This window comes from Xenopus laevis, chromosome 7L, assembly GCF_017654675.1.
Source record: "Xenopus laevis strain J_2021 chromosome 7L, Xenopus_laevis_v10.1, whole genome shotgun sequence".
In the NCBI taxonomy this organism is placed as follows: domain Eukaryota; kingdom Metazoa; phylum Chordata; class Amphibia; order Anura; family Pipidae; genus Xenopus; species Xenopus laevis.
Window position 1 is genome coordinate 21,051,740 of NC_054383.1, and position 288,358 is coordinate 21,340,097.

Here is a 288,358-nt window from a genome sequence, read left to right on the forward strand (position 1 = left end):
AACTCCCTCATTCTTCTGTTACTTACATCATATTTTTAGTTGAAAAAGTTTCTAAGTCCCAAAAAACGCTGGCGTCTTTTCCTTTTTCAGAGTGATAGCCAGCAAAAGTCCTTCAAATTTTTTTTTGGGTAAACAGGTTCCCCCCATACATTTTCTAACATATGGAACATAAACTGTGGGCTCATGTGTAGGGCATTATAACAACTCTATTGGCTTTATTAAGGCTTCGCTTTTATTAAGGTTCGCTTTGATTGCCAAAGTAAATCTAGCGAAAATTCGCCAACATCTGGCACCCTGGACGCAACTTTGCATATTAGTAAATTAGCGTTGTCTGAGTGAAATTATGCCTGGCGAAGTGTTGCGATGGCTGTGAAGCCGTCACTGGTGAATTTTCGCTGCTTAGTAAATTTACCCCTAAAGAGTTTGTCAGGCCCCCTAAGCTCATGACTCAAGGTTACAGATTTTAGGTCCCCTAGGGCGCCCTAGGCAATCTGGCTGGCAAGCACCGCCCCTGCGAGGGCACGTGTGCGCAACCTACTGTAGAGTGAAGAGAGGGAGGGAAGGGTGAGCGAGGGGAGTAAGACTTACAGGTGTGGCTTAGGGGTAGGCAGAAGACAATCTTAGAGGTAGCTGCCCAGCGCCCCCTATTATTGTGCCCTAGGCAACTGCCTCTTCTGCCTACCCCTAGTTCCGGCCCTGATATCCACCATTATATTTGTTGTCAGTGTATTGACCCCCCTCATCGAGCTGAAATTGGGAAAACTTTTCCAAAATCCATTCTTGGAAAATATTTACTGGAGAAAATTCACAATAAAACTGTATGATAAATATTGCCTACAAAGGCACAAAGGGGTAAATTTACAAACCAGCGAAAATTCGCCAGCTACGCATTCACAGCCATTGCAACACTTCGCCAGGCGAAAACTCGCTCAGACAACACTAATTTACTAAAATGTGAAGTTACATCCAGGGCGCCAAACTATGGTGAATTTTCACTAGCGTTACTTCTGCAATCAAAGCGAAGATGCGCTAGCATTCAATTTTGGCTAGCGCAACTTCGTTAGAGGTCTTCACTCAGGCTAATTTGCATACAGCGGGAAATTATAAAGTTATAAATTATAAAGTTGAATGGACGTATATGTTGCAGCAAATACATTACATTACACAAGCCCAGGCAGCGACGATTCTTACTAAGGAGCCGCCTGAGGTGGCTCCTGCAATGCCGCCCCCCCTCACCAACTTACGTGTCGGGAGCGGAGGCAGAAACACTATTGTGGAGAGCGCAATTGCGCTCTCTCGCAATAGTACAGCCGAATTTCCGGTTCAAAAAGTGGAAATTCGGCTCTTAAAGGTGCAGGAGCGGCTTTTTGCCTCCCCTGGAATCCTTTCAGGCGCTGCCGCCTCGCCTCATTGGTGGCACGCCCCTGAGCCCAGGGAACCTTAATAAAGACAATAGAGTTGTTATAATGCCCTACACATGAGCCCACTGTATAGTTAATGTTCCATATTTTAGAAAATGTATGGGGGAACCCGGTTAACCCCAAAAAATTTTTAAGGACTTTTGCAGGCTGAAAAAAGGAAAAGACGCCAGCGTTTTTTCCACTAAAAATATGATGTAAGTAACAGAAGATTGAGGATGATCTATGTATTCCAATGTACTTCTCCTGGTCTGAGCTGGCGAAAGAGGTAACGTTCAGTAAAATCCACATCTTAGTGAATTTGCGGAGTAACATCAATTCGCCAGAGCGAAAATTTGTTATTCTCCACCCTGTCTGGTCGCCTCTCACCCATCTTCTCCCAGGCAGCCTGACAGCGTCTGTACATTGAAGAATCACTGCCCAACCCCACCTCTCAAAAGACAGGACCTATGCATTTTTGTCTGAATCCAGACTTCTGCATGGCACTCATGTTTAGCTAAGACAGTCGTGGGCATGCACTTTGTATATTTAATGATTGCTGGCCTTAGCGTCACTGCCTTTGTAATAGCAAATAGCAATAGCAATAGAGAAGGAGTTGCTTTGATGGAAAGTGGAAACCACAGAACAGCAATAGGTCTTAAAAGGGTTGTTCACAGTTAAATTAATTTTAATATGATGTAGAGAGTGATATCCTGAGACAATTTGCAATTGGTTTTCATTATTTGTGGTTTTTGAATAAATTAACTTTTTAATCAGCAGCTCTCCAGTTTGCAGTTTGGTTGGTAGGGTCCAAATTACCCTAGCAATTCCCCTAGCAACCATGCATTGATTTGACTAAGAGACTGGAATATGAATAGGGGAGGCCTGAATAGAAAGACGAGTAATAAAAAGTAACAATAACAATACATTTGTAGCCTTGGAGAGCATTTGTTTTTAGATGGGGTCCGTGACCCCCATTTGAAATGTGAAAAGAGTCAGAAGAAGAAGAAGGCAAATAATTCAATTCAATAATTGAATACAATTCAACAATAAACTATATTAAAGAAAAAATGAAGACCAATTGAAAAGTTACTTAGAATTGGCCATTCTATAACATTCTAAAAGTTAACTGAAAGGTGAACTACCTCCTTAATGTTCCTTTGGCTAAATAAAAAACAATGTTATTGTCAGGACACCCAAGTTAACTTAAAGGTGAACCACCCCTTTGAAAGAGTCCTGACAAAAAGACTTTGCGAAGGAAAATCTTGACTTTTGTGCAAATCCCCAAAAATTGCCCTAGTTGCAGGTTGTAAGTATCCACAAAAATATTGCGACCAACACAGCCAATTGAAAAGTTGCTTAGAATTAGTCATTCTATAACATACTAAAACTTAAAGGTGAACCGGCTAAATAAAAGCAATTTAGCTTTATACACATTTCTCTCTTATATCTGTCTGTCCAGCAGCTGCAAATTAAATATTTTTTGGCAGCAAGAGCCCTATTTTGTATAACATCAGTTTTCATGCAATGAAACATTTTTTTTTGAGGCTACTTGCCTATTAATTGCAAAGCCCATAGGTGTTATCTAAATACAACCTTTAATCATGGCTCACAAATATATAGAAAGGAAGTATTGCACCCAAGACCCATGCTGCACCCACGGAGGAAGCTTCTGTGAGATCTCACGCACTCAGCTCAGCATTGCAAAATCAGCTTGGGAAAATGTATGCAAATGAGGACTCTCTCGGTTTGGGTGATCACCAGGTGCTTGTGCAATATCCTGCTGCTGGGGTAGAGTATTACCTAATTGTACAGGGAAGAGTTAGAGTGGAGGATACATTTCTTTTGCTTTTCTAGCATGATGAATGTCCTACTTTTCATGTTGAATAATAGTCACAGGCTCAGTTCATTGGCACCATACAGGGATATTCATTAATAACTGATTCACTTTATAAGGATTGAACTTACCCTTAACAACCAATGTGTAAAAGAAACGGATCCGCACACACACCGATTAATGCAGTCGGGGAGTATCCCCTTTTATTCAGCCACCAAACATTAACATTTGGGGGGGAACACCCACCCTTCATCAGGCACCCACAGGCTACATTTATACTGTAAGGGTGAAGACCCTTTTAGCAGCAGCTACTTGTTGTTGCTACAAAATGCCCAAAAAATTGCCCTGCTGTCAGGGGCGCTCCGCCAATGAGGTGAGTTGAGGCACTCGCCTCAGGCGGCAGCGCCCCCTGGTTGCCAGGGGCGGCAAAAATGCCACTCCTGGTAACTAAGAGCTGAATTTCCAGCGCAATAGCGCTCTCTGCACTAGCGACGTGGACCCACCGACCCCCGTCTGGCGCTGAAGGTGAGTGCCATGGGGAGGGGGCAAAAACGAAGGCCAAATTGGGTAGGATCGCCACTGCCAGCCATAGACTATACTACGTAAAATGTGTCAGAAAAACTATTATAGTTCACAAGGAAAGGGACAGTTTGCAATAGAAAGGCTAAAGTACTGTAATAATTAAAACATGTCTGGGAGAGATCACACGAGAGACAACTACTTCACAACTGAGATGACAAATTTTAAACACAAGTTTTACAGCATGTTTTCTGGTTTTGTAAGAAGCATGGAGAAACAGACAACATAGCCAATGAAGTATTGAAAGTTTGCCAAAAATGACAAATTCACGATTTAGCAATCAGTGAGTTAAATTTCTTACAGTTTTTTGGCAACTTTAGTAAAACAGACACCAGAGCTGGAAAATGAGGAAATTATGGAAAGAGCAGAACAGATGGAGCAGAGACAGACAGAGGCAAGGGGCATGAATAGATGATAAAATAAGAAAAGTAAAATATGATTGTCACAGCAAACCAGGGGTCACAATAGACCGCCAGGGGATCCTGGTCCCTATTACGCCTTTAGTGAGGATCAAGGACAAATCAGACTAGGAAACAGGTTTGACAGGCGCTTGAGAGCCCAATGAAACATTATTATAGAAACACACAATAGAAAGGGAGGCGCTGCAGGCAAAATAATAAGGTATATACAATGAAGCAGCTTTGGGACTGTGATAAAGCAAGACAGGATGTAGAACTGAGGCCATTTTGTATACTATAGCAGGAAGTAGTAGGAGAGTAGAAGACACACCTCTGTCTGATGTAACCTAGCATGTATATGTCCCCCTGGTTTGTGTGAGAGAACAGTGTCTTGTATGAGCCAGAAGGATGGCAGTAGCTAAAATGGCAGTGATTCAATGTTGTATTATCCAGTGGCACTATCAGGAGCGCTCTGTTGTGGAGCACTCTGATTTGGATCCAAGATGGCGGTGCACACGGCTGCACAGCGATGCTACATCATGACGAGGCGGTGTGTGACGTTGTTGTGCAGCGTTTCTGCATGAAAATTCATATTTAAAGGATGCCAGAGACTGGGATTCAATGCCCAAATGTAGGTTCTAATCCTGAGTGTTCCTGGGTGCACTATAAATATTTATTGACTGGATCCTAATCATCTTGCTTTAATTCTTGACTTTGCTATTCTCTGCCTGCCCTGATCTTTTCCCTGGATACAACTATGAACCTTCTTAACCCTTTTGATATTGTGAATTGGACTTGGCGCCACTAGGCCCTGACAGACACAATCTATTAGAAAAATATATTTTTAAAAGGCTTCATGTAACCGTGTTTTTGGGCTGTTTTATTGTGATTTATGTTAATTTTTATAGAGACCTGAAATGTTCAGCGGAATAGATTCTCTCTTCCTGATACAAGGCATACACCTACTTAGTTTACTCCTTTATTCTGTTGGATATAACATTTCCAGATCTTAAATATAACATTATATAACATATAACATTTCCAGATCTTAAATGGTAAGTTTGAAAGGGACATAGCCATCCACAAATTATTTTTTTGCACTATGAAAGAAACTGTAATTCTAAACTAGGGATGCACCGAATCCACTATTTTGGATTCGGCTGAACCCCCGAATCCTTCGCGAAAGATTCGGCGGAATACCAAACAAATCCTAATATGCAAATTAGGGGTAGGAAGGGGAAAATATTTTTACTTCCTTGTTTTGTGACAAAAAGTCACGCAAATTCCCTCCCTTTGCCTAATTATGCAAATTAGGGTTCGGATTCTATTCGACTGGGCAGAAGGATTCGGCCAAATCCGAATCCTGCTGAAAAAGGCAAAATCCTGACCAAATCTCGAATATACATTGGAAAAAAAATGCAAGAAAAACACAGGGAAAATGGGTATAGATCTATTATGTGGAAACCTGTTATCCAGAAATCTCTGGATCTCTTCAGGGAAGGTCATCTCCTATAGGGGCAAATTTATTTACCTCCGTAGATCCGCCAGCGTTGTCTTCGCCGAACTTCAATGACCAATGTTAATAAATTTGCATATTTTCACCCCCTTCGCTAGAGTGCAACTTCGCCAGCGTTAGGGTGCATCGCTGGCGAATTTTTGCCAGGGTTACTGATAGTAAATTTGCGAAGTTGCAAAATGACTTCACGCTGGCGAATTTTCCCCAGCATTAGTCACTTCGCCCTTTAGTAAATTTGTCCCATAGACTCCATTTTAATAAAATAGTTAACATTTTTTAAAATATTTATACTTGTACTTGATCCCAGCTAAGATATAATTAACCCTTATTGGAAGCAAAACCAGCCTATTGGTTTTTTTTCATGTTTACATGATTTTCTAGTAGACAAGGTATAGAGATCCAAATGACGGAAAGATGTGTTATCTTGAAAACCCCAGGTCCCAAACATTCTGGATAACAGGTCCCATACCTGTATTGAAATTTCTCCATGAGTTTTTATTTGTTCTGGAATAAAATGTGGGAGAAAGGGCAGAAAAACCACCAGCGGCACTATAAGAATTTTTCCATGTGGTTTGTTATGCTAAACAAATGTTGTGAGTTTTTTTATGCTGGCAAAAACATCCTGTTGACTCCAATGCACAATTTTGGCTTTTTGAAATATTTTCCCTTGATTTTGCAAATTATTTAAAACAGGAAAGTTTTTCACATCACTGTTCAATAGCGCTTACATTTACAACTAACTTTAAAGCCACTGCATTATATACATTGAACGGTGTATATATTTTATTTCAATATGCAAAATTGTGGTATAAAGTCCAGGAAAAGCACTAATTAAAATGCATTGATATTGATGGCAGAACAAAATGGTGTATAATGCAGCACTGTAAATTTGGGTTTGACTTTATATATATAAATAGAGCCCTTTCAGAGTGTCTACCTTATGCTGTGTTACACTATGCCAAAATAACAATAAAATAGAAGGCAAGTGTTTGGCCATTGGGGGGCACATATTTATTCTGTAGAAATATCACCAGCAGGGCTGACACCGGTATCTGACCCGTGCCTAATTGAAAGGTGGTCTCCCTAGTAAGCTGCTCCTGTTTCCAAGGCAAGGAGAGGTGGAGAAAGGCAAGAGATTTTATGGAGCATGATGAGAGCAGACAACACAATAAGATGAATACGAGGAGCAGATGAGTTGTTCCAGTGCGAAGTCTGATTTTACATTCTGCAATCTGGGTCTCATTTATCCTTCCCGGCATCTTACATTTGCATGCCATCTGTTGCTGATCCGGTGCCACGGCGTGCACAAAGCGAAGTCATATTTCTTGATATGGAACTAGGCTATAATTAGAGACAGGGGAGGTCACAAAGCGGAAAAAACGTCCTCGCTTCATAAAAAAAATCTCGGTGGCTGCTCAGCCTGTTGTGTCGAGTCATGGAAAAGGAAAAATCCTGCTGGTTACTCTAGTCCCAGTATAAAAAATAGTAAAAAATAAACACTTCAGCTGGCCATGCATAGAGAGATATTGACCTACCTTAACTGGCAGATTTTTAACCAAAGCAGTGGGTCAAAATCAGGCTGATCCAATTGTTTGGATCATGTGGGGGGCTATGAGTTAGCCTATGACTAAGTCTGTGTTATATTAAACACGCAAGGCTATTTACTGTATATATGACATAATAAACATTTTTTACTTTTTTTATTGCCTGCTGGAAGATTTCCCTTCATTTGTGTGCCTGCTCAACAATTCCTGGTTTTGACCTATCCCCTTGCTGAAGGCTCAGGGCGGTGCATCTGGGCCTCTTCCATTACTTGGTGAGTTATTACTTGGGGGCACATTTAACTAGGGTCGAATATCTAGGGTTAATTAACCCTCGATATTCGACTGCCGAATTGAAATCCTTCGACTTCGAATATCGAAGTCGAAGGATTTAGCACAATTCGTTCGATTGAGCGATCGAAGGAATAATCGATCGATCGAACGATTAAATCCTTCAAATCGAACGATTCGAAGGATTTTAATCCATAGATCGAAGGATTATCCTTCGATCAGAAAAACCTTGGAAAGCCTATGGGGACCTTTGGCCTCGGTAGGTTTTAGGTGGCGAACTAGGGGGTCGAAGTTTTTTTTAAAGAGACAATACTTCGATTATCGAATGGTCGAATATTCAAACGAATTGTTCGTTTCGAAGTCGAAGGTCGTAGTAGATGGTCGAAGTAACCAAAAAACCATTCGAAAATCTAAGTTTTTTTCCTCTATTTTCCTCTATTCCTTCACTCGAACTTAGTGAATGGGCCCCTTGATGTTTGACTACCATTCCCTGTCTATCCAGTATAAAAAATAGTAAAAATAAACACTTCAGCTGGCCATGCATAGAGAGATATTGACCTTGCTAAACTGGCAGACTTTTGCTCAAAGCAGTGGGTCAAAATCAGGCTGATCCAATTCTTTTGATCATATGGGGGGGTCTATGGAGATCCTTCAGAAGAGCAGTCCTCGTATAGGCCAAAAAGCTGCTGAAAGCAGTTGAGTAGACAGCTTTTATCAGACCCTAGATGGCCAGCTTTCATTTTCTAATGTGCTCATGATGTGGTTGAGAAGACGGCTCCTTGATTAAGTGCTAGAGACACACAATAGTACTCAGTTAGAGAGGACTTGCATCCGAGCAAACTGGAGAGCTGCTGAATAAAACACTAAATAACTCAAAAACTGCAAATAATAAAAAAATGAAAACCAATTACAAATTGTCTTAATTGTATGATGGGGAGTACAATAGTGGTGCATTTCTTAATGTTATGATCAAAATAAAAAGAGCAATTATCCCATGTTGGCCTGTGTTGTAGGAAGTTAAATTTTAAAGAAAATGAAAAGTATAACTATAATGCTGTTAATAGCCAGAAGCTTAGCCAAGACAATGCTGCTGGGAAGTGCTGGACTAGTAAGGGGTGTGTAATAGATACAAGGGTTGAATGATTTCTCTTTGAAACCACATCTGCTGAACAGTGGAGCGTTAATGAGTTCCTGAGCCCTTACTAGAAGTTTATGGAGGAAAGGTGTTGTTGCTGAACTGCTACTTTAGGTGCTGTGACAGTGAAAATAATGTGAAATGGGCTCCAGTGGTTCTACCTTAACCATAAACCCACAGGTATTCCCTTGCTACACAATGGCTGGGGCAATTAGACAATATCACTATAAGGAGACGTTCACCCTCACGCACAAAAAGCTAATTATACAGGTCTGGGATCCGTTATCTGGAAACCAGTTATCCAGAAAACTCAGAATTACAGGAAGGTCATCTCCCTTGGGGGCAAATTCACAAACCTCAGAAAATTCGCCTTTGACGGCTTCACTCACATCGCAACACTTCGCCAAGCGATAATTAGCCAGGTCAACGCTAATTCACTAAAATGCAAAGTTGCGTCCAGGGCGCCGAATGATGGTGAATTTTCACTAGCGTTAATTTGAGAAGCAAAGCGAAGTTGCGCTAGCGTTGGCTAATTTGCATATGGCGGGAAGTTCAATTTAAATGGACGTATATGTTGCAGGGACTATATTACACTATGCAAGCCCAGGGAACCGTAATAAAAGAAAATAGAGTTGTTATATTGTCCTACACATGAGCCCACTGTATAGTTTATGTGCCATATGTTAGGAAATGTAGGGGGGAAGCTTGGTACCCTAAAAAAATGTTATGCTCTTTTGCAGCCTATCACCCTGAAAAATGGAAAAGTCGCCAGGGTTTTTTTGGACTTAGAAAAATTTTCTACTTTTTTTGAGGAACTCCTATTTACTCTATTGCACGTCGTCTGGTCTGAGCTGGCGAAGGCAAGTCTAGCACAAGAGGTAACGTTCAGTAAAATCTGCATCTTAGTGAATTTGCGTAGTTACGTCCATTCGCCAGAGCGCAAATTCGCCTGGCGTTAGAGTGTGAAGTAGCGCTAGAGTCTATCTCCTTCGCTAGCGAATTTACACCAGCGCCCGTTAGTAAATCGGCGAAGTACCGGAATGAATGCATTTTCGCCAGCTTTAGTCACTTCGCCCTTTAGTGAATTTGCCCCATAGACTCTGTAATCATTGTAATAAGAACTGTAATAATAAAACCGTACCTTGGACTTAAACCTAACAAGGATATAATTAATCTTTACTGGATACAAAACAAATCCTATTGGGTTTATTAAATGTTTAAATTATTTATTCAGAATAGATATCTGAATGATGGGAAGATCCCTTCTTTGGCAAACCCCAGGTCCTGAGCATTCTGGATAAAAGGTCTTATACCTGTAACAAATATAAGCCCCGCTACATGAGCACATTCATCCTCAGCCGCATATAATTCGATTTTGTAACGTAAATCTTTTCTGTGCTGCTGGGCATCTATTGCCAGTCTGCAGGGCCGGAATTACATAGAGGGCGCCCCTAGGCCCACTGCCATTCGTCGTCCCTGCCCCCTCCCTTTTATATTTGCAAATTTTCATCATCAATGTGGAAATATTAAAAATTATTGTATCTCCAGCGCATCCCCAGTGTATATGAACCAATGTAGGTGTGGTTGGTCATCAAGCCGCCCCCCTAAAATTCTGCCGCCCTAGGCCAGGGCCTAGATGGCCTTTCCTCAAATCCAGGCCTGCCAGTCTGGCTCCTCTGAATATAAAGGGAGAAGTGGAGCTGTAATAACCCCTGAAGAAGGTCTCATGTGTGTTACTACCAATAGGCATGAAAAGGCACATGTGTAGAACCTCTCACTACCCTTTACCAATCTTAAGTGGTGAAGAGACATCTTCTATATGGCTAGAGAGGTCGGTGACCCCCTCTGTGAGCAAGTGTCCTTTGCCGAAAGCGGTGTCAGTGGTGCATAAATTATAAAGGTTTGTATATTTTAGCCCCTGAGTTTTGCTAATGGATTTATACTGGGTGTATATTTAAAATGGAACATTGTCCCTATGGAAGTCAAACTTGCACAAAGATGAACCTCTGCTTTAAAGGGCACCTATCACAGAAAATTGTTTCCCTCACTACAGATCAAGCATTATGCTGCCCTCACTAGGAGGGTTCTCCCTGTATGGTTGGCCATTATGGAACCCTAAAAAATTGCAGCTCACTTATTATGCACATGCATCTAACTCCACGCACATGCCCATAATAAGTGGGCCAACAACACACTTGCTCATTATGTGCATGGGTATGAGCAAAGATGGGAGCTCCTGATGTGTACAGCATAGTGCTCTCAATTAGCTTTTTTTTGGCTAAAATAGTATTGTTTTCCCCAACTGGAGTGTGGGAAACAATTTTCCTATGATAGATGCCCTTTAAGTACAGCTGAGTTGGAGACAGTATATGCCAAAGGTATAGTTTCACCAGCAGCACAGTGAATTGAAGCCTCTCAGCAATAAATATAGCCTTAGTTTCTATACTAATGTATGAGTAATACTAAACGCAAGCTTTAAACTGCTCTTGCCCCCTAGCCCTGACTATTTTATATTCCTTGGCTCTGCTGGGTCTTGAATCCAGGACCTCCTGGCTGTTGGTTGCTCTCCCTTAACACTGGGCCAGGGGAGCAGTCAGTGTATCCTCATTTCCATTACACCTTCTGCCCAGGGTATGTCACATCAGCCCAGCAACCTTATTAGTTGGGTAGGGTCAGCCAATCATTACTGGCTCTGTCCTATAAAAGTCCAACCCTCCTCACAGCTGGGGCCTGCACATTGGTCTTCTTCTGAGCACTGAGGTGTGATTTGTGACCCTAGCTCTTCTGATTTGTCCTGATCTTGCTCTAATCCTGCACCCTACCAGTTCTTGTTCTGTTCCTGTTTCTAGTCCTGATCTCCGTCCCGTTCCTGCTTAACTTGGATTCTTCTCCCATGTCATCCTGTTCTTGAACCTGTTCCTGCATCACCCCTTCTAGTCTGTGTGCCTATTAGCAGCTCCTCTCCTGAGGAATTCACTTCCTTCCCTTTTGGAATCTCCTACAGGGTGTACCCTCATAGGACCTAGTTTAATACTTGCTAAGCTTATTGACAGGGTTCATGTTACCCCAGATTCACTAAGGAATGGTGTATCGAAAGGGTCTGACCTCTCCTCCACAGATATTGAGGCCTACCTCCACCTGGCCATCTGGCAGATCCACCTTATGCTATGGTGGAGTTTAGAAAGAGACATAGCACATATTCCCTACTACTTCCATCCAGAATAAATGACTTGCAATTTACATTTAAACGGAGTGGATGACAATGGAAGAAAGAAGTTTCCTCTTTATTGTATGAAATATTCTGTGGAATAAAAGACACCAGATGCATCACAGAGTCTGGCTGTTCCAATTAGAGTATGACGTACGGCAGAGGTTGGCCGTTGATACCTGAGAAATGGCTGGGACTGAGTTTTTCTCATTCTACATGGGAGACAAGTCAGAGGGTGAACTTGATGGATGTGTAGCATTTAAGATCCTCACCACAGCAGATAATTGCATCCGGATTGAAATGACTTTCCATGCTGAGTAATTTGGCTTGAACTGATAAACCTAATTCATAGGAGTAACTGCTCCTTAAACCGATAAAGCGGGGTGCGCAGGCTTGTAATAGCTTTATGGCAAGAGCCGATTAAGGTATTTAGCCAAATGAATTGACTGCATGCAGATTATTGCACCTACTGTTTATTCTATTTGGATCCTCACTTGCTAAAAAACTCTCTGTGGAACACAGACAGTACAAGACACAGCTCCATACATTATAGATAGTGGTAGTAGTGTCTATTTGGGGGACAGGTTGTAATTCTATTCAGAGTTCTTGCTCATTCTTGTAGCAGTGCTCAAATACACATAATAGAAATAATTCTAATTCTTATTGGGGCCTCTCTTTCTTACTGTAGTATTATTAGTTTTAAAATATGTTAATGTTTCTGGAAATAGGATATGTTAAAGGAGAACAAAGTCAACGTTTAACCAGGCGTCCCCTGTACTGATACCCCTTCCCTTTCCCGAAATAAATCTCTTCCGAACACCACTTACTTGAATCGCTAGGGTGCATTCACTTCCCTGGCTGCTTCCAAGCCAAATGATATTGAGCAACTTTGTAGGGAAGAAGCACACATATTTACTGGCAAATTCCTCTTAAAGGAAAAGGAAAGTTAAACTAAAAAAGTAGCTAGAAATGTTGTACATTATGTTTTGAGCTTCTGTACCAGCCCCAGGCAACCACAACCCTTTAGCAGTAAAGATCTATGTCTTCAAAGATGCCCCAGTAGCTCCCCGTTTTCTTTTCTGCTGATTCACTGCCAGTGCCGTAACTAGAGGGGGGCGGGGCCCTGGTGCGTGACGCGCAGCCAGGCCCCCGCTCCCCTCCATACACAGCGGATTCCAGTGGCGAGACTGCCGGGGGGCCCTGAGGGGGTGCGGGCCCTTGCACCCCCTGCTCCCCCAGTAGTTCCGCCACTGTTCACTGCACATGCTCCATGGGGCTGTCACTTACTGAGCTTAGGGACTGACTCAAAATATACAGAACACATAGAATAGAAATGTCCCAATATAAGGCTGATTAGTAATTAAAATGGATAATTACTACATGGCAGCACAGAAACCAGTGCAACTAGCATCAGAATTTAATAATCAGCCCTGTAGCATCAGCTTATAATACACAAAAGCCATGAATATCCTGTAAATTATATCCTTATAAACGGTGAGTTCTGATGTCATCAGTTATAAACGGTGAGTTCTGATGTCATTTCTGTCACATGACTCACTGAAACTTGTGTATTATAATAAATAAAGTACCCCCTGTTGTAAAATATGAGGATATTAGAAGTTACCTCGTGTTTTTATATGATCATGAAACTCCTCGGTAACTTATAATATCCTTATATTTTACAACTGGGGGTACTTTATTCACTATATATATATATATATATTATAGGGTCACTGACCCTATATAATAGCAAATGCGCTGTAAGGTTACACATTTATAGTTATTGGTACTTTTTAATACTTGTCTTTCCATTCAGGCCCTCTGCTATTCATATCCCAGTCTCTTTTTCCATTCTAGGGGTTGCTAGGGTAATTTGGACCATAGCAACCAGATTGCCGAAATTGCAAACTGGAGAGCTGCTGAATATAAAGCTAATTAACTCAAAAACCACAAATTACAAAAAATTAAAAACAATTGCAGATTGTCTCAGAATATCACTCTCTACATCATACTAAAAGTTGATGCAAAGGTGAACAATTGTGATGGGCCAATTTGTCCCGTTTCGATTCGCCACAAAATTCGTGAAACGCAAAATTGACGCTGGTGACAATTCCAGCACTGGTGTCGGAATTGTAGCCAGAGTCAAAAAAAACTCCAGTGAATTTTTGCGGCAATTTCAATATATTTGCTGGCAGCGAAACACAGAAGTTCGCAGCGAATTCACGCCTGGCGAATAAATTCGCCCATCACTAGTGAACAACACCTTTAATTGGCTGTAACAAACTTGAGAAACCCCCGGTGGGTGGCAACTATTTAGTAACAACAGAGAATTGCAATCCGTGGGTTTATAATGCACTGAAGCCTGTCGTTTTTTATTCACAATTTTTACATTTACTTTCAAGAATGCTTGCTAATTTATATTCCGAATATTCACAAGTGAACTTAATCGTTCTGTGTATTTTATTCAATTCTTTTACCATCTGTTCAAATTTGGCAGCAGTACTACCCCAAAGTCAAAAGATATCATCAACATAGTGCCAATAATATAAGATATGTTTGTTCCAGTCACTGTTATTCAACATACATCTACATTCAAAATCATGCATTAAAGTATTTGCATATATTGTGCTATAGTGGCTCCTATGGCGCACCCTACCTGTTGGACGTAGTATTGCTCCAAAAATACAAAATAGTTTTTTGTTAATATCATTTCCAGGGCATCGCAAGCAAAATTTATCTCATGTGACTTTAGGTTCAATTTGGTTCAATATTGGCTCATGCAATCTATTCCCTCAATATGAGGAATCAAGGAATACAGACTGCTTATGTCCAATGAACAAAGAAATAACTTCTTATCTGGCATCACAATGTCCATTTACTTTATTTAGAAAATCCGTTGTATCTTGTAAGCAGGTATGCAGCAATGGAAATATTGGTTTGCAAATAACATCCAAATACACTTCCAGGGATTGTAACACAGAAACACACCTGGAGACTATAGGCCTCCCTGGGGGCTATTAAGGGGGTTTTTACTAAAATCTGGATTTATCTCATTTTTGATTTAAAAAACATTACCAAACTCCCGTCCCCGAATCTGGCTTATTTATTAATAAAATAACTCGATTTAACCGGATCCTAAATAAACTTGATAAACCGGAGCAAAAACCTGAATGATACGATTTTTTTCTCAGTTTTTTCCCAAAACTCGTAAAGCAGGCAGCCTCAATATGTTTGGGCATGCTGTCTTTGGATTTTAACTATGATCAATAAATTTCTATTTTTTTAACGAATGGACGATGGCTTCCTTGGTGCTCTGTGTTTTCATGATTTTGTATGAAAATCAGCTGTACGTGCAGCACACCGGAGCTTTGCAGGGTCGGTAAGTGCTCCCACTATTGTGAACTTCAGGACATTCCCAAAAACCCCAAAATAGTTGAATTTTCAGGGCTAAATTCAGCTCAGGCCACGATCACTTCCAACTGAGATAGGTGTCTTTCCCATTGACTTATACAGTACCTCGACAGGTCTGAGACTTTTGGTTTCGGGCTTTTAGCAGCATCACAAAAAAGGTTTTTTTCCATGAAAAATTTGAGTTTTTGCCAAAAAACCTCAACCAGAAAAATTTGAATCTTTGGTAAAATAAATATATGTATGGCACATAAGACCATTTCATAGTAAGTGTCAAGGATTTGGTAGGGGGCGCTGTCGAGGCTGATAAGGGAAGGTCGAGCCCTTGAGGCAGGGGCTGTATGTGCAAAAGGGAACACGGCAAGGAAAGGCAGGAATGGGGTAACGAGAGCGATGAGACTGGAACAGGTGCAGAGTGGAGCAGGACGGAGAGGACGAAGATCAGGAATGGACTTGACAGGATGAAGAGGGTGATGAGTCAGGCTGCAACAGGACAGGAACAGACTGGATAGGACAGGATGGTGAGGGCGTAGATCGGGGGCAGACCGAAAGGATGAGACAGAATGGTGAGGGCCTAGAGCTGGAACAACCTAGCTAGGGGCCCTGCCACAGTACTAGGATGGCCATATAATGCTCCAGCAAGGAGTGTTCGGAGGGCTGGCTTTAAATAGGGCAGAGTCAGCCCTGATTGGCTGACTGCAACCAATCAGACTGCTGCTGGGCTGTGGCTGCAGAGGCCAGGTAACATATAGTGAGCAATCCTGCATGCTGCTCATCTGGCCAAATGGTTAAGGCTCTGAGCCAGAAACCCAAAGGTCCATGGCTTGAATCCCAGCAGAACCTGACAGTAAGTACCATCTATAATTCATCTGTGATTACACTCCTGTAGTGCTCCCTCCAAAAAATAATTAGTTTGCTTTTTAAAAGTCTCAGTAGGGTTAAATGTTAATTTCTTATATCTAGATTCATACTCAAATTGTCTTCATGTCTCATTTACATATGAGTCCTGATCTAAACCTAGTACGGTACTGCCCTTGTCTGCTGATTGAACAATTATATCATTATAGGATTTTAAATCTTTTAATGTCTTTAATTAATTTTTTGACATATTATACTTTCTTCTCAATCCAGAATTACAGTATTAGCTAATGCGGCAAAATCCTGCTTCACAAGCTGTCCAAATATATCAATACATTTAGATGTATTATCTGGAGTATAAGTGGTTTGAACACCTAATTTCCCTTTTATTTCTTCAACTTCATTATTACCTGTCCGAATATCAAAATGTGAGCACAATTTAAGAGACCTCACAAACCTAAACAATCAGAAAGATTTTTACATTATTGGTTTGGTATAAACCCCAGTCCTTTACTAAAAACAGTCTCTCCATCTCTGTAAGGTGACAAATTAATCACTGATTTTACCTCCTGTTGGTCTTGTGTTGGGAGCCCTGAGTCTGTGGCTGAAAATGCTTTATTCCATCTCTGTCCCCTTTGGATCTGCTTTTTCTTATACCCCCTCCCCTTTCCCCATTTGCAGCAAATACATCCCTAAGGATGTTGAAATTTTGGATGGAAAGAGAAAAAGTAGTTCAGTTTAATACATCCATAAACCAGTTCTGAAAATTCAAAGTTACGAAGCCGCTTAACTTCTGATCCTTTGCTCCTTGGTGGTGATCAAGCATGCATAATTGTAGACAATATAGGGCAATGCTGGGCCAGGTTGGCTGGGCACCCTAGGTGCAAGTGCAAACATGCACAAACTAGCTTGTGGTCGCTCGCTTTGACTTGGGGGAGCAGAACTCTCTCTACACTTTTCAGTGAGGGGACATTGGTCCAGACTAGGGGTAGGCAACAGAGAAGATACGTGCCTGCCCTCCCAAGCTTTGCACCCTAGACACATGCCTCTTCTGCCTACCCCTTGTTCTGACCCTGCTATAGGGATCATTTATAACCTTCAAGGCAGTGTGCAAAGTTCAAATACAGAAGCTGTAGGCACTTTTTTTAGCACTTTGCACACTACCTTTTGAGTATAAAGTCCTGTAGTTGCCCCAATGAACACAACGCTGTCTGCATTTGGTAACATTGCATTCATGAAAGGATTGCATTGAAATTAGGATTCAGTTCAGGATTCAACTGGGACTTAGCCTTTTTCAACTTTTTCAGATTCAGCCAAATCCAAATGTCTGGCTGAACAAATCTGAATCCTTAAAATCACACGACTTATTGTCACATTAACAAGGAGACTGAGGTTTTTTGCCCCACATGCAGTTCCTTTTTGAAGCTTTGGGATTTAGCTGAATCCTTGGTGAAAGATTTGGGATTCGGTCCAAATCCTGGTGGATTTGGTCCATCCCTAATTCCGACCTCCTAGCATCCCCTAATTTACAAGTCATTCAGAGGACAATGGGGCCCAGACAGGAGGTAAGGACAGGGCATGTGCTCCCTAACTCTGTTGGCTTCATCTTTTATCTCCTCCCAGACTCTTGTACCCTCTGCACTTCTTCCCCCAGTCTGTTGTAAATGACCCCTTATGTTTCATGTTTCTGATTATCATTTTCCTGGTTGGTGATCACCAAACAGAGAACAAAAGGATTGGAAATCAGATGATCAGATCTGTATGGGGGAGCAGTTTCTTTGCTTTGGGAAAAGGGAGGAGGCCAGTGTTGGAGACCACTGATTAAGTTTTGACTATTGTTCTCCTATAAAGAGTGTTAGGAGCATAGCTTTTGAGCAGATTTGTCTCCATCATAAATATTTTATTAGTGGGTCATATTATCAGTCTACAAATTGTAATAGGAATGCTTATTTCTGCCAAAAGAAGAGATTCTTATTTTTTGCAAATCAGCTAGATGCCGTGGATAAGTATATGAAGAAGAATGGGTAGGCACTCTTGACTCTTGACACTTTTGACAAGTAAATAAAGAATCAGTTTATTTTGGAAGCCTCCCCAGCATAGCCTATTTTATGATCCTGGAATTTAGTCATCAGCTAATCCCATAATAAACTGAGTTTTACATTGGCCTGTCCATGGGTTCCATGTTCCATTAGTGCCTATCAATTCCACTTCATGTGATTGCCCGCTCCTTTTAGAGGAAGACTCAAGGCTTGTCCCCTGGACCACAAAGAATTATTGGTGAGAGCTTTGTATTTTTCTGTGCCAATTACATTTATATGTGCCAATTACATAGGATTTCTTTATACTGATGGAACATTGATGGAGGCTAACGTTGAGGACTTGCAAGCATATCTCTGCTTAAATAGCTAACACGGCAGCTCCAAAATACAGTATATCAACATTCGAAGGAGTGATATGTGGTCTGAATAAGCTTTCACTTTATATTGTGTAGAAGTAACACACTGCAGTATTCACAGACACATCACACTATGCATGCAATGCAGTACTTAAAGTAATACAGTATTTTAAAAACGTACGACACACTACACTTGATTTTTACATTATATTCCAATTGCGTGCTTGCTTTCATACAGTGTTTACATACACAATGTGAGATCAGCTGTATTAGGTACGATAACCCCACTGCCAGTATCTTAATGATCCCATTGTTTGTCTGGAAAGTAACACGAATAATATATATTCTGTAGAAATGTGGCTCACAGTTTGACACTGTCGGCCTCGAGAGATACCTGCTGGTAAAATGCTTTTTATTTTTAGAGTTATATGAAAAATGGTTTTACATGAATGTGCTAAAGCTGTTCAGAGAGACCTTAACACAATGGCATTGCCCTGTTTCTTTTGATTGTATTCAGATCGGTTGCACCGTCTGCCTCTCTGTGCTGGATGCCGTGTGATTCTCCAATGGGGTAAACGTTACTGGGAAACAATTGTTTAGCATCAGTTGCATGAGACGACCCCCCAATCTCATTGCAACTTCATTGGAGTACATGGATCAGGAAATGGATCATGCACAATTGCCAACATATGAGAATATTTATAAGGATCCCGTGCTACTGGGCATTAAATGAATGTAAGCATTGCCCTATAAAGGCTATCTGTACCAGAAATGCTTAGTGATCATCATTAGGGCAGGGAAGTTGTGGCCTGTTCTGTAAATGGCTTATAGTGATGAAGAGCAGGAGAGAAGGGGAACTGATTTCTAGCCATCAGAACAGAAATACTCCAATCGGCTCCAATGGCAGCAGGCAGCAACTATGGGCAGAAGCCTACAGACAGTGTTCACCCGGACCGCATAGATTATAAAATATTTTACTAAGCCACAGCAAGTTAATCAAAGCAAGACTGGCAGGCCAGTCCGACCCTGTTGGTGGCTGATGGTGTTTTAGGAAGAGTTTCAATTTTTAGTACCCATCATTCCAACAGTCCTTCTTCAACGGCTGTATGACACACTGTCCACCAGTTGTCTTGAGCTGCTTATCAACTAGTCATGTCCCAATATTGGGAGAGTAACTAGATTCTCTAAGTTGAGGTTGGAGTCACAGCCCAAGAGATGGAAGACTAAACTGGAAAGAGTGCTTGAGGAAGCTTTCAGCATGAAAGCCTTGTTGGAAGAGAATGGTAAGAACAGTGGGAGCCATAATTGACTGGTCCAGTGATGCCCTTAGCCTTTGAGGCCTGGAAAAGTGTGCCCACATTGGATGAAAGGAGGCATACCAGTGGGGAAAATTTAAAAGGGTCTCTAGGTTGCACAGAGACACCATCACATGCTGAACCCACGCAAACAGTTCAGGCTCAATAGGTCCTTTTTACTCAGCAAATCTTTAGTACCCTGTTGCAACCAATAATATACACGACTTGCTTTCATTATACTAGCCGAAACACACCAATACAAGCTTGTCTCTGATTGCTCACTATAAGTTATTTTAAAGTAACTTTGCGTAAAGAGAGGCCATACCCTTAGAAGTGGCTGCTGTCAACATAACTAAAAATCTTTAAGCTGCTGTCTGTGTTTCAAAAGACCTGTTGAGGCTTTGTCTCCTAAGCAATTTTCAAAATATACTTACAAAGCAGGCCATCTTACCAAGGTTTTGAGGTTGTCCTTGCTACCATTTACAGGTAGCATATTAAATATGTCTAAAACTAGGTGGTTTGGTGAGGTGGGATTAGGTGGTATGTGGCTACCTGCCAAGGCCGGGGCCGGTTTTACAAATTTACCGGCAATGTAGTTGCCGGTAATTTGTAATACCATTAAGAAAAAGCCCATGGCCCTCCCCCAATTCGCTCAGTACTTACTGTTTTTTTTCAGGTTTCTGTCTATCGCCCGTGTTGTTTCGCCCCCTTTTGCATCACTGTGTGTGACTCCGCCCCCTTTTGCATCACGGCCCGCTCCCCTTTTTGTTCCCACCCCCCACCGGCCAGTAACATTTTTTAGAAAAGGTGGCAACCCTACATGTGGCAGTGGGTCCTTTCCTGTGTATCACTGTTCCGTTGATACAAAGTTCTGGACAATACTTAGAGTTACATGGAAGTTTTAGACCAAGTTTGTTATCTGGGAACCCGTTGTCCAGAAAGCTCTGAATTATGGGAAGACCGTCTCCCATAGAATCCATTTTATCCAATTAATCCAAAGTTTTAAAAATGATTTCCTTTTTCTCTGTAATAATAAAACAGTAATTTGTACTTGATCCCAATTAAAGGACAAGGAAAGGCAAAATAATAAAATCCCATTTTTACTTTCTTTAATGAAAAAGAAACCTATCTCCAATATACTTTAATTAAAAAATGTGTACCGTTTTTATAAGAAACCTGACTGTATGCAGTGAAATTCTCCCTTCATTTATTGCTGTGGATAGGAATTGTCAGATGGTCCCTAAATGCTGAGCACGGAAACAATCATACTTATGAACAGCAGGGGGAGCCCCCGCCTTACTTACCAGCCATGCAGAATTCAAGCAGCTTTGTTTCTGACGATCCCTAAGCAGCCCAGATCACACTGAGCATGTGCAGGGTCAGGATCAGGCAAAGATGTTTAACAAAGTTACAAGATGAAGACAGCCCCCTGTGGCCAACTTTGAAAGCATAAATCATTTGTTTGATTAGGCTTGTGGTGCAATAAGTTCATGTTTATGTTTAGTATACAAAATACAGCATTTCTAGCCTTATTCTATTTTAGACTTTCCTTGTCCTTTAAGATATGATAAAGCCTTACTGGAAGCAAAACCAGACTATTGGGTTTATTTAATGCTGACATGATTTTCTAATAGACCTAAAGGAAAACTATACCCCACAATGTAGGTCTCTATAAAAAGATATTTCACAAAGCAGCTCATGTGTAAAACCTTGCTTCATGTAAATAAACTATTTTCATAATAATGTACTTTTTTAGTAGTATGTGCCATTGGGTAATCATTAATAGAAAATTGCCATTTTAAAAAATAAGGGCCGCCCCCTGGGATCATAGGATTCACAGTGCACACAAAGAAACCGTACATGTTAGGTCACATGAGCCAATTAACAGACAGAGTTCTGTATTTTGCTTCCACTTTCTGTTACAGTAAAGCTGGCCATAGATGTACAGATTTTCAACAGATCCAATCCACATCGTGAGACCAAGATCTTCTGAGAACCATCGTACGAACGTTCGAACTGTCCATCAACTAAAACGACCAATTTACCAGGAAAACAAAGGGGAGCTGCCTGCTTGGCCCTGCAAACATCCATAGATTGTACTGGGACCGACAAAGATTTTTTAACCTGGCCGATCAATTTCCTGGCAGATGTCGGACGAAAAATCGTAAGATGTTCGATCGTTTGAATCCCACTAACCGCACGATAATTTGACGAATCGGTCGGGCTGCGCTGAAATCGGTCGTTTCGCAAAGAAGAATCGTCGCGTCTATGGGGGCCTTTAGAGCTGCAGTATTTCTGGTCAGTTGATCTCTGAGGCAGCACACAGACCATCATGAAATGGTGGTTTAAGGCAAGAGATGTAAAAGAGCAATATTTACTTAAATATATACCCGTTTGATAAGATTCTTTTATATGCCACTTCATATGATACAAACTATCTGTTGCTTTAGTATTCATTTTAGCTGTTAAGTTTTCCTTTAAGGTATGTAGATCCAAATAACCGAAAGATCCCTTATCTAAAAACCACAGGCATCCGATTTCTTGCTCAAATGGCAGTCTGCTATAATTTTTAAAATATTCTTTAGTGATTACAGGATTATTTATTTGCTGCTCAATGTTCTATCTCTTATGCTATAGCTGTTGACAAATAACTATTTCCTGTGCTGTGGTTTGTCTTCCATAGCAAATAACATACAGTTTTCCTGTTGGTAGCCCCTTCTCCTGTATTAAAGACTGGCAGTTACAGGCTACAGATATTGCAGATATTCCTATATTCGGTATTACTGCCTGACAGCCATAGGTTTACAGATGTATTTTATGCAATGGCTCGGTGTCCATGCTGCCAGATTACTAAAACTGAAAATTAAATAAATGTAAAAGCACTTTCAATCTTCTTTTATTATTAAAGATACTTTTATTAGTACATTATGGCAATAATCTTGAGGACAACAGTGTTTCAGGGCTTCATTCCAGCTCGTTTACAAGCTTGAAAAAGAGCCAAGAGGTGTCTTGATATGATGCTGTAATCAAATTTAGTGCCATGATATGCTGAGAAAGGCAATTTCAATAAACAATGTTGCTATTGCGCTTCTCTTCCAAAGCGGAGAGAGACCAAATACGGTCACACTCAGATCACCTTAGTCTCATTGGCTAGATGAGGAGGGCCGGCAATAGACCTAAAGGTCCCAGGTAAACTTGTTTTGCTGACGTTTCTGATTCATTGTGATAGCTTCCACTGGAACAGAGTACATTGAGGAGCAGATTTATCAAGGGTCGAATTTCAAATTTAAAAAAATTCAAAATTCGAATTAAAAAAGTCCAACTGAAATTTATTAAAAACCTTTTTTTTTTGCGGCTGAATAGTCTGTATTCGTCAGAATTCGTCAGAATTAAAGTAATAGTAAAAGTTTTTCCCAAACTTTTTTTCGATTTTTCAAAGTCCACCAATTGACTCCAAATAGGTTCTAGGAGGTCCCCATAGTCTAAAACAGTAATTCAGCAGGTTTTAGATGGCGAATGATCAAAGTCGAATTTCTAAAGACACAGTACATGATAAATTTCCATATTCTAACTTTTGAATTTTCCAATTTGGACTATTCCCTAGTCAAAGTACACAAAAATTAGCTTGAAATTTCGATTTTTTTTTTATTTGACCTTTGATGAATCTGCCCCTGAGTGACTAGTAGTAGTCATGGAGGTCTGATAGAGAAAATGTCAGAAAATATATAGAGAATAAGGCTTTAGCTATGACACCAAGAACAATGGACATAATCCGTATTGGACTAGTAGTATACCATGGCAGACTGGAGGGGGGGATTCAGTTTTTTCACCAGGGCCCTTGATATCACTGATAACTGGGGGTAACTGTGATGCTTCAGTGCGGGTCATTTTACATGGCAGAACAGAACGATAGAGGTGCCACATGGAACTGACAGTAGGGAGTAATGGCACATAAGAGTTAATGTACTACAATTAGTATGTTATAGAATGGCTAAATCTAAGCAACCACAGCCCTTTAGCAGTAAAGATCTGTGTCTCCAAAGATGCCCCAGTAGCTCCCCAGCTTCTTTTCTGCTGATTCACTGCACATGCTCTGTGCTGTTGTCACTGAGCTTAGGGACCCACTCACAATATACAGTACAAATAGAATAGAAATGTCTGATTAGTAATTAATACAGATAATTACTACATGGCAGCACAGAAACCAGTGCAATTAGCATCAGAATTTAATAATCAGCCCTGTAGCATCAGCTTCTATTACAGACCAACCTCATTTTCTGCTGGATAATTAATGATGATCCCGGCCCTAAGCTTAGCTTCTCAACAGCTGCTCAGAGCCCACTGAGCATGTGAGTGTCACAGACACTTTCCAAGATGGTGACCCCCTGTGACAAGTTTGAAGCCCTGGATCATTACTGCTATTGACAAGCTGAAACTTCAGGCTGGTGCATTAAGGGAATTATATAAAATATGGCATTTTTAGTCATTCTTAGGGTTTAGTTCTCCTTTAAAGTCAATTTAATAAACCCCTTTAAGCTTCTCAGGTTAGGGGGTCAGTTCTTAAGATACAAATTCCAGACAAAGTGCATTATATTTAAAAACAAGCAGGTTTGTAAAGCTGTCTTTCACCCACCAAGTTCCCATATTTGTAAAATTCTACTAACCCTTCTGGGCCTACAGTAGTTACTATGGGTTGCTAGAACCAAGCTCTGTAGCTCTTGTTATATAACCTTGAAAGTGAAGGAAGAACTTCAGAAGGGCCACGAGGGTTTGAAATGATACTACAGGGCAACCCGACCTTTGGATATTTGAAAGGAATGGCCGTCAAATGACAGTGTTGTCAACAGCCATAGGCAGAGGTGAATGGAAGATTAATGGTCTGAGACAAGACCACACGACCAACAGGGAATTAAGTGATAAGGTACAGACCTCTCAGAACAACTGTTGGCATAACATAAAAGAATAACACCTGGAAAAATACATGTTGTGCAACAGCCTTTAGCAATACAGGTATGGAATCTGTTATCCGGAAACCCGTTATCCAGAAAGCTCTGAATAATGGGAAGGCCGTCTCCCATAGACTCCCTTTTATCCAAATAATCCAAATTTTTAAAAATGATTTCCTTTTTCTCTGTAATAATAAAACGGTACCTTGTATTTTATCCAAACCAAGATATAATTAATCCTTACTGGAGGCAAAATAAACCTACTGGGTTTATTTAGGGGGTTATTTATTAAAATCTCAATGTTAAAATCTCAAAAAATGTTAGGAAAATAAAAACTAAAATTTTTAGACTTATCATTCCCCGATGCTGAATGGGAATATCCGCCATGTCAGACCTGTTTTGGTCCTGCATAAGTCAATGAGAGAGGCACCTATCTTGAAAAATTTGGGGAAAAAAGCCAGAAATTAGAGCAATTCTGAAAAAGCCTGAAAAATTTGAACGATTCAGGTTTTTGCTTGATTTTATTGAGCTTTTTCGCAATCTGATTAAATCGAGTTTTTTTTATTAATAAATAAGCTAAAATCGGGCATGGGAGTTTGGTTATATTTTTTTAATAAAATATGGGATTTTAGTAAATAACCCCCTATATGTTTAAATATTTTTTTAGTAAACTTAAGGTAAGACGATCCAAATTATAGAAAGATCCATGATCCAGAAAACCCCAGGTACTGTGCATTCTGAATAACAGGTCCCATACCTGTACTTTCGTTGCGCCTTGTTTATAGAAAGAGATTTAGGGGCAGATTTATCGTCGAATTTCGAAGTGATGGGAGTTTTTTGAACTCCCATAACTTCGAAATTCGAATAAAAAAAGACCAACCGAAATGTATTAAAAAAACAAAGGTTTTTTTTGCAGCTGAAAAGGCTGTATTCGATTGTTCGAATCGAAATAAGATCGTATTCGATTAAATTTGATTCAAAGTATTTTAAAAAAAAAAATTAGATTTTTCAAAGTCCACCAATTGACTCCAAATAGGTTCTAGGAGGTCCCCCATAGGCTAAAACAGCAATTCGGCAGGTTTTAGATGGCGAATGGTTGAAGTCGAATTTTTAAAGAGACAGTTCATAATAAATTACGATAATTGAATTTTAGAATTTTTGAATTTTTTTCAAATTCAAATCGAATTTAGACTATTCCCTAGTCGAAGTACACAAAAATAGCTCGAAATTCTCATTTGTTTGGCTCTTTTTTCCTTTTTTTTTCCTTTTACCCTTAATAAATCTGCCTCTTAACATTATATATACGGATAACCATAAATGTACAGCAGTATATGTACTATAGTTACTGCAGGCCCATGATGAGCTTAACAAAAGTGCTCCCTGCGTGTCTGTAATTGTCATTACACATTGCACAGTATGTAAAATAATTTTTGAGACTGTTAGAGAAATTTGAAATCATTCGATTCTTATATTAGCACAGCAAGAGCCGAGTGACTCAAGGATTGATTCAAATGGAAGAACCAAGCTAACGTGATCCATTTGAAGCCCGGCCTTCTAACATTGTATGTATAAGCTACAAATTGGAGCCATTAAAAAGAGTCACGATGCAATTATAAATCTCAGTAGAAAACCGTGAATTACCGTATAAATCACAGACGGAAACGCAGGAAGCCTTGAAAGTTCCTAGAACGTTGCTTTCCAGATCTAATGGACTCTGCATTGCTCAGGCTTTGAGAGTTTTAAGAGAGCAAAATGTAATGGAAATACAGGGAGATATAAGCTATTGAGGTCTGCTCTTTGCTAACCCTTGCACTGCTGGTCCTAACTACATATTCTGCTCAAAACAATGTGGCAGCAGTCTTTTCTACTTCAGACAGTAGTGATGGGCAAATTTGGGGCGTTTCGCTTCACCGAAAATGCCCCAAACTCGCCCATCACGAAGCTAAGCAGGTGAAAATGCACCGGCGTCCAAAAAACACAGGACACCAGCGAATTTTCACAGCGGTTTCGTGAATTTATTCGCTGGCGGCGAATCGCGGCAATTCGCCGTGAATTCACCTATCACTACCAGACAGAACTCCAATTTCCACAATGCCATGTATGCCCTGTGTAACATACCTGCAAAGAAGGAATATCACAGAAAAATGCAAGGAATTTTCAGGCTGGAAGAGAAAAAACTACTACACTACCTTGTTTTAGTGATGCAAGCATGCAGTCTGTTATCCAGAATGCTCAGGACCTGGAGTTTCCGGATAAAGGATCTTTCCATAATTTGGATCCTCATACCTAAAGTCTACTAGAAAAAGGTAAAAGTTTAAAAAAAAACCAATAGGTTGGTTTTGCTTCCAATAAGGATAATTATATCTTAATTGGGATCAAGTACAAGGTACTGTTTTATTATTACGGAGAAAAAGGAAATCATTTTTAAAAAATTTGGATATAATGGATTCTATGGGAGACAGCCTTTCCCTAATTCAGGGCTTTCTGGATAACGGGTTTCCGGATAACAGATCCCATACCTGTGCAAGTAGTCAGCACAAGCAGTAGAATGAATACCAAGGTACAGGCAGGTAATGATTGCAATAGCAATTACTTTTATGAAAACAATAAAGCTATCACGTCCATGTACATTCAAATATTTTTTTTTCAGTTTATAATTCTGATTTTTGAGGGTCACTGACCCTGGCAAACAACAACAATAAAAAATACAATTTCTCAATGAGATGACATGTTATTACTTATCTTCCTATTTAGGCCCTCTGCTATTCATCTTCCCGTCTATCATTACAACCAATACCTGGTAAATTTGGATCCTGATATTTCACAAACGGTGACCAATGATCTACCTCCTTTATAGTAGCAATTTAGGGAAAGTCAACTTTTGCCTCCTAGTTTTCCTGTTTTATTGAAACCCTGTAAGCTTCTCACTGATTTAGAAGCTTGCAACTTTTTATTTCAACTAAAGGTTTGGGATCCATTATCCAGAACCTCGTTATCCAGAAAGCTTCAAATTACAGGAAGGCCGTCTCCCATAGACTCCATATGAAGATCCACATTATGAAAAGATCTGTTATCAGGAAACCCCCAGGCCCCGAGCATTCTGGATAACAGGTCCCATACCTGTGTAATGCTTAGCAGCTCCCAAAAGCAAAAAGGCTAGATTACTAAACATCTTTTATAATGTCTGATTGTATGACTCTGATTGGCTGTACTGCATAAAAGCAAGGGAGGAGAGGTTTGTAAAGAAATACAAATACCGTTATCCGGAAATCTGTTGTCCAGAAAGCTCTGAATTACAGAAAGGCCATCTCCCATAAACTCCATTATAATCAAATAATAAAATGTTTTAAAAATGATTTCCTTTTTCTCTGTAATAATAAAAAAGTACCTTGTACTTGATCCACACTAAGATATAATTAATCCTTATTGGAAAAAAAACAATCCTATTTGGGTTTAAATAATATTTAAATTATTTTTTAGTAGACTTAAGGTATGGTAATCCAAATTAACCCTTTCCCTGCCAGCCGTTTTGTCCTAGATGCGAACATCTACTGCCAAGCAGTTTTTAGATATTTTGCACTCTTTCACTTTAAGGGCCTTTCCTGGGGTGGTCTTTTAGTTAACCCAGGAAAACAATGTATTGTTTTTTTCAGGACAACCTGAACTTTCACAATATGCAAGAATTTTGGTGTAATTCTACTTCTCTAATAAAATATTGGATTCTAAGTGTCAAATAAAATGAAAAAAATCATGTTGCACGAAGAACAATCACATATATCAGAAACATCATTCATTTTATGTACGAGAACACAGCCGATTTAGAAAGGTCTATGTCTCCTGAACGCGACAATACCAAATATATATAGTTTTATGGAGATTTCTCACTTGTATAGCTCAAAATCTACAAGCAGTACACAACCAAATTTCCAAAGCAACACTTCCCAAACGGCATACTTTTGATTTCAAGGCCAAACATTCCGCTAACAGTAGGTTTACCCTAGAAAACTACCCATTACTAGAAAGAACAGATTCTGGTGAATCAAAAATGGGTAGAAATATCTTTGTACTCCAAACCACCAAGTTGCAATTGTTTCCTAAAGTTATAATGTTTTATAGAAATTGGTGAATTTTTTGAAAAATTACCTCAAAGCTTCCACTCTACAGCAACATATCTCCCACACATCATTAGGTATCAATGTAAAACACCCCAAATATAAAATCCTGGGTCCACTGAACAGTTTGATGCCCAATATGAATAGATGTACCCAAGCACGTGGCATAGGAGGCCCCAAAAGGAAGACCCCCCATTTGTTCTGTCATTTCAGATACTGCAAAATCAACACATTTACATCGTTTTGGGGGGCGGCAAAGGTAGAAAAAAGTATGTTCAACCCAGAAAACCATATATTTTCGGAAAGTACACATTCCCCTGAATCCAAATTGGGTATGCATGTCTTTCTACACCAAAGTACCAAGCGGCAAACCATTACTAAAGTTGGTGATTTTGGCGACATTTCCAAAAATCACTTAAAAATTTCTACCCTGCAGCATCGTATTACCCACATACTTTTAGGTATCAAGACAAATCACCCCAAATATGAAAGCCTAGGGTCCTCTGAACAGTTTGATGCCCAATATGTATAGGTGTACCCAAGCAAGTGGCATATAGAGGCCTGAAAAGGAAGACCCCATATGGTCTGTCATTTCAGATACTGCAAAATCAACACATTTACATCGTTTTGGGGGGCGGCAAAGGTAGAAAAAAGTAAGTTCACCCCAGAAAACCATATATTTTCGGAAAGTACACATTGCCACGAATCTAAATTGGGTATGCATGTCTTTGTACTACAAAGTACCAAGCCGCAAATCATTCCTAAATTTGGTGATTTTGGTGACATTTCCAAAAATCACTTAAAAATGTCTACCCTGCAGCATCGTATTTCCCACATACTTTTAGGTATCAAGAGAAATCACCCCAAATATGAAAGCCTAGGGTCCTCTGAACAGTTTGATGCCCAATATATATAGGTGTACCCAAGCACGTGGCATATAGGGGCCCCAAAAGGAAGACTCCCATATGGTCTGTCATTTGAGGTACTGCAAAATCAACACATTTACATCGTTTTGGGGGGTGGGCAAAAGTAGAAAACAGTAAGTTCACCCCAGAAAACCATATATTTTCGGAAAGTACACATTCCAACGAATCCAAATTGGGTATGCATGTCTTTCTACGCCAAAGTACCAAGCCGCAAATCATTCCTAAATTTGGTGATTTAGGTGACATTTCCAAAAATCACCTCAAAATATCTACCCTGCAGCATCGTATTACCCACATACTTTTAGGTATCAAGACAAATCACCCCAAATATGAAAGCCTAGGGTCCTCTGAACAGTTTGATGCCCAATATGTATAGGTGTACCGAAGCATGTGGCATATAGGGGCCCTAAAAGGAAGACCCCCATATAGTCTGACATTTCAGGTACTGCAAAATCAACACATTTACATTGTTTTGGGGGGGCAAAAGTAGAAAACAGTAAGTTCACCCCAGAAAACCATATATTTTCGGAAAGTACACATTCCCACGAATTCAAATTGGGTATGCATGTCTTTCTACGCCAAAGTACCAAGCCGCAAATCATTCCTAAATTTGGTGATTTAGGTGACATTTCCAAAAATCACCTCAAAATATCTACCCTGCAGCATCGTATTACCCACATACTTTTAGGTATCAAGACAAATCACCCCAAATATGAAAGCCTAGGGTCCTCTGAACAGTTTGATGCCCGATATGTATAGGTGTACCCAAGCACGTGGCATACAGGGGCCCCAAAAGGAAGACCCCCATATAGTCTGTCATTTCAGATACTGCAAAATCAACACATTTACATCGTTTTGGGGGGGGCAAAAGTAGAAAACAGTAAGTTCACCCCAGAAAACCATATATTTTCGGAAAGTACACATTCCAACGAATCCAAATTGGGTATGCATGTCTTTCTACGCCAAAGTACCAAGCCGCAAATCATTCCTAAATTTGGTGATTTAGGTGACATTTCCAAAAATCACCTCAAAATATCTACCCTGCAGCATCGTATTACCCACATACTTTTAGGTATCAAGACAAATCACCCCAAATATGAAAGCCTAGGGTCCTCTGAACAGTTTGATGCCCGATATGTATAGGTGTACCCAAGCACGTGGCATACAGGGGCCCCAAAAGGAAGACCCCATATAGTCTGTCATTTCAGGTACTGCAAAATCAACACATTTACATCGTTTTGGGGGGGGGGCAAAAGTAGAAAACAGTAAGTTCACCCCAGAAAACCATATATTTTCGGAAAGTACACATTCCAACGAATCCAAATTGGGTATGCATGTCTTTCTACGCCAAAGTACCAAGCCGCAAATCATTCCTAAATTTGGTGATTTAGGTGACATTTCCAAAAATCACCTCAAAATATCTACCCTGCAGCATCGTATTACCCACATACTTTTAGGTATCAAGAGAAATCACCCCAAATATGAAAGCCTAGGGTCCTCTGAACAGTTTGATGCCCGATATGTATAGTTGTACCCAAGCACGTGGCATACAGGGGCCCCAAAAGGAAGACCCCATATAGTCTGTCATTTCAGGTACTGCAAAATCAACACATTTACATCGTTTTGGGGGGGGGGGGGCAAAAGTAGAAAACAGTAAGTTCACCCCAGAAAACCATATATTTTCGGAAAGTACACATTCCAACGAATCCAAATTGGGTATGCATGTCTTTCTACGCCAAAGTACCAAGCCGCAAATCATTCCTAAATTTGGTGATTTAGGTGACATTTCCAAAAATCACCTCAAAATATCTACCCTGCAGCATCGTATTACCCACATACTTTTAGGTATCAAGAGAAATCACCCCAAATATGAAAGCCTAGGGTCCTCTGAACAGTTTGATGCCCGATATGTATAGTTGTACCCAAGCACGTGGCATACAGGGGCCCCAAAAGGAAGACCCCATATAGTCTGTCATTTCAGGTACTGCAAAATCAACACATTTACATCGTTTTGGGGGGGGGGGCAAAAGTAGAAAACAGTAAGTTCACCCCAGAAAACCATATATTTTCGGAAAGTACACATTCCAACGAATCCAAATTGGGTATGCATGTCTTTCTACGCCAAAGTACCAAGCCGCAAATCATTCCTAAATTTGGTGATTTAGGTGACATTTCCAAAAATCACCTCAAAATATCTACCCTGCAGCATCGTATTACCCACATACTTTTAGGTATCAAGAGAAATCACCCCAAATATGAAAGCCTAGGGTCCTCTGAACAGTTTGATGCCCGATATGTATAGTTGTACCCAAGCACGTGGCATACAGGGGCCCCAAAAGGAAGACCCCATATAGTCTGTCATTTCAGGTACTGCAAAATCAACACATTTACATCGTTTTGGGGGGGGGGGGCAAAAGTAGAAAACAGTAAGTTCACCCCAGAAAACCATATATTTTCGGAAAGTACACATTCCAACGAATCCAAATTGGGTATGCATGTCTTTCTACGCCAAAGTACCAAGCCGCAAATCATTCCTAAATTTGGTGATTTAGGTGACATTTCCAAAAATCACCTCAAAATATCTACCCTGCAGCATCGTATTACCCACATACTTTTAGGTATCAAGACAAATCACCCCAAATATGAAAGCCTAGGGTCCTCTGAACAGTTTGATGCCCGATATGTATAGGTGTACCCCAGCACGTGGCATACAGGGGCCCCAAAAGGAAGACCCCCATATAGTCTGTCATTTCAGGTACTGCAAAATCAACACATTTACATCGTTTTGGGGGGGGGGGCAAAAGTAGAAAACAGTAAGTTCACCCCAGAAAACCATATATTTTCGGAAAGTACACATTCCAACGAATCCAAATTGGGTATGCATGTCTTTCTACGCCAAAGTACCAAGCCGCAAATCATTCCTAAATCTGGTGATTTTGGTGACATTTCCAAAAATGACCTCAAAATATCTACTCTGCAGCATCGTATTACCCACATACTTTTAGGTATCAAGAGAAATCACCCCAAATATGAAAGCCTAGGGTCCTCTGAACAGTTTGATGCCCGATATGTATAGGTGAACCCAAGCACGTGGCATATAGGGGCCCTAAAATGAAGACCCCTCCTTGTATGTTCTGTCATTTCAGGTACTGCAAAATCAACACATTTACATCGTTTTGGGGGGGGCAAAGGTAGAAAAAAGTAAGTTCACCCCAGAAAACCATATATTTTCGGAAAGTACACATTCCCACGAATCTAAATTGGGTATGCATGTCTTTCTACTACAAAGTACCAAGCCGCAAACCATTCCTAAATTTGGTGATTTTGGGGACATTTCCAAAAATGACTTCAAAATTTCGACCCTGCAGCATCGTATTACCCACATACTTTTAGGTATCAAGACAAATCACCCCAAATATGAAAGCCTGGGGTCCTCTGAACAGTTTGATGCCCAATATGTATAGGTGTACCCAAGCACGTGGCGTATAGGGGCCGCAAAACGAAGACCCCCATATGGTCTGTCATTTCAGGTACTGCAAAATCAACACATTTACATTGTTTTGAGGGGGGCAAATGTAGAAAAAAGTAAGTTCACCCCAGAAAACCATATATTTTTGGAAAGTACACATTCCCACGAATTCAAATTGGGTATGCATGTCTTTCTACGCCAAAGTACCAAGCCGCAAATCATTCCTAAATTTGGTGATTTAGGTGACATTTCCAAAAATCACCTCAAAATATCTACCCTGAAGCATCGTATTACCCACATACTTTTAGGTATCAAGAGAAATCACCCCAAATATGAAAGCCTAGGGTGCTCTGAACAGTTTGATGCCCGATATGTATAGGTGTACCCAAGCACGTGGCATACAGGGGCCCCAAAAAGAAGACCCCCATATAGTTGTCATTTCAGGTACTGCAAAATCAACACATTTACATCGTTTTGGGGGGGGCAAAAGTAGAAAACAGTAAGTTCACCCCAGAAAACCATATATTTTCGGAAAGTACACATTCCAACGAATCCAAATTGGGTATGCATGTCTTTCTACGCCAAAGTACCAAGCCACAAATCATTCCTAAATTTGGTGATTTAGGTGACATTTCCAAAATCACCTCAAAATATCTACCCTGCAGCATCGTATTACCCACATACTTTTAGGTATCAAGACAAATCACCCCAAATATGAAAGCCTAGGGTCCTCTGAACAGTTTGATGCCCAATATGTATAGATGTACCCAAGCACGTGGCATATAGGGGCCCCAAAAGGAAGACCCCCATATGGTCTGTCATTTCAGGTACTGCAAAATCAACACATATACATAGTTTTGGGGGGAGCAAAGGTAAAAAAAAGTGCATTCACCCCAGAAAACCATATATTTTCGGAAAGTACACATTCCCACGAATCCAAATTGGGTATGCATGTCCTTGTACTCCAAAGTACCAAGCCGCAAGCCTTTCCTAAATTTGGCGATAAAAGCAACAGTTTTTACATTTTTGAAAATTGCCTAAAAATATTGCAATTGGCCGCATTTATCTCACCCAATTTCTTACATACAATTCTAAAACACCATAAATACTGATGCCAAGGGTCAATTGAACCGTTTGATGCCCAATATGCATTGATATACCAAGGCAGCTGGCATGTGCGGACCCAAAATGAAAATAGTGCATATGATTTTTCTCTGCTGCCGATTCGCCTTCTGTGAACATAGACCCTTGACTTCATATTATATGCCTCAAGACCCTCCTAACAGCAAAGACCCCCCAAAACCATATATTTTTGGAAAGTACACATTCTGACGAATCCAAAAAAGATAAAGACGTCTTTCTACACCAAACTGCAAAGCTTTTCTAAACGCAGAGGTTTTTACATTTCTGAAAATCGCCTAAAATTGTTGCAGTTTGCCGCATTTATCACACACACTGTTTTACGTATAAAGAAAAATCACCCTAAATATGGACGTCAGAGGTCTACTAAATAGTTTGATGCCCAATATGCATAGATTTACCAAAGTATGTGGCGTGTACAGACCCCAAATGAAAAACATGCCTATGAATTTTCACGCTAGCCAACTAAGCTGCAGAAAAGAGAGCCCCAACTGTGCGTTATGTGCCATAAGACCCCAAAACTGTAAAAAGACCCCCAGAAACCCATATATTTTTGGAAAGCATATATTCTGGCGAATCAAACTAAGTAAAATAAATCTTTCTATACCAAAGCACCAAACAGCAAAACTATACTAAAGATACATAAGGAACAATAATGCATGGATAAAATTGCAATAAAACCACAAAAATAGCGTAAATCAATGAAATAACAAAATAATTGATCCGGCAGCGTAATTAGTGGCCGAAATCGATTATCCAATAGTCACGCTGTCAAAATAACATGCTTTTAGGCAAAACAAACAGTACAATGAATAAGTAAAAAAAAAAAAAAAACCCTGTTTGTGAGTTTTTGTGTATACATATTTGTGCACTAATAAAAGTTGTCTGAGTGTGCAAATACATGTAATTAAGTGTAAATAAGTGTACAAAATCGACTAAGTGTGCTAAAATAAAAAAATAAAAAATAAAAAAACACAAATTTTTACTAAAATGTTCATGTAAGTGTATAAATGTACTGTAGGTATGTGTAAGTGCAGGTAAGTGTGTAAAAAAAAGTGCACTTACCGTTTTTGTAGCAGGAGGATCGCTGGAACCGAAGGACGACTCCTGGCAGCGTGTCTGCAGAGTTACTGCGCAGCAGGAAGTGACTGGGCGCGTGGTGCGACGAGGAGGAGGTAAGCCAGCAGCAGCAGCGCTTACATTGCGCTTCTGCTACTTTGAAGTCGGATCTGCGACAATCGCGTCGCAGATCCGACTTGACAGCCCCCCAGCCACGTTGCCCAGGGGGCTGTCTACCCTCCTGACTCTCTGCAGAGGCGGCAAAAGCCGCCGATGCAGAGAGAAGGGCTCAGCTGCAAAAGAACGTACGAGGTACGTTCTTGGCAGCCTGAGCCCTGAACCGCCAGCACGTACGCCGTACGTGCTTGGCGGTTAAAGGGTTAAAGGGCATGTAAAGGCAAAAAAATAAAATCCCATTTTTACTTTCTTTAATGAAAAAGAAACCTATCTCCAATAGACTTTAATTAAAAAATGTGTACCGTTTTTATAAGAAACCTGACTGTATGCAGTGAAATTCTCCCTTCATTTACTGCTGTGGATAGGAATTGTCAGATGGTCCCTAAAGCTGGCCATAGATGTTGAGATTTTTAAAAGATCCGATCCTCATCGTGAGACCACGATTTTCTCGGAACGATCGTACAAATTTTCTGACAGATGTCGGCCGAAAAATCGTAAGATGTACGATAGTTTGAATCCCACTAACCGCACGATAATTTCGAAGGATTGGTCGGGCTTCCCTAAAATCGGTCGTTCGGCAAGAAGAATCGTCGCTTCTATGGGGAGCTTAACTGCTGAGTAGGGAAACAATCATACTTATGAACAGCAGGGGGAGCCCCCGCCTTACTTCCCAGCCATGCAGAATTCAAGCAGCTTTGTTTATGATGATCCCTAAGCAGCCCAGACCACACTGAGCATGTGCACAGTCTTAGTCTTGCAAAGATGTATAACAAAGTTACAAGATGGTGACCCCCTATAGCCAACTTTGAAAGCATAAATTATTTGTTTGATTAGGCTTGTGGTGCAGTAAGTTCATGTTTATATTTAGTATACAAAATACAGCATTTCTAGCCTTATTCTATTTTAGACTTTACATGCCCTTTAAAGATCCCTTATATGGAAAAACTTTTCTGGATAACAGGTGCCATACCTGTAACATTTTCAAGGCAGGCTGTAGCTTTATGGGTCTTTAGCTGGGCCAAAACATTAATTAGAAGAGAGAAAGGCAACCAATAAGCAGAATATGGGATGGGTAAAATGTGTTAACTACCTATGCTTAGTAGTGATGGGCGAAAATATTCGCAAAACAGCAAAAATTTGTGAATCGCATTGAAGTCAATGCCTGCCGAATTTATACACCCATCACTAATGCTTAGGTCAGGGTCGGATTGGGACTTTTGGGCCCCCCACTACTGCTGCAAAGCCCCTCCAGGCCCCCTACAGTAACACTACATTCCGGAAGAGGTTTCAGACTGGTATAGTACAATGACATTAAAAAGAGAACAATCCCTTATATAAAAGCCCCGCTGCAACCCTTTTATAGCTGCTTTTGCTCATATTGACTGTTAGATGTGCCAGGTTGTTTTGCTAAGAATAGTATTATTTATTCTTATATATTCCATAACTTCACTGTGTTGCGAACATTGAAAACAGAGAATCCCACTCCAGTCGTACTCTATTATTCATTTAGATTATAAATCTGTCCCATGGAGACAGCTTCCAAAAGAACGAGGCAGAACTTCTAAATTATTTCTAAACATCAAGACACCACGGAGATCCTGCAGCAATAATGGGCATAATACTTAGCAACAAATATGGAGCAGACCTCAAATGGGGAGCCACAAAAATCCCTCAGGGGTCATAAATAAAAGAGAGACCATGCAATCTATGACAGTCAGGAGAAAGGGAATATCATCACGGAAATGAAGAGGAGCTCTTTATTTCATCGTTTGACAAGGACAACACGAAAAAAAAAAAAAAACAGGATCTCACCTTAGAAAATATCAGGCCTATCCATCTTGTACAAATATGACAAATTATCTATGTGCAGAAAAAGGTTGTAACCTAACTAGAAAGCAAGAGAACATCTTTTTAAAAAGGGCATAGACACGTTTTATTTTGATATTATTCAACATCACCGGAGGATATATTAGCAGGAGGTCTAGATTCAATCCTCACTATCCAATCGACTGAACTTCTTTAAAAAAAATTCTATTAAAAAATGTAATAATGTACAAAGGTTTTTCTACAGTGAAGCTTCCCAAAATCTTATTACTCGGATTGTGTTCTTCCAAAGAACTTCAGCTCTTCTGTTCTCCAATAAACATCTCTTAAATGGCTTGTTTATTCTCATGACTACACAGGGCCACCATTAGAAAGACACTATTTCCTCAGACATTCACTAGGGGCTGATTTATCAAAGGTTGATTTTTATCCCCTTTCAACTTCAAATGCAAATTGGGGTTTTCCTGCACAATTTTTACATTATAGTATCATCTTTTGTAACTTGTCTACTTTACAAGGTCTTCCAAAAATCCAAATCATCCACTCGATCCATATAAACTTTGCAGCAATTATTGCAAACACTAAGGGGCACATTTACTTAGCTTGAGTGAAGGAATAGAATAAAAAATACTTTGAATTTCGAATGTTTTTTTTGGCTACTTCGACCATTGAATTGGCTACTTTGACCTTCGATTCAAACTAAAAATCGTTTGACTATTCGACCGTTTGATACTTGAAGTACTGTCTCTTTAAAAAAAAACTTCGACCAACTACTTCGCCACCTAAAACCTACCGAGCATCAACGTTCGCCTATGGGGAAGGTCCCCATAGGCTTTCTAACAAACTTCTGATTAAAGGAAAATCGTTGGGATCGATGGATTAAAATCCTTCCAATCGTTCGATTCGAAGGATTTAATCATTCGATCGAACGATTTTTCCTACGATCGTTCGAACGAACGAATAGCGGTAAATCCTTCGACTTCGATATTCAAAGTCAAAGGATTTTACTTAGACGGTCGAATATCGAGGGTTAATTAACCCTCGATATTCGACCATTAGTAAATGTGCCCCCAATTATTTCTTATGTGACTTTTTTTCCAAGAAGGACTTATAGGGCCAGTCAACCCCAAAATAAAAAAGTGACTTTACTATACACATTTTCAGTGCTTTTAAAGTTATTTGTAAAAACAATTGGTTGGTCCCAGTGGTGTCTAATAAAAGGGCAGCCAAGTTCGAGAGTTTTACTTTGAAAGCAGCTAGTAAGTTGCAGGTAAAACTTAGTCCCTTTGTAAAATGTATAATGAAGCAATAGAATTCTTAATTAACCAGATGAAAATAGAGCGTAGGACTGGCCAGATATGGGATGACTTTAACGTGGTTGGCCAGCTTAAATATATTGCAATATATGGACAAACAATCCCTGTTTTGTTTAAAGGGTAAATAATATCCTTATTCTCCGTGTCATTTCTGTCACATGACTCACTGAAACTTGTGTATTATAATAAATAAAGTACCCCCTGTTGTAAAATATGAGGATATTAGAAGTTACCATGACCTGTATAAATGGTTGTGGAACTTCTGCATGACTTAGCCTCGTATTTTACAATAAGGAGTACATTATTCACTATATAATACACAAGACCCTTGACTATCCCTTATATCATTACAAATGATGCTTAGTGATGTCATCGGTTACAGTATAACTGGTATTTAGCGAAGGAATTTGTGTTGCGTACCTCACTGAAACTTGTGTATTATAATATTATGCCCCCCATTAATTATATATATATATATATATATATATATATATATATATATATATATATATATATATATATATATATATATATATACACTGTAATACTGTATATATAATGTATGTATATCTAGCTATCATCTGTCTGTCTGTCTGTCTGTCTGTCTATCATCTATCTATCTCTCTCTCTCTCTCTCTATCTATCTATCTATCCATCCATCTATCTATCCATCTATCTATCCATCTATCTATCCATCTATCTATCCATCTATCTATCCATCTATCTATCCATCCATCCATCTATCTATCTATCTATCTATCTATATCTATCTATATCTATCTATCTATCTATCTATCTATCTATCTATCTATCTATCTATCTATCTATCTATCTATCTATCTATCTATCTATCTATCCATCCATCCATCCATTCATCCATCTCAAAAATAATAAAACATATTTAATAAATATTTTATTAACAAAACATAGGTTTCTTAACATAACTAATATATTCATTGCAATTGACATATTCCCCTTTCTCCGCCTCAGGCCGATCTTGTGTGGTTCATATTTGCCCAAGGCAAATCATTTGTGAGCAGAAATACTTAATTCATAAGAAATGAAGAACAGGTGAGTTGAAAAGTCCCATACGTTAGGTGTCGGCAGGCATTTCCCAAGTCAGAATTCACGCGGCTACCTTGCTTTAGTTAAACATAATTAATTGAATAATTCATAGCAAGAACAACAGAAAGACGCCAGTGTCTTACAAAGCTACAGCATCAAAAAGAATTTAGAGGAATATTTGATATGTAAATTTAACCAGTAAAAAAACAACAAAGTATTGTTGCAATAAAAGTGCATCTGGCCACCTCTCTTCTTAACATCCTTCAGTCGTATGTTTCTGTGAAATGAGTTGCTTTCTGTTCAAAGCAGTTAATGTGCAGATGTACACTAAGTAGGGCTTCAGAAAACCACCAGTCAGATGATCGTGACATTGATGGGAGGGTGATATAAAAAAAAGGAGCATTGAAGGCACTGAAGGAAAGTTATGTTTGGCACAGTTAAGATCAGCATCAGGGTAGCACTATGAATCCACTGAGCCAATCCGCCCTGGTGCCGTTACGAAAAAAGGCAAAAATGGCACCTATATCACAATCATTCTGCCAACATAATGTCAAATTCAAAGAAATTGTCTTGTTTCTTGTGGAGAGGAAAATGGGGTCAAGCAGGAGAACGTTCTTAATGGAGCTAGCACGCAAAAGAGGTTTCCAAACTGAAATTGAATTAAGGTAGGGGATTCACCCATCGCATTTTCTCAGCATGCTTTTAATATTGCAAGCCTTTTCTAATTAGCATTTTCCAGTGACTTCACAGAAAGGAATCGACATGATACCCTGCTGCTTGCGTTCAGCACAGGGAACAGTTCATTACTGCAGATCTTCCTTCCCTAATTGTCAGTGAAAGACTCGCTGGAAGGTTTTACTGTGCAGAAGTTTGAAGCTAGTTCGTTTGCTTGTTAAAGGGGTGGTTCACCTTTAATTTCATGTTGTAGAATGGCTATTTCTAAACAATATTTCTATTGGTCTTCATTATTTATATTTGATAGGTTTTTACTCATTTGTCTTCTTCTTCTGACTCTTTCCAGCTTTCAAATGGGGGTAACTGACCCCATCTATAAAAACATATTCTCCGTAAGGCTACACATTTATTGTTATAGCTAATTTGTATTCCTCATCTTTCTATTCAGGCCCTATTCATATTTCAGTCACTTATTTAAATCAATGCATGGTTGCTAGGGTAATTTGGATCCTAACAACCAGATGCTGAAATTGCAAACTGGAGAGCTGCTGAATAAAAAGCTAAATAACTCAAAAGCCACAAATAATAAAAAATGAAAATTAATGACCACTCTCTACACCAGGGATCCCCAACCTTTAGAACACGTGAGCAACATTCAGAAGTAAAAGTAGTTGAGGAGCTACACTAGCATGAAAAATGTTCCTGAGGACCCAAATAAGGGCTGTGATAGGCCATTTACTAGCCCCTATGTGGATTGTCAACCTATATTGAGGCTCTGTTTGGCAGTGCACCTGGTTTTATGCAACTAAAACTTGCCTCCAATGGCCGAATTCAAAAATAAGCACCTGCATTGAAGCTACTGGGTGCAACATCCAAGGGATCGGAGAGCAACATGTTGCTCACGAGCTACTGGTTGGGGATCACTGATCTACACCATACTAAAAGTTAACTTAACTTAAAGGTGAACATATGTGCCAATTCATGGCTGCCAAAGCATCATCGTCTGCTAGCCTGCACCTCCTGTGGGGGAAACAATTTTTAGGTGATAGCTGCATAAAGGGCACCTATCTAGTTGCTAGGTTCTAATTCACCCTAGCAACCAGTAGTGTATGAAAGACAGACTGAAAGATGAATAGGAGAGAATGAATAGAAGGATAAGCAATTAATAATAACAATAACATAACAGTAAAATTGTAGAGAAACAGTTGCTGGAGTCACTGACCCCTATTAGCCAGATAGCATTTTAAACTGGAAGAATCCGAATTAAAAAGCAAACAATTTAAAAAAAAATGAAGACCAATTAAAAAGAATCTTAGAATAGGCCCAACAATTTCTAGTTGATGGCAGCATACCCTTCCCATTTGCACAGCAGGGTGGTGCACAATCTTTGGATATGCCTCACCAATGACTTGCTTGATGTTGGACTTTAGAATGAGTCAAGAAAGACTGAAATGTTAGTGTCAACTTCTTGTATATCATTGTGTTGCATTTTATATAGAAGCAAATATATTTCCGTTACTTGAGTTTCTTTTATATAAAGTATGCCAAAGGAAGCCCCCGTTTTTGTTTTTTTTTACTCTTGTTTCTTGTGCCAAGAAGCAGCGACAGCTGTACCGGTACCAACAGAACACTCTGCAAATCTATTGCTTCTCCCACCACAATAGTATGTTTGGATATGGCACAATTCCCAGGGTTACAATAAATGTGAATATTTTATATAAACTAAATAAACCACAGGAAGCAGCCGTTCCATCTCCAACTGATTTTCTTTGCACAGGAAAAATAATAACGGGCGGGTGTATCAAAAAGATGTAGCAAAGCTAGATCGTGCCGTTGAAGATAAACAGGAAATTTATACGTTCAGCATTACACACACATCTTATATCTTTAAAGGGGCATCCTTTATACAGTGGGGGATCTACAGTTGAACTGCAGCTGAACATGAGATCCAGTAATGATTGTTTATATAAAACACATGTATGCTCAACTGTAAAATAACAATTTTTTTTGTAACTGGCCGTTAAATATAAGCTTTACAATTAGACAGCACTAGGCAACAGAATTTCTTCTTAAAAACCCTTTATTAGAAGGGCTTTTCCCTCAAGCGCGACTAATCTCCCCGAAAAGCCTTCGGTAGGATGGCACTTGCAGCATTTCGTTTTCTGAAGTTGCCCAAATTTGCCTCGCGAGGAAACTTCGGGCAATTTTGGGAAATGCCACCCCGCTGACAATTTACATTCTGGCCGGCGAGAAGGTTTTCAGGGAGATTAGTCGGCTGAAGAAGAAGAGATTTGACGCTGGGTGACTAATCGCCCTGGAATCTTAGCGTGTGTCACCACCCTTAGATAATGGCAAAAACCATGAAAGGAATGTTTCAGGCCCAAATTGACCTTTTATCTTGTATGTGCTAAAGGATTCGGTTAAGCCTTCACATCTCCTTTCTTCCCTCTACCCGGGCCCTCCACTTCTTCTGGACCCCCTTCCTCTGAACTTGCCCTACCTTGGCCTCCAGACGCATGAAAATTAGTCATGGGCGAATTTGCACCGTTTCGCCGGAAAATTCGCAAATCGGCGCTGGCATGTAGTTTTTGACGCAAGCGCCTGTTTTTTTGATGCCGGCGCCCGTTTTTTTCGGATGCATTTTCGCCGGCGAATCGCACAAATTCGCCGCGAATTCGCGCCTGGCGAATAAATTCACCCATCACTAATGAACAGAAACAATTCCCTGCCGGGATGCCTACAATAAGTCTTATCACAGCTCTTGAGGGCCCCAAAGAGATGTGGGTGTGATAGTTATGCCACTGGTGTTCACTTATCACTAAGTAACCACTAGGGCCAATGTTCAAGGGAATGAGACAAGGTACTGTACAGCTCACCAGGTCTGTATGGGGTGGAAAAAGCCTGTGAATCATCCCTGCAGTTTCCTAGGGATCAAATGGAAATAACATGCTCAACACCAATACTAAACCAGCAGGCAAAGCCACTGGGCCTAGGATTCCTTCCTACCTAGGGAAAGGCAAAGGGAAGACTAGAAGAGAAAAAGAAAGGGATTAGAGAAGGAAAGTGTATTAAACAAGGGAAAACAATTGACGGTACAGAAGAATACTTGCCCAGACATCACTGGGACTGTCACATTGCTCCAAATTCCTTCCATTACTCCAGGTTTGTACAGACAACACAAGGGGCAGATTCACTAAGCTCTAGTGAAGGATTCGAATGAAAAATACTTCGAATTTCGAAGTATTTTTTTGGTACTTCGACCATCGAATTGGTTAAATTCGTTCGAATTCGAACGAAATCGAACGAATCGAACGAAAAATCGTTCGACTATTCGACCATTCGATAGTCGAAGTACTTGCCCTTTAAAAAAAACTTCGACCCCCTACTTCGGCAGGTAAAACCTACCGAAGTCAATGTTAGCCTATGGGGAAGGTCCCCATAGGTTTGCTAACCTTTTTTTGATCGAAGGATTTTCCTTCGATCGTTGGATTAAAATCCTTCGAATCGTTCGATTCGAAGGATTTAATCGTTCGATCGAACGAAAAATCCTTCGATCGATCGATCGAAGGATTAGCGCTAAATCCTTCGACTTCGATATTCGAAGTCGAAGGATTTCAATTCGAGGGTCGAATTTCGAAGTATTTTTAACTTCGAAATTCGACCCTTAGTGAATCTGCCCCAAAAAGGGCTCATTTACTAACATTCCAGAGCAAGAACACTAAGTGGTGCAAAATCACCCCAATGTGAAAGTCCATGAGATCTTGTTTCAATGAGATACGCAGGGCAGTTTCCCTTTAAGATGAACTTTTAATGTGATTTAGGCAGATTTATTCTGAGATAACTCACAGGTAGCCTTAATATTTTCATTCTTTGTTTTTTTTGAATTATTTAACTTTTTTGTTTTATGGCCTCCCGATTTGCAATTTAAACTAATAACTATTTGCCAGGGTCCCATATATTCCCCGATAAACAGCAGGACTTAAATATAAAGACACATAAAGGTAAGGGTCCTGTTATCCAGAATGCTGGGGACCAGATGTTTTCCAGATAACAGATCTTTCCATAATCTGGGTCTCATGTTCATGTATATCACATTAATTGAACCCAATATGCTGGTTTTCCCTCCAATAAGGATTAATTATATTTTAGTTGGGATCAAGTACAAGGTACTGGTTTATTATTACAGAGAAAAAGGAAATCATTTGTAAAAATCTTAATTATTTTGATAAAATTGGGTCTATGGGGGACGGCCTTCCCATAATTTGGAGCTTTCTGGATAATGGATTCTTTACCTGTATATCAACTACATTGAGGGGCCGATTCACGAAGGGTCGAATATCGAGGGTTAATTAACCCTCGATATTCGACTGGGAATTAAAATCCTTCGACTTCGAATATCGAAGTCGAAGGATTTTAGCGCAAATAGTTCGATCGAACGATCGAAGGAATAATCCTTCAATCGAACGATTAAATCCTTTGAATCGAACGATTCGAAGGATTTTAATCCAACGATCGAAGGATTATCCTTCGACCAAAAAAACTTAGGAAAGCCTATGGGGACCTTCCCCATAGGCTAACATTGACTTTGGTAGCTTTTAGATGGTGAACTAGGGGGTCGAAGTTTTTTCTTAAAGAGACAGTACTTCAACTATCGAATAGTCGAATAGTCGAACGATTTTTAGTTCGAATCCTTCGATTCGAAGTTGAAGTTGTAGTCGAAGGTCGAAGTAGCCCAAAAAACACATCGAAATTTGAGTTTTTTTACTTCGAATCCTTCACTCGAAGTTAGTGAATCGGCCCCTAAACATCTAGATTAAGGGTAATCCCAGCAATCTAAACTTCAGAGATCAGAATAGAAATCAGAACAGAATTTTTTAAGGTGAACTGCCCATTCAAGACAGTGTTCCTCCATGACCAAGTTCCTGTTACTCATTAACAAGACTTAAATAAATAGAAACAGTGGGAAAAAAAGAATCTAGTTGAATGTTGGAATCTTGGTCTCTGCCTAAAGTATAGATAGTTAATCTTTTACCAAACGGCACTTTATTAGTCTTTTTTACCCTTTTACCCTTGCCACATGGGCATCATTTATAAACACTGGGCAAATTTGCACCGGGGCAGTAACCTATCGCAACCAATCCGTGGGTAGCTTTTTTCAGCCAGCTGCAAGGAAAACAATGAAAGCAAACATCTGGTTGCTATGGGTAACTGCCCATGTGCGAATTTGCCCATTGTTTATAAATGAGCCCCTCTGCAGACGAACCAAGGGATCACAGTGTTAAGTAGATGAAATGATGATTTTTTTCTTTTCTTTTAAGTATGTGACAGCGAGACATTCTCAGGCAGCTGGTGAGAAGTGAAAGCCTTATTTGGATAAATCAAATCACCTAAATATTAATACGTTTCATACCATTTTTATGAACTCATTAAGATGAAATGGAAGGCGCAGGCTTTCTTCTTGTCAGCCCGTTCAATTTCCCCTGTATAAATGGAAGAGAAGAAGCAGATCATTTTTACAAAAACACCAATAATAATAAAAAAATCCATGTAAAAACCTTGGCCCCAGGTAATTTCATGCAGAAAATCATCATAAAAACGAAAACTACAGATCTTTTCTAATAAAAGCGGACGGCTTATAGACTGAAAGCAATTTCTTCTTTTTGTTCTGTCTTTTAATTATTTAGCTTTTTGTTCCTTTTTTGGCTTTCTGTACTGAGCTCACCCAGGTATTGTGTATATATAATATATAAGATGAAATAATGCAAAGTTCTGCCTATAGGCATCAGAATAGGGATTCTAAAGAAGGCAGCATGATGAGCAGCATGAGCTAATATGCTGTAAGGCCTTTACAAAGATGTCATTTAGTTGCATAGAAAATCAGTCCTAATTTGGATGTATATTTAGGGGGTTATTTATTAAATTCAAATTTTTAGAGGAAAAAAAAAACTTGAATTTTGCAAGATTTATTATACCCTGATGCTGCAAAAAGCCTGAATCCGCCATCTCAGCCCTGTCGAGGTCTTATATAAGTTAATGGGAGAGGCACTTTTCTTAATTTGAAGTTTTCGTGGTCTGGGTTTAACCCGAAAATCCAACTTTTTCAGGGTTTTCAGGCAAAATTTGGTAAAAAGCCCGAAAAAAATTCAATCTCAATTTAGTTTTCCCGTGATCCGATTTAATCAAGTTTTTTTTATTAATAAGCTAAAAGCGGGCATGAGAGTTTGGTTGTGGGTTTTTTAAAAAAAAAAATGTGAGATAAATTTGGATTTTAGTAAATAACCCCCTTAAACATGATATCAAAGCAATAGTTATATTTTTATGTTATGAAAAAAACTTGAATTTTGCAAGATTTATTATACCCTGATGCTGCAAAAAGCCAGAATCCGCCATCTCAGCCCTGTCGAGGTCTTATATAAGTTAATGGCAGAGGCACTTTTCTTAATTTGAAGTTTTCGTGGTCTTGGTTTAGCCCGAAAAGCCGACTTTTTCAGGGTTTTCAGGCAAAATTTGGTAAAAAGCTCGGAAAAAAATTTGAGTTCAATTTAGCTCAATTTTATCGAGTTTTCCCGTGATCCGATTAAATCAAGTTTTTTTTATTAATAAATAAGCTAAAAGCAGGCATGGGAGTTTGGTTGTGGGTTTTTTTTTTTTTTTAAAAAATATGAGATAAATTTGGATTTTAGTAAATAACCCCCTTAAACATGATATCAAAGCAATAGTTATATTTTTATGTCTATTTAATTTTCTGTAGCTACAAGAAACTGATGCAATCTGCCATTGCTTTGCACTTTGCCTTCCTGCCTATATGAATTGCTGCAAGCCTTTTGTTTTGGGGCACGGGGAACTGCGGCTGATTCCATGAGTACAGAGTTGTCAGTGTTCAGCAGCACTGTATTCATGAGGGGTGGGAAGCAGTGGTAACTAGATGTTGACTAGAGTCAACAGCACATTGAAAAGAGCTAAATATGGTTATATATGAGGCAATATTTTACAGATATTAAGCTTTAAAACAGCAGCCTATATTTCATTACATAGTTCACAAAAAAATTAAAGGTAATACTGATGTTCTCTTTGCCAATAATATATATTTCTTTGCAGTGACTCCGTCACACATATCGTAGCTGAGAACAATTCTGGTGCAGAAGTTTTGGAGTGGCTGCAATCTAAAAAGCTGGGCTTCACAGTCAAAACTCACATATTGGATATCTCTTGGTTCACGGAGTGCATGGAAGCAGGGCGCCCTGTTGAAATCCAAAACAGACACTTGCTTCCGGTAAGATATTAATGTGTACTGTATTTAGTAATAAACATTATTCTGCTACTATTTTACTCATTCAAAAGGTGAAGTTACCAACATATAGCATTACCTGGTGCAGAGCAAAATAACTAGTCACTGTTGGGTCAATGCACCAGCAAGATTTTTACTGATCTGGACACACTCAATTTTCTGCAGTTAAAGAGCTTACCCCTTTCATTATATCACCAACAGTATCAATGCACCCCTTCAGCCTTCTCTGATTACACACTACACACTGAGCCCTGGAATTACCATTAGTCTGGACCTGCCGGTAATTCCAGGGGTCCAGGGTTATATTCAGCCACATATAAGTGTGGTAGGCCCGTTGGTGCCCCACAAACTTGGACTAATGAATCGGCATCTAGCATTTACCCATGGATGCCATCTTAAGTCTTCCAAGCCGACATTAGAAAGAAATGGGGGAGTAATTTATCTGTATCTGAGTTAACAATTGAAATGATTCATTGGAATGGGGAGAATAATTCACTGGGGATGCAAGGATGCATTGAGGAGGCAGGGCATACTGCTCTATAACTTGATACATTTTTGTGAAAAACTGTTTTGACAGTCAGGGAAGTTTTGATGAATTGGAAAAATATCCAATTGCTGGGAATAGTTCATTGTTCCCTACTTCAATATAAGGCAGCGCTAAGGCCATAGGGTTCATATAAGGTCTCTGCTCTCCAAAACATGGTGCAAAAACCTGAGGCAATTAGTCAGAGCCGGTGGAAGGCAGAAGATTGCTCCAGTTATTTGCACTTTGCAGCCAGCCTTCCTTATTGTAAATGACCCCTTAACATGAGTGAAATAATTTACTTTGGTTATCAGCTAGACTTGGGGGCAGATTTATCAAGGGTCGAAGTGAAAATTAGAATTTTAGAGTTTTTTTATGGCCAACTAGGGAGATCCCATAAACTCTTTATCGAGAAAGCTCCGAATTATGAAAGGGCCACTCCACTTTATCCAAATAATGAATTATTCTGTTACTTTGGGTAGATGGAAAAAGTCTCTTTTAAGAGCTGCGTATGAGACAGTACACCAGATGGAGCTATTGCTCTCAAGCTCACAGCAACCAGTCTTATTCCTCGGGATTTTGTAGCTGCTTTTCTTACTCACAGCAAAACCGCTGCAGGAAAAGTATTCTAAATATTTTAATGCAAATCATGATTCCCATTAAAAAACCACAAAGCCACTGTTTGCTGCATGGCATGCTCGGGGGGGACCCTTTGAGAACCCAAGGGAAAAGAGAGCTCACAGTCTGAAAAAAACAACCATTATATTAGTTTTTCTTTTTATAATATAGTTTGATTAAACAGTTCACCTTTAGGTACAAAATATCAAGGGTGCACGCCATTGTAGCCATTTAATATATCCCATTTCAATTCTTTTTCAATAAATGCCTGATTGTTAGACTTAGAGTGCTTACAGGAATCTGGTGCCATGTGGGGCTTTGGAGAGCAGAAAGGATTCAGTATTATGTTGCAATGCAAATTAACATTGGATCTTCATTTCCCTAAAACAGCAGGTCTTATTAATATGCTAATAAGGTCAGTTGTACCACGCAGAGATGACACTCTCGAACTGGAGGTTTTACTTTATAACTTGGCCCTTGTCTTACATTCCGGCACATTATAGATATTCAACTTAACTCATTCGCAGGCAAGAGGAAAGAGCAGCATAGCGTTGTCTTACATGCTTGTTTTAAATTGCTTTGGGAAGAATGCTACAGTGGTCTTACATGGGAAAGCCTCGGCCCAAGTTGGGAACCTAAGTGTTGGGCCGAATATAAATTATTAGACCATTAATCCCAACATAGTAAGTTAGGTTGAAAAAAGACCATCAAGTTCAACCTTTTAAAGGAGAAGGAAAGTGTTTTTGCACTTGGGGTTGCCAAATGTTAGGCACCCCCAAGTGAATGTATTTACTTACCTGAAACCCCGGGCCAGTGCTCCTATCAGCAGAAAACTGTCTTACTCTATCTTCGTGTGGCTGCGCATGTGCAGTAGAGCAAAAATCCAAACTTTAACTAAAAAGTCGACTATTTTATCTACTGCACATGTGTCTGCCCCAGGAAATTTGAAGAAAGAAGAAGCCAGAAGAGGATCGCTCCTTGGTGCTCACTGGTATAACCCTGGACTGGTGCAGTTTTCTGCTGATAGGAGCACCGGCCTAGGGTTTCAGGTAAGTCAATACAATCACTTGGGGTGACTAACATTTGGCACCCCCAAGTGCAAAAAAACTTTCCTTCTCCTTTAAGTCTGTATACTGCATAACCTGCCTAACTGCTAGTTGATCCAGAGGTAGGCAAAAAAAAACCTTCCAAAGCCACTCCCATTTGCCTCAGAGGAGGAAAAAGTATTTTCCTGACTTCAAGATGGCAATCGGAATAGTACCTGGATCAACTTGTACTATGAGCATCTTCCATAACCCTGTATTCCCTCACTTGCCAAAAAGCCATTTAACCCCTTCTTAAAGCTATCTAATGTATCAGCCTGTACCACTGATTCAGGGAGAGAATTCCACATCTTCACAACTCTCATTTATCCAGAACCTCCTTACCTTTTACCAGCTTAGTTGCCTTTCTCTGGACCCTCTCTAATACAATAATGTCCTGTTTGAGCACTGGAGACAAAAACTGTACAGCATATTCTAGATGGGGCCTTACCAGCGCTCTGTACAGTGGAAGGATAACCCCCTTCTCCTGTGAATATATGCCCCTTTTAATACATAAGTATTAAGTGGGCACTAAGTTTGCCCAGAAGCAATAAAACATAGCAACCAATCTCCTTTTAAACAGGTGACCTGTAAATACTTCTTGCGTATTTATTGGTATGGGTTACAGCATCTGGTCAAACCTAGTGTTATTACACCTAGATTATTACATATCCCCATTGGCCCTTGGCCAACAATTAGTTGACATAAGGGTCTGTGGTGGTCAAAAAAACCTCTGATATGTCTTAATTACTACAAGGTCATCCCTGGTTTGGTCAATCCTACATTCACTTGTATCTGCTCCATTAACAATTCAAGTATTTGAATTTTTAATGGCGCAGATAAAAGTGAATGTAAGATCCATACAGTATATTTTTGAAGATTCTCATTCATCCAGGTCATGGTATATCTGTAGAAAAAAGTCAAATCAACTAGACTTGCTGTTTTTTTTTTCTTGGAGAAGTTTCTCCAGTCATCCAACTGGCTTTCTCAATTCAAAATAACTTGTAGAGTGCATTGTGTGTGTGGCAAGAATACAGACAGTAAGGAACTATTTGGTCACCTGGGGATGGAAGGGGTCATAATGCTCATGGAGGGGTGGAGTTGGTGCCAGTGTTATTAACAAGGAAGATGGATAACAGTGAAATAAATTGTAGTACGGGTATGGGATCCATTATCTGGAAACCTGTTATCCAGAAAGCTCCAAATTATGGGATGGCCATTTTCCATAGACTCCAATTTAATCAAATAATTCACAATTTTTCCATTTTCTCTGCAGTAATAAAACTGCACCCTGTATTGATCTCTACTAATACAGTATATAATCAATCCTTATTGAAGGCAAAACCAGTTGGGTTTATTTAATCTTTCAATTATTTTTAGTAGACTTGATGTATGGAGATCCAACTTGTGGAAAGACCCCTTATCCAGAACACAGCACTATCTGAGAATTCTGGATAACAGGTCCCAAACCTGTGTTTTTTCAGAATGGTGGCAACCTCAAGCAAGGGAGATGGGGGGGGTAAAATAAAAGTCAAAATGTACTATTTCAAAGCAAAGTGCAAGGGGCATCCAGAATGTCATCCTAGAATTATGCAAAAACAGCACCACTTTACTGTGTATCCATCAATGCCTTTACTTGCCAACACTGGATACACAGAGGAAGGAGGCGTGTGGGTTTCACCTTGCTCTGGTTATTTAAACTGGTGCAAGGTGCAGAGGGTAGATTTGCACTGACCAGGGCTGTGAATTGCAATGTATTTTCTCATAGCCTGTAGAGGAATGTGGATACATAGAATGTACAATGTGTGCCAGGTCCTTGACAGCTTACGAAGTTTATTCTGTGTATCTATTGCAGACAAAGCATTTAAGAAAACAGGGTGACTGTGTCTATTTCTCAAGGGTAGTGTTGTTATGGCTCTTCTGATATACCTTGATATTAACCCTTGCCTTAATCTAAGGCATAGTTGCAGTGCAAGCACATTCTTCTATGTCAGACTGTACATTGGTAAGATCCCAGTAGCCAAAGCAGAAAGAAGTAGAGCTAAAAATACTAAAAATTCAGATGCTTTGAATTTGTTTTGAAAACAAAGTCATTCTAAAGATACTTGATGTACCCCATACAACCCCTTGAAATGAACTTCCAGCTCCCAGCAAGATGCCTGCCTATCATACTCACAACCAAGTCATGCAAGGAGGCTTTGAAGATGGCAGATAACTTTAAAATGTGAGGGGGGGAAAGGGAGGGGGAGAGAGGAGCAAACTGAGCATGCTCAAGCCCAAGCCCTGGAGGTTTAAGCTGAAAGAAGGAAGTCTGATACAGAAGCCCATGAGTACACAATAGAAGGAAAGAAATGCAGTGTTTCTTTTGACAGAGGACTCAGAGCAGCATTACTTTGAGGGTTTACTAATGTATTTATTTAGACCTTTCTGATAAAGCTTACTTACTTTTAGCCTTTCATTCTCCTTTAATAATAATTCCCAATTGTTCTTAGACACAGATTGTGTGTTATGGAAATTATATAATTGCTAAAGCAATGGCTATGGATAACATGTTCTTAAATGTGGTGCAGCATTGTTTCAAAAACCAAAAGTCTGTCCTTTTATGAGGTTCACCCACTATACTAAGATAGGTCTTCTTTACTGAAGTCATTACACTAGAGATCGATCTACTTGGGTGTAGGAGCAGATCTCTCCTACCATTACTCACAATAGGGTTAAAGAACACTGAATTACAAATGGAACCGTTGGTGCAGTAGTTCCAGAAAATACTGTATCTGAATTTTCAGCAGGACATCTTCACTAGGGAACAAAAAGGAATGTCCTTATAGATACTTTGAGAAGGATCAGGGTTAGCCAACATTTTACTGAGTGGGAACTGCAATGCTTTGAGTTATTATTCCACTGTAGATGAGAAACAGTAGATCTCTGATTAAATTAAGAGTATCTACTGGTGGGCTCTGCCCTTTAGATATACTGAAGTTGTTAAAAATAGGAGGCATGAGCCAGCAGGGGATAGAATATTCCTAGATGCACTAGACACTATAAAGCAGGGCTCGAATGACTGAAGAGAAAGCATAGATGTAGTAAGGATCACAGCTAGTTACCAGTCTGCCAAGTAAGGCATGTCCTTTAATCAGTCTCTCTCTATACGTAGTACAGGTACTATCCGCAAACCTGTTATCCGGAAAACTCTGAATTACAGGAAGGCCTTCTCCCATAGATGCCATTTTAATGAAATAGTTCACATTTAAAAAAAATATTTTCTTTTTCTCTGTAATAAAAGGAAAACAGTAGCTTGTACTTTATCCTAACTAAGACATAATTAATCTTTATCGGAGGCAAAACATCATATTGTGTTCAATTAATACTTAAATATTTTTTTAGCAGACAAGGTCTAGTGTTCCAAATTACAGAAAGATCCCATATTCGGAAATCCCCAGGTCCCGAGCAGGTCCCTGTATAAGAGCAAGGGATTAATGTATGATGCACAGCATAGGTAGCAGTTTTTTATTTCCCTTGATTCTAGGGTTGCCACCTTTTTTTTCTAAATTAACTCTGGGTGGGGGGCGGGTGACATGATGATGATGTTGTTGGCAGGTGATGATGGGGGCAGGGCTGATGACGTGGCGATCAACAATTGGCTGATCGCCATGACATTGACTGCAATGGCCTGTCAAAATTTCCTAATTTGGAAATCCGGGGAGGCAGTTTTCACCCAACAGCCCTTTCAAAAAGTAATTAAAGAGGTAATTTACAAATTGCAGGGCAGGCTGTAAAAGACAAAAAATGGACTCAAATTACTGTGTTTGCACTTTGTGCTCTGTCCTGTGCTTTTTGGAATTGCTGTAGGTCTCTGGGCTCCAAAATGGAGTTCAGCAGCATTGCATCCATGTCATCTACACGTATCTAACTTGTGCGTCATTCAGAGACACAGGTAAGGATAGTCAAGGAAGGCTAAGCTATATCAAAACTAGCTGACAAAATAGAATTATGAGAAAGTAATTAAAAAATGAAAAACATAGAAAAATCTTTACTGATTGTGTTTTTTTCTCCTCAAGTTGTAAGTCCCGGTCCTGCCACAAGGGGATTCGCTAGGCTAATTGCCTACGCTTGGAGGAAGAAGTTTGAACCTTCCTTCAGCCTAGCCAATCCCCTAGTGGCAGGACCGGGACTTACAACTTGAAAATTCTTGGGGTACATATATCAAAGAGTGAAGTTAGAGATTGCCACAGTCCTCTAGATTGAAATTCCGCCACTCTCTATTCATTTCTATGTTATTTTTAAAAGAGTATTTATCAATGGGTAAAAGTTTATCCTTTGATAAATACAGCTTTCAAAATCCCACAATTAAATGGAAAGTGGTGGAATTTAACTCTAGCAGACTGTGGCGATTTCTAACTTCACTCTTTGATAAATATACCCCTTGGAAGGGAAAAAAGTCTCATTCCGTGCCTGCTGCCATTAATAGTTTACAGTAAGAGAACAGAAATATGGAGGTGGCCACCAACATGCCAGGTTAGTAGACAAAATATACAAGACACCTGAAAGTGATAGAAGGGGAGATAGATTGGGTTAATGAGTTAACTTCCCCAAATGGCAAATTCGCCTCTCCTGTTCCTTAAAGGGCATGTAAAGTCTAAAATAGGATAAGGCTAGAAATGCTGTATTTTGTATACTAAATGTAAACATGAACTTACTGCCCCACAAGCCTAATCAAACAAATAATTTATGCTTTCAAAGTTGGCTACAGGGGGTCACCATCTTGTAACTTTGTTAAATATCTTTGCAAGAATAAGACTGTGCACATGCTCAGTGTGGTCTGGGCTGCTTAGGGATCGTCATAAACAAAGCTGCTTGAGTTCCGCATGGCTGGGAAGTAAGGCGGGGGCTCCCCCTGCTGTTCATAAGTATGATTGTTTCCCTGCTCAGCAGTTAGGGACCATCTGACAATTCCTATCCACAGCAGTAAAGGGAAGGGAGAATTTCACTGCATACAGTCAGGTTTCTTTTAAAAATGGTACACATTTTTTAATAAAAGTATAGCGGAGATAGGTTTCTTTTTCATTAAAGAAAAGTAAAAATTGGATTTTATTTTTTTGCCTTTACTTGCCCTTTAATCAATGTCTCTTATTTCCCGCAGTTCCAACAGCCTTTCACTGCTTATTATGTGTCTGTGGTGCCACAACACAATATCTCTCAGACTGTCTCTTACTATATCTATCTAGACAACCTGGACCAAATAGATAGATGCTGGCCGCGCACATGCGCAAACTCCCGCTCTCATGGGCAGGTGCATGCGCGTATCACCGCACGTGGAAGCACAAATACACGGCCAAATAAAAGAGGTTGTTGGACAGAGGGGACCAGACATGGAGTAGGCGACAGAGATGGTACTTGCCTGGCGCCCCCTAGCTTTTTGCGCTCACAGGCCTACTCTGCCTTCCCCTAGTTCCGGCCCTGCCCTCATTGTGCACTGGATACTACCCCCTTCCACTTCAGCTACTTCCAGGATTCACCTTGCAACCCCAAGCTGGTGTTCAACTACACCTCTCAGGCAAAGCGTTTAGCGGGTTTTGTCTGAAAATAATAGAAGCATAATAGTTAAAAAGTTAACAGTCATCCCATGTTTAGTCCTTGCAAGGTAAATGATTAGATTCCCATTTTTCCTTTTGTTCTCAGGGTTTTCAAAGCAGCAGTCTATTATGCCACTAGTCAGAGGCAAAGAAATTCAGCCAGCACAGTAATTGCTCTTTCTTCAATGCCATGATTTGTGTTTGTGGGATGTAAGCAGAGAGGTAAGATCAAAATGTCCTGGCAAATAAGGGGTTAAGTATCTTCCCAAACACAAAAATCACCGCACCCATGGGGTTAGGATGTGCCAGTGGGTACATATCTGGACTGGCAGCTACCTTAATCCCCCTCTACCCCTGCCATGGAGGCCCCACCCCTTTGTGAACCCCTCCCTTGATGTGTTGGCTCACTTATCTATGAAACCTTGTGCTGCAAACTTATCCCCCCATCCTGAACAGGCAGTGCAGCCAACGAAAGCTGGTGCCCACCAGATTTCATACCTCCCAACTGTCCTGTTTTTAGAGGGACAGTCCCTATTTTGACAGCTCAACCCGCAGTCCCTCATTTGTACTGGAAAGTCCCATTTTTCTCTGCACTGAACAGCCAGAAAAAGAAACAACGTTTCTAACTTAATTGGCCTTTGGCAGAGAGCCCAGAACAGTCAGAGCAGCAGATAAGATACTTTTGTAACAATTTCGAGATAAGCAAATAAGTAATGGTAACAATATAAGATAACAGGTCTCTTGGGAAAAGTTAGACTCAAAGCTTAAAGGGCAATTCACCTTCATTAGCAAAACTGTGATAACTAAAAAAAAACAACACAGAAATATTTTCAAACTTTCATAACCTGTCAAATTTTGTAAAATGAACATGGTGATTAGGGGATGTGGCCACAAAAATGGGCGTGGTCAAAAAATTGCCGTGCTATTTTTTGTCCCTCTTTTCCCCCCAAAATGTTGGGAGGTATGCTGATTGTCTACCGGTGTCCCTCCAGGCCAGTCCAACCTTGTGAGTGACGGCTGCCCTATGGCAGGTGGTAAGGACATAGCTGCCTTGAAACTAGGGATGCACCGAATCCAGGATTCGGTTCGGGATTCGGCCAGGATTCAGCCTTTTTCAGCAGGATTCGGCCGAATCCTTCTGTCCGGCCGAACCGAATCCTAATTTGCATATGCAAATTAGGGACGGAGAGGGAAATCGCGTGACTTTTTGTCACAAAACAAGGAAGTAACGTTTTTTCCCCCTGCCCACCCCTAATTTGCATATGCAAATAAGGATTCGGTTCGGAATTCGGCCGAATCCTTCGTGAAGGATTCAGGGTTTCGGCCGAATCCAAAATAGTGGAATTGGTGCATCCCTACTTGAAACTGACAGTTTTGCATTCTGCACCTAGTTCTTATTTTCCAATCTGGTGCAGGTACAGCTTCTTTTTATATGAACACTAAGGGGAATAGTAAATTAGCCCTTTAAATGCTTATAAGCAATATATACAAAGCTGTGCAAAAAAAACAGCATTGAAATCTGCCAAACATCTGCATCGGAATGCCACCCCATTCTATATAAAATCATATGGAAATGTATTTCATATTATTTCATGCATGCAGTGTAAAATTCTGTTGTAAATAGCAGTGTTGGCTAAAAGAAAAGTGTAAATACCAGCCCATGGCATTTTACACCATTATTCTTTGCTGTTTGTGTTTGTCCTTTGATTTAAATGGGCTATGCCAGTTCTTGAGTGGTGTAACATATCTGCCTAATTTTAAATAAATACCCGTCCTTATAAATACACTGTGTAGTAATAGAGTTCAATTATGATGTAAATTAACGTGTAAGGACTACAATAAATATGTTATATATTTTACAGCACCGGCGACACCATTTTTCGTGTAAAGTATATTAAATAGATTTATAAATAGGCCCCTTAAGCAATAATAAAATGAAACCTTGTCAAATAACAAAGATGTAGCAACTTTTCATCCATACATTCCTTTACAAGCATTTTGTGTCTATATTAATATTTCAGGCTAACGAGTTCAGTATAGAATGTATTATTATGCAGTTGAGCGTATTGTGTATGGAAAACTAAATTAAATCAGTACAATTTGATATGCAGCCCATTTCCGAATGACCGAATGACCTTTTTTTTATTGCAGAGTTGGTTCATAAGTGATGGCTGTTGGTATTTTAACAGGCTATAAATTATACTGCAATGTTAATAAATCTTACTGTTCAGAATGTGCCATCACTTGCAGAATTACTTCACTGTAGTTTGCCTTTGCATATGATAAATGGGGCTTTCCTTGTAATTAACAGAAATAACGCAACTGGGGTTTCAAAATGTTGTTCTGAATTATTCCTCATGGGGGCGCCAGTGTTCACATGCAAAGTATAGGGGGGTGGGGCAGGTTGGAACAAGGCTCTACAACTGGGGTCCCCAACCTTTTTTTTTTTTTTTTTACCAGTGAGCAACATTCAGATGTAAAAAGCGTTGGGGAGCAACGCAAGCACGAAACATTTTCCAGGGGGTGTCAAATAAAGGCTGCGGTTGGCTTTTTGGTAGCCCCTATGTGGACTGGCAGCCTACAGGAGACTCTGTTTGGCAGTACAACTGGTTTTTATGCAACCAAAATGTGCCTCCAAGACAGAAATAAAAAATAAACACCTGCTTTGAGGCCACTGAGAGCAATGTCCAAGGGGTTGGTGAGTACATGTTGCTCATGAGCCACTGGTTTGGGATCACTGCTCTACAACATGCTTAGCAACCTAGACAAAGCTTCGTTTTGTAACACATTAGCCATTATCTTGCCACTTGTTTTTGTGCCATTTTTCAAAAATTTGTATCCAACATATCCCATGCTGCCCCTAAACGGAAACTGTTCTCGTGATGTTAATGGTATATAGTCTAAATTGTTTTTTGACCACACTTTACCCAAATACATAATACAATTTATTAAAGGTTAAAACATACTGGAAGCTACATCTGCATTAGAGATCTATCTATCTATCTATCTATCTATCTATCTATCTATCTATCTATCTCTCTCTCTCTCTATCTCTCTATCATCATATCCATCTATCATCATATCTATCTATCTATCTATCTATCTATCTATCTATCTATCTATCTATTTATCTTTCTATCTATCCTGCATCTTATCCAAGTCCCCATCCAAGATTATGCACCACCCACCAGACCTGCCAGTAACTCCCCCAACCTACCAACTGCCCCTTTAAATTACCCCTGGGGCTCTGAGTTGAGCCACCCCCCTGCCAACTGTGACATAAGGAACCTCCACATACTACAGGAAGGGTGGGAGAGACACTGATGTTCTCCTGGTCACCATGCCTGCTGGAAGGAGCTAGTAAGGCTGACCACCCTTAGATCCATAACCCATTAAACCTTTGGCCAATAAACTTCTCAAGGAGAGGAAAAAAGGGCAGGGGTGATGGGGCCTGCCATCAGAAGACTGTGATGCCCTTCTTCCCTCCACTTCTCTGTGGATCACTGGACCCTAGTGATTTAAACAAGAAGATTGAGATTCATATACATTGATCCATGTATTTTGCTCCCACAGCTGAAACTAAGAGGCTCTAAATTGTTTTTCTTTGATCAAGTGTTAATTGCAGAGCCTATGAGTCACTTAATGACCCTATCTATAAAGGTATGTTTATATGGATGTTCCCTTTGACTTGGTAAGGAACATTGTTGTGTCCTACTCTCACATTGGTGTTAATGGTGGGGCAATTCAACAAGGATGGGTTGAAGGCATTTCTTTTTATTTAATAGTGCTTAGGGAGGGCAGAAAAGTATCCAAACCAAGTGACATAGAGTGTAATTACTTAGGCCCTCAAGACATGGCATATAGGAAATTGTGAAGGGTCCGAACAACTACTTTGCAGAGGCTGACTTGGGTTCCCTTTGCACACTAGTGATTTCTTTACTTTTAAGTTAAAAATCTAGCCATTGGTGAAATTAAAATTAAACTGCTGCCTTCTGAAGGCGCTAGATCTCTGGCTCCACTGGGGCTTTGCCAGTTCAGACCTGCTGATACAGAACTCCATAGATTATCTTCGTGAGCTCGAATTCACTGGGGATTAATTTGCATCTGGTAAGATCATAAACTAGAGAAATCAGATCAGTTCACATGTTTATGAACCTTAGAAAGATCCCCCTAAGTATGGTTTTAAAATCCACTTTTTATGTCTGCATTGGAAAGATATGCTGACAATCCGGCAAACCTTCAAGTCATTTTCAGTTATTAGGCTGTTGCTTTTAATTCAAATTGCCAATTTTACAAGAAAAAATGTATTAAAACTCAAAATTCTAATCTCCTACTATTAATTCGCAAAACAGGTTTGCGTTTTCCCCCTTTCCTTTGAATTCAATCTAAATATAACGCTTCTTAGTTTGTCTAAATGTGGAAGATTTCCAAAAAGCATTTAGTGCATCTATTTAAGGTGATCTGCCTCAATCCTAAAAAGGGATTTTATTGAGCTGTTCCTTGATTCTAGTTGAGTATGAGAGCAATAAGCTACTTTCCTTAAGAGGTTTAGTTGCCCCATTCCCTTGGAAGTCATGAATAACCAGAGTTTTGCCTTCGGGATATGAAAACGCTGTCTTAAAAATGCATTTTATATGTTTAATATGGCACACGTAAAAAGACATGGTGATTTATGAATGTGCTTATTTGGATCCGGAAAGCAGAATGTGTGTTTTAGTTATTTATTTGACTCAGTTCAAGAGATGTCACGCAAAACCCCAAAAATCTATCAATATCTTATGTAGAGCTTGGAAAGCACATTGCTTTGAAATTATGCTAATCCAGAAACCTTTGGTGTGCTCTGCACCGCCACCCCTCTCCACTCATTTCCATACACTTTCATGCTTTTACAGTTAAATATCCATTGAAGTGAATTATAGTGTTTAAGAGTGCTACACCGAAGCATTACAGACCCCCGCCCCCCTCCCAAAACTCTTACTGCGTTATTTCATGTGCTATTTATGTCTTCCATTGGCTTTGATGTAACGGTCCTGTGAAGGCTTAGTTGGGGATTTACATGAAATGTCCATACATTTAACTGAGCAGATGTAACTCGCTGCTCTCCCAGTTGACGGTAGTGTTCTACATCTACAAAATACTTTACATGCAGTTGTAACAGCCCTACAATTCCACACCTCATCTTTTCTGTGTGGTTATAATAAAGGACAAGGAAAGGCAAAAAAATAAAATCCCATTTTTACTTTCTTTAATGAAAAAGAAACCTATCTCCAATATACTTTAATTAAAAAATGTGTACCGTTTTTATAAGAAACCTGACTGTATTCAGTGAAATACAGCATTTCTAGCCTTATTCTATTTTAGATTTTCCTTGTCCTTTAATGGTCTCTCTCTGGGAGTTACTTGCTGCCTAGTAGAAGTCCTGGTAGCTCAGCAGTACGGGTATGGGATCTCTTATCTGGAAACCCGGAAAGCTCCGAATTATGGAACAGCTGTCTCCCATAGTTTCCATTTAATCCAAATAATCAGAATTTTTTAATTTCCTTTTTTCTGTAATAATAAAACAGTACCTTGTACTTGATTCCAACTAAAATATAATTAATCCTTATTGGAAGCAAAATCAGGTTTATTTAATGTTTACATGATTTTCTAGTAGACTTAAGGTATGAAGATCCAACTTACTGAGAGATCCATTATCTGGAAAACCCAAGCACCCAAGCATTTTGGATAACAGGTCTCATACTTGTACTATAAAGGAAGCTGGGCCAATATGACCAATGTAGTTCCTCTACTGTAGAGTCAACTTTAAGGGGCCGATTCACAAAGGGTCGAATATCGTGGGTTAATTAACCCTCGATATTCGACTGGGAATTAAAATCCTTCGACTTCGAATATCGAAGTCGAAGGATTTTAGCGCAAATAGTGCAATCGAGCGATCGAAGGATTATTCCTTCGATCGAACGATAAAATCCTTCGAATCAAACGAAGGAAGTTTTTTTGATCGAAGGAATATCCCTCGATCAAAAAAACTTAGGAAAGCCTATGGGGACCTTCCCCATAGGCTAACATTGAGTTCGGTAGCTTTTAGATGGCGAACTAGGGGGTCGAAGTTTTTTCTTAAAGAGACAGTACTTCGACTATCGAATGGTTGAATGGTCGAACGATTTTTAGTTCGAATCCTTCGATTCGAAGTCGTAGTCGAAGGTCGTAGTAGCCCATTCGATGGTCGAAGTAGCCCAAAAAACACTTCGAAATTCGAAGTTTTTTTACTTCGAATCCTTCACTCGAAGTTAGTGAATCGGCCCCTAACCATAGCCTTAGTTACAGTTAGAGGAAAATATATTAGACAGGCTGCAAAATAAACCTATACCAGGTATGGGATCTGTTATCTAAAAAAACATTATCCAGAAAGCTCCAAATGACGGGATGACTGTCTCCCATAGACTTCATTTTATCCAAATAATTGACATTTTTAAATACGATTTCCTTTTCTGTAATAATAAAACAGTAGCTTGTACTTGATCCCAACTAAAATATAATTAATCCTTATTGGAAGCAAAACCAGCCTATTGAGTTTATTTAATGTTTAAGTGATTTTCTGGTAGGTATGCAGATCCAGATTATGGAAACATCCATTATACGGAAAACACTAGGTCCCAAGCATTCTGAATAACAGGTCAGATACCTGTATTTATGAAGAAGTAAATATACTCAGCAATTGCCCAAGATTCTTGACTAGGTGGAATGCCTAAGCAGCAATGTGGCTCCTCCTAACTGTACCTTACTGTACTGTATAGGGTCTCTGAAAACATAATCTCTGTATCAGACATTCCTTTAATGTGGCAGGGAATATATAATTTATGGATCAGTTTTTACAAGAATGCATGATTGTGCTTTACTACAGGGCTGCTTATTGGGTGAATGTTATTGTCATGTTGTCAGGTATCAAGGCGAGTCTGAAGGTATGAGCCTCCCCCACGCTTCCCACTTAGTTGCGCCCTGAAAGTTGGTACAGGACGGTCCCAGATAAGGAATAGCAGGAGTGCTAAGTGAGCCCACAGAATAACAGTTCGTAATAAAGGAAGATTATTTCATACTTACCGAGATCTTCCTTTCCTAGACGTACTCCATGTCAGTACGTTACGGGATAGCCCCTCCTCCCTGCTCCAATTAGAAGGAACCTCCCCAAGCCTTTAAAAGGCCAACCACACCCACCTACCGGCGTCTTTGTAACAAGCTCTTAAATTACCGGAAAAGAAAGGGCGGGTGTACTGACATGGAGTACGTCTAGGAAAGGAAGATCTCGGTAAGTATGAAATAATCTTCCTTTTTCCCTAGACGTACTCCATGTCAGTACGTTACGGGACATAGCAAGTTAACGTTATCCCATGGGAGGGAATATGCTTTAAGAAGAAACTGTAATAAGGAAAGGAGTATCTCTGACTAGATAGTCCACCATCATGCAAACTCCTTACCTTAATATAGAGAGTCCAGGTGAAAACCCCAGAATAAGTTCACCAGGCTAAGAATAGAGCTATAGTATAGCATATACTATAGAGAAAGAGAGAGAGCGCGAGAGAGAGATGTTAGCCCACTGAGAGTGAGGAACAAGTTAGCTCACTAACCACCACTTCACCCTCCAGAAGAGAGAGAGAGAGAGGAAGACAGTCCTGTAAAAGGCGAATTCAGCAAGCTGAAATACTTACTCTCCTACTCACCAAATAGCATTCATCACATGTATGCCTAAATTCAGTGCAAATTGCAAGGTACCTGTAAGAAACACTTGGTAGGAGTAAGAACCCAAAACAGACACAATATAGAAATGATCTACTTAGGATATATCCATAAATGTAGGATATCCAATGAACCCTGAGGTACCCAAGGCCAGTACCATAAATATCTTCATATCAGAATGCATGTTAGTCAGGACTGTTCTAACCGAAAGCAGATCCTAAAGATCGGAGACAAGGGCACCTGAGAAAATAATTGGGATTAGAATTCCTTACCCTGTGTAAGGTCCTGTGATGAGGCAGACTCAATTAACTGTAAAGAGTTGAGCAACTCCAGTACCTAAGAAAGAGCCCCTGTTGGTTGACCCAACCTAGTACTCTGAGAGGTATAACTGAATACCCCTAAGGTTACAGATCCCAATAACCACAGTGCAACTAAAGGACTAATTCCAAGATTTATGGAGGCAGATTATATGCCCTGGATAAATGTTTCTAGTCACCCACAAACCTGTGTTCTCTCTACCCATAAGGGACCCACTTATATGTGGAATCAACTATACTACATATTTAATCGTTGAGGCTGACCTTGGAACTGGAGGGACGCTATGGATGTTCCAGTAAGTGTCAGAAGGGCCTCTGATCTACTAGAGTCATGCTGGGTCATATGTATCAGGAGTGGCGCAGGAATGTGAATCCGAGAACAAACCAGGATAATAGGAGTGTTGTATCTGGAAGTTACCTGGACATTGAGCTCTGTGCGAATGTTTCAGACACAATTTTCAGCAGGTGTAAATGTAATCCCCCTAGCATAGGGAATAATGTGACAGACATGGTCAAAACAGACAAAAAAAAAAAAATACTTCCAAGCATCCCATTTGAGGCTAGACAAACCTGTATGACAGATACATAAAATATCCTTAATTCATTCTCAATGAAATTAATGACTAGAAGTGGTAAGAGATTACACTCTACTGTAATGACTGCAACCGTCCCACTTAAGGGAAGACTATGATCCTGCTCAGAAGAGCCAAGTACATTTTTGGCCGAAACAATAGGACAAGTAGCAACTGCAGTATGTAACTGTAAGGAGGAAAGATCCAAAACTGCTGGTGTTCCAAGAGGGCACAGACATAGAGAGGGAAAATAATTAACGCTCCTAGGACGCCTCCATCTGCTGTCCAATCAGTTACCTATCTGGTGTGGAAGAACAGCCAGCCCTGTATTCTAAAAGACCACTAACTAGGGGATTGAGAAATTGAAGAAAAAAATAAATAAATGGGCCCAAAATAAGTGCCTTCTGGACACAGAGCCTTAAGTCACAAAGCCGTTTTGATGATAGTATAAGGTAGTATAAGCAGAATATCCCTATCCTGGGCCAGACTTGAACAGAGGTCATCTCTATGGACTAACAAGACACTTTGAGGACTCCTATAGCCTGAAAACCCTTGGTTTGAAATATATACCTTATGCAAATTCCCAGTGGCCTGATATGTATGTGTACCCTGTCTCTATAGACACCCTGTATTGGCAGATAAAATGTCCCATCTATCCTGACATTAAGAATATCAGTAGAAATAGTATAGGAATAACACTGGGTAGTGGCTCCCCTCTCTAATTTGTAGGAGGCACTAAGGAGTCACCCTAGAAAATGGTAGAAATACATCTGGGGATCCTTCAGCCAAGCATAGAGAACTGTATACCTTGTTCTTCCTTAAACCTATGAATATGGAATTTCCACAGGTTGCACCCCTAGAAACTAGCCAGATGTCCTGGCTGCTATAGTGAAATTTATGGATGAAGAGTTCAAGTACTGATTGTTCCAGGAATCTTCAAAAATACTATATGTTGCATAAAAATATAGGTTTATTGAGCCAACGTTTCTGGTTCCAAAAAAGAACCCATCCCAAGGACACAAATCATATATAGATATCTGTGCAAACATATATACACACTCATATACATGCCTTAGTATTAAAATATATGCACCTGCCTATGGCCCTCATATAGATGCATATATGTTGCTTGGTAGACCAGTTGTATTATGGAGTTTATCCATTAATTGAGCATTTGTTCTGAAGGCAGTAGAATCCCCCTGCAGGATGTGGGCCATGGTGGGCCATGGTGCAAGCATATATTAAAATATGTGATAATAATATGTACCTCGGTCAGAGTCCTAAGCTCCTGGTAGAGCACAGTACCCGACCCCAGAGCTCGAGCTGCGTGGGTAGTAATAAACTGCACAATTGACTGGGCAAAGCAATTATCTGGTCCTCCATTCGTTCAGGCAGTGATCGGTGATACAAGGCTGCTGAATCTGGAAAAATGTACATTCAATGGTCCCAAAAGTAGTACATACCTGTGGTTATTGTTAACCCAGCAATCCTTATGACAGACAGGCTTCAGAACTCCTGTAGTGTTTATCAAGACAAAGTTAAGCTTACCTGCCATCGGGAAAAAATATTGCCTAGTATCTAATTTATTAAGCCATATCTTATCCCAGGAGCAATGTCATGGAATGAAAAGACATTCATATGTAGGTATTCCTATCAGTAGTCATCTGGATTAAACCTGAATGTACCCCAGAAACAATTACAACCCCGTGTAATGCATAGTTTAGGTTAGCTGCAGTCAGAGCAAACCTATATCAGACCTTCATAGCCACCCAGTCCAGTGATCTACATCTATTAGAGCTACTGGTTCAAGGTGAGCAATAATTAGAGCATATCATACTGCAGAGAATAGGAGCATACAGATATGATCACAGCAACATGTAATACATAAAATATTAGCTACTGCTTAGGACAAGCGTAAATCTGGTCCTAGCCGTTCCCAGGCCTGTGCTTTACATACCTTAGGGCTACCTATTCCAGGTGAGCCATAGCCAGGGTATATACTGCAGAAGAAAATATAAGCACAGATTCAATCACAGTAACATGAAATACATAGTTTATATTAGCTGCTGCTTAGGGCAAGCATATCTCAGGGCCTAGCAACTCAAAAGGCCTGTGCTCTACATCCATTAGGGCTACTTGTTCCATGAGAGAAATAGCCAACTCATAAACTGCAGAAAACCTGTAGTACATCGTTAGGTTAGCTGCTGCTTATAGCAAGCATGTATCAGGACCTAGCAGCAAGACAGATCTGTGCTCTACATCTCACAGGGCTACGTGTTCTTTGTGAGCAATAGCCAGAGCATAAGCTGTATAACAAAATAGTAGCACAGGTACAATCACAGCAATATGAAATACATAGTTAGATTAGCTGCTGCTTCGAGCAAGCATGTCTCAGGGCCTAGCAGCCAGCCAGACCTGTGCTCTACATCCTGTAGGGCCACGTTTTACCTGTGAGCAATAGCCAGAGCTTAAGCTGTAGAACAAAATAGGAGCACAGGTACAATCACGGAAACATGAGGTCCATAGTTTAGATTAGCTGCTGCATAGAGCAAGCTTATATCAGGCCCTAGCATTCAGCCAGACCTTTGCTCGACCTCTATTATGGCTACCTGTTCTATGTGAGCAATAGCCAAAACATAGAATGCAGAACAAAAATAGTGCAATACATATTATGGATTATCTGATGTTTATAGCAAGTATATATCAGAGCCTAGCAGCCCCCCAGCCCAGTGATCCATATTCAATAGGGCTACTGGTGTCCTATTTGTAAATGGCTTGTGCTTTCAGGCAGGAAACAATCATAACCAGGCACAGTGCAGATAAGCATATGAATATATAGCATGCAAGCAGTTAGTTAGACTTTAGTACACTGCAGAACAGCATATGGACACACTCCTTACCTGCTGCTCATTATGCAAGGCTGGAAGCAGACCCTTTAATGTCACAAATTCCAGGACACTCTATTGTTAACGGGAAAACAGGCCTCACAAGTTTACTGACAACAGCAGGACTTACCTGAGGCTGCAGCTTCCTCGCTTGCTGAGTTAGAGAGTGGGCGGGGCCATCTCCACTTGCTTTAGCTGGACCTGATTATACTCAGCTGGTGTCTGCACTCAGTGGGGGGTTGATTATACTCAGCTGGTGTCTGTATAGGCAGGGAACCCAAAGCAACTGCGTAGGTTATACTGAGGCGAATTGGATAATTAGTGTTGGTGCTTCCTGCACAGGCCCAAGTTTGCTATAATATGAAGCCTATAGCGAAACTTTTTTTTTTTTTTTTTTTTTTTTTTTTTATTATTATTTTAACTACCTCCACCTTAGGAAAGTCTGTTGAGGGAGGCAGTTGGCCATGACCTGCCCCCATTAAAACAAAAATAAAACAAAGGTAACAGGGGCAGTAAGGTTCAGGCCCCTAACTAATTAGCCTAAGTTAACTGCCACCTCCCTCGCCCATTCGTAAAAATGGGGTGTAGGGGCCACATACACCAGTGCCGCCTGAGGCCCTCTGGGCAGGTCGAGAGGGCACACGAATGGGGGGACAAGCACCTGCCACCCAATGCTCTTGATAGCAATACAGGAAGGCAACTGAAATACAGGCAGACAAGGAGTAGCAAACATTGCACCTCAGTGCCTTACCTGATTCAAAAGCTGAAGTTCAGAAGACTCCAGGTCTGAGGTAGTGTGCTGGGGGGAAAAAAGGTCCCATGGACCAAAACCCCTGTCCCTAGGACGCCTTCCGGGCAGGCCTAATGCTTTCCTAGGCGTAAAAGAGAAAAACAAAAATTTGCTTCTAATGATTGAGGCCTTTGTTCAGAGAACAAAGCCAAGAGCATAAGAGAAGGAAAAAAAAGACGCCGGTAGGTGGGTGTGGTTGGCCTTTTAAAGGCTTGGGGAGGTTCCTTCTAATTGGAGCAGGGAGGAGGGGCTATCCCGTAACGTACTGACATGGAGTACGTCTAGGGAAAAGGACTCAGCACTTATCTGCAGTTGAAGAGACGAAGTCAGGAACAGGCCGGGTCATACACAGAGAACGATCAGGAAGCAGGTGCCAATTGAGAGAAATCCAGCAGAGTAGTCAGGGAAGCCAAGGTCGAGATCAGGAATAACAAACACAGGAATCCAGGGATAATCAGAAGAATAGTCAGGAACAAGCCGTAGTCGTAATCAGAATAATCAGTAAATACGCTTAGGGGCAGATTTACTAAGGGTCGAATATCGAGGGTTAATTAACCCTCAATATTCGACTAGGAACTAAAATCGTTCGACTTCGAATATCGAAGTCGAACGATTTAGCGCTAATCCTACGAATCGAACAATTCGAAGGATTTTAATATAACGATCTAATTTATCCTTCGATCAAAAAAACGCTGGCAAGCCTATGGGGACCTTCCCCATAGGCTAACATTGACTTCGGTAGCTTTTAGCTGCCGAAGTAGGGGGTCGAAGTTTTTCTTAAAGAGACAGTACTTCGATTATCGAATGGTCGAATAGTCGAACGATTTTTAGTTCGAATCGTTCGATTCGAAGTCGAAGTAGTAGTCGAAGGTCGAAGTAGCCCATTCGATGGTCGAAGTAGCCAAAAAAACACTTCGAAATTCGAAGTTTTTTTAATTCGAATCCTTCACTCGAGCTTTGTAAATGTGCCCCTTAGTGTCAGTAGAGACGATCACCTCGCATTGAGCCTAGGCCTGAGTGACCTTTTAACCCCAGGACGCATGTTTGTGTCAAAACACGCGCCTGCGTCAGAACGCGCGCCTGCGTCTGGACGCGCGCACGCATGTGAATGCGCGCTTGCGTCAAAACGCGCGCCTGCGTCTGGACGCGCATGCTAAAACGCACTAGAAAAATGCATTAGAACATGCGCCCGCACTAGTAACAGGCGCCGACGTGGGGACATTGGCCAGAGGAGACGTTGGTTCAACCTGAGCCTGACCTGTTGGGACCTGACACATGTGTTATATAAAGCAGCAGTCTTTCATAATAGCCCATTGGCCTTGGCATTCCATGACAAATCTAAGACAAATCAGTGCATCTGTAGCTGCATGCCTTTGTAGTAGCAGGCATGTAGTGAAGGTAGTGAAGTGAAATGATGAGCGGTAATTGCATATTTTGCTGAAATTTTTCACCATATGCATTGTAGTCAGTGGGCATTTTTCACATCTTTTCTTGAGCCAAATGCATTCATGTTAATGAGTGTTTTTTTCTCCTGCCAAATGCATTGACATAAATGGGTGGCTTTTCTCATGCCAAATGTGGGAAGTTTTTTTTCCCCAGCAAATGATTTGTGAACAGTTTTTGGCACTAAAAATGCAAATTTAACTGCAAATATGTATTATCTCATCCCTAGTAGAAGGTAGATGTCACTGTAAATCTGTAGCCGGTGACCAGTAATAGACCAGCCCAGAATGTCAAACAAACAGCCCCATTAGAACACCTTCCTACTTATTTATAAGATTAAAGGGATTTTGCTTTCACCTAGGGTTGCCGATAGTAATGGGTGAATTTCTCCCGTTTGCAAATTTCCCACGAAATTTACGAAACGGCAAAAAATTTGCAAAACGCATCAGAAATTGTCGCCGACGACAATTCTAATACCCATTAAAGTCAATGGGCAGCTAGAATTGTTGCTGGCGTCAGAATTGTCGCCGGCGTCAAATATATTTTGACGCCATGGAATTTTCGCTGGCAAATTTTTGCAAATTTATTCGGCGTCAGTGAAACGCGGAAATTTGCTGCAGATTCATGCCTGGCGAATAAATTCACCCATCACTAGTTGCCGATTTTATTGTACAGTTTTAGAAGATGTGGTGGATGCAAGGATGGATGGAAGGAGGTGGTGTAGCCTCTTCCAGGTGTAGACATACCCTCTGGGAGGTTCCCATTGGTATTGGGATATCATTTGATTTCCTCCAGGGGGATATAAGGTGGGGTGGGCATTCGTGTTAGCTTTTTGTGGACTCTATCATGGAGGAGAATAGAAAAGCCCCAGCAAAGAGGAAACCTTGATGTAATAGACCTTAGTGGAATCAGGAAAGAGGGACTTCAGTCTGTAATAAAGTAAATCTTCATGGCATTATCACTTCCTGAAATACATTATTTGAGATGTCAGTGCCATGCCTATTTCAGTGAACAAGGTGCAAAGCACAACCAACATGATGTTTGACCATTGTACCTTGCTCTAATCTGGTTTGCAACTTGCATCTTGAGACCCAACTCTTTTTTCTCCTAAAATAGAAGTTGGCAGCACATGGGCTTTCTCTGGAATGCCACCTAGATGACTAGCCTGGGACACAATGTTCTGGGTAGCCTTATAATTACCACCTGCCTATGGTAGATTTAGTATGGCCCAAGTGCTTTCTGCATGGGAATAAGGGGTGCAATTTGCTTTAGCAGTTTCACTTCCATGGTGTTGGTAAATGGACCCTAATACATAATCAATGTGCTCTTGTCCAGAAAGAAACATATTTTCAATGGTATCAGCTGATTGGTTAGACCTTGCTGGACTTGTAATGAGATCTCAACATCAGTAATGTCTGTAGTCTGATAAAAAAAATGTGGGTTTAAAAGACAGGATAAGATTGGAGATGAGCTTGAAAGAAAGTATCCTGAAGCTAATTAAAGTATAGTGAAGACACACAATATTTTTGCCACTGAGGTGGCGGTTTCTTATGAATGATCTTGTCTGAATTCATTTGCCGTGTACTTATCTGATTGTATTTACCATGGCCAATTATTCTGACATCATCATGTGACAGACATTTCATTTATATTTAAGTTCGTTCTGGAGTGTTGTATACTACATGGAAAATCACAAGTAGCACGAGACTTACGTGTTAAAATGATGTTCTTGCAATCCTTTTACACTTTCATATCTGACTTCTGTCAAATCAATTTTCTGCAACGTTGCAAACGGAATACAGTTTTAATGATGTTTTCCAATGTGGCATTTAGTAGTCTTAGTTCTTTATTGAAAGAACCAGCAAGGTAGCTTAATCACAAATTTGTGTTTGATTGCCTTGTCTTTTGAAGCATAATAGCAGTAGGAAAAAAAAAAAAATAAAGAATTTGAGATCCCATCATACATATTGTACACATCATATTGGTTTGAGCTTTTCAGCTTTTGCAGCTTATGTGTGCAGACTCTCTCGGGGTGGGTGATGGTTTGTCAATATATAGTTGTCACTTTATTTTATACAAATTTGGATGATGTCATACAAAAATGCTATGCAGCAAAGAAGGTACCGTCATTTTAATATATCCCAGCTAATAGCGAAACACAAATAGGGGTATACAGGTATTTATCAAAGAGTGAAGTCTGAGATCACCAAAATCCGCTAGAGTGAAATTCCATAACTCGCCGTTCATTTCTATGGGATTTTATCAATTTATCAATGGCTGAAAGTGAAAGTTCACCCTTTGAAAAATACGCCTTTAAAGGAGAACTAAACCCCAAAAATGAATGTGGCTAAAAATGCCATAATTTATATTCTGAACTTATTGCACCAACCTAAAGTTTCAGCTTGTCAATATCAGCAATGATCCAGGACTTCAAACTTGTCACAGGGGGTCACCATCTTGGAAAGTGTCTGTGACACTCACATGCTCAGTGGGCTCTGAGCAGCTGTTGAGAAGCTAAGCTTAGGGGTTGTTGCAAATTATCAAGCAGAAAATTACATTTGCCTGTAATATAAACTGATGCTACAGGGCTGATTATTAAATTCTGATGCTAATTGCACTGGTTTCTGTGCTGCCATGTAGTAATTATCTGTATTAATTACTAATCAGCCTTATATTGTGACATTTCTATTCTATGTGTACTGTATATTGTGAGTGGGTCCCTAAGCTCAGTAAGTGACAGCAGCACAGAGCATGTGCAGTGAATCAGCAGAAAAGAAGATGGGGAGCTACTGGGGCATCTTTGGAGACACAGATCTTTACTGCTAAAGGGCTGTGGTTGCCTTGGGCAGGTACAGAACCCAAAACATAATGTACAACATTTCTAGCTACTTCTTTAGTTAGGCTTTAGTTCTCCTTTAAAAATGCCATAGAAGTGGATGGAAAGAGGCAGTATAGTTGACTGGGTGATCTCTAACTTCACTCTTTGATAAAAATACCCCATAGACAAAAACAAGAGATCCTCTGCACTCAACCCATTATCAAAATATTAAGGACAAAAAAATGCCTTACCCTTTAAACAAAACAGGGATTGTTTGTCCATATATTGCAATATATTTAAGCTATATAATAATATAATACATAAGAGCCATTAATATCCTGTAAATTATATTCTTATAAACGGTGCTTAGTGATGTCATAGGTTATAATTGGAGCTTAGTGATGTCATTTCTGTCACACGACTCAATGAAACTTGTTTATTACAATAAATAAAGTAATAAACTGTTGCAAAATATGAGGATATTAGAAGTCACCTCACAGTTGTGTGTGTGATTGTGACTAAATAAATGGGCTTATTTATCAAAATTGTAGTTTGCGTTTGTCAACAGAGAAAAAATCTTAAATTATAATGAACAAAAAATTCAGCAGCTAAAAGCGGTCAGCTTCTGTAAACAGAAGTTTATTTCAAACATTCAATCTATTGTGTTTTGTTTTCAGGAACAGCCTAACTTGTAAAAATGAATAAAATAATGAAAATTTTGTTGCAATCCAGTTTCTTTCTGTAAATCAATGCAAACAATATTTCTTAACATTTTGAATATCTTGTAAATGATATCCTTATGAACAGTAAGTTCTGATGTCATTTCTGTCACATGACTCACTGAAACTTGTGTATTATAATAAATAAAGTACCCCCAGTTGCAAAATATGAGGATATTAGAAGTTACCTCGGAGTTCCATGACCTGTATAAAAACACTTGCCCTTCGGCCTCGTATTTTTATATGGTCATGAAACTCCTCGGTAACTTATAATATCCTTATAATTTACAAGAGGGGGTACTTTATTCACTATATATATATATATATATATATATATATATATATATATATATATATATATATATATATATATATATATATATACAATACCGAAGAGAGGATCAGCACTCACAGGTAGTGATGGGCGAATTTGCGCCGTTTCGCTCCGCTGAAAAATTTGCGAATTTCGCGCGAAATTAGCGAAACGGCGAAAAATTCGCGAAACGGCGCCGGCGTCTCGTTTTTGATGCCGGCACCCGTTTTTTCGACGCCGGCGCCCGTTTTTTGGCGCCGGCGCCCGTTTTTGACGCCGGCGTCTGTTTTTTCGAAAAAAAAAAAATTTTGACACCGGCGAATTTTTACCGCGAATTTTCGTGGGCGTTTCGCGAGTTTATTCGCTCGGCGCGAATCGCGCAAATTCGCCGCGAATTAGCGCCTGGCGAATAAATTCGCCCATCACTACTCACAGGACTTAAAAAATAATAAATTTATTATGAAAATATGGACTAACGTTTCGGCCCTCCCTAGGGCCTTTCTCAGGACATGAGGTGCCATCACTACTAGGGATGGGTGAAATTTTTTCGCCTTGTTTCACCAAAAAAATTACGCCCATAGACTTCTATGTTGTTGTGCGTCAAAATAAATAGACGCGCGGCAAAAAAATTTCGCCACGCGACAAAAATTTTTTGACACCCATAGACTTTAATGGACGTCCACGACATTTCGTCAGCGGCGATTTTTTGGCGAAACGGGTCAAATTCACCCATCCCTAATCACTACCTATATGATTAGGCAGATTTATAAATAACATTTTGAGATTTGACCAAATCACAAATCTTTACTGTGGATTTAGCTGAATCATGAATCAAATCCAAATCCTAATTTGCATATGCAAATGAGAGTTGTGTAGCACCAAATTTTTGCAGTTTTTAGTGTTCAGATTTGGTTCGGCTAGGCACTTGGAGTTGGCCGAATCACAAGCCAATCCTGGAATTGGGGTATCACCATAACTAAGATTGTGGTGTTGATTTATTATTATAAATCATTTAGTTTTGAATTTATTGATGTAAGAAATGCCATAGATAATCTTAATCTGACTCACTTTTTAATCCATAATTAAAAAACAATATAATAAAATCCTCAGTTTTTAGGTGCCAAGTTTTTGTTCTTCTAAAAAAAAAAATCATGTATGAAAAAAACCCAAAAACGATTGTGGCATAAAAGGAATGCAGGAAAAGTTTAATATTTCTATAAAATGACTAATTATAAATTTGCCCCCATGTACCCTTTATTATTTCCAAAACTGCCTGTCTCTAATTCAGTTGCCAGTTGTGATGAAAACGACATGAACTGATGAGAAGGAAACGTAGGTTCCAATATGTTAATAAAAGGAAAAATAATTACTATATAAACGCCATCTGCAGCCTACAAAAAGACCATTGATTGGAGTTGCATGTGTTCTTTAATCATTTCATCCACTTGCCCTTGAAAAATAACCCCGAAGACATAGACTATTTATTTTATTTTAATTAGTACTCTCGTTGGATAAAGGTCAGCTTTTATTTACAGCAACATAACTGCCTTTTTTTTTCCTCTCGTGCTGCACAACTGTTATTTTAGAAGGTTACAATGGTTATAATTTGAATCAGTTTTCCCAAGATGGGCGCAGTTTTGCATAGTACTGTTTGATCCTTGCTCAATTATCATTGCCGCACTTGTACTGAAACAGTGTGTAGCCATGAATATTTCTAATACATTTTATTACTCATATTTGAAGTGCTCCTTATGGAGCTTTGGGCTTTTTTTCCCATCCTTTTATTAGCAAAAGGTTTTACCTTCATGATTCTGAACGTAATTAAAGAGCTTTTAGCTATCTATACGCAGGGGGACATGAAATATATTTTTACACAAACTTTTTAGGTGCGCATTTTTATTGGCTGGAAAGGAGTAATGTAACTTCTTATGATTATTTTTTGTTGATTATCATAAATAAATCTCTTGTTCTCTGCCCTTGGGATATGAGCAGCTTCCGTCTTGTTATGTAATCTTTAAAACCCTTTGACCCTCTTTCCCTGTTGGCTCGCATATTTTTCAATTTTAATGCACATTTTATAGTTCCAGATTTTTCCGGTTGAAAAATGAAGCATTTGCTTAGGGCGCATTCAAGTTTCCGCATGTCATTTCTGTAAAATTTGAATGGTAGCACATTTTTTGAAAATTATGCCAACATGTCTTAAAACCTTTAAGGCTATTTTTATTAAAGTGGTATTTAAATTTTAGCACATTTTATGCAGTATTCCCTTCCCCTTCCCTTCAGTAATCTATTTCTATGGAACCACCTCCAATCTTCTAGCGATCTGATTTTTGTCAAAAGTGCTTGATTTTGCAATTTCACGTTTATCAAAGCACTTCCACTGTCCTCTCTAACCTGAAACATACTATTTAAGGCACTTAAGAAGCAACCCTAAGTGGCCCTTTATTTAGCTGAATGAGTCCTTCATCTTCCACTGTCCACTATAAACTGAAACATATTTTTACTAAATTTATTTTAGTTCTTTCGCAAATTGTATTTATTTGCTTGCTCAGAAAACTCTCTTAAAGGAAAAGGAAAGCTACTGAAGCAGTTTATTGCCAATAGACTAGCCACAATAGTGCAAGCTATAACACTATATTTATTCTGCAGAATGCTTTACCATACCTGAGTAAACAGCTCTAAAAGCACTCTCTGTTTGTTTAGAATAGCAGCTGGCATATTAGCTTGTGACATCACTTCCTGCCTGAGTCTCTCCCTGCTCACTCATAGCTCTGGGCTCAGATTACAGCAGGGAGGAGAGGAGGGAGAGGGAGAGAGGAGCAAACTGAGCATGCTCAAGCCCTAGCCCTGGAGGTTTAAGCTGAAAGAAGGAAGTCTGATACAGAAGCCCATGTGTACACAATAGAAGGAAAGAAATGCTGTGTTTTTTTTGACAGAGGACTCAGAGCAGCATTACTTTGAGGGTTTACTGGTGTATTTATATAGACATTTCTGATAAAGCTTATTTAGTTTAAACATTTCCTTCTCCTTTAAAGGCAAAATATAAGAAGGGATGTAAGTAGTGATGAGCACAATTTTTCACCAGCCATAGATTCTAGTCGAAATAATGCATTTTGTAAATCTGCAATTTGTTTGCTAATCCATGGCAAAATTCAACCACAAAAAAATGCACAAGAAAATAAAATAAAAACCCTTTGATTCCAATATATTTTGTGTGAAAACGAATGCTGTGAAATTCTCCAGTAAAGCGTAAGAGGACAGATTTGCTTATGACTACCTGTAAGTGAGCTCTCTGTCCAGGAAGTAGGAATCAGGAAGTTGAAGACTTGTTCATGCTATGGAGAAAATAATGTCTGTTAAATATTTGTAATTTTTATGAAATAATTGCCCTTAAAAGCATCTGAGACACTATAAAAGAGCAGTTTTCCTATACAAGTACGGGACCTGTTATCCAGAATGTTCGGGACTTGGTGTTTTCCTGATTACAAGTCTTTCTGTAATTTGGATCTTCATACCTTAAGTCTACTCAAAATCATTTAAATATTAAATAAACTCAATAGGCTGGTTTTGCTTCCAATAAGAATTAATTAAATCTTAGTTTAGCTCAGGTATGAGGTATTGTTGTTACAGAGAAAAATAAATTTATTTTAAAAAAATTGAATTATTTGGATAAAATGGAGTCTATGGGAACCAGCCTTCCCCTAATTCAGAGCTTTTTGGATAACGGGTTTCAGGATAACGGATCCTGCACCTGTATATGTAGAGTTACAAAGTACCAATTAGTTTGGTTTTCAGAGGAATTCACTTTGATTTGTAGGTTGCCTTTGTTACAGTATGTGAAAAAAAACCCTTTTGTGAATAATCAGAGGCAATTGATCACCTGTCTGAAGTTACCGAGGGTGTTACTGGCAAATAAAAAATGTCTCTTCTGTAAACGAATAGAAGCCTGGGGAAAAACCAAAGTGATAATTACTCGATTCTTTTTTCAGTTACCCCTCACTGTCCTAAATTCCTTTCTGTCTATATCAGTGCTGTTTTACAGTATATTCTCCAGCCTCCCATAATTTGCATTTTATTATTATTTTTTAAAATTATTAGCTCTAAAAGTTGACTGCAATAAACTTTCAAAAAGGGGATTAAGCAAGGAAGCACGAGGCACCCAATGACCTTAAATTTTATTATCCTCCATATAATCTACAAGATGGGCATTTTTCAGTGCACCGTTATGTTAATTACATCCTTATAAACTGCGCATTCTCCCGTCAGAATATGTCATTTATAACTTAAAGGGACACTGCACATGTTGCAGCTGCTTATTACAGGTTAGGACTCATTCAGCTAAATAAAGGGCCACTAGGGGTTCCTTCTTAAGTGCCTTAAATAGTTTGGTTTTCTTATTTATAGGTACATCAAGTAAGGATATTTCTACTTTTGTCAAAAAAAGTTGCAGGGAGTTGTGCATGGCAGTAAAAGGGCTGGAGGAAAGACAAACCTTATGTATAGACTACTGAACTTGTACATTAACAGAACAAAATGTAGTGGGTATTCTGCCTCTGAGTGAAGGTGCAGGAAGAAAGGTGTAGGTAATTAGCACTGTACCATGACATGAATGCACTTGACCTGTAGCCTTGAGCTTTTATAAGGTAACAAAACTCTCCTTGACATCTAATATCCTTATAAATTGCAGAAGGAGGTACATTATCCAAAGTTTGGTTTATATATGGCTCTTGCATATAATATCACAATATGCTAATGGATATTTGTAAACCTGCTAAATCCTTATGTATTCAACACTACGGGGCACATTTACTATGGGCCGAATATCGAGGGTTAATTAACCCTCGATATTCGACCATCGAAGTTAAATCCTTCGACTTCGAATATCGAAGTCGAAGGATTTACCGCAATTCGTTCAATCAAACGATCGAACGATTTTTGCTTCGAATCGAACGATTAAATCCTTCGAATCGAACGATTCTAAGGACTTTAATCCATCGATCGAGCGATTTTCCTTCGATCAGAAATTTCTAGGAAAGCCTGTAGGGACCTTCCCCATAGGCTAACATTAGTGCTTGGTAGGTTTTAGGTGGCGAAGTAGGTGGTCGAAGTTTTTTATAAAGAGACAGTATTTCGACTATCGAATGGTCGAATAGTCGAACGATTTTTAGTTTGAATCGTTTGATTCGAAGTCGAATTCATAGTCAAAGGAGCCGATTCGATGGTCGAAGTAGCCAGAAAAATACTTCGAAATTCGAAGTATTTTTCATTGTAATCCTTCACTCGAGCTAAGTAAATGTGCCCCTACTTGTAGTAATATTTATTTCCCAGTTACCGTATGTTCTTTTTATTCCTGCTTTGCCTTTCTATTGCCTCTTGCCCTATCATGGGCGCCATTTTGCCTTAAGCTGCATTTTACTGAACAGCCCATGTCTAAGGGCAAATAATTCCAAGATATGTTTATTTAAAAACGTATTTTGCCCCTGCCCATGCGAAGTTAATTGCTTACAATTGCAAACTCCTCTCCTGGAACACAAAAAAATGATAATTGGCGATGGCTTTTTAAAAGATTCATGGAGAACGTATCCCTTGTAAATGTAAAGCAGGCATCTGTGAAAGTCATGAGAGCGAGAAAAAAAAAAACCCAAGATTTTATTTAACATTGAAATTGTCCTTGTGTGTATTTTTCTCTTCAGGTACAACAAGATTGTTCTGCCAATTTCAATCCACCGCTCTCTTCGTCATGTGTCCAAGTCTCACAATATGCGTGCCAGAGATGTACAACCTTACAAGACACCAACAGAATATTCACGGTAATAATTACTAGGCACATAGGCTTCTAAACAGCCTGCAAAAAGTAATGATATCGCAGCTTGTACAGTGGAAAATGAACTCAGGGGTCAGTTTGCTGTGCGCGACAAAGTATTCCATCATGATTTTCTCAAACGTCTTTCAGCGGTGACTGAGGCTAGAAAAGAGAAAAATGGTCACCGTAATTACATAGGGCTTATCGAGGCAAAATGCTGCACATGGAAAGTCAATGGTACAAAATGTTTTTTTTTTACATTAATCCAGAGGAAGCTATTTTAGATGTTGAGTGGAACATATACAAAACAGATTATCCTGCAATGATATAAATGTAAAAGTTGGAGTGCTATTTGATTTTGCCCTAATTGCCCACTTCCAGAAGTACATCAGTCAGATGGTATTTGAATGGATATATGATTTTTTTTTTGTTCCCCTTTTCCTTTTTAACCCACAGCATCACATTTAAGATAATTTCCAGTCCATGGGTATAGTCTCTGTTTCTTCACAAACATATACTTATTGCAGTTATCTAACTGATTTGACTGTTATTGAGTTGCACAGAAGGTAATGGGTTTAGACAAGATAATGTTCAAGATTACTACTTTAAGGTATCCGAGTGTTCGAAGCTTTGTCACAGCAGTGCCTAATTGGCCCATGTCTGCCATACAAAGTGTTGGAATTTGTAGAGCAGAACATAGAGAACTGGATGCATCACCTGCTTTAATGGGAAAAAACAGATCATTCTGAATGGCTCCTACAGTACATTCGTTTTTGGATCAAGCATTCTTACTCTTCATTGTATACCATTTTACTAGATGTGTTGTACGGACATAGAAAGAGATGTTTATATCCAGCTACTAACTATACAAATCATAGTACAAGCATAATACGTCCTTTGCAATAGAGAACAAAACCCTAAAATGCATGCCAATGACACGGCACCCCATTTGGAAAATGATTTCATCTCCAGTATAGTTTTTAATGGACAGTTCCTTCGACCCTGAATATGTTTAAAAATTATATATAGACCATATCATGAGTAATCCTTGAGTAATATGTGAAGGGATAGGGTAAACCAGGTGTGTTCTGTTGAGTGAGAGCCAATGATCAGTATGGAAGTAAAAGTAATGGGCAAGTTTATGTCAAATCCTGTTTTGGAGTATCTTGAGCCCCATGTGATAAATACTCTCTAATGTTCTACAACAATGAATTTCCCTCGTGTTTGTCACTGGATCTATGTGCAGACCCTGGTCTGTCTAAGTCTTAGACCAGTATGGGGTACCCAGTGGTCAAGAGTACAATATGCAATACTAGAACCTAGATCCAATGTTGAGGTTATGTAATCCTTAATTATGTCCCATTGACAAAGATCTAAGGGGCAGATTTACTAAAGTGACTAAACCGTTTTCACGGACTTTGCCAATTTACCTTCGGGCGCAGGTGTCACTTCGCTAGTGAAGGAGATAGACGCTAGGCGAATTTTCGCTCTGGTGAATGGACGCTACTCCGCAAAAAGATGCGGATTTTACTGTACGTTACCTCTTTCGCCAGACTTGCCTTTGTCAGCTCAGACCAGGCGAAGTGCATTGGAGTGCATAGCTCTTCCTCAATCTTCTGTTACTTACATCATCTTTTCTAAGTCCAAAAAACGCTGGCGTCTTTTCCTTTTTTCAGAGTGATAGCCTGCAAAAGTCCTTAAATTTTTTTTTTGGGTAACAGGGTTACCCCATACATTTTCCAACATGTGAAACATAAACTATACAGTTTGCTCATGTTTAGGGCATTATAACAACTCTATTTTTTTATTAAGGTTTCTTGGTGTGATGTAATGTATTTGCTGCAACATATACGTCCATTCAACTTTAAATTTGCGGCCATATGCAAATTAGCCTGAGCGAAGACCTCTAACGAAGTTGCGCTAGGCAGAATTGAACATTAGCGGATCTTTGCTTTGCTCGAATTGCCGAAGTAACGCTAGCGAAAATTCACCAGCGTTCGGCACCCTGGACCCAACTTCGCATTTTAGTAAATTAGTGTTGTCTGAGCGAATTTTCGTCTGGTGAAGTGTTGCGATTGCTTCAAAGCTGTCGCTTGCGAATTTTCGCCACTTAGTAAATTTCCCCCTAAGTGCAGGTAGCCCAGAGAAAAATAATAGGTAATGTCTCCTTGAAGGTTCCATGAGTCTCCAAGACCCTGCCTGTTATGTATGGGTTTTGTGCAGTTATAGATACTACAGGCCACTGCATACTGTTTGATCAACTGTTTGTTTAAAAAACACTTCCATGTACAGTACTACTGTACTTATTTCAGTCACATGCCACATAGTCTATGACGCTATGTTCAATTATTATTGCAATGACTCCTAGGAGTAAGGGGTTCTAGCCAATGTATTTGGCCATTTTGTATCATCCAAGTAAAGTGTGAGACTATTTGAGATTGCCTTTTATACAAATGAGCAATTTTGTATTTCAAAGAAACAGAGAGGGAGGCTGAATAATCAACCAATAATATTACACAACAGATATCTCAGTTGAATTTTGATATTTAATTTCTGGCTTCAAGGAACAACCTCGCTAAATAATAAAGCTAGAGGGGGATATAAAGAAATGGCATTGTTATAAATCCATAAAATTATATCCATATTGGATAGTGAGCTGGCAACCTGAAGAACTGGGAATTTTAAAATATAGAAACTCATGTTTTAAACTTTAAAATACAAAACACGTTTATATTTGTATATAAAACAATAATATAATGACAACATAGCTAATTATGTACACAAATGTTTTCAAATAAACATGGAAGGGTTGTTCTATGCCCACAATAAGTGTCCTTGTCATACCTTACAGTCTACAGACTTAAACCTTCTTTTCAAGTTGCTTGATGTGAATTATTTGCGTTTGAATTTTGGGTTTTTCCATTTTATGATTCTTTTACCTACCAGTTCTAGACACATTATTCCACAGATTTAAATTTCACACATGGATCAGTTCAAAGTGCTTATGATTAAATATAAGGGATTTTTTTTACTACCAAAACTTGAGCTGGTTTTACTTACCTCTTATGTTGTGAAATTGTTTTCATTTTCTATATTCCTCCAGGCCAAGAGAGAGCTCTGCTAAGCTCTTTACGTTTGGGCACAGGGAAGGCATTTTCAACTACTCAAAATTGACATCTAACATAACACGAAAAGTATTCTTTCTATTTGATTTAAAAATCAAATAAAACAAATTCGGCTTGTAAAGTGTAAAGTGTAAAGTGTAAAGAAAAAAATTAGATATTTACTTAGAAATACACTTAAGATTTCTGATAATTTCAACTGAGTTTTCTACAAGGCCACTGTATCACTACTGGCCATAATCATTTCTTGACTCTAGTGAAGAACTGGTGTGATAGAGCAAAACAGTCTCATCCTACTTATAAGCATGTAATCACTACCCCGGGTTATTTTGAATCTTGAAAATCCAAATGTCCACTCCAACATGAGTAAACGAGATCAAGCTTTTCAGCAGATATATTTATTACAGAGAAAAATTTAAGAGACATTCGGAAGAATGAGGTGAGAACATCTGTTTGTTCTACTACCAAAGAAATATCATATAATATACAGGTGGTATTACACTACCCAAAGCCTTTCCATTATGTTTGGTGGGCCATTCTCATCTTATTGCTTCTGTGACAAGGAGAGGATTCTTTGAACTTATTAAGTAGCCCTAAGTTTTTTTAGATGGCAGAGATGATCTTCCTTATATTTCACTGCAGGATCACAGCTACCTCCAACTCATTCACCTGAAAATTATCTCGTTAAAAAGTACAGAGATAAAGCATGCTTGAAACACATATTGTTACAGCAGTCAAGTAAGAAATCAAACCCCCCCCATTTTTTCACCTTGTTTTGCCACAAAAATGACGGCCATAGACTTGTATGGCATTGTGCATAAAAAAAAAGATGTGCGTGACAAAACTTTTTTTGACGCCCATAGACTTTAATGGGCGTCGGCGACATTTCGCCGGCGGCAAATTTTTGGCAAAAAGATACGGGTCAAATTCACCCATCCCTAGTACCGGCGTCAAAAAACGTTGGTGATTTTTGCGCAAATTTATTTGCCGACGGCGAAACATGGAAATTTGGCGCAAATTCGTACCTGCCGAATAAATTCGCCCATCACTAATGATAGATTATGATGGAGAGCTGTAATGGTACCTCTGGTCTGAATATCTGTCACCTCTTCCCTCTCAACCACTAACTGCTTTATAAGATCAATACATCAAGGGGAGCTATAGCTTGCCTTCTTCCCCCTTCAGTAACACTATATTCAACTGTTATTTAATGATATCTATATAACAGTATAGTGGAGAATGTAAAGCTTGATGATTAAACACCCCCCCTCCCAAAGAATTTTTTTTTAGAATATGGATCATTCAATAAATAATCCCAATTGTTTGTTGTTATCTTTGTCCCAGATAAACTTCAATACATTGTACTATTAGGAAAGGCTAGGAATGATAATGTGTAGTGCATAGTGCACCCTCTATATATAGGTCCCAGTTTGCAGTATGGGACAATAATAAAGTGTATGAAAAAAATAGGTGGCTTATTTTATACTGGGCACTTATCCTACTTTCAACAAGTTGCTCTGGTCTTGGTTGCCCTAAAGCCTCAAATCTTATCATCATATTCCTAAAGACTCCATTCTTATCATCATGCTGACAAAACACTTTTGCAGCTTTAAACTGCTCTCAAATGGTTCTCATTTTTGCTCCACTAATTCATCACAACAACTAGAAAGAACTTACAAAGGGACACGTGTGCTCTGGCAGTAAGGAAAAGGAACTCTACCATTCTACTGTTTTAGCACTACTCATTTAAAAGGTCAAGGAAAAATTCACTGGGGGTGCCAACTTATTAGAGACCGAAGAATGTTTTTAATACACTTTGGTGACATTGAATTTAGACGGAAAATTGAAATAATTTGTCATCTTTGAAGAATAAGTTTTGTTGCCCCAAACAAAGGTTTTTCCAAATTTCAAACCACAATAATATATCAAAACTCTTCTCCTACCAAAATGCAGTTTTAGACTCAACATACAGTACTGGCTTAGTTTTTCAGAGCTGAATGTTTTTTAGCTAAATAAGAAATTACAGAATTGTTTTTCAAGCTCACAAAAATTAGAGGGTCTTCTGTTGTTTTGTTCAAAAAGGTATTCAGTGTCTCCCTATGGTAAAAACTCTTTGCCACCAGAACAGGAGAGATAAAATACTATAAATAACAAAGCTATAAGAAACCTTTTGTCAGAGCAGTTAGAAAACTTGAAAATGTTTGACTGCAACACCCCCCTTAAGTCTACACTTTTTTACCAGCTTGTATCAATTTTTAGCAGAAAGTGATATATCTCATTAACTGGGCAGAATTTATTTCAGCCAAATCCTGGAAGTTAAAGCCTTATAATATTTTGGTATTCTGGAAAAAAAACTATTTTAAAACTTTTTAGAAATCCACATCTGTTTACATGTTTCAACAATTCTAATTTCATCTTTTTTTGGGTGATATTATTGGCTTTTCAGGTTTGTTTATTGGGTTGTACCATCAGTTGCTTTCTTTTCTTCTTCTTATAGCCATTTCTGGTTTATCTCACTGTGTGCACTGAAGTAGTCCTGTTTTCTGGTTTCTGACCATAGGTGGAAAGGTTACAGATGTTTAATCCATTATTTTGGATGCTGCTTCTGTTTCCTGTCATATTTCAAATTGGCTTCTTCAGCTGCTCCCTCGGGGATGCCAGTACAGACAATACTTCATAACTCTGTCTCTTCCATCAGTATATCTAATTTTGACTGTACAGGTTGATTTATAAAACCATTTATGCAATAAATACATTTTGTAACTCAATTTAAAATAAATCTTCCGATAGAAATAATATTGAATATTAGGATGTGTCCAAAATACTATTATTCTGCAGTAATCACCTAGAAAAAAAGCAAAAACATTGAAACCCTATTGAATGAGCAGTGACTGAGATGACCAACCAACCCTCCCACATTAAGGGGCATATTTATCAAGGGTCGAATTTCGAATATAAAAAACTTCGAAACTCGAATTCAAAAAGACCAACCGAATTGAGGTCGAGGTTTTTTGGGGGTCGAAGTGGTCTATATTCGGCCTACTTCGAATCATACGATTGAAGGAATAACGCCTTCGATCTACTTCGATTCAAAGTTTTTTTAACTTTGACCTTCCATTTCCCAAACTCCCCCAATTACCTCCATACAGGTTCTAGGAGGTCCCACCTTAGGCTAAAACAGCACTTTGGCAGCTTTTAGGTGGCGAATGTTCGAAGTTTTAAAGAGACAGTACATGACAAATTTTGATATTCGAATTTCGAAGCTTTTTTCAACTTCGAATCGAAGTTGGACTATTCAATGGTCGAAGTACCCAAAAATTACTTCGGAATTCAAAGTTTTTAACTTCGAACCTTCACTTCAACCTTTGATAAATCTGCTCCTTTTAAGTGTCATCTTTTACCACACCTTATAAATATGATGTGGACTCTTGGAAAACAGTATTCTGTATTGAATTTGTGGCTAATGCAATAGGTGCTTTTGTTAAGGCATGCCGTAATCCTGGTCACTATTTAATAGCAGACATATGATATTACAGGAATCAATCACACTAAAATACAGGAGACAAATGTATCATTGTATAGAATGTGATCACTTCATTCCTTGTGTCATTAAAACTAGGTACTCCTAAAAAAATGGAAATTCTGTATATAACTATAAATCTGTGTTTCCACCCCAATTACTTTGTTATGCTCAAGAGCCAAATCATTGAATGCAATTTTTCATAAAACATGTATTAATAAACTAAATAATCCATTTCCTTCTGGGAAGAGAGTTGTAGGCCACTCCATGTTCTGCTGGAGGATGACACATAAATGGTGGCCATCAACCAGCAGAAGTATCAGTCTGAAGCAATTATCTGTTGTCCAGCAGAAACCTGCTGCATTCTGTCTCAAGTACCATATTTAAGGGGTTTCTTTTTATAACTAATTTATTTTGGCAATAAATTAAATTATGGTGATGAAGGTGATGAAGTGATGGTCCCTCTTTGGGCTGACTCATAAGTGATCTTGTCCTATTATATTATTATATAACCTTAAAGTATTTAGGCAAAGTATACTCAGTGCTTTCTACAGATCTGTGCAGGTGCAATGGGTTTTTGTCAGTCTATGACTTAACTTGAGTTGTAGTGACTCTTATAAGGGCACACTTTGCGACTGAAAGCCAAAAAAAGACAATATTGACTTAAAAGGAGAAGGAAACCCCCTGGGCACAAAACCCCTCCCCTGTGTTGCCCCCCTCCCTCCTCCCCCCTGGCCTACCTGTCCCCCTGGGCAAATGCCCCTAACTTGTTACTCACCCCTCTGCGCAGGTCCTGTCCACGGAGTTCACAGGCGCCATCTTCTCCCACGCGGTCTTCTTCCTGGTTTGACTGGTGTCTTCTGGTGCATGCGCAGGAGGAACATTTACAGGTATGGATCTACTGCGCATGCGCTGAATGTCACGAAGTGAAATCGGAAAACTTTGTGACATTCGGCGCATGCGCAGTAGATCCGTACCTGTAAATGTTCCTACTGCGCATGCGCCAGAAGACGCCGGTCAAAGCAGGAAGAAGACCGCGTGGGAGAAGATGGCGACTGTGAACTTCGTGGACAGGACCTGCGCAGAGGGGTGAGTAACAAGTTAGGGGCATTTGCCCAGGGGGACAGATAGGCCAGGGGGGAGGAGAGAGGGGGGGGCAACACAGGGGAAGGGGGAGGGGTTTTGCTCCCAGGGGGTTTCCTTCTCCTTTAACAAAGAATTACTATCATCTTAGCAAATGAGTACTACTATCTACCATGATTAGAATCACTTAGCTATTGGCCCCCAAATTCCACTTCATCAAAAAAGCAAAGCTACTTGTTATTTAAATTAACAAGTTGCTCAGCAGAGCTGAAACTTCTTCCTTCAAAGAAAGAAGGAATTAAATATGCTGTTCTTAATTTAAATATGCTGACAGTTTTATGCACAAAGAGCATTACAAAGAGACTTTAAAAGAAATAAAGTATTTTTGCATGATTAATGTAAAATATTAACTCAGCTATAAATACAATTTTTTTAATAATGTTGCAAATGTAATAAATGATCTGCTCAGCAAAAGATAATTTCTTAATTATCAAGCTGCTGCAAAAGTAAAATAACATAAGTGTATTTAAAATGTATATCTTTTATTTGACTGTTTCAGTGTGGGAATCAAGCAGATATTTTTTTTGCTGAAGTATTTTACTGTAAATCCATGATTTCTGAAAGCGTTTTGTATCCACTGCTGTACTTTATTCACTAAGATTAGACTTAAAGTGACCAGCCCTTGTTTATGTATGCAGAGTGAAGCCCTATGGATCCTAGTTGCTTATGCTGAAAGCACAACAATAGTTTCTTCAATGGCTGAAAGTGCAAAAAGTAGACTTTGCCGCCTAATGTTTTATAATGCAAAACACTTAGGGGCCGATTCATTAACTTCGAGTGAAGGATTCGAAGGTAAAAAGCTTCGAATTTCGAAGTTTTTTTGGGCTACTTCGACCATCGAATGGGCTACTTCGACCTTCGACTACGACTATCGAAGGATTCGAAGTAAAAATCGTTTGACTATTCGACCATTCGATAGTCGAAGTACTGTCTCTTTAAAAAAAAATTCGACCCCCTAGTTCGGCAGCTAAAAGCTACCGAAGTCAATGTTAGCCTATGGGGAAGGTCCCCATAGGCTTTCCTAAGTTTTTTTGATCGAAGGATATTCCTTCGATTGTTGGATCTAAATCCTTCGAATCGTTCGATTCGAAGGATTTAATTGTTCGATCGAAGGAATAATCCTTCGATCGTACGATCGTACTATCTGCACTAAATCCTTCGACTTCGAAGTCAAAGGATTTTAGTTCCTAGTCGAATATCGAGGGTTAATTAACCCTCGATATTTGACCCTTGATGAATCGGCCCCTTAAAGTGCTAGCACTTTGGGTCAGTGGTGTAAAAACACACACTTATTTGCATTTTTATCCTTCACCATAGAAAGCAGAAGGACTTCATCAAGACAAAACAAGGAGAAGATGTGTTGAATGTTAATTAAGAATTCTATTGCTTCGTTATACATTTTACATAGGGACTAAGCTTTACCTGCAACTTACTTGCTGCTTTCCAAACATGGCTGACCTTTTATTGGCCAGCAGTGAGATCACCTGACTATAGCTGGAAGGAGTGGGAGCTACAACATGGAGCTGGTCACTGCTCCTGTATAACTATAACAAACAAGGGAAAGTTGTGCTCACCACTAATTTTTAAAACCATTAGGCGGGGATACAATGAGGCTGTGACCACAAAATACATACAGTATAGTCAAATACAAGAGTCCTCTGCACTCAACCCATTATCTATATATTTAAGACATTGAGACGTTTTGTCCATACTGCTACTAAAAAATGCCTTACCCTTTAAACAACACAGGGATTGTTTGTCCATATATTGCAATATATTTAAGCTGGCCAACTACGTCAAAGTCATCCCATATCTGGCCAGTCAATACAAAAACCTAAAAATCCTTGTTTTCTATGAATTTTTATGTGTTAACAAATTAAAAACCTCAAAAGCAAATAAAGATTTTACAATTTGCAAATCTCCCTACATGACTTTGCTAGCTTTTAGATGAAGAAGTTTGTATGAGATATCTTTGTGGTTTTCACACTTAGATATAATTTTTTGTGTGGTTTTGAGTGGTTAAATACACACGTTTTTTAAAGTGGACCCGTCACCCAGACATAAAAATCTGTATAATACAGGTCCTTTTCAAATTAAATATGAAATCCAATTTCTTTTTTTTATTAACGCATTCATAGCTGTTGTAAACTCATTTAAAAATATCAGCTGTCAATCAAATATTGCCTGCCCCTCCTCTATGCCTAGGCATAGAGGCGGGGCAAGCAATTACTTTCACGTTCCATTCAGCACTTCCTAGATGTCACTGCTCTCCCCACATTCCCCCGTTCTCTTTACCGTTTAATTGTGTAACCAGTGCATGGGGATGGACATCAGGTCCCCCATTCTGGTGCACAAACAAGATTCTGAGATGATACAAGACTTGTCTTTATAACAGTGTCCACAAAATGGCTCCTGCCTGCTTGTTATAATTATGAATTCCCAGACTAATGGAAACAAGATTCAAATAATTTATACAGTGTCATTAAAGTTCATTTTGCTTGATTAGCATTATAAAATAGGATTTGAAATAATTTTTTTGGGTGACGGGTCCCTTTTAAACACATATTAGCTAAACATCTTTCCTCCTTTACATTACCAACTGTAGATATTACACAGTACCAGCTGTGATGGCATTGCCAATCCAATCTAGATGGTTGGACGGACGTTTGGGACATCTATTAGATGATCTGGTAGTACCTTTAAGAAAAAAATGTCCACAACTTAAATAAAACACACTCAATGGGACAGATTTACTAAAGGGGCGAATTGTCACCAGCGACTGCTTCACACTAATTTGACAGGCGCAAATTCGTTACCACTACGCTAATTCACTAAAATGCGAAGTTGCGTCCTGGGCACGTATGCTGGCGACTTTTTGCTAGTGCTACTTCTTCAGTGTGAGCATTGCATAGCGAAGATTCATTAGCGTTCATTATGCCTAGCGAAAAGTCACTAGTGATCTTATGCTTAGGTCAATTTGAATAGGGCGGGTACATTAAAGTTGTATGGAAGTCTTTATTAGAGATGTTGGTGCAAATGCCGCATTTTATTACAAATGTCCATAGAACCTGAATAAAGACAGGATATGATGTAAGTGACTTAAAGGAAAACTATACCCCCCAAAATGAACACTTAAGCAACAGATAGTTCATATCATATTAAGTGGCATATTAAAGAATCTCACCAAACTGGAATATATATTTAAGTAAATATTGCCCTTTTACATCTCTTGCCTTGAGCCACCATTTCGTGATGGTCTGTGTGCTGCCTCAGAGATCAGCTGACCAGAAATACTTCAACTTTAACTGTAACAGGAAGAAGTGTGGAAGCAAAAGACACAACTCTGTCTGTTAATTGGCTCATGTGACCTAACATAGAGTACAGTGAATCCTCTTATCCCAGGGGGCGGCCCTTGTTTTTTAAAATGGCAATTTTCTATTTATGATTACCCAATGGCACATACTACTAGAAAAGTATATTATTATGAAAATGGTTCATTTACATGAAGCAGGATTTTACATATGAGCTGCTTTATGCAATATCTTTTTATAGAGACCTACATTGTTTGGGGGGTATAGTTTTCCTTTAAGATTGAGGAAGATGTAGCTTCATTTTAGCAGTTCGCCAGGTCTGAGGTGGCAAAGTCAACTGTGGTGAAAGAGGTGACGCTCAGTAAAAGCCACACTTTAGTGAATTTGCGGAGCAATGACCATTTGCCTGAGTGAAAAGTCGTCTGGCGATAGAGTGTGAACGAACGTTAGCAACAGTCTCTTTCACTAGTGAATTATTTTCTGTGCCTGTTAGTGAATTGGCGATGTCCATGCGGAAGGGATTTCTGGCAAAAAGTCGCTAGCGTTAGCCACTTCACCCTTTCTGCCCCAATAGATCTATCTCCTTATGCACAACAAGCAACAATCTGATACAGACCAGATGAAATTCCAACTCAAATTTAGCACTGAAGCCAAAATGTTTATTGCGTATCATAGCAAGTTCAACAAACTTAATGTTTCTAAACCGAGCATCGATCTAGCAATAATATTTTATTATGACTATATTTTTTAGGATATCTCTCTATAAAGGTTTATGCCCTCTGGATAAAAAAAATGAAGGATGTCTGAAGAAGGCACAGATTAACATTACCCCTGTGAAAGGTGACAAATTACAGCAGCAGAAATGGTTACCCTTCCCTTCACCTGCAAGACAGTGATTCATCAGATGGCATTCTCCAAGTTGACTGTCAAATGCATCTGTGAAACATATGTTTATGTAACTAAAGGTTAAAGTTAGGATTAACAACAGATTCTTCTTTTGTAACAGGCAGACCAGTATCTCAACAAGAAATCTGATTGTATTCACAATATAAAAAGCCATTAAAATGATGAATAGAACAAGTAAAAATACATCATTTTAAGCATATTGCACTATGCCTAAGAACTTTAACAATTTTTTGATAAAGCTTGGTTTTATATATTGTTTTTATCCAAATTTTAGGACGCCTTTGACATTTTGGCTGAGCATTTTGAGTTCTGTGAAAATAAAGGACGGACGGTTGCATTTCTAAGGGCATCATCCCTCATAAAATCCCTTCCGTTTCCCATAACAGCGATGAAGGAATTAGAAGGGTTGCCCTGGCTGGGAGATCAGATGAAAGGCATCATTGAGGTAATGTACAATATTAATGCATGGAGAGATTCATTCTGATGGCACATTTAAAACATTTCCACTCATACTTGGAAAGTCATATTAAAGACAAAAAATTAAATAAATAAAACACACAATCCATCCAAACAACAAAATCCAGGAAAGAAAGGGGACAAAGAATCCGCATTCTGATTAATGACCTAAACACTAAGGGGCAGATTTATCAAGGATCGAATTTCAAAGTTAAAAATACTTCGAAATTCGACCATCAAATTAAAATACTTTGAATTCGAATATCGAATTCAAACTTTTTTTCGTTGAATTTGGCCATCGAACGATGGAAGTGAAATTGAACGATTAAATCCTTCGAATCTAACGATTCAAACGATTTTATCATACGATCGAACGATTTTTACTTTGACTTCAAAAACTTAGAAAAATGCTGTAGAAGGTCCCCATAGGCTAACATAGCGCTTCAGCAGGTTTAATTTAGTGAAGTATTGAAGTCAAAGTTTTTTTAAAGAGACAGTACTTCGATTATCGAATTCGAATCAAATTCAAAGTAAATTCAAAGTCGTAGTATCCTATTTGATGGTCGAAGTATCCAAAAATTACTTTGAATTTTGAAAATTCCCTCGAATTCACTTCGACCCTTGATAAATCTGCCCCTAAGACCACACCAAGACCGACTCAAGAAAGAAAAGTGTAGAAAAAGATTTATTTTATAAATGGCTTTAAACATACTGTAAACAGCCGTGAAGCTTCCAATTCAATAAAATGGGAGCTATCTATTCAGCCTGTGTTAATGAGGGGAAAAAAAGATGTTTTTTTAAGTTGAATGTGCATTACAATATCTTTTTAAGGGTGCGTTCACCTTTAAGTTAACGTTTAATATGTTATAGAAGGGCTAATTCTAACAAGCATTCATTTTTTATAGTTTTTGAATGATTTGTCTACTTCTTCTGACTCTTTCCAGCTTTCAAATGGGGGTCACTGACGCCATCTGAAAAACAAATGCTCTCAAACGCTACACATTTATTGTTATTGCAACTTTTTATTACTCATCTTTCTGTTTAGATCCTCTACTATTCATATTCCAGTCTCTTATTCAAATAAGTGCAATTTGCTAGGGTAATTTGGATCATTGCAAACTGGATAGCTGCTAAATAACTAAAAAAACACAAATAATAAAAAATGAAAACTAATTGCAAATTATCTCAGAATATCACTCTCTACATCATACTAAAGGATAATTTAAATGCTAGCAGCCCCTTTAAAGGGACACTATGGCACAGATATAAAATAATTAATAGTTTTTTACAATCGTAAATTGTTTCGAGTTTTATCAAATGGAAAAACTCAGCAGCTAACACTCGGTGAGTCATTATCAAAATTCAGCTTTTCAATAAATGTGCGATTTTGTAAACATGTAAAATGAATGTTAGAATGCGATTTTAATTTGATCAAGTCTTTTTTTTAATGCATAGACTTTTTTTAATCCCAATTTTTTGTAAATATGATGGAAACCTGGGTATAGCTGTGTTTAAGTTCATTTCAGATTTTTTAAAATTCAAAAACGTTTACATTCTTATATCAATAAATCTGTTTCCCCATTTTCATGCTTTATATTCTATTTGTAATTTTCATATAGAGATGTAAAGATATCCTTGCCTCTCTCAAAATTCTGTTGACTCAAAGCTGAGTCTTTGGCTGGTCTAGTTGCATCTTTGTTAGGCTTGCCATATCCATCCTTCCTTTTATACAGCCTTATACAGCCTTCCTTTTAATCTCCCATCACCTTACAGTTCATACTTTCATGGTATGTGGTCACAGCCATCTAGAAATACTGTAGGTAAAAACAGACTTTTCCAAGTTTGTCATAAGCACACACAAGTCCTTCTGTTTCCCCACAACCTGAACTTAAAAATATAATTATCTGATTCCAAGGATTCTCCTATACTGGGCTCAATTCTACAGGGAAATCATTGTAAAATGGCCATTTTGGTTTATATTTATGTGTAGGATTTGAGTACACATTTTTTTCCAGCCATATATATCTATATATATATATATATATATATATATATATATATATATATATATATATATATATATATAGATATAGATATAGATATATATATATACAGTCAATGGTACAAACCATTTATAGTTAGCCAATGCCAAGTAAATATAAAATAATCCATGCATGAATTTTGTTTATAACCTCCAAGGCATACGTTTCCATATTTTTTATAAATAATCATCCTCACATTAAACTTGAAAACCAGATTTCATTATTATTAATAACGCAAATTGTGAATTTTATAAACCAAAAGCTCCAAGTCATTTACACCTACACCTATATATACTGTGCAGATTTACTTTTCCTTCTTTTCAACTCAATTCTGAAAACATATTATCTAACATCCAACCCCTAAGAGAAATATCATCAACTATGTGATCAGCTTACTGCAATTTCCTATTTGCAAGTTCCTGCCTTATACGAAGACAGGGGAAATATTTCATTAGTAGATAGATCCCAGAGGCCACAAGCTTGATAATTTTAATGTAAAGGCACTACTTGAAAATGTTTGCTCAGTGTGATTGCTCCTTAAATCATCATTGTGTAAATTTGATGATCTAATATTTCACCATGGTCATCACATAGTGTGCTTGTCCCTGACATTCCAGTCCTCATTTTGGAGACTTTAACACTTTAATTGACAAGAGAGCCACAAATCATAGTCCCTCAGACTCCTCTCAGATATAATCATTCCCAGTGTAGAAGCTATGACCTTGTAATTTAACCTGATTCTTACTTCTGTCTAAAACTCTTCTTTATGCTTTTAATCCACATCTGTTAGGGATCAGAAGGGCCCACCATGCACTTTTTACCTTATGTTTCAGAGATCAGTTGGGATAGTTGGGGCATCTGCACTTTGCAATTTAGCACCTATCATTGTAAATCTTGTAAATATTTCCTTAAAGAAATTAGTTATGCAAGGGCCTAGCATCAGTTTTACTATTGGTAGCATGCAATGGCACCTAAGACAGGTGCTAAATATAGTGCTATGGATGCCTCAAGGGAGCTCCTTGTAAATGCAGCATAGGTAAGTGGTATCCAAGGTGACACAAATGATCAGCCCACAAGCCACCCCCTTAATATATGGCATTTTCAGTGTCCTGGATGCAAATAAGTGGGTGCATTTTTAGCAAAAAAATGTGTTTTGCACCTTGCCTCCTTACTAGTGATTTATGTTAGCTATTTAATATGTCATCCACAAACTCACATGTGTGTAATGTCCTCTAATAAAATCAGTGTGCAGTTTCACCTCCATATCACTCATGTGCAAAACTTTTTGTATGACTTTCTTGAAAATGATCATACAATATTAACAAACCAAAATAAATTCTTATACTATTGAACAACTTCCCAATATACAGTCACTTACTACAGTATGAAAAACCTCTACAATCCCTTCCAATATATTTAATTTGGGTTACCCTTGTGTAAGGCTTTTTTTATTGTGAGTTTCAATGAATTCGTTATCCCATCCATTACTATGTCTAATAAACTAGAGCCTCCAAGCTCTTTGCACTCAGCAAGCCATTTGTCTTCTGTTAGAGTCTTACCTTTGGTTACTACAACTGCAATAAAAAAGATCACAGCTCTGCTTGTGCGATGTCGCTATTCTAATTGTTTAACTCTCTTCTTACTCTCTTAATCTACTGATTTCTTCCACCCTAATAACCTGTTTAAATTATGTTTCCTAATTTTTGTCCCCTTGACATTCAAATGTATGCTCCTGTTCAGTCCTGGACTGGCAATCTGTGGGTTCTGGCAAACGCCAGAGGGGCTGCTATAAGGTGCCATAGAATGTCAGTATTTAGTGGGCTGGTGGGGGCTGTTTGGGTCTCTGAGTGGGCTGATTGGGCCTCTGTGTACCTGAAATGCCAGGGCCTGTTTTAATTCTCAATCCGGACCTGCTCCTGTTTATAAATACCAGCCAAGAACATCAAAAATCACTGTCTCATAGAGGCATAGCCACAGTTTGTAGAACCTGTAGAAAGTGCTGAAAATGAACTCCACTCTAGTAGTGATGAGCGGGCCAGCCCAATACCCGCGGGATCCGCACATTTACCCGGTCCGTGCGGGGTTTTGGTCAACCTCGCACTCTTCTTCGCAGGTGGTGGATGTGGGTTGAACTCTTCTCCTGCTCTCCCTGTCTGCTCTCCCTGCCCACCAACTATAAAAGACAAACTTCCAGGTTTGTCTTTTATAGACGCTGCTCCTGCTCGCCCCGCCCCTTTTGTGATGTCATCAGAGGGGCATCTGTAAAAGCAATCCGGATGTCGCATGCGGGTCGGGTAAATCCCAATGCCTTGCCAGGTCTCCAAGTGGTAGTAGGATTCATATTGATTCCCATCTTAATACAAAATATTGGACAACACATCACAATAGTCACTGGAATTTAATAACAGACAGGTTTGTTTTTAGCAGGATCATGAAGGTCTTAGCACTGCAAAGCTATTTTAATAACTTGACCTTGGAGAAAGCCAGTCCAATAGGGTAGATATTGACTACTAGTGACTGAGCAGACATTATAAAAGTACCTGCTACATACAGTATATATGCTACTTTTTCCCATGCTAACAAGTGAGAAAGAAACAGGCAGAGAGAAAGAATAGAATTTAATGGTACATTCATTTCAGCACTGTACAAAGTGAAGGACTTCTTTTTCTACTGTAGTGAATCCTCTGCAAAATGTACTATGCCATAGTTCACAATTAAAACCTGCTCTTTCTGCATATTCCTTACATTGCAAGGCAATACTGGCAATTTGCACGTTATTTTGCACAATTTTTATCTCCTTGTTTTCTCATATCATCGGTACACTAATTTATTATTATTTGATTATCCTTTAGGAAATTCTTGAAGAGGGAAAATCTTACAAAGTTTTAGAAGTAATGAATGAGGAACGCTATAAGTCCTTCAAGGTAAAGGTGATTTAAAAAACGAGTCCTATGAGTTTTTCTAAAAGGAGAACTAAATCTTAGATAGTCCCCCCTCCCTGCTTCCCCCCCCGCATAGTTGATTACTCCTAGAGGGTTATTTACTAAAATCCGAATATATCTAATTTTTAAAATAAAAAAACCACAACCAAATACCCATACCAATTTTACCTTACCAATTTTACCTTTACCTTATTTATTATTAAAAAAAACTCTATATAATCGGTTTGATTAAAACTCGATAAAATTGAGTAAAAACCCGAATCATAAGAATTTTTTTCTCAAAAAGCCCGATTTTCGGGCTAATTCCAGACCACAGAAACAAAGTAGGACCTCTGATATTGACTTATACACAACCGTGGCAGATCTGAGATGGCGGATTTTTGGATTTGGTCTTTTTGCTGCATAAGGCTTTAATAAATCTTGAAAAATTTGAGTGTTTTAGAAAAAAACCTGAAAAATGCGAGTTTTGACCCAAAAAGCCTGACCAGAGTTTAGTAAATAATTCCCATAAAGTGTCCCTAACAGCATGCTCAGGTATCTGTGTAGAGTAGCACAGTGGAGCTCATGTGTCCCATCTTCTGGATCTTCAGTCTTCTTCGGATTTTCTTCCTTCCCTTTGGCAATTCACGGCACTTTTGTCTCATGCGCAGTTGCTACAAATACTGGACTGCTCCAACTGCACATGAGCTCCCTTACAGAAGAAGACCGAAGATCTGGAAGATGGCACTCATTAGCTTTGCTGTGCTACTCTATACAGATATGTGAGCATGCTATTAGAGACACTTTAGGAGTAATGAACTATGCGGGGGGGAAGCAGGGAGGGGACACTATCTAGGGTAGTAGATGGGGCTTTTCTTATTGGGGGGTTTAGTTCTCCTTTAAATCCATTTTGATCACCGTAGACTTGACATCTGTGTCTGGGGCATGCCTGAGGGGCATCATCTTCAGTCATCACTTCTACTAATTGATAAATTCTTCTTATTCAGAAAGTAATATTCAGAGAATATTAACAACATCAATAACAAATATAGGTATATATAAAATACACAAGAGCCATGAATATCCTGTAAATTATATCCTTATAAACAGTGCTTAGTGATGTCACCAGTTGTAGTTGTAATCCGTGTGGGGCGATGTAATTTCTGTCACATGACTCACTTTAACTTGTGTATTATAATAAATAAAGTACCCCCTGTTGTAAAATATGAGGATATTAGAAGTCACCTCGGAGTTCCATGACTTTTATTAAAGGTCATGGTCATTGAACTTCTTGGTGACATGTAATATCCTCATCATTTACAATAGGGCGTACTTTATTCACTTTATAATGTACAGTTACTATAGATTAAATGGGTCTGCACTGTAACTTTCCTTTTAAAAAAAAATGGTGAGTTGATATATTTATATGTAAATGTGCTCAACAAAGAATAAAATAATATTAGCTGCAAGTTATTCTGATCTGTACATATTGCTTTAGCTGATCCTATTAAATTGCCATTTTATCGTTTTATTGTACCTTACTTTCCACCGTTACACCACTGTTAATAAAAATTCTGCGCATTAGTTGAAAGTCTGCTGGCGTAAGCTGTAAAAAAAAAATAAATGAAAAATAATTAAGAATAGTAGATGTAAATCTATTTTAATAAGAAATACAATAATGCGTTGACAGGAGAAGCAGCAAATCCTTTCCAATATAAATGGACAATAAAGCTTTTTTAAATTACCATGAAGCCCTGATGTTTTTTTTTTTTTTTCAATTTCAGGAGAAAAAAAAAAAAAGAATTTCTGTAAAATGGCTTTTCTTAAAAATTACTGAAATATTTAGCATTTACAGCAAACAAATAAAGTTTTTCTACAATAATCCTCTACGAGAGGTAGTGGGGTGGGAGAAATGGGTCAGATATTTAGACCTTTGAAGAAAAGTACAGATTCAACCTGTTTTCCTATATGGGAACATACAATAGGGAGTGTTTTACATTTCTTGTCAATCTTGAAAGTGGTACTTTATGGGGGGGGTGATTTATAATCATTTGTAGGTTTCATCAAATCAGAAGGAAGTTAAAATCACTGGGGGTTGCCATATGTTAGGTATCCCCAAGGGATTATAATCACTTACCTGATACCTTAGCCCAGTGCTCCTGTGTGCTAAGAAATGCACCAGCCTGGGGTACTTCTGTCACAATATTATTCAATCATCTGTTTAGCCCCAGGCTTCTCATTCTACTACGCACTTGGCCTGGGGTCAAAGAGAAGAAGAAAGAAGAGGAAGAAGCTTGCAACATGGTGATAGGGGTCGAACAAGAGCATTGTGGGTGTCCATCGGGGCTGCGACAACAAGGACACTCCTCGCACTTACAGGTTGACCCCTCCAGACATCCAAACTCACGCGCCCCCCCAACTTTAGACGGCGGACAATCTGGGAGCAGGTCTGGGCCAATGAGGGCCTGGCCCACCGGGGTTTTTTCCCGGTGTCCCTCCGGACCAGTCCGACCTGATAGTGCTCCTACAGAAGTACCCTCAGCTAGTGCAGTCTTCTTTTTTTAAAGGGGCAAAGTGCAGTTTTTAGTGGACCGGAGTACTAATCCAGGGTCTCAGGTAAGCAATTTTAATCACTGGGAGGAGTCTAGCATTTTGCCACCCCCCCTCATGATTAAACATTTCCTTCTCCTTTAACTCACTTGCATTTTCTTGCTTTATTTTCCACTTGAGGGGGCTTTCTTTCCTTACAACCTTGTTTTTTTTTGAAAAGTAAACATTTTAGCTATTTTAGCTTAATTTTGTTTAATGATGAAGTTTAACGTTAACTCATTTGTGTCCTTTGTATGCCGTATGGTAGGTTTCTCGCCAGTTTGGGTGATCTTTGATTTGTTGGTGGGGAGGGAGAAAAACTGAGTAACGGAATTCCGATTGGCTGTTGGTACTTGTTGCTGTTGTTGTAAACTACAGAGAACTGAATTAACTCGAGTATAATAAATCGAATAATTATATGTGATCATATAAAATGTTTACAGACCTTGTTTCCCTTTGCCTTTTACAGCAGTTCACATCAGTCTTCGGCGTGGGCTTGAAAACCTCGGATAAGTGGTTCAGAATGGGCTTTCGTACACTTGAGGAAATAAAAAATGAGAAGGAGCTGAAATTAACAAAAATGCAGAAATGCGGTAAACTCATTCTGTCAATAATGACTGGCTGGTATATTTTCCTGTTGCATTTGATGCCACATGGGGGTGCTTGTCAGAATCATGCAGCAAATGGTATAGTATAAGAAACAGTTGCTATAGTGACACCGGAGCAGAATCATTAGCGTAGACCATTTATAGATCCCACAACATGATACACAAACAGCAATGAAGCACTGATTATATCAAATGGAATGATTAGTTAGCCTTTTAGTACATGCATCCAGTCGCCTCTAAATAGTTATCTAATTATGTATTTAAAGGATACTTCCATAATATAATTGCCCTTTTACAGTTCCATTCAACATTTTCCATAAAGTCAGTACTATGTCAGTACTTTGGTATCTTAAGTTAATCATACACAAGACAATCAAGTAAGTTGGCCCATAGATTGAGCAGATATAAAACATATGAGAGGCCATACACAGTGTGGCTGTCTCTGTTCTGATCATCTGAACAAACAGTTTGATTTATTGATGAGCGAAATGTTTCACTAAGTTTCGCCGCAAAAATGACGCCCATTGACTCCAACAGGTGAAAAAAACTGTTGTATCTCAAAAAAACAAATGTTGTCGCCGATAGACTTCAATGCATTATGGCGAATTTTTGGTGTATCGTGAATTTTGCTGTTCAACTGTTACTTGAGCAATCAGAGCAGAAGGAAATCAAGAGGAACTGGGGCTCAGATTTACTTCTTCTTTTACCATTGCTTTATTCATTGGATGATGGGCAGATAAAATTTACAAACCTGTTTGATCTCCAAAACTATCAAGGTCCGTAGTTGTTTGAATAAGCAGAGCCTATACGTATATCAGTAATTGCATACAACTTTATTTTTAGTGATGGGCGAATTTGCGCCATTTCGCTTCGCCACGTCGAAAAAAAACGGGCGCCGGCATCAAAAACGGGCGCAGGTGTCAAAAAACGGGTGCCGGTGTCAAAAAACGGCGCCGGCGTCAAAAACAAGAATTCGCAAAATGGCGAAAAATTCGCAAAACGACGCCGGCGTCTCGTTTTTGACCGTTTTGGAGATCAAACAGGTTTGTAAATTTTATCGACGTGCTGAAAATTTTTTTTGACGCCGGCGAATTTTCGCCGCACATTCGCGCCTGGCGAATAAATTCGCCCATCACTATTTATTTTGTATTATGATTATTTATTATGATATAATTGATTGGGCAACTTTACAGTTCTGTTGACATATTCAGGTGATGCTTTCCGGCTGATCTCCTCAGTGAAGCTACTACTCCTTAGTAGAGTGCTACTAACATGGCTGTGCTGTGTTTACTTATAATACAAGTAAAGGATCTATTATCCAAAAATACTTGGGATGTGTGTTTTTTCCTAATAAGGAATATGTATCAGTGAGGAGAGAGGTTCACAGCCAGGTTGCAAATACAGGAACTTTATCACTAAGGAGACTAACATTTCGGCTACTACAGTAAACTTTATCAAGGTGAACCACCAAACGACAACCTCATCCTTTAAAAAGCAAAACAATGGTGTCACCTGCATGAGACACTCTGCAAATCAATGTGAACAAACAATCTATATTAATGCCAACTAATGCCCATGTAGACCAATCAAATATGTCAGTCCAAAGAAAGTGTACCATATAAAAAAGAAACCATGGATCTCATCATGTAGATACATACTCCATACATAAAAAAATAATTAAATATTAAAGCAACACCAAACTGTAATACCTTCATGAGTGAGAAGTAAGGGATCTCAGTTATGGAGATGGGGATAGAGACTTTGCAGACACCGTGATAAACACAATAAAGTCAGGAATTCTACTTTTGAGAAGGGAGAAGCATTGGATTTAATAGACTCAACTCATGTGGCAACACCTAGATGGTAAAAGTTACAGGTATGGGATCCATTATCTAGAAAGCCATATCTGTAAAGCTCTGAATTACAGAAAGTCCATCTCTCATAGACTCCATTTTATCCAATGAATCCAATTTTATAAAAATGATTTCCTTTTTCTCTGTAATAATAAAACAGTAGCTTGTACTTGATTCCAACTAAGATATAATTAATCCCTACTAGAAGCAAAACCAGCCTATTTGGTTTATTTAAAGTTTCCATGATTGTCTAGTAGACTTAAGGTATGAAGATCTATTATCCAGAAATTGGAAAGACTCGTTATACAGAAAACCCCAGGTTCGAGCATTCCGGATAACAAGTCCCATACCTTCTACCCACTCAGTGAGTAGAAGATCTTCTCGTCCTATTACACTAGACATTTTATTAGTGCACAGTTTTTGTATGGTGCCTATGTACTTGTGATATTATCAAGAATACTAAAGGGCCTTTCCTCCCACATTAATTATGAGTAGTTTTAATGTACATAATTAATAGATTAAATAATAATAGAGGTATGGGATCTGTTATCCAGGAAACCTGCTATCCAGAAAGCTCCAAAACACTGAAAGGCCATCTCGCATAGACTCCATTTTAAATTATTTTCCTTTTCTCTGTAGTAATAAAACAGTACCATGTACAGGTATGAGACCTGTTATCCAGAATGCTTGGGACCTGCGGTTTTCCGGATAATGGTCTTTTTGTAATTAGGATCTTCATACCATAAGTCTACTAGAAACTCGTTTAAACATTAAATAAGTCCAATAAGCTGGTTTTGCTTCCAATAAGGATCAATTATGTCTAGAATTTGGCTTATGTACAAGGTATTGTTTTATTATTACAGAGAAAAAAGAAATCATTTAAAAAAAATTGGATTATTTGGATAAAATGGAGTCTATGAGAGATGGCCTTTCTGTAATTCGGAGCTTTCTGGATAACGGATCCCATACCTGTACTTGATCCCAACTAAGATATAATTAATCCTTATAGGTAGCAAAACTAGTTTATTGGGTTTATTTAATGTTTACATGATTTTGTAGTAGATTTAAGGCATGAAAATCCAAATGACAGAAAGATCCATTATCCAGAAAACCCCAGGTCCTTAGCATTCTGGATAACAGGTCCCATACCTGTAGTACATTAAGACAAACCCTTCTATGAAAGGAATAAAATACTGTATATACTGTACCTATAAGCTCCTGAGCAGGTATTTTCATTCGGTTCATTGGTGCTTGATCCAAAGCATGCCCTGGATATTTACAAAGTATTGTTGCAATATTTTAATACATTTGATATCTTTGGAAAGTCCTTTGAATTGGCAGTAGTGAACACTTTAAGATGAACAGAGTTTGAATATTTACCATAAAATTTATTCTGCGATGTGAGAAAATATACTAAGAAGTACACAGAATAAATTACCCTAGCATCATGCTGGTGAAAGTCATTTATTTCTTCATACATTTCTCAGTAAAAGAACCTGTTTGAAACAGATATGCATAATAATAGTGCTTTGCTTTCTTCCTGCATCCAGAGCTGTGTGTTCCATGCATTTATATGGCTGATTTTTCTTCTGCTAACTTTGCAAGTGTTTTTCTAGCAATGCAGGTAACAAATCTGCATAGATCCTTTACTAATAAGTATTTGACAGTTCTTAAAACAAATGGGATATGCCACCACCCAGTCACCCTAAACGACCCCTTTGCTTCTAAAAACATTGCCTCTATATTGAGTTGAGTTTTCCCTAATGGAAGCATCCCAGAAATGACTCTTATAAGGAAGCACAGAACACTGCCATGTCATCAGCACACATGTTGGCCACAGGGGGTCACCATATTGTAACTTTGTTAAAAATCTTTGCAAGACCAAGACTGTGCACATGCTCAGTGTGGTCTGAGCTGCTTAGGGATCATCATAAACTATCAAAACAACACAAGTCAAATAATATCTGCCATAGAAGCCGATACAGTAAGACTGATTAATAATCAATATATGCAGACTGCACTGGATCCTGTGTAGTCATGTAATCTAATGTGGATTGATAGTTTTTGTATTGTTAAATACAAACTTTCTCCAACTGTGCAGAACCAGTGGCTGCAGCTAAATAACCCTCCAAATATAATCCCAGTTTATCTGTTTAAATCTGGCTCCATGATCTTTGTCCCTCAGATGGAGTTGGAAACAGTAAAGGGAGTGTAAAGGCAAAAATAAAATCCAATACAAATCTCTAAAGTAGATAGGTTTCTTTTTCATTAAAGAAAGTAAAAATGGGAATACATTTTTTGCCTTTACATGCCCTTTAAGGCATGGAGACGCAAATTACAGAAGTACCCCTTATCTGGAAAACCCCAGGTCCCGAGCATTTTGGATAACAGGTCCCATACCTGTATGCAAAATGTGTCTATGTTTAGCCTGTCAGTAGGTCTATCTTTGCTCCCACTCCCCTATAGCGGCTGCGGCTATCTAACCTTACCCTTCCTGTAGTCCATCCCTATTTATTGGGCATGCCTGTACTCTTGGAGCCTGAAACCTAAAGGATATAAGGAATATATAAGCATGTTGAATCTGCTTTACTAAAGGCCTTTACTCACAGACATAAGATATTCACATGGGTAATCATTTTACCCTAACTAGGGCATAACCCTAGTTAAATGGGTGGGGTTTGTAGCTGTAACCTCATTATTAAATGCTGCCCATTGCTATAATCTGCATTCTTGCTCTTTACTTTTGCAAACCCACTTTGTCTCCTCTTCAAATTCCTGTTTATGTTTGTGTCTACTACTCACATAGTTTCTATTTTCTTCTTTTTTCTACTCCCACTACCCCTCTCCCCCTTTCTATGTTAAAACACTGTGGCCATATTCTTATTAACACTGAACAAAATGTTTCTTAAGCCCTAGAGGTCCTTCAGAGAATTCTCTGCATTATCTCGGTCTTCTGTATAACCCCTCTGTTGTCATTGTGTTTTCTACAATCCTGGGGCTTCCTCCTGAACTTAAAATGACAACTCATTATTAATACGGCTTGACTTGGCCAAATTTAAAGCAATGCTGCTCAATATTTCAGCTCATGACTTCCAGCAAAGAGATCACTGGTTACAGTGAGGAAAGTCAATATAACTTGTTACAAAAATCTGTTCTAAAGGGAAAACATCAAATGATAAATTTATAGCTGACTATTTTTTGCATCATAAAATAAAATTGTAACAAAAAAAAATGCCATGAAGTAGCATGTGTGCAGATATAGTACATCATACTAAATTGTTAGATTGTGAAATAACTAATGACTCATTATGTTTTTATGAACAAAGCAATATTCTTTCCCATAATTCCAGTGAACAATAACATGAAAAATTTGAAGCTAGAAATCAAAGGGTCACCACCAATTGCCTAGTCCCCTATTTACTACTTTAATGTTAGATACTGGGTTCCTTTGTTAATTCCCGCAGCATATTTTACAGCTAGCAGATTATTTTGCATTAGCAGTGCAGTGTAGTGGTTTTAGGAGTTTTAGAGGCAAAAAGTTGTTTCAATTGCACATACAGGACAAGTGTGCAGGAGGCAGAAGATAAGGGTGCATCGCATATAGTTTCTATTACTATTGTGGAAATATTGATGGCTTCAGATGCTTTGAAAATCTATATGTTGCCACACTAATGTTACACATGCCACCAGGATGTTAACACAAATGTATTGACATATTATATTGACTTACAGGGCTTCTTTATTATGAGGATATTACAAGCTATGTATCCAGGGCAGAAGCAGAGACTACTGAACAACTTATAAAGAGCATTGTCTGGAAATTTGTACCTGATGCTATTGTGACATTAACTGGGGGCTTCAGAAGGTAAGATAAGATGGGCCACCAAATGTGAGAAATTCACATTTGAATGAACTATCAACTATCAAATGACTTTTATCAAATTTTATCAAATTATCAAAATTTGATCTCAGAACGTTTTCAGCAGAATTTCCAGACACTGAAAATGGTGATTGATTTTAAGGCCAGCTCTACTGAATATTTCGATCTATCAATATATTAATCACTGTCTGAGCCTTTGGGGTTTAATATCTCAAATAGAATTAACTAAATTTTTTGCACTCAAACTTATGAATTCAAATTAACATTTCAAAAACTTGGATTTTAGGATTTTATTAAGTGCAAAATTGTAAAAAAAAAAAACCCTTCAATGTAAAAGTTTGGGATTCAGTTGTCCTAGGCAAAATTTATACAATTATTTTAAATATGAATTTTTGAAATGTTTTAAAATTGGTGAACCCATTAGAATTGATGAGTAGAATAAGAATTTACTGCCTTCAATGTTTTTTTTTTAATGTTTTTATTTGATCAAGTTTATTATATTCATGTTCTCATCATAAAAAAACCCAATTTGAATTGCGGTAAGTTTTAGAATTCAAATAAAAACTCAGAGATTCTAATTTAGGCTTCGCTTTCTACTAAAAAATAATTTAAACATGAAATAAACTCAATAGAATTGTTTTGGCACCAATATAGATTCCACCAAGTCCAAGGTCCTATTTTATTATTACAGAGAAAAAAGAAAGCATCAAAAATTGTGCATAATTTGCTTAAAATTGGACTTTATGGAAGATGACCTTACTGTAATTTTGAGTCTTCTGGATAAGGGGTTTCGAATAATAGATCCCATGCCTGCATATAAAATATTTTCATTTGTGTATGATTTGTTCATCCTAACAATATTTTTCTGGTTGCAAACACCAGGCTCATGCTGGGAGCCATGTCTAGATGTCATCTTTAGGGGGCAGATGTATGAAGGGTCGAATATCAAGGGTTAATTAACCCTCGATATTCGACTAGGAACTAAAATCGTTCGACTTCGAATATCGAAGGATTTTAATCCAACGATCGAAGGAATATCCTTCGATCAAAAAAACTCAGGCAAGCCTATGGGGACCATCCCCATAGGCTAACATTGAGTTCGGTAGCTTTTAGCTGCCGAACTAGGGGGTCGAAGTTTTTCTTAAAGAGACAGTACTTCGACTATCGAATGGTCAAATAGTCGAACGATTTTTAGTTCGAATCGTTCGATTCGAAGTCGAAGTAGTAGTCGAAGGTCGAAGTAGCCCATTCGATGGTCGAAGTAGCCCAAAAAACACTTCGAAATTCGAAGTTTTTTTAATTCGAATCCTTCACTCGAGCTTCATGAATCGGCCCCTAGATGTCAGAGAGGTGAAATGCACAAGTGGAAAACAGCATGGCTGAGTGTAATAGGAATACAATGTTAGATGAAGAAAGCACGCTAATATGTCATACATTCATAAATTCATAAATTATGGGGCCGATTCACTAAGGGTCGAATATCGAGGGTTAATTAACCCTCGATATTTGAATGGGAATTGAAATCCTTCGACTTCGAATATCGAAGTCGAAGGATTTAGCGCAGATAGTACGATCAAACGATCGAAGGATTATTTCTTCGATCGAACGATAAAATCCTTCGAATCGAACGATTCGAAGGATTTAAATCCAACGATCGAAGGAATATCCTTCGATCAAAAAAACTTAGGAAAGCCTATGGGGACCTTCCCCATAGGCTAACATTGACTTCGGTAGCTTTTAGATGGCGAACTAGGGGGTCGAAGTTTTTTTTAAAGAGACAGTACTTCGACTATCGAATGGTCGAATAGTCGAACGATTTTTACTTTGAATCCTTTGATTCGTAGTCTTAGTCGAAGGTCGAAGTAGCCCATTCGATGGTCGAAGTAGCCCAAAAAAAACTTCGAATTTCGAAGTTTTTTAACTTCGAATCCTTCACTCGAAGTTAGTGAATCAGCCACTTAAACATACTGCTGAAAAAGAATAATTAAACAGCCACTACAAAATTTTGTTAGTAGAAATTACAGCTCAAGCCATGCCAAAAAAAAAAAAAATCAGACAAACTGCTAATCACTGTGTAGAGCAAGTTCATTTAGAGGTGAACGTCTCCTTTAAGACAGTATTTATATTAGAAATTTACAAATAAGTTATGTTCAATTAATTATTGAACATATTATATAAGCACATACTTAGTTTGATTTGAAAGATCACTGAAAACAAAGCCTAAATTTCACAAATGTGACTTAGGCAACATTTTTTTTAAAAAATTGTTTGTATATAACAAAAAAAACACCGACATATTTAATTTTAAAATCACAAAGTCTTTATTAAAAAATAATTTACCGAAACTCTGCTTGCACTCCTCTTCAGAAAAGGTGACAGAGTGACAATTCATCGTGCCACCCTCGATTTCTCCTACCTGCCTTCTATAGGAGATAGCCAGGGAGGAGAAATCGAGCGCCACGTGATGGATCGTCGCCCTGTCGCCTTTTCTGAAGAGGAGCACAAGTGGAGTTCCGGTAAGTTATTATTTAATAAAGACTTTGAGATTTTAAAGTTAAATATGTTTGGTGTTTTTTTCCCGTTATATACAAACTTATTTTTTTTAAAAAAATGTTGTTGTTACTGGTCATCAGGGTTGCCACCTGACCTGTATTTTACCACCATAGCCGGGGCCGGTATTACAAAAGTACTGGCAATGTAGCTGCTGGTAAATTTGTAATACCCCTAAAAAAGGCCCTTGGCCCACCCCCAGTCCGCTGCCTTCTGCCCATTGCGTGCCGTGGCCCCACCCCCTTTGATGTCACGGTCCACTCCTATTGTTCCCGTCCCCACCATTGGCCGGTGAATATTTTGTAAAAAGGTGGCAACCCTACTGGTCATTTAATTATCATCTTTTCTTGCCGAGACATTCATGTATTACATCTGAAATCACATTTAGGCAAGCTAAACATTAGTGTTACAAAGAGTCAAAGAACAAACATTGCTTGTCCCTAAATAAAATAGGCCACAGGCATAATACCATGTGGAAACTAGGTCTATCTTTGCAAGCCTGGCCAAACCACACCCTCTGGTATAAACATTAGGAGAAGAACAGTTCATGCATGACAACGGAGTAGGGGGCTAGAGCTCTAAACTTTTGTATATGGCCTGAATTTACTAAGCCATTAAAATAATGTATTTATTGCAACATTATATTTACCCATTGGCAGATGAAATACTATTCCCAATGAGTGCCTATAGATGAAAATATTAGCGCTATCTGTATTTTTGCAGTTAGTGTTGTGGGCATGTAGAGGCATGGCCTAATTTGCCACAACTGGAGCTAAACTGGTATGAATATATGAATGAAAGAGCCCGTGGGAATGATTTAGGAAGAAGCCAAAAAAGTGTATGGAGATTGGCCAAGAAACTCACTAACAGTGAGCTTTTGTCATTGCAATGTATGGGACTTATTTACCATCGTTTACTAGTGTTTATGCTGAAATGGTGGCAATATTTGCCTGTATTGACACTATTTATCGAAGGTTCATGCATCTAGACACATTCCTTGCACTTGCATATAGTTGTGCCATGCACAAATGAGTTTTTCCTGCTTGCTCTACAAAATCACTTACATGTGTACTTAGGGAACCCTGGAGCTACTCCCAAACATGAACTAGATGGTGATTTAATTTGCCCATATTAATAGGCAAGATAGACTTAAAGGACAAGGAACCCCCCCCCCCTGATTATAATTCTGCCTAGTTGTTGGCAGCAATACTACCTTCTGAACCGCTATGTTTTTTTTTCCTAAAGAAATGCTTACATTTATGTTAATCCAACTGCGGAGTAGAATGCCCCACAATCAGCTTGCGGCCGCCATATCTGTTCCTTAAACATTATTGTAGGCGTCACAATAGTCTTCTGCGCATGAGCGTCCATGCTCCTTCTGCTTGCCTTGACTTGTAACCAGCTCTTGTGTGCCAATGAACGGTGCTCTGGAGGAAATACACGAATGTGCACAATTACAAAATGGTCAGGAATGGGGATTCAGCGGATGTGAAGAGGACAAGCTGGAGAAAGTGGATCATTTCAGCTGTGGGGGGAGATGTGGACATGCATAAGCTCAATTGTATGCATTTTCCGGTGACATGTAGTCATTTTCAGAGTTTCCTTGTCCTTTAACGCGAAAGTATCACCTTCAAATGCAATTTTGATTCCAATTGATGCAATTCCGTATCTGAAGGTTGGTGGTTGGCGCAACTTCCTGTTCCTGGCTGCTAAGGTAATTTGGACCCTAACAACCAGATAACTGCTAAAATTCCCGACTGGTGAGTTGCTGAACAAAACATGATAAATACACAAATCATGAAAAATGAAGACCGATTGCAAATTGTCTCAGAATAGCACTGTTGTCATCATATTAAAAGTTAATGCCAAGATGATCAACCCCTTTAAGACTGCACATCTCACTTTTATCTTTGTTCTTCTATAGCCATCTTGGATTAATTCAGATCTTGGATCCATGTTATGAGTTCTAGGTACTAGGTGCCGCTTACAGTTACATTTACACCATTACATTATGGAACATGTTGGTGCTTTTTAAATACTTGTTAATAATAATATTGAGAAACATATAATCCATTCTAAACCATTTTGGTTAATTAATTATAATAATAGATAAGTAATAAAACATCCACCTTCAAGGTCTTTTTGGCTGCGGAACTTCACATGGGTCTCTTACTACAAATGTACGTCAGTCCAGGTCCTCAAGGCAATATTTTTTAGACCTATTTGCATGCATTTGTCCTTTTTACTATCGTAGCGTCTTTCCTTCTGTCAGCATCTACCCTTTTTTTTTTTTGATTAAGTAAACACCTAGTTGTGCAATGGGAATTGTTAGCAAGCGGGAAAAAGCGCCCGCAGAACTCAAAACTTGTTTCATGGTATTCCTGCACATATGAATATAGTAATTATTTCTGTGGCTTCCTATGGGCTCACACTGAGCGGAATCCCTATTGCTTGTTTCATGTGCGCAGCAAGATATCGGCAATGCTTGAACAGAAATCTCTGAGCTTGGGAAATTCATGCAGCAAATACATTCATCTGAGAATCCCCTACCTTTATAGGGAGCCAAAGAACACTGGATTAATATTCTTAGACCATTGAAAGTGGAGGCATTTAAATCTCAATTGTTGTTCTTAAACTATAATGTATGAATGCCTTGCGGACAATGCTTTTGTACATTATATATAAGGACAATGGTATATACAGTATTAAGATACCACTTTGTAACATAAACTGCTTATACTGATTCATTTGCCTTTACTGGCTCAGTTTAAGTTATTTGATTAGATGCTAGAAAAGCATGGCGGCCAGTAAAATCCCAAAATCTTATTTTTGATTTTTTTTTCCGTTTCCCAAAACATTCGGCTTTGTAATATTCCAGAATTAAAGGGGATCGTTCATGTGTTGATTTTGTCACATCAATGTTTATGTCTAATTAAATGTGTTTTTAATAAAAATTCATTTTTAGTTTATTGACATATGATAATTGGAGCAGGAGAAGCAGCGTGACGAGTACGGCAGCCTGTCTGTGTGTCTTTGATGAAGTGTCAGTCTATAAATATGAGACAGCTTGTCTAAATGATGCTTTCTGCATGAATGAATGTGTGTATAGATAACCTGCATGCATATGTATGGGTGGGATATCATATGTGTGACTGTAAGCCGATATGAAGAGATGTGATAGTAGGAAGCAGTGATGAATTTTCGTGACTATCATATCTCTTCATATCGCCTTACAGTCACACGAAATTCGCGAAACTGGCGAAAAATTCACGAAACATCGATGTTGATGCCGGCAACGCCAGCGCCCATTAAAGTCAATGGCCATCCGTTTATAGTCGCCATCCATTTATCGTCCGAACCATCGGCGACGTCAAAAGTTTTCCGAAACTGTTGAATTTTTGCCAGCAAATTTTCTCGCCAAATTCGCAAATTTATTCGCCGGTGGCGAAACAGACAAATTCGCCGTGAATTTGTGCCTGGCGAATAAATTTGCCCATCACTAGTAGAAAGGCATATTAAAAATGCTCTTTAAAAAGGGTGGTTCACCTTCAAAGGAGAAACAAACCCCTTATTAAAAGAAACCTCTCCCTCCTCCCCCAGCCTAGCTGGTACCCCAGGCAAATGCCTCTAACTTTTTACTTACCACTCGGTGCAAATTCAGGGATCGCAGTTCACGACAGCAATCTTCCGTGTCAGTGGGTCTGAGGAGAAATTCTTATAAGGTGTGTATTGTTATTTACTGGAAACTTTACTGGACCTTAGTAGTGGTGGGCAAATAAATTCGCCAGGCATGGATTTGCAGCAAAGTTTCGCGTTTCGCCACCCACTGGTCGTAAATTCACAGGCGAAAAATCCACAGTGACAAAAAAATTTGTTGTGCATCAAAATTGGCACGCACAATCTATCTATTGACTTTAATGCATTTGGACAAAAGAGCCGCGTGTCAAAAATTGTTGCGCATCAAAATTATTTTGAAGCCCTTTGACTTCAATGCGTTACCTGACCTTTCCCCGTTTTGGTAATTTTTTTAGCCGTTTTGCGGATTATTCAGCGAAGCGAAACCGCTCAGAATTGCCCATCACTAGACCTTAGATTTGAGTCAATGGGAACAAGTTCATGCAAAGAAAAGAAATCTGTTCAGCATATGCAGAATTTTACCATCCTCATATTAGGGTTCTAAATACGCAGTGTTAAAATCACCCCCTGCCATTTCCCACCCGGTACAAAACTGCTGCTTTCTGGCATTAAGCATTAAACACAAATGGGAGGCAGCAGGAGGCAATTTCGGACTTTTAACCACCTTTTTTCATCACAGAAAAATCATATTTTGATCTTATCAGACCCCCAGGCTATAGCTACTGCATCTTAATTCAAGCTCACAGACACCTTTTAACCTACAAAACTAACTGTAATTGTACCAGGTTTTATAATAAATCTGAATAGATCCTCTTGACTTTGATGGGTGAATTTTGAAATCTTACTCATGCAGAAAAAAACATGACTATTTCACAAAGTCACCCTCAGCAATGCCGTCAAGAGCTCCAATATTTAATCGTATGCAGCTTTATGCAACCGTAAAACGGGAAAACCGACAGTCGCATGTCACTGACAGCGCCGGGGAACCGCGAAAAAGTCCTTTCTCCTTGATAATGCAGCTGTATTATGCAAAAGACTTCTATTAATATGTATAATATACACCAAATTAAATGTGCTTGGAGGAAATGATTAATCCCTAGGCCATTAGAGTTAGAGGCAGGGAACAAGTAGGCACAGTTCTACTTTATAGAAACTGTATAGAAGTGGCCTGATGCATAGACACTGCACTACACTGTAGTATCGTTGTATCAATGGATAACTCTGTTTAACAGTAGATCTTGAAAGAAAATTGCCAGAGGCAGCAATGTAAAGCAAACTGTGTCTGAACAGCTGTATTGCCTAATTACTGTATTTTACTCAATCTCAGGGGGTGTATATTTTTTTTATTTTTTTTTCTCCTGCTGCATCAATAATCAATGAATTCCATGCTGTTGTGGTTTTACACACACACACACACACACTTTATATGCTAGAAAGACAACGCAAGCAAGCAAAACAGTACATAATTATAAAGCATGACAATTTGAAATACAGGTATGTTATCCAGAATGCTTGGGGTGTTCCGAATAAGAGGTCTCTTGGAACTTTACACCATGGGGGTTATTTATAAGTCCAAATCCCCAAAAAAAAAACTATTTTTTTAGTCTTTTTACCATAAAATCTGAATTTTTAGTGGTAAAAAAAACTTGAATTCTTCGAGATTTATTATATCCTGAGGATTGAAAATGTCAGAATCCAAAAATAAATTAGAAGGCAGTTAGGAAAAGTGAGCTTGCCTTTGATGACACTTTAATAGGAGTTAAGAGCAGAATTTGCAGGTTTTTGTACTCTCCAACTGAAGGCATGGTTGGAGAGAGGGGCAAATTGGGTCTGTCACCTCTGGAGGCAAAAAGAGTAGAAACCCTATAAGGCAGGAAGGCGAAAAGATCAGGGTAACCATGATAAATGGATAAAGATACCTGGAACAGAAAGGATTCCTGGGTAACTGAGTGGCAAGGTAGGTTACAACATTATGGGTAAGACCCACCTTAACCAGAAATCTATACATTTTTAAAATACAAATTAAGAAATTAGGAAATATTTTATAATATAATATAAATTGAATTTGGATTTCATTAATATATTAATAAATCATGTAATTAATGAAATTAATTAAAAAATATAGTTAATAAGGAATACAATATTAAATGTTAACTTTGCAAATAAAATATTTTGGAATCTACCATTTTAACCACAGCCTTTAAAGAATATGGTTTAAACGTTATTACGTTATTCAAACTTGTTATATTTAAATATCATATATAGTTTATGTGTGCATCCTCCTGAGAGGCTCAATACATGATGTTGCTGTATTGATATATTTTGAACTTGTTAGTTTTTTCTGTACTCTTCTGTACAGTAATACTTTTATTATTTTGCTTTATGTGCTTAGAGGATGCAGAACATCAGACGTAGCCATTTGGTGAGGCTGTGTGATGGGATTTTCTTTGAGATTAATCAAACATGACACTTGGTACAGTTGATGGGATGTAGCATTACAGGCACAGGGGAATATGCAAAGACAAAACACAAGTTAAACACAAGACGTTTCTGCATTGCTGGGTTTTTGTAATTTTTGTAATTTTGATCTTCATACCTTAAAGGAGAATTCAACCCCTTATTAAAAAAAACCCTACCCCCCTACCCAACATAGACCCCCTCCCCCCCAGCCTAGCTGCTACCCCGGGTAAATGCCACTAACTTTTTACTTACTCCTCGGTGCAGAGTCTGTCCAGTGGAGTTCAAGGGTGCCATCTTCTTCTCTTTGGCAATCTTCTCTTCTTGGCGCATGCGCAGTTGGAGCAGTCTGCCAGTCCTGAACAACTGCAATGGCCGAAAGTCATGGAAATTGCCAAAGCCCCAGAAGAAGAAGACCCGAAGATTACCAAAGAAGAAGAAGATGGCTGCCGTGAACTGATACATCTGCTCAAGGACTCCATACATTTCATTTTATGACATCAACAAACATGTGGTATCAAAATTAATCACCCCAGTATGTGCACAAAGATCAACATCAATCATGAGCTCTGAATCCTAGGTGGAAACATGTAGTACTGTAGTAGGGGTTGGAGAGTTGAAAAGGATTCAAGTTATTTTGATGGTATAATTTATTTGTTTACTTTCTCTTTCAGTAAATCCAGTAAAAAGTTGAGAATTAGTTGACAATGTTTCCTTTTGTTCAAGCGTTTTGTTTTGTACACTATCCACTCATTATGTCTGTGTTTGCGTTTTGCTGTAAAAGCATGGAATTTATTTAAGTACATTTATTTAATCCTTAAGTTATTACTTAAGTTAAAATTCTTTTTAAATTCGAATTTCGAGGTCATTTTAGTGTACTTCGACTAGGGAATAGTCCAAATTGAATTGAATTTAAAAAAAAATCGAAAATTTGAATATCGAAATTTGACCCTTTATAAATCTGCCCCCAGTTGTCATAAATAACATTGCTGGTATTAAAGGGACACAAAAGTACCTATAAGTTAATATAAACAAAAATGATAAGGACAATGACATACCAGGCGATTTCTAAAGTTTTGCTATTTTAATTGCACTGAGACCCCCCCAAAACCAGCCTCCATTGTCCTCTAAGATAATGATGCTAGTTCAAGTGTTTGCCAGGCAATTCTTCCCTCACTCACTGCCAACATTTTGTTTGTTCAAACACGTAGGGACCCATTTATTAAACCTCAGTTTTTTTCTGGTTGAGGTTTTTGGGGGAAAACTAAAATTTTTCATGGAAATTTTTTTTTAATAGCATCCATGGGAACAGTCCTTTCTCTGCAGGGGTGCCATTTATCTTTAGGTATTAATATAAGCTGATATCAATGTTTTAATCCTTTTTCTCAGGGGGTCAGATTAACATTGGGGGGTTCGCTCCAAAACCAAAGAATGAGTTATATTGTCCATTATTGGGAAAAGAAGGAAGACCCCTAATTCCAAAAGCTACTTGTCTGGAAGTGTCAAACATAAAAGCAAATAGTACTGAACTCTTCAGATTATGCAAAACGTTAATTTATTATAAAGGTAATTAATCCAAGGTTATGGTCACAGATAGTCACCTTCTTCAGGGAGGAAGGTCACTGTGACAGGAGCATTGCATTGTAAATAAATATACATCTATTTATCAAAGCTGTTAGTCTTTTGGGATAGGGAGAAGTAGAGGCTCATGCCACTTCTTGAGAGCCCTATTGCTCCAATTTGAGTTCATAAACAGTATAAAGTCTGAGCACAATTCCTTATATCTTTTGACCTTGTTTCAGTCCTCTCCTTTTTTTTTTTTTTGTTAATGCTTGCAATTCCCATCTTTAACAAAATGACAAATTTGCTTTCTTTTCTGCATTTATGTGTTGCTCTAATTGTGTTGACTAGTTGTAGAATCCTCATTATCAATAACAAGGTCAGATGGATCTGGGTCAGAGTGGTAAATATCACAGGAGTTAGTTTGAGTTTTGCTTGATTTATATAGAAGGAGCCTGCTTTAATTGAGCTTTACGATCAACACAACCTTTATTATTCTAGTAAATGGGGTATCATATATGCCCATACATACAGTTCAGCTGTACTTGAATATCTGATGGGATTCAAAATCTACCTTATCCTTAGAGAATTACATTTTTTCCCCTATAACTTAACAAATTTCTCTTCATCTTTTCGTAGTGCCTCCTTTTAATCCCAGAAGTGTGAATTCTGTTAATCAATTCTAGCTGTAATTGCTGAGTAGCAGTTGTGGGCTCTTTGAGTTTATCTTTTTCATGTCCTGTTAATAAATTACAAGTTTTAATGAACATTCGGACTGCGATGATTACTATTTCTCTTGTATTCAGGGTTGTTAAACTTGAAAGAAAATCAGATTCCACAGCTCGCTTGAAATAAGGGTTTTTGGTTTAGAACTTATTATAAAAAAGAGACAACTAAGATTCAAACAATATTGTGAAGACCAACCCAGAAGGAAGTCAGAGTAGAAGTAAAATGAATAATTTAAAGGGTAACAAAGTAAATAAGTCATAAAGAAATAAATCAGAGTCCAAGACTTTCCCTATTATGATTTATTTGCCTGAAGAAATGCTCATTAATTCCAATGCATTTGTGTAAAAAAACTTCCCACTAAACCTAATGCATTTGGAGGAATTTTTATAAAATTTTGCCATTTTTCACTGTTTCAAATTTAAAGAAAAATCCCTGCACATATTACTGTGATTTCTATTGAATACATTTAGTGAATTATTCAGGTACTGAATATGATGCCTGCCTATACATTACTTTGTGACTAAGACCATGAAATCCAAGCAAATCCCTTTCTTCTCTGTTTTCTACAATAAGAGATTCTGGATTTGCATGTTGGGGGAAGGGGGGGTCAGTGCACAACTCTTTCTTAGGGAGAAATTCACGCAAACTCTCTGTTTACAGCAGTTTGTTTGCGCTAAAACTCACTTTTTCTATAGGCCTCCCCATTTCTAAACACATGTTTGCAGTACCAAAAATTTCAGTACCTAAAAACAATGGTTTGGATAGCATTGTTGCTGACCTTCTCTTTAAAGGGATACTGAGGGGGTTCATCTCCGACATGCTGACAATTAGAGGCCCATTTATTAAAGTTCAAATTTTAATGGAATTAAACTCTAATTCTCTAAAATCACAAATGCCATAAAAGTTATTAAAGATCTGAATATAAAAAGTATGAACGAAAATAAACACTGAACAATGTGCTAACAAATACAAAGACCTGTTTTTCAGACAATTACTGAAAAAAATCCAAAAACCTCTAAAAATCTGAATGGTTAAAAAAGCATCCAAAAGGATCAGCAGAGGTCCCATTGACTATAGGTCCTTGACTGGTTTTACTTGGAGAAGTTTTGTGTTAGCGTTTTTGTGTTTTTTTACATGTAATAAATCTTGAATTTTTAGGGAGTTATTTATCAAGGTCCGAATTTATCTCAATATCGGCTGCTACAAACTCCGATCTAACCGCTCGGGTTTTTAATGCTTATTTATTATTACATTTTCCTGAAAAGTTTTCACGATTTTTTCATGAATTTTCCCCAAAAACCCAAAAACATAGTAAAATTGCCCAAAACCCCTGACACAACCAAAAATCAATGGGACTGTTCCCATTGACTTTTATGCAACCTCGACAGGTGTGAGATGCTGTGTTTTTATATTCCGGCTTTTTAGCCCTCGGGGTTTAATAAATTCCAAAAATTCGTGATTTTTTTCAAAGTCCGATTTTATAAAACAAAATCACAAATTTTTCGGATTTCGGGGAATTTCTGGTATTCGGAGCTTAGTAAATAACCCCTTTAGAGTTTTATTGAAATTAAAAAAATACATTTTAAGAGAAAAAACATGATTCATGAAAAAAGAGGAAATACAAATGTTGGTAAATAGTCACCATAGTGATGAGCAAATTGGTCTCTTTGTGCTTCGCAGGAAAATTCATGAAACCGGAAGAATATTTGTGAAAATTTGCAAAGCGCCTATGGGTGGTAGTTTTTCACTCAAACTACATTGGGGTCAATGGGTCAATGGGTGATATGTTGCTATGTTTTATAGCATCTCATTTTAGTGAAGATTTACAGATGGCAGAATTCCGCTGTAAATCCATATCTGGTGAAAAATGTTGTGCATCACTACTGACAATTTCCAGTTTGCTATCCCAATTATTATTTAGGACTTCATGTGCCATTAGGAGAAATCTTCACTATTAAGCTATTCATGAATATATATATATATATATATATATATATATATATATATATATATATATATATATATATATATATATATATACATATCACCTGCAAGTCCATTCTGTTGTACGTGATCATGAAGTGATTTCCCCACTCTGATTTCTACATATGAAATTTATAAAAGCCCTCCCCACACTGTTGATTTACAGAAGCACTAATAGTCAATTAATCATTCAGTCCAGAAAATAACATGCCATGTTGTTTCTCAGCAGGACAAGCTGTTTATCTGGCATGATCTGAGACAGTACAGGAAGGATTAACAGTTCATTAATGTTGGAGATTATCAGTGTATGCAGAGTTTCAGATCAGAATATGTGCAGCCGAGGTTGGGTTTCCTACAACAAAACATTTATGATGAGAGCCTAAACTGGCCAAGCATTTACTGTTTAACTTTGTATACAATACATCAGAATTGGTGGGAAAGAAGTCACATTTTGCCTCATTTGTTGGAAAACCCAATAAGATAACTGAACATATCCAAAATTAACTAAACCAGTGCATAGTCAAGATCTGATAGATCCTCCCTAGATTTGACTGGAAAAAAAACCCAATTTAGCATGAAAATTAAAAGCTTTGAAATAAATTTTGGACAACTGGAAAAGGTTACACAGAAGTACTAAGGACTTAAGTCCAAATTAACCATTTAATTGTCCATGGGCCACACATGCTACAGCCTTTTACAATAGCCTTTTTCTCTGATGCCTTGATTTAGTAAAACTATATTAAATTAACTCAATTTGAAGGTTTTTTTTTTAAATGATGGAAATAAATTGAAGGGATTCACGTGAAACATGTTTTTTTCAAAAAGCATCAGTTAATAGCTCTGGTCCAGCAGGTCCAGGTTCATCTGCACTGAAATCCGTTTTTTTTAGAAGAGCAAACAAATAATTTTTATATTTAACTTTGAACTCTGACACGGGGCTAGACATGTTTTTTGTTTCCCAGGTGGTCTCATACATGTGACTTGTGTTCTGAAATCTTCAATCACACTTTACAGCTATACTGCAAGTTGCAGTGATATCACCCCCTCCCTTTCCCACCTAGCCACCAATCAGCAGAACAATGGGAATAAGTTAAAAGTTCCCTGACACAAGATAACATTCCTTTGTACAGTAGATAAATGATAGCACTCAATAGTAAAATTCCAAGTCCAACTGCTACTTCTTCAGTTACATTGAGTAGGAAAAATCAATAGTGTATCTGAAAGCAGTTCCATCATGAAGTGCTGACTTTTTCTGAAAGCACATGACCAGGCACAATGACCTGAGATGGCGCCTACACACCAATATTACAACTCAATACACTTGCTGGTTCAGGAATAAAGTGTTATATGAGTGAATTATAAGGTAAACAGTATAATTTAGAAATAAAAACTACACCATAAAAATCAGAATCCCTTTAAGACTTTGTTCCCTTAACTTTTGCTCTTTCTATCTCTGTAATCAAGGATTAAAACAAGCTACAGTAGTAGCTGTAATACAACAGTTGCAGTCTGCAACTGCATTCAGGGTATCATGGGGTGGGAAGAGAACAATATTTGATCATTACAGAGGAACATCAGACTTGCTTGTGGTCTTACACAAAGCATTAAAGTACTCTTAGTCTAAAGCAGAGGACCAAGGCTTTATAGCAGGGATATAGTTATGAAGGAGGCAGAGGAACAGGATTGTGATTGGCTAGCTTACAGCATATGCATACCTATTACAGCATAGGCAATAGTGAAAAGGCAGTGATTAGAGCGAGAAGGTAGTTGTATAATAATAACTAAAATAAATAATAATAGATTTGAAAAATGTTCCATTTTGGCAAAAATGTCAAATAACATAAAATATTGTTGCCCCCCCCCCCATTATAGATCCCATAAGGAACACTTTTACTGCTAATTCCATAAAGTAACCAGGAGTAATAACATAATAAAGCTTGATGAATTCGGAAGTGAATGTGTGCTACTAAGTCTGACAGCTGCTACTTCCTAAGACTTGGATGCAATATTCGTACAAGCTGTCAGCATTAAGGCCAGTCAGAAACAAAAAATTTAATGAGCTAGTTAGTAAAGAGTGGCACGCAAAGGTACAACATCCGTTATATGGAAAGCTGCCTCTTCTTAAAGACAAGTTTCCTTTCCCCTTCTGTCTCTGATGTCATTGAAAGTGATGTCATAGATGAAGCCTGACTGATTGACAGGTGAATTAAAAGACATTGTCCTAGCATTCAGTGATATAAATCTAAACTTGACAGCAGTGGAAGAGAATATTTGCTGTCAAAATAGAAGCCTTTGGTTCACTCAGTTATCATACATCAACTGTTATAATCACCCTCAAAAAGCATATAGTACATGATAGAGCTCATGTAAGGTAACGTCTGTCACTAAAGCAATACTTATTGGAATCCAGCAGAAGGACAGATTTGTCAGAGCCACCACAGGATTTGAGTTTTACATTTGTTATTTCAGTTTCAAAGCTTTAGAAGCCAGAAGATACTCATCTTTGGTGGGATATTTTTGTATTATAAGACTGCCATGCCTGTGGGTTTGTACAGGTTGCAAAGTATGTAAGAGCATTATAGACTTCCCAGGAGATATCAGTGATCATGGATTATGTGCAATTTAGGGTGCAAAACAGGAATAATCTGGCATATTTTGGCGGAGAATAGAGACTGGAGGCTGCCCCATAAATATATTGTGTTATGTTTTGGTAGCCGAGGATGAATAGAGTATAACAGTGCTTTATTAGCAGGTTCATGCAGCCAATACACAACAGTAACTTCCAACTCTATCACTCTTAAGCAGTATAGAAAGTACTATGTATACACAGTATTACTCATGTGCACAGTGACACTTGCAGGCTATTTGTATAAACACCACTGATGTATTCATAAGGGTGGACCATGGGGGACACCATGTAGGTGGGGGCATCTGTCGGTGAAGTCTGAATACAGATCCTGTATAATGATGAGTAAATCGGTCCCGGTGCACAACTTTGTGAAGCGCAATAGGCGCCAATTTTTTTTACATGCAACAATTTTTTATGCGCGTGAGAATTTTTTTCTTACTCCAAATGCATTGAAGTCAATGGGTGTTTTTTCATGTAGTGATTTTTTTCGTCTCAGCGACTTTTTTGTCGCAGCAAAATTTTTCGTGTGGATTTTTGCTGCAGTTTTGCAAAAAGATTTGTAGATGACCAAGTGCTAGTCCATCCCTGGGAAAAGTTCACTCATCACTAGTCCTGTGCTCTATTGCAGACCCTGCTCCCATAGCTGTTGCACACTACACCTCGCTCTGGATTTTGAAAGGTCCACAATGGAACACTGCCTCTGCAGCATGTCCAGCACTAAGGGGCAGATTTATCAAGGGTCGAATTTCGAAGTAAAAAATACTTAGAAATTCGACCATCGAATTTAAATACTTCGAATATCGAATTTGAAGATTTTTTACCGAATTTGAACATTTGGCGGTCAAAATAAAATCGTTCTATTGAACAATTAAATCGATTCGAACAATTTCAGCGAACGATCGAACGATTTTACTTTGACTACAAAAAACGTAGAAAAACGCATTAGAAGGTCCCCATAGGCTAAAATAGCACTTCGGCAGGTTTAATTTGGCGAACTATTGACGTCAAAGTTTTTTTTAAAGAGACAGTACTTCTATTATCGAATATTCGAATTTCCGAACTATTCTACTTCGAATCGAATTCGAAGTAAATTCGAAGTCGTAGTATCCTATTCGATGTTCGAAGTATCCATAAATTACTTCGCATTCGAATTTTGTATTTTTTAACTTTTTCCCTCAAATTCACTTCGACCCTTGATAGATCTACCCCTAAGAGGCGCCCCCTTAAAGGGGAAGGAAACCTCGTCGGCGCTAACCCCCCTCCCCCCCTCCCGTGTATTGCCCCCCCTCCCTCCTCCCCCCTGGCCTACCCCTCCCGCTGGGCAAATGCCCCTAACTTGTTACTTACCCTTCTGCGCAGGTCCAGTCCAGGGAGTTCACAGGCGACATCTTCTTCCACGCGATCTTCTTCCTCCTTTGACCGGCGCATGCGCAGTAGGATCATTTCGCCGGTCCGATCTACTGCGCATGCGCCAAAACGCCGGTCAAAGGAGGAAGAAGATCGCGTGGAAGAAGATGTCGCCTGTGAACTCCCTGGACTGGACCTGCGCAGAAGGGTAAGTAACAAGTTAGGGGCATTTGCCCAGCGGAAGGGGTAGGCCAGGGGGGAGGAGGGAGGGGGGGCAATACACGGGAGGGGGGGGTGGGGGGTTAGCGCCGAGGAGGTTTCCTTCTCCTTTAACTTGCAGCAAGGGCAGTTGTAAGCGAATACTTTAGGCTGGCCAACAAAAAAATGCACCATACTACATGGGTTTTTTCCAAGGTACTACCGTTACCTTCCTCCTACCAAAGAGATACATGCAGGTTAAGTGGCCGTGGAACTCAGTGGTAACTTCTAATATCCTCATAGTATACAACTACATTATGCTCTATATAAAATATCACTTTGGGCATGCTAATGAAGATCCTACTGGATTTCTCCTGTATAAATCACTCTAGATACTTGTACAACAGCAAAATGTTTCTGTTCATAGAAGAGAACATTGTTTTTCTTCATAACAGCATATTAGGTTTGATCAAAAAGATTGCGGGCAACAACTCCAGTATCTTTTAATCTCAACAGGCTTTCTCAGTGCATTTTAAAAGCAATGCTAAGTACAGTACTGTATAATAATGCACAACATGTCTCAGGAGCCACTGCCCTTAGGCATTGTCTCATCTTTAAAAGGCTGTGCTGGGAATATATATAGAACTGAACACAGTTCTATAAAACTGTAAATATATTTAAAAATATTAAAAAATACAACATATGAATATATGATCCATTTCTAAAAATGAATAGAATAAAACATTGGGTTTGACTGGTGTAACAGCAAACTGGTTACTCTCTATAAAAGCACCTTGGAGTATTTTTTTGAATAAAGGGACATTGGACTCCTCTGCTTTGTGATCACATCTGTATAGCATCATTATATTAGATGGGGGTAAAGATATGATCTGTCACACCAACAGTGGAAGCTGTATTTTACAGGTTTGGGACTTGTTATTTAGAATGCTTGGAATCTGGGTAGTGATGGCCGAATTTATTCGCCAGGCGTGAATTCCCTCAATTCGCCGCCGGTGAATAAATTTGCGAAACCACCGCCAGCGCGGTTTCGTGACATTTTCGCCAAAGCGAAACGCCTCAAATTCACCCATCACTAAATCTGGGGTTTTCCAGATAAGGGATCTTGCTGTAATTTGGATCTCCATACCTAAATTCGAATTATAAAATAATTTAAACATTAAATAGACTCAATAGTATTGTTTTGCCTTTAATAAGGATCAATTAGGGATACTGTCATGGGGAAAAAACTTTTTTCAAAATGAATCAGTTAATAGTGCTGCTCCAGCAGAATTCTGCACTGAAATCCATTTCTCAAAAGAGCAAACAGATTTTTTTAAATTCAATTTTGAAATCTGACATATGGCTAGACATATTGTCAATTTCCCAGCTGCCCCAAGTCATGTGACTTGTGCCTGCACTTAAGGAGAGAAATACTTTCTGTTGGTAAAGTTGGTAAAAAACGTTGACGACTTTTCTTTATTTAAATCAGGATTGCCTTCAAAAGTCCGAACTATTACAGGAAAAATATACCCCCAAAAAGAATACTTAAGCAACATATAGTTGACATCATATTAAGTGACATATTAAATAATCTTACCAAATTGGTATATATATTTAAGTAAATATTGCCCTTTTACATCTCTTGCCACAATTTTGTGATAGTCTGTGTGCTGCCTCAGAGATCATCTGACCAGAAATACTAAAACTCTAACTGTAACAGGAAAAAGTAAGGAAATTGAAGACACAACTCTGTCTGTTAATTGGCTCATATGACCTAACATGTATGGTTTGTTTGATATGTTTGTGTGCACCATGAATCATACAATCCCAGTGGGCTGCTTTTATTTTTTAAAATGGAAGTTTTCTATTTATGATTACCCAATGTCACATACTACTAAAAAAGTATATTATTATGAAAAAGGTTTACATGAAGCAGGGTTTTACATATGAGCTGTTTTATGCATTATATTTTTATAGAGACCTGCATTGTTTGGGGGTATAGTTTTCCTTTAAAGATTTATGTGTGAACAATTTTTTAAAACTAATTTCAGGGGCATGCTACATTTGTTTAAGGGTGGGCTCATGTCTAGGGCATTAGAGGATCTCTTCTGTCTTTATTATGGTTCATTGGACATGTGTTTGAAAAATTGTCCACTTTAAGCATTTGCACAATCATCACTATTAAAGACGTCCATATGACTTTTAGGTACCCGCCCTATTCAAATTAACCTGTGCCTGGCAAAGTGTGCCGAAGCGGTCGCTGGTGAAAATTTGCCCTTTAGTGAATTTGCCCCAATGATGGAAAAAACAAATTTCCATGATTGATTTTCATTTAGAATTTTTCCCCATGATTATGTTAAAAGCACAATTAAAAATGTGGACTAAACTATAGTCATTGATAAATGATGTAAATATGTTTTGATTTATTTTTTTCACTGATTATTTATTTGTTTCAATTAAAAGATATAACTGTATTCATATATAGTCAACTGTATGTCGGCACTCAAACCTATTTCAATGGGGTGCTGGATCAGAAATATATGACAGTGGAAAGATTCACACACCTTATTGGGAAAAAATATTTATTCTCAATCACAGTGCATTCCAACATGCTTCCAAGATGGATTTAACCCAACTCATAAATATTTGCATTCTAAAGTGGTTCATGCTTCACCCAAGTGGTGATCATTATACCCTGTGTGCCATGAACATATTCTGTGAATATGTTAAATGATACTGTTTGTAGTTAAAGAATCCCTTTAATATTTATGAACTGAAAAAGGTGGTGAAATGAGCAAGTGAACCAGGTACGAAAGGACTGGAAACATGTCATGGAGCCAGATGACAGCCTTGAGCAGAGTTTATGTTTCCAGCTGTAATTGTCTAGGCAGCAATAACATGGTATTGTCATATTTCTCACTTCAGTGGAGTTTGCAAAGTCTGAGGAATGGGGAATGAGAACATAAAGCTGTTCTTAGAAAACATATATATAGAATCCTCTGCATGAGCCAAACCAAGTGTAAAGTTCAGAGGGTGTAAAAAATGGCTATGGAAAATGTACTACTACACTCCTTGTTGCCCTGCCTTTATAAAAATGAACCTAAGTGGTGAAGACTCTGGACAAAATGTTTCCAGTCCAGTAACCTGTATTAATAAATCAGCAGTTACTGTAGCTCTTGCGGTGTTAGTATATTGACGTAAAGTATATTTTTGTATGTTGAAAACAGGCATTAGATGGCTTAATGCACCAAGGTTCGTTTTGTTCCAGTTAGTGTATAGTTGTCTCATTCTCCTGAATATCAGTTCACTGCCATATGTGATATTGTTCTCTGTTGCAAAACATGTTTATATATATATATGTAAAAGTTATTATGAAACCAACAGCAATTTACAGGCATTGGGGACCAATTTGCTGTAGCCAGATACAAGTGTTGGTGTTTTTCTTGCACTGCAGCCCTATGTATTTAGCAATGCATTTTTTCATCCATTTGACAAAGACAAAATAGTGTTGGCTTCCGTCCCTATAGGTACAATCCGACAAGGAAGAACTGAACTAATTACCATGATACCATGCAGTAATATGCTTAGGACATACATATTTTTACCTAAATCCGAAACTCTGCAAATCGCTAATCTCTTTTCAATATTAAATGTGACATTTATGACCAAAACCACAGTGTGCAAAGTGCCATATCAGGTTCAAATCACCATTTTTTTTACCCACAATGCAGCACCCCCTCCCCTGAATTCCAGCTTAATTGCAGTCAGGAGGTGCTGATACGGCTCAGTCTTCCGTGTTCAGATTTCATAATTTCCACCACAATTATGTCTGCACCCAATACTGTACATGATTGTACAACAAAACAGCAACACTGAGCACAGCTACAGTAAATGCAAGTGCAAGAAATGACTTTATATGCAGGTACCTATAATAAATGCCACTTTTTTAAAAAAAAATTCATCCAGGTCCTGACATATCTTTAGAAATAAGTCAAATCGACTTTTTTTCATGAAGACTTTCATCAGTCACCCAACTGGCTTTCTCAAATGTCTTCAAGAAAGAAAAGTCCAGCTGATTTGACTTATTTCTACAGTTATACCATGACCTGGATGAATGAGAATCTTCACAAACAATGGAACCTTTCCTTCACTATTGAGTGTAAAAATACTGTCTATTACCCTTCTCACCAACACAAATGTAAATTGGGCTCTCCCAAAGGCCACATTTCCTAATTTGACGCTTGAAAATAGAAAAATAGGACTGAACTATACAGCAGGTGACCCAATGGATTAACTCCCCCTCCTGCTCAGGAGGCTCCAAGTTTTTTTTTCTATGCCCTGTGGGAGGGAGGTTTCCAAACGGGTCCAGGGTTAGTGTGACTAGTTATTTTGCCTAGTTGATGGGAGGGAGTGCATGGCTCAACCTCTCTGGTCTTCACCTAGTACCAGGGGTGAATGTATTGGGGATCTTGGAGCACAAGGTTACAGTATCAATCTTTGAGCCCTAAGGTGACCAAGAACCTAAAGAAGTCAGGCACCATGTGACCAAAGGAAGGGTAATGGTAATCATCTCTATCATAGCACACCCCTAGGAACCTGGGATAGACTAATATGCATAGAAAGAGCAGTATTGTGCTCCTTCTAGGGAAGTAATGTAGATGAGTTAGTATTCCCCAGGGAACACCTGCCAAAGTGTAGGCACCACAGTTGGAAGGCTTCATTCTTGAGAGACCTCCACTGGAGGAGATACATTTGACTATGGTGCTCCTGAGCGGAGAGACAAATTCTTCCCAATTTCAGTGTCCTACGGGTAATGGGACACGACCAGTTGCCTTATTTATTTTTGTTCATAGGAATGTACTTTATTCTGCTAATTGTTGATTAATAGGGATGCACCGAATCCAGGATTCACCCTTTTTCAGCAGGATTTGGATTTGGCCGAATCCTTCTGCCTGGCCGAACCGAATCCAAATCCTAATTGGTGTATGCAAATTAGGGACGGGGAGGGAAACCGCATGACTTTTTGTCACAAAACAAGGAAGTAAAAAATGTTTCCCCCTTCACACTCATAATTTGCATATGCAAATTAGGATTCAGTTCAGTATTCGGCTGAATCTTTCACAAAGGATTCGGGGGATCGGCCGGATCCAAAATAGTGGATTCGGTGCATCTCTATTGATTAATTAAATACTAACATAGTTAAGGACCACTGGCACCCAAGTTAAGAAACCACTGTTGAGTGTGGCAGTTCAGAAAGGGAGCCACAATGTGATCAACTAGCCTGCAGCTGGAGAAAAGGCAAATTATTTGACCCCTTTCTACCTGCTACAAATATATTAGCCATTTGAAGAATATATAATGCTCAGTATATTCGCATATATTATATGTATTATATATTATCATTATATATTTGTTTATTTATTGCATACAGTAAAAAAAATAATCTGTGTATAAACACACTCAGAATATACACATGGATTATATTTTATTTATTGCACTATACATTAAAGCTCTAAAATGTTTGTTTTTTGCTTTCAGGTTCTGGGTGGTTTATTTTTCTTAAACACTGACAGGGTGTAAAGGACATGAAAGTATCTTTCAAGGGACAGGTTCACCTTGCTTCTCTTGAACAATTTTGTTTTCTCCTGAAGCAATTAAAGTCCTTCAAGCGCTTTGTCTTCCATTTAGCTTTTCCTCATTTGTGCCACTTGAGAAACTTGATATTCAACGGCAAGTGCAAAATGCTCTCAAATGAGTGTTCATCTCATCCTACCTACTTTACTAGACTGATGTTTCGGTGTTAATTACCACCTTGGCATTTCCTAAACCGAATGACAGCACAGTGTACAAGTTAAGAATCAGTGCTGTTCTTTATTGAACTTTCCTGCACAGAACACAGCGAAGTAAGCAAATGACAGCTATTCCGTTACCCTGCTATAATTAAAGGCTCTATGTCTGGGAGATAAAACATATGCAGGATGGGAATTAAATTAAAATGGAATGGGGGAAGGAGGGCGTTCTATCGAAATGCCTTCAAATAATGGAATAATGGAGATGGAAATTTATTAATAGCTGCATAAATCAAGTTTTCGTTTCAAGGCTTGAATAGTTTTGAGCAATGGAATAATACCTGCCATCCCTAAAATTCAAGAAAATCTCCATAAATACTATTCTTAATAGAATATAAAGTTTATACTCTGAAACAGCAAAACACCCCTTTTTAAACTTATCCCATTTAAATAAAACAAAATATAAAATAATTTGGAAAGACAGTAGGAATAGAGCTCCCAAATGCAAAGGATTAAGGAAGGGGAACCTTGACAGGGCTTGGAAGGCAAGAGGAAAAAGGGTTTATTGTGGGGGCAGAGGATGAACCATACCATTTTAGGGTAAAGGGTACATTTCCAGTGTAATGAACCCTCTCTCTCATGCTAAAGATATTTTGTTGAGGGTTTTCAGTGGTGGTTGTGCTGTTGTTTTTTTCATTTGGTAAGTCATTGGGTTAGTCAAAGCTATTGGATGGCGGGGAATGCATGCCATAGTAGGAAGTTGCTAGTATTCCCCTGTATAAATGAGTTCAGTTCAACCTCCTTGAGTAATGATCCTGCCTACCTGAGCATAGTTGAGCTAGAGTGATTGGCATGGCAATCATCCTGTTGACTCCTGTCAAGGAAGAAATGCGGCTGCTGGTTGACTGTTCTGTATAATGTGGCTATATGACAGCTTCAGTGGCGTACCTTGGGTTTATCGCCTCCCTGGTGTGAACAGTTCCTCCTCCCCAGGCCCGCCTCCTAGCCTGCATGAACCTCATGGCTTTTAACGTGCCACTATTTTATGTAAGAAAGTGGCTGGGGAGGGGGATTTTGCAGCAGGCCACACAGTTCTGACCTACCTGTCGCCCAGGCCCGGCAGGAATGCTGTATAGGTAGTTATGCCACTGGCCTGCTGGATGGGCAAGTTTGCTAAATTTGCCTATTAGTTGAGAGTCTAAGAAAGTGTTACCAAATCACTTCATGCTTGGTTGGGAAATAAGTGAGAGCTTCTGTTTTTTAGGGCAAAAAGTGTAAACATGCTGCAAATACCGCTGTGCTAAGACATTTAATCCCCTTTAGTGTTGCTGATCAAGGCAGCTTGGGGGGAGGTACTGTAGATGCATTGGCAGTGGTGCCGGCAGAAAGAAATGGTAGTCCTTAAACATTTCTTCCTTTCGTATGCCCCTCGCCTCTTCTGCTTTGGGCTCTGAAGAGATATATTTGTATATTATGGGTTGAAAATACACAATTTTCTAGGCATTTGCTGCATTTCAGAATAAAATGTGAGTTCTGTGTTGCTACTTCGAAGGTCTTTTAAATGTAGTTTCACATAGAGTTTTAGCATTTCCCACACTCCTTGGGGCAAATTCACTAAGATTCGTAGTTGCGCCGGGCGTAACTTCGCCGCACTTCGCCACACTTTGCCAGGCGTAGTTTCGCCAGCGCTTCGCAAATTCACTAAAATCCGAAGTTGCGCTCAGGGGTAGCGTAAGGTTGCGAAGTTGCGCTAGCGTTGATTCGCTAAGTGAAGCGAAGTTACGCTAGTGAAGGCTAATTTGCATACGGCGCCAAATTCAAAATTACAATGGAGGAATACGTATCAGCACTACAAATGCCTAGAAAACCTTCAAAACATGAAATAAAATTTTTATTTTGCCCTACACATGTGCCCACTGTCTAGGTAAGTTGCCATGAGTCAGGAAATGTAGGGGGGAAGGAGAGGAGCCCCAAAAAATTTTTCGATCTTTTTCAGCCTATCACCCATAATATAGAAAACACGCCAGCGTTTTTTGGGACTTAGAAAAAATTTTGACTTTTTTTGAAGCAATCCCTATCTACTCTATTGCGCTTCGCCTGGTCTGAGGTGGCGAAGGAAGTCTAGCGTAAAAGGTAGCGTTCAGTACACTGCGCGCGTTAGTGAATTTGCGTAGTTACGTCCGTAGCGAAACTTCGCCAGGCGTAAGGGTGCGAAGTAACACTAGCGAATCTATGCCAGAGTTCGTTAGTGAATTTGCGCAGTAACGAAAATGCTAAACGCTAGCGTTCGGCGCTTTGGCGCTTAGTGAATTTGCCCCCTTGTCTTTAAACTGCACCTCTCAATGCTCCATCTCTGTGTTAAATACAAAACATCTTATGCTCCTTTCTGAGACTCTTGTTGGACACCTTATTATCTGACTTTTCAGTGGAAGGGCCGATAAATCTAACTTGACTGATAAGAACGATTAGTTTAACTTTTTATTTTGGGGTTGAATTGCCCTTTAAAGGTGAACCACCCCTTTAAATCTCAATAAGTTCCTGCAACGTATATATTGTATGCAAGTACCATTTATAATCTTAATTGTGGCCTCACATTTGATATTGTATCTGTATTATTAGTGGGATCTCTGCCAAGTTGAAAATTAATGCGACTGGTCAAAGTATAATTTAAATTTCAGCTTTTTTTGAAACACATACAAACACATATCTTGTGGACAGTGGTGTAACTATAGAGGAAGCAGACCCCGCGGGGGGCTGGGGAAAAAGGGGGTCAGGACCATGGGGTCAACTTCCTCTATAGTTGGGGTCAGCCTCCACCTGCAGGTGCGCATACACTTGAATGGGCGAAAGGGAGAGTTGGGAAGCTCCTCTCTGCAGATTTTTTGGGGGGGCCCCGGAGTTGTTACGCTGCTGCTTGTGGATTAAGTAATATTCCCTTAAAAATGAACAGACTATAAACTATTTTCCCCATATATTAAGAGCAAACAAGGTTTCTAGGACACACAGTTTGTTTTGTAGACTTTCGACTTCTCCTGGTGTACAGGGAGCTGCTCAGGCTTCCTACTTAATGTTTGCTATACTGTCACTACCATTGGAATAGGAAGCTGCTTTCAATGGCAAAGGCATATGTGACATTTTGATCGCTGCAGTGATCTCAAAGGTCAAAATTCAAATTCCAGTTGTGCAGCTTTCCAAGAGTGATGCTCTCTGCATGCCATTGACTGCTAGTGTCTGCCATAGGCACAGCATTTCCCAGGATTTTTGATGGGAAGTGTTGACAGCTGTAGAAGGGTGTTTTGTTTGTGGCAGTTCTTCCTTTAATGATTCCAATATCCCATGTGCCAAAGGCCTAAAGGTTATATTTTTTATGACACTCTTGTCAAATTCTAGTCAGCTTCATCTGTTTTAATATAAGCTGCACCAGGCTAAAAATAAAAGTACGGCACAATTAAATGGGCATTTTTAAAAATAACAATATCATTGATGAATTAAAATAGAGTTCAGGGAGACACAAATGCTTGCCCTTTAATGGACACCATATACTTAGAACTTGTGGTTACATCTAGGTATGCTTTGAGGCTTCCACTAGGGCTCCTGGTGAACAAGAAAGGTTGTGTATGTGAATTCCCATGTGCAACCTCTTAATCACTGAATTACAAAAAAAACCATCTCCCATAGATTCCATTTTATCCAAATAATCATTTAAAAAAAAAGATTTCCTTTTTCTCTGTAATAATAAAATAGTACCTTGTACTTGATCCCAACTAAGATATAACTAATCCTTATTGGAGGCAAAACCAGTCTATTGGTTTATTTAATAACTACATGTTTTCTAGTAGACTTAAAGGAGAAGCAAACCCTTAATTATAAAAACCCCTACCCTACAAAGTAAAGAGTTTGGGGCATTTACCAGGGGGTAACACCTAGGCTGGGGAGTCTATGAAGGGTAGGGTTTTTTAGAATTAATGATTTGGTTCTCCTTTAAGGTACGAAGATCCAAATTATTGAAAGATCATTTATCCAAAAAACTCCAGGCCCCGAGCATTCTGGATATTAGGTCCCATACCTGTAACTAGTAAATGTGTCTACCTGTACAGTTTGTTGCTCTACTAGAAAGAGGGCAATGGTGCTGAAAAAACACATTTGTTTTCATTTCTGTTCTATAGATTGAATATAAAGTTTAATGGATGATTTGCCAGGCAGGACAAAAAAAAAGTGAGCATTTATCTGTGAGTGTTCATTTCCATAACAAATGTCGATTTAATATCTAGTTAATAGATGGTTTACTGTGCCACAAATATCCCTGTGTATTATCTCCTTCCGCTCACAGCGTTTGACACTGGAATGTTAACAAATATTCCTTTCAACCAGCTCCTTGTAATAAACTAGTTCCCTATATACCAGTAATACCCATCCTTCACCAATAAATAAGGTATCACGTCAACAGCACAAGCAATACTTTTCTTTCTCCATTTATTGTACATTCTCCTGTTTCATAGAGATTCATCTTTGTCTCCCAGCATAGTTTGGCCTTTAGAAGTGTTTTTACTGAAAATATACAGTAGATGACTTGCTTAGATAACTCATAGAATCCACACAAGCAATTTTATTCTTAGTGACCCTCAGTCTCCCGGGAGCCGAAATGCAATTTTGTATTTCTTGTATACCTGTCAATTTATATGTCAACACTACAGATACCTGTTAAAATGATCTAACAACAGCGCACATTGTCCTTCCCTGTAGCTATTATAGATATGTTTATCCCTTTGTCAAGTCCCGGGCGAGTGTGTTTGGCACCTCGGGGAGTTGTCTGTACAGAAGATTTAATTTATGTGATGTGTCTGACCATTTCATCCTGCTACGTAATATTGGCAACCTAATTTTCTAGCTGAGGCGCTTACCCATTAATTCTGTTTTATGGCTTTAAAGTAAAATGGTCAATACACTACACAGTAAGTAGAAGAACTTGTACTTTCTTCAATTACAGTAAATGTCAGTAGATAGATAAATAGATAGATACATTGATATAGATAGATAGATAGATAGACAGACAGACAGACAGACAGACAGACAGACAGACAGACAGATAGATAGATAGATAATGGACATAAGGGTAGATGATGATAGATAGGTAGCTGGATAGACAGCTAGATAGATAGATAGATAGATAGACAGACAGACAGACAGACAGACAGACAGACAGACAGACAGACAGACAGATAAATAGATAATAGATAAATGGATAAATAAATGATAGATATATAATAGATAGATAGATAGATAGATAGATAGATAGATAGATAGATAGATAGATAATGGATGGAAGGATGATGGATAGATGGAGAGATAGATAGATAGATGATAGATAAATGGATAAATAAATGATAGATATATAATAGATAGATAGATAGACAGATAGATGATAGATAGGTAAATAGATAGATAGATAGACAGACAGACAGACAGACAGACAGACAGACAGATAGATAGATAGATAGATAGATGATAGATAAATGGATAAATAAATGATAGATATATAATAGATAGATAGATAGATAGATAGATAGATAGATAGATAGATAGATAGATAGATAGATAATGGATGGAAGGCTGATGGATAGATGGAGAGATATATAGATAGATAATGGACATAAGGGTAGATGATGATAGCTAGGTAGATAGATAGATAGATAGATAGATAGATAGATAGATAGATAGACAGACAGACAGATAGATAGATATATAATAGATAGATAGATAGATAGATAGATAGATAGATAGATGATAGATAGATAGATAGATAGATAGATAATGGACATAAGGATAGATGATAGATAGGTAGCTAGATAGACAGATAGATGATAGATAGATAGATAGATAGATAGATAGATAGATGATAGATAGGTAGCTAGATAGACAGATAGATGATAGATAGATAGATAGATAGATAGATAATAGATAGATAGATGATAGATAGGTAGCTAGATAGACAGATAGATGATAGATAGATAGATAGATAGATAGATAGATAGATAGATAGATAGATAGATAGATAGATGATAGATAGATAGATAGATAGATAGATAGATAGATAGATATGATGATAGATAGACAGATAATAGATAGATAGATAGATAATAGATAGATAGATAGATAGATTTTGGTACAGGGTCTGTCAAAATCAGGCACAGCATTAGATGAGTTTTTTCACATTCCTCTTAGGGTTGACACCTGTCTGGTTTTGACCCGGACAGCCCAGTTTTTGGAAGAGCTGTCCGGGTAAAACTGCCTGCCTGGTTTTCCAAAGAAGGAAATTTGGGCAGGACTCCCATTGAATGACATGGTGATTGGACAATCAATTATCAGTATGACACTTGTCCCACCTATGACATCAGCTGTCATTCCCATGGCTTCATATGTCCAGCCTCGTGACATCATCACACAGCCCCACCCATGTCCTGAGTCAAAGTCATCATTGCTGACACGGGCACCTCTACATTACAGTGCTATATAACACTTAGAAGTCCATTTATCAACATTCTCATTTTAGAGGCTTTAGAGATCTTTGAAACCACAAATAAACTCGAGGAGCCTGCTTAAAGAGACATGGATTTTTATTTTTACAAATTTTGGTTGAAGTTTTAGGATTAGAGCTCAAAGCCCTGTTACCAGTTTATTTTAATGTAGACGAAACACAGAAAGAAATCGTCAGTCTTACTCACGCTGTGGCGTTGACCAGCTGCCATAGACACCATTGTCCCAGCGTTCGGACTAACCCACATTCTGGAATTGCCCAGCTGCCGAAAACGATAAAAGCCTAAATATACAGTACGTACACAAAGAGAAACAGAAAATTTGCCAGCACTCAGTTTGCCTTTAAAAAATAATTACAAAAAAATGAGGTGATAGTACCACCCTTTAGCCAAAATATGTAAGCTCACATGCCAAGGCCCCTCATTGTACTGTGAGCATTATACTGTACGTTTTAGTGCATTTAAAATCAAGTCTAACAACACCTCATTTTTTGTAATTATTTTTTAAAGGCAAACCGAGCGCTGGCAAATTTTCTCTTTCTATTTTAATGTAGGGCAATAGAAACAGTTGGTCCAATTTGCAGCCTTTCAGCTGTGGTGCTTCATCTTGGCTGCAGCTACCCATACCCAATGTGAGCTAAGGTTGTTAGGGGTGATCGTTGTAGAGGTAATTTATCAGATGTTCAGCTACATTAAAGACATCCCTGATTTACTGTACATATTTCTCCCAAGTAGGAATCAGACACCTTCTTCTATTGACTTGGGACCCACTTTTCTCTCCAATACTGACATTAAACATATATATATATGAGTATCAAAAAATCTATTTCTTATTTTAATTTAAAATGTATTTAATTTTTTTTTCCTGTATCTAGTCTTTGCTCAGCACCTTCTCCCTGTCTGTGACATATGGTAACTGCTTCATTTGCATTTCACGCCCAAGGCATTGGATACAAATTAATGAAGTTATGTAGCACCAGTCTAGGAGTGATGTTTGTGCTAGGAGGGCATGTACCAACCGGGCACCGCCGCTCCCACTGAGCTTTGGAAGAATGAGCACTCATTAACTTTTATGCTCATACAGCTATGACATCACTCCTGACAGAGAAGGTGATTTGTGTACAAGTAACTGTGAGTTTGTAAAGACATAGGAAGGAAATGGTTCAGCTTCATAAACCCAGCAGTATGGCTGATATTACAGCAAAATAATGCAATGTTAAAAAGGTTATTGTATCCTAAGTACGGGATCTGTTATCCAGAATCCTGTTATCCAGAAAGCTCAGAATTACAAGACAAGACAATTCAGTTTTTAAAAAATGATTTCATTTTTCTCTATAATAATAAAACAGTACAGGAATAGGCCCTATTATGCAGAATGCTCAGAACCTGGGGTTTTCTGGGGTCTCCTTCATTTGGATCTTCATACCTTAAGTCCACTAGAAAATCATTTAAACATTAAGGGGCAAATTCATCAAGGGTCGAATTTCGAGGGGTTAAATCCCTCGAAATTCGACTGGGGAATAGAATCGAATAGAATCGAATAGGCAATTCGGGCTGGCGAATAGTCGAATTGGCGAATATTCGCCAGGCGAATAGGCGCTCAATCGAATATTCGCTCGAAGGATTTTCATTCGATCGAATGCCTTTTTATTCGATCAAAAACTTGGAAAACAAGCCTATGGGACTTTCCCATAGGCTTTTAAAGCAATTCGGTAGGTTTTAGGTGGCGAAGTAGGCAGTCGAAGTATTTTTAAAAGAGACAGTACTTCGGCTATCGAATGGGCGAATAGTCACAGCGTTTTTGCGCTCAATCTATTCGAATCATTCTACTCAGGCGAATTTACGCCAATTCGATAGTCGAGGAGCACAAAAATTAGAAGTTTTTTTACTTCGAATCCTTCACTCGAAGTTAGTGAATCGGCCCCTAAATAAAGCCAATAGGCTGGTTTTGCTTCTAATAAAAATTGATTATATCTTTTTAAAAATCTAGATGATTTGATTATAATTGAGTACTAAAGGGTAAACTCTCACGTTCTCTCTTTGATAAATATGTAACTAGAGGAGGACTGTAAAATACCCCCATTACTCAAAATACAATGTTTCTAAAGATGTGTATATATATATATATATAATTTGGGGCCCATATCACTAGGATAGCGAATGGGATTAGTAATTACACATGTATGTTTTTGGGGTTAAAAGTGAAGTATAGATTATCAAATTTTTTGCATATATTGATGAATTATCACATTAAGGGGCAGATTTACTAAGGGTCGAATATCGAGGGTTAATTAACCCTCGATATTCGACTAGGAACTAAAATCGTTCGACTTCGAATATCGAAGTCGAACGATTTAGCGCTAATCCTACGATCGAACGATCAAAGGATTATTCGTTCGATCGAACGATTAAATCCTTCGAATCGAACGATTCGAAGGATTTTAATCCAACGATCGAAGGAATATCCTTCGATCAAAAAAACACAGGCAAGCCTATGGGGACCTTCCCCATAGGCTAACATTGAGTTCGGTAGCTTTTAGCTGCCGAACTAGGGGGTCGAAGTTTTTCTTAAAGAGACAGTACTTCGATTATCGAATGGTCGAATAGTCGAACGATTTTTAGTTTGAATCGTTCGATTCGTAGTCGAAGTCGTAGTCGAAGGTCGAACTAGCCCATTTGATGGTCGAAGTAGCCAAAAAAACACTTCGAAATTCGAAGTTTTTTTAATTCGAATCCTTCACTCGAGCTTTGTAAATGTGCCCCTAAGTAATCAACATGATTTTGAAGTGATTATAGGTGGTATGTGTCAAGACTTATGGATCCATTTATTTTAACAGTGCAACAAGAAGTAAGGCAGAATTTGTAGCTATGTAGCTTGGCACCCATAATAACAATACTGAGTGATAGTACGTGAAGTAGGTGGGAGTTAAGTGATAAATTAAATTAAAATAAGGGATATAGCATGAAGATACTAACTAACATCAAGCTATTCATTAAGGGTTACCGTATATACTCGAGTATAAGCCGACCCGAGTATAAGCCGAGGTACCTAATTTTACCTACGAAAACTGGGAAAACTTATTGACTCTAGTATAAGCCTAGACACAACTACAGCCCTGTCTCCCAGCAGCGCACATTCTGCCAAAGCGACCCCCCAGCGATCAACCGGACTTCTTTGCAAAGTTGATGGTGACAGAGAATTGCCAAACGGATTACTGTGTGCATTGTCCCACTGTCATGTGCAGAGGGTGCTGTTTGATATTGCAGTCACTGTTAATCTTTCATATTACCAACAGAGGGCACTGTGTGATATTGCAGTCACTGTTATTCTTCCATATAACCAACAGATGGCGCTGTGTGATATTGCAGTCACTGTTATTCTTTCATATAACCAACAGAGGGTGCTGTGTGATATTGCAGTCACTGTTATTCTTTAATATAACCAACAGAGGGCGCTGTGTGATATTGCAGTCACTGTTAATCCTTCATATAACCAACAGAGGGCGCACTGTTATTCTTTCATACAACCAACAGATGGCGCTGTGTGATATTGCAGTCACTGTTATTCTTTCATACAACCAACAGATGGCGCTGTGTGATATTGCAGTTACTGTTATTCTTTCATATAACCAACAGAGGGCGCACTGTTATTCTTTCATATAACCAACAGAGGGGATTGTGGGATATTGCAGTCTCTCCCCAAGTGTACTGTTGGTATAGGAATGATTAAAAGGGACTGCAATCTCAACTACTCGGGTCGGCTACCGCTGACCCGAGTATAAGCCGAGGTAGACTTTTTCAGCACATTTTGGATGCTGAAAAACTCGGCTTATACTCGGGTATATACGGTAAACTAAAGTGGCTGAATGGGATCATTTGTGCTGGATCTGTAGTAACCAGGGTGGAACATGTGGGGGCACATTTACAAAGCTCGAGTGAAGGATTCGAATTAAATAAACTTCGAATTTCGAAGTGTTTTTTTGGCTACTTCGACCATCGAATGGGCTAGTACGACTTCGACTACGAATCGAACGATTCGAACTAAAAATCATTCGACTATTCGACCATTCGATAATCGAAGTACTGTCTCTTTAAGAAAAACTTCGACCCCCTAGTTCGGCAGCTAAAAGCTACCGAACTCAATGTTAGCCTATGGGGAAGGTCCCCATAGGCTTGCCTGTGTTTTTTTGATCGAAGGATATTCCTTCGATCGTTGGATTAAAATCCTTCGAATCGTTCGATTCGAAGGATTTAATCGTTCGATCGAACGAATAATCCTTCGATCGTTCGATCGTAGGATTAGCGCTAAATCGTTCGACTTCGATATTCGAAGTCGAACGATTTTAGTTCCTAGTCGAATATCGAGGGTTAATTCACCCTCGATATTCGACCCTTAGTAAATCTGCCCCGTGGAGTAACCTACTTAATGACTGGTAGCTTTGAACTATAGTGTTGATCTATAAATCACCTACTCAGAGAATGACATATTATCAACAATGCTTTTAGAGTTTATGTGAGATGTTACAATATTGAATTAAATTAAAAATGCTATTTTGTGTCTTGTTTTTAAACTTTTGGACATTCATTGATGGATTGTATAAATGTGGAGTTTTAGTTTATTAATGGGTATGTATTTAAAATTGTATATGTTTTAAATGTTTGCTTTAGTATGACATCATTAATTAAGAAGCTGTTTTCCCACAATGAAGTGGATTTAAGGCATGTACATTATAGATTTGGCCCAAGAAAGGCCTTGGGTTTGGCCGAAACATCAGTCTTTAGTTCTGCAATAAAACATTTTTCTCAGTTTTAAGCCCTGTGAGTGCGGTGAATAAAGTACCCCCTCTTGTAAAATATAAGGATATTATAAGTTACCGAGGAGTTTCATGACCATATCAAAACACAAGGTCGAAGGACGAGTGTTTTTATACAGGTCATGGAACTCCGAGGTAACTTCTAATATCCTCATATTTTACAACTGGGGGTACTTTATTTATTATAATACACAAGTTTCAGTGAATCATGTGACAGAAATGACATCAGAACTCACCGTTTATAACTGATGACATCAGAACTCACCGTTTATAAGGATATAATAATAAACCAGGTCTTGATAAAGGTCTTAGGAACAGACCGAAACGTTGGCTGATTTTTTAATGTAAACCAATAAATATGGAATTTTAACTTTTTGTATACAAATCCTGGTGTGCATATTTTTCCTTTGCTATATATATATATATATATATATATATATATATATATATATATATATATATAGATATATATAGATATATATATTTATATATATATATATATATATATAATCCTTCAATAAAGAAGCAGCACTCACAGGTCTTATACAAAAGTATAAACGATTTATTTAAGAAACTAACGTTTCGGCTGCATATCAGCCTTTGTCAAAGTTGAGGCTGAGATGCAGCCGAAACATTAGTTTCTTAAATAAATTGTTTATACTTTTGGATAAGACCTGTGAGTGTGGCTTCTTTATTGGAGGATCGTATGCGTTACTAGTGGCGTGCACCCAGGCAATGAAAGTCATATTATTGTGAGTGCTGTGATTTTGGGGAATATATATATATATATATATATATATATATATATATATATATATATATATATATATATATATATATATATATATATATATATATATATATATATATATATATAAATGCAACATGATTCTTATAGAAATGAACTTTTTTCTCATTCCAGACTGATAGAGTAAAATACACATTGAGTATAGGGTGCAGAGAGCATGTAGTGTGACACTCTTGCTGTCAATGTGTGTGTCAGCTTGTCAGATAGTTTCAAAATGTCACTGTTTTGACAGTGTGTGCATATGGATGCTCAGCAAACATGGTGCCTGTACAATAAAAAGATGCCTGTAATTTGATATAAATATGTATAAAATATCAACTGGTATTGCATATTCTTCTCCTTATTTTACTGTGCAATTCCATTTAATAGAACGTTCCTATTATCTATTCTAGATGCTAGATGCTTAATGAAGGTTTAACTTATTGTCACTTGGGAGTCCTATTCCACTGCCTTGTGTTTTTGGCATAGTCACGTACGTAGTGATGATAGAACAGGTACAATATTTGCATATTTATCAAACAGGGAAAATAGAGCAAATTTATGTTCACCCTATGATAAGTATGGGGCTACAAATTCAAAATTATGAAGACAAAGATAGGGAGCGCCCCTCCGAAGAACTATGGTGAATAATTTAATTTAGACCCTATGACCAGCACATGCTAATTGCTGATTGGTTGATATAGGTTACTAGGATTGGTGTATCTGTTATTAAAATACCCCTTACTTTGCAACAGTGACAAGTGCATTGATGGGCAGCTGAAATTTGAAAGGAGCATGCTTGTAAGCAAGTACCTTTAATGTAAAACTATGTAAGTGCTCAAGATTTGGGGTGAAAAGGTATTTGCAACAACTGCTGAATGGCTCTACGAGGAGGCATGTTCTTTAGGAAAGCATTGAAGAAAACACATGGTCTTTTTTTCTTCACGTCTAAATTATTAGAGGTTTTAATGGTTTTTTTTCGCGGCTCATTCAGCGTTTTTTTTTCCCGTTTATTCTTTTTATATTCGGATGTTTAAATACATTTCATGGCAATTGAGGTTTTAAACAAAATAGGTTTAATTTTGATAACAATGGATAACCATATGTGGTGATGCTTTTCATTCCGCCTGTTGGCGGAAACACAGCAAATGCCAATGTCTGCTAGAGCTGAGACCTGTCTATTAGTAGTTCAGCTAAAAATGTTGGTTCTGGGATGAGCTACAGAAATAAAACCCAAATCATAAGGGATGTTAATAAATGTAGACTGCTCATTATTATTCTAGGAGTTTGGGATGGATTGCTTTGTCCTCTAATGAGACATAATTAGCAATTAATTCACAATAAAAATTCTATATACTGTAGACACACACACACATATATATATATATTTAAACATTTTCATTGCCGCTGCAGATTCATAGGAGACTGAAATGATTGGAAAAAAAATAATGCTCTGTCCTTGAACAAGTTGGTCATTAATACAGCATTTTCATTTGGTAAACACTTTCCGTTTTTAGCTGACGGTCTGTTTTTTTCCATACATATTTTATTAAAAAAATGATATAAAGTATTAGGCTTCGTCTAGCTATTAAATCCAATGCCTCCTCTCTGGCCACATATTTTATACTAAAATTTAAGCTACCAGCATTTTTTCACAAACAACAGTAATTTCATTTCAGGCTTTGTCTGTTTTACTCTTCATGGTTTTGGTCAGCAGGAGCTTACATAATTCATTTTATTTTAATTTGTATCAAATTATTGTTTGTTGGAAAGTCAAACACGTAGACAGAGCTAAAAAAAAAAAAAAATCTTGGGTTTTTTTAAGCTAATGAGTATGGAGTATATAGCCATGGCATTGATTACACTTACAGAAAAGGAGTATATTGAATATATATATATATAAAAAGGAGTATTATTGTCTAACAACAATTATATTATGCATGTTTCTATATTTAACTGATACAGTGACAATGATTTTTGATAATGGAGTTTGGAAATTTAGAAATCTGTTTCCATTTTGAGATGTCACCCCCAAACCTGGAAAAGACTTCTAAAGGTCTAATTAACAAAGTAATGTTAAGGGTTGAGGAGGCACCTGGACTTCATCAGGATGGTGGAAGGGGTGAACATGTGAGCTTTTAAACATGTTCTTGGTGGCAAATGAAATCAAATATCTAACAATATACAACTTTGAAGTATCAAGTACCTAGTAAGAGCTCTTCAGATGTTCTTAGAATGTTGCCAGTTTAGAACTGTCTGTAATGGGATATTGGACCATTCTTTAACAGGTCTTTAGTTTTTGAGGGATGAAGAAAGTAGGAAATCTACTTTGTGATGGGATATATGATTTTTGGATCAGGTGACTGAGGCATTTGTTAAAAGCTTTTCCATTTGGGCTTTGTCATATTGCAGAATTGGAATATTATGAGGGAACCGTGTTTGCACCATGAGGTTTCTCTTGGTCCTACATAACTATCCTTTGGCTGCTTTATGACCGTAAGGAACATTTCTGAATCCTAATCAGTCTGATAGACCCTCAACCGCTATGTTAAACTGTTAGCCGACACATACTTATTATAGATCATATCGTAGATCAGTGATCCCCAACCAGTAGCTCGCGAGCAACATGTTGCTCTCCAACCCCTTGGATGTTGCTCCCAGTGGCCTCAAAGCAGGAGCTTATTTTTGAATTTCAGGCTTGGAGGCAAGTTTTGGTTGTATAAAAACAGGTGTACTGCCAAACAGAGCCTCAATGTGGGTTGACAATCCGCATAGGGGCTACTAAATGGCCAATCACCGCCCCTATTTGGCACCCCAGGAAAGTTTTTCATGCTAGTGTTGCTCCCCAACTCCTTTTACTTCTGAATGTTGCTCACGGGTTCTAAAGGTTGGGGATCCCTGTCGTAGATCATAAGGACAAAGGGTAAAAGATGGCTCATCAGATTATATAGAACTAGACATTAAGCCCGTTAAATTAACGGGCGCTAGAACATATGTAGTCAAAAACCCATTTTAGAGTTTAAATTCGCCAGAGACGGTCCGTGGGGCAGATGCGCAGTAGCGCAATCCCACGGACACAGGGACTGGACGCAGAGACACTTCAACTTTATTATATAGGATATTTCCCATTGATCAGGGGCCTAAGTTTATGCATTGTGTTTTTGTGTGTTGTCCTTGGTCACAGAGGGTTTTTTTTTATAGTTCTCCTCTATCTTTATTAAGATCTCAACATCCAATTTTTGCTGAAAGCAGGTTTAAAGAGGTGCTGATTTATTTTTATGGTTATTGTGGGGTTTGGTTAAGTGCTTTAAGCTTTAACTAGCAGTGACAGTCTTAGTCAATTAGATTTTTTCCCAATGTTTGTGATACATTGTCATTATTTTGAGACTGAACCTTTAGCATCTCAAAATCTTTTATAATTTTTAGCTGTCAATGTAATTTTTGTGCACATAGCCAGTGCAGCAGGGGGGGAGTAAAAGTGACATGTGGGACCAGGTGGTTGCAGTAGTATTAGGTGTTGTGTGCATTTAGGCCTGGTGCCACTCCAGGAACCCTAGAGCACCCCAATGTACGCCCTGAAACAGTCACTTCCAAATTTTGCTAACCTCTCACCACACCAGCTCAGCCACCAGATTTATTCTACCTCAGCGGCTGTGGTGGATTTTTAATTTTATTTAGAAATTTGCTCCCATTATATAGGCATTCTATGGCCATCCCCCAAAAGCAGTTGCTCTAGGCACAAGCCCTCGGGTGCCTATATATAGATACAAACCCAATTGGATGGTTGGAGCAGGATATTGCCAGGGGTCTTGTCTAGGGCTCCCTTCTGTGTTGGCCCAGCCGGCACTGGTAGATGTACGCTTCTATAAAGCCTGCTGCCACTGCACAACGAAGAATGAAACCATGATATAAACATTAGGAAAGTAAAATGTTACTAAGTGCATAGATGCATCAATATAATCAGCCTCAGCTGTACATTTGGTGTAGCATAGCCATTATTTGTTAAGATTATGTTATGCATTTTATATCACTCTTACTAACCAATATGATCTATGTGTTGGGAATGTCATTTAATATCCTATTCTAAAGTTGGAGGGATATCATATAGTTTAATGCTCAAAAGAATTACCTAACGTATCTATAATGTAAAGAGGTCTCTATCTTTGTATTTCCCTCCAGGCTTCCATCATGTTACACTCTTAGGCATAGTAAGCAGAAACAAAAATGTGTAAAAAATCTTGTTAAATGTTGAGCTCAATCCCTTCAAGTGGATCAATATCTTGTATTAGAGCTAGCTTATATACTCTGTGTTTCTGTAGCAACGGTTATTGGAACAACTAGTGATTGTTATCCTTTTGAATGTCTATAAATAGGTCACTTTGAATCCACCGAGCCAACAGCAGAAATATCGTCTTGTTGCTTTTTATTTTCAAAATACACACACACATATGTATTCCATAACCTTGTCTATATAAAAATGCATAGTAATTTTCAAAATGCAAGTCACACAATTCCAAGGTGGTTTCTAATATCCTTGTATTTCATATTAGTGTAGGCATTCATTCTTATAATACATAAACCTGTAGTAGCAGAAGAAAAAGGGAAAGAAGACTAGTGCTTAAAATAGTAAGACAATAGTGTCCCACAGGAACATGGGCAACTGAACTGGTGCTTGGAAATAACAAGCTGCAACATTATATAAAAGGATACTGAAAACCTCCTTTGTGTGTAGCACTGGGGTTCTATAAAGAGACTGATAATAAAATAATAGCTGATTGTAATAGTTCCAGCAATGGACTTTTGCTTCAGGCATTTTAAAAAAAAATGATGTGAAATGCGTCAGGCATATTTATACTTTGAAAATCATTAAGGAAAGTGACTTAGTATCCCCTTGTCCTCACTGGTTGGGGATTTTTGAAAAAGTCCTGCCTAAAACACTCCATTATTTATCACAGATGCTAATTATTCCCCTTTTCTAAAGTCCAATGTAAAAAATATTCATATTCATTCGTTTCTCTAACAGAGACAGTTCTAATATTTGTATACTTTATCTGTGCAGTGCAGATCTGGACATAATGTTTCAATGAGTCCGAGACAAGTCTGACAGAGCTTAGCCTACAACTGATCTCTACATATCTCTCTTCTGTCTGTTATAACTGAAAAGTAAAATTAAACCTCCCTGATGGTTTTCTCCCATCAATCTTGTTTGCCTGTCCTCTGTTGGCAGATGAAGTTTCAAAGATCATACATTGCGAGAACAAGTCTGCTGTATGCAAAGTTCCTGCTCTGGCATCAATATTTCATTCTTGTCATGCTAACTGCTTTTTTTTCCATTTTTTTTTCTGAAAGGAAAACAATATAAAAGCATTTTTTGAAGTAGTCTGAATTAATAGTATTGTGTATAGCTGGCAATGTCTCATAAGAACTTTAGGGGGCACTGGTAACCATTTCTGAATCCCCTAAAACTGATGTTTTTGTGAGAAGACTAAAAACTTCTGGATAATCAAAATACTAATAATAATAATAATCATAAAATTTAAAGTCTGGTAGGCTTAAGTTTTATCCACAACAACAATTAGAAAGAATGGATTCCTATTTACAGGGCAGGTTTTTAGAGGGGGATATACAACTGAAACTGTCCCACCATTCACAATTCCTTGTAATGGAAAAATGAGGCAGACTTATCAAAAATGTTATCTTTAAATTTTTTAATTAGAAAAACATGAAAACTCAAAAAATATCTGTTCTTATTTATCGAAATTCAAATCGCGAAAACTTAAAAAGTGTAAAAAGTCAAAAAAAAATCTGATTTCACCCTTCATTTTCAATGATTCCCCCCCAATTTAAAACAAATCTCAAAAACTCAAATTGAAAAAAAATGGACTGACTATTCCATGAATGCACCAGCTTTTATATAAATTTTTGTACTGTATTGGCGTGCTGTTAATATCTCAGAAACCTGCATCAAGAAGCAACATTTTCGCCCCCTTGACCATAAAAAAAAAGGCTGTGAAAAGTACGATTAATAGTAGTAAGGTGCTAATCAATCCAAAAATGTGTAAAACACATTGAAGTCAATGGGCATTTCTGTTGCTACATTTTCTTCCCTAATGTCTTTGCTCACCAATCATTTTTGCTTCAAATTTGATTTTGTGAAAAAAAATTGCAGATGACAAAACCAATAATTTTGCCAGAAATCCATGTCTGGTAAAAAAATTTCATTCATCTCTTAATTATTTGATGTTTTCAGCATATACAGTACATTAGATATGCAATATGTTGCCCTCCAGTTGCCCGTGAACTGAAACTTGCACAATTGCTATTGGTGGAATGCTGGGAATTGCAGTCCACTAAGTCAGATAGTTGTGTATTTATTTGATTTATGATTGAAAAATGTCCTTTTTATGCTAACAAAATATTAACTGAGCAGATTCTCAGTCTTCCAAATGTGACAGTTTGAGCTCCTCTTTAGAAGACCATTAATATTCAGATTTCTCTGAAGCTGCGGAATAAATAAAGGGGCTACAATTCTACGAGAGAAAAGATGAGTAAATCTGGCAGGGTGATTTGAGTAAGTTATACAAGGCCTCCCCAGCAGATGGAACACACATTAACTGGGACTGAGCTGCAAAATGGTTATGTGTTTGTTGATATTGAGTTTGACAGAATTGTAATCGTTGATGAAAAAACACTTACATCAAATGGTGCGGCTTCAGAAACATTTGCTTGAAGAGTTCAAGGGGAATCTTCATGGAAAATATAATGTTATTGCAGTGAATTGGACATGAAAAAACATGTTTTATAATAATAGAGATATTTTTCTGTAGAATCATTCTAAACTCAAGACCACTTGTACTATATTGGTGAAGAAGACAATGGTTACACTACGTTTTCCGTATCATCAGTAATGGTCTCAGCTTGAACAAAAGAATCGGAATAATCAACTATGGCAGTTGTGCTCCATCCATTCTGCAGTCTGAAGGAGATTGCCAGGCATAGTGCCACTACTGAACTTTCAGACCCAAAATCACACCCCTAGTTCATCTCCATGTGGTTAAGTGGAAATCATTAATAAAATGCTTTTCATTGTCTGAAAACAGAAGGTGTGTTTCTGTTTAAAAACATCCTTGCAACAGGATCCTGACAAACTGGCAATCTGGGCAACTAAGTGGCAGATGTGATTCAATGTTGACAAATGTAAAGTCATGCACCTGGGATGTAAAAATATCCAAGTCACTTATACCCTTAATGGGACTGCATTAGGCAAACCCATTATAGAAAAGGATAAAGCAGCATCAAGGCAAATAAGGTCTTGAGCTGTATTAAAAGGGACATTGATTCACGGGATGAGGGGGTCATTCTTCCACTGTATAGAGCACTGGTAAGGTCCCATCTAGAATATGCCGTACAGTTTTGTTCTCCAGTGCTCAAACAGGACATTATTGTATTAGAGAGGGTACAGAGAAGGGCAACTAAGCTGGTAAAAGGTATGGAAAATCTTAGCTATGAGGAAAGACTGGCCAAATTGGGGATGTTCACGCAGGAGAAGAGGCTTAAGGCGAGATATGATGACTATGTATAAATATATAAGGGATCATATAATAATCTCTCTAATGCTTTATTTACCAGTAGGTCTTTCCAGCTGACACAAGGTCACCCATTCCGATTAGAAGAAAAGAGGATATTTGGAAGGGGATTTTTTACAATGAGAGCTGTGAAGATGTGGAATTTTCTCCCTGAATCAGTGGTACAGGCTGATACATTAGATAGCTTTAAATAGGGGTTGGATGATTTTTTAGCAAGTGAGGGAATACAGGGTTATGGGAGATAGCTCATCTACAAGTTGATCCAGGGACTAGTCCATTTGCCATTTTGGAGTCAGGAAGGAATTTCTTCCCGCTCTGAGGCTTCAGATGGGTTTTTTTTTTGCCTTCCTCTGGATCAACTAGCAGTTAGGCAGGTTAAAATAGAATTCAACCTAAATTACTATGCTACTATGTTACTATTTAATAACATGAAAATGCAAACTTCAATATACAGTTACACAGACCGACTATTTTCAATTATATGGATGCATGAAGCTGGAGAAGTAGAATATGGCTAGAAATGTTGCATTCTCTATATTGAATTGACTGTACCTATAATGAGTCAGCCTTTCAAAGTTGTCAACAGAAGCTCCCCATCCTGGATATTGGTAAGACTTATTTTGAGTGTCAGTGACTCTGCACATGCTCAGTTTGCTTTAGGCAACTGTTGAGAGGATAAACTTAGGTGTCTTCAAGCATAAAATGAGGTTGGATTATCATAGATGTTGAGGCTTTCTGGAGTTGCTGCTAATTACCTCCTTGTCTGTATTTTAAAGCCTTGCACCTAGGGGGATCCTATGCTTAAATCTAGGCAGCCTCAGAGTACAGTAGGGAAAAAGGTGTCCTATATTTGAAAAGCGTATGAAGAGGTGGATGTACCAGAAAGAGACACTACTTGCTTTCCATTACAACATGCATTTATTATGCAACAATATCATTTTGTCCTTGTAAACCCTGGATAATAATGATGTACAGAAACAATATAAGGCCAATTGCTGTTGGTTTCTATTATTATTTTATAGTCCTGCTATACAATGCTTGTACCTGCAGAGATGTTGTAACTTAAATATGTGTTTCGCTGTTAACATGTAAAGAAACAATTATTTGGTTCAACACTCAAAACACTAGACTTTCATGATCTCCATAGAAGAAGGAGAATATCATGGCTGACCTTTGTTTATCATGCAATTACTACTCATGGGAGCAGTTTCCTGCATTGCTGGGGGGTCCTGTCATTTGGCAGCAGTGACTGTTTAGAACAGAGCAAAACATTTTTCACGATACACGCATTTTAACAATGCAAGCGAGAGAGCAGGGAATAGCTTGATAAATGCGCATCTGTCACTGTATACAGTAGCTGTGCGGAGTTTGGTGAGATAATCAGTTCCTAAATAAATCCTTGATGAGACTCTGTTGTTGACGCATACACTATATTTGTTTTCACTCCTCAGTGTGAAATATTCCAGTCTCATTTTGCCCATATGTTCTTTATTGTAATAGCAATTGGTGGTCTTGTATCACAGCGTCTCATTGCAAAAATTAAAACATTTGAGCAGTTCAACATGCTTTTTTCCTAAAATTATGTTTTAACCAATCGTTGATGCTTTCGATCTTGCTGTATATCCCAAACTTCTTCCTCCCAAGCTTAAATGTAGAGATATTAACTATATTATAGTTTTGGGAGCAAATGATAGGAAACAATTGTACACTGTATTCATGAGACAATGACGTTTTTTTACATTAGTAACTGATTTTAGTAGCAAGGTATTGAAATTCCATTTTCAACTAATAATCGAAGCAGTTTTCAATTAAATTTTGGTAGAACATTGCACATATCTCTAATATCTCGATTTTTTGGTTTTATCTCGATATATTGTAATGGCAGACAATGTTCAAAAATGTTGCATAAACTGTAAAAATGTCCTTGTTTCACCTAACCCTCAAAAATGTCTTGTGTGCCCCAGAAATGTTATATTTTGAGTGCAAAAACACAAATCCATGCCTACTGCAACCTCCTACTACCTGGTCTCCCAGACTCCCATTTCTCTCCCATGCAGTTCATTCTAAACTTTGTTGCTAGAATTCTTTTGCAACATCCTTCTTGTAATATACAAAGCCCTTTTCTTCTCTGATCCTCACTATCTCCTAACTTGTCTCCCTCTACATTCCTGGCCATCTCCTCTGCTCCTCCAAGAGCCACCATCTTTTCACACCTTCTACATCCATTGCAGACTCTCATCTAAAACCTTTCTTGCTGCTCCTTACCTCTGGAATTCTTTCCCTGGATTCCACAGTAAGGAACATTTCTCAACCTCATCAAAAAGAAACTCAGACTCTGCATTTGAAACACTAGAACATTATCTGGTCCAGTCTTGGAACTTGGGCCAATGTCCAAAGCTTTGTGCACCGTTACCCTCTTTTTTGTGCCTGTATATTTTGGGGGGGGAGCAAATAGACTGTCGTAGTTATGATAAATTCTCAAAAATTTGCAACATTTCTCTATAGAGGCAGAAACATTTAGCAAATTTCATCTGTAACTCCATTACATATTTACACAACATTTTTATGGCTGATTTTTGTGAACTCCCCCCTTTGTTTCCATGATCTTCATATTAATGTAGGGACCTATAGGATTGCTATGCCCCTATAGATTAAATCCCTACCTTCTTTCTGTACTCCTTTGTTATTGGGCATAAGCCCTTATAACAGTTCTTTAGTACACCACTAGTTATTGGCCAAAGGTGTAATGACTACTTCCTGCCACACTCCTATATAGTGTTGGAAAGGAGTGGCCTCTTCCTCTTTGGCTCCTAGCGTCCTTCGAGCTAGGTGTTTCCCATTGAGCCTGGGATCACCAAGGCCCTAGTAATGCCATTTGCCCCAAAGGGACCTGTGCCTTTGGTGATTAAGTCAGGGACCAGGAAACCCTGTGAACAAGATTAGCTATCATAGGGCAGACTCTCTAGTAGAGTGAGATAGACAGCTTTATATAGCATGAGCAGCTGTGTGCTCCATCAAGGATAGTAGCAGGGAATAGCTTCCCAAAGGCTTCGTTTTGCCTTTAGTACAGGGACTCAGTGGATAGGGTGTTAGGCTTTAGACTTCGTCTCCCTAACTACTCCACTAGTGATCCCGATCCCCACAAAGGTATATCTGTCTTCTGGGAATTGATGTACACTTGACTTCTATGCCTTATGGGAGTAAACCTGTGGTCAATTGTCTCTATATAATAAATACCATCTGTTATTTCATCAAGAACCTCCTGGCATCAAATCAATCTATTTTTATATACAGTAGCCTGTGTGTTGTAGTTGTGCTACACCTTAAAGGGACAGCTTCCACTAAGCCAAGGCCCTGATCCTGATGTGTGAGTCCAAAGTAACCAATAGCTAGACACAGTAACTCCTTGTGGTCTGGATAGCCCAGATTAGCGTTACATTAATAATGGCTATTTCCAAAAAAGGCAATTGCTTAAAACACCTAAAAAAGATTATGATAAGACTTATTTTAGAACCTCACAGTTTTAGAACCTCGTTTCTTTAGAAAGGATACAGATATACTAACACGGTTTTAGTTTTGGTCCATTTGCTAACCTACAAATTAAAATGAAAATCTGTGCTTTGCATATTACCATCTCTTAAAACATTCTGCATGTTTTATAGTTCCTTATGTTGTAAATGAAACATAAATTAACATATAAATGGGCAGAAAATTTATTGACTACCAAAGTAATTTCTTTCCAAATGGAAGCTGCAGTCCCTAGTGTAACGTACAAAACAGGAGTTTTTTCCCATATTTTTTTATGTAGTTTGTTGGTTTTTGTACTTTATTTTATTTCAACTACCTGACATTTTTTTTTTAAAGCTTTATGAAGGCAAGAAACTTGCATCACAATCAAGGCTTTCATCTCCAAATTATATAGCCATAAGATTTAGATACCAATTTTCTAGAAAAATATACTTATTTCAAAAAATATTACAGATTGTAGATAGTGTTTCAATAAAATGAGCCCAATTAACTGCTGTAGCAGAATAACTGAGTTTCCTAAAGTGAGTTTTATTGTCCCTGACTTTTCTTATTTTCCGTTAGTCTCTTGATGACTGGATCAGCAGATACATCAAACTTCTTAATAACAAACTTCATAATCCATTTTTTTTAGCCTCAAGATGAAATATGCAAATAGAATGAAATGTTTATAGACACCAGTATTTATTAAACAATATGCATAAATAAATTAGAAGTGAAAACTTTTGTTTTGAAACATTGATAAAAGAAAATTCTCTTGGAGACCAGCTTTTTCTGTCATCAAATCAAATAATACTGGATGAAATGCTAAATTTGACTGCAAATTTTTCATATTGTCGATACTGATGTCACTGGCGATCACTTACTGGTGGAATTCAGTCTATGATTTGGCCGTACCCATGTAGGATTCAGCCAAATGCCTGACTGAATACAATACAAGAGGTTCTTGAAGCCACCAATAAACTAATTTTCTCCAAAACCACAAATGCCATGCAATTTATTATTTGAAATGCTGAACAATGTGCTAAAATTTTTGAAAACCTCTCAAACCTCTAAAAATGTGAGTTTTCCAGACAATTAATCCAAAAACTTCTAAAAGTCTGAATGGATAAAGAAGGTCCAATAGGATGAATGCAACTTCCATTGACTATGGGACATTTGCTACTTTTATTTGGTGACATTTTGTGTTAGAGTTTTTCATGGTTTTTACACTAAGGGCTCTATTTATTAAAGGTCAAGTTTTGTTTTCTCTAAGGGGGTTATTTGCTCAACTCGTTTTTTCTGGTTGAGGTGTTTTGGGCAAAAACCCAAATTTTTTGAGAAAAAAACTAGAAATGTAGAATTATTTATACCCTGAAGCCGCAAAAAGTAAAAAATCTGCCATCTCAAACCTGTTGAGGTCATGTATAAGTCAATGGGAGATGTCCCTTTAACAATTTGAAGTCATCATGATCTGCGCTGGGTTTCTTCCGACAATCCCAAAAATTCTGCGTTTGGATGGCGCCGTAGATAGACAGGCTAGGGCTGGGGAATAGTGATGACAAAAAAAGTCAATGGGCAGTTTTTTTGTGGCAACTATTTTGGCTAAAATCAATTGGAATTGGGATTTTTTTATTGGTGACTTTTTTGCACAAATTACATTGGAGTCTTGGACGCAACATTTCTTTTGAGGTGAAAATTTTCACGAAAAAAAATTCTGCTCGCAAAATGCTGAATTTTGCCATGAATCTATGCCTGGTAAAAAAAATTCTTGGGGAAGGCTACAATCTGATTGTAAGTTTATGGGAACATGGGGGCAGACAAAAATGCTACTTTTTTTCAGACCACATGGTGAAATTGAATTTTTTTGCCGCTGGTAAAAAAGCTAATATTGACAGTATCAGGTATTTTATTATCCCTAGCATCTATAATCAGGAATGTTTGGGACACTGGGTTTTTATATAAACAACATATTGTGGAGCACTATGCCTTAAAGAGATACTGACACCAGAAATCAGCATGACCTATTGGTAACTTTTAATGTACAGGTATAGGATCCCTTATCCGGAAACCCGATATCCAGAAAGCTCCGAATTACAGAATGGCTGTCTCCCATTGACTCCATTTTATCCATATAATCCAAATTTTTAAAAATGATTTCCTTTTTCTCTGTAATAATAAAGCAGTAGCTTGTACTTGATCCCAACTAAGATATAATTAATCCTTAGTGGACGCAAAACCAGCCTATTGGGTTTATTTCATGTTTAAATTAATTTCTAGTAGACTTAAGGCATGAAGACCCAAATTACGGAAAGATACGTTATCCGGAAAACCCCAGGTCCCGAGCATTCTGGATAACAGGTTCCATACCTGTACCTTCATAATTTAAAAAGTAGTTTTTTAGTCAGTATCACTTTAAGCTAATAAAAAAGAGAAATATTCATTGACCCTGTGAGTGGTTTTACTATTAAGTTAAATTTATACTAGCTCAGTTAATATCTAGTACAAGGCTCTGCATTTTCATTACAAGCAAATAAAAAAATAAATAAAACATCTTTGCTTAAAGGATAAAGAAATCTGGATTTACTTGGGCAGGCGCTTCTTTTATTTTTTCAGATAATAAATCCCATACCAGTTTTTTTCCTTCATATAAAGAGTTAACACATTACATACACCATTGTAATGATAAATGTCTCTTATCGTGACAAGTTGTTTCCCGTGGGTCCAGTCTGTTGATGATGATAATTTGTAATAATACTTTGATTTCTAGAATCTTTTATGATTTCCAAGTCATCGTTAATACAAGTTTTGGCTGTTTGACATGACATAGATTTGTTTCAAGAAGCCCAAACTGTGTGGGAGTAAAATTGAGAATCACAATCAACTCTAATCATTTTCAGTTAATCTGTATGACTTGTAATGTGTTAATATATTCGCCTGTTTTGTCAGCTTTTCAATTTCAAGCAGCCTTGGTACACAAATACACAGATGGCTAAACCCAATGTCTCCTTAGAAATGTTCTTTGCTTGGTTATATACATGAATATTCTCCATCCATAACATGTATGTAATACAATTCATAGATGCTAATCCTGTCTTAACAAGCACAGCATTAGATCATTATATGAGATGCAAATGATAAACAACAAGTAAACAGATGTTGTGGTTCACGATCATTGGTTCTTTAGAAGCTTAAAGCATATATTTAGTAAGATGTAAAGAGTGATATTTTGAGTCAATTGGGTTTCATTTTTTATTATTTGTGTTTTTATTCTGCAGCTCTCTACAAGATCAGCAGTCTGATTGCTAAGGTATAAATTACCCTAGCAACCATGCCTTGGTTTGAATAATAGATTGGGATATGAATAGGAGAGTAGTGATGGGCGAATTTGCGGCGGTTCAGTTCGCCGGAAAATTCGTGAATTTCGCGCGAAATTCGCGAAACGGCGAAAAAATCACGAAACGGCGGCAGCGTCTTGTTTTTCACAGGCGTTTCGCGAATTTATTCGCTGGCGGCGAATCGCGCAAATTCGCGCCTGACGAATAAATTCGCCCATCACTATAGGAGAGGGCATGAATAGAAAGATGAGAAATAAAAGATATACGTTTGTAGCCTTACAGAGCAATTGTTTTTAGATGGGGTCAGTGAACCCCATTTGAAAGGTGAAAAGAGTCTGAAGAAAAAGAAGGCAAATTATTCATTAACTCTAAAAAAAAACAATTGAAAGTTGCTTAGAATTGCCCATTCTGTCACATACTAAAAGTATACTTAAGAGCAGAGATACATGGTCAGATTCGGGGAGATTAGTCAATTGGCGACAAATCTCCTCTTCTTCGTAAGGCAACTTTGGGCAACTTCGGAAATGAAGCGCTCCGAGTGCCATCCCGCCGGTGATTCTCATTCTAAACCATCCAACATAAAACCACCCAACATGAAGGAGCTGGAGCAGTGTTGCCTTGAGGAATAGGCAAAAATCCCAGTGGCAAGATTTGGCAAGCTCATAGAGACATATCCAAAGCGATTTGCAGCTGTAATTGCTGCAAGAGGTGGCTCTACAAAGTACTGACTCTAGGGTGGGTGAAGAGTTATTTTGTCCTATTTGTTGTTTGCTTCAAAATAAAAAAAAACATATTCAAAGTTGTGGGCATGTTTTATAAATGAAATGGTGCAAAATCTCAAACAATTGATTTTAATTTCAGGTTGTGAGGCAACAAAACATGAAAAATGCCAAGGGGGGTTAAGACTTTTGCAAGGCACTGTATATATAGCGACCATAACTTTATGGTTGTTATGATTAGTTCTCTATATGTTTTGATGACAATATTGTAATCCTATATTTCGATATTGGTCAAGTTTAGGGATGTAGTGAACTGTTCGCCGGCGAACTAGTTCGCGCGAACTTCGACTGTTCGCGTCCGCCGCAAGTTTGCGAACGTCGCGCGACGTTCGCCAATAGGCGTTCGCGTCAAAATCGTTCGACCATTCGACCATTCGAACGCTAAAATCAAACGATTTTCGTTCGATTCGAACGATTAAAATCCTTCGATCGTTCGAATCGAACGATTTTCGGATGTTCGAAGTTCGCGAACTGTTCGCATTTTTTGCCGGTGTTCGCGAACACATACTCGGCGGTTCGCTACATCCCTAGTCAAGTTTATGTGTCTAGATATCTAAATCATTTGCCTTATTCCTCACCTGATCCTAAACTCATAATGCTCCTTTTGCTATATACACTTAGTATATGGCCAAAAGTATTTGCACCAAAACAACAGCAGGCAACAGATCCCACAGACAAGAACTGCATTTTTTATTTTAGGCAAATAACTGATGTACAGAAAGCCTTCTGCATTTCATGCACCTAGGCACTGAATCATAAGCCTGTGAATAAGTGCCAAGGTGCACGAAATGTGCAAGGCTTTCTGTACATTTGTTATTCCTTTACTTCACCTGTCCATGAGATCTAGGGGAGCCTGCTGTTCTTTTTTTGTATGATACCTCCACTTTGAGCTGTAGGTCTGGGGCACGTGCACTAAGACCCCACGAGTAAACTGGTGAGATCCTCTACTTGCATGGCCATGCACCCGAATTTTTTCCATTATATCAAAAGTAGTATGTCTCTGGATCTATAGTGATTAGTGAAGAGTGAATTTGTCCTGTTTCGCTTCACCGGAAAATGAGCAAGACTGCAAAAAGTTTGCAAAATGGCAGAAAATTTGAAAAAAGCATTGAAGTCAATAGACAACAATGTTTTTTTACTTGTGTGACAATTTTTCTCACTCCAAATGCATTAAAGTCAATGGCCGAGTTCCAAACTGACTCTAAACATTCTCAAAGTTAATTAGAAATGTAGGGCTTTCGTGAGTAATCAGCCATGCACAAGCATTAGCTGGAGTGCTACAGTATAAAGATCTCTCTGACACCTCCTCTGATAAAGCACCCAATGGAGTGGCAAACATGAGGTATGGAGACAGGGGTGAGATGCTGATACTGTATGTGGTATGATATGAATTAATTTATTAAAATTTTGTAATTTAATTGCTATGGTGAATTTGCACAAATAAATGCCTGAAGTGAGTTACTGCGCATATGTGTTTGATAAAGATCACTATGCAGCAGTAAAAAAAACATCCTTCAACTGGCAGACTGATGGAAAAGAGTGTGGCAAAATAAAGATTAGAGAAGGTGAAATAGTAGTATGGGGCTTGCTTTCATTTTTTTAGTCTACGGGCGGCCTAGGGTTGCCACCCGAACGGGAAAAAACCCGGTGGGCCCCCGCCGACCCAGCCCCCAAAAAAACAGTTTGTGGCACGCGCTGGCGTTTTCACATGCACGCGGGGAGGGCCTTGAGGCAGGGCCTTCCTTCTTGCGTTAATTTCATGCTCCTCAAACGTAGTGTATGTGCGCGCTGTGCGCACAAACTCATCGGATCGGCAGCACGTCGGGGGGGTGCACTAAGTCGGGAGGGTGATGCTAGGTCTGCAGCAGTGGGGTCCGGAGGGGGGCCCTCGACAGCAGCCCCGGTGGGTCCCGGGCCCCCAGTCCGACCCTGCTTATGGCTATGGTGTGCAGTGATATCCTTGAGAAGTTCTGTGCTTCCTAATTGGATGGTCTAAACATCCACATACAACAAAGGTTCTTCTTCCCCAGTCACCAGCTTCTCGTACTTTTTAGGTGGAGAGGAGAACAAACCTTTAAAATCAAAATTAAATGAGAACATTTCATTTGATCCCTTTATGCAATCATACACATTTTCAGGGAATAAAAATAGTTTAAAAGCTTTTATCCCTGCTCTTTATGGTAAAATTCTGCTTTGAGTTTAGTGTTTAGATAAGTAGTACTAATGGGTTACATTGCTTGCAACATAAATCTGCTTGAGTATAAATGATAACCTCTTGCCATAGTGTTTTGCTCAAAAAATAGTTAATTTACTATTTATAACTGAAATATCGTCCAGGTCCTGGGAGCACCAATGTTGTATGTGTGTGTGTGTAAATACATTTAAATATGTTAATACACATTTGACATTTGACAACTTCCTTATGTTATATCTGAGTATATATATCCAGTAACCTAAGGGACCTAAATGTACATATCATGTTATACATACCCTGTAAGTAAATGCATTTTGGTGAGTTCAGCATGCATTTTTTTTATTATATTTAGATTACGTGTCAAATGCAAAAAATGCATCAGGTTGTGTTTGGAAAAAAAATGCAAAAGTGCACTTCTGGGCATAAATTCATATCTGATTATAAAACCACTTCGTTGAAGAGGCTTCTAATTTTATGATGGAATTTGGTCTCCCTTTAACATCCTTAATATGACTTTTTTTTATAAACAGAGGCAAGAAAAAGGGCCATGATGTGGACATTTTAATAACTTGTGCAAGAAAAGGAAAGGAAAAAAACATTTTACACAATACAATGTCTGTGCTGAAAAATCGGGTAAGAAAGATGTTTGATTGTTATAATTTTTAGGTTTTAGTTTGCTTTTTGAATAGTGTCCTAGAATCTGCACTGATTATATTGCATTTTACATTGAAAGGATAATGTTCAGGTCTTGGTAAAGGGAAGGACACATTATGGTGCAGATTTATCAAGGGTCGAATTGAAAAATCTAATTTCGAATTTTGAGCTAATTCAAGGGGCCGATTCACTAACTTCGAGTGAAGGATTCGAAGTAAAAAAACTTCGAATTTCAAAGTGTTTTTTGGGCTACTTCGACCATGGAATTGGCTACTTTGACCTTCGACTACGACTTTGACTTCGAATCGAAGGATTCGAACTAAAAATCGTTAGACTATTCGACCATTCGATAATCGAAGTACTGTCTCTTTAAAAAAAACTTTGACCCCCTAGTTCGCCATCTAAAACCTACCAAACTCAATGTTAGCCTATGGGGAAGGTCTCCATAGGCTTTCCTAAGCTTTTTTGATCGAAGGATATTCCTTCGATCGTTGTATTAAAATCCTTCGAATCGAAAGATTCGAAGGATTTAATCGTTCGATCGAAGGAATAATCCTTCGATCGTTCGATCGTACTATCTGCGCTAAATCATTCGACTTCGATATTCGAAGTCAAAGGATTTTAATTCCCAGTCGAATATCGAGGGTTAATTAACCCTCGATATTCGACCCTTGGTGAATCGGCCCCTTAGTGTACTTCGACTAGGGAATAGTCCAAATTTGATTTGAACTTGAAAAAAATTTAAATATCAGAATTCATCATGTACTGTCTCCTTAAAAATTTGACTTCAACTATTTAAAAAAACTCCCATCACCTCGAAATTCGACCCTTGATAAATCTGCTCCTTATTGTGACAGTACATAGGGGCAGATTTATCAAGGGTCGAATTTCGAGTTTATTGGAGTTATTTTAAAGTGGAATAAATAAAGACCAGCCAAAATTTATTAAAAAAATCTAATTTTTTAACTTCGGGTGAATAGGCTGTATAAGATAAAATCTAATTGACCGGATCGTATTCGTATGACTCCAAATTGGTTCTCGGAGGTCCCCTATAGGCCAAAACAGCAATTCAGAAGGTTTTAGAAGGCAAATAGTTGAAGTCGAATTTTTAAAGAGACAATATATAATACATTTTGATATTCGAATTTTCGATTTTTTTTCAAATTCGATTCGAATTTGGACTATTCCCTAGTCGACTTACACTGAAATAACCTCGAAATTCGAATTTAAAAATTATATTTTTCAATTTGACCCTTGATAAATCTGCCCCAAAGTGATGCTATCTACAGTATCTACTTATCTTATAACATTTTAAAAAAAAAATCAGTAAAGAAATATCTGTTTCCTATTTAGAGAACAAAGTTACCTATCACAATTACAGAAATCAATTAAGACACTGTAAGTTACTCACCTAACACCAATTAACAGAGCACAATTGAAAATTGCAAACGGAGGACCATAATGGGTCATGGGTGTTGCCTTCATATAACAGACAATGTTATGGCCTTATGTTTGCTGGTGATGTTTGAGTTACCTTTTTTTCACTTAAGAATCCAGTTAAGAGAACATATACACGGCTTTGTTCACACAGGGTCACTTCTAATTTGATTGTTTGTTGCTATGAAGTAGTAATTTTCCTTCATAGTATTATAGTATTACTGCACTTCTTGGACTTCGAATAGGGTCTTTCATTTGAGGTTAGTTTTTGTAAGGGCTTTAGCAGCCATTTAAAACTGGAGGCTACACTTAAAAAAAATCTATATTTTTGAATATTGTGAATTAATTAACAAATCACAGGTTTCATATTAAAGTTTGCCTTTGTTATTTCAAGGGACTTCTTCTTTTTTACAATATCATCGAATCAACATTTGATGAAACCAAACTTCCCAGTAGACATGTGGATGCCCTTGACCATTTTCAAAAGTGCTTTACTATTCTTAAACTTCCAAAAAGACAAATGGACATAGGTAATATAATAGATCCCCATGAATGTGAGAGAAAAAACTGGAAGGCTGTCCGACTGGATCTAGTTATTACTCCATATGAACAGTATCCGTATGCTCTCCTTGGATGGACTGGCTCCAGGGTAAGAATTCATTCTCTATTGGAATTGTATTTATTGTGAGCTATGGGCGTTCCATTAAGCTTTGTTATATCTTAGCCACATTTAGGGGCTGATTCACTAAGGGTCGAATATCGAGGGTTAATTAACCCTCGATATTCGACTAGGAATTGAAATCCTTCGACTTCCAATATCGAAGTCGTAGGATTTAGCGCAGATAGTTCGATCGAACGATCGAAGGATTATTCCTTCGATCTAACGATTAAATCCTTCGAATCGAATGATTCGAAGGATTTAAATCCAACGATCGAAGGAATATCCTTCGATCAAAAAAAGTTAGCCAAGCCTATGGGGACCTTCCCCATAGGCTAACATTGACTTCGGTAGCTTTTAGATGGCGAACTAGGGGGTCGAAGTTTTTTTTAAAGAGACAGTACTTCGACTATCGAATGGTCGAATAGTCAAACGATTTTTACTTTGAATCCTTCGATAGTCGTAGTCGAAGGTCGAAGTAGCCCATTCGATGGTCGAAGTAGCCCAAAAAAACCTTTGAAATTCGAAGTTTTTTTACTTCGAATCCTTCACTCGAAGTTAGTGAATCGGCCCCTTAATGTGGTCACAGTCAATATAAAATACATGACTAAATGCACAAAAAGTGGTTGATTTATAAATTTCAAAGGTTGCAATTTTGCAAATTTGTGAATCAATCCTCTACAAAATGTTTTGCTGAGTCGTGTTCCAAATCCGAGTTATAGTATGTATATTCACACTTGAGAAGAAGAAAAAAAAGGCATCGATTGTGAACAAAAATATCTTTCTTTAAACATGACTTTTAAGAGGTTATTTATTAATTTATTTATTAAGTCCAAATGCAAAAACCTTAAAAAATTTTTAGTTATTTTTAAATATAAAATCTAACTTTTTACTGGAAAAAATGTTTTTTCGAGATTTATTATACCTTAAGACTGCAAAAAGTCAGAATCCGAAAATCCAGCTTCTCAGAGCTACCAAGGTTGTATATCAACGGGAACAGTCCTCATCCTTTTTGAAAAGTTTCTGTCGTCTGCACTGGAATCAGCCCAAAAATCGGAGTATTTCGGACTTTTTTTTTCGACCCTTAGAAAATGTGCCCCCAAAAGTACTGAGTATCTTTTTTTAGAAATACATAATAAATAAAAATAGAAGCCACAAAGGTTTAATGTATTTAATAATGATTGTGTCTCTTTAAAGAGAGGGAAAAAGAAGGGTTTAACCCTTTTATTTGAACAAAGTAGATGTTCAATATGATGGGCAAGTAACAATCAAATCCAGAAAACCGAATCTGTGTTAGATTGTTAGTTACTATTTCATAGGCAACTTACACCATGCAGGGTTAAATATAACTACTTTATTGGGCAATTTTCATTGCCTTGTTTAATTTGTTGTAATTTATTTATGGGCAACTTTCATTGCTTTGTTTACTTTTTATTTATTGCATATGCACTCTTTAAAATGGGTACCACTACCCTGTCGTCTGTCTGGGGGGTCATTAAGATTAATTTAGTTAATAATACTAGTCTTCTAAACACTTTTGGTCAGAACAAAACAATTGAGTTTCATGATGGAAAAACCGACATGAATGCGCATTTGGAAAATCGAATAGCTGTTTTGATGCAATCATTACCAGCATCAATGGGCCTCTTGCTTGCGTTTGAAAAAATAATGCGTTTACTCCTCCCATGTGAAACACTACTATTTAACTGAAACCAAATAAAGCAGGACCATTAGAACTGCTTTGGACATCTGAAAAGTCACTTTGCATTTAAATTAACCCTCCAATGTATATATTGACTTTTGCAATCCATTTATTACATGTTAAGCAGGTATCTGATCGGAGAACCATTTCAGAGTGAATAATGCGTAGCTGTTAGGAGAATTGCTAACTGTGTTAAGGGCTAGCATTAAATAAAACTCCTTATGTTTCTGTAAAACACTTTGTAGTAGAATTCTACAGCAGCTATAATTTCACAGGACAAGTCATTTTTAATATACTTAGTTGACTGGAAGATTCTTGGACTTAATGTGACTTGTATGGAAATACTGTGATAAACCTGCTCAATGGATTGCACCAAATTTAGCAGAAAATTATCAAGAACTGTAATGCCCATGCTCAATTTACTTTGGAAAACAACTGAAATTAATTTAATTTCTACTACTAAAGACGTTGTGTATTAATTCAGGCAAATTTACTGGTACACAACAGTAAATTATACGCCACATTCAGTGAAAATTCATTGGGTAGGCCTGAATAATTCTCACAATTCAGACCCAAATTTGATTTCTGCATCATTTAAATAATGATCTATTGAAAAGAATACTAATTTTCATGATTCCCCCCCATTTTAATACGTATACAGGGAGGCCTATGATTTATTAAAAAAAAACTGTAAAAGAAACTTGAACGCACTGAATTACATTCTGTATATTCTGTCCACCAAAGTTTGAATTCATCTTGAAAACCTGAATTGAAAAATAGCTTGAATTTTGCTATTCAACTCCAGTTGACTTCTACATAAACTCGCCAAATTTTAGATGATACATTTTTATATTTGTGGTTTCAAGTTTTTCCGCTCTATACATTTCAGAAATTTGAGTTTCAAAAAAATTGAATGTTCATAAATGTGCCCCATAATCTGTCCTTTTATTTAGAATTTTTGCTCCACTTTTGTCCAGATGACATCATGTGCGCAGTGCGATGACCTCAGTGCACGGCCCTTGGCGCCACCATCTTCACCACCAAGCAGAGCACTCCGCAAAAGAGCGCTCCTGACAGTATTTTTATGATGTTTTATCTTACAAGAATAAACATAATAGTTCATTATTTATCATTTTATTATTATTATTCTTTTTCTTTGTTGCTTTTTACTCCGCAGAAAGCCCACTGTGTGCTTTTCATAAATAAATAAAACTAATGAATAATCATAGACATCAATTGACTTTTCCGACCAGGCAGCACTAACATAAGAAGTGGCTCTGTTTTTGAAGGCTACTCATACAAATGCATTTATTAGTATGGATAGTCCAGATGGATTCATAAATACAGTATGTGTATCCTAATCACAAACCTACTATAAAGACAATTCTAGTATAGGGTATGAATAATAAATAATAAAAACTGATTTCAGTTTTTTAAAAATATATATACTTTTTTATATGGACTCATTTAATTCAGCTTGTGTAAAAACAATGTGCATCTGAAATTCCATAAATAAATATATATTTATTTTTTAGACAGACATACATGATTCCTCAGATGGGGAGGAAACGATGATGCTTCTCACTCATAGGGACAATTTCCCATCTCCACCTTAGACACCTTCTCACCTTGTTCCATGTTCCAGAATTTGAAGCTCCTCTGCTTTCTAGACAATGTGCACAGCACCCACCATGGAAAGCAGAGGGTCTTCAAGTCATCATCTGAATGGTCACATAATGCATAATGAAATAAATAGATACATAATTAAGTTGCAGTAATTGTTCCCAAAGTACAATTTGGAAAAATCAGTTGGTGCTATTGCTTCTTTGTTCTTGAACCTGAGAAACATGCTTAAACATTCTACATAAGCCTGAACCATGCAAACAAACAGCATAGCAAACATTGCACTACACACTGTACAATCGTATTCTCTAAAATGCAAAGTATATTCTAGCAGTGTACACAGGTTGTAGAGGTGGTATGATAACACTGAATTTGTAGAGTGAGGAAAATATTGTTCTCCTGTATAGTATATGTCAGTCCGACTCCACACATGGAGGCCTTTTTATCAACAGTCTCATTTTAGTGATTTCAGAGGTTTTTGAACCCATGACTAAACTCATTTTCTCCAAAACCACAAATGTCATGAATGTTGCGAAAACCACAACTTTTTCAACTTGTGGCACAATAACTGTGACTTTTTCGGATTGCTGCACAAAAGCGCGTGAAAACCTCTAAAACAACGAATCAAAGAAAGATCTTTTAGTTGTAAAAGGGACATCTGCCATTTACTTCTTCATGATTTCATCAGCTTTTAGCAGGAGTGTTTTCTTATTCAGAATTTGTTGCAGTTTTTCTGCATAATGATTCCTTAAAAAAGTTGAGCTTTTTTCCCCTGTGACTTTTAAAAGCTTGACCTGAAAAAGGCTCAGTTAATAAATTGGCCCTCTACTATTGGATTGGCTCTCCTAAGAAGAAAACCTGACAACAAGGGCCACTTTAAGACAGCTGTAGATGGTAATAAATATTTTCACTATTGTCCTATAGTAAAAATAAGAAAGGGCTGGGGCTCATTTGGGTCTGAGCCCAGTGGGAGATCTCTAATACTCTTGTAGGTCAGTCTGACATTGCCACACTTGCCTCTACACCTTTTCCTATTCTGCTATGAATTTCAGTGTGCTTGTCCATGGTTTTTCTTTGTACGGTATCTCAAATCTAGTATCTCTAGCTATATTTTTTTTAGTAGAGGATACTAACAGCAACTACAATTTATGGAGCCTTCGTAGATGGGAAAAAACTCTAGTGAGATGGTCAGGGATTCTGTTTTTGCATCATATTGGCTCTATCTTTGGCTGCTCCAGTCTAACTGTAGAAGCAAGAAGATAGAACTCATTCAAGGTTATGAGTATTTAGGCATCAGCGTAATAATGTGCCAGTCAGGAAGAGTGTCAGCTGTTTATCAACTACTGGAGATGAACCGGTGCCACCATTGTTCATTGTTTAAATGACTCTCAACTGTAGTGGTGCTACTGCTAAAGATTGTATATGGCTGAAGTTCATCTGCTCAGGGCATTAAAGAAGGCAATTTATTTCTCATGCCATCAGATATGCATGATTAAACTGTAATATCTTGTAAGATTAAAATGCAATGTTCCTCTGGAGTTCTGTCTTGTACGGTGTTATTATCATCTCCGCTCTAAAAATTAAAAAGCTGCACATGTTAAAAGCTGCGGCTGCATACTCCCCCAAACAGATGTAGAATTGCTCAAAGCCTTTTATCTGTGGAACATACTCAGTAATTAGAGATGTGCAGAGAAGCAAATTTTTACTTTTCCAGCAATGGTTTAGCTACAACAAAATAGTGGACAGAATGGAAATGATTTTCCTTTTCTGACAGCGCTTCAAAGCTTATGATAGAAAAATAATAGGTTTACACTTTGGGCATTGGAGTCAGACACAGAAAGATTAATTATGGTTTTTCCTCTCGTTTCCTTCTCCTAATAAGGATCTTTATGATTAGGTCCTGTCATTTCATTTCTTTGTTTTATTTTTGACAAACGGTATACTCTTGTGAGCACCCTGTGAAATTTAGAAAAACTGTGTCCAAAATGCTTCTATTAGTTAATCAATTAACTTTTAGTGAATGATGTAAGTAATAGCTGTGCCAAATGGATCCAGTAACCCATAAAAACAAATCAGTAATTTACTTTTACAAGTTAAGAGCAATTTAATTTTTACAAACATCCAATTGGTTACTGTTGGATACTAGGCTGGGACACATTTGGCCCCACCTACTTATGTAGCAACATTCAAGCTATGGGGCCATTGTTTCCTATGGAGCCAGCCAAAGCAACCATTTATCAATCCTTTGGCGTGTTCCATAAACAACAATGGAACCAATTGTTTGGCAAGGGCATTTTGTAGCTCAGAAATTAACAGATCATTGCAGCATCTTTTCTCCATTTATCCCTAGTGAAGGGTTAACATGCCTACGTGCCGACCCTTGTAGGCCTCTGTACTTGTTTTTCTGTACGACCCTGTACTGTCTCTTCTTAGACAACCTTGCATAAGTATCATCATGTACTATAAACAATATTATCAGCTTGCCTCAGACAAAATATCTTAGCTAATGCGCATGCACATATTTGTCTCTTTTTTCTATCTGAAGGATATACCTATTACAGACATATACTATGCTAATAACTATACTGATACGTCACTATATTGGGACGTCTTTACTTATAACCTATATAAGCCTATGTTTGACCTTCAATAAACGGAACTTGTTATTCTGATCCACTCGTTGGTGTTTCTTTGTGCAAGTTCCCCGGATCCGGAATACTAGGCATTGTTGGTCAGACGAAATCCAAAGGTTCCAGTAGCAGTCGGTTCGTTGTCCCCTTCACCTAGCAACAAAAGTGATCAAATCCACATATTGTTCATGCATCAACAAACATAACATTACAATGACCTCTTTAAAGGAGAATTAAACCCTAAGAATGAATATGGGTAGAAATGCCATATTATATCAACTGAACCTAATGCACCAGATTACAGATTCAACAGCTCTATAGTAATAATGAATTGTCACAGGAGCTCACCATCTTGGATTCTATTAGGAGTGTCAGTGGCACTGCACATGCTCAGTGTGGTCTGAGCAGCTGTTGAGAAGCTAAGCTTAGGGGTTGTCACAAATAAGCAAGCAGAGAGTGATTTAAGTTGATGCTACACAGCTGAGTATTAGATTTTATTATTATATTATAATGATAATTGCAGTGGTTTCTGGACTACCATGTACTAATAATATGTATTATTTACTAATCAGCTTATATTGCGACATTTAGGGGCAGATTTATCAAGTGCTGAATTGAAAATTCAAATTTTGAGTGTATTTTTGTGTAATTCGACTAGGGAATAGTCCAAATTCGATTTTAGTTAAAAAAAAATCTAGATTTTTAATGTATCATGTTCTGTCCCTTTAAGAATTCAAATTAGACTATTCGCCATCTATAACCTGCCGAATTGGTATTTTAGCCTATGAAGGACCTCCTATAATCAATTTGGAGTTGTTTGGTGGACTTTTGAAAATCAATTCACGTTTGCAGGTCGATCCTATTCACCTGAGTTTAAAAAATTCAAATTCTTTTTCATTCTGGAAATACATGTAAAAAAGGCTCTACATGGAAACATATACATCATATAAATCAATGATATCCTACACCTGTGTGTGGAGGTTCTTCTAAATCACATGGCTTTTCACCCACAAAGTTAATTCGTTTCGGATGATATTAAAATTTAACGAAGTACTGGGGATATTTTTGGAGGCATTGTCTTCTTCACTGCTGTAGGTCTACTGTGTCTTATGGTGAGGAAACACTATGGGGCCAATGTAAAACTGCTCAAGTGGTCATTAAGAATACTCTGTATGATTTCACTATTGTTGGTTGCGGTACTTTTCTCTTAGTAGACTTTCTTAAATAAGAAAAAGTTCCCCAGTTTTTAGGGGCCAAAAACACCTCAACTAACAAGTTTTTTCTCCAAAAACCTTGTGTGTCTTTCTGAAGCAGGGTTTCCTTTATGACTGTTCAAGTTTAAAAGCTTGAGAGCAGACTTAAATCGCCCCCCGTCCATGTACAGAATCTGCAGACAAATTCTTTGTGGGGCCATCAGCCCTTTACATTTATTCATTTAAGCCCAATTACCTTCTTTGATCCTCTGGTACATTGTTTCTTCTCCTCTTCAGTTGGAAGGAGATACACTAGGGTGTTGAGTGTTGCACTATACAGTGAACTTCTGAAGAATGGGTCAAGGAATAGTTCCCCAATGTACATTGTTAAAATCACATTTAAAAGTTTTTCTTTTGCACTATAGTCTTCACTGACGGGAATCAGAACAGATCTAAGTCTAAATCCCTTGTTACACTGATTTCAGTAAATGTTATGTAGGGGTCACTGAAGTAGTGCTCTTAATCTTAAATGATCCACTGCTAATAGCATGAATGTTGACCATAGGGGGTATTTTTGCCATTGATATGGACCAAACTGATCTACAAACCCTGTGTGTAGACAGCGTCAGACTGGGGGCCCCAGGGCCCACCGGGCCTGCAGCCTCAGGGCCTCCACACCATCCTCCCGTCCTTCAGCCACAAAGTCTTCTCTCCCCTCCCTCCCCCCCATGCATGTACCTTTATCCGTCACGTTAGGAATGTCGGGTTCAGGGAGGGACGTGAGAAGAAGGGGTCCGGCAAACTGGTCTGGGCCGGCAGGGCCCAAAAGGGTTTTTTGCCGGTGTTCCAGCAGCCCAGTCCAACCCTCTGTAGATCAGTTTGGTCCGTATCAGCGGCAGACTGGGGGCCCAGGGCCCACTATGTCTACAGCCTCAGGGCCTCCACACCATCCCCAGGCCCTCCAGCCACAAAGTCTTCTCTCCCCTAGCCCCTCCCTATCCCTAACGTGCGCACTTTTATAAGTCGTGTTAGGGACGTGACCAGGGACAGGGTGAGGAGAAAGAGTCCAGTGAGCGGGTCTGGGCTGGAGCGGGCCCAAAAGAACCGGGGCCCAGTCCAACTCTGCATGTAGATCAGTTTGGTCCTTATCAATGGCAAAGGAAGCGGTGGGTCACAGAAAATCAGTCACATCCAATAAGCTGCACAAAATTACTGTTAAATGGAATTAAACATTTTTAAAACAACTCTATGCAGAGGACAAAAACCTTTACACAAGCACATGCAATTGTATATGACATTTATGTGCATCTCTGCAAAAGCTCCAGAGATATAGAGCAGTCACATTCTTGCCATAGACTCATCCTGCCTTCAGCAATCCTCTATCTTTGAGATCACAAGGCTACTTTATGCTTTCCGTTAATTGCATTTTATGCAGTTCAGTATATCTGCACCATCATTAAATCAGTGCCTATTCATTAGCTCCCTTTCCCTCTTTTTTTAAAGCATTGCTTTGTACAATTTGTACATTAGAATGGACAGAAAGAAACGCAAACCATCCAAAAGAGGATTGGTGAGTAAATAGCAATTAGCTTTCTGATATTTCATTTTCATCTTCGCTGCGATTTAATCACAGGACATGGAACATAATATTAAGCGAAGCACATTACAAATAAATTGCTTTTCAAGAGAAGAAATTGTTACCTGAAAAAGAAACAACTTAACAGAAGGTTAAAAGACAAACAAACTTTTTTAACAGCTATTTTTTTCCCCAGTTTTAAATGATTTATTTTTCTCCAACCAGAAGATGGCTGCAATGAAAACTGGTTGTCAAGTCACCGAATATATCTTATTATCTTAACTCTAGAGTTTTACTTTAAAATTCAGTTTTAGTATGATGCCGACAATAATATTCAAAGACAAAGACAGTTCGCTTATTTTTAATTTTTCGGTGGTTTGTTTGTTCAGAATGACAGACGAAAAAGATAGATGAAAAAACAACTGAATTTAATGATAAAGAAATGCAAATAACAATATAAATTCATCCTAAGAATATCTCTGTTGCTGTCTATATGCCGTGGTTGGTTGCCCTAGTAATGAAATTGTCTTTCAGTTTGGAGAAAGGCAGAGCAGGAAAAAAAAACAAAGAACTCACAAAAAATAATATTCTTTATAAATTACAGTTCATTAAGTTGTTTTATTTGAACAACACTTGGTTATAAAAGCAATAACATAACCGTTTGTAACCTGAATCTGCTAATGAGATCATTCAATAGGAATATTGCTAATTAATAGTGATGGGCGAATAAAATCGGCAGGTGCAAATTTCCGCGTTTTGCCACCGGCAAATAAATTTGTGAAGCTGTGGCAAAACATCCGCCACATCAAAAAAATTTGGCCGCGCATCAGAATAGTCGCCCACATAAATATTGTCACAATTATTCAGACGCACATTCACTTTAATCTGGACGAAATAGGCATTGAATTTGACGCTTGCAGAAATTATTTTGACAGCTATTGACTTCAATGTGTTTAGGAATTTTTCGAAGCGAAGCGGGACAAATTCCCCCATCACTACTAATTAAATGAGTTCAATTGGTGGTTCCCTAAGGTTCACACTCTTGCCCCCAGGGTCACAAATGGCCCCTATTATTCTGTGAGTCACTTGGTGCAGGTCCGTTAGCTACTGAGGCAACCTCACTGTAGGAATCCTGGAATTACTGCCGCATCCAGGATGATGGTAATTACAGGCTTCTGTCACGTTCGGCACCCTATATACAGAACCCAAGCTAAGCTCCCTGGTCACGGCTCTCACTTCTGCCTATAACCACTGCCTCGGGAGGAGGCCTCGGCTAATCGGATGCCGCCAGGTCTTATTTGAGAGAGGAGCAAAGCTAACGGTTCTGGACGAGCAAAGGGGCACGATCGTCTCACCAGGATACTGGAAGGAAGAACACCACCAGGAACAGGCAGGCCGGGCCAGCACAAGCAGAGAATCGTCAGACAGGCCGGAATCAGGATTAGAGAATGTAGATTAGTTAGCGGACAGGCAAGGTCGGATTGGAGAGGTCAGAGTAGTCACAAGCAGGCTAGGATCAGGATCGGAGAGGTAGGAGTAATCAGGCAGGCAAAGGTCAGGATTGGAGAGATCAGAATAGACGAGTAGGCAAGCAAGGGTCAAACCAGTAGTATCAGCAAGAAAACACAAAGGCAAGGCACCAAGGAACTTTACAAATTGAACCTAACAAAGGGCAGTGTTTTTTACTACAAGGCCCCTTTAAATTCTTTGAATATCGCACCCTTGTGCGATGACGTCATCACGCCGGCGCATAAACCATAGGGAAGCCGGCACAGCAAGGGAAAGGACGCACGCGGCGGGCGTCCCCACCTGAGCTGCAGCTCGGGACCCCGCAGCCCACTAGACCACCAGGGTGAGTCCTTACAGCTTCCTAGCGTCAGTAGATGAACTTGCACATTATTCATCAGGACTAGTGATGAGCAAAAGTTTTTTGCCAGCCATGGATTTGCGGCGAAACTGTTGCAAAACTTTGCAGCAGAAAAATTTGCTGCGACAAAAAAGTCGCCATATGAAAAAACACCCATTGACTGTTATGCATTTGATAAAAAATTCGCTATAAGAGAAAACACCCAGTTTCTTAAATGCATGTGGATAAAAAATTGCATGTGGATGAAAAAATGCCTATTGACTTCAATGAATTTGGACAAAAAAGTCACAGAGACAAAAAAAGTTGCCACAAGAAAAAACTCCCATTGATGCATCTAATGCATTTGGAGGGAGAGAAATTGTTGCTTGTAAAAAAAAAATTGATACCTATTGTATTTTCGGCCATTTCTCAAATTTTTCGGCAAGTTGAAATGGAACAGATTCACTCATCAATAATCAGGGCAGACTGGGTGGACGGATTGGTGCTCAAGGCAAGTACAGGTATGGGATCCATTATCCGGAAACCCATTATCCAGAAAGCTCTGAATTACAGAAAGGCCATCTCCCATAGACTCCATTATAATCAAATAATCCAAATTCTTTAAAAATGATTTCCTTTTTCTCTGTAATAATAAAACAGTACCTTGTACTTGATCCAAACTAAGATATAATTATTCCTTATTGGAAGCAAAACCAGCCTATTGTGTTTATTTAATGTTTACATGATTTTCTAGTAGACTTAAGGTATGAAGATCTAAATTACGGAAAGATTTGATATCCAGGAGAACCCCAGGTCCCGATCATCCTGGATAGCTGGTCCTATACCTGTTCAAGGAATTAAAAGGAGCATTTTTGGGTGCAATTACCAATGGCTTGGACATGCACACAACATTTTGTTCATCCATATATGAGCCTTAAAGGGGTTGTTCAACTTCAAATGGCATACAGTAGACACTGATAATATGAGACAATTTACAATCGGTTTTCATTTTTTATTTTTCATCATATTTCAGTTATTTAACTCTTTGTTCAGCAACACTCCAGTTTGGAGTTTCAGCAGCTATCTGGTTGCTAGGGTCTTGTTTACCTTATCATCCAGACAGTGGATTGAATGAGAGATTAGAATATGAATAGGAGAGGGACTGAATAGAAAGATGAATAAGTGGTTCGGTGACCCCAATTGAAAGCTGAAAAAATGTAGAAATGGAAGGCAGAGAATTAAAAAAATCTATAAAAAAGATGACCGACTGCAAAGTTGCTAGGAAGTGGACATTATACAACATAGCAAAAGTTGAACCCCTTCAATGAGTAATGTTTCATAAATTTGTATCTTCAGTTCTTGCAAGGATGATTTGCTTGAACAAATCTAAGAACGTATAGAACAGTTACCTGATCACCGGAAAGAGGACGTTTCTAATCAATGGAAGTTGCTACAAAATGATTGAAGCAAGTTTAACTGCATCATTGACAGATAGACAGATTTTTTAGAAGTGTCCGTGACTTTTCACATGATCTTCTAACCTTAGCTTAGAGGGAAGATATTATTTCATTGATAATTATTATTATTATACTTATTTCAATGAAATTCCCATCCAGCGTAATTTGAAAGAATTCCATACGTAGAGTCATTTTATTATGTTGTTTTGCCTGTGCATTTGAATGTGATGGTTTATGCTGAATGAAGCATCTTGCAATTATATTTTATTCTCTTCAAACAGCAGTTTGAGCGGGATTTACGGAGATATGCTACCCACGAGAAAAGGATGATGCTGGATAACCATGGCCTTTATGATAAAACCAAGGTACCAAAACAACATTTTATTTGAGCTCAATGTAAAGTTGCAGTGATATTGTTATTGCATCTGAAATAAAATCCTTAGCTGTGAAGTATTGAACATCTGTGTGCTGGTACCTGCGGTGCTGAGCAGAGAAGCAATGATTTGTATATATTTCTGAGCAGAACGGGGCTGTTTTGTTGCTTAGTGTTTGCTATGTTACATACAGTAGAACCAGTTTCAGACTATGACATCCAGGGTGGGAAATGCATCATCTAAATGTTTTATGTTATGGGGTTCTGTATATTGGTTCAGGTTATTTTATTTTTGGGATTGGTTCTGTGATTCTGTGAGAGGTACTTGGCTTAGGGGATCATTAGGGAAGGGAAAAAGTGGGTGCTATTGCATAGGTGCTAGGGACAGCTATTATCCAAAGGAAAGGTAGGTCAACAATTCATACTTTGTAGGACTGAGTAAAGACCTGTTTTTGTAGACCAACCCAACCCACCTCCAATCTGCTTACAAGCATTCATGTTCCTATCCTGCTATACCCCACCCAACCCCAGAATAAGCATCAGGTAATCTGGAATCAATGGATTATTTTCACCAGGATAAAGTAAATTATTCTTCATTCAAATGGCCATCTGGCCATTATTTGGGAATTCAGTGGGTACCCGACCATCTGCAGGACTCTTTTGCAAATCTTTTGAGCCCTCATCAATCCACTGTAGTCATGTATTAATCTGACCCTCTCATTGTCGTGATGACCATAAAGTAAAGGAATACTGATAGAGGCATGGATGTGTTCCTGCAAATTGGTCATACAAGGGTCATTTCAGTGTTAGACTGGAGGGTCCGAGGCTCACTGGGGCTTTATCTACAGGGATTAACACCTCCTCCAGGCCCAGCTGCAACCAGACACCCCTGGGTACCTTTTCTTTACTTGCAGCTGCGATCGGGGCTGGAAGGGGGTAGATCAGGGTGCAGAGCATGGTTTCAGAAGGGTGAGGGTCTGGGTCCATCAGGTTTTTACCCTGTGTCCTGCCGGCCCAGTCTGACCCTGGGTTATTTTGCAAGTTGGTTATACCATGCGAGGGAGGGTCTGGGTGTGCCCACTGGGGCTGCCACATCAGGGGACTGCACACCCCCACAGGCCCCCGCACAAACTCAGGGGAACTGAGCTACAGTAGTATCTTCCATGCTTTTAGCACATAGCAAATTCAGCATAAAACAACAAGGCCAATAAAACTCAACCTAAAATCATTAAAACATGGGGATCATAATCTGCTGCTAACCTCTCCTGCTCGGAAGGGATTGTAGCTATAATAACAAGTAGAAAGCATTTTAACAGAGGAGAAACTTTCCAGCCCACAGTAATCACGCTGGGATATGAGGATTGCTGACCAATTACCGGATATAATTGGTTTCTCTGTAACCTCGGTTTGCATTCTCAGAACAAAGTGGTCGTGCTAATGAGGGGAAATAAATGAACTAGTAACGCTCAAAAATATTTCATAGGCTTCTAATGCCTTTGCCTTTTGCTCTTTTTATTGCCATGATGCAAAGGGTTATTTCAGAGTTCATCAGGAAAAGTCAATAAACATGACTGCCAGTGCCTAAAGCAAAGTGATTCTGAAGATACTGCAGACGGCTGCAATTGTGTATCAGGGCTTTAACATAAGCCTCTCATGTCATTTAAAAAATAATCCCCTAATTAGAGGTTGGGATCTGTGTATTACTGTTGTAACCTAAATATACAAACTCATAAACAAGCTTTTTGAACCTTTAACCATAGCTTTTTTAATTAAATATATGTATTTTATATTTAAAACCTTTTAGTATTATTAAAAATAATAACGCCTCTAAAAATTTGAGTTTTTGGACAATTACAAGCAAAAAAAAAAAATCCAAAAAACTCTAAAAGTCTGAATGGTTTGGGATCTTGACTGCTTTAACTTGGAGAAGTTTTGTATTAGAATTTTTGTGTTTTTTCAATAGCTCAGCTGTCTACAGATCATGTTTGTTGCCTCCTGCTCCAATGAAAATCTATAAAACAGCCATACCTGTAGGCATGTAGATGGAGGAGCCTTGATAGGCAGTGTTGGACTGGGATGGTGGGACATCAATCCAGGTCTTCTCTTCCCGCCAGGAACTATGGGGCAAATTCACTAAACCGCGAAGCGCCGAACGCTAGCGTTAATTCGCTAGCGTTTGGCATTTTCGCTACTGCGCAAATTCACTAACGAACGCTGGCGTAGTTTCGCTAGTGTTACTTCGCAACCTTACGCCAGGCGAATCTTCGCTAGCGACGAAACTACGCAAATTCACTAACTTGCGCAGTGTACTGAACGCTACCTTTTACGCTAGACTTCCTTCGCCACCTCAGACCTGGCGAAGCGCAATAGAGTAGATAGGGATTATTTAAAAAAAAACAACAATTTTTTTTCTAAGTCCCAAAAAAACGCTGGCGTGTTTTCTACATTATGGCTGATAGGCTGAAAAAGATCGAAAATTTTTTGGGGCTCCCCTTCCTCCCCCCTACATTTCCTGACTCATGGCAACTTACCTAGACAGTGGGCACATGTGTAGGGCAAAATAAAATTCTTATTTGCTGATTTGAAGGTTTTCTAGGCATTTGTAGTGCAGATACGTGTTCCTCCATTGAAATTTGAATTTCGCGCCGTATGCAAATTAGCCTTCGCTAGCGTAACTTCGCTTTATAAAGCGAATCAACGCTAGCGCAACTTCACAACCTTACGCTACCCCTGTGCGCAACTTTGGATTTTAGTGAATTTGCGGAGCCCTGGCGAAACTACGCCTGGCGAAGTGCGGCGAAGTGCGGCGAAGTTGCGCCTGGCGCAACTTGGCATCTTAGTGAATTTGCCCCTATAACTCATCATGTCAGGAATATATTGGCATTTGCAGGAGCTGGAGCTTGCGAGCAGGGTGGGTTGTCTGCCACGGCAGGCCCCCTGACACTCCCTTTCAGAGGGAGGGAGTGATGTTAATCCAAGCAGAACAGTAAGGGGCAGATTTATCAAGGGTCGAAGTAAAAAATACTTCGAAATTCGACCATCGAATTAAAATACTTTGATACTTTAGCGAAGTATTGAAGTCAAAGTTGTTTTAAAGAGACAGTACTTCGATTATCGAATATTCAAACTATTTTACTTTGAATCGAATTCGAAGTAAATTCAAAGTCGTAGTATCCTATTCGATGGTCGAAGTATCCAAAAAATTACTTTGAATTTCAAATTTTTTTACTTCGAAAATTCCCTCGAATTCACTTCGACCCTTGATAAATCTGCCCCTAAGTGTTGGGATTTTCTACTTCCTTTTAGCGCTCAGTGGCAGCATCCCACCCACCTGTCCCGGGGGAAGAGTTATTGGGGTTATTTCAATATTGTCAATGAGAGAGATGATTGCCAAGGGATGGGCATTATGTCTTGGTATAAATGTCAGCCAAGTGTGGTTCTCTGCAGGTCTGGATCCTGGGAGATTTTTTGAGTGCCTGCCCTATTTGTCCATCCAGCAACGCTGGCACGGCTGGTAGCCCATTATGGGGCAACTAGTTTTGAGAGCATTCCTATGTAAGTCAATGTGATTTGTATAAATCATTAACTTGTTAATAAAGCTGTGGCCTTTTTCCTTCCCCAAATGTTGTGATTTGTGCCTCATGGGGGGGGGATTAGAGTGTGGGAAACAAGGGTTTTATGTTATGCCAGACAGCTTGATGGTCTACCAGTCATGCACATCAGACAGCTCTTTACAAGATGGAAAGCTCAGTATTTTTTTGTTTCTGGCTATTAGGATTCACCTACTGTTCTCACCCTCTTTCCATTTCTCAAAATAATAACAAAAAACATGCCTCACATCAAACCAATATCAAATTTCAGAACTTCCAAAACTGATCTGCCCACTTCTACTGTGTTGGAGAATGGAGGCACTGTGCATTGTGCTCAGGTTAAGCAAGTGTGTGGTGCAAAAAGAAGGGTCCTCAATAGAGGCCAAGGTGCAGATTTAGTAAAGGGCGAAGTGGCTAACGCTAGCGACTCTTAGCCAACGTTGACACCCGCAGGGACATCGCTGATTTACTAACGGCCACAGGTTTCAATTCGCTAGTGAAAGAGACTGGCGCTAGCTGTCATTCGCACAGTATCGCCAGGTGACCTTTCGCTCTGGTGAACGGACGCTACTGTGCAAATTCACTAAAATGCGGATTTAACTGAACTTACCTTTCGCCCGAGTTGACTCGCCACCTTAAACCAGACGACGTGCATTATAATAGCTAGAGCTTCCTCAATATTCTGTCGCTTACATTATATTCTGTGATTGGAAAATGCCTCAAAGTCCAAAAATCGCTGGCGTCTTTTCCTGTTTTCAGAGTGACAGGCTGCACAAGTCCTAATAATTTTTTTGTGTAACTGAGTTCCCCCATACATTTTCTAATATATGGAACATAAACTATACAGTGGGCTCATGTGTAGGGAATTATAACAACTCTATTGTCTTTATAAAGGTTCCCTGGACATGTGTAATTAACAGTGGAAATATAATGTATTTGCTATTGTAATGTATTTGCTGCAACCTATAACATAAAGACGTCCATTAAACTTTAAATTTCCCGCCGTATGTAAATTAACCTGAGCACAAGACCTGTAGCAAATTTGCGCTAGGCAGAAATGAACATTAGCTTTGAATTGCTCTCATTGCCGAAGTAACGCCAGTGAAAATTTGCCAGCATTCGGCAGTCAGGACGAAACTCGGCATGTCAGTGAATTAGCGTTGTCTGGGCGAATTTCGCCTGGTGAAGTGTTGCAATGGGTTTGAAGCGGACGCTGGTGACTTAGTAAATCTGCCCCCAAGGCTTCTACAAGATACTCTTTTGCTGTATACAAAAACAGATCCAATTGCTGGCACTCCTTTGGGATTTCCCAGTTTAATCTCTCCTAAATCAGCCCCAAATGTTATATACAATATTTATTCTATAATTATAGTAACTGCCGAAAAGGAACATATTGTAGTATTGTAACTCATTCAGTTTTGGTTGGGGCAGTTAGTTGACAGTTACCAACAACCACATGTACAAAGGTGAGGATGTGCTTTATTTCTCTAGGGCAGCTTTAAAGTGCTTGAGCAGTGCCTAATCTTATATAGTTCATCAAGGAGTTTACAACTGTAACGCTTTCTTGGCCTATCCCGCCAATTAGGGGTTAAGGGTGTCCAGCTAGTGTATGAGCATGGGTTACACTGTGAAACTACACTCAGGGCGGAGCCTTCGCTAAATGGAAGCTTCCCCTTTAAGATGGTGTAAAACTACAACCCACAGGCTAATTAGTGTAATAATGAATAATTATAGAATAATGGACGCCAGGAGGTTCTTAGATAGTGAAAACAAGTGAAATGGTTTATTTAGCCCAAAAGGATATGCAAAGGCAATTGACCACAGGTTTACTCACGCAGGAGTTGTAGTAGGAGTTAGCACATCACAGAGGAGAAAGGATAGCATTGATGATGTTGCAGCATGTACAGATGTCACTCCTCAAGTCAAACAGTAGGAAGAATATCTCACTCCCAAAGACCAGCGACCAAAGTGAAACAGGATCGATCAAGTAGGGGTCAGGCAGTGCTCTGCTAACTGAATTCCCTATCACTGAGTTCCTTACACTAAAGGCACCTTAAAAGCCTTTGGGAGGCTACTCCCTGCTATTCTCCTTGTTGGAGCACAGAACTGCTCATGCTACCTTAATCTGGCTATCTCTCTCTCCTAGAGAGACTATTACAGATCTGCCCTAATGATAGCTAATCCTCATTCACGGGATTGCCTGGTTCCCGACTTCAGCACCAAAGGTACAGGTCCCTTTGGGGTAAATGGCTTTACTGGGGCCTTGGTGATCCCAGGCTCAATGGGTAGTGATGGGCGAATTTATTCGCCAGGCGCGAATTCGCGGCGAATTTGCGCGATTCGCGTCCAGCGAATAAATTCGCAAAACGCCCGCGAAAATTCGCCGAAAAAATTCGCCGGCGTCAAAAAAATGTTTTTTCGAAAAGCGGCGCCGTTTCGCGAATTTTTCGCCGTTTCGCGAATTTCGCCCATCACTATCAATGGGAAACACCAAGCAGCACAGACACCAGGAACCAAAGAGGAAGAGGCCACTCCCTACACAGCACTATATAGCAGTGTGGCAGGGGAGTGTCATTACACTCTTTGTCCAATAGGTGTGGTTGTTACACTTTACCAGTTAGAAGGGCTAGGCCCAATAACAAAGGAAAAGAGAATTTAAGCAAAGGTAGGAGCCTAATAGATCCTATAGGTCCCTACACAACCTTGTGTTAAAACCTAGATAACGAGAACAGGCAGCTGCATTTGTTTGCAAATACTATGGCAGGTACCTCTTCTGTTTTAAAACAAGGTGGATTTCGTTGTAGTAGTTATCGAGCTCTGTGGGACTGTAATAGGTGATTGGGGCTCCGTTAACTCAAGGCACTTTTTCTCGTTTATACACAGAGGGTAGTGGTTTCCTTGAGGAATGTTGTAAACAAGATACAGTGCTGTTTTATGTGATCCGTGCTGCTTCTAAGATTGCCTGTGGCAGTTTGCTCAAGCCAACACCATATTGACCAATATCAAGACAAAGAAAAAGTCTTGAATTTTTAATAGCTTCCCAAGTTGCTGAACACATGTTCAATGTACTCAATAGAAACCACGAGGGGCTGCGGTATTCTGGCTGACCACAGTAAGAATCAGGTGGAATTATAGAAACGCTTTTGTTAGATCAGTAAATATTCTGAAACATTTTCAGCTGAACAATCCTTTTGAACTAGCAAGAAATTATCTACATGTTCCCAAAAATATAGGTCCTGATCATTGTTGATAATTCATTTATGCAAATAATAGATGGGTTCCTACACATTACCTCCCGATAATGATGCATTTTATATCAAACCAAAGGTTGCAGAGATAGACCAATATCCATGCAGCATTTAAATATAGATTTGAAAACTATTGAGCAAAGCCGTTGTCACCTCTTGTATCGGTCAATATTAACCTGTAATCTGTATACACCCTTCTATTAATATTAATAAGTATGTGTTCATAACAACATGCTGATTAAACAGACACAAGAATATTCCAGCACATAGATTTAACATAGATACGTTCTCATTTCCATCTTTTATTAATTCTTAACCAATGAGACAAAAGAGAAGATGTCACAGTGCCCTTTATGCGATCACAAAACATATAGGGATAAATAAATATATAATGCAAGAATAATCATATTGAAGGGATTGTCTCACGGGAAAATGGTTTTTGCAAAATGTATCCGTTACTAGTGCTCCTCCAGCAGAATCCTGCATTGAAATCCATTTTCCAAAAGAGCAAACAGATTTTTTTTACATTTCATTTTGAAGTCTATGTCAGTTTCCCAGGTTCTCCCAGTCATGTGATGTGCTGTGATATACTTCAGTCACTCTTTACTGCTGTACTGCAAGTTGGAGTGATATCAAAACCCTCCCTTTCCCCCCAGCAGCCCATCAGCAGAACAGCGAGAAGATAACAAGATAAAAGCTCCCTGACACAAGATAACAGCTTCCTGGTAGATATGAGCATAGCACTGAATAGTAAAAACCAGGTCCTACTGTGACTCTACATTGAGTAAGAGTAGCAATAGCTTAGCTGGAAGTAGTTCCATAGTGAAGGCTGGCTCTGCAGCACGTACTTCCTGGTTTTACGTGCTGGTGCGTAATGACGTGATCGTGTTTTGTCACAAAGTTTGAATATTTTATATATACATTGCCCAGTGTTAGGTCTATTTGTTTAGTTCCTCTGTGTGATTTTAGTCTGTGATTCTCTGGTTTTTGATCCCTGCCTGTAGTGACCTCTGCCTGCCTGAACACGCTATATTGTCTAATTCCTGTGAAGTTGGTGTTGCCTTCCATTACAAACGTGCCCCTTTGCTTGTCCAGAACTTTTTGCTTTGCACCTCTCATATTAAGACCTGGATGCATCTTAGTAGCTGAGAACTACTCCCAAGTATTGATGGGCGAATTTATTCCCACTGGCACAAAAAAATCGTAGACAAAAACGAGAAGCCGGCGCCGTTTCGCGAATTTCACGGGAAATTCGCAAATTTCACAGGAAATTCGCAAATTTCTCGGCAAAGCGAAATGCCCCAAATTCGCCCATCACTACTCCGAGGCCAAAGGCAGCTGCTACAGGCGGAAGACTGAGCCATGACCGGGAGCCTAGCACTAGTTATGGATTCAGGGTGCCGATCGTGACACCTTATTGGAAGCAACACCAGCCTAATGGGTTTATTTAATGTTTAAAATCATTTTTAGTAGACTTAATACATGGAGATCCAAAATATGGAAACATCCCTTATCCGTAAAGCCCCAGGTCCCAAGCATTCTGGATAACAGGTCCCATATTTTTTTTTTTTGGATAAGATTTTTTTCTGCATAAGAAGGCTTTCCATAATTTGGATCTCCATACTTTAAATCTACTAATATATCATTTAATCATTTAACAACCCAATAGTATTGTTTTGCTTCCAATAAGGATTAATTATATCTTCATTATGATCAGCTAGTACAAGATACTACTGTATCATCATCACTCTATCAATAATTTTTAAAAATTAGAATTATTTCTTTATAATGAAGTAATTCTGAGCTTTCTGGATAACGGGTTTTCTGATAACATATCCGTTACCTGTTTACTTATTGTGAGCTCAGAGCAGCTATTGCTGTATAAAAATGTTATTGTGTCTTAAAGGAGAACTAAAGCCTAACTGAAGAAGTAGGGCAGAAATGTTGTACATTATGTTTTGCGTTTCTGTACCAACCCAAGGCAACCACAGCCCATTAGCAGTAAAGATTTGTGTCCCAAAGATGCCCCAGTAGCTCCCCATCTTCTTTTCGGCTTATTCACTGCAAATGCTCTGTGCTGCTGTCACTTACTGAGCTTAGGGACCCACTCACAATATACAGTACACAGAATATAAATGTCACAATATAAGGCTCATTAGTAATAAATACAGATGATTACATATTTTTAATTTAATAATCAGCCCTGTAGCATCAGCTTATATTACAGACAAACCTAATTTTCTGCTGGATAATTAGTGACGAGCCCTAAGCTTAGCTTCTCAACAGCTGCTCAGAGCCCACTGAGCATGTGAGTGTCACAGACACTTTCCAAGATGGTGACCCCCTGTGACAAGTTTGAAGTCCTGGATCATTGTTGTTATTGAGTAGCTAAAGCATTAGGCTGGTGCAATAAATTCAGTATATAAAATACGGCATTTTTAGCCATATTCGTTTTTAGGGTTTAGTTCTCCTTTAAATACAAGTACATGTTACATAAATTCATTTTAAGAGCAAATTCTACAGTGGGGTACTACATTGATTGTCTTGCTTCCCTTATAAACACTAAAGAACAATCAGGGTAGACTAACACAAGCGTTTTTCATCAGATTTTTTGGGTCAGATTTTATCTGATCCTCCATGCAACACCACGCAACACCACGCAACAGCACAAACTTTTGTAGGATGCTAGAAAATCTGATGGCTAGAATGTAAAGTTGGATCAGATACTGTAAGTCGGACGGACTCTTTAGTTCATGTGTTTACATCCGACAGTCAATACATTTCAATGAGGAAAAAAAGTCTTGCCGACACCATCCGTTTTTATCTTGTCGGATGAAGACGCAGCGTTCACATCCGACAGTCGCGTCATGTCGGATGGAAAATTTTACATGTAGTTTACGCATCCGATTTTTGTATCAGTCCCATTGTATTTTAACCCACACAACAACATCAGACTTGTAGGATGCAGGGCCGGAACTAGGGGTAGGCAGAAGAGGCACGTGCCTACTAGGGCGCAATGAAGTGGGGGTGCCAAGCACGTACCTCTTCATTCAGCCTACCCCTGATCCGGACCCTTTCTCTTCCATCAGCACTGGATCCGCTCTCCACAAATTTATATATTGACTGCAGATGCGCATTTTGGGAAGCGTGCGCATGCGCACTCCGGGATGTGTATCCTCCATGACGCGCACACTCCCGGACGTGTGCACACTCGGTGACGCGCGCAATCCCGGACGCGTGCATGCATGCGCACTCGGGAGCTGTGCCGGCAAGGGGGCGAATCGGCTAGCTGGGTTGCCTTGGGCGCCCAGGTTGCTTGGCCCGGGCCTGGTAGGATGCGTTTTGTCGATCCGACACCATCCTATAAAAGCACCCGTGTAGTTCAGGCCTTAAACATAAAGATGCAAACTGGAACAAGAACATTATATTCAGTGCAAATAACTGCCTAGAATAAAGACACCTATAACTATACCATGCATCTCTATTAATGTATTAATAGGAAAAAACACGCTGCTTTAGTTGAAGCCAATCTGTGCAAACGAGAAACATTTAATGAACCATTAACAGGAAATGCATTTCTACATTTAATATCGGCTCATTTCACTATTTCCTAGTAAAAATCGAAATCTATATATTTTTTTAAAATCACATTGGGAAATATCAAGCTGATTTCTCAGTGCTCCCCTAACAATATAAAGATACACCAGGGGATAGAAATGCTATGTATGCAAATGATATCATGATACTCTTAAAGAGCATGTATTTGATTGGAGCAGTCAATATTATCAATCAGCTTTGTTACAAAAAAACCCTGCATTTATAAGTGGTGTGAGAGAGTGTCAGGTTCTTACAACCCTTCATTGCCGCAGCCTGCCCAAAGCTATTTACTTGCACAGTTAAACAGGCGGGTTTTTTTTATGCCTTTTTAAGTTGGATGTAATAGTCTTATTTTGGCAGACGCTGTGCTAAGATTATATGGTTATAACAGGGAGATAGGCAGCCTCAAGAACAGCTTGATGAATTAAACATTTTACATCTGCAGAGTTTCCTTCAGATGTCTGCAATAATGACTGAGCAAAGCCATAACGATAGAAAGGTTATATAATATTGATTTCCTATGCGATCGCTGTTGTTATCTGCTCAGTCGTCTCCACAATTAAACACTTTCCCGCTGCAAACACAATAACAGATGCATATTCTGTGCCTTAATGACTTCCAGCCTTTTTATCATTTTTCGGCAGCGAGAAATGGGGAATTTGAATGAAGTTATTTGGTCTTCACACCTGGTTGATAAGACTTGTAAAATAATTATTTCTGGGTTTTTTTTTTTTACCTTGAAAAAAGTCCTAATATTTTTTTTAATTGCCTTCCAAATAATCATTTTTCTTTTGAATGAAATAATCAAAGCTACGGTATCAAATAAAAATGATGACCAGGAAGGCTTGCAGATTTTGAAAGGAAGGTTACAGATATGCCCCATGTTGATTCTTTATTTGACAATTAGTGAAAGTTGAGGAGCTGTGGATCTTCAAATCATTTTTAAATAGATCATTATTTGATGTAGTTCTTCAATGCGGACAGTACTACTGTAATTCCTTGACACTCTTTAATTGACTATAACTTGCTAACAAGTCCACACAAATCCCTCTCGTATTAAATGCGGATGGAGCATACTTTTAGCATTTTTGAGCTTTTTGGAAAAAAAAACTTTGATTGCCAGGATTAGAGATGCATGATTTTTTCTCGGCTGATACAGATTTCGAATTTTAGAGTTTTGTATACCTCAAATGAACTCGAAAGAGCTCACAACTTGAATGGATTCTAATTTTAAAAAAAACGTGAATGGAAAAAACTTTAATTGATTGAGTTTTCGCTGGAAAAAACTTGAATCGCAAGACCCCCCGATAAAAACTCAAATATAATGAAGGCTATAAAGTTCTTGAAATGGTTCAAGGGACCTCTGCCATTGACTTCTATCAAGCTATTCCCACGGTCGGGGTATAATAAATCTTGAAAAATTAGCGTTTGCGAATTTTGACCAAAAAAATAAACTCGAAGACTTGAATTTTTATGGAAAACACAACTCAATCCTTAATAAATGACCCCCAAAGTGTAAATTTGTGCTAGAAATTTGCCATGTGTTTTGTTTTGGGAAAAAACGCCAATTTACTCCAATGAATCTGGTGCAAAAAAGCCTCTTGACTCCAATGGTGCGGGGAAAAAACAAAAACATTTGACATTTTGACAAAAATTCCATTTTGCTAAATTTTTGGTGAATTGAAATGGGGCAGTTCACTAGCCAAGATATTGTTAAAAAAAACATGGGAATACTTTTCTTAGTTCTTCAAATCTTCCTCTCAATTTTGTATGATGATTTATTTTTATGTAGGTAAGCTCCGAGGCATTGCAAGGGTATTTTCGGGATCTACACTGGCGGGTAGTGTGCATTTCTAAAGTTTAGGTTTTTTTTATACATTTTTATATAGAATAGTATTTTGCTTCATATAATTATTCAAAGAAGTTATTTTCATAAATCAAATAATGACTGATCAGCATGTTCTGCAGTATAGTTAATTATCATGAATTTTATCTAAAACACTACCTAATCTCTACCTAATATGTAAGACACAGAAAGAGAAAAAGCTTCATGGTGTACAAATATGTTGTTCTATGTCTTTATGTATAAAAATGTAGCATATGTAACAAAGATAATAACCGTCACCTCATTTCAGCAATAGAAAAAAAACGCAATGCGGGTTATCTACCAAAGTTCGAGTGTTAGTTTTTCTTTTACTTGAATGGTATCTTATTTACGTAAAAACTTGAACGTCTAGAAGAAGAACGAATGTTACTGACCCGAAAACTCGAATCAAATTCAAACGCAATTTGAATCGAGTTTTCCTCTCGAATGTCAGGAAGGCTATTAACTTTTTCAAATAGGTCTCCGGACCTCTGCTGTTGACTTCTACATGAACTCGGCAGGTTTTAGGTGGCAACCTATCGAATTCAAGTTACTCCCAGGGTAGCGGGATTTCGAATTTCGAATTTGAGTTGGTGGTTTTAAACTCGAAATGGTGAGTTTTGACCAAAAAACAACTCAAAAATTCAAATTAGAATTTAGTCAAGTAAATGACTAGGCCCCCTTTGAATATGGTAAGTGGCACATCGAACAGACGGGCCTGTGACAGTTGGGTGATTCCTGGGTCATGTGTTTTCACACTGGCTTTTACACTTTCTGCAAAAAACAACAGTGCTTGATAGGAAACTGTAGTCCAAGTACATGGCTCATTACTGATACACGTACTGTATATATTTGCTTTTCATTTATCTTGACATGACATTCCTCTCCCTCGTTTGTTTGTATCCTGTAACTGGTTTCATGATAATCTTGGGAAAAGAGGATGCAAGCTATAAATTGTGACTTTGCTTTATAAGACAGGAAAACAGACTCATACTGTACAAAACCCTCATCAGTTCTTCACTTCAGCTACACACAATGGATCATTTACTAATTCCCTGGGCACAAGTAGAAATTGAGCCCCTTCAAAGAGCACGGGTGTCTGTGGTAATGGCTAAGGACTTGCATTAAACTTGTAACCCGTCACTCCATAGTTTGTATGCCTGAGTGATACCCAAGCTACAGTAGGTGGTGTCTTGTGTCTTGGAGCTGTTATCTCATAACACTCTCGTTGTTCTGCTGACAGGCTGTTGAGGGGAAAGGGAGGATTTTGATATTACAGCACAAATCACATGACTGGGGGCACCTGGGTAACTGACATAGACTTCAAAATGAAATATAAAAAAAGTTTGCTCTTTTGGAAAATGGATTTCAATGCAGGATTCTGCTGGAGGAGCACTAGTAACTGATACATTTTGCAAAAACAGTTTTCCCGTGAGACAATCCCTTCAATATGATTATTCTTGCATTTTATATTTATTTATCCCAATATGTTTTGTGATCGCAGAAAGGGCACTGTGACATCTTTTCTTTTGTCTCAGTGGTTTAGAATGAATAAAAGATGGAAATGAGAACGTATCTATGTTAAATCTACAGTATATACTGGCACATTATTGTGCCTGTTTAATCAGCACACAAAGAGAGCACTTGAGTGGTGGTGTTTCTAGGGAAGCACATTTTGCACCCACCGCTGAATACGGGACTGCCAAGTTGTAGGTTATGTTGTACTCAGAGCAAGATGCAACCAGGCCTGGATTTCGGCTTGGACACCCTAGGTTGCTGGGTGCTAGCCTTATACGTCTCCAGTGCTCCTTAGGTTGCAGTTGGTCAATATGCCTAACAACTTGCCGTAAATAGCTCAACCTTAGGACTCTACCCTATTTATAAAAAATATTTTTGCAATAATAAAACAGCACCTTGTACTTGATCCCAACTAAGATTTAATTAATCCTTATTGGAGACAAAACAATCCCATTGGGTTTATTTAACGTTTAAAAGATTTTTAGCAGACTTAAGGTCTAGTGTTCTAAATTATAGAAAGATCCCTTATCCAGAAAAACCCCAGGCCCCTGAGGATTCTGGATAAAAGGATGGTGATTTAGTTAGCTTGTATGCATGCTTAATAGTCAATACTCAATGAGAAGGCAGAGGTATAAGGAACTTTTAATCATCACAACTTTCCTCTGATCACTTCTGTAAACAAAACACTGAAAGTTATTTTTATCTTTATTTGTTATCTGTAAGGAGCATTTAGGTTTTAAGGTCATCTCCCATAGATTCCATTTTAATCAAATAATTCAAAATGTTAAAAACTATTTCCTTTTTCTCTGTAATAATAAAACAGTAGCTTGTACTTGATCCCAACTAAGATACAAGTAATCTTTATTGGAAGCAAAACAATCCTAATTGGTTTAATTCATGTCTAAATTAGTAGTAGAACGGAAAACCCCAGGTCCCAAGCATTCTGCAAAACAGGTCCCATACCTGTACAGTTTTAAGAATTATTTATTTAATAATGTAGGAAGACATTAAGGGGGTTAGTTAGTAAAATCCAAATTAATCTCACAATTTAAATAAAAAAAGCTTGACTAAATTCCCATCCCCGATTTTGCCTAATTTATTACTAAAATAACTCGAATAATTCAGTCTCTTTTTGCCCAAAACCCAGTGGCAGATTTACATAGCGGGCGCCCCTAGGCCATCTGTCATTTGTCGTCCCCGTACCCTATTTTTTTGGAAAAATAGGGATTGGTGCACGGGAAGTTTAAAAAAATATTGTATCTCCTGCGCATCCCCAGTGTTTCTGAACCAATGTGGGTGTGGTTGGGAAGCATGCCGCCCCCTAAAATCCTGCTGCCCTAGGCCCGAGCCCAAAAATCCGGGCCTGCCAAAACCTCAAATTTATCAGATTATCAGGCTAAAACCAGCGCAGACCAAAATACAGTATCTTCCAGTTGGTATAGGGACATCTCCCATTGACTAAGACATGACCTGGACAGGTCTGAGATGGCAGATTTTTGGATTCTGGCTTTTTGCAGCATTGGGGTATAATAAATCTCCAAAAATTCAAGGTTTTATTTTCCACATAAAATTCAAGTTTTTGCCCCAAAAAGCCCGACCACATAAATTAGTGGTTTAGCAAATAACCCCCTTAATGTATATAGACAAGAATTATATATATATATATATATATATATATATATATATATATATATATTATTATCTATATGTAGTGCTATAATAAACTGACTTTACTTTGGCCAGTTTAAGCTACTATCAGTGTGTGGTTATACCACAAATGAGGCCCTCTCTCTCAGGGGTAAGCCCTCGCAGCGGGTGGAGGCAGGGTGTAGTGCAACTGTAACCAGTTGCAATAGGACAATAATGGGCACCAGTAGTTCTTTAACGATTAAACAATGAACTGTCTTTATTTAACATAGCACATATCCACAATGGAGTTTAGAACAATCAGACAGCATAAAGGTAGCATATACTCACAGAACCAGTATAGGCTGAATCACTGCAGGCCAGGGATTATACAGCAGAGAGTGTTGCAGCTTGTGAGGGGTATTGCCCAGTTTTCAGGATCTCTGCCAGTGGCAGTCTAGGGGAATTCCTATCATCCCTAGTCTCAACACTTTAGTTCCTACTCCGGGTCAGTAATACCCTGGGATCTTAATCTAGTATCCTCGACGGAGCCTTGAGCTGCTCAACTAAACCTCTCTATCCCTCCTAGAGTGATCTATAAAAGAGTATGCTATCTAATTACTAGGGCCAATGCGCCTAGGGTCGACATATACCCATTCCCATCCAGCCTGCTTGGTTGGGCTAAAGCAATGGACCCAGACCTTATGGTTCCCAAGACCTTTATACTACTGCACAGTGCCATCTGGTGTACACTGTGAGAACTACAGGGGTTACATAATCACAAGGTCCCCATAAGGACCCACTTAGGTGTCCATATTACTAGGGATGTGCCTGTCTGTAATGTGTAAGGGTGTCTAGATTTTCACATCCCTATATATATAGATATATATGAATAATAGATTGCATTTATTAATAATAATAAGACGATTCTATAGTCACAATGGGAAATGAATAATCTTTTCCAAATAAAGAAATGAGTTTCAGCTTTGCTGTGAGATAACCACCATGTCACACATCTGCTCAGATAACTTATCTGCATTATGTTCACAAGAATTATGGAAGGTGTTACCTGGCAAGTAATTAGAAAGAAAAAGGATGGCTGGATGTTTTAATAAGGAAAAATTGTAAATTGATGTTGAAAAGGTTAAGGCAACTGTGAAATGCAGATATTAGTTGCTTGCAGAAGCTACTGACAGATAATCCTATTTTTAATGTCTGTGGCCAGGGAATAATCTTGAAATGATTTGGCTCATATCATAGTGAGAATAAAAAGAAATAAGAGGGTTAGGGCATTAAGAAAAGTATGTTTTAAACCCACAAATCACCCCCCATGTTCTAAAAGATGTTATAAATCTAAACATATATCCATCCATTCCATATTTTTCCATTACATTTATGTCATGATTTTAAAGGGGTGGTTCATCTTTAAGTTAATTTTTAGTTAACCTTTAGTATTATAGAATGGCTCATTTTAAGCAACTTTTCAATTGGCCTTCATTTTTCTTTTCTATAGTTTCTGAACTATTTGCCTTCTTCTTCTGACCCTTTCCAGCTTTCAAATGAGGGGTCACTGACCCAATCTAAAAACAAATGATCTGTAAGGCTACAAATGCATTGTTATCGCTACTTTTTATTACTCCTCTTTGTAATCAGGGCCTATCCTATTCATATTCCAGTCTCTTAGCCAAATCAGTGCATGGTTGTTAGTGTAATTTGGAACCCTAGCAACCAGACTCCTGAAAATGCAAACTGGAGAACTGCTGAATAAAAAGCGAAATAATTCGGCAGCATCAAAAAAATATGGATGCGCGTTGGAAAAGTCGTTCGCGTCAAAACCGTCATGCATCAAGTTTATTCGGACACCCATTGACTTTAACACCGGCGTCAAAATTTAAATTTTTTTCGACGTTTCACGAATTGCCTGCAAATTTTTTCGGCGAAGGGAAACGAGACAAATTCGCCCATCTCTACAAATAATAAAAAATGGAAACCAATTGCAAATGGTCTCAGACTATCACTCTCTACATCATACTAAAAGTTAACTCAAAGGAGAACAACCCCTTTAAACGTATTTGTTAATTAAATTTCAATTTAAAGTGTGGCCTTTGCTATGGCCTTCTCAGTTTGCCGGTTGATAGGAATCACCCAGTTTTTGCATAATAAACAAAACTGTTATTTTAAGCAATTTTCCAGTACACATTGATTACATTTTTTAGGTGATATTAAAATTATTTGCAAATGTATTTTTCATATCTCATACGAACCTGAGGTGGGCCGTGATTGGACCGACCGGCGTTGGTAGAAATCGGGCCCTGTATTTTGACAGTAGTGATGGGTGGATCTGTTTCGCTTCGCTGAAAAAGTTGTGAAACAGCAAAAAAAATTGAAAAACGCAGACAATGGACGTCAATATAATTTTGATGCGCAACAATTTTGACACAAGCGACAATTTTTATACGCACAACTCTTTTGTACAAATGCAATAAAGTCAATGGGCGTCCGAATATTTTTGACGCGCGACAATTTTTACAAGGCTAATTCTTGCTGCAGTTTCACGAAAACATTTGCGGGTGGCAAAATGTGGAAATTCCTAGCAACATTTATCAGTCTATCCTTGTGTTTTGCTGTGGCAGTTTTAAGTAAGCTTCTGAGTTAGAAAAAAAAAATGAAGACAATTACAACTTGTGGTCTGCAATTACTATGATTATGGACCAAAAGTCTGGTCCATGTTGGGTACACTACACTTGCTAAGGTGTTTTAATGGCTCTGGGTACAGTGGTTCTAAATGGGAAGGTCTGATTTTCACAAAATATGTGGTAACCAAAGAGGTTAGCAACATTATCAAAAAGGGGCTTTCAGGAAATCCACAAGTCCACCATTAGAATCACAGGGCCCCGTACAACAAAATCTTCTGGGGCCCCTGGTCCCCAGCCCCCAAGCCCCAACCCAGATACCACCCCACACTTAAAAGACCACATAGACATCATTGCTAAAAATGGTAACCCCCCCCACACACACACACATGAGTTCTAAAAAGCCATTGATGGTCAGGGCCCCCTTATAAGTTAAAAAAAACTGTGTGCCAGGGCCCCCCATAATAGTTTTTTTTTTTAAAAAAAAAATTGGTGACCAGGGCCCCCTATAAGTAATAAAAAAAACATTGGCACCAGGACCCCCATAAATGTTTTTTTAAAAAAAACATTGGCGTCAGGGCTCCCCCTTACAAGTTAAAAAGAAACATTGGGGCCCCAGATAATATTTTTTAAAAAAACATTGATGGCAGGGGCCTATTAGAGTATATAAAAATAATACATTGGTGGCCAGGGGTTTAATAAAATGTTGTTGTTCAGTAGAACTGAACTCATGGCTTCAGGACTTCAAGTTTGGCTCCTTTCGTGACTTCAGGTCTTTTCGCAGCTTCAGGACTTCAATTTCGACTCCTTTCGTGACTTCTGGTGTTTTTGCAGCTTCGGGATTTAAATTTCGTCTCCTTTCGTGACTTTGGGTGTTTTTGCGGCTTCGGGACTTCAAGGTCGGCTCTTTTCGTGACTTTGGGTGTTTTCGCGGCTTCGGGACTTCAACTTCGGCTCTTTGGGACTTCGGCTGTTCAGGACTTCGACTTTTTGGGACTATAGCAGATGCGGCACAGCTTCAAGGGGCCCCCTTTTGGCCTGGGCCCGGTACAGCAGTACCCCCTGTGCCCTCCTGATGGCGGCCCTGGGGCTACAAGTATTTAAGAAAAAACTTGTGGATTTCATGGAGTGGCTGGAGCCCCTTTTTTTGATAATATTGCTGATGGTTTCCAGCTCCCTGAACTGAGGGCCTGGTGCTGTGCTGGGGCACCTGGACCACTGCTTCAACATGGTGAGTTATCTACATTAGTTACTTGTGGCACCTTCTCCTGTTGTGATTAAAATTTAGAGATTGTCAATGGAAAACAAGAGATGATAGAGCTAAATTATAAAAGATATTGTGCTCTATAGTAAAATTAAATGGTCATAAATGGGTGAATACATATTGGTAAATATTCCAGATTAGTGAGAAATTTGTTGTATAAGATATAGAGAATGAAATCTGTTAGAAAAATAAAGCTAGAACCAGTACTCAAACTGATTTTTAATGCCAATGGGTGAATTTGCATTGTGGTCAACAGTATCAAAGGCATAGGATAGACACAGGAGGACAAGAATAAAGAAGTGTCCTTTGGCCTTGGAATTCTGGAGATCATTTGTATCTCTACAGAAGAGGTTGCAGGTAGAAAGACATATTGCACAGAAGACAGGACGTTCAATGAGTTTAGGGGCTAGAGGCTACTTTTCTTGCATTGCTGTCATAAATTTATCATGATGTTGAAAAAAATGATATTTTCTTATTCAGTATCCATCTACTGTGTCTCTAGGGCCTCTGTTAGAGACAATTTTATTGTCAAATATGAATGGTATATATATGATTTATCCAAAATAACATTCTTTAAACATAGCATTTCAATATTAGAATATTTATATTATATGTTGACTAATTATACATTATAGAATATGTTTCTTTCTTGCTTGATGTACAGAGAATATGTTTGGCCCAAATGATTTTGCATTTCAAAACTCTTGGCCTGAATAACAATGTTGTTGTTGTTGCTGTTGTGATGTTACTGTTGTCTGAAGGGAATTCTTAGAGTCTGAAAGCAACTCCCAGCAGACTATAGAAGCTTTGTGCTCATTTTGAATTGGGCTTGTCAAGTCACCACTTACATTGGCAGAATCTGCTGCTAACATTTATCCTGTATAGGTATGGCATGTATTATGTGTAATGCTTGGTACCCAAGGTTTTCCAGAGGAGGCTTTGTTTCTGTAATGGGGAGCACCATGGCTTAAGGATAATAAAACACATTCAGACATAAAAACCAAGTGGTATCATTATTTCTTCTGCCATATGGAGTGTTAGAGTGGCAGTGCTCTAACATCCTTCTGAATCATTAAAAGAACTATAACATCAAAACATAGAATTGTTTTAAAGTAATGAAAATATAGTGTACTGATGCCCTACACTGGTAAAACTGATGTGTTTGCTTCAGAAACACTACACTTGTTTATATAAATAAGCTGCTCTTAGTCATGGGGACAGCCATTCAATTCAAAGTTGAAAAAGGCACAGGTTAAATAGCAGATAACAGATTAAAGGTGATGGTAAAGCTAAAATTAGGTAAGATGTAACGCTTACAGTGGGGAGCCGCTGTCAATGAGGATAGCCACTCACTGGGAAGTGGCTATGGCGGAAGCCCAGGGGTATACCCACAGACAATTGGAGACGACATATTGATACTGTTGAGGTTTAATGGCAGTAGAATATAGTAACAGGAACAGGCAGAAATCAATAAACAGGGTCAGGCCAAGGTTGTCACCAGGAAATCCAGGAAGGTCAGGAGAAGGAACGCTGGAACAAGAAACTCAGGAACTAGGTCTGCAGGTCATGCAGGGGTTACAGGAACACAATGACTCAGGACTGGGTTTATAAAGGGATGGAGATGAGAAATGGGAAACACATGAGGGAAACATGGTGGGTGGAGAACAGGGAGGAGACAACTATAGACAGGGGGAATACCTGAACATATAGCATAGGAAACAGAACCAGCCCTAAGAGCCTCCAATGGTTCATGGAGCAAGTGCAGCACACAGGGAGTGCAAGCTTTATCAGAAAGAACTATATAAATACCCCAGTAAACTCTCAAAGTAATGCTGCTCTGTCAAAAGAAACACAGCATTTCTTTCCTTCTATTGTGTACACATGGACTTCTGTATCAGACTTCCTGTTTTCAGCATAAACCTCCAGGACTAGGTCTTGAGCATGCTCAGTTTGCTCCTCTATCCCTTTTCCCCCATTCCTCCTCCCCTCCCTGCTGTAATCTGTGCCCAGAGCGAGCAGGGAGATACTCAGGTAGGAAGTGACATCACAGCAAGCTAATATGGCAGCTGCTATCCTAAACAAACAAAGAGAGCTTCTAGAGCTGTTTACTCAGGTATGGTAAAGCATTTTACAATGGAATTCTACATAGTTTATCTGTTATCTACTATGTATCCTGTGCTTGAATGGCTTGAAGGTGGACAACCTCTTTAGGAGACATACTATTTGTATGATTGACTGTAGGTTGCTTGTATGTTTTTGGCAGAATAGATTACAAATAGTGATGGGCGAATAAATTCACCTGGCACGAATTTGTGCCGAATTTCGGCGTTTTGCCGCCGGCGTCAATTTTCAAATTTTTTCATGAAAATGTTCGAATTTCACAATTTTTTTTGCGAAAATGCTCGAATTTCACGATTTTTTGTGAAAACATTCAAATTTCACGTTTTTTTCATGGAAACGTTTGAATTTCATGATTTTGACATGAACTTTCCGATTTCATGAATTTCCTGCAAATTTTTTACTGTTTCACGAATTTCGCTAATTTTGCAGGAATTTGCCCATCACTAATTACAAATTTTACAAAACATGGCAGATGCCAGTCCACTAAGGGTTGTAACTATTTAAACATGTATTCTCCAAGAATAGCAGTCATTACTATGCCCAAGAGAGCTACCTAGTGAATAATTCAGAGAGTCCCCTTCTCTCTCATCAATCAGTACACAGAGTTTCACAGCACTTGCTTCCCTATGGGTTGCCTCTTTCTTGGCTCTGTAGACTCTCATACCATGGTAATGACCAGTCCGGTCTCTCGTCTTCAGATACACAAGGAAACACATAGGTGTTGGAGCATACAAGAACATTCCAATGTTGACACAAACTACTGACAAACAAAGTGGCACTCATGTAAGCATCCAATGTGACATATTAAGAACTCGAATAGTGCAGAGGCCGCCACAGTTGGTAAAAAAGTCACCAGTTTCCAAAACTACAAAGATGACTGGGGTTATGTGATAGTATGAGACTGATACACAAGTCCTTCATATTAACTACCTTAAGGAAACCAACACCCAGTGGCTTTAACTCTTTTATTTTTAATTCCTGTTTATTCTTTTGTGAATTAATTGTACTTTAGATCACTTCTTCCTTTATGCCTTACCAAATATGTGGCCTACTCGACCACACACCCTTGTTGAATAATCTCATTGGTGAGACTATGAATTGTTTTTTATCAACATAGATTGTCACAATATCCGTCTCTGTTATATATTCATTTTCTGAAGTTCGGCCGGCTGTCTCTCCAAGTGAGAGTCAGGCGACATATTTCTTGTGCATACCAATTGCAGCCTGACATTCTCCAGGGGAGAGGGTCTCTGAAGAGAATATCTGAGCAATTTGACAGAAAGCTTCTGAACGTAGACAGAGGCCAAAATATCCACCTAAAAAGAGTTTGTGGTCTATAATCCTTTTGTTCTCTTGTATCCCTTTCCTGCAGATGAATGATTTATTTAAACAAGAAAAGTTGGTTAGATAAGACAATGTATAAAAGCAGAAAAAAGTCCACGATAACTTTCCAAATAACTTAATAATTCAATTACTGCAAACATAAACCTAATCATCACTATTTGTGTATGTAAAATTGCATACTATGTATAAAAGAAGGCAAGCACTATATGAAATTATCCTTTTCTTATCGCTTCAGGCTGTAAATCAATAATTAACAGCGTAGTTGTTAAAGGGATTCTGTTATGGGAAAATATATTTTTTACAAAATGAATCAGTGAATATCTCTCCACCAGCAGAATTCTACTTTGTAATCCATTTGTAAATAATTTTTCAATAATTTTGAAATTGAATATGGGGCTAGACGTGTTGTTAGTTTCCAAGGTACCCCCTTTCATGTCTCTGATAAATTTCAGTCACTCTTTACTGCTGCACTGCAAGGTTGGAGTAATATCACCCCCCTTTCCTTCCCAGCAGCCCATTATCAGAACAATGGGAAGGTAACCAGATAACAGCTCCCTGACACTGGCATTGCTTAAAATACTCCCCCACCTAATGGTGGATATGAGAACAGCACTCAATAGTAAAAATCTAAGTCTGCGAATCCAAGTTGCAATTCCTTCAGTTACATTGAGTAGGAGAAATAATAGCTTATCGGAAAGCAGTTCCATTGAGAAGTTCTGGCTCTCTCTGAAAGCACATGACCAGGCAAAATTACCTAACATTGCTGCCTACCCACCATCTAAAAAAATACATTTACTGGCTCAAGAATAAAATTTTAAATGGTATAAAGAGTTACGTGCAATGGACACAATGTAATTGAGTAATAAAAATGATACCATAAAAATAATGACAGAATCCCATTAACTAGATTCCTATGATTTGGAGTAAGTATAACTCAAAACCATAGCATTACCTAAATGTTACAACTTGATTTAACTTCTTTTTCGCTCATAGTGTCCCTTTAAGAAACCCAAAAGCCTGCATAAATCTTACTGACTCAATTAAAGTTTTTGAAGGCTGAATTACATAATATGTTCGAGCAGGGACTGCATGCAAGTACTCGGATCATGGGCTCAGCTGGAGACCGCATAACCTTAATCCAGCAAATTAAAGAACAACGTTCTGGACGGCAACCAATTGTTGTTAAATACTGTTTTAATAGTCTGAGTCTCTAGACTGCTATAGAGACTTCATAAAACTTCCTGAAGTGGTTATGGCAGGGGAAATAACTGCATTTTAATAATGCATTCACTTTACGAGAGGCAGAAAGGAGATCATCTTTAAAAAAGAGACATTGAAGAGAATAGTGAGGCAGAAAGGAAAAAGAATGTGCATAAATGTGTTTGCGTGTGTAGATTTGTGTTGAGTTGTATTGTTATTCCACAACCATGGAAACTTTCTCTCACTGCCCACTAGTGTTTTAACCATTGCTTTAATATTTGAATTTAATTTGACAGTAATATTAAATTTTTTATACCTTGCAATGCACATATGGTATTTAGTATTTATGTTTAGAGTCTGACTTGTTCTTGGGAAGGCAACGTTTTCGGCTTTGATGTCTCCTTGAAAGACATTAACTGAGATGCATGAAACCACACTTGACAATGTTACACTTAAAATGTAAATTTCTAATGTTACTTTTTTTTTCCCCATTGAGCTAATCTATTCCTAATCCTACAATAAATTTAGCGACGAATGGCACATGAAAGAAATAGCTCTATGAAACGGCATTACTATGCGGTGCGATTGTAAAGCAACGTTATAGATATTACCCTTCACAAGAATGCCTTTGGGTCGAATGAAACATCGTTCTATTGATGCAAAACAGGCACTGAATTGAGTCTAATAATTCTGACATTATTCAGGCAGTAAATATTCCATCATTAATGTTTCACACAACAAAGATAATTTTATATCAGGTTCTTTATTTGCAGGGAATAGCCCATGACGGGAAAAGGCGCTGATAAATAGTATAGTCGGCTTCATTTATTTGGATACAGAGTGTGTTTATATATTGTGATTAGAAGAAAAAACATTTCACTGAGCATAAAAGTGTATTTATTTTAGAATTTTATTTTCTAACCCTCATATTTATGATATTGCTACTTCCTAATGTTACATATTTTTACTAAAAACACATCCGGATAAAAAAGCAATACTGATATCATATTATTTTCGGTACTGGTATGGGACCTGTTATCTAGAATGCTTGGGACCTGGGGTTTTCGGGATAATGGATCTTTCCGTAATTTGGATCTTCATACCTGAAGTCTACTAGGAAAACATGTAAACATTAAATAAACCCAATAGGCTGGTTTTGCTTCCATAATAAATTATATCTTAGTTGGGTTCAAGTACGAGCTACTAGAAAAAAAGAAAATCAATTTTAAAAATTGTAATTATTTAATTATAATGGAGTCTATGTAATTTCTGTAATTTGGAGCTTTCTGGATAATGTGTTTCCAAATAATGGATCCCATACCTGTACCAGTTTCCTGTGTACAGATGAGCTTTACCCCACCATGGCTGTCTTTCAAAGCAGGCTTTAGAGTGCATGTCTCTTCTGAATGGCATCCAGAGAGATCATCTGAGCACAGGGTGCAAAACATGGCTGGACAAAAACACTTGTTTATTAATGTTCATATAGATGTTTAGTTCATATATTATAAACAAATTATTATTGCAAGGTGATTATTTATTTCTTCTGGCTTCCATTTTCCTTCTAATCAATATGGGCACACAAAGGCACTGGGGACCCCCATGTGGTAACAGTGACTAGTGATGGGCGAATTTGCGCCGTTTCGCTTCGCCAAAAAATTTGTGAATTTCCCACGAAATTTGCGAAACAGCGGAAAATTCGCAAAACAGCGCCGGCGTCTCGTTTTTTACGCCAGCGTCCATTTTTTGACGTCGACACCCGTTTTTGGCACCAACGCCCGTTTTTGGTGCCGACGCCCGTTTTTTTACGCCACCGTCCGTTTTATGGGATGCCGGCGCCAATTTTTTTTTTGACGCCAGCGAATATTCGCTGGGGGCGAATTGTGCAAATTCGCAGCGACTTCGCGCCTGGCGAATAAATTCACCCATCACTAACAGTGACCACATTTGAGACTCTTTCCTTTTTATTGATACATTTGGGGACCTTCAAGGTTGCTGTCAAGATTAACTGTGCATCTTACCAACTGAACGTCAATCCCCTTTTCTGCATGTGGTTTGGTATTGAGAAAGGGAAAAGAGAAGCAGAAGACCTCAACTATAACATTTTTATAGCCCAAACTCCCGTAGAACCATAATACAAGGAAACACATCTTTCCAAGACATTAACAATGAACTAGGAGTGGGATATGACTATGAAGATTTTCATTCATCCAGGTCAAGGCATATCTAGTATAGGTAAATCTAAAAACAAGGAGTTGGGATATTTAACAGAACATACAATACAGTGATGACTGAAATCAATATTGCTAACAACTTGACCTAAATGGGCTTTCAGACACAAGTTAGTAGACTTCTGTATTATTAGCAAAAAGTAGGCCATAAGATGCACCCATGGTCTCCATGAGAACTTTACATGCAGCCAATGGATTCAGAAGTACAGGGTGTTTAGGTCCAGTCAGGGTATTCCACCATAAGACTTGATTGCCTCTGGTTTTATTTCATTGATCAAGGTATGTACTGTGTTCCTGATAATTAGTTATGTGCGATTGTGTCCTTTGCTAAAAAAAAGCACATTGAAGTCAATGGATGCCAAATTATTTTTACAAGCAACAATTTTTCTCAATGGGAGTTTTTCTTGTGGCAACATCTTTTGTCTCTGCGACTTTTTGTTCAAATCCTTCAAAGTCAATGTGCATTTTTTCTTATTGTGACTTTTTGCCTAAATGCATTAACGGCAATGTGCGTTTTTTCTTATCGCGACTTTTTGCCTAAATGCATTTAAGTCAATGGGCATTTTTAGTGGTGCTTGCGAAGCAAAGCATCACTACTGTTATCTTGCAAACTTATTTTTATTAGTGGTGCTTGCGAAGCAAAGCATCACTACTGTTATCTTGCAAACTTATTTTTATTCTTCTTCCGTATGAAAGTTTGGCGCGTAACTAGTCCCGCACCGTTTGTCCTAGACCCATGAATGAGGTGTCAAATCGTGCGGCTTAATCGGGAATGGGGTGGTATGACTTTTCTAAGGGGTGGGTGGTTAATTGCCCCTTGCGGGGGCAATTAACCACCCCGAAAAGTCCCATAGATTAACATTGAGGCCAACTTTTGACGGATTCTAGCGCAGAGAGGGAATCTTGTAGAAACGTTAAATTTACCACATTTGAAGAGGTTTGCGACCTGTGTCAGATGATACCCCACACGAGGGTATAAGTTTTACCCCCGGGGCAGGAGAGGTCCCCAAATTTGCCCCATTGACTTATAATGGGGAATTTATCGAATAATTAGTTTGTCGCAGACCCATGAATGAGGTGTCAAACCGTTCAGCTTATTCGGGAATGGGGTGTTGTGACTTTTCGTCATATTTTGGGGACCCAAAAAAGTGAGCGGAGCCGCAAACAACCAATCAGATTTTCCCTATTGACTTCAATGAGAAAATGTAAACAGCTGTAATTCTCACAGTAATAAAGCCAGAGCTCCCAAACTTGGCACCGTGGGTCACTGGGTGACTGCAGCCAAAATTTACAAAAAGTGGGCGGAGTCTACAACAGCCAATCAAATTTCAGCCATTCAATTAAATAGGAAAATTTTAAACTGCTGCCGCTCTTAGACAGTTAATAGCAGAGTCCTCAAAGTTGGCACAGTTGGTCACTGGGGGACTGGGATTAAAATTAAGAAAAGTGGGTGGAGCCAAAACCAACCAATCAGATTTCTTTGATTGGTTTTAATGGGAAAAATTAAGAAGGCTGCCATTCTCTCAGTATTGATGTCAGGGACCTTGAATATCACAAATGTGGTCGCTGGGGGTTTCCACTTCAAGTTTAGAAAAAGTGGGCGGAGCCACCAACAACCAATCAAATTTCATTCATTGATTTTCAATAGAAAAAAATAGAAATGCTGCCATTTTTACACATTAAATGACAGCATTCCCAAACTTTGGTATGTTAGTCACTGAGTGACTGTGGTTCACAATTAGGAAAAAAAGGGGCGGGGCAACAACAGCCAATCAGATTTGGGCCTGAGTTTTGCCACGGCAAGCACCACTCACATTTTCTTCAGGAAATGTACCTCTCTAGTTTCTTATTGCGACTTTTTGCCCAAATGCATTAAAGTCAATCAGAGTTTTTTTCTTTTGGCAACTTTTTTTGTCTCTGCGACTTTTTGCCCAAATGCATTAAAGTCAATGGGCATTTTTTCTTATTGCGACTTTTTGCCCAAATGCATTAAAGTCAATGGGCATTTTTTCTTATTGCGACTTTTTGCCCAAATGCATTAAAGTCAATGTGCGTTTTTTCTTATTGCGACTTTTTGCCTAAATGCTTTAAAGTCAATCAGAGTTTTTTTCTTGTGGCAACTTTTTTTGTCTCTGCAACTTTTTTGTCCAAATTCATTAAAGTCAACGGGTGTTTTTCTTATGTTGACTTTTTGTCTAAATTCATTGAAGTCAAAGGGGCGTTTTTCTTATGGTTACTTTTTGTCCAAATGCATAAAAGTCAATGGGCTTTTTTTTTTTATTGCAACTTTTTGCCCAAATGCATTAAAGTCAATCAGAGTTTTTTTTCTTGTGGCAACTTTTTTTGTCAATGGGTGTTTTTTGTCACAGCAAATTTTTCCATGAATTTTTGCTGCAGTTTCATGAAAACATTCACAGATGGCGAAATTAGGAATTTTGCTGAAGATCCATGGTTTATGAAAAAATTCGCACTTCACTACTGATAATGGATTACAAGAGTATAGTTTTGGCCCATAGGTACAGCATGATGCAAGATTATACAGACTAAATAGTAGCTAGAATGTGTGGAAGGTCTGCCATTGGGTTAATAGAGTTTTTCTGAACTGTATTTATTAAAGGGGTGATTCGCCTTTAAGTTAACTTTCAGTATGTTATAGAATGAACAATTCTAGGAAACTTTCCAATTGATCTTGATTATTTATTTTTAATATTTTTTTTTAATTATTTGCTTTGTTATTCTGACTCTTGCCAGCTTTCAAATGGGGGTCACTGACCCCATAAAAAAAACTAATCTTAAATTCATGTGAATTTTTTTTTTTGCTCTAATAAATTTGAATATACTCCCAATTCGACTGGGATGTTATTTAAGAAAAAGTTTGAATGTCTAAAATTCAAACAAATATCCCCAACCTGAGTAAACTCAAATCGAGTATTTTCTCCGAAAAAAACTCGAACATCAGGAAGGCTATTAACATCTTCAAATGGGTCACTGGACCTCTGCCGTTGACTTCTACATGAACTTGGCAGGTTTTAGGCGGCGAATAGTCGAGATCCAGTTGTTCCCAGGGTCAAGGTATGATAAATCTTGAATTCGAGTTTGGATTATTCTCAACTTGAATTTGGGAGTTTTGACCAAAAATCCAACTCAAAAATTCAAATTGGAATTTAGAATTTGAATCTTAATAAATCTGCCCCTAGATATGCAGGTTAAAGGGGATCTCCACCCAAAACCCATTTATGCATAATAAAAACAAATGACCAATACACTTATTACTTATACATTTGAAACATTTTGAATTATTTTAATGTTACTAAAACCAGTATCTATCTTGGCTGTTTATATTCTCTGCACTCCTGGTTTCTACTATTTCATACATTTTCCATCTGTCTTTCTCTTTTTCTCTTTTCCCTGGCTCTTATTGTTTCAAATTATTTCATGCCTTGTAATGGGTTACTGATCTTTGGGCACCAGAGTGGAATGAAATGTCGGAACTCACACTTTTTATTATGTCCAACTTGCTGGGAAGAAAATAACTTTTTGGTACTTATGTAGCAGTACTTATATATCTCGTAGATGGCGGTGCTCTAGATACTCATCTTTTGTTTTTCCCCAACTCATTATTTCACTTTTATAGTATATACACGGGTCAGGAAGAATTCATTTCAGTGCAAAACATGAATAGGTGCCGTTGAAATGCCGCATATTTAAAAGGGCATCCAGTATTCGTTAATATGGGTTAACTTATCAAAGTTAACGGGGGTCCGGGTGCTCATGCCCCAGACCTTCAGCTTAGGGGGGATGATTACATTGTTGTCTTTAAGTTAACTAGAAACCCGTTATCCAGAAAGTTCCAAATTATGGGAAGGCCATCTCCCATAGACTCAGTTTTAATCAAATAATTCAGATATTTAAAGATTATTTCCTTTTTTCTCTGTAATAATAAAACAGTACCTTGTACAGGTATGGGATCCATTATTCGGAAACCCGTTTTCCAGAAAACTTTGAATTATGGAAAGGCCATCTCCCATAGACTCCATTTCATCCAAATAATACACATTTTAAAAAATGATTTCCTTTTTCTCTGTAATAATAAAACAGTACCTTGTACTTGATCCCAACTAAGATCTAATTAATCCTTATTGGAAGCAGAACAAGCCTATCGGTTTATTTAATGTTTCCTGGTAGATGGTATGAAGATTACAGAAAGATCTGTTATCCAGAAAGCCTCAGGCCTCGAGCATTCTGGATAACAGGTCCCATACCTGTACTTGATTTCAACTAAGATATAATTAATCCTTATTGGAAGTAAAACAATTCTATTGGGTTTAATCTATGTTTAAATATTTTTAAAGTCTCCTTGTGTAGTTTTCTGACCATAAACTGGCGAAACTGGCAAATTCATCCTGAATTTGCACCTGCTGAATAAATTCACCCATCACTACTCAAGACAAAACCCAGTTGGTATTGTGCATGTCCCAGGCAGAGCTAGAGCCAAGTTTTCTGACCATACAAGTATGGTATCCAGAGTGTATTCTGCATAAGGGGTCTTTCCGTAACTTTTGACGCCGGTGGTGGTTCCGACGCCGGCACCAATTTTGAATAGGCGTCAAGGTCGGCGTTTCGCGAATTTTTCACAAATTTTGTGGGAAATTCGCGAAATTCGTGGCGAATCGAAACGGCACAAATTCGCCCATCACTGCTCTTTAGATTTAAGAAGGTGCCAATAACTTCATTTCAGGCATCTCCACCTCTCTGCTCCTGCGTGAATCTCAGTGCAGTCTGGAATAATTGGCACAGCAAAAAATAGATATGCGTAGGTACAATGGCTGTAATTTAGAATGAAGGTGTCCATTTGTAGCTGGGATTGAGGGGAGAGAGATGTGGCATTACATGTAAACTGTTTAGTAATGTAATAAGCAGTATAATATCCAATTACAGTGGGGGGTACAAAGCCCCCCAATCACCTAATCATTGCCTGTGAAAGGGAAAAGGTGAAGAAACGTGGAAAGCATCTGAAGAGAAAGAGGTAAAAAACTAAATAATCTACAGTAAAAATTAGAAGGCATGTGTAGAACAGACGAACATCAAAAGAGGACCAGGGGCATATAAAAGATATGCTGTTTAGTGAGCTGGTCACATTTGCCGACATTAAACTGTAATAGTGTTAAGTTTTAATTGCTAGAGAAAAGCATGTTTTAGTGCCTCCGGCTCAAAACTAAAATGTAAGAAATGTACAATTCTCTTGCATTCACTCTACTGTGGGCTCTAGAGAGCAGGTGACATTTTTATTGAGATGTTTTGCATTTCTGATGTTGCTGGGCTACAGTTTGAGATGTCTTAACCCTTGATAATGTGGTGGCGTATCTAGGAGCGGTTATCCAGAAACACTTGGGTAAATTCGATTTGGCATCACCCTTATGGTAGTAGACTGCACTCCTAAGCACCTATTACTTTGAGTCTTCCCATGTCTGAGTTCAGGTTTAATGAATGGTGGCCAATAAAAATTGCACTTAGGATATAAATTTGTAAGGAACTTGGTGCGCTCTCTACCTTTTATCTTGCAGTACAGTGGTATAGGCCATCAGGCAACGGCATCTGATGCTGGAAGAAGAGTAGGCTTTGAAGTGGGGCAACAAGTGAGCTACGCTCTGGGGCTGAGTTTCGCACATTCGGATTACTATTTCTTCGCGAATCTTATTTTTTCCTCTAAAAACCCCATGTTTTTTTCTATAAAACTTAAAAAATTCAATATTCAGTGTAAAAATCACAAAAAACTCTATTACAAAACATCTCCAAGTAAAAGCAAGGTCCCCTAAAATTCAATGGGAACTGTGTTGGATCTTTTTTTAGCCATTCAGAGATTTTTGGAGGTTTCCATATTTTCTAGTGCAACGTTCGCGTTTTTTTTTCCATTTGTGCTTTTTATATTTAGCTCTTTTAATAGTCTTAATGGCAGTCTTGGTTTTAGAGAAAATTTGTGGTTTTAAAAAAGTTATAATTCAGGTATGGGACTTGTTATCCAGAATGCTTGGGACCTGGGGTTTTCCAGATAATGGATCTTTGTAATTTGGATCTTCATACCTTAAGTCTACTAGAAAATCATGTAAACATTAAATAAACCAATTAGGCTGGTTTTGCTTCCAATAAGGATTAAATATTTCTTAGTACAAGGTGCTGTTTTATTATAACAAGGAAAAAAGGAAATAATTTTTCAATTTGGATTATTCGAATAAAATGGAGTCTGTGGAAGATAGCCTTTCTGTAATTTGGAGCTTTCTGGATAACAGGTTTCCAGATAATGGATCCCATTCCTGTAACCACTAAAATTTGACCTTTAATAATGTTAAGGTTCGGGTGTATATCAGGCTACAAGCAGGTACTTCTAATTGTACACTCCATGGGGCAAATTCACTAAGTGCCGAAAATACGCTAGCGAAGCCTTTGCCGCACTTCGGCAAACGAAGTTTCTCCAGGGCGCCGCTAATTCACTCAATTCCGAAGTTGCGATCAGGAAGGCAAAAGGTAGCGAAGTTGCGCTAGCGTTAATTCGTCAAGCAAAGCGAAGTTACGCTAGTGATGCCTAATTTGCATACAGCGCCAAGTTAAAGTACAATGGACGTATATTTAGCAGCAAATACATTACACTACAGAAGCCTGCGAAAGCTTCATAAAATAAAATAGAGTTGTTATTTTGACCTACACATGTGCCCACTGTATAGTTTAGGTGCCATACATTAGGAAATGTAGGGGGAATGGAGGGTGCCCCAAAAAAATTACGATCTTTTTCAGCCTATCACCCTTAAAAAAGTAAAAGACGCCAGGGTTTTTGAAGCAAGCCCTATCTACTCTATTGCACTTCCTCTGGTCTGAGGTGGCGAAGGCAAGTCTGGCGCAAGAGGTAACGTTCAGCAAGTTAGTGAATTAGCTTAGTTACGTCCCTTCGCCATAGCGCAACTTCGCCTGCCGTAAGGGTGCGAAGTAGCGCTAGAGTAGGTCCACTTCGCTTGCGAATTTACGCCAGCGCCCATTAGTAAATCGGTGAAGTAATGAAATTATGTCACGCTGGCGAATTTGTGCTAGCGTTAGCCGCTTTGCGCTTTAGTAAATTTGCCCTCATGATGGAGTTATTTATTAAAGGAAAACTATACCCCCAAAATGAATACTTAAGCAACAGATAGTTTATATCAAATTGAATGACATATTAAAGAATCTTACCAAACTGGAATATATATTTACATAAATATTGCCCTTTTACATCTCTTGCTTTGAACCACCATTTCGTGACTCTATCTGTGCTGCCTCAGAGATCACCTGACCAGAAATACTACAACACTAACTGTAACAGGAAGAAGTGAGGAAGCAAAAGGCAGAACTCTGTCTGTTAATTGGCTCATGTGACCTAACATGTGGTTTGTATGTGTGCACAGTGAATCTTACGATCTCAGGCGGCAGCCCTTATTTTTTAAAATGGCAATTTTCTATTTATGATTACCCAATGGCACATACTACTAAAAAAGTATATTATTATGATAATGGTTTGTTTACATGAAGCAGGGTTTTACACATGAGTTGTTTTATTCAGTATCTTTTAATAGAGACCTACAGTGGTGTGAAAAACTATTTGCCCCCTTCCTGATTTCTTATTCTTTTGCATGTTTGTCACACTTAAATGTTTCTGCTCATCAAAAACCGTTAACTATTAGTCAAAGATAACATAATTGAACACAAAATGCAGTTTTTAAATGAAGGTTTACGTTATTAAGGAAGAAAAAAAACTCCAAATCTACATGGGCCTGTGTGAAAAAGTGATTGCCCCCCTTGTTAAAAAATAACTTAACTGTGGTTTATCACACCTGAGTTCAATTTCAAAGGTTATAAAGCCATTTCTAAAGCTTTGGGACTCCAGCGAACCACAGTGAGAGCCATTATCCACAAATGGCAAAACATGGAACAGTGGTGAACCTTCCCAGGAGTGGCCGGCCGACCAAAATGACCCCAAGAGCGCAGAGACAACTCATCCGAGAGGCCACAAAAGACCCCAGGACAACATCTAAAGAACTGCAGGCCTCACTTGCCTCAATTAAGGTCAGTGTTCACGACTCCACCATAAGAAAGAGACTGGGCAAAAACGGCCTGCATGGCAGATTTCCAAGGCGCAAACCACTTTTAAGCAAAAAGAACATTAAGGCTCGTCTCAATTTTGCTAAAAAACATCTCAATGATTACCAAGACTTTTGGGAAAATACCTTGTGGACCGACGAGACAAAAGTTGAACTTTTTGGAAGGTGCGCGTCCCGTTACATCTGGCGTAAAAGTAACACAGCATTTCAGAAAAAGAACATCATACCAACAGTAAAATATGGTGGTGGTAGTGTGATGGTCTGGGGTTGTTTTGCTGCTTCAGGACCTGGAAGACTTGCTGTGATAGATGGAACCATGAATTCTACTGTCTACCAAAAAATCCTGAAGGAGAATGTCCGACCATCTGTTCGTCAACTCAAGCTGAAGCGATCTTGGGTGCTGCAGCAGGACAATGACCCAAAACACACCAGCAAATCCACCTCTGAATGGCTGAAGAATAACAAAATGAAGACTTTGGAGTGGCCTAGTCAAATTCCTGACCTGAATCCTATTGAGATGTTGTGGCATGACCTTAAAAAGGCGGTTCATGCTAGAAAACCCTCAAATAAAGCTGAATTACAACAATTCTGCAAAGATGAGTGGGCCAAAATTCCTCCAGAGCGCTGTAAAAGACTCGTTGCAAGTTATCGCAAACGCTTGATTGCAGTCATTGCTGCTAAGGGTGGCCCAACCAGTTATTAGGTTCAGGGGGCAATTACTTTTTCACACAGGTTTGGATTTCTTTTCTCCCTAAATAATAAAAACCCTCATTTAAAAACTGCATTTTGTGTTTACTTGTGTTATCTTTGACTAATAGTTAAATGTGTTTGATGATCAGAAACATTTTGTGTGACAAACATGCAAAAGAATAAGAAATCAGGAAGGGGGCAAATAGTTTTTCACACCACTGTACATTGTTTGGGGGGTATAGTTTTCCTTTAAGGTTCGAGTTGTGTTTTCCATGAAGTTTTCTAGATTTTTTTCATCAAAACTCACATTTCCGGGTTAAAAAAACTCTTTTAGATTTATTATACCCAACCCTGGAAATAGCTCAAATCCGAAAATACACCATCTGAAACCTGTTGAGTTCATGTAGAAGTCAATGGCAGAGGTCCCTTGAACCATTTGAAGAAGTTAATAGCCTTCATGATGTTCAAGTTTCTTTTGGACAGTTTTGCCTGAAAACTCAAATAATTTGATCGATTCGAGTTTTTCCCTGCCGAAAACACGATTAATTCAAGTTTTCAGGTTTCTCAACTCGCAGGATCGAGCTTTTTCCATTTATGTTTTTTCTTAAATAAGAAACCATTCTAGTTGTGCCTTTATTCGAGTTCATTCAAGGTATAAAGACTAACACTCGACCATTAATAAATAACCCCCTGAAAGTTTTTAAAAACTGAATGCATTTATTTATGCATTTATTTACAAAAGCACTTACAAAATACATACAGTAAGTTACAGGGAAATGTAATTCAATGAAACAACATATCACTCTCTACAGTATCTGCAGATAATAGCATTATTTTTAGCCAAAGGGACCACAGTGGCGTCTCATAAGCATTCCTGCAAGATGAGTGACGAATTAGCAAGTGATAATAATTAATCAAAAACACTTTTGCAGTTGTCAACAGGATATTTTATTAGGACAGGAAAGGATGTCATATTAGAATAATGTGAATACAGTTTAATTACCATCTGTTAGTGAAATGTCAAAGTTGATAATCAGTACCAGTAAAATATTTTCATATATGTCCCACTTTAGCAGTAGCAATAATGATGTCATTTTAACTGGATGCCTAGGTGAAAATATATTTTTATTTACATGTTTAAAAAATTACAAAAAAAAAAATAAGTGTATTATCAAAGCGACATTGACTCCTGCAACAAAGTAAAAGGATACAAATACAACACATAACAGTTTACATTTAAGCAAAATAGGTACAGTACATCGTTATAATTGCATGTTGTTAGGAGACAACAGGACCCTGCTCACAAGAGCTTACAATTTAGGATTATGATACTGGTTTGTTACTCATTTTAAATACCATTGTAGACCAGTACTTGCTCCTACATATCATCATTTCCCCCTATTAGAAGGTCTAGACGTTGATACTCTTGTTCAATGAGAGTTCCATGGATAGGGCTTGTGCTGAAACCAAATGAAGACTGATTAACGAGCGATACCCAAGGGGGATTGATTTTGACTTCATCAGTTTCAGTATTTTATAGTTGGAACTAATTTAGGAGCTTATATCATTACCATGTGACCACTGTGCAGCTGATAAGGGGTGTGTGTATGAATGCTGGGTTTTCATTTGGAGGGGTTGAACTTGATGGACTTTGTCTTTTTTCAACCCAATTTAACTATGTAACTATGACAAGACTTGTACATAATAGTATGTAATCCAAAGAGAAGCTTCTTTAACAAAAGAGGGATTTCTTAAAGGAGAAGTAAAGTCATTTTTACTTGGGGGTGCTTTACTGTGTACTGAGCATGTGCAGCCGCAAGGACAAAGAAGAAGCAGGAAAAACGATCTATCTGTGGTGCTGAGTGGAAAAATCCCGGCCCTGTGCAGTTTTCTCCTGAAAGGAGCACCAGCTGGGGGTGTTAGGTAAGTAAACGCGATTGCCTAACTTTTGGCACCTCAAGTATAAAAGGACTCTTTCTCTAGTGATGGGCGAATTTATTCCCCAGGCTCGAATTCAAGGCGAATTTCCGCATTTCACCACCGGTGAATGAATTCACGAAACTGCAGTGAAAATTCAGCACGTCAAAAAAAGTTTGACGCCGACGACAATTTTGACGCCCGCAAATTGATGCCGGCAGCAAAATTCATGTTTTTATTAATTTTTCTCAGATTTGCGAATTTCACAGAAAATTGCAGTTTTTTTCGACGAAACGGGATAATTTCTCCTTTAAAGAGATACTGACACCAGAAATGAAAAATTTTTCTACATCTATCATAACAATGTCTTTTCATGCAATCTATAATTTTGCCATAAAAGTATTTGCAGATGCTTTTATTTTACACATCTGATCCCCCATGTTCCTCTATGATGGGGCTGCCATATTTGAATTTCTATGAGTGAAAAATGATCAACATCAGCTATAGGTAACTTTTAATGTACATTAAAATTTTGAAGAATATTTTTTTAGTGTCAGTATCACTTTAAGAAGTGCAGCTATAGCTGGGTTTTATATCATATTGATTTACAGATGGTGGTAAAAGTTTAATCATTTCAGCTATAGTTAGTTCTAAATAGTGGTTTGCCAATGCCCTCTAACATGTGTATTATCTCTGGCCTACCCTCAAGCCCACCTTGCATTTGAATAGAGATTTCAAGTTCATGTCACTAAAATCTGACCAATCAGTTCAAGTCTACAGGAAGCACCAGAGGTCAGTTTCAGCAAACTTGCTGCAGGAAGTTGGTTTTTTCTACTTTTTTTTAAAAATTTTGAAAGCATAGCAGCCAATCAGCAAGTAGTATTTACTCTTCCACTGTTTAAAATTAAGCATCTGATTGGGTTGCTGGGGTTACTACGCCTGGAGAAGATGTGCTCCAATAATTTATTGTAACTGCTACAAACTAAAGTTCCGCCATTTATAGCTTTCTTTTAACCAACGCACTTGGTGCCCAATTAAATTCTCAGTCTGTCACACATTTGCCTTGTCCAGGCATGGCATCTATTATCTGGAAACCTGTTATACAGAAAGCTCCAAAATATGACAATTCCAGGTTCTACACTGTTCTGTTTAAACAAACAATTCTCTGCCTTGGGCTGATTAGTTTCTTATTCATAATAATAACAAAATCAAAACAAACCTACTTTATTTTTTTATGTTTCAATACTTTTAGTAGCCTTAAGACACGGTACTCCATATTTTTGAAAGGCCCCTTATCCGAACAAAACCCAGGTCCCAGACATTCCATTCCAGATGATAGATCCTATAAATGTTTTTCATTTTACAGTATGGCCGTCAAAACTACAGGCATGGGACCTGTTATTCAGAATGCTCAGGACGTGGGGGTTTCCATATAATGGATCATTCCATAATTTGTATCTCCATACCTTAAATCTACTAGAAAATCATGTAAACATTAAATAAACCAAATAGGCTGGTTTTACTTCCAATAAGGATTGATCATATCTTAGTTAGGATAAAGTACAAGGTGCTGTTTTATTATTACAGAGCAAAAATAAATCATTACAATTTGGGTTACTTGGATTAAATGGATTCTGTGGGAGACACGCTTTCCGTAATTCAGAGATTTCTGCATAAAGGGTTTCTGGATAATGGTTTCCGTACCTGTATAACAAAACATTACTTATTAAAAATGTAAAGGTTCCGTTCATATCTACACAATTTGCTGTCACTCTATTACATGTTCATGAATTTGAAGGTGTAATGGGTTAGATCTTTTTAAAGGAGAACTAAACCCCCTTCTAAATGCAAAAACAGGCAGGGACTAGGTAAAAACCAATAAAAGTTCACAGGCAACCAAATGCAAAAGACACACATTTATGATGTCATTGTAACCCTTATTTTCCACCCAGGACTAGCATTCAGTTAAACAGTGCAGAGCATTGGTATAAATCAGACCCTCAGTCTCAGCTGGGCCCTCACATATATGTGTGGAGAATGGGAGAGGTGTTGCAGAACTGTACCTCTCAGCTGTTCAAAAACAGGATTTATGGACACCAGGGGCAGATTTACATAGGGTCGAATATCGAGGGTTAATTAACTCTCTATATTCGACTGTCGAAGTTAAATCCTTCGACTTCGAATATTGAAGTCGAAGGATTTAGCGCTATTCGTTTGATCAAAGGATTTTAGTTCATCAATCGAACGATTTTTCTTTGGCCAAAAAATTTATAGAAAGCCTATTTTTTATTCTATTCCTTCACTCGAGCTAAGTAAATGGGCCCCCAGGAGTTGTTAACCAAATTAACAATTTATTAACAATGATAGGGTACTCACACAGTACATGATTTCTCTAAGGCAAAGTGGTCAAGGCACATTCAATAACAGAGCATACCACACACTGACACCTCTTTAAAGGAAAAAACCTACCCCCTACCCTACATAGACTCCCTCCCCCCAGCCTAAGTGTTACCCAGGGGAAATGCCCCTAACGTTTTACTTACCCCTCGGTGCAGATTCAGGTATTGGAGTTCACGAGCGGCATCTTCAGCCGCTTCGGTAATCTTCGGAAAGAGGCAGACGCTTTCTTGTGAAAGTTACTCTAACTGCGCATGCCCGCTACACTGTTGTCATTCCGAAGATTACCAAAGAGAAGAAGAGGACACCCGTGAACTCCGCTGGACAGAATCTGGATGGAGGGGTGAGTGAAGAGTTAGGTGCATTTGCTGGGGTAGCAGCTAGGCTGGGGGGGATGATGGAGGGGGGGTCTATGTAGGGTAGGGGGGTAGGTTTTTTTAACTTTTGGGTTTGCTTCTCCTTTAAAGATAGACTTGGTTGGAATCCCATTTTACCTATGTGACACCCAGTGGAACCTCCAGGAAAATGCTCTAACAGACAGTATCACCTGGGAGAGACACCTCCAATTTATCCTCCTACGTTAGAGAGCAGAACTGCTCTTTCTAGCTCAACTATTTGATACCCCTTGAGTGTACTATGACAGGACCTACACCTACCATTATCTCATACCTCATTCATGGGGCCCTGTTCCCCAACTTCTCTAAGTTTCTCTTCCCTTGGGGCCTTTCCTTACTGGCTCAATTCCCAGGCTCTCAGCAGACATCCACCTTGCTCAGCATGTGGCAGCCAAAGAAAAAAAGCACATGGTGCCTCTCCTTTATAAAGACTTAAGTAACAATGACCTCCTGGCCAAATCTGGAACTGCCAGGGGCAAACTTCCACCTTGAAAATTAAATATTCTGCCTCCCATCTCTAAATTATACCCAAACCATGGAATTTCCAACCCTTAGGGGATTTCCATAGCATAGGGGAAGTTAACCCTATGGGCCCCTACATCAGATACATACTTTGTATTCAAATGTGTTTTAAGATGTTATTGGGTAAGGAATTGGTTTGACGTCACTACTATAAAAAAGAGAAATAGTTAAAAAAAAACTAGAAATATACAGGCTCGTTATTTTAGAATATCACTCTGAACATCATATTTCAAAAGCTAGTTGGAAAATAAAGGAGTCCGGGAACAAGCAGAATTTGTAGGGCCCCATTCTTTATAAAAACTAAACCTATGTTGCCTATGCCAGCCAGCTGCTGCTGCTTTGGGGAGACAGAACAGTTAACTACATTCCCCCCCAGAAAGACAGTTCTGGAAAAAAAAGCTACTTCTATTTCTTCTAAAATAGTACTTACTCTGCAATTGAGCTGATAGTACACATTTCATCCATTCTGGAACTAACATATTGTTTATACTTCAGTTTAAGTTAAATGCAGATACCCTTCAAGAAATCTATTTTAGTTCCTCGAAACTAATGGGGCATTCTCATAAAGATAAGAAATATGATACTGGAAATAGTCTATATGTATAAATGATAATAAATATGGTAATAAGCCTTTAGGAATGTGCTGCTAAAGAGATTGCTATCTCTCTGTATTCCAGCTTCTAACGATAAGCCATATATTGCTTAGCATAACACATAAATGTATAAGCAAAAACCTCCCTTCAAATTCTCTTCCGAGGCTGTTGCAGCTGCTTGACAGTAGAGAGAGAAATTTATATTTTTTTACCGCTGGTTGTCCAATTTTTTAGCGTTCAACAAATTGTTACAGTTTGTTAAATGGATGAAGGTCCAAGTTCAAGTTTTTCTTACAGCGTGCCATTTATTTCTCTTCATTTTTTTCTTCACAAACCATCCTTAGGCTGGGAAAAGATTGCTTTGGACTGACAGCATAAATTACATTTAATAACGAAGCATCTTTCAAGCCTGTTAGAAGAAGTAGATTCTCTTTAAATTCTTATTTAAAATTCTTTTGTTCAAATTAACACTGTATGTAATTTTTTGTGCAGAAAATATAAAGATTCCACTGAAATTAATTAATTAATTGCATATTAAAGGACACACAAAGGCTCAAACATGGGGGCAGCCAATTTGTTAGGCACTCAACAAGCAAAATAATAATTTATTGGTTCCCCCCAAAACAGTGCTGCTCTACCATTTTCTTCACAATCCCAGTATTCCTATTGCCCAATCAAGCTGGACGCATGCATCCTTTTGAGCCAAAGAACTAAAATGCTAAAGACCTGTACAGTGCATGGGCTTGCTCATGGTGGAATAAAGGATGCATTGGTCAGTATCCTGATGTAGGGGCTGATTCACAAAGGGTTGAATATTGAGGGTTAATTAACCCTCGATAATCGACTGGGAATTAAAATCCTTCAACTTCGAATATCAAAGTCGAAGGATTTTAGCGCAAATAGTGCGATTGAATGATCGAAGGATTATTCCTTCGATTGAACGATAAAATCCTTTGAATCGAACGAATCGAACGATTCAAAGGATTTTAATCTAACGATCGAAGGAATATCCTTTGATCAAAAAAAGTTAGCCAAGCCTATGGGGACCTTCCCCATAGGCTAACATTGAGTTCGGTAGCTTTTAAATGGCGAACTAGGGGGTCGAAGTTTTTTCTTAAAGAGACAGTACTTCGACTATCGAATGGTCAAACGATTTTTAGTTCGAATAGTTCGATTCGAAGTCGTAGTCGAAAAAACAAGTTTTTTTACTTTGAATCCTTCACTCGAAGTTAGTGAATCGGTCTTTGCTTACTTAAGTCTTCTACTACATTCCCCTGCTTTAAACTGCCCCATGTCTACTTACCAAAATCAACCAATCTGCAGAAAGCAATTATTGACATACTGATTGGATTTTATGGGTTATCCCTTTGTCCCAATAGTATAAAAATGGCCACAATTGTCTAGGAATTCTACCAAGAATGCACTGAATCCAGAATTCTTTTTGGGATTTGGCCAAATCCCAGCAATTTTTGGAGGATTTAGATTTACCGGTAGCTGAATTCTAACCATTCAGCCAAATTAAATCCAACCCAAAGTCATGTCACTTTAGAGCTCTGGACAACTGAATGTGACTATGTTTTGATGATGTGGCGTGTCAAGATATAGAGCAGTTGTATCAGGTTCACACTTTACCAGATTAACTTCTACAATTGCCTCTTTGGAACTGAGGATCATGAAGTTCAGGATTATGTTAGTGTTGAAGGAAAGACGTTGGTCCTTTTCATGCAATGGGATTTTTCTTTACCCTACTACCTGTGATAACTTAGCACTAAAAACTGGAAAATGTCCATACAGTATGAATGCTCTTGAGGAGCGCTTCACACAGTTTTTAGTGAAACACAGTATATATGTTAACTACGAGGAGCACTTTACTCAATTGTTGTTGGAACACAGTAGGTATATTTCTTGAGAAGCATTGCACACAAGAGGAACACAGGGCTACCCGTTGTAAAACTGACTATCCCGCATCTGGCTAATATTCAATTCATAGTAATGTCTTATCAATGTCTAGCTATTTCTAGTCCCTAATTATAGTTGGTCCATATGACCTTCTCTGGGAGATCACCACTATCTGCAGCTTCATTTGGATATAGTAGGTATGTTTCTTGAGGATCATTGCACACAAGTCTTGGTGGAACACTGGGCTACCCGTTGTAAGCCTGACTATCCAGCATCTGCCTAATATTCAATTCATTGTTATGTTTCATCAATGTCTAGTTATTTCTAGCCCCTAATTTCATCTACCGTATATGACCTCCTCCTGGAGATCACCACTATCTGCAGTTTCATTTGGATACAGTAGGTATGTTTCTTGAGGAGTTTTGCACACAAGTCTTGGTGGAACATGGGGCTGCCCTTTGTAAACCTGACTATCCAGCATCTGCCTAATATTTAATTAATAATAATGTCTCATTGTTTAGTTATTTCTAGTCACTAATTTCATCTATCTGACCTCCTCCAGTAGATCACCACTATCTGCAGTTTCAATTGGATACACAGCTGATAGATACATAATGAACCGTTGACTTCTTTAAGTCTTATATATTAAAGGTAACTCATTCAAAGACAGTATTTTCAATCCCATACATCAATATGGTTATTTGGATGTGGCGCTTAATAATAAACATATATTTTCAGAAATTATATAGGGTTGATGGGTTGAGCAATGACCTACAATCCATATTCAAAGAAAATAAAAAAGATATTTTAATCCAGACTCTAGGCTGTCAAAAAAATATTTAAATTATTTATTCAATTAGAGATTAGAAATTCAAGGCATGCAAAATAATCAGAGATTGGAAGGATTTCATGAATGAATGTATTCTTTAAGGATTTATGTTCTTGTGCTAGTTCCTTCTCTAGTGCATATGTAAAAGTGCTGTGTATGATCTAGAATCAGCCATTAAAAGGTTTAATCCTGCTAAATGATTGCACCTGCATGTGATTTACGTTGTGGCTGAAACAGTGTCAATAACACAAGCTATACTTGATTTGGTGGAGTGATGGCAATTATTCCTTTGTTTCACGCAGCTTATAGTATAAAGGCTTTTCTTATCAGAGAAACTGGTATAGTTCAAGAGAAAAGGCTAACTTTATAGCTATAACACTAGGAAAAGAATGTTAAATAGCAGACCAAGAGAAGGGCGGCTGCACATTTTCCTGCATTAGATACACATTAATCACAAACCATGAGATTTAAGAAATGAAATACAGAATATGGGAAATAAGAAAAATCGTAGGCCACTTACCAGCCCCTCCTTTTGTATATTCTCGGCTGTCTTTTCAACACATGCCGTGCCTAATCAAGAAATCAAGGATTCCAGTGTTATGTTCTGATTGGACACAGCAGTTCTAACAAGACAAAAGCAAGATAACATTTAATTCAAAGCCATCACATATTTTTAATTCTTCTTAAAAGCTCACGTTTTTTTTTTCTTCTCATTTGCTGCCTGGTGCTTGACTTTAAACACAGTTTATAGAATAATCCATGAGGTTTTAAATGTTCTCTTTGAATTGTAAATTCTAATGGATTCTGATTAAGCTACAGATTTAATCAAATTACTAATAGTTGATTTCGGGGTTTTTTTTAACACAAGGATTATTTCGCAATTTAAAAGTGTTGCAAAGTATATTAAAATGCAATTACTGAAGCAAAGTTTAAGCTACTGCATTTTAATCTAGTCTGCTGAACTCCCAAATCTGCAACAAAAAAAAGAGTATTGTAAAGCAAGAGCAAATGTTGGAAATATTAATGTGCCTGCAGGTAGTTCTACAGTATAATGAACTTTGAAAAATATCTGGTGCATAATGGCGACTTGTTTCCAGGGCCGTCATCAATATTTGCAGGGGCCCCATAAGACAACATTTTATGGGCCCCTTCTACAAGTTAAAAAATCATAGGTGGCTAGGCCATTGCTTTTCAGTGGAACTTACCTTTTTTCTTCCTCTGTTCCTTTGGTTGGCGCGGCTCCTACTTCATCGCAGTTCCTTCTTCGGCACAGCTCTTACCTCGGCGCGGCTCCTACTTTGGTGGTGGCTTCAGCTACTAATTCTATATGTATTTATTGGGGCAGATGCTGTGCACTATATTAATAGTTACATGTATATTTGTAGGCACAAAAGAACTATTTGCAATAACAGACAGCAAAGGAGTCACCAGCTGCTTTTTGGCAATTTTTATATGCTTGATTGATGCTGAATAGAGATGAATTATAACCATGTTGAGTACAGCTGAATACGAAGAACAAGGACGTTTTTCACTTTTACTTACCCCCCTAAGGGCAAGGCCAGACGTGGTATTTTTAAGTTGCATTTTTAAAAATTAATAGCCAGGCGTAAATACGCATATAAACTGCACTACCACTGAAACTAATGGAAAACGCAATATAGCAATTTACACAGGGTGCTTGCAAGCTGAAATCCACCACATGATGCCAGTATTGGAGTTTTTTAGCAGAAACGCCAATACGTCAAGAAACTACGAAATCAATAAACTCTATGGGATCTCCACACTGTACGTAAATACGCAGCATATTTTAAATATGGCGTCCAAATTCAATGAGAACAATGAGAAGTGCATGATGGGAAAATAATCGTACATGCTGAAAAACGCATGAAAAACGCATATTGACGGTCGCGTGTGGTTTCAGTAGCGTGTTTACGCCTGGCAGCAAAAACGCCACGTCTGGCCTTACACTAAGGAAATGGCAAAGAATGATGTTGATTGATGTTGATATATATATATACTGTAGTATGTAAAATAAACAGCAATGCTTTAGCTATCTACCAGTATTGTAAAAAGTAACTAAACAGAAAATTGACAAGACTAACCCCCAAAGTTAACTAACTGACCTTTCAGTAGTATCTAAGTGACATTATGCACACTTCCCAAGTTTCCTCATCAGGTGTCATAGTTTGATTCCCTTACAGCAAAAGCTCAGGGGGAAGTTTTGTTTAGTTCTCTAGAATATGCTGTACCTAATGTAATCATTCTTCTTTTTACAGAACAATTTTCTCAAAGCCAACAATGAAGAAGACATCTTTAAACAGCTTGGATTGGATTACCTCGAACCATGGGAAAGAAATGCATGAGAACAAGCGGCCGCTTTTGTTTTTCTCATTGTCTTTCTGACACAGAAGCAGTTTTATGATTTGCATTACAAAGCCACAATCATTTTTCATTATAGGATAGTGCTTTACCATAATGAATTGGTGAACTGACAGCTACATTTAGATGCAAAATATTCAGCTCATTACAGTATCACGCAAAGTAGAACTTATTCACTGTGTAGGAACTTTAATTTCAAGTAGAAATACAGTAGGCCTTTTTCAAGAAAAATAACATTTTCCTATAGATTAAGAATATGTCTGTCGATAATGGCTATGCTACTAATGAGCTTAAAGGAGAACTAAACCCTAAATTAAAAAAAAACCCTATCCCCCCAAACTACATAGACCCCCTCCCTTCTCCCCCCAGTGTTACCTCGGGCAAATGTCCCTAACGTCTTACTTACTCCTCGGTGCAGATTCAGGCTTCGGAGTTCACGGGCGACATCTTCTTCTCTTCGTAAGTCTTCGGGAAGTGAACAGCGTGGCGGCGCATGCACAGTCGGAGCAATTTTCTGTTTCGTAACAACTGCGCATGGGCCAAAACTCGCGAAAATTCCAAAGCATTTGCATGAGCAATTTTGATATTTACTGTACAAAAACATTTTCTCTAATAGAATCAGTATATGATACCTCTCATGACTGAATTTAAAGCAATATCTGACTTACCAAAGCTTTGACTAGAAGACAGGCAGGTAACTTTCCATAATCGTCTAACTCGAAAAAACAAAAAATATATGTTTGTTAACACGGAACAAAATGAAACATTGTGGGGCCGATTCACTAACTTCGAGTGAAGGATTCGAAGTAAAAAAACTTAGAATTTCGAAGTGTTTTTTGGGCTACTTCGACCATCGAATGGGCTACTACGACTTTCGACTACGACTAAGACTTCGAATCGAAGGATTTGTATTAAAAATCGTTCGACTATTCGACCATTCGATAGTCGAAGTACTGTCTCTTTAAGAAAAAACTTCGACCCCCTAGTTCGCCATCTAAAAGCTACCGAAGTTTTTTTGATCGAAGGATATTCCTTCGATCGTTGGATTTAAATCCTTCAAATCGTTCGATTGAACTATAATCCTTCGACCTTTCATTCGCACTATTTGCGCTAAAATCGTTCGACTTCGATATTCGAAGTCGAAGGATCTTAATTCCCAGTCGAATATCGAGGGTTAATTAACCCTCGATATTCGACCCTTGGTGAATCTGCCCCTGTGTGTTAATATATTGTAGTCTGCTCTAATTAAATGTTTTTTATAAGTTTTTAATTTCCCTTTTTTCATTTTTAATATACAGGTATGGGATCCCTTATCCAGAAAGCTTTTATGTAGAAAGCTCTGAATTACGGGATAACCATCTGCCATATAGTCAATTTTAAACAAAGGATTCTAGAATTCTAGATTTTAACAATGATTTCCTTTTTCTCTGTAATAATAAAACAGTACCTTGTGCTTAATGGTAACTAAGCTGCATGAATTCCTATTGGTGACAACACAAACCTATTGGGTTTATTGAGGGGCCGATTCACTAACTTCGAGTGAAGGATTCGAAGTAAAAAAACTTCGAATTTCGAAGTGTTTTTTGGGCTACTTCGACCATCGAATGGGCTACTTCGACCTCGACTACGACTTCGAATCGAAAGATTCGAACTAACAATCGTTCGACTATTCGACCATTCGATAGTCAAAGTACTGTCTCTTTAAGAAAAAACTTCGACCTCCTAGTTCGCGATCTAAAAGCTACCGAACTCAATGTTAGCCTATGGGGAAGGTCCCCATACTTCGACTTCGATATTAGAAGTCAAAGAATTTTAATTCCCAGTCGAATATCGACGGTTAATTAACCCTCAATATTCGACCCTTGGTGAATCGGCGGCCCCTTAATGTTTCCATGATTTTTAACAGACTAAGGGGCAGATTTACTAAGCTCGAGTGAATGGTTGGAATTTCAAAAAGTTCGAATTTCGAAGTAAATTTTTGGGTACTTCGACCATCGAATAGGCTATATTCGACCATTCGACTTCTATTTGAACGATTCAAAGTAAAAATCGTTTGACTATTCGACCATTCGATAATCGAAGTACTGTCTCTTTCAAAAAAACTTCGACTTCATACTTCGCCAAATTAAAGCTACAGAAGTGCAATGTTAGCCTATGGGGACCTTCCAGAGCACTTTTCTAAGTTTTTTTTGGTCGAATAAGAATCCTTCGATCGATCGCTAAAAATCATTTGAATCCTTCAATTCTAATAATTTAATCAATTCTAATTATGTAATTGATTGAATGATTTCTATTCGATCGTTGAACGCTAAATTCGGTGAAAAATCCTTCGACTTCGATATCCTTCGAATCCTTCAATTCTAATAATTTAATCGATTCTAATTATGTAATTGATTGAATGATTTCTATTCGATCGTTGAACGCTAAATTCAGTGAAAAATCCTTTGACTTCGATATTCGAAGTCGAAGGATTTCAATTCGAGGGTCGAATTTAGAAGTTTGAAATTCGGGCCTTTCGTAAATCTGCCCCTTAAAGTATGGTGATCCAAATTACAGAAAGATCCCTTATCCAGAAAGCCCCAGGTCCAAGCATTCCATATAATAGATTCCATTCCTATATAAAGTACCTGAAATAAAAGAAATGATTACTGTACATCTTTTTCTTTGCTTTGATCTAAATTAGATGCATTGCATCTCATAAACCTATTTCTGGATATATATTAAGTCCCTATAAATATTTAAGAATGCAGATCATTCCTAAATCGTGTTAAATATTATAATAATACAGTGCCAACGTTTGGATATGAATCATTTAAGTTGTAGCATTTAAATATATGTTAAATGTCGTTGAAAATTCTTTGGGCTTTAAAGTTCTGCTGTTATTCAGAAATATTTTTGAAGAAATAAAACTAAAGTATAATTCTACAAAGTGTAATTTGGTTTATGTAAGAATGTTTCGTTTACATACAGATGAAGCCAGCTTTGGACGTTCGACTCAGATACCAGACGATGTAACACTCATTTTTCCATTGAAATAAATGGTGTAATAAGGGAAAATGACCTCATACTTGATATTATTGTTCTGTCCTGGTCACTGTTCATGTCAGCTACACATGTGATACCTCCTCCCTGTTTACTAAACTCAAAGACCTATCCCTAAGTTTTTGCTACCTTCCTAACCTCCAGAAGAACATCAAATGACTAGCTAAGTTACATGGGGTGGAAAAAAATAATGCCAAAGAAAATTATTGCAATAACAGAAGGCTGTAGAAATAATCCCTGTTTGTAAAAGTGACACAAGTATGAAACAAGTTCCTGAGGTTGCCCGTTATGGGCTGTGACTGTTTATCGGTAGACTCTATGTCAACTGGCAATTTACAGGAGGCTCTGGTTAGCAGTATACATGGTTTTTTATGCAACCAAAACTTGCCCCCAAGCCAGGAATTTAAAATGAAGCACCCACTGGAAGCAACATCCAATGGGTCGGTGAGCAACATGTTGTTCTCAAGCCACTGATTGGGAATCACTGGTCTGGATTCTTCCTGTGTAGCACGATTTGTCATGAATGCCAGGAGGTTAATTCATCTCATGGAAGGAAGCCAAGACCTTTGTTTTAGTATCTCAACATATACTTCCCCTTGTATTGGTAAAATATTGAAACTCAAAGTGCCTCTTCTTCTTCTCAGGAATCCACATTTGATTGAACAGTAGTTACTATGTTGGACAACCCAAACACCCATTTGACCCCAGCAATTGTTCAGTGTAAAAATAAAAACTGGGTAAATAGATAGGCTGTGCAAAATAAAAAAATGTTTCTAATATAGTTAGTTAGCCAAAAATGTAATGTATAAAGGATGGAGTGACTGGATGTCTAACATAATAGCCAGAACACTACTTCCTGCTTTTCAGCTCTCTTGGTTTCCATTGATTGGTTACCAGGCAGTAACCAATCAGTGACTTGAGGGGGGGGGCACATGGGTCATAACTGTTATTTTTGAATCTGAGCTGAATGCTGAGGATCAATTGCAAACTCACTGAACAGTTATGTTCCATGTGACCCCTGCTTAAAGTCACTGACTAACTCAGAGTTATAGAGCTGAAAAGCAGGAAGTAGTGTTCAGGCTATTATGTTAGACATCCAGTCACTCCAGCCTTTATACATTACATTTTTGCCTGACTAACTATATTAGATACATTATTTATTTTGCACAGTCTATCTATTTACCCAGTTTTTTTATTTTTACAGTTAACTGTTCCTTTAATGCTGGTCTTGTGCTTCTAATAAAAAATAGGATGCATGTCCCCCTGTTATGGAATGTCACTTTAAAAAATGAAAAACACAGTAAAGCTCAACATTATAAACAAACAGTAAGGTCAAAACCATAGGGAATTTGGATTAATGCTGTTTTTCCCCCAAGACAAAGTACTGTGATTTACCATTGTAAGATTATTCTTAAACAAGCTAATTATAAAATAGAACAATATACCAACGGGTTAAACATTAAATGGTCAAAGACCAAAGAGAGCTCAAGAGACGATGTTGTTCAGGCAAAAGCTTTAATGAGCAAAACTACAGACAAAGGATCTCAGTAGAGACTTTGGGGCAGATTCACTAAAGGGTGAAGTGGCTAATGCTATCGACTTTTTGGCAGAAATCACATCCACAGGAACATCGACGATTCACTAATAGGCGCTGACGACAATTCCCTAGAGTTCGTTTGACTATATCACTTCCTGTCATAACCTGTGTGCCGAAAAAACCGAAAAGTTGAAAAAACTCTGGCGACTAGTGATGGGCGAATTTATTCGCCAGGCACGAATTTGCGGCGAATTCCCATGAATCGTCACCAGCGAATAAATCCACTAAATGGCCGCGAAAATTCGCTGACGTAAAAAAAACTGGTGATGTCGTGAATTTTTCGCCGTTTTGCGATTTTCGCAGGATATTCACAAATTTTTCGGCGAAAACTGCCCAAATTCGCCCATCACTACTGGCGACTTGTCCTTTTTTTAAGTGGGATTGCCTGCAAAAGTCCTAACTTGAACTTTTATGGGTTAACATTTTTCCCCAGACATTTGAGGGCCATGGAAGATTTATTTTACAGTGGGCTCATGTGTAGGGCATTATTTGATCTCTTTTGTCTTTATTATTGCACCGACATTTATAATAAAGACGTCCATACAACTTTAATATACTCGCCCTATTCAAATTGACCTAAGTGTAATATCACTAGCGACTTTTCGCTAGGCATAAACGAACACTAGTGGATCTTCGCTATGAAATGCTCATACTGAAGAAGTATCGCTGGCTAATAGTCACAATTTCGTGATTTATCGTAGTTGTAACCAATTTGCGCCTGGCAAAGTGGTGCGAAACGGTCTCTGGCAACAATTCGCCTTTAATAAATCTGCCCCTTTAAATAGCAGAATTTTTTGGCACTTTTGGGGGAACCTGTTGATTCCTGTTATGCCTGAAACTACCGAGGTCATATCGCACGGATGCAATGTCATCATTGCCCCAATACAGAGATGTGCACTGCCTTGCCATGACTTTGACTTTATAACGAAAAAACTCAATTCTTTTCCACCAATAAAAAATATCATTTATAGCATTTGAAACTATTAAATTCTACACTGTCATCTGTCAAGAGAGAGAGAGCGAGAGAAATTTAATAGCAGAGAGAGAGAGAGCTCCTTGAGCCTTCTATGGATCGCTTACATTACATGTAACACATTAATCCTCTAATGAGTTTCCCTTCAACAAGGACATCTATCTGTATAAAATGGAAGGTCATTAAGTAACTATTAATTTGTCACTTTTAGATTAAAGGTGATCGAGAGCACTGGCTCTTACAAACTCATTTTCTTTTTACAATGAAGTTTCTGAAACCATTCAGATGATTATACCTCTTTGTACAAAAGAAATAAGAAGTACATGTAAAACAATTATCCTTACAGGCAAAAAAAACCTTTCTAAAAGTATGAGAATATGTTATCAGAAATGGACTGTAAATGTCCCAATTGCTTCTTTATTACTCTACAAAATACAATGATTATTTAAATATTTTCGAAAACGGCTGTATTATAGATTATTTAAAGGATTTCACATCTATATATCTATATATATATATATATATATATATATATATAAGTCCAGAACTTTTTTATGGGAGCACTTTTTAAGTTTTCAATAAATTAACACATTTATTAAAAAAAAAAAGATACTAGTGTCAGTTTATGAGAATGGGTGAGACTGCTGAGAGTAGTCAAACAGAATTTTGTTCAGTGGGATGATAGTGCCCAGTACATCCCTGATTTCTACAGTCAAGCTGAATCCTCACACCTCAAGGATTTGGACAATTCTTATCCAGCATGAGGAATAAATAATTGAATTTGAAATGCCCAATTTTTAGTGCACTAACAAATATTGGATCATAATGTCTTAATCCTGCAATTTACATTTTTTGCTCCCTTTGTAGTCTTTCAGTATATATACCTGTATCTATATAATACATAAAAGCCATGAATATCTTGTAAATTATATCCTTATAAACAGTGACTAGTGATGTCATCAGTTATAAACGGTGAGTTCTGATGTCATTTTTGTCACATGACTCACTAAAACGTGTGTATTATAATAAATAAAGTACCCCTTGTTGGAAAATATGAGGATATTGGCAGTTACCTCGGAGTTCTATGACCTGCGTGTTTTTATATGGTCATGGAACTCCTCAGTGACTTATAATATCCTTATATTTTACAATAAGGGGTACTTTATTCACTATATATATATATATAGTCCAGGTGTGTATCCACACTGTGACTTAATTATGTGGGTGCCTAATCCAAAAATGATTAATAGTGATAGAAGACATCAGCACTCCAAATTTTCTCATTAGTGATAATTTTACTGTGAGTTCCAACATTTCGGTCCACTTTTTGACCTTTATCAAGGATTCCTTGATAAAGGTCCATAAGTGGACCGAAACGTTGGAGAGAGAGGGAGAGAGAGAGGGAGAGCAAGTATATAGCAGCACTCACTAGAACACAGCTTAAGCAGCATGTGATTGGTGCACGGCCCTCAATGGGAAGTTCCGAATCCTTCCCGTACACATATACAAAATATACAAGCAAGAAAGAAGGCAGCACTCAGCGTTTGCAAAGTCAGTGAAAAAGTATATTAAAAAGTTCACAGTGTTACATCTTGCATGTCCTGTTTATTAATCCAACGTTTCGGTTCCCTACAGGAACCTGAGAAAGGTTCCTGTAGGGAACCGAAACGTCGGATTAATAAACCTGATCACTTTTTTCACAACATCAACTGTTTGACTCTCTATGAAAATCCTGTGAGTGCCAGTAATATAGACTGTTTGTATTTATCCTCCTGACTAGAGCAGCCAGGTTGTGAATTTTTTCGAGGTGTGCAGCCTGCCTCTACCGTAATAATATAAATATATATATATATATATATATATATATATAATGATTCTGGAGATACCTCCACTCAGTCCATGTTATCCGCTTTGTGGGTGCTTGGTCAATTAATTATATATAACAGTTCAAGATGGACCAGCACACCAATTTCTTCAGTTACCAACATCACTGTGCATCCAACGTTTCTACCCACATTGGGGCCTTTAAGGTGGGCCGAAACTTTTTGTTCAAAGACCATGTTGCCATTGCCCTGCAAATCTTGGGGCCTCCTTTCCTTTCCATATTTTTATATCCAGGAGAAATTCAGCAACTACATTTAGTTCATAAAAATCCAACGTCTGCCAACAATAGCCTGCCAATCTGTCACATCAATCTGATTTCAGATTTCCATAAGATATGGAGCCGATATCCTCCTGTCCATTTACCCCCCAAAATCACGTGCCCCACATAGCATATATATATATATATATATAAATTCAGTAAAGATGTGTGCTGCTTTTAATCGTGAATAGATGTTGCAATAACAAAGATGCCTCATACTGTTCTTTAATGCTTTCGTAGTGCCTTTATTGGTGTCCTTCTAATTCATCTTGCATGAGAAGATGATTTTTTTCATATACAGTAAAACTTTAAACAGAATACATGCCCCACATACATGGCCCACACAGTCTGTATTAACTGTTTTCTTGTTCAGCCCTTATTTCCTAAGGGTATATAAGAGCCTACAGCATTTAAAGGTCACTATGCATGAATTTATTTTTATATTCCTTCTGTGCTTGTTTAATAGACATGTGAAAAATAGATGATTGATTATTTGCTTTTCCACTCCTAGCTTATATAATGGGATTCTCAACAGCAGACACAACTGACCAGAAGGAAACTATAAAACTATATCATCATATAGGTATTGTGCAAAGCACAGTTCAGCAAGAAAATATATGGAAAGGAAACCTGTAAAAATTGAACTTTTTCACGAAAAAATCATGAAAACCTGAAATTTTCACGAAAAATTGTGAAAATTGGAAATTGACCTGCGGGAGATTCACAAATAATTTAAAAATCCCAGCGAATTCGTGCCAGGCGAATTTATTCGCCCATCACTAATTATCAGTGATTAGTTGCATCCTTTTTGTAAGATATAGAATACATATTTTGATATTGAGTAAATGGAATTCACTGTCATTTTTTTTTTTTTGCTGGCCCCAGTGCTCTTCCGTATGAATGAATGTTTTTCACAGAACAAATAAAAATTTGGAGTCATCCAACTGGAACAGCAGGCGGGTAAAGTTTTGTAAGTAACATATTTCTTTTGTTTAAACATAATGCTGATAGATACAGGAAGTAACTACCTGAAAATAATTTTTCTTGAAAAATTTTAAGCAGAAAATGCTGCTACAAAATTCTTATCGTTTGTTTGAAGCTCGGAAAATTTGTTTTTTTTCCGGACTTTATCAGATTATGAAGCTCAGATCACAATGTCAAGAAATAACTTCAGGTACATCTGCCATTGACTTCTACATGACCTCAACAGGTTTGAGATGGAATATTTTTAGATTCAGATTTTTTGCAGCTTTGGGGTATGATAAATCTCTAAAAATTCAAGTTTTTATTTTTTTATTTTCCCCCTAAAAATCTAGACCAGAAAAAAATAAATTGGCCTCTCAAAGTCATTTTATAAAGCTGCAGGATTTTATACAATGTACATTTCGGGGCCCATTTACTTAGCTCGAGTGAAGGAATAGAGGAAAAAAAACTTTGAATTTCGAATGTTTTTTTTGGCTACTTCGACCATCAAATGGGCTACTTCGACCTTCGACTACGACTTCGAATCGAAACGATTCGAACTAAAAATCGTTCGACTATTCGACCATTCGATAGTCGAAGAACTGTCTCTTTAAAAAAAAACTTCGACCCCCTAGTTCGCCACCTAAAAGCTACCGAAGTCAATGTTAGCCTATGGGGAAGGGCCCCATATGCTTTGCTATCTTTTTTAGCTCGAAGAAAAATCGTTTGATCGATGGATTAAAATCCAAAATCGTTTGATCGAATGAATTGCGGTAAATCCTTCGACTTCGATATTCGAAGTCGAAGGATTTCAATTCGGCAGTCAAATATTGAGGGTTAATTAACCCTCGATATTCGACCTTAAAGGAGAAGGAAACCTAGTCGGCGCAAAAACCCTCCCCCCCTCCCCTGTGTTGCTTCCCCTCCCTCCCCCCCCTGGCCTACCCGTCCCGCTGGGCAAATGCCCCTAACTTGTTACTTACCCTTCTGCGCAGGTCCAGTCTACGGAGTTCACCGACGCCATCTTCTTCCAAGCGATCTTCTTCCTGCTTTGACCGGCGCATGTGCAGTAGGAGCATTTCGCCGGTACGATCTACTGCGCATGTGCAAAAAGTCATGAAGTGAAATCGGAAAATTTCGTGACTTTTGGCGCATGCGCAGTAGATCCGTACCGGCGAAATGCTCCTACTGCGCATGCGCCAAAATTGTAGGTTAAATTAAAGAAATATGATGAAATTATTATATCCATGGGAGATGAGAAAAAAAAAACTGTTTCCTACTGACATACCAGGAAGTATATGAGTTGTGATATAACATTGAAGGATGAACTGAATAAGCAATTTGAAAAGGTCATACCAAGACCATAAGTGAGTTCAGTTCTGGGTGCCAAATAAAGAAAAATAATTCAGTAACAGGGGTGATGGATAATACTCCAGGCAACATACAGATAGGTAAAAAGAACTAAGTTGAATTCACAAAATAAATGGTAAAAATGCTGCAGAAGATCATTAGTTGCCTAGTACTACCGGATGACCCATTTTAATAAACCCAAACCACACATTCTCTCAAAATGGCATTAGCTAATTCCACTTAATTTAACTGACGGATGAAGTAAAAGTGCAAGAAAATTACACATTTTGGAATCATGGTAGGAGCAGGTTAAAGCAAAAATATTAAAGAAATGCATAATATTTTTGCCAGTATAAAAGAAATCTCGCAGGCCCATTTATTAAAGGTCGAATTTAGTGGTATTTGAGCTTTTAGAGCTGACTAAAGTTTATTTCTCTAAAACCACAAATGCCATGAAAGTTATTAAAAGATTTGAATTTAAAAAATATGAATGAAAAAAAAAATGCCAAACAACAGAAAACTTGAATATCTCTAAAACCTCTATAAATTTGAGTTTTTTTTAAAAGAGCATTTATCAAGGAGTGAAAGTTCTGATAAATACACCATTCAAAATCCCATTGAAATGAAGGGAGAGTGGGAGAATTTTACTCTAGTGGACGGTGGTGATCTCTAACTTCACTTTTTGATAAATACACCCCATTGACTCCTATGGGATATCAAATGCTTTAACTTGGAGAAGTTTGGTAGAGTTTTTTGTGGTTTTTACACTTTATCAATTTAATTTTTTTTTAGAGAAATAATAAACACATTTCTTTTGTGTAAAAAATAAAATTTGTGAAAAAAAAAGTTTAAATTTTAGTAAATTGACCCCTTAATGCTATTACTTCATGCCAATACCATTTTTTCATGGCAACGATGTTTGGTTTCCTATTTTATAGCATACATTCAACACTAATTTGTGTGTCTCACAATCGCACATTTATTTATGCATGTAATTTTTTTTGGGATCAGGTTTTGTCCTAGTTTTATATTGTCTCTTGACACTGTGTCCCAGCTCACAAAGGAGAAATAAATGGATTTAGCTCTATCAAACTGCAGAATTTATAAGACAAAAAGCTATCATTTAAACATGCACCCAAACAGAGAATAGATAACACTTTTCTCTCTTCTATATGAACTAGGAATAACTAGTCCAATCTGGTAAAGATGTAAGGCCTTTATAGAGAAAGAAAATTCCCAGTGTAAGGCCAATACGTTTTTAATCTCACCAGTAATATGTGGGTATGGGTGCACATGCCCCAGACCTACAGCTCAAGGTGGAGGTATCCAACCAAACATAAAGTGGTAGGCACTCATAGATCCCACAGACAGACTTGTAAAAGAACTAAGAACTTTATTAGATTAGTAGATTAGTACATGGCCCTAGGCTATGATGAAGTGACCAAGTGCAGGAAATGCATATTTACTTTGTGGCCTGAAATAAAGTTCTCAGTTCTTTTACAAGCCTGTCTGTGGGATCTGGGAGTGCCTGCAATTCTCTATTTTGAAAGATTTAAGGCCCACCAACTTAGCCACCCACACCTGGAGCTCCCTAAGTGCAGCAGCATTGCCCTCACTAGGAGCATTTTTTGGCAAAAATGATACAGTTTCCTTTAACTGGAGTGTGGGTTCTATTAGCTTGCACCTCCGGTGGGGAAGACATTTTTGATATGATAGGAGTTAAAAGATATTTCTACAGATTTCAGTATCCTTATGTGTCGCTGTCTTTAGACATGATAATGGAAGACCAAAGGTTCTCCATCTTTGGGGCTGATTCACTAAAGGGCGAATTTTCCGGACACTTCGCCACGCTCAAATTCGGTACCACTACGTTAATTCAATAAAATTCTCAGCAGCCAGACGCTGGCGAGCATTTAATAGCTGTGGTGTTTATACAAATGGCCTGTAGATGTCACTGTACTCAAGAATTATACTGTGCATACTTTCTATACAGCTTGTGGTGTTAGAGTTGCTTCCTGTTGTATAATTGCTGCATGAGCCTGCGAATAAAGCACTGTTATACTCTTCTCATCCTCGACTACCAAAGCATAACAAATTGTTGATACAATGTCTCTTCTACCTCTGCAGCAGCCTGCACCTTTTCTCCCAAACCCTGGTGAGCCTACCATACCTTTTACGACTTGGATCCGTATGTTTGAAAACTACATTATTGCTGCAGATCAAGGGGAGATTTCTGCTGCTAGAAAGCGTGCTTTACTTATTCACTGTCTGGGAGCAAAGGGACAGAGTATATTCTATACATTACCATTACCTGATGATACTTATGAAACTTATGAAACTGCTCTTACTGCTATAAAGAACTTTTCGTGCCAAGAGTAAATGTGGTTGCTGAAAGATATAAATTCCACCAACGTGGACAACATAATGGCGAATCCACAGAACAATTTGCAGCGGCTTTGAGAGAGCTGGTTGTTACCTGTGACTTTGGGAATCTAACAGATAAAATGCTAAAAGACCAAATAGTGGAAAAAACAAACTCACCTCGCATTAGAGCAGGATTTAACCCTTGCAAAGGCTATTACAGTTGCTAGCCAAATTGAAACAGCAGTGGCAGAGGCTAAAACTCTCAGTCAGGGAACTGCTGGGAATATACAGACTGTGAATTCAGCACTGTGGCCTAATAAGGCACAGTCACAGGCAAAATACAGTGCTAAGGAAAGGGATACACTGCAAAACCGTGTAGTAAATACAAATAAAAAATACTGCTTCCGCTGTGGTTCAACGCAACACACTGCAAATTATGCTACATTTCCTGCAAAAGCTGTACAATGCAGCAAATGCAAAAAGGTAGGACATTTTGCTAAGATCTGCTGTAGTTCTGCTAAAGATTTTCATGAAGTCACTACTACAAATGCTACAGTATTAAGTGTGGATAAAGCTGATACATTTATTTCAGACAAGTTTATATGCACTGTCAGTGTCAGTACTGCTTCTGCTGACAAGGGACACTCCATTGACCTAATGCTTGATACAGGTTCAGCTGTTTCTATACTATGAAAGGATATTTTCTTGAAATACTTTGCAAAAGATCCACTTGTTGCACCTGCCCTGAGACTGGTAAGTTACTTAAAGGATCCAATCCCCGTGCTTGGTTGCTTGCCAATGACTGTACAATTTGAATCAAATACTGCAAAATGTGACTTTTACATTGTGAATAAGGGTACTGCTATACTTGGAAGGGATCTCTTTGCTGCATTAAACCTACAGTTAGTCGATGGTCTCATTACTACAGCACCAGTGGCTGCCACACAGCCAGTGTCTAAATTTTCACCACAAAGCAACACTTCACTGAGTTGTGCAAAGAAATTTGTACACAAAGTTAAAATGGATGCCAATGTGGTAAATGTCATTCATTCTTGTGTTACTTGTCAGAATCATGACAAAACAGCTATCACACATACACCACCACTTCAGCCAGTACCCTTACCTGATTCAGCATGGGAAAAACTTGCTATTGATATTGTCAGTCCTTTTACAGATGCTCCTATAGACTGTAGATTTGCTATAACCTTGATAGGCGATTACAGTAAATGGCCTGAAATTGCATTTGTTTCTCATATAATATCAGCTACAGTAATAACATTTCTGTCTACAGTCTTCAGCAGAGAAGGTAATCCAAAGGAGTTAATATCAGACAACGGACTACAGTTTGTCTCATATGAGTTTGAATCCTTTCTGAGAGAGAGGAATATTGTGCATAGGAAATCTTCAGGGTATTACCCACAAGCAAATGGAGAAATCGAGCGATTCAACATAAGTCTGAAAGAAGCACTATAGACAGCAAATCATACTGGGAAATCCTGGAAAGTATTTACAACAGAGTTCCTACATAACTACAGAGCAACATGCCATGCAACAACCTAATCATCTCCTGCTGAATTATTACATGGCAGACAGATTAAGACTAAGTTACATGTTGCGAACATCAAACTTCCACAAAATACCGTGCCTACAAAATCATCTACTGCTGACATTGTGAACCATCACAAAGCCAAATGCAAGGCTTATACTGACAGAAAACGTGGTGCAAGAGAAGTACACTTTCAGCCTGGATATTTAGTCAGAATTAAGAAACCAGGAATACTGAAACAAGGACAATCTAAATTTACTACACCACTTGAAGTGAGACGCCAGCGAGGACAATACACATATGAACTGTCTGATGAATGCATATGGAATGCAAGTCGTCTTGCTCATGTTAGATATGACTTTGGAGAAGCTCCATTTGATGAAGGACATTTTCCTACTCCTGATGTCAACTGCAGGCATGAAGAAAGTGAACCTATAAGGCGTACTGAGAGAATCAGAAAACGACTTGAATGAACCAAGGACTTTGTGATGTATACTATTGTTTTAAAAATGTTTTAAAATTCATACTGTTTAATTGTTGCTGTTTATTATAGTTCCAATGCTTTCCTACTATAGGGGGAATATGTGGTGTTTATACAAATGGCCTGTAGATGTTACTGTGCTCAAGACTTATACTGTGCATACTTTCTATACAGCTTGTGGTGTTAGAGTTGCTTCCTGTTGTGTAATGGCTGCATGAGCCTGCTAATAAAGCACTGTTATACTCTTCTCATCCTCGGCTACCAAAACATAACAAATTGGTGACAGTATGTTTCTTCTAAATCTGCAGCAGCCTGCACCTTTTCTCCCAAACCCTGGTGAGCCTAGTATGAACAATGTCTAGTTTACCTGTCATTAAAGTTGTTCCTCGTCTGATTTAGCTGTGCTTATTGCCCTTTTTGTTTCAAATGACTCAGTGAAGACGACACATCATTCTTAATGGAATTTGATTGACGACTTGTATAATTAGAATAGAGCTGTATTCATTTTCTTTCACTCCACAAGTTCTAAATTGCTGTGAACTTTTCAGTTTGACCTCAGCCCTGTGGATAGAATTGGGAAGAACTGTGATATTGTTTTAGTCACTTGCCGACTAATTTCATGAGAACATTCACATCATGAATAAAAAAATAGCTGGCCGTAAGCGTATTTAATGCTCAAAGAGGAATAATTTGCGCATAAAAGCTTCCTATTATTTTTTTCTATCTGCAGCATTATAAATTAATTCAAGGGGTTATTGTCCTCTTGATGAGATTTAATCTGCAAGCGATAGACATTTTGAAAAAGGGAGAATAGATTTCACAAGAGAAGATGTGAATTTTCCTTATTGTCCACAGCTTAACAATGTACTTGACAGGTAATCTACTGATCCTATTGAGTAAGGAAATTGATTCTCCGATATTCTCTTCATATCAAGTCATGGGAAGCAGAAAGAATGAGTCTTTGAAAGCAAATGCTATAGGCCCTGGCCATTTTCTTCTAGTAATTGGTATGTCACAGTAAATAGGAATGGGTTTAAAAAACCACACATTCATAAGACTTGAACGTTATATTGCTTTTTAACATCAAGTGAAATGTGAGTCTAAAAATACTAAATTTGCTTTTGGATATGACCTGACGGTATTGTTTAGTGACCCTTAGCTTGCCATAAGGATGTGACAGCTGGGGTTGGTATAAGCACATGACATATGGTTTTGTTTAGTGCTTGCAGTAAACATAGAGTTATACATAGAAATGTCACAAAGTTGAAATTGTATTATTTCTTTTATACTTTGTATCTGTTCTTCCAGCAACTACAAAACCATATTTCTCGGCACGAAATATCCTTTTATATAAAAAAAGTTTCTATTCTCTAGTGCTGTAGAGGGCCATGAATGGCATTTGACTCTTTATGAACAGTTTCAGTTACAATTCTTTCTTACAGGTTTTATTTGTAATTTGCAATACAAACGTACATAAATGAACTGTGCTAATTTGCATTGGTCCACACCGAGTGGAGTGTGGGACTGGGGCATTGAAAAACTGTGTCAGGGGTTTGATAGTCCACACAGGTTCCCCAGAGCATAGTGTGTGATTTCGATTTACAGTTATTGCATTCAATTTTATATAAAGCTATATTTGGTTACTGCAAAGTGTGTTTCTGTAAATCACAGTTTCCGGTATCTTTCATGCAAAGGGATTCAGGGCCCTGGATTAAAAAGGGTTAATTGCTATTTAAAAGTGTGATCCAATTCTACAAACAGTGTGGCAAGAAAAGGGTTACACCAATTATCCAGGACTCTAATTATGAGAAGGCGGTCTCCCATAGACTTCATTTTAATAATTCAGATTTTTCTTTTAAATTGATTATTAGAAGCAAGGCAATCCTATTGGGTTTATTTAGGGGCCGATTCACTAACTTCGAGTGAAGGATTCGAAGTAAAAAAACTTCGAATTTCAACGTGTTTTTTGGGCTACTTCGACCATCGAATGGGCTACTACGACTTCGAATCGGAGGAATCAAACTAAAAATCGTTCGACTATTCGACCATTCGATAGTCGAAGTACTGTCTCTTTAAGAAAAAACTTCGACCCCCTAGTTCGCCATCTAAAAGCTACCGAACTCAATGTTAGCCTATGGGGAAGGTCCCCATAGGCTTTCCTAAGTTTTTTTGATCGAAGGATATTCCTTCGATCGATGGATCGAAGGATTTAATCGTTCAATCGAAGGAATAATCCTTCGATCGTTCGATCGCACTATTTGCGCTAAATCCTTCGACTTCGATATTCGAAGTCGAAGGATTTTAATTCCCAGTCGAATATCGAGGGTTAATTAACCCTCGATATTCGACCCTTTGTGAATCGGCCCCTTTAAATGTTTAAAGTAATTTAAAGTAGTCTTAAAGGAGAAGGAAAGCTACGGAGGCATTTTATTGCCAATAGATTAGCTGCAATAGTGCAAGCTAGAATGCTATATTTATTCTGTAGAATGTTTTACCATACCTGAGTAAAAGCTCTAGAAACTCTCTGTTTGTTTAGGATAGGAGCTGCAGTATTAACATGGTGTGACATCACTTCCTGCCTGAGTCTCTCCCTGCTCTTGGCTCAGATTACAGTAGAGAAGGGAGGGGGTGGGGAAGAGGAGCAAACTGAGCATGCTCTTGCCCAGGGCAATGAGGTTTAAGATGAAGGCAGGAAGTCTGATACAGAAGCCCATGTGTACACAATAGAAGGAAAGAAATGCAGTGTTTCTTTTGACAGGAGACTCAGAGCAGCACTACTTTGGGGGATTACTGGTATATTTAGATGGACCTTTCTGATAAGGCTTACTTAGTTTTAACCTTTCCTTCTCCTTTAAGGGGTTATGTATCAAAGGTCGAGTTTGTGAGCTTTGTGAGGTTTGATACAAATATAAAACTTATAACTTGAATGTTTTCTTATTTACGACAAACTCAAATGTAAAAAACTTGAATCAGTGTAATCGGGTGAAAAATTCGAATACTAGATCTGATTGAGTTTTCAAGCGAAAACCACCGAAAAAACCCGAACATCATGAAGGCTATTAACATCTTCAAATGGTTAAAGGCACTTCTACCATTGACTCCTACAAGACCTCGACAGGTTTTAGCTGTATTATTTCCGCATTTTTTACTAAAACTACCCTCGAAAAGCACAACTCGACATTTTATAAATAATCCCCTTAATGTATGGCGAGCCAAATCACGGAAAGATCTCGTACCCAGAAAACCCCAAGGTCCCGAGCATTCCGGATAATATTTCCCACACCTGTACTGCTAAATGTAGGCAGCGTTGTAATCATAGGGGCAACACTGGCATTCGTGCTCTATTTTGGATCTCAGCTACACGGAGGAATACAGCATGTGGGGTGAGTTTGGAGCGATTTCCTCTATTGACTGTGTATATTTTCTTAAAATAGAGAAATATTGTTGCTGTATTTTGTATTTCTGCCACATTTTCATTTTATAACCAAACTGGATATAAATACTGTAAGTGCACTGCTCCTGAAGCAAATGTTGTTCTAATGTTCTGCAAAAATTACAGCTTTCATAAGCATATCACAGGCTAAAAGTAGGGCACCCTTCTGCTCTCATATCTTTCTGATTAGATATTCATAAACATCTGCATACCTTCTGCGTCTATCAAAGCTTTTGGAAATTTATAACTAAGTTTCTACCTAGTAAAATGAAACCTTATGCTCAATTCCACACTTTCAAAACACAAGCAGTTATTACTGTTCCTAACTTTCCAAAAGTCGCTACTATACTGTATATTGCCCATCTGGAAACAGAAATAATAATGTGAAAATAGAAAGTCTATAGCAATGTATTACAGGTATGGGATCCAGTATCTGGAAACCCATCATCCAGAAAGCTCAGAATTACGGGATGACCATCTCCCATAGACTTCATTTTATCCAAATAATCCACATTTTTACAAAATGATTTCCTTTTTCTCTGTAATAATAAAACAGTACCTTGTACATGATATAAACTAAGATATAATTAATCCTTATTGGAGTTAAAACCAGCCTATTGGGTTTATTTAATGTTTACATGATTTTCTAGTAGACTTAAAGGGATACTGTCGTGGAAAAACATGTTTTTTTACAAAATGTATCAGTTAATAGTGCTACTACAGCAGAATCCTGCATTGAAATCCATTTTTCAAAACAAGAAATGGATTTTTTTATATCTAATTTTAAAATTTGCTTTGGGGCTAGACATTTTGACATTTCCCAGCTGCCCTCAGGTCATGTGACTTGTGCTCTGATAAACTTCAGTCACACTTTACTGCTGCACTGCAAGTTGGAGTGATGTCATTACCCCTCCCTCCTACAAGCTGCTGTAATGTAAATAGAGCCTTGTCTGCTGAGCCTGTCAATTGAACAATAGGCAGGAATCAAGATAAGCTCCCACTGACACCACTTCAGAAGGACTGAAATAAGATAGTCCTGTGATCACTGCCCCCACTTACGTTTAAAAAAAAAATATATATATATATATATATATATACACACATACATATATAAACACACAATTCATTTTGGACACTGGAAAAAATATTTTATATAGATAGTTTATTATATTTGTTTACACAAAAATGAATGGCAGAAACACAGGAGTACACTCCCAGGACTGATGACAGGGAATAGAAAAAAAGGATAAAATAAGGAGGACATACTTGAAAACCAGGAAAATTTAAGAGGAAGTCTAGGAAGGGTTAAAATAGCTCATGAGAAAGGAGGCAGTAAGTAGTTAATGAAAAAAGAAGTATTGCAGGCAGGAAAGGAGCAAGGTCTGTGTGTGGTGGATAGCAGAGGGAACTCACAGCTACTTTACCTCATCTAGTAACCAGTAAAACTAACTAGGAAGGCAGCAAGGAGAGAAAGCTCCCCCCTCCAAAGGAAAGCAGAGAACAAACTTACAGAACGGCAGGAGCTTTGATAGTGTCTGTGGGAGGAGGGGCTGCTAGTGCAGCTGTAGAGCAGGATGTAGGAAAGTGAAAGTAATTGCTTCCCTGCAAACCATGTGACCACTCTCCTCCAAACATCACACGCATGGGCAGAGAGGGGAGGGGGAGGGTACAGCTAGATTCTCATGTCGTAGTGCGACCTGGCTTTTCATTACAGAGTGGCTGCCTCCAAGCACACAGGTAATGCTGTGCCTGCTGTTAGAGGTGCACAGAATGAATGTGTAATGAGCAAAAATGGAAGCCCCCATGACAAAATACAAACTAAAATAACTTATGCATGGATTTGTGGATTAACATTTTATTTGCCAGACAGTGTTTATGGATGTGTGTTTTTTATAAAAATGCAAAAAAATAAAAAAATTTAAAATGACGACAGATTCCCTTTAAGGTATGGAGATCCAAATTGCGGAATGATCCTTTATCTAAGGAAAACCCTAGGTCCTGAGCATTCTGTATAACAGGTCGCATACCTGTATTTCATATATGCTGAAGAGCTATTGTGGCTCTAGAAGGTGGTGATGTTTATAAGGTCATTCCTGGAGTTATTTGGGCATCAGGAGCCTTGTTTATTCACAAATGGAACAGGAATGATGGCACAGATCTCAGAATACATAATAGTAAGTAGAAGTGTAAAATGACATCAACCAGATATTGGGAGGTTCATTAAAATTTTAGCTTGATTTTAGGTCCCTTTAAATCACTATATGTCATGGGATTCTGGGTTGCTGATTAGATTATCCTTTAATTTCTTCAAGATTTTATTAAATATCCAAAGAATCCAAAAAGGCCCACTCTAAAGATGTTTGCATTTTAATGCTTCTAGGCAGAGAGACGTAGGGTCTAATACAACCACCTGCCCATTTTGGTTGGTTTTCAGAAGCTCTTGAAACTTTCTTGCACAACACGTAAAACTTGGCCAAAATGTGTGTGTTCATACAATATTTTTCCAATGCAAAACTCAGATTTTGTAATTGTGATTATAGTACATTACAGTACATACATTGGGCCCCTTATCCAAATTCCCAAACTCCAAATTATGGGAAGGAGATATTCCATAGAGCCCATTTAAATAAATAATTCTAAATTTTAATTAGTATCTTGTACCTGATGATAATTAAACTGCACAAATCCATATTGGAAGCAATACAATCCTATTGGGTTTATTTAATGTTTATTTTTAGCAGACTTAAAGTGATACTGACACTAAAAAACGAATTCTTAAAATATGAATGTGCATTAAAAGTTACCTATAGGTTATATGGATCGTTTTTTTACTGAGATGTTTGTTTTTGTAAGTTATTGTTAGTTCAAGTTCCTAAACCTGATTTTGGAAACCTGATTGTCCCATCTCAGCCTGTGCAAATACTTTATGGCAAAGTTATAAGTAGTTTTCAAAGGCAATATTATGATAAATGTAAAAAAGAGTTTAATTTCTGGCATCAGTATCTCTTTAAGGTATGGTGATCCAAATTACCTAAAGACTCCTTATCTAGAAAACCCCAGGTCTCAAGCATTCCAGATAATAAATCTCATACCTGTATATAACAACTACCATAAGAGCAAAAAGCACACATAAGAATGATGAGAATCACCCCAACATGTTGGTGACTAAGCCTTTTTTAACAGGTTCCATATTTCACTTATTATGCATAATTTAGTTTAGATAAGAAAGTATGACATATAGTAGATAGTCTCTATGGAGGTATCTGCATTGATCCACCAACTGCCTCTTTTGGTTCCCATTAACTCCAGTGGGAGCCGTAAGGAAGTGCGGGTGAAAGTGCTTTTCTGCCTGAAAATTCCCTGTCGAATGGTCCTGGAATTTCTACAACTGCCAACAGAGGAAAAACTATAGGAAACACTAACCTTAAGGTTCTTCTTATCTGAAGTAGTCCATAGCAGAAGAATGTAGATAAGAGTTCAAGCCACTGTGCTTACAGACAGCCTTTTCATAGGATAATTGGGCTTCTTATTAAATTTACCACTAAGTGTTACCTCGGGCAACTGTTTTACTTACCTCTCGGTGCAGATTCAGGCATCTGAGTTCCCAGGTGCCATCTTCAGCCGCTTTGGTAATCTACGTAATGAGAACAGAGATTCGGCAATTCTCACGAGTTTCATCGCATGCACATTTGTAACAAATTGCTCCAACAGCGCATGCGCCGCCACGCCGGTCTCATTACGAAGATTTCCGAAGAAAAGAAGATGGCGCCTGTGAACTTCGATGCCTGAATCTGCACCGAGGGGTAATTAAAATGTTAGGGGCATTTGCCCGGGGTAACGCTTAGGCTGGGAGGTCTATGTAGGGTTCGGGGTAGGGGTTTTTTAACTTAAGGGTTGGATTCTCCTATAAGCTTTAGAGTTTGGATTCTGTTTTGCATACTTGAATAATGCAGTTTCATTTTACAGGTGCTGTTGGAATACATTTGGTTTCTTAAGCATTGATTCCTAACCAGCTGCCGGGGATGATAATAAAAAAAAAAAAATTATAATTTTTACATACAAGCTAATTAACTTCATGCTCTTTTCGCGGAACCTTTGGTGTTTGTTTTCAAACAATTGTCTGTGTGGCAGAAGGTTAATTGTTATTTTTCTTGAAAGACACAAGCAAGGTGCGCACTGTGACCCCTTTAATAAATGTGCCAAACTGCAAGATTTCTCTTAGGGATATCATCTGTCATGCATTTTATCAGACATACTCAGTAGAAAAGCTGCACGTGGCTTCCCAGCTGTTGATAAGTCACATCTCTCCGCACTCTCCATCGGTCTGGGAAATATAGCTCACATACATTGCCCTGTGAATTATCTGGGTGATGGAAAATTATCTTCGTCCCAAAGATTATATTAGTGCCATTATGGATAGTCCTTGGCTTTTCCGTGATTTTGCCAGTGATATTACATGTTCCCAGAGTATCAGATTGTGTTAACTAAATCTCTTGAGGGTCTATTTGGCATAGACAGTTTTTTTTATAGTGAGTTGATTTCTATGTTAAATCACCCCAGGAGAGATGTATAGAACATATGCAGAATGGGTTTTTGTTGTATGAGCAGATCAATGAATCGCTTTGTGGTTCAAAAATAGCTGGGAACATTGTGGGGCCCATTTACTTAGCTCGAGTGAAGGAATAGAATAAAAAAAACATCGAATTTCGAATGTTTTTTTTGGCTACTTTGACCATCGAACGATTCGAACTAAAAATCGTTGGACTATTCGACCATTCGATATTGGAAGTACTGTCTCTTTAAAAAAAAAAAAACCTACCAAAGTCAATGTTAGCCTATGGGGAAGGTCCCCATAGGCTTTGCTATCTTTTTTTGTTCGAAGAAAAATCTTTCGTTCGAACGATTCGAAGGATTTAATCGTTCGATCGAACGATTTTTAGTTCGATCATTCGATCGAACGAATTGCGGTAAATCCTTCGACTTCGATATAATCGGAGTCGAAGGATTTCAATTCGGCAGTCGAATATTGAGGGTTAATTAACCCTCGATATTCGACTCTAGGTAAATTTGCCCCTGTATGTTACACACTCTGTGCTGTTTTAAAAGGGATTATAGACACCCACCCTAAACATATTGGGGATACCTGAAGCAGGCAAAAGGAATAGAGTTTTAGCCTCTACTATTTTAAACATAGAGGCCTATTTATTAGAGGTCAAATTTTTGTGGTTTTAGTGGTTTTTGAAACCGCGACTAAACTCACTTTCTCTAAAACCACAAATGTCATGAAATTTATTAGGTCTGAATTAAAAAAGAGTACAATGAAAAATAATGTTGAATGATCAAAAAAAATATGTATACCTCTAAAAGTTTTTCAGACAATTCCTAGGGGGAAAAATCCAAAAACCTCCCATATTCCCAGTTGACTTTTATAGGACCTCGACAACGTTTACTTGGCAAAGCTTTTTTTATCAGCGGTGATCATGGTTTTTAAATTTAATAAAATCTAATTTTTAAAAAAATAGGAAAACCACACATTTTTAGAGATTCATGGAAAAAATAGAAATTTGATTGTTAGTAAAACGGCCCCTTAGTGACGTCCAGCAGTACAGGGATAAAAATGACAAAAAAAAAATACATGGGGTCTTGTTTAATTAAAACTATATTTTTAGGAGCATTTAAATTGATCTTTTTTAATATTAAAAGAGGAAAATCATAATGAAAAAACTGAACAAAAATGTTTTCTAATTCCGGTTTTATGAACGTGGATCAGCGCAGTTCCCATTGACTTCTATAGAACCTCAACAACTTTTACCTGGCAAATTTTTGTATTTTTCATGGCTTTTTTACACTTAGGGGGTTATTTATCAAAGGGTGAATTTTAGAGTTATGTGAGCTGTTTTAGACTTCGAGGGAACTCGAATAAAGTCACAACTTGAATGGTTTGTAATTTAAGAAAACACAAGAATGGAAAAACTCGAGTTTGGGGTTAATAACCCAAAAACTCGAATTGATCGAGGTTTTTGATGAAAAAAATCTATAATCACTTGAATTGATCTAGTTTTTGAGAGCAACCATCAGGAAAAAAAAATCATGAAGACTATTAACATTTTCAAATGGTTCAAGGGACCTCTGCCATTGACTTTTACATGCCCTTGACAGGTTTTAGATGGTGTATTTTAGGATTTGAGCTATTTTGTCGGGGTATAAAAATTCTGAAGAAATTCAAGTTTTTAAATATACCGAAAAATCTATTTTTAACTAAAAATATCATTGAAAACTTGAATTTTCCATGGAGAACACAACTCGACCCTTCATAAATCTGCCCCTAAATAAATCTTGAATTTTTTGAGTTTTAAAGGAAAAAAACTATGTTTTAGAGATTCATGATAAAAAAAGAAATTTGAATGTTAATAAATAGGCCCCTTAGACAAGGATAGCAGACTTTTTAGGGAAAGCAGAGGAAAGGGTATAAAATGATCAGTCTCTCCCATTTTTACGTTGGCCGAAATGGCCACATTGGCTGATTGCAATTTCCAAAATATAAGCCAGTACGGTCTTCAGAAACACCTGTGAAAAATTTAATCATGATCAGTGGGAAACAGAAATTTGGCAAGAGTACATTAAGTTGATGCTGCTCAACATTTGTTACATTTATTCCTATTAAGTCAACGTGATTTTACATCTTCTATTACCAGTTGAATGCCTAAGACAAATAATCTGCATGATGTCTTAATATTTTTCTTGATAGATTAAACACATTTTTTTTTCTTTTAGCCTTAATATGATTTTTCTTTTTTCTTTTTTTTTGCAGATTGGAAGCAGAGATGCGAATAAATGTAAGTGAACGTCATTTGTAATTCTGTGCGCCAGAAATTAATTTTCTCGAGGTGACAGTTGTGACAAACTTCTCTGCGGGAGCCCGGTTCTCACAAATAAAATTCTGTATCGGCAAAGGCATGAAAAATGTATTTTGTGGAATGACTTTAGTTAGAATATACAGGAAAACCTGCCTGACAGTGTTCATCTACATATGATCCATTGCCAAGGCTTATCTGCAAAGCAATGTTTTGAAGGAATATCACTGTAATGTAGCTTCAAGCCATACAGTATATACTGTATATATATTTGTTGTATGCATTTTTTTAGTTGATTAAAATAAGGTATCTGTCATTTCTGGGCCTATTTATCAAGCTGTGTAAAATGATTTAGTGTATGCTGGAAACATGGTCTTAAAATGGCAGAGTTATAAAGCTGTGTATTACTCTTTATGTATGTTCATCATGGTACCAGCAATTTACCTATGTAAAGGAAAGGCGTTCATTTCCTTTTACATTACTGTAATTTACGCCATTATTTCACACAATCTCAAAAATGGCATTCAAGTTATCAGCAAAACTTCAGCTCATAAAAAAATTATATAAAAACAGTGTAAGGCATGTACGGTAGTGATGTGTGAGCCGGCCTGGACCTCGCACCCCCATTTGCTCTTCTTCCTGCTCTCCCCACCAGCCACCTTACACTGCCGGCTTCCGACTACCAGTTTTATAGCCAAGCACCTGCTCGCCCGGCAACTTGGCAACTGGCAAGAAAATAAGTACAGGAATGAGACCTGTTATCCAGAATGCTTGGAACCTTGGGTTTTCCAGATAAGGGGTCTTTCCATAATTTAGATCTCCATACCTTAAGGGGCCCATTCACTAAGCTCGAGTGAAGGAATAGAGGAAAATAGAGGGACAAAAATCGCTTTTCGAATGTTTTTTTTGACTACTTCGACCATCGAATTGGCTACTTCGACCTTCGAATCGAACGATTCGAACGAAAAATCATTTTAATATGCGACCATTTGATAGTCGAAGTACTGTCTCATTAAAAATTTATTCGACCCCCTAGTTCGCCACCTAAAACCTACCGAGGCCAATGTTAGCCTATGGGGAAGGTCCCCATAGGCTTGCTAACAGTTTTCTAATCGAAGGATAATCCTTCGATCGATGGATTAAAATCCTTCTAATCGTTCGATTCAAAGGATTTAATCGTTCGATCGAACGATTATCCTTCGAGCAGAAAATTGAAGTTGAAGGATTTTAATTCGGCAGTCGAATATCAAGGATTAATTAACCCACGATATTCGACCCTTGATACATCTGCCCCTAAGTCTACTGAAAAATAATTAAAAGATTCAACCCAATAGGATTGTTTTGCATCCAATAAGAATTAATATATCTTAGTTGGGATTGAGTACAATGTAGTGTTTTATGATTGCAGAGTAAAAGGGAATCATTATTTACATTTTGAATAATCTCATTAAAATTGAGTTAATGGGAGATGACCTTCCCGTAATAAGAACTTTCTGGATAACGGGTTTCCGGATAACAAATCCTATATCTGTATCTGCAACTGAGCTCTGAAACTTCTAAAAAAATAAAAGGTTTAATGAATGCTGAACCAAATCCAAACTGTATTTTGCCGAATCAATGTCACATCACATTAATTAGTTTTGATTTTGTTTCACCAAACACTTAGGGGCAGATTTATCAAGGGTCGAAGAGAAAATTTGAATTTCAAATTTTTGAGGTTTTTTTTGTAGAATTCAACTAGGGAATAGTTAAAATTCTATTTGAGTTTTTAAAAAAATTTAATTTTCCAAATCTATCATGTACTGGCCCTTTAAGAATTCGAATTAGACTATTCGAGACCTTAAACCTGCCAAATTGCTGTTTTTGCCTACGGGGACGTCCTGGGATGAATTTGGAGTTGTTTGCAGCCTTCGTGAAAATCAAGTTTTCAAAAATAAAAAACTCACCACTGAAATCCTGGCAAGGTTTTTAATTAAAAAACACAATTGTGGGGAGAAAAGCCATCAAATTGAAAAAAAAAGAAATATTTTAGTTAAACGACTGACATCAGTTAAGCCAAACATGAGCATGAATGGATAATAAATCATACTATTTTCACAACAAAAACAAGGTGATCAGGACTTTTTCAAGCTGCAGGATACGCAACACAATTATAAAAAATGAAAAACTAGCCTCCTAAAACATGTTGAGATTCCATTAAAAATAAGGGGAAGTGTATTTTTTTAGCATTCTAGAAGCTCTTAATAGACTGAGATTAACACATTTAAGATTTTTAAAAAAACTCAATTTTTAATAAATATCTCCTTACAGATTCAGCCAAATTTACAAAAAGTGCTTAGAAATTGTCCCAGTTCTCAACTGAATCCTTCATCCTTAACAAGTATTGAATCCAAAAAGTCAAAATATTGGGGTTATCTTTCATATTTTCCCCACAAGAGAATGGTGCAAATGTGCACCTGTTTATGAGTCTCTGTGTGCATCTATCTATATCTTCTCTCCTGTGCTTTGTTATTTATTTCTTTATGAAATGCTGCTTCTTTAGATTGACACCTCAGTTATTCTCTTGTCTCATTACCAGTAAAGGTGAAATTTTGGACAATTCAGTGCATTCAATTGTTCAGTAATGTGCAGACTGAAACAGCTACTGAGTTATTTCATGTTAGGGAGTTTTAAAAGGGGGTTTTTGGGGGGTACAGTATTATCTCATAAAAATATTTAAAAGTGCAGGACAGAATGCAAAAAAAAATAAATAAAACAGGCAAAATCCACCATGTTTTTTTGTACTTTACATCCTGCCCTGCACCTTAAAAAATGGCTGCAGTTCTCCACTCCAGTTTTCTTTGCTTCTCTTCACCACCACAACATAAACACACATTAATACCTGCCCACCCATTTCATCATCTCCTATTTCAGGGTCGGACTGGGCTTGCGGGACAATGGGAAGAAATCCAGTGGGCCCCAACTTGCAGAATTCTACTGGAGTAGCACTTTTAACTGATGCGTTTTGGAAAAAAAAATTCTCATGACAGTATCTCTTTAAGTTGATGCTGCTCAACATTTGTTACATTTATTCCTATTCCAAAGTCAACGTGATATTACATCTTCCATTACCAGTTGAATGCCTAAGACAAATAATCTGCATGATGTCTTAATATTTTTCTTGACAGATTAAACACATTTTTTTTTCTTTTAGCCTTTATATGATTTTTCTTTCTTTTTTTTTTTTTGCAGATTGAAAGCAAAGATGCATTCGAACCCATGAATCCTTCATGAAAGATTTGACCAAATACCGAAGCAAAGCGAATCCTAAGGGTGGGAAGGGGAAAACATTTTTTACTTCCTTGTTTTGTCCTTGTTTTGTGACAAAAAGTCACGTGATCTCCCTCCCGGCCCTTAATTTGCATATGCAAATTAGGGTACGGTTCTATCTGCCCGAATCCTGCTGAAAAAGGCAGAATCCTGGCCGAATCCCGAACCTAATCCTGGATTCAGTGCATCCCTAATTAATACATGCTCACCCATTTCATCATATCCTATTCCAGGGTCGGACTGGGCTGGCAGGACAATGGGAAAAAACCCAATGGGACCCAGCTCGCATGGCCCAGACCCGCACCCTGCCCAAACTTGTCTCCGATGCCCTGAAGCTCCATCTCTTGGCCTTGTCATGAAAGAAAAAAGGTACACCTGGGGGGATCGGGCTGGAGGGTTGTGGCAGGAGCAAGGGCCCAGAGGTAGATTTGCGGTGGAGGTAGTGGGGTCAGAGGGGGCCCCTGAGACAGCAGCCCTGGTGGGTCGTAGGCCCCCCAGTCTGACCCTGTCCTGTTCTTTTATCCTTTTTCTTCTGGCAGTTCCTTTTCTTTTTCTTTTTTCTCCATACCCCATATGTCTTTCCATTTCTTCCACCATAGGTTGTCATTCTTCCCCTACCTCCTGATCCACTGGAAATAGGTCTTGAGCAGCCTCCTTAGTCTTGTATACTGGGGATAAAGCTGCAGAATTTAGTTATTGCTCTGCAGACTTCTAGTTTAATGTGCATGTATAACTGTTAATAATACTGATTAGATATATATATACACTAAAGTTCCTCTTAGCTGAGCCCTGGGAGGACTAGAAATGCTGACAAGGAGGTCAAAGTTGAATCTTCAGTCCTCATGTGGTTCACTGCAGGGAGGTATTAAGCTCAGCGTGAGTCACTGTACACATCTAACATTAAGCATTATTAGCAGCCACTCGGCACATTATAACATCAGTAGGCAGCCTTATATACTGATACTTATTTCATTTATTAACATACTTATCACATGTATGAGTGCAGATTATCAGGTTAATTAGTAATTCTTGCTAACACAGCCGAGCCATCCCTAAAGCGGACAATGACGAAAATACTCAAAGTAGCTCTTGTCTGAGTGATGTCTTATACACTGTTGTTGTACTGTATTTTATTATTACTTTGAATATGTAACATTTTATTCTTATTATGACTAATGATGATAAAAGTGCTAAAGTTTCAGTTTTCAAAACATTCGATTTTCTTTCGATGCTTCTTTTCTTTAGCCGCCTACTCTTCTTTAGCCGCCTATGGGGCAGATTCGCTAAAGAACAAAGTGGCTAACACTAGCGCCAATTCCCCAGTGTTGCCACCCGCAGGGACATTGCCATTTCACTAACAAGCGCAGGCGCCAATTCGATACCGAAAGAGACCGTCGCCATCGTTCTATCGCCAGGTGACTTTTCGCTCTGGCAAAAGGTTGTTACTCTGCAAATTCATAAAAGTGCGGATTTTATTGAACGTTGCCTCTTTCACTAGAGTTGACGTCGCCACCCCAGACCAGGCGAAGTGCTAAAAGGCAGCGACATCTTCCTCAATCTTCTGTCACTTACATCATATCCTGTGTGCCGAAAATGCATTAAAGTTACAAAAACGTTGGAGACTTTTTCTTTTTTGAAGCTGGATTGGCTGCAAAGGTCCTAATAAACTTATTTTGGGTAACCGGTTTTCTCCAACATTTGGAACATTCATTTTACAGTGGGCTCGTGTGTAGGGCATTATATTAGCTCTCTTGTCTTTGTTAAGGTTCCCTGGACATTTGTAATAAAGGTGTTAACTTAAAGGACAAGGAAAGTCTAAAATAAAATAAGGCTAGAAATGCTGTATTTTGTATACTAAACATAAACATGAACTTACTGCACCACAAGCCTAATCAAACAAATGATTTGTGTTTTCAAAGTTGGCCACAGGGGGCTGTCATCTTGTAACTTTGTTAAACATCTTTGCAAGACTAAGACTGTGCACATGCTCAGTGTGGTCTGGGCTGCTTAGGGATCGTCATAAACAAAGCTGCTTGAGTTCTGCATGGCTGGGAAGTAAGACAGGGGTTCCCCCTGCTGTTCATAAGTATGATTGTTTCACTGCTCAGCAGTTAGGGACCGTCTGATAATTCCTATCCACAGCAGTAAATGAAGGGAGAATTTCACTGCATACAGTCAGATTTCTTATAAAAACTCATCTTCGCTATGAAATGCTTGCACCGCCGAAGTAACAATAGCGAAAAGTCAACAGCGTTCCGCACCAAGGGCGCAACTTCGCATATTAGTGAATCAGCGTAGTGGTAGCGAATTTGCACCTGGCAAAGTGGTGCGATTTGTGCGAATCAATCGATGGCGACAATTTGCCCTTTAGTGAATCTGCCCCTGCAGTTGCAAAACCCTTAAAAATGGCAACGGCACAAACAAAACTTGTCTTTGATATGTGAAACAAAAACAGGAGGACAATTAATTCTGCCTAATAGCCAATGTCTGCCATGTTGGACAGAATGGGAAAGCTTTGTGTGTTATGATGAGCGAGTATTGCTTTGCCTAAAAATCAAAACCTATTGGCCTTTTTTTGGGGGCAACTTTTTATGCGCAAAATAGTATAGGTATTTTGTTGTTGTGTTTTTTCATAGCAAATATTTTTGCAGCGATGGCTTTGTGAAAATATTTGCAGGTGGTGAAATGTAGAATTTCATTTAGCAGGGCCAGTAGAAGTTGAAGGAAAGCAAATAGATGGTGTTTGCATTTGATGAATGGCTTGATCAACGGTAATTAACAAATCAAACTATGTTTACTATATAAATTGCCCTATGCAAACAACTGAGCTGTAATAAATGTGTGTTTGAAAAAAAGAAGAAAAATTAAGATGAAAAGAGAATAGCTCACCTTTAGTTATTTATAAAATAAAACACCAAGCTTTTGAGGAAGACTGATTTCTAAAATCCTTAACAACTTTTCATCTCACAACTAAGAAAACTTGAGTACTGTTTCTAAGGTTTATACCAAACGGGAATTATGTTTTTATGTTCGTCATTTACTATTATTAGTGGCATTTTTTCTTCATTCTGGCCAAGCATGAAATTATCATATGTATCTATTGTGAATTTCCTTCAAGTCCTATACTGCAGCACATATTAGGTTAAGTTCCCTTCCTGCCTGGTAAGATGCCTGCAGAGCATCTTAAAGGAGAACCAAATCCTTTATATTAAAATCCTCTACCCCCTACCCTACATAGACCCCCCTCTCTGCTCCCCCCCAGCCTAAGTGTTACCCTTGGTAAATACCCCTAACTCTTTACTTACCTCTCTGTGCAGATTCAGGGCATCGGATTTCACGGATGCCATCTTCTTCTCTTCCGGTTTTCCTCCGCCGCTTCTGTGATTTCCATGACGTTCGGCGCATGCACAGTTGTTAAAAACCAGACTGCTCCAACTGCGCATGTGCCGATATGGTGCTTACTTCACAAAGATTACCGAAGAGAGTTAGGTTAATTTACCAAGGGTAACACCTAGGCTGGGGCGGAGCAGGGAGGGGATCTATGTAGGGTAGGGGGGTAAGGGATTTTAATATAAAGGGTTTGGTTCTCCTTTAAGGTATTTATAGTAGCTGTTTTTACTCTGCCTTTTCACTTCAACCTCTCTTGTTTTTTGTTTTATAGGATGTTATGTTTATGTGTATATTTCACAGATACCCAGCCAGATGGGTCAGCCTAAGGGTAGGAAAGCTTCATCTAAAACAAGGCATTTAGCTTGTAGAGTATGTTAAAAAACAAAGGCCCCCCCAGAGGTTCTGGTGAAGGTTGTCTAACAGGCTTTTGAAAGAAGCTCCTACAGCGGTTGCAGAGGATACACACTTCTCAGTTGAGGAAGGTGAGTTTTTTGTTGCTGATGAAGTCGCTTCTTCTTATGAGTAAGAAGTAGTTGATACGCTCAACCTGACAATATTGCTAGGCTGTTAAAGGTGCTATTAAAGCCCAGGAGGGGAAGGGAACAGACATTGAGAAATCTCAGATCAACCTAGGAAGTCAAAAGCTTTTCCTCTGCATCCAGTAATTAAAGATTTAATTAAGTTTGAATGGAAATCTGGATAACGCTTCAGTCTTAAATAAACTATTCAAATCTTTCCTATTGTTTTATTTTGATAAGTCTGGAAGTGCCCTCCAGTAGTTGACGTGGCAGTAGTTCACCTTTCTAAGTGCACTACAATCCCTGTTGAGAATGGGTCAGGCTTAAAGGATCCAACGGACCGTAGAGCGGAGTGCTCGCTAAGGCGTATTTATACCTCTGCCTCAGTTCAGTGCAAGCTACTGATTGCTGTTTCTGTGGTATCTAGAGCTTAAATAAATTGGCTCACACAGCTGGAGGAGGATATTGATTCTAAAGTCCAGAGGGATCAAAGTCTTAAAATCCTTAAAGGGTGTTAAACCAGCATCTGAATTTTTATGTGACTCCTCCATCGAGTCTTTGAAGCTAGTGTCTAAAAATATGGCCCTTTCCACCACTGCCAGGAAGCTGTGGTCTGCAAATACTATATCTTAAAATAACCTTTGCATGCCCTTTTTGCTTGGTCACCTTTTTGGCTCCAAGATAGACACTCTTCTGGAGAAGATATCTGATGAAAAGGGTAAAACCCTGCTCCTAGATAGGCTAAGGATGTGGAAGGGTATGTTTTTGCCGGCAAAAGAGGTCTCCAGTCAGACCTAGACGGTCTAGGTATGGGGAAAAGGACAAGGAGAAGTCCAACCTTCCAGATCACAAGGTCGATCCTCCAGAGGCACAAGAGGTGCAGGTAAGTCTCTGTTATCAACTTGCAGGTAGGATGTCTGATGCCAGAGATCTTCCAGTGGGTGGAAGACTAGTTACCACTGGGTAACCTTGATTTCAGATCAGAGTGGTTTGCAACTGGAAGGTTATAGAATAGAATGTTGTCATCTCCTACTCTGAAATTCTTGCCCACTCCCCAAAGTTCATCTCTACAATAACAGGAAGCCTATACATCTTTTGGTTTAATATAGGTGATGATAACAGCAAGGCACATGAGAATGGAACTGATCACTTCTGTCAGCTTTTATCGCTTCTTTGTTGGTTCTAGCCATCAAAAAATATATTACAAATTGTACAATTCTAAATAGCAACCATTTTGTCAAGAAAATAAGCTTCTTAATGTAGACCTGTCAATTTTTCATCCTCTGGCTAAACCCGAATGTGAGCAGAAATGAGGAGAAAACTCTTATGTTGTTGACCTCTTTCAGCTCATTAAAATGAGGGTTCTTCAATGTTATTGCAGATGGATGGCCTGATGGAGATAGTATTTAAGGGTATTAGACCTGGTGCCTGCATTACATCATAGAAAATATGTACCTTTCAGCACAACATGAACATTGAATTCCCCCATTTTTTGGGCCTTAGACTGCTTATTTATTTTTAATATATATAAGTTGGTGACATGGTATACATCATATGGAAACATATGTCTTCAAAAAGTAAACTGTTTTTTTTTTCTGTAGGCCTATTTCATTTTTTTAAACCAAGTTAGATTTTATTCCCTGCTTTTGTGATGGCTCACCTATTTTTTTTAAAAAAAAAAAAAATATTTCATTTCTTTTAAAGGTCAGCACACAATATGTACCTTGCAATTTAAATAAATTACAGGATTGCAGAGAAGAATAGAAATAAAAGGTATGTTGTGCAGTACTAGTTTCAAGAAGGTTTTTTTTTTCCGGTAGGGAACCAGGAATTTAAACTTGATTGTATGTTTGGCTAGAATAGCTGAGCATTAAAACTGTGAATTCGTGTCAAACATAGTACTGATTACTGTAGTTTGATTACTTTCTGGTACAAGGTGTCTCCATTTCAAAGTTGGCACACAAGGCATAGTTAATGAAAAAAAGTATAGGGGAAAAATAATTGTAACTAAAGTGCAGATCATTTCATCTGAATAATACAAAAGAAAGCCAATCAACAGGGATTGAAATGAACCCCTATCTATGATATCAGAGGTTTCAGATGGCTATAAAAAGCATCTACTTCAGTTGTCAAAACAATTGTTAAGTAAAATCTTTCGTTCTAGGGTCTGTTTTAAACAATTTCTCTATGTCCATTTTATTACTGGCTTAAGTAAAAAACCTCTAATAAAAAGACGAAATTGCCCTATAATTTTCTTTTATAATACCTTACTTTATATGAAATATAAATATGAAATTGTAACTGGACATGATGTAAGTCTCTGTTTTTTTTCTCATGTTAAATGCATCGGAGTTAATGGGCATTTTTTTCTTAGATATTTTTCTTCCACCAAATAAGTAGAAGTCAACAGCCTTTTTATCTCAAGCCAAATGTAATAGCGGCAACGAGCACTTTTTCGCCCTTGGGACTAAAATGTTTAATTTTCCCCGGCTTATCAAAACAAATGGTGAAATTCTAGCACAGATTCATGCAGTTTTTTGCCATTGGTTAATACTCAAATTTTGCCGCCAATCTGCATCAGGTGAAAACATTTGCTCATCCCTAGTAATAATAGAAGGTTCTGCCCTGATTTCTCTCTGTCCTGAACAATGAAAGTAGAAGCAAGGGCGGCTGTACCCTGGGGAAAGATCACGGTCCATCCACTTTGGAAGAAAACTATCATAATATAGGAACCTGATGACAAGGCAGCAGTGCGAAATGCCGAATCTAGATAATAAAATTAGCATTTAAATATATATGTATAATGGTGTAACCCATTGGGAATAATCAAGATTTTTTCTAAATTAAATTTTTGATCTACAGGTATGGGATCTATTAAGAATGATTATTAAGATTATTTAAGAATGGCTTCAAATTAAGAATGGCCATTCCATTTTTTTCAAATAATTAACATTTTTTTAGAATGATTTCCTTTTTCACTGTAATAATCGTTGATTCCAACTAAGATATAATTAATCCATATTGGAAGCAAAACAATCCTGTTGGGTTTATTTAATGTTTAAATTATTTTTTTAGTTGACTTAGAGGGTATTTATTCAGAATTGCCAAAAAAAAATTTTTTACAATATTTTTTTAGTGGGAAAAAACAAGAATTTTCGGAATTTATTGGTAATGATGAATAATGATTTTCGGATTCTGACATTTTCCGTTCTCATTTTATAGTAAAAAAAAGAATGAATTTTTGGGTTTTTGGCATTCCACGTTTAATAAATAACCCCCATAATGTTTGAATTATTTTTAGTTGACTTTTTTTTACTATTGAATCCAAATTTTTAGTGGAAAACAAAAACTCAATTTTTTTGGAATTTATTAAACCCAAAAGTGTTCAAAGATTGAATAAAAAAGTACTCCAACTCAAACCTGCCGAGTTCATGTAGAAGTAAATGGGAGAAGTTCCGAAGATATACTGATCTGTGCTAGGTTTTTTGCAAAAATCCGATGATTTTGTGGTTTTCGGGCAAAAAAATGTAAAAATCGGATTTTTCGGGCGTAAAATCAAAAAAATTCTTACAATTAGATTTTTTCCCAGCACAGGAAATTTTTGGGAAAATGTATTGATAAATAAGGGGAAAAACTCCTTAATGTATTGATGTCCAAATTAAGGAAGAATCCCTTATCCGGCAAACCCCAGGTCCTGAGCATTTTGGATAACATGTCCCATACCTGTACCACATATTTAAGGAATTTTATAACTCAGAGTTTTCTAAAGATTTTTACACTGAAAATATTAACCAAAAAGTGGTAAACTTTTACCGTGTGTGCTATGCAAGCTTTTGAACACCCTTCTTTTGTGATATGTATGGCAATATACTTACCATAAGCATTTCCCTATGCATCTTGACTTTAAAAGGAAACTTTCATGTTTGGGCCACGAGAAGAGACTTCCAAAGAGACTTTGGTTTTGTTTGAAGTACTGCATTACAAAAATTATTCTCATTCTGTAGTCTTAACATAAAGCTAATATTATTATATCAACAACATGACACAGTGTAATAGAATTCATTGTTATTTCCAACTTTTTGAAATTTGAAAAAGCATTTGAAGAACACATGAAACGTGTTGCATTCATAAAAAGATGTTTTAATATTTTCACAAGAGACTGTCTTTCTAATCTATAGTCTAAACATGGTCTTTTCAAAATTCCTTTCTTCCAAACATTTGACAAATAACTGTAGTGGGAGAATGTTGGCGCTTTATAGCTGATGTTCTTGGCAAACATTGATAAATAGAGAGGACGGAATTCATATGGGCTGATAATTATTTTCTTGCTTTATTCACTGTCCCCTCTAGCTACGTTTGTCACTGTTCTAACAGGACTATTATTGACAAAAGAAGCTATTGGTAACAAGCCAAAGATATAATTTAACAATTTCAATAGGCAGGGAAAATTGAATGCTCTCGAGAAAGAGAAAACATTGCGAGAAGAAAGTAGCTTGCATTGTATTCAATAAATACAATACATGGTCAAGGACAGCAGAAGAAGTAACAGCAGTACATGTGACCCCCAAAGGCATTGATAAATTAACTATAAAATCACTAAGAGTTATTTTATTGTGGGATAATAACTATTATAGCTCTCTAAAACAGATGACCCAAGCTTACATACCGATACAAGAGTATTTTCTAATGAAAATCTAGCACTACATCAGTAATCTAGATTTTAAATTACATAAACAGATCACTGTTCAAGATTCAACACCTGTATAGTACCAAAAATGATGGGGAAAACTGCATTGCAGGAAAAAAAACATGGCGATTGTGCCCAAAATTGGACTTTGCTAACTGCCTATGGGTAAGTGAATGTGCTTTATAGTCTAGTGACATTTTGTTAAGCCATGGTTGAGCAACACGGTTTACTTCCCCTTTTTTATATAGTACAGGTATTGTATCCGTTATCCGGAAACCCGTTATCCAGACAGTTCCAAAATAAGGAAAGGCCATCTCCCATAGACTCCATTTTATCCAAATAATCCAAATATTTAAAAATGGTTTCCTTTTTCATTTTAATAATGAAACAGTAGATTGAACTTGATCCAAACTAAGATATAATTAATCCTTATTGGAAGCAAAACCAGCCTATTTGGTTTATTTAATGTTTACTTGAAATTTCTAGTACTTAAGGTATGTAGATCCAAATTATGAAGAGCCCCAGGTCCCGAGCATTCTGGATAACAGGTCCCATACCTGTAGTAACATTCCAATCATAGTTCAGTTCTTTCATGACTGTTAGAAGCTGATTATTGAACTATAACTTTTTTTTGTGTGACCTCATTAAATAAATGATGCATTTGTACCATGTAGACATGTTCCCAAGCATAACCTCATCTACAATTTACAGATATTTAAATGTTTTATGAACTATTTCCATTTGAACTGAATGGACCATTTTGGTTGAATCAGGGATCAGCAAATGTAGTTGATTTAAAAACAAGACACTCTAAAGCACTTGCCTGTGTCAATTACAAATGCCCATAGGGATGGTTGGGCAGATATTTATTCAGTGACACTTGGGGGCACATTTACTTAGGGTCGAATATCGAGGGTTAGTTAAACCTCGATATTCGACCATCGAAGTAAAATGCTTGGACTTCGAATATCGAAGTTGAAGGATTTACCAGATTTCCTTTTTTCGTACGATCGAAGAAAAAATCGTTCGATTGAACGATTCGAAGGATTTTAATCCATCGATCGAAAGATTTTCGTTCGATCAAAAAAAGCTTGGAAAGCCTATGGGGACCTTCCCCATAGGCTAACATTGGTGCTCGTTAGGTTTTAGGTGGCCAAGTAGGTGGTCGAAGTTTTTTTTAAAGAGACAGTACTTCGACTATCGAATGGTCGAATAGTCGAATGATTTTTAGTTTGAATCGTTTGATTCAAAGTCGAAGTCATAGTCGGGGTCGAAGTAACCAATTCGATGGTCAAAGTAGCCAAAAAAATACTTCGAAATTCGAAGTATTTTTTATTCTATTACTTCACTTGAGCTAAGTAAAAGTGCCCCTTGGAAATGGGTTTCCCAAACACATCTGCAATTAAAATTAACATTGGCTTATGGCTTCTATGTGTAGCCTTCATTAAATTAAAGTACAGGTATGGGACCTGTTATCCAGAATACTCAGGATTTGGGTTTCCCATATAATGGATCTTTCTGTAATTTTGATCGTCATACTAGAAAAATATTTAGGGGGTTATTTATTAAACTCCGAATTTTTCGGAATTTATTATAGCCTGAGGATGGAAAAAGTCAGAATCAGAAAATCCGGCATCTCAGACCTGTCAAGGTCGCATATAGGTCAATAGGAGAAGTCCCAATGTGTTTCGTTCAATACCCCAAAGATGTTGGAGTTTTGGGAAAAAAGCATACAAAATCAGAGTTTTTGGGTGAAAAAACCCTGAAATTCCGATTTTTTTTCCCTGCAAACCACATGTTTGCGGAACATCTAATACTAGATAAGCGTAAAAAAACCCGTGCGGATGTAATCTGAGTATTTGGCAGAACATGTTGAGATAAATATGGACTTATTTAGGGGGATACAATAAAATAACACACAATAGTTTTCTGGATAATGGGTTTCAGAATAAAGAATCCCATACCTGTAATACCAAAACTATGCATTTAATGGCATTGTCCTTAATGATTTCATTATTCTTGACCTTGACCCAAATTCCAGTTCCAGCTCTCGAAACACCACCAACAAGATGGTCAGCATGACAACAGCAAAGAGCAGTTTAACTATTTCTGAGAAACCCTACATTTTTAAAAACAAGTTATTATAGGCTTTCCTGGTAGGGAATTCCACAACCTGGCAGTCCTTATAATAAATAAACCATATGTATCTAAAAAGCACTGCAATCTTCAAAATAATTGTACAGGAGGAACAGTAAGTTCCATGCAAACAATCACATAAAACTACGTTAGATGTTTTATTCTCACAAAATTGAATTATTTTCTATATTTATTTTCTCTATCTCAGGACACTTGTATAAATGACTTGGAAAAACCTGTAAATCATCAAAATGTTCATGTATCCGCAATCTTGCCACGGACTTTCATTTCTAATCTAATAAAGTGTTTGTCAATTCAGAACTGAAATGGCCTGAGGCTGTTAAGGTGGGCAGAAATAATTACCAGCACCTGTCTTATGTGACAAAAAGAAATCGGAAAAAGATTGTCAAATCCCAACAAGGGAAAAACAGATGGTGGGAAATGTCCATCAAAGATGTATTTGTTTGATTTGTGAGCTTTGACCTGTGCATTGTGTGTTCATTTTTACAAACAGAAATATATTTGTTAAAAAGGTTGATTATCATTTTGAGCCAACGACTGTCAGTCATTCTAGTATAATAGGCTAGGAATGTCACCCTGGGGTCCCCTAGAATCCATACTTTCATTTCTGCCTTATATTGTACTTTACATAACCGTTTCCTCTCTTGTAGAAATCAGTAATGAGACATGACAAGTGGAAGAGAGTACTATTGGAGAGACTTTCTCTTCCCTATGGAGATCTCTATTCCTCGTGAGAGCAGAGAAGCAGAAGATCCTTCAACAGAGGCCTGCAAGTCTAAAAGAAAGGCAAGTAGTATAGGGCAGGGATGTATATTTTGTTCCTGCAGATAAGTGAAAGGAGATATTTTATTTAGCAGCTTTAGTGCAGTTTTAGAATTGCTCAGTAACTTCGAGTCATAATTTGTCTACACCCTATGGCATGGAAATTCTTCAGAAATATTGATCTAAAATTCTAAATCTGTAAAATGTATGCATTTTAGCGATTCATTTTGGAGAAAGACTGCAGTACAATGTAATCACTGTCTGTAGATCCTCTCCAGAACCAGAACATTTATGCAGAAATCAACAATGACTATACATTTCAGTGAAGGGAAATATTCACCCACTGTTACCTGGAAAAATAAATTGAAATAAAAAAAATAAAGAAAAATAAAAATAAAATGGATTGTTCTGCTTATTTCATGGTGCTGAAGACTAAATGAGTGTATTATTATGGAGGGTACAATGTTCAGGTCAATAACATTAAAGTTATACAGGATGCATGAGCTGGCATGAGTTTGAATTGTGTTTCATTGCATATACAATTGTTTGGTATCAACCTCATTTGTTGCGGAATAAAATCTACTCAAGAGGAAACGGCTATGGATTATTTTATGCAGAACGCTTGAGACCTGGGGTTTTCCAGGTAAGGAGTTTTTTTTTTTCAACATCGCACAGCACAATGCCTTAAGGCAATGATAAAACATTTAGGCATTAAATAAAACAACAGATTTATTTCTGAGAAAAAGCAAACAAAATAAAAGTGAAGAATTTTTTTTAGATAGGAGCATGTGATAAAGTGCATTACCCAATGTATGGACTTTCTGAATAATGGCCTTCCAGAATTTGACGCCTGCAAATGTGTTTTTGCGAAACTGCAGCGTCAAAATTGGTGCATAAAAATTTCGAGCATTAAAATTATTCGGACGCTCATTGACTTTAACGCTTTTGAACAAAAGAGTCACCTGTATAAAAATGTCGCTCATGTAAAAAAATTGTTGCACGTGAAAAAGATTTTGAGGCCCATTCAGTGTCGGACCCACTGCGTTGCTCTGCAGGGCATGCTGCGCGCAAGTGAACGCATGTGCTCGCATATGTGTGTGTGCAAGGGCTCCTGCACACTGTGCTCTTCGGCCCTCGGCCCCTTTACAGGCCATTTGCGGCAAGAAGAGGAACCACAGGGTGCGGATCTGGGCCCGTGAGAGAGGGGGGCCCACCGGATTTTTTCCCGGTGTCCCACTGGCCCAGTCCAACCATGAGCCCATTCAATGTGTTTTTTTACATTTTTTTGCTGTTTCACACTCTTTTAATAGGGGCCAATGCCCCAAGCGGACGGGCCGTGACCGTATCAGGGAACATAAATCTGCTATTAATACAGGTAAAAAGGAACAGGCGGTGGCGGGGCATTTTATTGAATGTGCACATAGAGTAAACCAACTTAAATTTCAGATAATTGAGACTATGGAAACTAAACAACGCGGCCCGTAAATTGGAGACCCTGGAGCCAAGGGGTCTCAATAAAGAATATGACTTGAGCCCTATTTTTAGATAAATATATTTACCTTATTTGTTTATGTCAAAAAGATAATAATCTGGATTTTAACATAAAAAAAAATTTTTAATGTGTTTTTATTCACTTATGTTTTACAGATGTTTGTTATATACACATGCTGTCGAACATTCACCTTAAGGTTTGAGCACCTACTTATAATATCTATATGGACACTGTGTTCGTTTGATATTGTTACCCTACTCGGATTGTTATGAGAGTTATAGTTCTACTTTTGTAAATGACCACTAGATGGTGGTGGAGAGTATAAAAAGCATGTTTAATGGAGTGCCAGTAAGCTTGACAAAAGGCCGCTTGGCCTGAAACGTTGCGGTGATGCCCAAAGCTGAAATAAAGGCTTTTTAAACACTAAAGTTTCACAGTCTGGTGCTGTTCTACATTCAAAGGCTCACATAATTTTTCCGCCATTTCTCAAACAGATTGGCCCATTACTAGTATTATTGGGCAATACACATAGTATAAAAATATTTAGTTTTTTTTCTGACTGCTGAAACTCTTGTCATTGCTTCCTGTTCCCTGTTGGATGCACCTTTCCCCCATGGATCTGCAGTCACTGCCCAGTGTCAAAATGATTTCAGCTCACAAAATGTAATGCAGACATAGCAATGGCTGCCAATGCTGGATATTATATGGATGACACATAAACAGGACATGGGTGGCTACTCTGATTTTTTCGAGAAAAGTTATTGATAAATCATGGAAGTGATTTTTTGTCCGGATTTGATTTCATAAAAATATGAGATTGATTTGAGTTTTAGTAAACGTAGTAATGTTAAAGTGGATCTGTCACCTAGACATAAAAATCTGTATAAAAAAAGTCCTTTTCAAATTAAGCATGAAATCCAAATTATTTTTTTGTTTAAGCATTCATAGCTCAATCAAATACTGCATGCCCTTACTCTGCTCTCCCCACATTCCCCCTGTTCTCTTAACCATTTAATTGTGTAACCAGGGCATGGGGATGGACATCAGGTCCCCCATTCTTGTGCACAAACAAGATTGTGAGATGATACAAGACTTGTCTTACAGTGTCCACAAAATGGCTCCTGCCTGCTTGCTGTAATTATGAGTTCCCAGACAGAAACAAACAAGATGCAAATATTTTTTATAGTGTAATTAAAGTTCATTTTGCTTGACTAACATTATAAAATAGGATTTGGAATAATTTTTTTGGGTGATGGGTCCCCTTTAATGTAGCATAATGCAACACAGCAGCGCAAGTACATCTCAGCATAACACTAAATCATTCCTTAAACATCAATAAAACAGATATTTCTAACATCTGTAACTCATTTAAAATTCATGATTGATTATGGCTCTTCTGCAGCACAGTCTTTATAGACGTATAATTTACATTTATATTTTATGTAAATAGTCAATAAAACACAATTTTCTCGATGCAGTTCGCTCCCATCACTCCACCGGTATTTGTACTTGCTTTCTATATGAAGAAATATTTGCATTGACAGGATAGCCAGATTGGTGTTTTAGCCTATGGGGGACCTCCTACGATCAATTTGGAGTCGTTTGGTGAACGTTTGAAAAAAAAATATTTGAAATTTTTTTTTAAAAAAGATTTTTTTTGGGTGAAAAAATTAGAATTGAATTTGCTTCAAATTTGATTTGAGTTAACGGGTCGATCCTATTTGCCCAAATTTTAAAAAATTCAAATTTTTAAAATAAATTTCAACTAATATTTTTTTTTGAATTTCCAGTTCTTAGAAACTCCCATAAACTTGAAATTCAACCCTTGATAAATATGCCCCTAAAAGTACAAATTTCAAGGTTTAAACAGAGATCAAAAGTATAAATTCCAAGGCTGAAACAGACTGGGGACAGGGAAGCAGTGAACCTTGAAAGATGAACATTTTGCTTCAGTAAAATAAAATGTAGAGCTATAGTAAACTGACTTTACTCTGGTCAGTTTTAGCTACTTTCAGTGTGGAGTAATACCACAAATAAGGCCCTCTCTCTCAGGGGTAAGCCCTCACAGCGGGGTGGAGGCAGGGTGTAGTGCAACTGTAACCAGGTGCAATCGCACAATAAATGGGTACCAGTAGTTTTTTATGCTTAACCAGAACAGTATATTTATTAACAATACAGCACAGATCCACAAAGAAGTATTCAGAGCACAGAACAAGTAGCATAAAGGAAGCAAATACTCACAGCTGGATCCCTACAGGCAAGGGTTCATGTCAGCAGAGGTAGCAGTAATGTGAAAGGTACAGCCAGCTTTCAGGATCTCTTTGGTTGGCATCTAGGGGAATTCCTACCATCCCTAGTCTCAACACTTTGTCCCTACTTCTGGGCTATTAGTACCAGGGCCGCCATTAGAAATCACGGGGCCCCGCCCACACTGACGACCAAGCTCCGCCCCATATCCCGCCCACATCGCAGTTAAAAGACCACACAGACATCAGCGCTAAAAAAGTAACCCCCCCCCCACACAAGTTGTAAAAAGCTATTGATGGTCAGGGCCCCCTTATAAAAAAAATTGGGGCCCCCAAAAAAAAAAAAATTTAAATTTTTTTTTTTTTTTAAAACATTGGTGGCAGGGGCCCCCTTATAAGTTAAAAAAAACTTGGGGCCCCAACAAAAAAAAATGTAAAAAAACTAAAAAATAAACAAACATTGGTGGCAGGGGCCCCCTTATAAGTTAAAAACAAATTGGGGCCCCAAAAAAAATTTGAAAAAAAATTAATTTTTTTTTGAAAAAAAAAAACATTGGCGGCAGGGGCCCCCTTATAAGTTAAAAACAAATTGGGGCCCCAAAAAAAAATTTGGAAAAAAAAAATTTTTTTTGAAAAAAAAAAAAAAACTGGTGGCAGGGGCCCCCTTACAAGTTAAAAACAAATTGGGGCCCAAAAAAAAATTTAAAAAAAAAATAATTTTTTTTTGAAAAAAAAAAAAAAACTGGTGGCAGGGGCACCCTTACAAGTTAAAAAAATTTGGGGCCACCAAAAAGAAAATTCATTTTTTTTTTAAAAAAACAACAAAAAAAAACAATGGTGGCAAGGGGCCCCTTACGAGTTAAAAAAAAAATTGGGGCCCCAAAAAAAAAGTTTTAAAAAAAAGATTGGTGGCAGGGGCCTATAGAATATTAAAATAATACATTGGTGGCCAGGGGATTAAAAAAAAAAAAAACACAAACTGGTGTTCAGTAGAATTGAACTCATGGCTTCAGTACTTCAACTTCGCCTCCTTTCGTGACTTCGGGTCTTTTCACCGCTTCAGGACTTCAATTTCGGCTGTTTTCGTGACTTCGGGTCTTTGCGCTGCTTCAGGACTTCGGCTTCGGCTGTTTTCGTGACTTCGGGTCTTTTCGGCGCTTCGTGACTTCGGGACTTCGGCTTTTTCCGTGACTTCGGGTCTTTTCGGCGCATCGGCTTCGGCTTTTCGGCACTTCCGCATTCGGCACTCAAGAGGAATGACGTACGGCTCGGGCGCTCGTAAGGGGGGCCCGGATCTTCAAAAAAATGCAGCGCTGCCGGGCCCCCCTTCATGCCCGGGCCCGGTACGCTTGTCCCCCCTGTCCCCCCCTGATGGCGGCCCTGATTAGTACCCAGGATATTAATCCCTCTAATGTCTCCTCGTCGGAGCTTTGAGCTGCTCAACTACCTAAGCTATCTATCACTCCTAGAGCGACAGAGTATGCTAATCTATTTACTAGGGTCGATACTTCTAGGATCACAATACCCATTCCCTTTCAGCCTGCTTGGTTGGGCTAAAGCAGGGGTCAGCAACCTTTACTATCAAAAGAGCCATTTTGCCTCTCTCCCACTAAAGAAAAATAGTCTGGAGCCGCAAAACATAACACAGCTTATAAACTTTTTTAACCTTTTTTTAATTTTAACTGTTACAATAACAGAATACAACAAATAGAAGTGCATTGTGTATATGCAGGGCTACTTTGAAATAAATTAAACACTGAATAGCCCTATTAAATGTTAGTGTTCTCATCTGTTTAATGTGACTTCTGTTTCTGAAGCTCCATGCTGATCTTCCTTCTCTTGTCTCGAGTGTGTGACCGCGGTAAGGACCATGATGAATCATCTTGCTGTGGCTCAGTCTTGCCTGTCACTCCTGGGACGTCTATACAGCCCTTGTCCCGGCTGGCGAATGCCTGAGTGTGCTTACCGTGGTCCCACACTCCAGAAGCCACCAGCAGGTGCGAGGGCTGTAAATACAACCTGACAGGCAAAGCCGCAAGACTGAGCCGCAGCAAGTAGGATGAAGAGCCGCATGCGGCTCTAGAGCCGCAGGTTCCCTACCCCTGGGCTAAAGTAATGGACCCAGACCTCATGGTTCCCAGGACCTTTATACTACTACACAGTGCCATCTGGTGTACACTGTGAGAACTACAGGGGTTACATAAGCACAAGGTCCCCATCAGGACCCACTTAGGCATCCATATTACTAGGGATGTGCCTGTCAATAATGTGTAAGGGTGTCTAAATTTTCACATCCCTACAGAAGTATTTTTATATTTGGCGTCAATGCACATTTGCACAATGCACTTTTCATTTAATTTTGTTACTGTTTCTTTAAGTTTGGAGGTTAGACTTCTCTTCAATCTGAGCACGAGCTGGAAATCAAGCAGAGCAAATCCATGTTGAGTTGATGAAAGTCCTACAAGACTGCTGACATGACAGAACCTGACTGCCTTTGATAATGACGCTTCTGTTTGTTTAACTGCTTGCTTTGTTTCTGAATTGGTGACTCTCTAAATGGCAGTTCCCTCTTTGACACTTCTCATGTTCATGATGAGAGCTTAGTTGAGGCTATTGCTACAGAAAATGCCACAAGGGCTCAGTCTCTCTCTCTGTCAAAACTGGCAGAAACAGCTGAACAAGCAGCCAGCGTCGCTGACGCCAAAGAAGCTCAACACATGTCTCATGTCTGTGTGCAGCAATCTGTCAAGTCTTTCTGTGAATTACCCAATGCCTTAAACAAAGTAAAACAGTTCAATGGGGCACACAGATATAAAAGCTCAGACATTTTGTCGTACTTATGAAAAAGCTGTGCACCGATGCTTTATACAGTAAACAATGTATTGTTGTCTGACATATTGGGATTATTGTGCAATATTTGCTTGCCCATATTATATTGAAATAAAAAAGTATGAAGATCCATATTACGGAAAAATCCCTTAGCCAGAAAACTCCAAGTCCCAAGAATTTTGGATAACAGGTGACATACCTGTATTTTACTTTGTACCATTTTATCATCACAGAGAAAAAGTTAATCGTTTTTAAAAAGGTAGATTATTTGGAGAAAATGGAGTCTATGGAAGAAAATCTTCCAGTTATTCCGAGCCTTCTGGATAATGGGTTTCCGGATAATGGATCTCATATCTGTATCAGAGTATTAATGCACTTTTTTATGGGTCAGGATGTGGCATATTGCACTTTCTGTTTTCCTAGTTTTACCACATTACACAGAGTGAACAAAAGTCTTCTAAGTGGAGCCACTAGGCAGAAATACAGGTATGGGATCTGTTACATGAAACCCGAAATCCAGAAAGCTCCTAATTACAGAAAGGCCTTCTCCCATAGACTCCATTTTATCCAAATAATCCAAAAAAAATGTAATTTCCTTTTTCTCTGTAATAATAAAACAGTACCTCGTTCTTGATTCAAACTAAAATATAATTAATCCTTATTGAAAGTAAAACCAGCCTGTTGGGTTTATTTAGGGGGTAATTAATCAAAGTCCGAATTTATCTCAATATTTTATGCTACAAACTCAGATGAAATCTGCTCGGGTTTTTTACTCTTATTTATTATTACATTTTCCCGAAAATTTGCTTTGCGGGAAAAAATCCGATTTTCACAATTCACGGGGTATTGCACGAAACCCAGTGCACATCAAAAAATCATTGGGACTTCTCCCATTGACTTATATGCAACCTCGACAGGTCTGAGATGCCGGATTTTTAGATTCAGACTTTTCCATCCTCATGGTTTGATAAATTCTGAAAAATTTGTAATTTTTAAAACGAAATTTTCATGATTTTTGCATTCGGAGTTTAGTAAATAACCCCCTTAATGTTTACATGCTTTTTTAGTAGACTTAAGGCTTATCCAGAAAGCCCCATGTCCCAAGCATTCTGGATAACAGGACCCATACCTGTACCATGAATTAGCACTTCATATTATCTAAAAAGATCTGGTATAATTTGCCTGATGAGCCAGTACTTTGTAGTGTGATGTAGATTGGGTGGATAATTCCAAGTTCCTTAGGTTTCCTAAAATGTTTGGACATTTTCCCTGTTAGGCAGAGAATGTTAACATGACGTTACTGACTGAAAAGAATGTCCAGTATATATATACAGGTATATATATATATATATATATATATATATATATATATATATATATATATATATATAAGGCAAAAAAAACCGCACTCACAGGACTTTTTAAAGGTGCAAAATCCAAAAATGATGTTTATTTCAACGTTTCGGCTATTCACTTAAGCCGTCATCAGGAAGTATATATATATATATATATATATATATATATATATATATATATATATATATATATATATAGCAAAAGTTTCCAGACCAGCACTCCCTTTTGGTGAAAATCAACAATCTTTTATTGTGACATGGTATCTTGTTCCAACGTTTCGATCCCAATAGGGATCTTTTTCAAGGATCTTCCTTGAAAAAGATCCCTATTGGGATCGAAACGTTGGAACAAGATACCATGTCACAATAAAAGATTGTTGATTTTCACCAAAAGGGAGTGCTGGTCTGGAAACTTTTGCTGTATGCTAATATTACCGTGCACCCCTACTTATCCATTGCCTTGGAGTGCGGATACTCATCCAAGAAATATATATATATATATATATATATATATATATATATATAATTATATCAGCCTATCTAGTCTGAGAAATAGTGTTTTTTATCAAACCACAATGAAAAATACATCTTCATACGTTTCATTGGAGAACAATGGCAAAACAGGTGTTTATTAAAACTTGGTAGAATTTTCTGCATAAATTTAAAATTTTCCCCCCAACCCACACTTGTGTTAGAATATGCATTTGCTACCTGCGGTATATATCCAACAAGCTCCTAGATAAATAAGCTTGCAGTTAACAGAAGGAACCAATGTATTTATAAAACTCCAGTTAGGAGATTGCTGAGTGGTCAGTTCCAAAAAGTAGTTTGTGATGTATTCTATAAAAGGGGTCATGGACTTGCCTTTATCTTGCTATTGCTGAACTGCGGGCATCCTGTAGCTGTCAGTGGATGCTGGTAATTATAGTCTTGGAACATCGGCAGCTGGAAGGACAGGGTTGAAGATGTCTGTGCTACAAGAAAAAAATGTGATTGCTTGGCTGCTTTTCACACTGCTCAATAAACCAATTTGCCATCCGGGTTGTTAAGCAGAGTAAAGAGACAACTCATCCAGAAAAAACACAATTCCAATTTAATACTTACAGGCTGATGCATATCCAAACCCTATTTATGTTGCATGAATATACAGTAGATGTTTGTCATGCTGTAGCAGAAATGCTTTTTTGAACACTTTGTTTGAGTACCAGAACGTATTATACTATATACGGATTTGGTTGGTCTGAATGCAACATTAAGGGGCATATTTATCAAGGGTCGAATTTAGAGTTTATGGGAGTTCATAAAAACTACCATAAACTTCCATTAACTCAAATTTGAAGAAAATATGTCCAATCGAAATTTATTCAAAAATTCTAATTTTCTTCACCAAAAAAAAAGAAAATTTGATTTTCAAAAGTCCACCAAACGACTCCATATTGATTGTATGAGGTCCCCCATAGGCAAAAACACCAATTCGGCAGGTTTTAGATGGCAAATAGTGGATTTCTTAAAGGTACAGTACATTGATTTTTTTTTTAATTTAAATCGAATTTGGACTATTCAATAGTCGATTTACACTAAAATAAACTCAAAGTTTGAATTTTCAATTTAACCCTTGATAAATCTACCCCTAAAGCTCTCTTTAGCTTTGACATCGTTTTAACTTTCTCTTAAAGGGATACTGTCATGGGAAAACATGTATTTCTCAAAACACGTCAGTTAATAGTGCTACTCCAGCAGAATTCTGCACTGAAATCCAATTCTCAAAAGAACAAACAGATTTTTTTATATTCAACTTTGAAATCTGACATGGGGCTAGAGATATTGTCAGTTTCCCAGCTGACCCCAGTCATGTGACTTGTGCCTGCACTTTAGCACTACTTTCTCGCAGGCTATTTCTCTTACTTAATGTAACCGAATCAGTCTCAGTGGGACTTGGCTTTTACTATTGAGTGTTGTTCTTAGGTCTCACAGGGAGCTGTTATCTTGTGTTAGGGAGCTGTTATCTGGTTACCTTCCCATTGTTCTGATGTTAAGCTGCTGGGGGGGGTGTGGAGGGAGGGGGTGATATCGCTCCAACTTGCAGTACAGCAGTAAAGAGTGACTAAAGTTTATCAGAGCACAAGTCACATGACTGGGGGCAGCTGGGAAACTGACAATATGTCTATCTAATGTAATCTGTTTGCTCTTTTGAAAAATGGATTTCAGTGCAGAATTCTGCTGGAGTAGCACTATTAACTGATGCGTTTTGAAAAAAACATGTTTTCTCATGACAGTATCCCTTTAAAGGACAAGGAAAGGCAAAAAAATAAAATCACATTTTTACTTTCTTTAATGAAAAAGAAACCTATCTCCAATATACTTTAATTAAAAAATGTGTACCGTTTTTATAAGAAACCTGACTGTATGCAGTGAAATTCTCCCTTCATTTACTGCTGTGGATAGGAATTGTCAGATGGTCCATAAATGCTGGGCAGTGAAACAATCATACTTATGAACAGCAGGGGGAGCTCCCACCTTAATTCCCAGCCATGCAGAATTCAAGCAGTTTTGTTTATGACGATCCCTAAGCAGCCCAGACCACACTGAGCATGTGCACAGTCTTAGTCTTGCAAAGATGTTTAACAAAGTTACAAGATGGTGACCCCCTGTGGCCAACTTTGAAAGCATAAATCATTTGTTTGATTAGGCTTGTGGTGCAGTAAGTTCATGCTTATGTTTAGTATACAAAATACAGCATTTCTAGCCTTATTCTATTTTAGACTTTCCTTGTCCTTTAAGGCCAAGTTTGCATACTGTATTTGTGGTCCTAAATCTTTCCAAATGTCATTATGTTTGGGGTATTTAGAGGCCTTCAAAGAGATTTTGTCTTATTTTCTAATACCAATTATCTGCTAAATCACAGTTAGCTTTTCCTTTCCACCCTACATTCTATTTCTTGCATCATCCCCACCTACTCGTGTTTTTCACTCAATCTCTTTTTTTTCCCCAGCCTACAAAACCAGAACAAAACCTTTTCAGAACTGCCTTCATACTGGTTCTGCACAGACAGTATTACTAGTGTTTGTAAGAACAGAAAAATGTTAGATGATAATTTCATAAGAATCCAAACAGCAGTTCAAATGATAGAAGAGAACAATGCAGGCGGGTCATCCTGCTCCATAAGGTTTTATTTAGAGCTGTGTTGATCTATGTTGTGTTTTCATTTTATGATTCAGTTTATTGTCTGTGTTACCCACGCGCTATTAATACTCTGAGGAGTCAACTCTTCTTACGCTGTGAGCAGATTATCCAGCTAAAAATCGAATTCAGTAATATAATCATTTATATAAATGAAACACATTCTCCTAAAATGCAACTTTTAAAGAGGTAACATATTCACTGTATTTTGTATTTTCACAGCTATGGCTATTTTGTTTTCCTTACTGCTATAGCAACTGGTTTTTGACTCTTCATATGCCGATTAGGTATTCATCGAATCCACTATTTATGGACTCGTCGGAACCTCGAATCCTTAGTGAAAGATTTAGCCGAATAATGAACTGAACCCTAATTAACATATGCAAATCAGGGCAAGGTAGGGTGACAGACAAGTGTGGTTAAAAATGTTTTACTTCCTAGTCATGTGATTTTAAAGATTTGGTTTTGGTTTGGCCAGGTATGTGGAATACCGAACTGAATCCTGAATTTGCTGCACCAATAATGCCTATATAACTTTTCTCTGCAGAAGGATTGCCATAAGCTTATATGAGCATATTTTTAACTCTGGTGGGTGGAACAAAACCTACATGCAAATGTAACCGAAGGGCAGTGTATTTGAACATTAGAAAAAAAGACACCTGTTTCACATGCCTTTGAGTAGATAACTATCTAAACAATTGTTTTGTGGTCCTTTAAAGGAGAAGGAAAGGCTAAAATGAAGTAAGCTTTATCAGAAAGGTCTATATAAATACACCAGTAAACCCTCAAAGTAATGCTGCTCTGAGTCCTCTGTCAAAAGAAACACTGCATTTCTTTCCTTCTATTGTGTACTCATGGGCTTCTGTATCAGACTTCCTGTTTTCAGCATAAACCTCCAGGGCAGGGCTTGAGCATGCTCAGTTTACTCCTCTCCCCCTCCCTCCTCCCATCCCTGCTGTAATCTGAGCTCAGAGCTGTAAGTGAGCAGGGAGAGACTCAGGCTGGAAGTGATGTCACACCAAGCTTATATGGCAGCTTCTATCCTAAACAAACAGAGACAGTGTCTAGAGCTGTTTACTCAGGTATGGTAAAGCATTCTGCAGAATAAATATAGCGTTCTAGTTCGCACTATTGTGGCTAATCTGTTGGCAATAAACTTGGAGCTTTCCTTCTCCTTTAAACCAACAATGATCCAAGCTCTTCAACAACCACTCCTGAATCAATCTGCAGCCATGCTAATGTAAGAGGACTTTCCATGAGGGTCTCTATATTTAACCAATGATAAACAGAAGCATTGCAAATTTTTACCGTATCTTGCCTCCAAATACCTTTCTTATATTTGATTTCCGGGTAATATTAGCCAAGTTAATATTGCCCATTCATTTTCATCTCTTAGATAACAGCAAGATGACGGTGGCTCCTGTTTGGAGATCTAGTGTGAGGGATGATAGATTTGTACATGCGTTTAAAGAGGATCTAAACCTTTCCAAAACTTTGGGGCAAAAGCAGAGCAAGACCAAGGGGCAAATTCACTAAAGGACGAAGCACCTAACGCTAGCGTTAATTCGCTACCGTAGCGCATTTATGTTAATTCGCCGATTCACTAACGGACGCTGGCGTAAATTCGCTAGTGTTACTTCACACCCTTATGCCTGGTGAATTTGCGCAACGGACGTAACTACGCAAATTCACTGACGCGCGAATTATTCTGAACGCTACCTTTTACACCAGACTTCCTTCGCCAACTCAGATCAGGCGAAGTGCAATAGAGTAGATTGGGATTACTTAAAAAAAAAGTTAAAACATTTTCTAAGTCCCAAAAAACGCTGGCGTTTTTTCTTTTTTTATGGGTGATAGGCTGAAAAAGATCGAGATTTTTTTGGGGCTACCCTCCTTGCCCCCTACATTTTCTAACTCATGGCAACTTAACTATACAGTGGGCACATGTGTGGGGCAAAATAAAAATTGTATTTGCTGTTTTGAAGGTTTCCCAGGCTTGTGTAGTGATGCTCTGTATACTTCCATTGTAACTTCAATTTGGCGCCGTATGCAAATTAAGCATCGCTAGCGTAACTTCGCTTTGCTTGGCGAATTAACGCTAGCGCAACTTTGCAACCTTACGCTTCCCCTGAGCGCAACTTTGAATTTTAGTGAATTTGCGTAGCGCTGGCGAAAATACGCCTGGCGAAGCGGACGCTGGCGCAACTACAAATCTTAGTGAATTTGCCCCTAAAACGGACACTGTTAATGAGACCCCTGAGGATGGTGGTATGTTCTTTCCTAATCTCTATCTCTACATATAGTGGCACAGGCTAGACATTCTATGTTTGTGAAAGACATAACTATTTCCTTAGCCTTCTTTCAGCTGTGATCATCCTATTAGGTGGCTAAATGACCCCTAGACAGGTTTGACTGTAAAAATACTCATTAATGCTGAGGACGCCAAAATAAAATATGGCAAAAAAAGAGACAAGACGTCATGAACTGAAGCCTGAAGTACAACAGGTCTCATTATAGTACATTGTACAACAATAGGAAGAATTAGAATATTGGGCCCATTTGGCCTTTGATCAATTAACACTGACTTCTTGAGCTGTTTATGCTTAGTGTGACATTTTCCTTGTCCCAAACAGTGTTATGTATATCATGTAACATACATTGCTGTCTCAATAAATCTTACCTAGTTGTAATTTTTTTTTCTATTACAAGATGATGCTCCAATGATAAAAACTCGATGCCAATCATCCTTTGGTTATCTAACATACTGAGATTACTGTACAATATTTGCCCCCTATAGAGAGCTGGGAAGCAGAAGAGAGTCTGTTGTATGAAAGGTTTCCATTCCCCTTAAAGGAGAACTAAACCCAAAAGTTAAAAAAACCCTACCTTATATACAGTAGACCCCCCTCTAACCCCCCCCCCAGCCTAAGTGTTACCCCGGGCAAATGCCCCTAACTTCTTACTTAACCCTCGGTGCAGATTCAGGCATCGGAGTTCACAGGCACCATCTTCGGCCTCTTCAGTAATCTTCAGAATGAGACCGGCACTTTGGCAATTTTCAGAGTTTCAACCCATGCACAGGTGTTGCCAAACAGAAAGTTGCTTCAACTGCACATGTGCTGCTCTGCCCGTCTCATTCCAAAGATTACCAAAGAGAATAAGTTGGCTGCCATGAACCCTGCTGGACAGAATCTGCATTGAGGGGTAAGTAAAGACTTAGGGTCATTTGCCCGGGGTAGCAGCTAGGCTGAGGGGGAGGCGGGAGGGGGGGGTCTATGTAGGGTAGGGGGGTAGGGTTTTTTTTAACTTTTGGGTTTGCTTCTCTTTTAACACTTCAAATGCCATGGATTGTAGAATAGCCACTGTTGGCTCCAATGCACCATAATGGCAAGTGTTGTAGATTCTACTTTCCATGCAGCTCTTTGACCTATTACACAGTGATGTTTAGCAGCAGATCAAAAATCACCGTTAAGTCACTGCAGATGCCTGCAGAGTCCATGTAGAGTCCATCTGACTTGCAAGCTTATTTTAAGGTTTATGGAAACATAGGGGCCCATTTACTTAGCTCGAGTGAAGGAAAAGAATTTAAAAAATGTATTTTTTTGGCTACTTCGACGATCGAATTGGCTACTTCGACCTTCGACTACGACTTCGACTTTGAATCGAACGATTTGAACTAAAAATCGTTCGATTAGTCGACCATTCGATAGTCGAAGTACTGTCTCTTTAAAAAATACTTCAACCCCCTACTTCACCACCTAAAACCTACCGAAGTGCAATGTTAGCCTATGGGGAAGGTCCCCATAGGCTTTCTAATGTTTTTTAGGTCGAAGAAAAATCGTTCGATTGATGGATTTTTCGTTCGATCGTTCGATCAAACTATTTGTAGTAAATCCTTCGACTTCGATATTCGAAGTCGAAGGATTTACATTCGGCAGTCGAATATCGAGGGTTAATTAACCCTCGATATTCGACCCTATGTAAATCTGCCCCATAGTGTGTGAACAGCTTTGAAAATATTTTGTATTTCTGGCCGACACTCTCTCTTGCCGCACAGCTTTTCAGAAAAAAACACGTCTTTCCTCAGCCGCTGACAACATCACCATCGGACAAAACACTAGTTGTATTGTGCTACTACTGATTGTGCTCAATTATCACTGCAAAAAAAAGTCTCGCTGGAAAAAAAAAACATAATTATAATCAATGTGAGTAAATATTTTGCCTCCTGAATCTAAGCGCTGTATCACTGATATTGTTCCACTGGAAATGCATAGCTCTCATATCTAGTTTTAATTACCTTATCTGGCATTTAACAAATTTGTATTTTTTGTTGTTATTGATTTTTTTTCCCTGCAAAAATAGTAATATTTGACAATATTTTTTTTCTGTGTCTAAATGCATGGTGACATTGTGCTGCAATTAGAGAAAAGGGGCCCTTGGCAATAAAAGAAAGCAGGGCTGGTCTCGGTGTGGATGAGAATACATAAATCAGGAATGTCCAAACTGTCACCCCAGGTGTTGTTAAACTACAAATCCTACAGTCCCTTCTGTCATTTATTGATGTGTCAACAATATCATATCTCATTACAGGTATGGGATCAGTTATCCGGAAACTCCAGAAAGCTCCGAATTACAGGAAGTCCATGTCCCATAGGCAACATTATAAGCAAATCATTTTAATTTTAAAAAATAATCTCTGTAATAATAACCAGTAGCTCGTATTTCATCCGAATAAAGATATAATTAATCCTTATTGGGTTTATTTAATGTTTAAATGATTTTGAAGTAGACACAAGGTATGGCGATCCAAATGCCTTATTGGAAAACCTCAGGTCCCGAGCATTCTGGTAACAGTTCCCATTCCTGTATTACTTCTATCTGCACTTTCTCCATATGGGCCATTATGGTTTTATGTTCCCTCAGCAAATACCCTTTCTACTGTACTCCAAGGGTGATCCCACACAGAGATGCTTTGTCACCCACGGGAGAACACAATTTCCTATGCTCTGTAATACCTCTACATTGTGGCAAATTGAAATTTCCACAAGTAAAATACTTAAAGGGATACTGTCATGGGAAAAAAATGTTTTTTTCAAAATGAATCAGTTAATAGTGCTGCTCCAGCAGAATTCTGCACTAAAATCCATTTCTCAAAAGAGCAAACAGATTTTTTTATATTCGATTTTGAAATCTGACATGGGGCTAGACATATTGTCAATTTCCCAGCTGCCCCAGTCATGTGACTTGTGCTCTGATAAACTTCGATCACTCTTTACTGCTGTACTGCAAGTTGGAGTGATATCACCCTCCTCCCTTTCCCCCCCCCCCCAACAGCCAAGCAAAAGAACAATGGGAAGGTAACCAGATAACAACTCCCTAACACAAGATAACAGCTGCCTGGTAGATCTAAGAACAACACTCAATAGTAAAAACCCATGTCCCACTGAGACACATTCAGTTACATTGAGAAGGAAAAACAGCAGCCTGCCAGAAAGCATTTCTCTCCTAAAGTGCAGGCACAAGTCACATGACCAGGGGCAGCTGGGAAACTGACAATATGTCTAGCCCCATGTCAGATTTCAAAATTGAATATAAAAAAATCTGTTTGCTCTTTTGAGAAATGGATTTCAGTGCAGAACTATTAACTGATTCATTTTGAAAAAAAAAATGTTTTCTCATGACAGTATCCCTTTAAATAATTTAATTGCGGGAAAATGCTTTTGTATGCAATTTTGTGTGCTTATATTTTACTTGTGTGATTCTTAGTCACCTCAAGGAAAATGTATTTGAAGGAGCTTTGTTGGCCCCAGGGATTTTGATTTCCCCGCAGGCAAGAAAGTCCTGTGTGTATCACCCTTATGCAAACCCACCTAGACTCAAAAACTAACATTTTGCCCGCTGATTTGCTTAATAGCACAGTGACCTCTTTACTCACAGTGTTCTGCATTTCACTGAAAGCTCAGAGAGGCATGTAAACAAATTGTGTTACCAAAAAAATGTCTATAAAACATGAATTATTTATATTTTATTATATTTACCTTTACGCTGGCCATGCATCTCACTTATATCCAGTTTTAGAAAAGAACAGATCTGTGTAGAAAATAGTGATGGGTGAATTTATTCGCCAGGCGCGAATTCGCTGCGAATTTGTGCGATTCGCCGCCAGCGAATAAATCCGTGAAACGCCCGCGAAAATTCGCCCGAAAAAACGGCCGCCGGCATCAAAAAAACAGGCGCCGGTGTCAAAAACGAGATGCCAGCACCGTTTCGCAAATTTTTCGCCGTTTCGCGAAATTTGCAAATTTTCCGGTGAAGCAAAACAAATTCGCCCATCACTTGTAGAAAACACTCCTCCATTATATACTCATGAGAGGACAGAACTGCAATGGCTCAACCAGGATCTAGCTCTAGTGGTTGCAAGCAGACAGAAAGTAGATCAGATCCTGTGGCCAGCTTAATTCTAACCAACTTTTCAATTGATCTTCATTTTTTCTTTTCTTCTTCTGACTTGTCAAGGTTTCAAAAGGTGATCACTGACCCCATCTAAAAAAAACACGAATCCTCTGTTAAGCTACACATTTATAGTTATTGCTAATTTTCATTACTCCTCTTTCTATTCAAGTATCTCCTATTCATATCCCAGTCTCTTATTCAAATTAATGGATGTTTGCTAGGGTAATATGGACCCTAGAAACCAGATTGCTGAAATTGCAAACTGGAGAGCTGCTGAATAAAAAGCTAAATAACGCAAATACCACAAATAATAAATAAAATGGAAACCAATTGCAAATTGTCTCAGAATATCACTCTCTACATCATACACAATGTTAATTTAAAGGTGAACAGCCCCTTTAAAAGCAAAACAGAAATACTATTTGAACAGAAGTGATTGTGAGACTATGGGGGTTATTTATCAAAGTCCACATTTATCTCAATATTTTCTGACCAAATCCAAACGGGTTTTTTCAGGCTTATTTATTAATACACTTTCCCGATAATTTTGTTTATGGAAAAAAATACAAACTTTTCAGAATTTCCACCCGAAAACGTTTTCAGATTTTTTCCTGAAACCCTCAAAAACTTCAGAATACACGAAACCCAATGCACGAAACCCAGTGCAGATCAAAAAAATCTTTGGGACTTTTCCCATTGACCTATATAGAACCTTGGCAGGTCTGAGATGCCGGATTTTCAGATTTGGACTTTTTCCATCCTTGGGGTATAATACAATCCGAAACAAACTTGTTTTTTAAAATTCCGATTTTATAATAAAAAAACATAAATTTTTCTGATTTTCGGCATTCAGAGTTAAGTAAATAACAAACTATATGTTAATAATATGTTAATGTAATAAATGATTATAATGACTGACATCTCCAGTCATGGTGAAAAAGGGCAATGTACAACTGGGGGGTGAATGGTAGATGACGTACAACCTGTTATCATTGTTTGCCCTTACTTATAGAGGTGCAAAAATGCCAAGATCCTCATCAGCACCTTATTAGTCAAACCAGTCAAAACAACCTTGAGGTAAATCAGACTCTATGCCAACAGTTTGGTTACAAGGAAATATTGGCAAGCTAAAATTGTATATTAATGTCCCTCTGTCTAATGACTAATATGGTACAGTTCAAAGAGTAACCCATAAATATTAAATCTACAGTCAGATCCTTGCACTGATCCTCTATAGTCGACATGCAGTTAAATGGAGAATCCATTTGTATTCTCCACCTTTCAGTGTCTGTGATCCCAGCCTTTCAGCCTTATTATTTTCTGCATCTTTGTTTTTTTCTTTTCCTTTTAGAACTAAACCCATAATGTTACAAACATGTTTTCAGTCTTTTGGTTTACTGACCCAGAACATTCGATCAAAAGAAATTTTGCTGGATATAAAGTAACTTATACAGAAAGCTTATGAATATCTCATGACACTTTCCGTGCCTGAGTGATCTCCATCTAACTGCACAGCAGGGGTGAAAGCATTAAAAGGTAAAACACAATTTAATCTGCAAGATTTTCTTCAGATAATATGATTTGCTGTCACATTTTGAAATCTTTCTTTAGCAAGCAACATTTCAGGAATATTTCATTTCTTTAATGTTTAAAATGGAAGGAATGGTCCATGTTGGCAAATAAGAGTGGCCCTGTCTTTTCTAACCTACTTTTGTCAGGAAAATAAGCGCTGTATTTGGGAGGTCTGGAATTTTACTGCTAATGTCCTGGCTAGTTCTACTATGATAGATAAGTTGCAGTCAAGCTGAATACAGTCATTGCAGGAATTGACCCACTCACACAGAATAACACAGAATAACACATAAAGAATAGGGATGTAGCGAACTGCCGATTTGGTGTTCGCGAATGCCGTTCGCGAACACCGGCAAAAAATGCGAACGTTCGCGAACTTCGAACACCCGCTAAAATCGTTCGATTCGAACGATCGAAGGATTTTAATCGTTCGATCGAAGGATTTTCATTCGAATCAAACGATCGAAGCCATTCGATCGAATGCTTTTCATTCGATCGAATGCTTACAATCGTTCGAACGAATGGAAATCGTTCGATTTTTAGCGGTCGAAGGAATTCGAATGGTCGAATGGTCGAACGATCGAACGCGAACTCAAAATGCGAACGTTCCCAAACGTTCGCGAACATTCGGCGGACGCGAACGGTCGAAGTTCGCGCGAACTAGTTCGCGGGCGAACAGTTCGCAACATCCCTAATAAACAATTGGCAGCACTGGAAACCGCCTCATTAGTCTGAATTGTACCAATCAAATCCACCTTGCAGTTGCATTACACTGGAAATGTGGAAAAAAAACACTGCATTCTGGAAAAAAAACATGGCGACTTGTATGGCCTGCTTATTTCAGAAAGGACAGAAAACTTTCTGAGATGGAAAGTATAGTAAATAAGAGCAGCAGGTTGAGTGTAGAAAAGAGGCACTTCCTAAACTTGTGTCATGTTCGGCTCCCTAAATCCAGAACAAGTGCTAGGCTCCCGGTCATGGCTCTGCTTCTGTAGCAGCCGCCTTTGGCCTCAGGAGGAGCCCTCAGCTACTCAGATGCCACCAGGTCTTAATAAGAGAGGAGCAAAGCAAGAGTTCTGGACAGATAAAGGGGCACGGTCATTATCGAGTTTTTGGACAGAAGAAGTAGCTCCTCACTCTGCTACATACCTCCCCTGTTTGTGGGAGACTCTGACTTCCGCACCTGAAGCCGGACTCTTCAACCCTTATCTGGAAAGGATATCGCCTTCTGATTTGCCTTCTCAGGCCTGCGTTGGACCATAAAAGAAAAGGGTTGGAAGGCTTAAGCATTTGTGCCAGTTTCTTCCTCACAAGTTCCTTCCTCACAAGACCTTTCCTATTGTTATGATGTCCCATTAGGATCTACATCCATAAAATCATTGTTAGCATTCTGTTCCATGGAAAATGTTACTTAAATATTGATTTATGAGAAAATGTACTGTAAATTGCTATATTTAACAAACAACTATTCTTATGTAACGTTAACATAATAAATATATGAATGAAAAGCATGAAACAGGAGGGTGATTAAGACAAGCTGTTTGTTGACAGTGTCTTGAGATCTACTGATCACCAGCTAAAGGTCTACTGGTAGATCCCGATCTACATTTTGGGCATCACTGACCTAAGACCTGACAATTTTACTGTTAAATCCTACTAAACATGCCTCATCCATTTCCTTTATGGACATATTTATGTGTTCATTGCTAGTGGATTACAGTAAGTTATTAACAGGTTTGTGTTACTTTAAAGGATTAACACAAAATGTAGATTTTGATTCAAGATCCAGTTATCTTTCTGTAGAGTCAGCCTTTATCCTGGACTGAAAATCTTTCATCTTTTTGTGTAAAGTGTCGTGCTTGCATCACACAAACCCAATACAATGGATACTTACCACGAATATTGATGCAACACTTTAATTACATGGGGTAAGAGTGTCAATACATTGCCTAGCACAAAAATCAAAGACCAATAACTTGTCTTCCTATTTAATCGGGGGAACATCTTCCTTGTCTTCTGGGACTGCATCAAGTCTATTAGAATAAAGTTACACACAAACGCTCATATAGTACATATTTGTTCAGAAAATGTATACACCTTAAGGAAGTGTTTTTCATCAGACTTCGTAGGGAGCGATATCTTTTTTCTGCTTGTCTATCTCTATCTAGTAGAATAAAGTCTAAAGCAACTTGAGTTTTCTTGAAACCATTTCACCCGTGCAGCATCTGAGTGGTAGGGCAGTCCCTCAGATAAGTGTTTTCAAGAAAACTCAGAAAAGTCCTGTTGCTTTAGACTTAATTCTACTAGGTACTGAATATCATGACCTGGATAAATGAAAATCTTCATAGACACCATGGGGTATATTTATCAAAACGTGCAGTTAGAGATTGTGCCACAGTCCTCTAGAGGGAAATTCCACCACTCTCTATTCATTTTTATGGGATTTTGAAAGGCGTGTTTATCAACGGATGAACTTACACTTTCCCCCATTGATAAATAATCTTTTAAAAATCCCGTAGAAATGAGTGGAGAGGACTGCGGCAATCTCTAACTGCACTTTTTAATAAATATACCCCCATGTCTTGCCTTTTATTTTTCCATCATCTATATTAGTGATGTGCTGGTTGGCCCGATACCTGCTGGACCCTCAGGTCGGTTGGGTTCTAGCCGACCTTGCACCCCCATTTGCGGGTGATGGGCGGGTCCTGGTCAAGCTTTTCTTCCTGCTCTCCCGGCCCGCCACCTTGCACTGCTGACTTCCGGCTTTATAGCTGCGTGCCTGCGTGCCCCGCCCTTTTTGTGACATCATCGGTGGGGCAGGTCGGCTCGGGTCAATAAATGGAACCTGAAAATCGGGCAAGGGCAGGTGCGGGTGGAGGGAGGGCAGTTATCGAAAACCCGACCTGCACATTACTAATCTATATACAGTATCTACCTATAATTCTGAACACTTAACAATGTGATCGTGAATTAATTGATTTTATGAGAGGGTTATTTCTAAGGAATGATAATTAGCGAACCTCAGTGCTATGCTTCTGACCTAATACGATCAAGCACAATATTTTGCATTAAATATTACAAAAGCAAATGGCTGGTCATTTTTATTCCGTCCCTGCAATATGACGCCTATTGTTACAAAGTACGGTAGGTTACGCTATTATGTGGCCATGCAAAAAAGATGTAATGAATTTACTGTTGAGATTTATCCTATTTCAAAGAAGTAATGAAATGTTTTCTATCTTAGAACATTAAATCTTTTATACGAATTAGATTGCAATTTTTGAAGGATGACCTTTTCAACATCATAAAAGAAATGGAGGTGGTGAAGCATTTAGAATGTAAATGCTTTATCCATGCACTGATAATTTGATGAACACCGCTATCATTTTTTTTCCTGTGGCACTAGATTAAATCTCAGACTTTTAACAATCTTCGGTGAAAAATAAAATGTGTCAAGCCACTTTTTTTTTTCTCCCCGTGATTCGCCCTAACCCTTATTTTCACAGTAAATTTATTTCTGTTATACTTTCGGAATAGAAATTACAGACAGAAATAAATCCACAATGAAAATAAATTGACCATTCCGTGCAAAAGTATCTTTCAACCTTGCAACAAGTGGCGGAATGCATTATACAAACATATTGATTTGAGAAGTTACGATATTTTTAAACAATCAGAATTTCTAACGAATGACAAGTCAGGGTAGAAATATTGATGTTACAGCAGTGACTGGCATTGCTCATCAACGCAATGAAATTGAATCAGTCTGTATGTGGAGAAAAGGCCTCAAGTGACATACATATTCTATAATAACTAAATAAATGTGATTACTTTTACACACATAACCACAGAGTATATTTTCCCCATATACTGTAAAAAAATAAAAAGCACAGCATTTAACTTTGGACATCACAGTCTGATTAAATTGTGTGTGCGCTTTATTTAGAAAGAGTGCAGTCACAATCAGAAGCCTATTTATCAACATTCTAATTTTAATGGTTTTAAAGGCTTTTGCAATCACGAAAAAACGTATTTTCTTTAAAACCACTTATGCCAAGTAAATTATTAAAACAGCCGCCCTAATATAAACAGCAGGAATTAATAAAAATGCAGAACTAATCCGAATGCAAGTTATCCAGAATTCTTGGGAGCTGGGGTTTTCCGGCTAAGTCATACCTTAATACCTTAAAGGGATACTGTCATGGGGGAAATTTTTTTTCAAAACACAAAAAAGTTAAAAGGGCTGCTCCAGCAGAATTCTGCACTGTTTTCAAAAGAGCAAACTGATTTAATTTTGAAATCTGAGATGGGGCTAGACATATTGTCAGTTTCACAGCTGCCCCAAGTCATGTGACTTGTGCTCTGATAAACTTCAGTCTCTTTATACAGCTGTACTGTAAGTTCCCTTTTCCCCCCAGCAGCCTAACAATAGAACAATGGGAAGGTACCCAGAAAGCAGCTCCCTGAAACAAGATAACAGCTCCCTGGTAGATCTAAGAACAGCACTCAATAGTAAAAATCCAAGTTCCACTGCGACTCCTTCAGTTACATTGAGTAGGAGAAACAACAGCCTGCGAGAAAGCAGTTCCATCCTAAAGTGCTGGCTCTTTATGAAAACACATGACCAGACAAAATGACCTGAGATGCACCTACACACCAATATTATAACGAAGAAAAAAAAAAGTTGCTGGTTCAGGAATCAAATTTTATAATGTAGAGTGAATTATTTGCAGTGTAAACAGTGTAATTTAGAAATAAAAAATACATCATAAAAATCATGACAGAATCCCTTTAACTCTACTTAAAAATCATTTACACATTAATTAAACCCAACAGGATTGTTTTGCCTCCAATAACGATTGATTATCTCTGAGCTGGAATCAAGTACAAGTCACTGTTTTATTATTACAGAGAAACAGGAAATAATTTATAAAAATTTCAATGATTTGATTAAAAAGGGAATCTATGGGAGATGGCCTTTTCAGAGGTTCTGGATTACGGGTTCGCAGATCCCATACCTGAAAACCTTGAAATCCTCAATTTTTTTGTGCAAATACAAAAAAAAACAACCCCAAAAACCTCTAAAAGCTTACATTAAAGAGGGAGTTTACAACTAAAAAAGGACGAATCCCATTGACTTCTACATGACCGTGACAGCTTTTAGATGGCAACATTTTGTATTAGTGTTTTTTTACGTTAAATCAATTATAAAATGTAATTAGTAAAATCCATGATTTTTAGCTCTTAAAATATGATTCAGGGAAATAAACAAAATACAGATGTTAGTAAATCGACCCCTGAATCATGTGTGAGGTACTATACATATGTGTACTGTTCACATACTTTGTTATAATATATGTTTATACTTTGGCCACAGCCTCTATGGAATAGAGATGAGAATTTGTACTGAATATGACACTCTTAGAAAGTAAAATTGTTTGAAGCACAACAAAACGAATTAACTAGTAAAGTACAGCTCTTGACCTCATTGGTTCTCAGAGAAAGGCCCTTATGCATGAGACTGTCATGATTATGTGAAAAACAAATTGACTTTCCAAAAGTTGTTGTTCTACAACTCTACAGGATAAACAGAACCATGCAGCATTTAACCCTAAAAAGCCTTTATTTAAAAAAAATCTCTTTGTACTGTTCAGGCTACAGTAGGCCTTTTCTCAAGCTGGTGGTTGAAAGTTGCAGCTATTTGAGGTCAGAACATTTTACGTGGTACGTGGTTCTGTTTATTCTGTAGAGTATACTTTGTTCAGCTGAATGTGGTCATCGTGAAACATGCCCCTTTCTCATAATGGGCTAGGCCTACAACCCAGCATTTTCCTTCCTATTATGAAGGGTTTAAGCATAATGGGAGCTACAGTACAGAAACTCATGAACCTTATTAGTAAATAATCTATGAAGATTCTCAATTATCTAGATCATGATATTAGGGATGCATCGAATCCAGGATTCGGTTTGGGATTTGCCCAGGATTCAGCCTTTTTCAGCAGGATTCAGATTCGGCCGAATCTTTTTGTCCGGCCGAACTGAATCCGAATCCTAATTTGCATATGCAAATTAGGGGCGGGGAGGGAAATCTCGTGACTTTTTGTTACAAAACAAGAAAGTAAAAAATGTTTTCCCCTTCCCATCCCTAATTTGCATATGCAAATTAGGATTCAGTTCGGTATATGGCCAAATCTTTTGCGGAAGATTCGGGGGTTCGGCCGCATCCAAAATAGTGGATTCTGTGCATCCCTACATGATATACAGTATTTAGTAGAAATAAGTCAAATAGACATTTAGAGATTTTTTTTTCTCTTGAAAACATTTCCTCACTCATCCGAGTGGCTTCCTCAGTTCAACTGAAAATGTATGGAATTCCCCTTGATAGTAAAGTCACAGATATCCAATCACAATGGTTCCATTGAACTTTAGTAACGTGTTGGCTGAAACTCACAAATGTGTGATGGTGTGATCCAGTCACAATGGTACCAGGATTTTCATTGAGGCAGGTGTTAATCTTTCAATGTACATAACTGGAAATATTGTGAAGCTTTGACATCCTTACCCGGGGGCTTCACACCAATTCACACTTCCAGTGCCGTGTAATGTCCTACAGTACCTGTTCAGTTTAACTGAAGATGCCACTCGGATGAATGGTCAAGAAGAACTCTAAAAGTCTAGTTGCCTTTGACTTAATTCTACTTGGCCTGTGCCAACCACTTGCTTCCTTACATAGATTTAAAGGAGAAGGAAACCCCCAGGGCGCTAAACCCCTCCCCCCCTCCCCTGTGCTGCCCCCCCTCCCTCCTCCCCCCTGGCCTACCTGTCCCCCTGGGCAAATGCCCCTAACTTTTTACTCACCCCTCTGCGCAGGTCCTGTTCACGGAGTACGCAGTCGCCATCTTCTCCCACGCGCGTCTTCTTCCTGCTCTGATCGGCGTTTTCTGGCGCATGCGCAGTAGGAACAGGTACCGGTACGGCTCTACTGCGCATGCGCCGAATGTCACGAAGTTTTCCGATTTCACTTCGTGACATTCGGCGCATGCGCAGTAGAGCCGTACCGGTACCTGTTCCTACTGCGCATGCGCCAGAAAACGCCGATCAGAGCAGGAAGAAGACGCGCGTGGGAGAAGATGGCGACTGCGTACTCCGTGGACAGGACCTGCGCAGAGGGGTGAGTAAAAAGTTAGGGGCATTTGCCCAGGGGGACAGGTAGGCCAGGGGGGAGGAGGGAGGGGGGGCAGCACAGGGGAGGGGGGGGAGGGGTTTAGCGCCCTGGGGGTTTCCTTCTCCTTTAAAGGGTAACCCCCTCTCTCCAGATTGACTGACCCTGGGTGCCATGTACTACTGGAATCAGTAACAACAATAAGCTAATGACACATTGAACAGTTCATTTAGTATCTTCCAGTGAGATTCTTCTTAGATCTGCTTAGACATTACTTTCTCTTCTTGGTTTCATATGATTGCCAATAAAAGTATAATATTGGCAAATGAAAATTTGAATGTCATCTGAATACGTTTGATAACAACAATATAACTGGCATAGCGCCTGTAGGGTGTATCCTTACTGGAGTAAATAAGATTGTGCTGCTCAGATGTGAGACCTAGGTGGCATGCAAGGTTTATTGGGTCATATCCTCTTTTATTATAATACTGGTCTTCTTGAACCAACTGTAGATCTTCTTCTAATTAGAATTCTCCAATCAAAACCACATTCGTTATCTACAATAGAGACAATATATGTAGTTTAATCAAACATTAGGAAGGTGAGCATAACACTGTTACATTTGGTTTTTGGTTTATATAATTGTGTGCATGGTTTTCTTGGTGTTCATGTATATGTCGCATTTATTTGTGATATTTGCATCCCTTCATTCTACAAGCATTTCCTGCATCCCCTTGGAGGCTAATTTATGAATCTATCTACTTTTCTGTAAAGCACTAATTTATCATATCTCCCACGAGCTTGACAATCAGCAGCATCAGAGCACAACCTTTGCTTTTGACTTTTCAGCTTCTTAAAATAAACGCTTTAATCATAAAAGAATACTGAATACTAAACAACAGAGGGCAGTTCTTTGTACTTGATTTAAATGGGACATAAACCTTGCATAGAAAACAATTGCTGCAGCAGCACTCCGATTGTTGGTTTCAACTTTTTATTTGTGCAAATATTACGGCAACGTTTCGGGCTATACCAGCCCTTTATCAAGCCGAGTGTACTGTGTAACAAACATAGTTAAATAGGCGATTCAAGGTGATTAGGGGAGGGGTTAACAATTGGTCTCCAAATCATGAGACACGATTCCCAGCAGTCTCAGTGCAATGTCAATTGATTCAATATTGTGTCCATAAAATTGGTAAAAATGAGTCTCTCAAAAAGCTCGTCATAGTGAATACTCCATTCAGTGTAAAATAGTGTCACAATCAGTGAAATCCATTATAAAAATTGCATACATTTTAAAATGAGTGATTATTTGAAAAGAGTATTTGCACAAATAAAAAGTTGAAACAAAACAACCAAACAACAATTGTTTTCATGTGGAATTAACCTCTGTGGAGAGGATTACAGCGGAACAGTGTGAGTGTGGCAATTTATTTGCATTTGTGTCAATTGCATCGGCAAGAACAAACCCAATTGTGCGACTGTTTGCCTGTTGTGCAATGTTTGCATTTTCAAATGAAACATAAGACTCACATTCTTTTTTTATTAAAAAATTCAAACCTATTACAAAATAGTTTAATAACCTCAGATGTCAATCATATTTTGCCTGGCCCTCCTCTATGCCTAAGGCATAGAGGTGGAGCAGGAAATTACTTTCCATTCTGCAATTCCTAGATGTCACTGCTCTCCTCTTATTCTCCCTTTGGATTCATCTAATTTGAAGCAAGTGCATGGGCACCAGGTACCCCATTTTGGAGCATAAACAAGATTTTGGCATGCTCCAAACTTGCCTTAATAACTGTGTCCACAAAATGGTGCTTGCCTGTTTGACGTGATTGTGAATTCCAAGACTAAAACACAAAAGATTTAAATAATTTATATAGTTTAAAGGGATACTTTCATGGGGAAAAAAATGAATCCGTTAATAGTGCTGCTCCAGCAGAATTCTGCACTGAAATCCATTTCTCAAAAGAGCAAACAGATTTTTTTATATTCAATTTTGAAATCTGACATGGGGCTAGACATATTGTCAATTTCCCAGTTTCCCCAAGTCATGTGACTTGTGCTCTGGTAAACTTCAATCACTCTTTACTGCTTTACTGCAAGTTGGAGTGATATCACCCCCTCCCTTTCCCCCCCAGCAGCCAAACAAAAGAACAATGGGAAGGTAACCAGATAGCAGCTCCCTAACACAAGATAACAGCTGCCTGGTAGATCTAAGAACAACACTCAATAGCAAAACCCATGTCCCACTGAGACACATTCAGTTACATTGAGAAGGAAAAACAGCAGCCTGCCAGAAAGCATTTCTCTCCTAAAGTGCAGGCACAAGTCACATGACCGGGGGCAGCTGGGAAATTGACAAAATGTCTAGCCCCATGTCAGATTTCAAAATTGAATATAAAAAAATCTGTTTGCTCTTTTGAGAAATGGATTTCAGTGCAGAATCCTGCTGGAGTAGCACTATTAACTGATGCATTTTGAAAAAAAACATGTTTTCCGATAACAGGATCCCTTTAAGCGAAATTTATTTCGTCTTAAAAATAGGATATGGAATTATTTCTTAGGGAAACAGTTCCCTTTAAGTTGAAGAAAAATTGGTGCCTGGCCTCAATCATACGTGAAGGCTCATGTCCCAAAAAAATTAGTTAATGGTTAAAAGATTAGATTAGGTTTTGGGAGGCCCATTTACTAAAGCATTACATATGTCTAGAATCAAATGATCCAGTTGTGCAGAGAATAATGTCGCCCTGAAGTCTATAACAAAGATGCAAAATATCTTCACCAGCAAAGCTAAAACTATACTGACAACACTTCTATAAATGAAAGTAGCTGTGCTGCATTTGACTTCATTTGATTGGCATCGCTGTCCATGTAGCTGACAGAGTTTTATACTACAGCTGAAAAGCAGGCCGCCCTATTCATTTCTCCTTTTCCATTACCAGCTCTCGTTTTTTTTTTTTAATGAAATGAATAAAAAAGTTTTTTTCCCCCCAGAAATGTACTAGAGAATGAAAAGTTACTTCCATTACAGCCAATGCCAAGTCACCTACTCACGGTGCAAAAAAAATTCCTAACAAGAATTTTGAAGATGGGATTTTTCACCAACAGCAGTCAGCTTGATGGGGATTTTGTACCGGTGAGAATTCCTTTCTGATGAGATCTAAGACCTTGATCGTGTCATATTTATAGAGGGAGAAAGAGAGATATAATAGCTTTGTAAAACCTTAAACCTTCAGTGTGATGATGAAACTTTCAAAGCGATGAAGAGCACAAGCACTAAGAGCCCTAGGCAGAGGTTCAAGAGAAAAAAAATAATTACAAAACACTACATTAAGGTGACATTATGGTCTCACTCAGGAAGCCAAAAGTTAGGAAATGCCCAGTTATGGATCATTAACTGCTATAACTCAGAAACATTTCTGCTTTGTCATTAGGAATGTCATTAGAATTATTACAACTGTTCTTTCCTCTCTTATGAGCATTTGACATTGTGAGATTCATAACCTGAATAGAGCATTGGAAACTGCACAGCCTTATGTATTTTACAGTAGATTTTCTTATTATTGCA

The 288,358-nt window shown here is 38.2% G+C and overlaps 1 protein-coding gene across 1 annotated transcript; it reads left to right on the forward strand.

The window, feature by feature from the left end:
- The first annotated feature begins 40,354 nt into the window (after positions 1-40,354).
- dntt.L (DNA nucleotidylexotransferase L homeolog) lies at positions 40,355-218,913 on the forward strand. Its single transcript, NM_001085782.1, is given in 11 exon segments — positions 40,355-40,557; positions 47,666-47,840; positions 78,933-79,049; positions 91,319-91,489; positions 96,395-96,466; positions 99,522-99,645; positions 105,246-105,378; positions 158,337-158,439; positions 160,292-160,546; positions 172,864-172,947; positions 218,827-218,913. Coding segments are annotated over 11 exon segments (1,524 nt in total).
- The last annotated feature ends 69,445 nt before the right edge of the window (positions 218,914-288,358 follow it).